The following is a 288,358-nucleotide window of genomic DNA, read 5'->3' on the forward strand; positions in this document are numbered from 1 at the left end:
ATATACATATTTTGAAGGTATTGTGGTTACCTGGAGTGTTCAAGCTGCTGCATGTATTTAAGAGCGCTCACTACAATTTGTTTTTAAAATCTATTTAGGTCAGATCTCTGCATAGCACATTACAATATGGGCATACAATCTATGAACAATCATATTTAGTTTTAACAAAACTATGTAATAGGAGAACCCAAATTAACGTATCTATTCAATCTCTACCCAATCAGACAGGACCTTGCACTACATAGTTGCTGGTAGATGTAAAGAAGATTGTACAGTAGTATCAGGTTGTAATGTGTATAAATGTAAAGAAATCTGATTTTTTTTTTTCAATTTTTGTTTATGTTCTGGGACTGTGTTTCAGAACAAACTATCAGCCTTTTCAGAAGGAGACAAGCAATTGCAGCCTCTGTATTTCTTTAATGAGGTGTAATTTAATTAAAGCACAGTCTAAATAATGTAATAATAAATCTGGTGCATTTTTCAAGATGTCACTGTGTATCCTTTTTATGTCTGCTATAAGAAATATGCTTGAAATAAACCAGTGATTTTTAAATACTTTTAAAGCTTATAGGATGAATCTGCAGATTTTTTTGAAACTTGTAAATAGTCAAAATGTTCATGACTTTCAAAATAAAAGGGAAAAGGAAGTAAAACAAAGCTATTTTCTGAAAAAAAAAAAACTTCACTCCATTTCCTATCATCTTTTGGCATGTTTCCTTTTACACGTGAAAGTATGTGTGCAGATTGGAGCTGGACGTATTGTTTCCCTCAAATCCTGTTTGTCTTACTGCAGTATATCACTTTGTGACTCGCAGGTCATCTGTGTCAGAATCAGTACTTTTCTGTCACTGCTTTCATGATTGTGTAAAACATGTATACATTGACACTATATAGCTATAGCAAAATAAAACACAATCTGCTGCTACTATCTACTATGCTTTAACTTGAGTAGACAAGCTTAGGTAATGTGCAAGGAAAAAAAAAAAACGAATAAAACAGCCTAAATTCCAATCAAATGCCTATGATGTATTCTTTACCTTCAACTTGTATAAATCGTACATCTTGACTGTGCATTCTACCAAATAATTTAATGGTGATATAGCCACTTTTACACTACAGTTAATTTTTTGAGCCATAATTCAGGTACCTAGTTCCAGTAAACCAAGATGCTCAGACAATTTATTTCATTATAATATAGAGTATTTATACTGTGTATGTATATATATATATATATATTTATAGAGAGAGAGAGATGTGCTGTCCTGAGTGGAGGCAAATACAAATATTTATTTAATTATAATATACAATATATATACTGTATATAGAGAGAGAGAGAGGGAGAGAGAGACAGAGAGAGTGGTGCTGTCCTGAGTGGAGGCAAATACAAATATTTATTTCATTATAACATGCAGTATATATACTGTGTAAATATATACTATATATATATATATATCTTAGATTGTACGCCCCTTGAGGGTTAGGGACTGATGTGAATGTACAACATATATGTAAAGCGCTGCGTAAATTGACAGCGCTATATAAGTACCTGATATAAATTATATATATATATACAGTATATATATATATATATATTTATATATATATAGAGAGAGAGGTGCTGTCCTGAGTGGAGGCAAATACAAATATTTATTTCATTATAATATACCTACAAGTTTAGCGCAATATCCTGTTTGGGGAGGGCCGCTTGTCATACCCCCCCCCCCCCAAAAGAAGACTACAATATAAATGTAATATGTTATTTTATTGAATAATGTCATAAAAAACTTCACATTCAAGTAATGTCTCATATACTGTAACTGTTATATAATTTACAACCAACAGACACTTATAAATGTTTTTTTCTCCTCACTGGGACCTCAATGCTCTCTTTGATATCAGAAATAGATTTGCTACAATCCTAGCTCTACCGCAACAGTTAGGTGCTCTGAGAGAGCTGAACTTTCTGAACTTTCACTAGTGCCTAGTATATTTGTTTTTGTAGAACAGGAACTTCTGCCATGGGCAACAATACAGGCCAAACAGGAGGTCAAACCCTGCCTCATACTGGGCTCTATTCACAAAGCGGTGTCTACCATTTTAGGAAATGCGGTAAAATACTGCTTAGCATTTTTCAGAAAATTTTGTTGGCATTCACTAACAAATGTTTCTAAAATACTACATGCAGTATTTTTCTGAAATACGTGGTATTTATCCAATGAAACCATGCTGTATTTTATGTCATGTGATATCCAGTGGGATGGATTATGTAGAGAAGGATTAGAACCTGTCAGTTTTTATTGTTAATAAAGAGGTAAAATGAATTAAACCGTAGAAATATGCCAATTTGCTAAGTCAGTGCGGTCTCTTAGAAGAAGGGCATTCACAGTATATATGTGTGTGATTTTTTTATGCTATTTTTATTCAATATTTGACATTTAGAAAGATATTTTGTATGTACTTATAGTACAGTATAACTAAGGCTGGGTTCACACTGATGCGTTGTGGAGTTTGCAGCGTTTTCTGTGCGAATGCCGCACTGCATCAGAATTGCACCCCGTTCATGCGAACCGCCGCGGGTGTGTATGCTAAGTTAACAACACCCCGAAATCGGTCTGCAAAACGTGCGATGAGCAGAATCAGATTGCTTAGCTGTGAATACCCATGCGATCCGATTCTAATGCGGGCCAAAAAAAGGGTCCTGCACCTTTTTAGTGCGGGTGTGGTGTGATTTGAGCCATACGCAATGTATGGCTCGAATCGCATCGCATACCAAACGCATGTGAGTTGCACAGGAATGCGGAGCGGTTCCTGTGCAAATCACATGTGATATACCGCACCACATATATGTGAACCCAGCCGAAGGGAAAAACTTTTTTTTAGTTTTGGATAGTGTGGAGAGGTATTGGAAAAACAAATTAGGTTTTTACTGCTGTCTGTCCCCCTTAGGGAGATTCATCCTCTCTATTTGTTATGTTTACCATTATCATTGAGCCTGGGTTCACATTGATGCGGAGCGGAATTTGCACCGGTTTCTGTGCGAATTCCACACCGTATCATAATCACACCCTGTTCATGCGAACCACTGTAGCTGCATATGTTAAGTTAACAACACCCTGAAATCAGTTTGCAAAACCGGACACACCAGAATGAGAATCCTGGTAATTGGGACACGGCGATCACATGATCACAATGACAACAAATCAATCTGATACATGAAAGCTTTGCTTCTGTTCCTGGAAAGCTGTGATTGGTCCACAGCTCTCACATGGCACATGGGGCCAATCACAGCACCCTTGTCAAGGTCCTACCTTTCTTCAGAGCTTGTGCATCTCCATGAGCTGGCATCCATCTTGGATTTCTGCAAAGCATGGTGGGAACCTTTATGCCTTCAGGCTTCTGCGGCTCCTCCTCAGAAGGGTGTGGTTGAGCACATTTAAACCTGCTGTCTGCAAGTGTGCTCTGCACTTGTGTCCTGTATGTTGCCCTGTTGCAAGCGCTTGTGTTGTTCCCATTGCTCTCCTGGTAACCGACTCGGCTTGGACAAGACTACTCTCTGCGTTAACCCTTTACCTGACCTCCCGTTGCTGAACCCGGCCCGTGACCTGAGTATCCTTTGCCTACCGTCTAGTACCGTCTGCTCCATTGTTATTGACCCGGCCTGTCTGACTACTCTACTCGTGTTCCCATCTAGCTCCCACCAGCTGTACGCCATTGGCGGCAGTCGTTATCGCAGCTGGGTCACTCGGGGGCCGCGACCTGGCTTCAGGCTGCGTCAAGTCCATCCCCACCATCAGGGCCCTGGTGAAGGGTAGCCTGGGGATTAGACTCCGCGCCCTGAGGGACTCTGGTCTGTCGGGGGGCAGATCTTGGGTGGAGTTTCCTCGTCCCCGGTTTCCCGTAAAGATAAACCGCTTATCACCGTTGTCCTCTCTTGGGCAGGAGGCTCGGTGACGGCCCAGGCGTTGGTAGACTCTGGGGCTGGCGGTTTGTTTATGGACAGTTCATTTGCTGCCCAGTACTCCATTCCTCTGCAGGCTCGAGAGACTCCATTGGTCCTCGAGGCGATAGATGGCAGGCCCTTGCAGCCGTCGCAGGTTACCCATGAGACCCTGCCGGTGGAGGTAGCTATTGGGGCTGTTCACAGGGAATTGGCCTGTTTCCAGGTAATTTCTTCCCCGCACTACTCCGTGGTTTTGGGCTATCCCTGGCTTCAGAGGCACAATCCGACCTTTGATTGGCGATCGGCCGAGATTCTCTCATGGTCACCACGGTGTGGGGCTGGTTGCATCCGTGGTCCGGTTAAGGTGCTGTGCACCTCCTCGGACTCTGTGCTGCCCACTGAATATGGGGAGTACCTGGACGTGTTTGACAAGGTGCGCACCGGTGCTCTGCCTCCTCATCGTCCATACGATTGTGCCATAACCTTACAAATTGGTGCTACTCCTCCGCATGGCAGGGTGTATCCTCTTTCGGTGGCAGAGAATCAGGCCATGAAGGAATACGTTGCGGATGCGCTTTCCCGGGGGCACATTCGCAAGTCTACTTCTCCAGCAGGAGCTGGGTTTTTTTTTGTGAAAAAGAAGGGCGGTGAGCTGAGACCCTGCATTGATTTTAGGGGTCTCAATCGGATCACGATTAAAAATGCTTATCCTATTCCGTTGATCACCGAGTTGTCTGACCGCCTCAAGGGAGCAACGGTCTTTACTAAACTCGACCTTAGGGCTGCCTACAACCTTGTACGGATCAAGGAGGGTGATGAGTGGAAGACCGCATTCAACACCAGAACTGGCCACTATGAATACCTGGTTATGCCCTTTGGGTTGTATAACGCACCCGCGGTCTTTCAGGAGTTTATTAACGATGTCTTACGTGACTTGTTGCAGCAGTGCGTGGTGGTTTACTTGGACGACATCCTGGTTTACTCTGCGTCTATGGAGACTCATATCCAGGATGTTAAGCGGGTGCTGCAATGGTTACGTGAAAACGAGCTTTTCTGTAAGCTCGAGAAGTGTGAATTTCACCGATCCCAGGTTGCCTTTTTGGGCTACATCATTTCCCCGGTGGGTTTTTCTATGGACCCTGAGAAGGTTTCAGCGGTTCTGCAGTGGCCTTGTCCCAGTGGTCTTCGGTCCATTCAGCGCTTTTTGGGATTTGCCAACTATTATCGGAAGTTTATCAGGAACTTTTCAACACTGTCCAAGCCTCTCTCAGATCTGACCAAGAAGGGCAGTAACCCTCACGAGTGGTCACCCGAGGCCATCTCAGCTTTCAAGGCTCTGAAAGCCGCCTTCACTTCGGCCCTGATTCTGTCTCATCCCAATCCTGGGTTGCCTTTTGTTCTCGAGGTTGATGCATCTGAGACAGGAGTAGGCGCCCTCTTGTCCCAGCGTCGGTCACCCAAGGGACCCCTACTTCCTTGTGGGTTCTACTCCAAGAAGCTTTCCTCTGCATAGTGCAACTACCAGATTGGAGACAGGGAGTTGTTGGCCATTATTCTGGCTCTCAAGGAATGGAGGCACCTGCTTGAGGGTTCTGTGGTTCCGGTCCTAGTTCTCACTGACCACAAGAACCTCACATATCTCTCGGAGGCTAAGAGGTTGACACCCCGTCAGGCCAGGTGGGCTCTGTTTTTGTCACGTTTTAACTATGTGGTCTCTTACTTGCCTGGTTCCAAGAATGTCAGGGCTGATGCCTTGTCGCGGCAATACTCTGAGCTGTCCAGGGAGGACACTGAGCCGACCTCGGTCATTCCTCCAAACCAGATCCTGGCTGCCATTCGTACCAACCTGACTTCTCCCCTTGGGGAGCAGATTTTGGCGGCTCAAACTAACGCTCCCCCTGAGAGACCGGCTGGAAGATGTTTTGTACCTGAGGGATTGCGTACCCGCTTGCTACGTACCTACCATAATTCCAAGACTGCCGGTCATCCTGGTAGGAACCAATTGTCCTGGGTCATTTCTCAGTTATTCTGGTGGCCATCTCTCCGTTCTGACATCGCCTCATATGTAGCAGCTTGTTCGGTCTGTGCCCAGAATAAATCTCCTCGGCACCTTCCATTGGGCCTTCTGCAACCCATTCCCAATGGGGAGCGTCCCTGGTCACACCTGGGCATGGATTTTATTGTGGACCTTCCTGCGTCTCAAGGTCATACGGTCATTCTTATGGTGATCGATCGTTTTTCTAAGATGTGCCATTGCGTTCCGTTCAAGAAATTGCCGACTGCACAAGAACTGGCTACGGTTTTCGCCAAGGAGATCTTTCGCTTGCACGGGTTGCCCAAGGTGATTGTCTCGGAACGCGGGAGCCAGTTTGTGTCCAGGTTCTGGCGCGCCTTCTGCTCCCAGTTGGGTATCGAGCTTTCCTTCTCTTCGGCCTACCACCCTCAGTCCAATGGGGCTGCGGAGCGTTCCAACCAGGCCCTGGAACAATTCCTTTGTTGCTATATATCGGATCATCAGGATAACTGGGTCGATCTCCTTCCATGGGCAGAGTTTGCGAGGAACTCGGCTGTCAACTCCTCCTCTGGGATGTCCCCCTTCATGGCCAACTATGGGTTCCAACCCGCTGTATTGCCTGAGTTGTTCTCTCCACAGGACATTCCGGCTGTGGATAACCACCTGGCTGCTCTGCGCTCCTCATGGGGGCAGATTCAGAGGTCCTTGAAGGACTCAGCACAGCACCAGAAGCTCCAGGCTGATCGTAGACGGTTGCCCACTCCCTCATACCAGGTCGGAGATCGGGTGTGGTTGTCCACTCGCAACATCAATCTTCGGGTGCCCGCACCAAAGCAGGCCCCCCGTTTTGTTGGTCCTTTCCGCATTCTTCGCAGGGTGAACCCGGTTGCCTATGCCCTTGCTCTTCCTCCTGGGATGCACATCTCCAATGTCTTCCACGTATCCCTGTTGAAACCTCTGATCTGTAATCGATTTACTGCCCCTCCGCCTCGGCCTCGTTCCTATCAGGGTCGACGGCCATGAGGAGTATGAGGTGAGCCGCATCTTGGATTCTCGGTTGGTCCGCGGTCGGGTACAGTTTCTGGTCCATTGGCGTGGTTATGGTCCCGAGGAACGTTCCTGGGTTCCTTCCGCGGATGTTCATGCTCCTGCCCTCTTCCGCTCTTTTCACGCCCGATTTCCTCAGAAACCTTTTGTTGAGCCGCGGAGGGGGAGGAGGAGGGGCCCTTGAGGAGGAGGTACTGTCAAGGTCCTACCTTTCTTCAGAGCTTGTGCATCTCCATGAGCTGGCATCCATCTTGGATTTCTGCAAAGCATGGTGGGAACCTTTATGCCTTCAGGCTTCTGCGGCTCCTCCTCAGAAGGGTGTGGTTGAGCACATTTAAACCTGCTGTCTGCAAGTGTGCTCTGCACTTGTGTCCTGTATGTTGCCCTGTTGCAAGCGCTTGTGTTGTTCCCATTGCTCTCCTGGTAACCGACTCGGCTTGGACAAGACTACTCTCTGCGTTAACCCTTTACCTGACCTCCCGTTGCTGAACCCGGCCCGTGACCTGAGTATCCTTTGCCTACCGTCTAGTACCGTCTGCTCCATTGTTATTGACCCGGCCTGTCTGACTACTCTACTCGTGTTCCCATCTAGCTCCCACCAGCTGTACGCCATTGGCGGCAGTCGTTATCGCAGCTGGGTCACTCGGGGGCCGCGACCTGGCCTCAGGCTGCGTTAAGTCCATCCCCACCATCAGGGCCCTGGTGAAGGGTAGCCTGGGGATTAGACTCCGCGCCCTGAGGGACTCTGGTCTGTCGGGGGGCAGATCTTGGGTGGAGTTTCCTCGTCCCCGGTTTCCCGTAAAGATAAACCGCTTATCACCGTTGTCCTCTCTTGGGCAGGAGGCTCGGTGACGGCCCAGGCGTTGGTAGACTCTGGGGCTGGCGGTTTGTTTATGGACAGTTCATTTGCTGCCCAGTACTCCATTCCTCTGCAGGCTCGAGAGACTCCATTGGTCCTCGAGGCGATAGATGGCAGGCCCTTGCAGCCGTCGCAGGTTACCCATGAGACCCTGCCGGTGGAGGTAGCTATTGGGGCTGTTCACAGGGAATTGGCCTGTTTCCAGGTAATTTCTTCCCCGCACTACTCCGTGGTTTTGGGCTATCCCTGGCTTCAGAGGCACAATCCGACCTTTGATTGGCGATCGGCCGAGATTCTCTCATGGTCACCACGGTGTGGGGCTGGTTGCATCCGTGGTCCGGTTAAGGTGCTGTGCACCTCCTCGGACTCTGTGCTGCCCACTGAATATGGGGAGTACCTGGACGTGTTTGACAAGGTGCGCACCGGTGCTCTGCCTCCTCATTGTCCATACGATTGTGCCATAACCTTACAAATTGGTGCTACTCCTCCGCATGGCAGGGTGTATCCTCTTTCGGTGGCAGAGAATCAGGCCATGAAGGAATACGTTGCGGATGCGCTTTCCCGGGGGCACATTCGCAAGTCTACTTCTCCAGCAGGAGCTGGGTTTTTTTTTGTGAAAAAGAAGGGCGGTGAGCTGAGACCCTGCATTGATTTTAGGGGTCTCAATCGGATCACGATTAAAAATGCTTATCCTATTCCGTTGATCACCGAGTTGTTTGACCGCCTCAAGGGAGCAACGGTCTTTACTAAACTCGACCTTAGGGCTGCCTACAACCTCGTACGGATCAAGGAGGGTGATGAGTGGAAGACCGCATTCAACACCAGAACTGGCCACTATGAATACCTGGTTATGCCCTTTGGGTTGTATAACGCACCCGCGGTCTTTCAGGAGTTTATTAACGATGTCTTACGTGACTTGTTGCAGCAGTGCGTGGTGGTTTACTTGGACGACATCCTGGTTTACTCTGCGTCTATGGAAACTCATATCCAGGATGTTAAGCGGGTGCTGCAATGGTTACGTGAAAATGAGCTTTTCTGTAAGCTCGAGAAGTGTGAATTTCACCGATCCCAGGTTGCCTTTTTGGGCTACATCATTTCCCCGGTGGGTTTTTCTATGGACCCTGAGAAGGTTTCAGCGGTTCTGCAGTGGCCTTGTCCCAGTGGTCTTCGGTCCATTCAGCGCTTTTTGGGATTTGCCAACTATTATCGGAAGTTTATCAGGAACTTTTCAACACTGTCCAAGCCTCTCTCAGATCTGACCAAGAAGGGCAGTAACCCTCACGAGTGGTCACCCGAGGCCATCTCAGCTTTCAAGGCTCTGAAAGCCGCCTTCACTTCGGCCCTGATTCTGTCTCATCCCAATCCTGGGTTGCCTTTTGTTCTCGAGGTTGATGCATCTGAGACAGGAGTAGGCGCCCTCTTGTCCCAGCGTCGGTCACCCGAGGGACCCCTACTTCCTTGTGGGTTCTACTCCAAGAAGCTTTCCTCTGCATAGTGCAACTACCAGATTGGAGACAGGGAGTTGTTGGCCATTATTCTGGCTCTCAAGGAATGGAGGCACCTGCTTGAGGGTTCTGTGGTTCCAGTCCTAGTTCTCACTGACCACAAGAACCTCACATATCTCTCGGAGGCTAAGAGGTTGACACCCCGTCAGGCCAGGTGGGCTCTGTTTTTGTCACGTTTTAACTATGTGGTCTCTTACTTGCCTGGTTCCAAGAATGTCAGGGCTGATGCCTTGTCGCGGCAATACTCTGAGCTGTCCAGGGAGGACACTGAGCCGACCTCGGTCATTCCTCCAAACCAGATCCTGGCTGCCATTCGTACCAACCTGACTTCTCCCCTTGGGGAGCAGATTTTGGCGGCTCAAACTAACGATCCCCCTGAGAGACCGGCTGGAAGATGTTTTGTACCTGAGGGATTGCGTACCCGCTTGCTACGTACCTACCATAATTCCAAGACTGCCGGTCATCCTGGTAGGAACCAATTGTCCTGGGTCATTTCTCAGTTATTCTGGTGGCCATCTCTCCGTTCTGACATCGCCTCATATGTAGCAGCTTGTTCGGTCTGTGCCCAGAATAAATCTCCTCGGCACCTTCCATTGGGCCTTCTGCAACCCATTCCCAATGGGGAGCGTCCCTGGTCACACCTGGGCATGGATTTTATTGTGGACCTTCCTGCGTCTCAAGGTCATACGGTCATTCTTATGGTGATCGATCGTTTTTCTAAGATGTGCCATTGCGTTCCGTTCAAGAAATTGCCGACTGCACAAGAACTGGCTACGGTTTTCGCCAAGGAGATCTTTCGCTTGCACGGGTTGCCCAAGGTGATTGTCTCGGAAAGCGGGAGCCAGTTTGTGTCCAGGTTCTGGCGCGCCTTCTGCTCCCAGTTGGGTATCGAGCTTTCCTTCTCTTCGGCCTACCACCCTCAGTCCAATGGGGCTGCGGAGCGTTCCAACCAGGCCCTGGAACAATTCCTTTGTTGCTATATATCGGATCATCAGGACAACTGGGTCGATCTCCTTCCATGGGCAGAGTTTGCGAGGAACTCGGCTGTCAACTCCTCCTCTGGGATGTCCCCCTTCATGGCCAACTATGGGTTCCAACCCACTGTATTGCCTGAGTTGTTCTCTCCACAGGACATTCCGGCTGTGGATAACCACCTGGCTGCTCTGCGCTCCTCATGGGGGCAGATTCAGAGGTCCTTGAAGGACTCAGCACAGCACCAGAAGCTCCAGGCTGATCGTAGATGGTTGCCCGCTCCCTCATACCAGGTCGGAGATCGGGTGTGGTTGTCCACTCGCAACCTCAATCTTCGGGTGCCCGCACCAAAGCAGGCCCCCCGTTTTGTTGGTCCTTTCCGCATTCTTCGCAGGGTGAACCCGGTTGCCTATGCCCTTGCTCTTCCTCCTGGGATGCACATCTCCAATGTCTTCCACGTATCCCTGTTGAAACCTCTGATCTGTAATCGCTTTACTGCCCCTCCGCCTCGGCCTCGTCCTATCAGGGTCGACGGCCATGAGGAGTATGAGGTGAGTCACATCTTGGATTCTCGGTTGGTCCGCGGTCGGGTACAGTTTCTGGTCCATTGGCGTGGTTATGGTCCCGAGGAACGTTCCTGGGTTCCTTCCGCGGATGTTCATGCTCCTGCCCTCTTCCGCTCTTTTCACGCCCGATTTCCTCAGAAACCTTTTGTTGAGCCGCGGAGGGGGAGGAGGAGGGGCCCTTGAGGAGGAGGTACTGTCAAGGTCCTACCTTTCTTCAGAGCTTGTGCATCTCCATGAGCAGGCATCCATCTTGGATTTCTGCAAAGCATGGTGGGAACCTTTATGCCTTCAGGCTTCTGCGGCTCCTCCTCAGAAGGGTGTGGTTGAGCACATTTAAACCTGCTGTCTGCAAGTGTGCTCTGCACTTGTGTCCTGTATGTTGCCCTGTTGCAAGCGCTTGTGTTGTTCCCATTGCTCTCCTGGTAACCGACTCGGCTTGGACAAGACTACTCTCTGCGTTAACCCTTTACCTGACCTCCCGTTGCTGAACCCGGCCCGTGACCTGAGTATCCTTCTCCTACCGTCTAGTACCGTCTGCTCCATTGTTATTGACCCGGCCTGTCTGACTACTCTACTTGTGTTCCCATCTAGCTCCCACCAGCTGTACACCATTGGCGGCAGTCGTTATTGCAGCTGGGTCACTCGGGGGCCGCGACCTGGTCTCAAGCTGCGTCAAGTCCATCCCCACCATCAGGGGCTCTGGTGAAGGGTAGCCTGGGGCTTAGACTCCGCGCCCTGAGGGACTCTGGTCTGTGGGTAGTGGCTGTCGTCAGTCGCAGCGTGACCGTACCATAGGCCTGCCTGCCCATTCCAGCGTTCCTGCCCTGACAACCCTGTACTATGTGACTAGCTGGAGCCAATCACAGATCAATATTATATTGAACTGTCATGAACTTAACACATTCATGACAGTTCAAAGCAAGCTTTGCATTGCAGAGCAATAATCTTCATTGCTCCTGCAGTGTAAAAAAAATTGTAAAAAAAAGTATTAAAAAGTTTAAAAAAAATTGAGAAAAATTTAGTTTGAATTGTTTTTTTTAACTACTTGTCACTCACCCACCAACAATATGTGGGTGAGTGGCAGCTCATAATCTTATGTCGCTTTCTATTTCCAGGTGTGCGTGCGCTCCCCACTGCCCCCTATGCTGTCCAAGGAGAGAAGGACAAATATGGCACTGAGTAAAAGCACTACATTTGACACACGTTAGATTATCACATTTAACCTTTTGATTGCCCCGATTAACCCTTTTATCGCCCCGTCACCCAGCCAGCGCCATTAGTACTGTGTCAGTATATAGAGGTTTTCACTGATCACTGTATTACTGCCACTAGCGACATCAGATAGCATCAGTGTCAGCTAGCACCCCTCCCAGCCAGGGTCAGCTAGCATTAGATTGCTCCCACACTATTGCACTCCCGCTATAGGTCACTGATCACCACCATTACTAGTACAGTGTTTGTACAGATCAATATAGTAATCACAAACGGAACTATACTAGTGTTTCCTTTGTATAGTGTCCCCAAAAGCGTAGTGTTAGCAGGATCAGCCCCATTCGCTGCCAGCACTAGCATTTAGTCGCTCTGCTGTTTTTCATGGAAGATTTGTATCGATTGATTGTTGGCCAAAACAGTTTATATGCACAACAATACATCGTCATCCACCCAAATTCAGCTCTTGCTAGACAATTTGCATGGAAACCTATCACAGCTTCCAAATTTAAAACTTTTTTAGGCCTAACCCTGAACATGGGCATGACAAAACAGAATGAATTGCAGTCATATTGGTCCACAGACCTGATTCATCATATGCCTGTGTTCTCTGCTGTTACATATATGCCCAACATGGACCAGCAACATACTAGTACATTGCTGGACTTTTGAGTGGTTATACTGAGATGATGCCTGCAGCTACAGGCATCATCCTGGTATCGTTTTTTTCAGCTGGCTGTCAGCTTTCATGTAAAAACAATCCTAGCCACTAATTAGCTGCCAGATCGCTTATACAAGCAGCGTGAAGGGACTCCCCCACCCCTCCCGCCGCCTTCTATGGTTTTCTTGAGCTCTCCCGTCCCACAAGGGAACCTAAACAATGCAGCCAGCAGTTCCGCTGGCTGACAGTAGAGCTGATCGGAGACTGGAATGCCTCCAATCATCTCTATGGTCTAAGAAAACAGAAGTTACATTTCATCATTTCTGTTTTGCTAGCTTTAAACAGCACCTTTTTAAAATTGGGAAAGCATCTGATTACACCGATCTTGGTGTGATCAGATGCTTTAAGGGCAGAGGACACATCTAGAGTCTAATAGACCCCAGATTTCTCAGAAAAGAGTACCTGTCACGGCCTATTGCTATCACAGGAGATATTTACATTAAAATAATTAAAAAAAGCAAAAACAAAAATAAAAAAAAATTAATCCCCACCCCCATTGCCTTGCTCACGCTCAAAGGCAAATGCAAGCAGTGGTCCCATGGCGGAATGTAAATAGGGATTGCACCATGCATGCGAGGTATCACCACAAACGTTAGATCGAGGGCAGTAATTCTAGCAGTACTGTGTAAATCTAAAATGGGGACCTGTAAAGGCTTTTAAAGTGTTGCCTATGGATATTAAAAATGTACGTAATTTGTCGCCGTTGCATGAGCATGTCTGGTATCCATTTACTCGGTGTAACATAATCTTTTATATGTTATCAAACAATTGGGAAATATATATTGGGTTGTTGTGCATTAAAATTCTAAAAGGTGTATTTTTTCAAAAAAATTTGCATTTGAAAAATCACTGCTCAAATAGTGTGTGGCATAAAAAATTTCAACACCCACCTTTTATTCTCTATGGCCTCTGCTTTAAAAAAATGTATAATGTTTGGGAGTTCAAAGCAATTTTCTAGCAAAAAAAAATGTTTTTTAAAGTAAACAAAAAGTGTCAGAAAAGGCTTGGTCTCCAACTGGTAATTGCACGGTCATGAAATGCTGTACCCAAACTACATTTATGTCCTTTTTTCACACAAATAGAGCTTTCTTTTGGTGGTATTTGATCACCAATGGGTTTTTTTATTTTTTGTGGTATAAACAATTTTGAAAAAAAAACTATATTTTATATATTACTATAGTATAGTATTACTATAGTAAACTAAAAGTTAGTAATAAATTTAGGCCAAAATGTATTCTGCTACATGTCTTTGGTAAAAAAAAATCCTAATACATTTACAGTATATTAATTGGTTTGTGTGAAAGTTATAGCGTCTACAAACTAAGGGAAGTAAAATAACCCCCCAAATTACCCTTTTTTTGGACAGTAGACACCCCAAGGAATTTGCTGAGAGGCATCTTAAGTCTGTGGAACATTTTATTTTTTGCCACACATTTTTGGAAAATGACATTATTTTTTTATTTTACGCAAAGTTGTCAGTTCAATTATATGTTGCTCATGCATGCCATGGGTATATATGGAATAGCACCCCAAAACACATTCTTCTACTTCTCCCAAGTATGGGGATACCACATGTGAAAGACTTTTTGGCAGCCTAGCCACATGCACGCCCCCAAAATCCAATCACCACCTCCAGGCTTTCAAAGGGCATATTTCCTCATATCACTTCCCCACTACCTATCACAGTTTCGGAGGTCCTAAATGCCAGGATAGTACAAACCCCCCCCCCAAATGACCCCTTTTTGGAAAGTAGACACCCCAAGGAATTTGATAAGAGGCATGGAGAGTATTTTGAAGATATCATTTTTGTCACAGGGTTTTGAAAAAGAATAAAAGAAAATATACATTTTTCGTTTTTTTTCTTTCAAAAACTTGTGGCAACAAATGAGATCTGCAAAATACTCACCATGGCTCTTAGCAATTACCTTGGAGTGTCTACTTTCCAAAAAGGGGTCATTTGGGGGGGGGGTGCATTTCAAGGCCAACATTAGAAGCTTAAGCAAGATATCACCCACTTTTCTAACAAACCAATTGATCAACAAAACATGTACCTTCTTTTTAAACAAATTTTGCCAAAGCAGCCCCCCATGGCAAACATGGAAAAATTTGTGATTTCACTACAAAGTCAATTTGAACAAAATCACTGTTTGTCCTTAACTGCAACTTATGACTAGGACTTTGACATTTTTATTCCTATTTAAACCATTGCTTGCTATGGGTGGAGAGTTTGTAAAGTGCTTTGAAGCAATAAGCACTTCATACTTGTTTTCCCACATACTGTAGAAAGATTGCTGTGAGCAGGCATAATCCAGGAATTGAAGCCTCAGAACAGAGCTCCATCCAAGAGAGATCAAAGTACCAATCATACTGTTATCACAGTGAGTTGAGGATCATAGGGGGTTCCTGTGCTCTTTAGACTCTGTCAAGCACAAGTACATAACTCTGAGAAATAGATATTTGCCCATTTGTGGGAAGACATGTTCTTGTCATGCTTAGGTCAGACCCTGCTGCTACTGAAGCATACTGTATATCCTTTATGTTTATTATTTATAGGTGTTTGCCTTTTCCTTTTGAATATTTTTGAAATAATTTGGCTTAATTGCACTTTGTTGCAGGGACTGTGCAAAGCTTGACTTACAAGCTTGACTAATCCACTTCATAGATGCATGGCTAGTTCCGCATTTTTATGGTCACCATATTGAACAACACGCCCTGCTTTTATGGGATACATTTCAAGAACCATTAAGAGCTCTTATATTTTATTTTGACACCAGCAACACCACTATACAGTCATATAGCTTTACACACCTGCTTGTTTTCCCTTTTTGAGATATCCATCCAGGAGAGTATACCACTGTCCATACTGGAACTCTAACAACCAATTCCAAGCCCTGATAAAGGGGGATTTTTTTGTCCCCCAGAACATGTTGGATACTTTCTCAAGAATGAAGAAATTGATTGGCACTTAAATCCTTCTGTTCACACAAAACTCAAGTTGTGTGTGTCCCATTCCTGCCTACATTGTGTTCTCCAAGCAGCTGAGATCTCTTTGGGAAGAACCACTCCCAATCTGCCTGTGAAGACAGCCACGCTTCAAGCCTTGGTTTATTCATCTCTTGGTTTATTTTATTACCTTTTAATAAGGCACTCTTTAATTTACTTTTTACAGTATTCAACATGCTTGACAATAAGAAGAATATCCTAGAATAAATATACAGGACCTGCGGAGGTTGAGTGAGTAAGCATTAAACAAATCTCTTGTGTCTGTATTTTGGGCTAGGAAGGAAACACCAGAGCTATATTGCTTTGCGGTCATTGTTATCAGTGCTCACGTGGCATTGCTTGTTTTGTATGAGTGTTGGCAGCTCTCCCCACCATACTGCAGCAGGGTTCATCTTGGTTAAACAGAAAGGAAGCACAAACTAGATGCAACTGAGATCCTGAATATATCACCTGCATAAATGCTGATTAGTAACACAGCAATATATAAAATACCAGAGTTGTTGCTACAAATATTTATAGGTTAAGGTAAATTGTCCTGTGTCCCATATCTTCCGAAGCATTTATAACTTCCTGCACACACAACAGTTCTTCAAAATGAACTGCAGCCACCCACAACATGCCAAGGGAGAAGGGGCAATTTGTAGTGAGAAAATAGTGGCTGATGCAATTGTTACCTTGTTCTTCTAAAAATATTTGTTTTCTGGCTTTCATGTCTTCATATTGGTACAGAGAGCCTTATTTGCTAAAGGATTTAAGTGTCCACCAGCACACCTTGTGCAGACAAAAAAACCCTATCCTCACAGTACTTACTATACATGTGTAGCCACGTGCACAGGCTAACGCATATGTATGCTGACTTTGCTAACAGGTGTGGTTTATTTTCCTAATGTACTGTATGCTGGTTAAGCAGTGTATGTCTAAAAAAAAAAATAATTTCCTGTAATTGTTGTTTTCTATCTGATTGCTGTTAGGGATTTTACATGCACATCCCATCCAGGAACAAACCTCAATACATACTGGTATAGTTAACCTCCCTAGCAGTCTGATTATGTCAATATTTCTGTGCTCAAAGCAGTACATTTTTTTCCATGGAAATATGTCGTTTTTTTATTGTAGGCCTGTAATTTTTAGGAATAACTCAGTGAAATCTGTCCAAACAAGAGTCTAGTAAAAATCCCGGGTCTGATAAAATTTTAAACACAAAATCAAATTATAATATAATAAATAATCATAAAAAATAATAATATAATAATAAATTTAATTCAATAATATAATCAAACCAAAAACACTGAAATTTGAAATAGAGCTCCAAGTTCGCACATCACTGATCTTAGTCGCAAAATCGTTTTCAGAGTGTGATGACGAATTTCCCCACGAATCATTATCACTCAATTCTGCAAGTGGTTCTAATTTACTATCACTGTTCTCTAGCTGGTCTAAAACCACTTTTGACCTAAAGGGACGTTTTTTGGACGCCGTGGACCTTTCTCAGTTTCCAGGCAGAAAGAACAGTAAAAATGCAGGCAGGGCACAGGACAAAGCACTAGGGATAAAATGTATGTGAAATGCTTTGATACAGTAATGTTTTACTATTTGATTTTAGTGTATTGAGTGAATGTCACTTTTTAATATTTTCAAATTTCCCACCAGTTCCGTCCCCCGTACGTCCCGGCGCTCGCAGGGAACAGAACCCGGAAGGCTGATACCAGCATTGGCCGGAGGAGATGGTCGCGGACGCTGCAGGGGGGACATCGCAGGAGCGAAGGACAAGGTAAGTGCAGGGTAATCCCGAGTGTAGCTCGGGGTTATCGCTTTTGGTACTGAAATTTTACCCCGAGCTATACTCAGGAATACCGCCAGGGAGGTTAAAGGCAACTGTCATAAAAACCATGTAGAAAGCCATAGTACATTCTGCTGCAGTGTCTCAGTACACATACCTAGATATGCCTGATTTGGCCATAGTCAACAACCATACAAAATTCATATGCTGCTACCTCCAAGCAGGTTCCTAATAATAAACAACCGTTCACTGCATTTTTTTTGTTCTATTAAGCCCAGAATGTTTTCTGCATCTCCTGTTTGTTTGCTGCATTGCTTAGTGACCCAGTCACATTTATTGTTTTCTTATATTGGCATGTGCATGTCTTGCTCTTTATAGGAATTGAAGGCACAATTGCAACATTATTTTAATGTTTATCATACCTTAGCTGCTGGTCTGATACACAAATGCATATTGGGAATCTTGGCAGGACTCGACTCTTGTATTCTCAAAGAACTCAGGGCAAAATTTGTTTTTCTCCCATGCAGTGGGGCTGTGCCAGCACTGGATGGGTTAACTGCTGGTTTTTGTCTAGGGGATTTCAGAGTGGAGATACACTTACCTAATCTGCCAGTCCTCCCAGTACAAGACCACTCCTCGTTACTCCTGCCGCTGCATGCTAGTAGTCTTGTGAGTGGACTGTTCCTGATTTCATCATGCCCATAGACTGGCTCTGGATGTGTGGACAGCAGGAACAGTCCACCGCTGGACTTGAGGATTGCAGATTTCCAGGGGATAGAAGGATCGGGTATATATAGCCTTTCAATGCATCCCTAGACAAAACAAGCAGTATTGTCTAGGCACAGCTCCATTCAGGGCTGCTGTTAGAAACCACGTGGCCCCATACAGCCAACCTGACAGGGCCTCCTCAAATAAACACAGTTTACTATACTTCAGTTATGAATGAACACAGTGAGCAATCAGTACCAATCACTTATTGTGTTCATTCAGGAAAGAAAGAGGCTGGTAAATGTCACATATTTACTGGACCCTTCCACCACTCTCCATCCTGAAGGATCCTATTGTGTGCTTACAGCTACTAGTGCTACCAGCAGCACTGTGGGGGTAAGGAAAGTACACAGGGGCCCTGGGCAGTAGAGGGAAATTCATGATGCACAGGGAGGGTGATCGATGAGGCAGGAGGGTTATTAGCGCCTGGTCCCCTGTATGGCTCTCTCTGCAGCAGCCAAAAACCAGCGGGAGAGAGCGGAGAAGAACTGGCTTTCAGCAGCTGCAGAGAAAGCCATAAAGGGAATTGGTTCCAGTAATTGCCCCCCACCCTACATGACAATCACCCAGCTGCCTGGGCCCCCCTGCTGGTCTGGGCCCCGTACAGGAGAAATGGTGGCACCTACTTATCCACAGCCTTGGCTCTTCTGCATGGGAGAACAAACAATTTCATGGAGTTATGCTTTAAGCAATAGGTGGATCACTTTTTTCTTTAATCAGCCAGTCAGCTAATCTGAAAAAGGGAATGGATTTCCCCAGCCACATGTTCAAGATAGATGGAGGAATCCTCCCTGCTGTTCTATTGTATTTTGACAGTGGGACTCCTCTGCTGTCAGAATACACTAATCAGCGCTGCAGCCAATGACTGACGGAAACTTTTCCAACATTCTTGTTCGAGAGAAGCCTATCAACTTCTCTGTATCGGGAACGGCCAGCTGAACAACCAGCGGGAAGGGTCTCTGCTGAAGCAGCTGAATTACGATCCATCTATGGCCAACTTTATCCCAAGTCAGTGACAATTGTTGAAGTATGAGGTAGCATTTTCTGAGGAAGGTAAGTATGTACATCAACTTAATACACATTTTCTTTAAAAATGATGTCAACTTTTTAAATCTAAAATATGTGTATAGTGTCAAATAGAGGTATTCGGCCACTCACAGGATTTCAAAAAAGGAATTACAGTAAAAAAAAAGGTTTTGCTTGATAAAGGTAGGCTGCTCCCTACCGAAACATCAGTTAAAGGTCTTCCTATCACACTCCAGCTCTTGTGTACAGGGACTGCAAGAATCTAACACCAGGTCACAATCAGATACTTCCACTGCTTGCATACAAAATGCATTTAATGATGCTTTAGAAATGACAGAGCTGCGTTAACTTGTGTATTTATATCTGTCTAGAGTTCAGCTTTTAAATTGCCTACTTTGAAAGTATCAACTGTGTGGGTCACTTACATTGCAGGCACAAGACTGGCATTGGGAAGTATGACTGTCACACTGGCATCAACCAGGTGTGCATATATGAGACACCTCTGGCGCCAGCATTATCTCTGGGGAGCAATAAAATATGCATTCCAGAAAATCATTGATACAAGGAGAGGTAGATAAGAAGTTTGTAAGGAATGCCAAGTGGATCAGCTCTGCCAGCTAAAACAATGTTATTTACTGTGATCCCAGCAATTTATGCTCATCCATTCATAGGAACAGAGGGACAGGATATAGACATGCTGCTGAGTGGCTACAAGTGACAAGATTCTCTATTGAGTACGCAGACATCAATAAATACCTGATAAAGTTTCCAGCCCTTTTCAGCCTGGGCAGCACAGTGGCTTAATGGTTAGCACTTCTTCCTGGCAGTACTAGGGTTGCTGGTTTATATCCCAACCATGGCACCACCTGCCTGGAGTTTGCTTGTGTGGGTTTCCTCCCACATTCCAAAGACATGCTGGTAGGTTAATTGGCCCTAGTATGTGTATGTATGAATGTGAGTTAGGGACCTTAGATTGTACACCCTTTGAGGCTTAGGGACTGATGTGAATGTACAATACCCGGGCCCAGACTGGGACAATAAATAGGCCCAGGCATTTTAGACTGAGCAGCCAATTTTTCCGTGGGGGAGGGGGGCGTTCACAGGGCAGTTGGTGATGGAATATTCACGGAGTCGGTCCCTCGCACTGTAATGTAAAGGAGCACTGTGATATAAAGAGGATAGCACTGTATTGATTACAGTGCCCCTTTACAGTGCAGTCCCCTTTATATCATAGTGTCCCTTTACATTACATTGCCCCTAGAGATCTAATCACAGTGCCCCCTATATATTCAAAGAGATGGCCCAATCCAGCAAAGAGACATCCCCATATAGCAAAGAGACATCCCAGTCCAGCAAACAGACATCCCTATATAGCAAAGAGACAGCCCAATCCAGCAAAGAGACATCCCCAACTAGCAAAGAGACATCCCAACTAGCAAAGAGACAGCCCGTCCAGCAAAGAGACAGCTCATCCAGCAAAGAGACAGCCTATACAGCAAAAAGACATCCTGCCCAGCAAAGACACAGCTTGTACAGCAAAGACACAGCTCATCCAGCAGAGACAGGTCAACCAGCAAAGAGACAGCCCATCCAGCAAAGAGATAACCCATGCAGCAAAGAGACAGCTTAACCAGTAAGGAGACAGCCCGTCTAGCAAAGAGACAGCCCGTCCAGAAAAGCAACATCCTGCCCAGCAAAGCGACATCCCATCCAGCAAAGCAACATCCTGCCCAGCAAAGAGACATCCTGCCCAGCAAAGAGACAGCCCATTTAGCAAAGAGACAGCCCGTTTAGCAAAGAGACAGCCCGTTTAGCAAAGAGACAGCCTGTTTAGCAAAGAGATAGCCTGTTCAGCAAAGAGACATCCTGCCCAGTAATGAGACAGCTCATCCAGCAAGGAGACAGCCCACCCAGCAAAGAGACATCCCGTCCATCAAAGAGACATCTCGTTCAAACAAGAGACAGCCCGTCTCGCAAAGAGACAGCCCATCCAGCAATGAGACAGGCCATCCAGCAATGAGACAGGCCATCCAGCAAAGAAACAGCTCACCCAGCAAAGAAACAGCTCACCCAGCAAAGAGACAGCTCACCCAGCAAAGAGAAGCTCACCCAGAAAAAAGACAGCCAAATCCACCGCTGAGCTGTCAAGGTGTGCCAGCAGGTGTAAGAGAGAGGCCACCATTGTCCTTTCAGTGCGGCTGTGTGCAGCAGCCTGCTGAGGAGGTGCCTGTGTGTCCTCAGCGGCATTTCCTGCCTGACGCTGGAGCCATCACTGCTGCTCCTCCTGTCAGCCCTGCATTGGGCATAGCCACATAGTGGGAGGTGAGTGGCGGCCATGGTCTGTGTTAGCTCTGTCCAGACTAAACTATCTCAATCAACATTACCTAGGCAAATATTATGTCATAATGTTAATGCACAGGTCAATAGACAGAGTAGAACAACATATGACCTCCCTTCTCAAGCGAATCCCTCCCCCTCCTCCAGTACAGCCAAATGCTGCAGAAAATGCATGTAGTGCGCTTCTGACATGTTTTTGATGTGCTTTGCCTTTTTAATCTGCCCAGCAACAAGTTGACCCAAAAAGAAGCCTAAAAAATACAAATTGCATAACATTTTTAGAAAAAACTCATGTGCAAAAATGTAAAAAGCACTGTATAAAAGGACAAAATGCAAACTGCATTGGTGTGAACCAGGCCTTACCTAATCCTCCAGCAGGGGGCACTCTTCCACACTCTGGTAGTAGACTGTCACTCTGTGTCATCAACTCCAATGCAGGGCTATGGTTGCTGAAGCGTGGGTTAAGAAGATGCTGGGAGGACCAGTCTAGCAGCAAGGAGGAGCAGAGGATCAGGATCAGTAGAGCAAGGTTCAGTGTCCCCTAGACTTAAATGAGCAAATAACCTTTGCAGTGCACGTGCACCCCCATTGCAAATCAAAATTGTAGAGTTTCTTAGAGTTGGGCTTTAACAAAAGAGGAAGCATTAATAAAGTCAAATGTAGAATGGAAACTTTGAAAATTGGGGAAATACAATTTTTTTGATTATAATTGTTTATCCATTCATCAGCCAGGACATAGTCTGGTTTAGTTTCCATTGAAAGGGATGTTGATATGTCTTTTTAATGTACCTCCATACAAAGTTATCCTTATGATTCATAGGGTAGGGTAAAGTAAGCGGATTTTTTGCTGCCAAGATCCTTGATGACAGCCCTTTGAAAAATAGGAAGAGTAAAGAAGAGATGGTTTAGACATTTAATTTTTGGTAGATGCTGTGGAGTTAAACCTACTGAAAAAGATGTTATAATCCTCTTTTGGTGAGATATCTGTACTTGAGTTCCTGAGCCTGCACACCTGCCACGATGAGGGCTTCCCACTTTCTGTGTTTTAGATTTATTTTTTTTATTTTAAAGGTAGGAAGGAACACCAGATGGAAGGAGAATTAAAATAGGGAGATCTCACATTTGAGAGTGTTCTAGATATTTAAAAAGCAAGGAGCTGACAAACCCTACCAGGCTACATCTATGACTTTTTCGTGAGCTAACCTCTTAGATGATCAAATTTATATAGATGTGCTTATACTATAGGTTGTATACTGTATACATCAGTGATATTTTCTAAGTAAGGAGGTGCTTAACAAAGCTGCAGAAGTCAGTAAAAAGTATTAAATCCTATAACAGATCATTTTGTGCATACAAGTGTAAATACTAAAAAGAATAATTAAATGTTCACCATTTTGGTTATCCTTAATTCACCCTGAAAATATTTTCACCAACTCATATAAATTGATATCATGTTAGCATGGCAGTATACTGTATTCGTTGTGTGTTCTAATATCCTTCTATTTATTGACAGAGTACATGTTTTCCTGTCCTATCCAAGTAATCAACAGGAATCTGATGAGTCTGCAGGAAGTTCCTTTGTTTTCACAGTTCCTACTAAAACTCAATGCTCCTATAGGACTGATTGTTATAAAAACAACCATGAGTACATGCTGACAAATGCACAATTTACTTCTTTAATTCATCTCTTATGCAATAGGTTTGTCCTGACATGTTCTACTAACAATTCTAAGGAAACCCATCATAGGATCAATATTGCTGGAACTACATTTGAACCCCCCCCCCCCCTAAACACACATGCACACATATCATAAAGATAGGATAAAATATTAATTTAATTATCCTGAACAAATACAATGATATTGTGAGAACCGTGAAGATACTTAGGCACAATTAAACTGCTAAATCAAAGCGCATGAAGTATGCAAGGCATCTTCTACACTCAGACAGACTCATCAAGACATAAATAAAACTCATCACAACTTGCAAAAGAGATTTGTCAAAAATGCAAATAGGACATAAATGTACATGTTGCTAGACTGCCACCCTTATCCTGGCAACACAACTTAGTAATTCAAATCACGTGCTGAGAAATCACTGGCTGCATGCTTTTTCTATATCAGTTACTTACTAAGGAGGTGTTGTAAAGACTTAAATAAAACTGAAGGAAAAGTGAAGATGTTTCCCTTAGTAACCTATCAGATCTTTCCAACCAACCATGGAAAATTATTGTTAGAACTGACAGGCTGAAACATTTTCTACCTACACACATTAGCACAGGTGCATTTAAAGTGGAACTTCATTCTCTCAATCAACATGGACTATTATCTAATCCTTATACTGCTAGCATTAGTAAATAGATAGGAAAGTAGTATATCATATTTACTTGTTTTAACCTTTTTTTGCATTCTTTCATTTACTTCCTGGTTTTTATGCCTAGGCAAATGATGTCATACATTTCAGGAGTCTTCAGGAGGGAAGGGAGGGTTCTTAGCTCAGCCAATGCCTGCGCCAAGGACAGATGGATTCCAGGAAGTAACTGCTACATGAATCATGTGATGGCCACTGCCAGAAATGCCAGGGGGTGTCTTTGAAAATGATTTCTCAGCAAAATAAAGCGTGGAGACATGGATGGATGGAGGAGTTTGTTTTGAATTAGAAAAATGAGTTGCATAGCATTTTTGGTTTGGGGCCAATATAAAAGTAACACATTCATACAGCTGTGCATTCATGAATATATCATAAAATTAAATTTTTTGAATGCAAGCAGAAATTTACAGCAGAGCTCAGACTGCGTACGAGGGGCTGCTGATCTATTATCTTGCAGCAGGTTCCTGCTTGTGCACTGCAGCCTTATCAGTCCATCCAGATTGCGGTGAGCTGTATATTGCACCACCACTCTGACACCTGGAGCAGTCCACAGGTCTTTCAGATGTGAGAAATGGAATTAAAGTGTTGTTTTTAACCATACACTAATCTGCCACCCTGCTCTGTTTCCTTTGTATGCTTGTGAGGGATTACCCAGATCCACTGGCTAGGAGCTGCCAGACCTTTCCAGCCATCCAGCCACCTGCTTTGTGAGCTCCATGGCTCATTCATAGTGGACTTGAGCGATGATCGTGCTTCTTTACTCACAGGTTGTCCTGGTAGCAGCACTAAGACAACAGTTGCAAACTTGCCCCATCAGCAAATGAATCAGCTTAAACTTCTCATGCTCTTTCTTCAGGATGTCCCCCAATGGGGATATGTGCAGTATATGTATCAGGGGCTCATCAAATGACCCTGCCATCTTCCTGACCCCCACCTCTTTTTTCAATTCATCTGGGACAAATTGGGGGTGTATATAAACAGATTTCAGATCCTTTGGTAAGGAAACAGGCGGGCTAGCAGAGGGAATTCGAACACCAAGATAAAAACCATCCATCAATTAAATTGCATCCTCCATCATCGCATGCCTACTTTGATATGAAACCATTGTTCTGAAACTGCACATTAACCCCTTAAAACAGCATTGCATATATATGCGGTGGCCCTTGCATATTTGTTGCTGTCTTGTCTTGGGGTATGCTCCATCGACACACCCAAAGTGTGACAAAGCTGTGACTGACAGCTCAGAGTCAACTACCGAGGACAGGGAGCCAATAGGGCAAGCTCCCAATGATGTCAGTACTGTGCAGAAAATTAGTGCCACATGATTCGGAGCACACCAGCCCATTTAAAGTGCAAGTCCCACCAATGTAAAAGGGTTATGCAGGTACTATATGTGTTCCTGGAGGCAATGAGGCCCATTTTTAAAAGGGTTATAAATAATCTACTGTATTTTATATACTGCATGTTTATCATTTAAAATAACTGCTAAGGTACTGTGACACTGAAGAACCTTAGAAACCTGTCAATAGTAATTCCTAGGGTACATACCAACTGCTTAAGAGCCGTGCATTCGATGACCTCCAAAGTATATGGGAAATCTGTGGAAGTAAGGTTCCCAGTTGTACATTTCAAAATGTATGCATTTGTATCATTTTTGCATATTAAAATGCATATACAGTCATGTGAAAACGTAAGTACACCCTATAGAAATTGCTGACTTTTTAAAAATATTCAAACAGGCAAACTTTAGATCTTCATTTAAACAGTGCCTACAGATAAAGGTGATATACTTTAATAAAAACACAACTAAATTTCCTTTTCAATTATTTTAGTCAAGGAAAATGACAGTAGATGTACTGTTTGTACACTATAGCGTACTGTGGACAAAGTAAGTACAGTAAGGCCTCAAAAGGCCTCCTATTAACTGAAATTACTTGTTTTAAGCATTCTGCATAGCTTCCAACAAGTTTCTGAAATCAGTTGGTAAAGTTTTTGACCACACCTCCATGCAAAATCCACTCAGTCATTAAATGTTTGTGTGTTTCCTGCATGAACTGTCTATTTCAACCACCACCTACTGTTCTTTGAACAGTACCAAGCCCTGATGAAGAGAAACCCCACTGAAGCTTTGAAATGGGTTGGATTTTTATTATACAAAATTTTGAATAAAATTAAATCTAAAGTTTATACAGTCTGCTTTTAGATTTTTATTTCTGTCTTTGTCCCTATTGCAAATTTTCTCTTACTTCCTGTCTGAAAGCTTTGTCAGGAAGTGAGGGAAAATCTAACTGAGCCCCTGATAGCAGTACAAACCTGACATGAGTTCTAATCCTTGCCCACTCTATCCAAAACTATAAAAAAAAGGTTTTTGGCTTGACATGCACTTTAATGAATAAGTCATCCATTTGGAGTTTGAATCTACTTTATTCTTAACCTCCCTAGCGGTATTCCCAAGTGTAGCTCGGGGTAAAATGTCAGTACCAAAAGCGGTAACCCCGAGCTACACTCGGGCTCACCATGCGGCGCTGCATAGGGATTCCCTGCAGAGCTTACCTTGTCCTTCGCTCCCACGATGTGTCCCCTGCAGCGTCCCTGGCCATCTCCTCCGGCCGATGCCGGCATCCGGCTTCTGTGTTCCGGTCCCTGTGACGTCGGGACGTACGGGCGCCGCTGGCGGCGGGAAATTTGAAAACTTTAAAAAATGTCATTTTTTTCCAAACAAATTTTCCATAGTAAAACATTGCTGTTTCAACCCATTTCACATACATTTTGTCCCTAGTGCTTGTCCTGTGCCCTGCCTGCATTTTGTCTGTTCTTTCTGCCTAGAAACGGAGAAAAGTCCATGGCGCCCAAAAAGCGTCCCTTTAGGTCAAAAGTGGTTTTAGACCAGCTAGAGAACAGTGATAGTAAATCAGAACCACTTGCAGAATTGAGTGATAATGATTCGTGGGGAAATTCGTCATCAGACACTGAAAACGATTTTGCGACTTTGCTCAGCTATGTGCAAACTTGGCGCTCTAGTTCAAATTTCAGTGTTTTTGGTTTGATTATATTATTGAATTAAATGTATTATTATTATTTTTTATGATTATTTATTAAATTATAATTTATGATTTCGTGTTTCAAATTTTATCATACCCGGGATGTTTAATAGACTCTTGTTCGGACAGATTTCAGTGAGTTATTCCTAAAAATTACAGCCTACAATAAAAAAAACTACATATTTCCATGCAAAATAATGGTACCGCTTTCAGCACCAAAAATCGGAAATAATCATACCGCTAGGGAGGTTAAAAAATGCCTCCTGAAAAGCTGAAGTTCGTATATTCAGATACAATAGTCAAGTATATCAAATGACAAACTAGATTCACTGTCAGCAGCTTCTCTGTCTTAGAACCACATGGCTCATTTAGGATATCCTGCTATTGAGCTTGTATCGAAACATCCCTCTTTAAAGTCAAATAGTGAAAAATTGCATGTTTTCCTGTGATTGGCAGATATCACATGCTCAGTTGTTTAACCCTGTACAGGAAAGAGAGGTGGGCCTGGATCTTGGGAAAATGATTTAAAGCCACAACAAACTCATTGAGGTGCAGTGCAAGGTCGCAGAACAGGAACTGTCTTTTTAATTATTTTTTTCACATTATGCCCAATTTACAATGATTTGGATGATGAAGAAAAGCATGTCTATTCCTCTTATTGTTCTCCTGTCTCTTGTTTGTCATATCCCTATATCGGCAGACTCCATAACAAAAGAGGTAAGAGATTGTTTGTTCCGTATAATGTGCTTTTGCGGATGGTGATCTTCACCATACTTAGTATTTTTCTGTAGTTACTCTGAACTCTGTACTACTGTGATTTATGCCTTAGGCTGTTGTTCAGGTCGTTGATGCTGTTTGTGACTGCTGATCAGCTTGTAATCGATGTTACTATAGGCTCATGTACATAAGCATCAGACTCGGAAGCAAAGTCAAATGTATGTTTCCAAGTGCATCTGAGTTGCTTTGACTTGCTTTACTTTCAATTGCTCAAGAAGTCACTTTGTTTCTGCGTTGTACTGAGCTGCTTAAGTTGCTATTACATTCACATTAACTTATAGCAAAGCAGCTCAGAAGCTAACTTAAGTCATATTGCAATTTATGTTTTCTTGTTATACTGCTAACCTTTGTTATCACATTAACTTATAGCAAAGCAGCTCAGATGCAAACTTAAGTCATATTATTATTATTATTATACAGGATTTATATAACGCCAACAGTTTGCTAAGCGCTTTACAATATAAAGGGAGACATTGCAACATATGTTTTCTTGTTGTACTGCTAACCTTTGTTACCACCTCTTGTGTGTGGATTTGAAATACTATTGTTATTGGAAGTGACTTGTTCGCATAGCTATATCTATTGATGAAATTATTCTCTAGCATGATGCCTTGTTTGATAATAGTATCTTTATAGCCAGTATATTTTTATTGATACATTCTACCCAAAAATGACAGTACATTTATGTTTGATAAGGTATAGTAAAATAAGAAATCAATTAGTACCAATCAACCAGATATCACTCTTTTGTTTCAGCGAGCTTTCTGAAGACATTATCTGATGTTGGCTGTTGATGTAGATGATTGGTTATAGAACTGTGTTATAGGTTCTATATACATATGAAAACTAACATAGATTGCACCTGACACAAGCCAGGTGCTCCCCAACAATTTGAAACTGATTTACTAAAATGTAAAGTGACCCATGTTACTAATGAAGTTTAATTACAAACAAGAGAAGAATATTCTTTTACACATGATTGAATGTTTATGTTATTACTTCACACTTAATTAGTCCTTGTTCAAACCCATGCCATCTGTAGAACTTTGGTTGTGCATGAAAATGCACAAGAGAAATCCCATTTTTGTCTATGGGGCCTATTCATGCCTACGCAACATACTTTCATGAAATGTGGAGAAATATGCATGTTCTTCTTTTGGTGCATTTTCCCCCCTAGACTTCAAAGGGAGTGCAAGAAAAATGCATTGAAAAAAAAAGAAAGAAAATTATTATTTTATTATTTATTTATTTTATTTTAGGTACTTTTATAGCACCGTCAATTTATGCAGCACTTTACATATATATTGTACATTCACATCAGTCCCTAACCCACAAGGGGCGTACAATCTAAGGTCCCTAACTTTCATTCATACATACACATACTAGGGCCAATTTAGACAGGAGCCATGTACCCTACCAATAGCATGAAAAGTGCATCAGTAATTAATTAAAAATGCATGAAATTGCAGATGCAAAAGTATGAACCAAATCAGGCCCCTAGCATCCAAACAAATTGTAGGGAGCTAAGCATCTCAATGAATGTATGTGTTCTATGAAGCATATATTTAAAATGCATACAGCTGGCAGAACCTGTGTACTGGTTCTTTCTATCCACTTCCTGGGAAAAGAAATCATACATATGTGGCCAGGGGCGGACTGACCATTTGGAAACTCGGGCACTGCCTGAGGGCCTGGAGTCTGTAGGGGGCTCCATGAGATGCCCCTGGTACCTTTTTCATAGGCTTTTTTGAGTTTGGACAAGGACACAGGGGCCCCATGATCCCCTATTGCCCGGGGTTCCCATGAGTTGTCAGTCCGCCCCTGTATGTGGCACATCTTCACCTGTTTCCAGTGCCCATCTGAATAAATAGAGAGAAATATGAGCTCCACTCTTCCATTTCTGGTTTTGTAAATTCTAGTTGACTTGCTATTATGTTTAGTTACTGACTTTATTACTTTTAGCCACTGAGCTGGAGAAAAGTTGTAAGTCCTTATTGACATACTTGTTTCAGGTCTGTGGCCAAAAATAATGAAACAAGGGGTCCGGCATGCCAACCAGGCCACTATCATTTTCAGGAGAATGTAGCAATGGCAGCCTTTATGTTACTCTTATTGCATGTTTCCTTTAAAAGAATCTTGTCTTAGGACATGGAGGTAGGATTGTTGAGATTTTCTTCTAAAAATGCTAGCCACGTGGCTGCATTGATAACTCTTTTGCTTGAGTACTTTGAGCCTGGAAAAGCATGCAGATCAGTTCTTGCTTCTTCTAATCTACATACATGTCCCAGGTAAGTACATTCAAAAACCATTAATGCTATAGGTTTGACATGCTAACTGTCTTGCTTCAGTGCTTTACGCCATTGAACCATACAAAGCATGCAGATTAAAATCTGCTTCTTCTAATTTAAATACTTTTTTCAGTGACTCAAAAAGTATTGCAAAATGGTTAGATTAATGGCCAGGCAACTAGCCTATTTTAAAAGTCAGGCCCATATTTTTCTCATGACGGGTTTCCTTTAGACTATTATAATAAATGTTTTACTGTCTATAGAAAAACCCTGTACTATGTTATCACTCTGAAGCTTATGATATATGGCAACCTTTGGCATTTACCAATGTTACTGTGCAAGAAAGTACAGTAACCCATACCTAAACTTTCAGTATTCTGACTTCAGTCTTCTGAAATTTGGTTATTGCATTATGCACATCCCCCCTGCCTTTTGTATGCAAGTAGGCATATATTTTATATTACTTATTTGATCATTTATTCCTCAAAACATTTTAATACAATCTATCAGAATGTAGAGATGGCTGGAATAAAGCAGTAATAGGTCATACACTAGAAAGGTCATCAGAATATGGAAATCGTGATGTTATATTTCCTTTATGTGAAAACATCCTATGCAGGCTTTTCAAACGTTTTTCTATTCAAGCTGCTATAGTACTTTGCATTGACCTTGCTTCTACATTTTAAAATGACAACCCTGAAGCGCCATTGTACTCATATTCTGTTTCTTTTACTCATCATTATAGTGCTGACTTTTTTTTATGCAGTGCTTTAGGCTTCATGCACACCGGCATATTAAAATACTCCTATGTACACTAGATCTTTCTACCAGGATCTGGCAGAAAAGTCAAACGTAAAATATGCTCATTTTGGTGCGTAATTACACATTTGCAGACACATGGCATTTAGAAGCGTATGCAAACTCATTTCACTGGGCAGAATATTAATTTATTTCTAGACACTGTAATTAATTTACATGTTCACACATATATGTGTGTACATTTATGCCAGTAAGCTCCTCTTCAAACGCAGGTTTGGATTTTTTTTTTTGCCCCTTAATGCTGCTCTAAAATACGAATATAATCTGTACAATGTGCATGGACATATTGGTTAAAACAGAGCTGCTTTCAGGGAAAAAAATATGAAAAATGCTTAGACGGAGTTTTTTTCTGCCCATGTACATGAGGCCTTACAGAAAACATTAAAATGTTCACATCAGTCCCTGCCTCCAAAACAGCTCACCATGTTCAATTCTGTTCTTCAGTATCAAAACCAATAATTCTTTGTGAACTGTGCTAAGTGCACAAGAAGTACTAAATGAACAAACAATTCACCACAGCTGCACTCACAATATAAAATATAATATGTCCTTATATAAACACCAAAAATTCTTGCACAATGCAACAATTTTTGCTGTTCTTTAGTATGTTTGTGTCCCTGTATTTAAAAAGAAAATGAATCTATAAATGTTATTAACAGTAAATCATCACACTTGTAGCATTGGCTATGGCATCCAGTAGCCCTTCAATTTCTTATTACTTACACTAGATTCATAGCTAGGGTATTGTGCATTGTTTTACAGATTTTATTACTGAATATATTCTGTATTCCTGGAGTAGTATTGTGTAGTTCATGATTGTAAAATATATTTGATGCCCAAATAATTCAATCACATACTGTACGTTACTATTCTAAGCATGAAATAAAACTGAAGAATTTATTTTAAAACAGATGTAAATATAATATACTTAATATGCTGCGTCATGGAGATTATCACAAAGTTGCACAATTTGTGGCTATGGATCTCAGAGTGGGTTCTACAGTCAGTTTTTGGGGTCCCCAAAACACCAGACCCAACATTAATTCTGTTGAGTCCTTTTGGCAATTGCCCAAGTTTTTATTTCAACCTTGATGCCCTTATTGGTATTGTTTTAGTTGGATTTCAATGTGATGCTGCAGCCAGCTGGACAACCCTATTGAAATGTTAATCATCCACAGCAAACAATACAGTTTAATTAATAGAAACAATATATATATGTTTTATGGAAACAACTTTAAATTAATATCTCCATAACTGTAGAACATACATTTCTTTTATGTGTTATGTATAGTACATTTCTGTACACTGAAGGCTGTGCTATTAGTCCATATGGTACCATCTTCCTATGGTAGTGTTGCATCTTCAGATTTAGCAACAGTGAATATCTGTTAAGAAGAATTCCAGGCATGGCACATTTTTATAGTCACATTGGTTCAGCTTGAGCCAATGACTGTGTATATACCATATGTAGCCAATGCCACTGGAAGCTGGAAATCACTGAAGTAGATAATGCTAGCTAGTGATCTCCACCTGCTTCCGGCCCTGTGCTGAGTGGCTTGCCTGTTGTATTGTGTATACAGGAGGTCAGCCACTCAGCACACTTCATTCAGAGTATGCTTTGAATTATCTGATTGCAATGCATTCTCTGATTAGATCAAATGGATAGCATGGCATCACCACCCCACCTCTCCACCTTGTTCAATCAGAGAATGCTTTGCATTCATTCAGACAATGCTAAGAAGTCTCTAAATGATGCTAAGTGACCTCCTGTGCTCACAATGCATCAAGCTGGCTGCCTAGCATGGAACCCAGAAGCGATTGGAGATCACTTTAGTAGTGGTGCATATCTCAGTGATTTCCAGCTTCCAGGGGCATTGGCCAGATATGTCATATACAGAATAACATTGGGCCAAGATGGACCAATGTAACTATGTACAAATATACCATGCCTGGAATTCTTCTTTAAGCATCTGTAAAGTAAAAATAAAATACAGATTTAATATAAAAAACACAGTATCCTCTTTCAGTATCAATTTTTTGGTAATCAGTTTTAGTCTAATAAATGTCCAATCACAGAGAGGTGGCTCATTTTGGCATGAAAACACATGCTCATATGATTACTTGCATTGCAATAAGGAAACCCATTCATTGAAACAGACTGTCAATGAACCACAATGATCCTAAAAACAGACATGCACCTATTTTTATGATGCAGTGGTGTGCTGCAACACGTGTGTTGGAGATGTTTTGATTTGATAGGTTGAGGTGCTATTGAGAATAAATGGCACCACAAAGCACTAAAGTGTGCCTGGTGCATTAGTAGGTTTTTTCGCCTTCCCCAACCTATTGACTGCAGGTCAATACACAGCATTACAGGGTTGATTAACAATCAACGTACTCAAGTGAAGAGGGGAAATGGGGGAGCAGAAAAGAATACACTTATCCTATAAACTGAATACCGAGGCATAATAAAACATACACATTTTTGCACAAATGGTATTTGAAGTTGAACTGCACTGCATCTGAGCTCCACAAATCAAAAATGCTATTTAATTCATTGTTAATATTCAAAGAAAACTCACCCAACCATCTATGTTTCCATGCTTTATTTTGCTGAGAATTAATTTTGAAAAACACCCCCTGTATTTCTGGTAGTGGCCATCTTGAGTAAGGGCAGATGGGTCATGTAACATTTACTTCCTGGAACCCATCTGCCTTTAGCTCAGACATTGGCTGAGCTGAGAACCCTTTCTCCCCTCCTGAAGGCTCCTGGGATGTATGACATCATTTGCATAGGCATGGAAACCAGGAAGTAACTAAAGAAATGTAAAAAAAAGGTTTAAAACAAGTAGATATGATATACTTTTCTACCTATATACTAATAAAAACAGCATAAGGATTAAAAATAATCAATGTTGATTGAGAGAGTGAAGTTTCACTTTACTAGTATTGGTATTTAATAGTAATGAGTATCATCAAAGTGTCTGAAACAAATGAGCATGTTCAAAATACAAGAAGGAGAGCAGATCTTTGCTCCACATATTGGAATATAAAAAAGAATCAGTCCCCCCTAATTTGATTTTCTGGTTATGGATTGATGTGGTGGGATGAAATAATCATTGGATTCTTCTAACATTTGATTTCCATTGACTGAACATTTCTTCCAAGGATTTCGTAGTACTGTGACCTCAGGTTACATCAGGGGCGACTGACAACTAATGGGGCCTCCTGGGCAATAAGAGATAATGGGGCCCATGTGTCTCCACCTATACTAAAGCCACAGCCACACCCACACAACACCCCACCTACATATTGCAGCTCAGCTGCATAGAAAGGGTACTAAAAATAATAGAAAAAAAATAATAAAACAACATCGTGGGGTCCCTCCTCCATTCATACCAAGCCCTTCGGGTCTGGAATGGGTTTTGAGGGGAACCCTCATGGCAAAATTAAAAAAAAATGGCGTGGAGTCCCCCCCAAGATCTATACCAAACCCTTATCTGAGCATGCAGCCCAGCAGGTCAGGAAAGGGGGGGGATGAGCGAACGCCCCCCCTCCTGAACCATACCAGGCCACTTATCCTCAACATGGGGGGGGTGCTTTGGGGGGGTTCCCTGGCCTCTGGTTGCGAGGATCTGCGGGCAGGGGGCTTATAGGAATCTGGAAGCCCCCTTTAGCAAAGGGGCCCCCAGATCCCGCCCCCCCATGTGAATGAATATGGGGTGCATGGTACCGCTACCCATTCACAAAAAAAAGTGTATTGTGAAAAAAGACAGGAGACAGTCTTTGACAAGTCCTTTATTAAAAGAAGAAAAATAAAAGAATGTTGTCCGTCCCAACGCTGGCCGTCTGAATGCTCCGATGGCTTGACAGTTATCAAATATGTAAGTGGCAGGGCCACCCAGTGACATCACGCATGTGGCCCCACCTCCTTGTGACATTTTCACCCAGCATGCCCTTGTTGATGACACCGCAAGGGGTGGGGTCACACACGTGATGTCCCTGGATGGCCCCGCCCCTTACATATTTAAGAGCTGTCAAGCCAGCGGAACAGTCAGACGGCTGGGAGCGGAGACTTTTTTTTTCTTTTTTCGGGTGGTGGTGCAGTGGCAGGCATCTCTCCTTTGAGAATTGCACACTGAATGATATTGAAAAAGAAGGAGAGTCCACATAAGGTTATAGGGGATACTCACTGTTTGGACACTGTGAAGGACTTTTATTTTGAACTTTCTGGTAAGAAAGTGATATCTTGGCGCCCAAGGATTGGACACGTCTTGGATTGTGTATGTATGGTGGATACCGGTTGTAAAAAATATATTTGTATTTTTTTGGTCACAATTTTTTTTTTCCATTTTTGTTTTACATACCATCATTAATGCAGTACAGCGTAATCATATAACTGGTGTGGCGGTGATCAGGGAAAATGTTAAGAATTTGTTTTAAATTTTTTTTTTTACTTTTTCATTATATTTTTTTTTTTAAGATTTTTTTTTTAACATACTTTGACCAGAGCAATACAGTGTTACTATAGTAACACTGTACTACTCTGAGGAAATGATCAGGATTTTTTTTTTACATACTATGATTGCTGATACCAGTGAATTTCACTGGTATAAGCAACCATTTTTACTGAATGAAATGGATTCATTCAGTATTTACTATTGTTGTTAGCTGTTATAGGCCACAGCTAATCACATGGTATAGATAGGCTATGATTGGCTTTGTCTGTACCATGTCAGTGCTACTACAGTGATCACCACTGTTTTATGGGCCAGTGCCATTCTCAAGACACCTTGCATTTTTCTAAATATATGCACAGCATTCTGTGATTGGACGAGGTGGAGGTTGTAATGTCGCCACCCCACATCCCCACCTCATCCATTTCATTGAGAAAAATGCATGGCATATTCTGAATGGCTCCCGTGCCAAGCAAGCAAGGTAGTGCTGTCACACCTTGTTCAATTGTCCAATCAGAAAATGAGTTGCATTAATTGATAAAAAAATGCAAGGTGTCCTCTAAATGGTGGTCAAGCATGACACAGGACCCAGAAGCCAACAGCAATCACTGTAGTAGTTGCTACTACTACAATGATTCTCTGCTTCCACAGCCATCCCTCAGGTTTGCCATATACTGTAAATACTTATTGGTCAAACCTGAACTAATGTAACTATATAGTAAAATCCATAACTGGAGTTCAACTTTAAAAACAATGGTGTCTTTAAAACAAGAAACATCGATCTCTAAGAAATCTCCTAGTATGACGTAAATATCTCCTGACATGACAATTATCTATAGCTCAACTTTATAAGCTAGAGTAAACATTGTAAGTTCTTTTGATAAAGCAGTGAATGTAGCATTCGCCAAACATTTTCTGGTGGAGAATCAAGAACTGCCATTTAAACACATGAAACTGCAAGATTCACCTGCAGAGAATGTTTGCTGAATGTCTAATTCTCTGACACTTGCTTCTTCTCCCTTTATAAATATGCATAATAAATATGCATGCATACATTAATTATAAATACAAAGTGTGTTCTGTATCTCCTAGATTGTAAGGCCCTGTTTCCTCTTGTACCAAATTGTATTGTAACTGTAATGTCTACCTTCATTTTGTAAAGCGCTGAGCAAAGGCGCTATATAAATCCTGTATTATAATAATAATATTAATCTGTATGCATGCATAATGCTTTTCTTTTTTCTCATTTCAGGTAAAAAACAGGTGTGATGAAAAAAACCTTCTTACAACAAAGACAGAGTGTATGTCATGTGCCTTAAATTCTGCTGTAAACTGTTCTGAAGGCTACTTGAAAGTCAGCCGTGGGAGTGGAGTAAGAGACTGTCGGTAATTAATTTTAACTATTTGGACTATTATCAGCCATTTTTCTGAATACAATGAACTGCTGACTTCTGTGATATGTTTCACTGCATGTTATTCCTATGGCTACTTTGGTATTTAAAGCTGAATTCCAGGCAAACAGCTAAATACAGAGCTGAAATACATATATGTAAACTTTTTACCTGCCACATGATTTGTAGTTTTGTTCAGCTAGTCTTGTGATCTAGACAGTCCTACCAGGCAGCACAGCCAGATCCTGGATCTTTTTTTTTTACAGATTACTCTGCGATTGCAGTTGATTTTCACTCTCTTGCAGAGCTAAAAGTGCTAGTAGAAAACTCCGCATCTCACATTTTTCATTATGTTGGATTGGATTTCCTCGACCCCTCCCTGCAAACTGTGGTTCTGCCTGGAAGCCACTATGTCCCTTGCATTTCCATGCAGTTCTATGCCCCTTTCACATGGGCGCCTTTATTTCTGATCAGCAGGGGATCTTTAAGCTGATTCCCTGCTGATTGGAGCAAAGCAGGCGGATGACAGGTCCAAGTCCACTTTGTTTCTGCAAAGCAGACACAGTCAGACCCTGTACTGCTCTGTGTGTAGCCAGGAGTAAATGGACTTCGCTGTCCGTTTACACCCAGCTGCCTCCTAGCAGGTCCTAATATCTGACCCAAAGGTAGGTGGGTGTAAAATGACACAAATGTATTTACACCCGCTGGTCCATCGGAGTGCAGAAATCAGGTCCACCTGAAAAACTGATAGGAGGACCTGATTGCATCTCCAGTGTATAAAGGTCCCTAAAGAAACACACTAATGAAATTGTTGTACGGATAGAGTTCACCTGTTTTAGCCAAGACGTTTATAGAAATTTTACACCTTTCCAAACCATTCAATCCATTTGTTAATGGAAGTTGTTGAAGAAAGTACACTTCTCAAAAAAAGCTGACTTGTTTTTGCCAAACTTTATTGATGATTTTACCAACCTTTTTTGCACTTCACATTGCAGCTTTCCACTTGAAACTCCTATGAACTGGAAATAGGTTAAATTTAGTAGCAAAAGTGGGGCAAAAATTTAATTATTTTGATGATCTTTTTAAATAGGCCTTTTAGGAAAGGCCTTTTTAGTACATACTTTGTTTCAGATCCAGTGAAGTCATCACTTGGTCTCTGTGCTTCCTCATTCAGTGCAGGCAGATCATGGCTGATGGGAGGGGCCAGCCACCCTGCCTCAGTACTCTAGTTAAAGAGGTTCTTCAGTCTTTAAAAAAATTAAAAGTCAACAGCAACAAATACTGTGGCTGCTGGATTTTAAGAAGCAGATTCTCGCCAGTTCAGGGGTTAAGCCATGTCTTCACCCAGGCCATTTTTCCTCTGGTTGTCAGATCTCCGACACCACCATCTTGGCTGTGGGAGCTGTCTGTGACACCCTTCTTTCTCACAGCTGGCCTCTCACTGCACATGCACGGGCTCATACTGTGCTGTCAGATTGGTCCTGCAGACTCCTGGGACACATAACTTGTCCCAGGAGGTTGCCAGCAGGGGCGGAAAAAGGGTTATGTAAAGCTTATGTAATTCTTGCATAGGAGAGAATTGTGGAAGTGGGTGCAGGTACCTGTCAGAAAAAGTTGCCCACTCCCAAAAAAAATGTTAGCAGAATTTGGCAGATTAGCAGTCCTTTCACTTTTAAGTGAAGGTCTTCTTTAAGAGCCCTCAGCCCCAGTGAAAACAGTGGGTTAGCTCTTGGGAGGAGTTTTGAAAATATCAAAATTACTTGGTGGATGGATGTGAGTTTGAATAAGTGGTTATTCCTAGGCAGACTGCACAGACTGCCCTGGATGTGACTCTGAGCCTCCATGACTTAAAGAACTGAAACCAAATTAATGAAAGTGGGGGGTCAGAAACAATATAGCTGGGGTAAAAGGGCTAGATAAGGGTGGACAACTTTCAGCTAGGAAATGTGCTCTTTAACTGACCCACTGCAACGTTGAATGCATCGTGTGAGCAGCTCATAGTGGAGACAATTCACTAAAGGTTGCCGCATGCATTATGTCGGTTTGGTGACCATATATTGCATGCAATACTGAAAATGTCAGTTCACTATTGCTAGTATGCGGTATTTACTGCAAATAGCAAAAACACTCGGTATATACCACATAAACAGAAAGGTCAATTTGCCAAGAAAATAAATAATTAAATATATGCATTAAATAAGTAGTGGTTGAAGCATGTGGTATGCACTGGTTAAGAAGCGGGTGACCGCTGGTGTCCTTAACCAACCAGTAGCTGTCATGGCTGTTAAGCAGCAGGTGGCCGCCGTGTCCTTAACAACCGATGAGTCATCAGCTATCAGTGGGTTCCCTGCTGAAAGCTGAATGTAGAAAAAAGAATTGCCGGCACTTAAAAATTAAGAAAAAAAATGGCGTGGGGTCCCCCCCATCCATACCAAGCCGTTCTGGTCTGGTATGTATTTTGAGGGGAACCCCCATGCCAAAATTAAGAAAAAATGACGTGGGGTCCCCCCTACAATCCATACCAGACCCTTATCCAAGCATGCATTCCGGCAGGTCAGGAAAGGAGGGGCATGAGCGAGTGAGCAACCCCCCCCCTCCTGGATCATACCAGGCCACATGCCCTCAACAAGGGGGGCTGCATTGGGGTAGAGGGGCATCTTTCCCACAACCCTGGCCGGTGGTTGTGGGGGTTTGCGGGCGGGGGGCTTATCAGAATCTGGATTCCCCCTTTAACAAGATTCATCCCCCCCATGTGAGTGAGTATGGGGTACATGGTATTGCCCCCCCAAAAAAGTGTAGTGTCAAACAACACAGGAGGCAGTTTTTGACAAGTCGCTTATTAAAAAAAAATAAAAATAAAAAAATGTCCCTGGTGTAGATCCGTTTGTTAATCACAATGCCCGCCGCCTTCAAATACAAGCAGGAATAACTAGTACTTGTAGAAATATGAAGGTCTATACCTAACCCTAGGTTCACACCTAAGCGTTTTCCGCAGCGTTTTGCAGAAATACAGTAAAGTCCATTTAACATGATTTCTTATGGGACACGTTAACATCCCAGCTCTTTTGGTTCTATAGACTTCAATGGAAATGCTGCAGAAAAGCATGTAGTATGTTTTTGTTGCGTTCTTTATGTGTTTTGCATTTTAAATCTGCCTAGCAACAAGAAAAATTAGCAAAATGCATCAAAAACACAGCAAAAATGCAGGTGTAATGCAATGCAGAGACTGCTCAAATGCAAATTGCATAGGTGTGAAACTAGCCTTAAGCCCAACTCAACATAGCTTGAAAAATTAACCATCACTATCCTACCCCCCTTCTCCCTCGCAAGGGTTAAATATTTGTTTATTCTAGGGGAATTGGAATAAACATGTCTTATTCCTCCTTACCACAGCAGCCAACATTCCTGGTTTGTGGGTGGGAGGGAGGATGACATCCTCATGTACAATGTACTACCGCTTGTCCTGCATTGTACTAAATGAGCATTTAACCCTTGCAGTATGGTGTGGGGTAACCTACTGCTTTAGTGATTTTACAGCAACCTTGTGCTGGGCTCTACATTTTTATAACAGTGTGGCCTTACTTCTCGTGGATTGCTATGCACCCTGTTATTCAATACATTAACTGCTATATTCTCCCTGTTAGTGTCATGGTATTGTCAGGCTACAATGCTCCCACACTGCTCTTATCACTGCTGATAAGAAAACACTCTCCCCATGCTGCTGAAGGAGGGTTAGGATTTTTCATACTGGTGGGAGGGGGTGGGGGTAAAAACAGGCAGCTGAGCCACCATTGTACACCTGCCGCCCAAAGGAATTTTAACTTTACAGCCTGACTTAGGCTGCAGAAGCAGCACTTGTCAAGCTCACACATTGACATCAATGGGGTTCCAATGCAACTGATTCAGATTATTATAAATGCTAATTTGTGACTGCATTTTTTTTTTTGGTTACTTATTTTAGGTATTTTCTGGAAATACATTCATACAGTCTCTCACTTCCTGGATGTCGACATATGTGTACAAAAGTAGAGCTCCAGCCAATGTGTTGTCCTGGGTACTGGGGGCCTGACTGTATGGGTAAGTGTTCAACAGCTACTCATACTATTGAGTCCTTATGCACAACTGACGTTTTTACAGCTGCTGTTTTTGGCTTTTGATGTTTTTTTCTACAGCTAGTAAACCCCCCACCATGTTATCCTATATGTCCATGCACACAGACTGTAATCAACGTTTTTGGCTGGGATGTTTTTTGGCTGGAAAAAAACCCAGGACTAGTGGGTTTCTAGAGTTTTTTAGCTGTAAAAAATGCTCTAACACTGCAAAATGCGGTAAAATGCGGCAAAATGCGGTAAAACACTGCAAAGCTGCGTTTTTTTACTTTTTTTTACCCCCAAAAATGTTTTTAAGGTAAACAAATGCTGAAAATGCTAACACAGGAAAACGCCATAAAATGCCACCAAATGCAAATGCAAAAATGCTAAAAAAAGCTGGAGAACGCAGGTTTTTAACGTGACTTTACACAGCTAACATTACCAGCATTATCAAAATGTCCAGTCTGCATGAGGGCTTAAATGGAGGTTTATCTTGTGTAATGTATGATTACAGCTGAAGGTGGTGTAGCAATCGTGCACACAAATATGGATGCGGATGTCCATGTTGCTAAAGATCCTCCATCTTGTGTCATTCTCACTCCAAAATCATCCCCCCTCCCTTTCTGTTGAGTGACATGTGGTCTGTGTGTGTGCTGAGTTCGGGAGTGCACAGGGCACAGCTGGATACCCTTGATGGTTGTAAACCCAATTAGCTGATGCCAGGGTGTCTGTCCCACTCTTGCTCTGAATGCTCTGAAGCTGATCGTAAAGCTATAAACCCGTCAGTCACTGGACTTCAAAAGCATTCCGGGATAGCAGTAAAACATATAGCTCATTTGGAGACCACTTTTTTATACACTTTCATAATTTCTCGTAAGAAATACGTACAAGAACACAAAGCATATATTCAGAGAGGTCATTTTAATACAAGTCACCTGATTCCTTACACCCCTAGATTACGTCTACCTGAGAGCAGAAAGCGATATCTCTTTAACCATCACAGCCAGATATGTCATATCTGGTGTCTGGAGGTTCAGAATATCATTCTGCATATTATCCTGCCAGTGGCTAGGCTGTTGCATGCACCTATGGAAGGTTATTGACCATGATATAAACTGGGAGGGATTTGGTCATAGCCTGAGTTCTCCGCCTAAACACCCCTCCCCAAATGAGGCGATTGGTTCTCTGCTTTAAGGAGACACCCTGCTGGGGGACTAGAAAACAGGCTGTCAGGCCTGAGAGAGGTAAGATGAAGAGATTTCTCCCATTTAACATCAGGAACCAACTTTGGGAGAAACAGTACCCTTTTGCTCAGCACCCTTGAATCTGCTTAAATCCAGTACTCTGGCAAGTATTATACCTCTCTAAACTTCTTTCTGTTATCTCACTGCTGTGTTATTGCTCTCTGTATTTATATATATATATTGGCTACATCTTTTTCTGTAAATATTTTTATTGCACCATTTTGACCTTTTTAGTAATAAATCCTATTATCTGAAAAGTGTTGAACTGTTTCTAAAGCTCTTTAATGCAAACTAAGAATCCCTGTCTCTGAAGAGTGCTACTGTGTGTTTTTAAACTTCTGCATACATCTGCCTGCGGTGGCAGTGTGTATGCATACGCTTATTCAAACATCATAGTGTTACTGCTAAGATTGGTGAGTTTCCTCCTTCTCTGTACAAAAGGGTGGTGGTGGCAGTGTGAAGGGTTAATTGCGTAATTAACCTGACACAGTAACAATTGCTCTCAGGCTGCGGCACATAGATTGTGGTCCAGTGAGCTGGAAAATCTTTGTGCAGGGTGCAGCTGAGTGTGGCATTGTTATGCACGTGACAGCGCGGTTTTAGATTGGCTAGTCCTTCGGTCACAAGGCGGTGAGAAGGGCTGGGGGTCTGACGCCGTGCCGTCACAGGCGGACCAATTTGTTTTGTCCACAGTAAACAGTCAGATTATACCTTTTATGTTTTCATGGCCCTATGAAATAGAAAAACTGATTCTATGTTGGTATCACACAGATTTGAGCAGTACAGGTGAAACTCGAAAAATTAGAATATCGTGCAAAAGTTCATTTATTTCAGTAATGCAACTAATATATGAGATAGACTCATTACATGCAAAGCAAGATAGTTCAAGCCGTGATTTGTGATAATTGTGTTGATTATGGTTTATAGCTCATGAACACCCCCAAATCAACAATCTCAGAAAATTAGAATATTGTGAAAAGGTGCAATATTCTAGGCTCAAAGTGTCTTACTATAATCAGCTAATTAAGCCATAATACCTGCAAAGGGTTCCTGAGCCTTTAAATGGTCTCTCAGTCTGGTTCAGTAGGAATCACAATCATGGGAAAGACTGCTGACCTGACAGTTGTGCAGAAAACCATCACTGACACCCTCCATAAGGAGGGAAAGCCTCAAAAGGTAATTGCAAAAGAAGTTGGATGTTTCAAAAAAACCGTATCAAAGTACATTAATAGAAAATTACTGTATGTGGAAGGGAAAAGTGTGGAAGAAAAAGGTGCACAAGCAGCAGGGATGACTGCAGCCTGGGGAGGATTGTCAGGAAAAGGTCATTCAAAAGTGTTGGGGACTTTCACAAGGAGCGGACTGAGGCTGGAGTCAGTGCATCAAGAGCCACGACACACAGACTGATCCTGGACATGGGCTTCAAATGTCGTATTCCTCTTGTCAAGCTGCTCCTGAACAACAAACAACGTCAAAAGCGTCTTACCTGGGCTAAAGAAAAACAGACCTGGTCTGTTGCTCAGTGGTCCAAAGTCCTCTTTTCTGATGAGAGCAACTTGTGCATCTCATTTTGAAACCAAGGATCCAGAGTATGAAGGAAGAATGGAGAGGCACACACTGCAAGATGCTTGAAGTCCAGTTTGAAGTTTCCACAGTCTGTGTTGATTTGGGGAGCCATGTCATCTGCTGGTATTGGTCCACCGTGCTTCATTAAGCCCAGGGTTAACGCAGCCATCTACCAGGAGATTTTGGAGCACTTCATGCTTCCTTCCACAGACGAGCTTTATGGAGATGCTGACTTGATTTTCCAGCAGGACTTGGCACCTGCCCACACTACCAAAAGCACCAAAACCTGGTTCAATGACCGTGGGAAACTCGCCTGACCTGAACCCCATAGAGATTCTATGGGGCATTGCCAAGAGAAAGATGAGAGACATGAGACCGAACAATGCAGAAGAGCTGAAGGCTGCTATTGAAGCATCCTGGTCTTCCATAACACCTCAGCAGTGCCACAGGCTGATAGCTTCCATGCCACGCCGCATTGAGGCAGTAATTGCTGCAAAAGGGGCCCAAACCAAGTACTGAGTACATATGCATGCTTATACTTTTCAGAGGTCCGATATTGTTCTATGTACAATCCTTGTTTTATTGATTGCATGTAATATTCTAATTTTCTGAGATTGTGGATTTGGGGTTTTCATGAGCTGTAAACCATAATCATCACAATTATGACAAATCACAGCTTGAACTATCTTGCTTTGCATGTATTGAGTCTATCTCATATATTAGTTTCACCTTTTACGTTGCATTACTGAAATAAATGAACTTTTGCATGATATTCTAATTTTTTCGAGTTTCACCTGTATAATTATGCAATGATAGTAAGCTCCAAGGAGCAGGGCCCTCCTAACCCTCTTGTTTTGAACTGTGTCTTTGCTGTACTGTCTCCCTTTATATTGTAAAGCACTGAGCAAACTGTTGGCGCTATATAAATCCTGTATAATAATAATAGTAGTAGACTTCCAAAGATCTGAAAGAATGGAGACGTCAAGTCCCTTCATATATAAGTCCCTTGATATATAATTTAAAGCAGAACTTTAACCATAACGATTTGATAACAATTAATGTCCTTTAACAAAAGAACATACATTCCTCTCTAATAATTATGCTACCAAAATTAGTGTGTGCTGTAAATTGCCGCCAGCATTGCTCCTGTTTCTTTTTGCTGGATGCGGCAATTTTGTTGAAGCCCAGAGCAGTCACTTCCTTATTGGAAACTCTCTCTCTCTCCTTGGTCTCAAAAACTATATGCCACGCTCTGTAATTAAAATGTGTGCCTTTCCAGGGATGATTGTATGTCTTGACTCAGCTAGGGAGGCAGGCTGACAGAAGCTTTACGGTGCTGGAGTTCATGGGCTGCTTCTGCCTAGAGGGAAAGGAGAGAATACTAGGGAAATAAAATAAAGCACTATCCTTGTAAGTTTTACTCATTCGGGTCTCCCTGGCAGCAGAGCTTGTCCTTTCACCTCTCCTGCTTTTCTTTTCTTCCTCCGTAATATGTGTTCCCTCGGCATATTCTGTATCTTTCCTGTTACTCCCCATCCCCTCACAAGCAGTAAATCTTTAGGCTGTCAGCAGATCGTCCTCTAGTGACTTTTTATTGGCACAGTGCTGAGAATACGGGATAGTTGTGGCTGCGCCGAGCAGGGTAAGACAATGCCATTCTAGATTTTACACAGTATAGGCACTTATACCTGCAAATGGGGCCAGCATGAAATGATCTATCAGGATTTAATTTACTGACTAAAGTTCCACTCGAAGAAATAATTATTATAAAATTACTATAATATTATAAAATTGTATTTTAAAATGTAAAAATATAAATTTTAAAATTATATTTTATATTTAAGAATATTATATGATTGTAATAGTATAATATTCTAGGAAATCTCTTTAGCAGCTGCAGATACATACCTTAAAATAATAAACGAGACAGCAGGTAAATCCAAAATGCAGTTTTTGGGTTGAGCATTGATGGGGTTATCTGCCCTAACTAGCTGCATGGAGCTTGCATCTTCTCCTTGAGCATCTTTCCAAAGAAATGCTGGCAGGTTATTTAGTTAGTTAATTAGTGTCTGAATTGGTCCTAGTTTGCATGTGAGATTGTTAGCTCCTTGAGGGCAGGGCATCTGAATGTACAATATGTGAAGCACTGCATAAATTGTCAGTGCTATATAAATACCTGTAATAAATAAATACTTTTTTCGGGGTTAATGGCACAGCATATTAAAGCCAGTGATTTAGTATAACAGGAAGGCATCTAACAGTCACAAAATGAGGATTCAGCTATGGCAGACTCCATGTTTTTCTCAGGGAAAGTTTCCCATTAAAAATAATTGGTTATAGTAGAAAATTCTTTAGCCACTTTGAAAGGCCATGGAGGTCTGGCTGGGCCCCCTTCTTCCTTCACTTACACATCCTGCTTATAAAAGTGAAGGACAGTCTGTGAGAATAAAGCCGGTGACATTGTTACTGCCGTCAGCTTGGTGAAGAAAAATAGCCTGTGTGCTTATCATAGAAGGCTGCAGGCTAGCTTTGAAAACACCACTGGCAATCAGTTCCTTCCTGTGCCTGAAAAATTAGCTGATAAGCAAAATGTTCAGGTTGTGGAGGTGATGACAAAGTATATTCATCTGTACCGTATACATTTCCTTAGGAGATAGCACTTTTCAACAGTCAGGGACTTGGTGAAAGGCCCTATCTTTCATAGATCGTCATAAAAATCCACTTTAAATTCCAAACAGTGGAAATTTCTTTGCCGGTAATACGTTTGGATGGTACATGTTAGACCAAGTCATACAGCCATGCTGACGCCACTTCATTACTGCACTGAAAATAACAGCAAAACAAAATGTTTAATATCACTCCTAGATTGTAAGCTGCAAGGAGCAGGGCCCTCCTTTCCCTCTTGTATTGAACTGTATTGTTGGTGGGTAAACAAAACAGTTCTCTCCCCTGTCAGCTCCTGCACACTGCCATACAAAGCAGTGTGCTTACAGTGAAGTACAAACACACCGCCCCCTAGTAAAACACACACAGCACACAGTTAACCCTTTCATGGCCCCAGATATTAACCCCTTCCTGCCCAGTGCCATTAGTACAGTGTCAGTGCTTTTTATTAGCACTGGTCACTGTATTGGTGTCACTGGGGATGTCAGTGACACCAAGTCAGTTCCCCCCAGTGTCAGAATGCCTCCTGCAGTCCCTCTATAAGACGCTGATTGCCGCCATTACTAGTAAAAATAAAATGAAAAAATCCCAGTATATATACCGCCATTTCTAAACGCTATAACTTTCACGTAAACTAATTAATTTACACGTATTGAGATTTTTTTTTAGTATAGACATGTAGCAGAATACGTTTTGGCCTAAATTTATGACGAAATTTGATTTGTTTTATTTTTTTACTGGACATGTTTAACCACTTGCCTACCAGGCACTTATACCCCCTTATTTACCAGGCCAATTTTCAGCTTTCAGCGCTGCCGCACTTTGATTGACAATTGCACGGTCATGCAACATTGTACCCATATGAAATTTTGATCATTTTTTTCTCACAAATAGAGCTTTCTTTTGGTGGTATTTAATCGCCACTGGGCACTTTACTTTTTGCGCTATAAATAAAAAATTGCCAAAAATTAAAAAAAAAAAAAGTTTCTTTGTTTCTATTATAAAATTTTTCAAACAGGTAATTTTTCTCCTTCGCTGATGTGCGTCGATGAGGCAGCACTGATGGGCACTGATAGGCGGCACTGATGGGCACTGATAGGCAGCACTAAAGGGCACTGATAGGCAGTACTAATGAGGTGGCACGGATAGGCGGCACTGATAGACAGCATTAATGAGGTGTCACGGATAGGCGGCACTAATATGCAGCACTAATAGGCGCCACTGATAGGTGACACTGATGATGGGTACTGATAGACGGCACTGACTGGCATCACTGCTGGGCACTGACTGGCGGCACTGACTGGCACAACCGCTGGGCACTGACTGGTGGCACTGACTGGCAGCACTGCTGGGCTGCACTGGTGGGTGGCACTGGTGGGCAGCACTGGTGGGTGGGCACAGGTGGGTGGCACTGGTGGGCACAGGTGGGTGGGCACAGGTGGGTGGGCACAGGTGGGTGGCACTGCTGGGCACAGGTAGGTGGCACTTCTGGGCACAGGTGTGTGACACTGCAGAGTGGCACAGGTGGGTGCACTGCTGGGCACAGGTGGGTGCACTGCTGGGCACAGGTGGGTGATCTGCTGGGCACAGGTGGGCGGAGCTAGTGGGCGCACTGCAGGGCACAGGTGGGCGGAACTTGCGGGTGGCACTGCTGGGCACCGATCATCAGGGCACTGATCATCAGTGCCCTGATGATCGGTGCCGATCCCCACTCTGACTACTGCCGGTTCTCGGCAGTACTTTCCTCACGATCTGACAGCGTGAGGAAAGTGCAGCCGAGAACCGGCACTTGCATTTCCCTCTGATCAGCGTGTCATTGGACACCGCTGATCAGGTGGTAAAAGGCCGCTGTGATTGGCCTTTTACCACATCACGTGATCAGCTGTGTCCGTAGGACACAGCGATCACGGAGATCGCCGGGTGCGCACCCCCTGGGGCACGCAGGAGAGTGCGTTCTGGGGGGATGTCATATAACGTCCACTCAGAACTGGCCGGCCGCAGTGCAGCCAGTTATAATATAATATAATCTGCGGTCGGCAACAGGTTAATAGCAAAAAGTAAAAAAAAAAATGTTCTCTCAAAATTTTCAGTCTTTTTTTTTATAACGCAAAATATAAAAACGCACAGGTGATCAAATATCAAAGCAAGCTCTATGGGAAAAAAGGACGTAAATTTCATTTGGGTGCAGCATTGCATGACCGCACAATTGTCAGTTAAAGTAAAGCAGTGCTGTAAAGCAAAAAATGGTCAGGAAGGGGGTTAATCCTCTGGAGGGCAAATGGTTAAGCTTTGACAATAAAACCTGGAAGCTGATTGGTTTCTATGCAGGACAGTCAGAGCAGAATGAAAACTCATCATGCAAGCTTTATCCAGGCCTTAGCTGGACACTGATAGATGTCACAAGACTGCTATGTACTGCTGATGAGAAAAGTTATTTAGCCGTTTACTTAAATAATTGCCATTCCATGTTCTGTGTACTGTGGGAGACCAGATATAGTGAATACAGGGTCCTGGGTTTAGTAACACTTTAATACCATTTTAATTTTTAACGCTGTTTACTACTCTCTTATATTGAGAGAAATAGCACTGTTATTATTTTACATGAATTTCCTGGCTTTCCATTTTTTTACCAATTGCCTTTCTGCTGGTAAGTACTCCAGGCAGCTTTATGATGAAAAGAAATCTTTGTTTCCTTTGGGACTTAGAACAATGACTGTCATTGCTCTATTAGTCTTATTGGAGACATACCCACTGTGTAAGCATGTTCACCTGTATTGTCAAAACAGCAAATACAACATAACAAAAGGCTCAGCAGTTATGATCCTTGTCAGCACTATTTTCTGTTTTGTTGCTTTAATGAGCCATTTATACAATTCATCAAAAGTAAACAAATTAAACATATCCTTTATACAACCGAGTATAATTGCAGACTATTTTTCTCTAATTCTAAAACTCTGATCATGGTTCTGTATGCAACACACGCTCATTTGCAAAGTGCACTGCAAGTTCTTTGGACATGGCTTACAAATATGTAAATTCCTCGCCTGATCCCAATACACCCATTCATTCTTCTCCCCAATCACCCCTCCCCCCCCACCTTTTTTCCCCTTTCTTTTTTTTCTCTTTTTGTTATCAATAATCACTAATATAATTAAAATATTCATATATTATACACATTTATTTATGGTTGATTACTGTGTAGGATTAATTGCCATAGTTCATTTTTTGTAAGTTTATATATCACATTTCTGTATAACCCCGTTTATGTTTCCTATTCTAATCTTTTCAATAAAAATGTTGTACCATCAAAAATAAGTAAATGCGTATGTAAAATGTCTGTATGTTTTTCACATGGAAAAGAAGTTGTTATGCATGGAAAGGGGAGAGGGAATGGCCCTTGTGTACATTAAAATCTCAAAGTAACACTTACTACATGCCATCCTTTGTAATGTTTGATAATGAACTTCAAGTAAAAGCTGAAGATTAATTTAATTATATTTTGCCTTTCCTGGTTGCTCCCCCCCATCAACATGCTAATTACATTGAAAAAACTTTCCCATGTTTATTATTTACCCTATTTTAGACCCAGTGATGTCATCATTGGATCTATGTGCTTTTCTATGCAATGCAGTCAGATCATGGCTGGTAGGAGAGACCAGCAGTGTGCTGTACATAGCTTCCTGAAAACATCACAACACCCTGCCTCAGCATTCCTCTCAACAGCTTTAAGCTCTGATGCAGGCAGTGGGCTGACTTTTGTGGGGAGTTATGCAAATATTAAAATGCTTTAATGGGTGGATGGTAGTGGGGAGCCTCCATGATTGAAAGAATTTGAAATCCTATGTGGGCCAGGGACAGTCAGACTGGGAAGGAAAGCGCTAGATGACGCTGGATGTCCTCCAGCAAGGAAATGAAGCAGGCTTTCTCTGATTTGCTGCAGCTTCTAATGCAAACTGTGAGAAGCTCACAGTGTGCGGTTAAATCAGAGCAAGCTGTATCAGTACAGGAGCCTGTAGATATGTGTAAGATTGAAGATAAGCCTGGAGCTCAGCTTTAATACAGAACTCCAATATATGGGTAAATCACACTGGTTTGCCTGCCAATACATTTGTATTTCTGCCCTTGCAGCCCTGAGATTTCACATCCCTGCCAAATTACTGACCTGGGTTGATGGCCTCGTTTTTCTCTACTGCAGTTTGTCAATACATCTTGGTCATATCCCTGACCCTTGCCTAAGACTGGACAGTGAAGGAGCAGCAGCAGACTGATGAGCTCATGCCTCTGCTCACTCAGCACATCTGATTGGTCACTATCCTTGCCCCTTTTGTTTTCCAGGCTGTGTTCTACAGCGCATGGCATTACAAGAGTAAAATTCAGGCACTAACACTAGAATCATTGAAATATACAATATATTAAAATTTCAAATCCAGACAAAACTTTGTTTTCCTTTTAAATAAAACAATAAACCTGTTAGAGCTTCTGCCAGTTTGTTATTGCCCTGTGATGGTGAACGTTAGCCCAAGTCTTTACTGTTGACTGGACCTTGCTGCTCTAGCAACAATTAAAACATCTTTTTCCCAACCCCAATTTCTTTTATGGGTGTCACATGGACAGGAAGTAAGGTAAGATCCTCCCAGTGGGATCATAAACAATACATAACAGAAAAGTAGCTCTTCCCAAAACTATACAAAGAGCAGGCAACCAGCATTTTTAGGCATTCAACAATGGCGGCCATGTCTTTCTTTTTATCAGTATGCACGGCAGGGCTTGTGTAAAATTTCCTCCCCACTTATAATTTAGTTGCATATAGGATTTCACAAATAATGCATATTGTATCAACCCATTTTATTACAATTAGTATTGTGCATTTTGCTGCCCAGTAACCATCCATTCCCGTATATGAGAGCTTCAGCAATGTCGAAAATATGTGTAATGTAATAAACTTGTATAACCAAGGTATTACTAATTGTCATTTTGCAGAGTGCCCTGGAGGGGCGCCATCCCCTTGTAACAACAGAGGTATATGCTCCGATGGGATGGGCGGGAATGGGACCTGTACTTGTCAAGTAAGTGTTGTATGATGTCCTCACTGCCACTACTACCATGTCGTTTCCTGCTATATTACTGTAATAACCAAAACACTACTTATTTCATAGTTGTAGAAAATGTTTTTGCCATATATTTTTATAAATAATATAATGCTTATAACACGTGGGCTACAAAGGATCTATTCGTTACTAAAGCGGTTGTAACCTCTGAAATGGAAAAATGAAAAAAACTTATCCTCTTAGATTGTAAGCTCCAAGGATCAGGCCCTCCTAACCCTCTTGTATTGAACTGTATTGTTGCTGTATTGTCTCCCTTTATATTGTAAAGCGCTGAGCAAACTGTTGGCGCTATATAAATCCTGTATAATAATAATAATACCAAATCTTCTATTTCTCCTATCAGTTCATCCCCCACAGTTATTGCCTTTTGTACCTCCAGACCCTCCCTCTTAGATTGTAAGCTCCAAGGAGCAGGGTCCTCCTATCCCTCTTGTATTGAACTGTATCGTTGCTGTACTGTCTCCCTTTATATTGTAAAGCGCTGAGTAAACTGTTGGCGCTATATAAATCCTGAATAATAATAATAATATCCTTCTATAGAGTGTACTTGCCTCTATCCAAAACACTTAGTGTGGTCTCTGTCTGTTCTGTCATCCCCCTGAAAACTAGATGAGTCATTTCTGACAATATGTGCAGACACCAGACAATCCCAGGAGACGGCCTTGCTTACCCCCAGCACACAGAAGGTGATTGACAGCCTCAGCTGTGCATGTTTTCCTATGAGCCTGTGTACACAGTACTTTTCTCCACTCAGGTCTCAGAGTACACTCGGCTCTCTGCTCTATGCTGTGCAGTGTGTGACATCAGATCCCCGCCCCCTGCATACTGGAGCTGATAAATATTGTCTAAATTCTGTACTTTAAACTGCTGTAGTAGAGAAAGGGTGGCAGATTATTATTATTATTATACAGGATTTATATAGCACCAACAGTTTGCGCAGTGCTTTACACAATGAAGGTAGACATTACAGTTACAATACAATTTGGTACAAGAGGAAACAGAGGGCCCTGCTCCTTAGAGCTTACAATCTAGGAGGAAGGGGTGAGTGATACAAAAGGTAATAGCTGTGGGGGATGAGCTGATGGGAGAAATAAATGGCGGTTTACTAGGTAGAAACAGGATAGGCCTCTTTAACCACTCACCTACAGGGCACTTATACCCCCTTCCTGCCCAGGCCAATTTTCAGCTTTCAGCGCTGTCGCACTTTGAATGACAATTGCGCGGTCATGTAACACTGTACCCATATGAAATTTTTATCTTTTTTTGGGACAGATAGAGCTTTCTTTTGGTGGTATTTAATCAACTCTGGGTTTTTTATTTTTTGATAAACAAACCAAAAACCACTGAAAATTTTGAAAAAAAAATTTTTTTTTCCGTTTTTGTTATAAAATTTTGCAAATAAGAGATTTTTCTCCTTCATTGATATGCGCTAATGAGGCTGCAGTGATGGGCACTGTTAGGCTGCACTGATGGACACTGATAGGTGATACTGATGGGCACTGATGAGGAGGCACTGGTAGGTGGCAATGATGGGCATTGACAGGCATCACTGATGGACACTGAAAGGCACCACTCATATATGGCACTGATAGGCAGCACTGATAGGTAGCACTGATAGGCAGCACTGACTGGCACTGATAGGCGGCACTGATAGGCAACACTGATGCGCACTGATAGGTAGCGGTAGCACTGACTGGCATTGATAGGTGGCACTGACTGGCTCTGATAGGTAACACTGAAAGGCAGCTCAGATGGGCACTGATATGTGGCATTGATGGGCACTGGCAGGTGGCATTGATGAGCACTGACAGCTGTCACTGATGGACACTGACAGGTGGCACTGCTGGGGCTACACTGATCATCAGGGCACACTGATCATCAGTGCCCTGATGATCAGTGTACATGTCCCCTCTGAGTAATGCCGATTACCGGCTCTCCTCTGTCAGCGTGACAGCTCGTGAGGAGAGAAATGCCAATAACCCGCATTTCCTTATTTACATGTGTTCAGCTGTGATTGAACACAGCTGATTACATGACCGAGCCGACATCTTCGGCTCTTTCCGTTGATCGGTGATCCGCTGTGTCCAAGGGACACAGTGCACCGCCGATCGCCGCGCTGCGTGCTCCCGGAGCCGTCATATGACGTCCTCCCAGAACGAGAGAACTGCCTTGCGCCCGTCATTAACTTATATGGCGGGCGGGAGGTGGTTAAAGAGAAAGGTTTTCAGGGATCGTCTAAAGGTGGATAGATTTGGAAACAGCCGGACAGATTGGGGTAGGGAGTTCCATAGGATGGGAGAAGCTCAGGAGAAGTCCTGGAGGTGAGCATGGTAGGAGGTGACATGGGAACTAGAGAGCATTAGGCCTTGGGAGGATTGAAGAGAGCAGTTTGGTTTATATTTTGAGACCAGGTTGGCAATGTAGCTGGGGTAGAGTTGAGAATGGCTTTGACAGTTTTTGTTAGTATTTTGAATTTTATTTGTTGGGCGAGTGGAAGCCAGTGGAGGGATTGGCAGATGAACAGGTACAACTTATGTAGGAGGACTTGTTTCATCTTAGTGTATCGCATGAGGCCAGTCACTTCACTGGGTATATGTGAGGGTTTACAACCATTTAAAATTGTAAGGAACAATGTAAATTTCCTACAAATGTACATTTTAGCTGAAGTTTTTGAGTACATAGTTTGCACTATTGCAATGTTTACATTAAAGCCTCCAGGCAGTGAGTAAATAATCATGATCCCCCTTCAGGTGATGAAGATGATATTACTCATTTATCTTGAGGATGATTTACCGCACACTAATACTCACCTTACAACAGTCTGCAGGCTATTTCTCCACTCTCCAATGCGGGAATATGAGCTAGCACACCTACCAGCAGCCACATCCTACCCTGATAACGTAGACCCTGGTCCTGCACTGATTACAGCAGGAGTGATGATATTTGCAAGAGTGGTGGTGGCAACAAGACCAAGGAAGAAGATCAGCTTTGAGGGATTAGTCATCACGTCTGGGACCAGTGGGAAGGAAGACTGCGGGGCCATGGATTAAAGAAAACCTGGTTCTTCTCTAAGGATGACCATACACTATAAAATGTTCTGTCCAATTTCTTTTAGATTTACCTTCAACTGTGTAGTGCAAGAGCCTGCCTAATTGGATACAATTGAAAGTGTAGCTGAGGTTTGACCTCATATTATATGGTTTTTGGTAAATCTAAACCAAAAATCTCAAGAAAATTGGATAATCTATGGCCAGCCTAAGGGCTATTTGGCAGCTGCATCCTGTTATAGAAAACACTGAATACTTACCTCTCCAGTAGGCATTGGGGTTAATTTACTAAAACTGGAGAGTGCAAAATCTGGTGCAGCTCTGCATAGAAACCAATCAGCTACCAGGTTTTATTCTCAAGGCTTAAATGAACAAGCTGAAGTTAGAAGCTGATTGGCTGCCATGCACAACTACACCAGATTTTGCACTCTCTGGTCTTACTAAATCAACCCCATTAAATCCACTTTCTGCCCACGTTGGACACCATTGTTTTTCTCGATGGCCGCTTGTTCCTGTAGAGATGTCGCAGCCTATGGGAAGAACCACAGCACCCAGGAGGGGACACACTATCCGACACACCCTGAAGTGTCTGATAGCAGCAGTTCAGCTCGCTCTGCAAAAGAGTGAAAAATAGACATGCCATCGAAAGGAAAGTATTCATCCTCTTACATTACAAGGTACAGCTGCCTCAAAGTGTAGAGAGAAGCAACAAGGCTGCTTTAAGTTAGGCCTAGTACATACTATTAGAAAATCGGATAAAAATATCTGAATTCAGACTGATCTTCGATTTTCTGTTCAGTAGTACACTGCTTTAGAGATCCAAATTTGACTGTTCAAATGAAAATTCCATAAGGCTAGGTTCACACCTATGCAGGTTGCATTTGAGCTGTTTCTGCATTGCATTTTTGCTGCGTTTTGCAGGATCTTTTTCATTTTTTAAAATTTTTCTTCTTGCTAGGCAGATTTAAAACGCAAAAACGCAGCAAAGACGCAATGCATGCTTTTCTGCAGCGTTTCCATTGAAGTCTACAGAAACAAAAATGCAACTTTTTGCATTCAAAAAAGACCCTGACTCTTTACAAAAAATGCACCGGGTGAAAACGCGGAGATGTGAATGTGTTCCATCATCAGGAAATCATGTTAAATGGACTGTACTGCGTTTCTGCAAAACGCTGTAGAAAACGATGTGAACCTAGGGTAAGGGGCATGTTGAAAATTGTTCTAGTTAGCCTGCTTTCACACTGGTTCACCTCAAAAATGCTTGAAAAGTGACTAGCGTTTTTGGAGCATTTTGTAGGTGTTTTTGGAGCATTTTGTAAAGTGCACTGCATGAGACCTTTTTCAAACATTTTTCAAGCGTTAGCGCTCCCCCCTTCACATCATGTGCCTTTTTAAAGGTCTTCCCACATGTGTGGTGAGTTTTTGGAGCATTTTTGAGGCAGTTATTGATTTCAATGGGAAGAGGTATTTTTGAGGCGTTTTTTTTTAAACTCCCTAAACATGCCTCAAAGATGCTGCAAGCAGGAGTTTTTACACCACACCGCAAGTGCAACGCCTCAGTGTGAAAACATACATAGATATACATTCATAAACACAGGGAAGAAGTTTTCTTCTGCCTTTCTGGTGTTTTTTTTAATGCCAAAATACTTAAAAAACTTCTCAGTGTGAAAGCAACTTTAGGGTAATTTCACACTAATCCACTGTAAAAATGCGTAGGCGTTTTTGCTGCATTATTTCTGCATTTTTTGCTGTGTTTTTGCCGTGTTTTTTAAGGGACACCAAAACCGCTTCTCAAAGCCGTTTTCCAGGTGTTTTTCCATTTATTTTTGGGGCTTTTTTTAACTCTCCAAACATGCCCCAAAGATGCTGCAAGCAGTAATTTTTGCACCACACCGCAAGCGCAACAGCTCAGTGTGAAAACATACATAGATATACATTCATATACATAGGGAAGCAGATTTCTTGAGCTTTTCAGGCGCTTTTTGTAATGCAAAAATGCTTGAAGAACTCCTCAGTGTGAAAGCAGCCTTAGGCACTGATCCGCTGCAAAAATGTCTCAAAAACGCGTAGGCATTTTTGCTGCGTTATTACTGCATCTTTTGCTGTGTTTTTGCAGCGTTTTTTAAAGGATACCAAAACTACTTCTCAGGATCGTTTTTCAGGCGTTTTCCATTTATTTTAATGGGAAGAGGTATTTTTGGAGCTTTTTTTTAAGTCTCCAAACATGCCCAAAGGATGCTGCAAGCAAGAGTTTTTACACCGCACCACAAGCGCAACGCCTCAGTGTGAAAACATACATAGATATACATTTATATACATAGAGAAGCAGTTTTCTTGAGCTTTTCAGGCGCTTTTTGTAATGCAAAAACCCTTGACATACTCAGTGTGAAAGCAGCCTTAGGCTACTTTCACACTGAGGAGTTTTTCAAGTGTTTTTGCATTAAAAAAAGCACCTGAAAGGTTCAAGAAAAACGCCCTAAAATGCCTCTTCCCATTGAAATCAATGGAAAATGTCTGAAAAACGCCTGGAAAATGCTCTGAGAAGCAGTTTGGATGCAGTTTTAAGTCACTTGTCCTTTAAAAAATGCGGTAAAAATGCCTATGCATTTTTGCTGCATTTTTGCGGCAGATCAGTGTGAAAGTAGCCTTAGTTATTTTAACATCCAATATTTATTTAATTAGTACAGTATTCTCCTGTAAAAATCAAATGAGCTAGTCCACACGTGACTGGATATAAAGTACAACCATAGACTAGACATAGACCGGAAATACCTACATGTCCTCTGTCAGTTGAGATGTCTCGTAGCATTTTAGGCATTCTAATTTTCAACATGGGACAAGGACATGGAAAAATGCGAATGATCATTTGCTCAGTTTTCTAATAGTTTGTACTAGGCTTTAGTGAAGTGGCCGTGCTTATGTTTTCTTCTTTCAATGACATACAACTAATTGTCTGAGTAATATTCATTGGTATTTTATTTAGGTACACATACAAGAATGCATGATTTAAACAATAGTAAGCATGTAAATCTTTTTTTCAACTTTGTTTAGGAAAAATTTGGTGGAACAAACTGTGAGAAATGCGCAGATGATGACTCGTATGGTCCGGACTGCCGATCTGGTATGACAGAGGCACAGCTTTGCCTTTAAAAAGCCAGTTTACAATTTTCTCAGTTAAATGTGTACTTTGTCACTCAGGCAGTACTTTAACTTTACAATACACACAATATAAAGGGAAATTATAATGTGTTTTCTGGAGATGCACATTTTTAATAGTTATTACAGAAAGCAGTTTTGACTTTATTATTGGCTTGCTATTAAATATTTTGATTGTTGTTTTTAATATGTAGATTTGAAACATTCTTTCTTTATTGGCTATCATATAATATGACTAACATCCCTGCCTACTGGTTGCAGATAAGAGTCTGGTTTTTTTTACAGAGGGGTGAGACCTGCAGTGAATAGAGAGTTGTTTTTGATAATTAGATTTGTAAATGCTCTCTTTATTGGCTATTTGTATATCAGAAAATATGACTAGCGTCCTTGCCTACTGACTGCAGATCATAATCTGTTTTTTACAGACAGGTGAGATCTTCAGCCCTGGTTCACATATATGCGGTTCGGAAAATGCAGTGAATGCTGTGTGTTTCCCGCACCGCATTAAAATCACAGTTCATTCAAGTGTCAAATTAATGACACCCCAAAACACTTCGCAAAACACAGTGCAATTACAGGAATCAGATTGTATAGGTGTTTTTGCCGTGCCTATGTGATCTGATTCTGGTGTGGCAAAAAATGCAGGTGCCCAGACAAAATGAATGGGCTCAAAACGCACTGCAAAGAATCACATATGATTTGAACAGGAATGCCGTGATATTCCTGTCCAAATTACATGCTATTTCCCGCACACCGCTATAGAGTGAACCCAGGCTCATTGAGTAGAGAGCACAGGTCAGTAGTGTTAAATAGGAATCATAGGCTGCATATTTCATATGTAATGAGCAAAAATGGCTGCCCCCATGCACACTCACAGGTATAGTGTGAAAAACATTAGCCTTAAAGCAGAATTCTGGTTAAATGTTTTTTTTTTTACTATGCAGTGGAGTTGTGCCTCCACTGCATGGATCAGCTGCTAATTTGTTCTAGGGGTGAGGACAAAGCTCTTACTCACCTGACCTGCCGATTCTATGGAAAACCGCGATCCCCCACGGTCCAGCGGTGTACTGTTCCTGTCTGTAGAGCGCACACTGAGCGTGCTGACATCTGGAACAGTCCATTTACAGGACTGCTAGACTGTGGGGAGGGTAAGGAGCCAAAAGGACTAGTCTTGTGAGGGGAGGATCGGTGGGTCAGATGAGTACTGTATACCTTCAGTGTCCTCTCCCATAGAACAAAACAAGCATTTAACCCATGCAGTGCCTGCATAAACCCACTGCACAGGCAAAAAAAATAATTTCCCAGATTTCTGCTTTAAGTGCTTACAATATTTACATTTAGCTTACTGTAGTTTCTTATTACGTATGTGTGTGTTTTGATAACCTGGCTACCTCTGATATGGATAGATGTAATGTCACAATTTTACCACAAGATGGCAATAGATTCTCAGGAATATAGTATTTTGTCACTTGGACTGCTGCATCACCATAGATGACATTAAAATGTGAAATCTACATAGATAAGCAGCCAACAAACTGCTATAATAATATGCTCAGCCCAGTACATAATTACAAATAACGCAAGGTATAACACATGCCAATGCTCCAGCTTTGGAGTGCTTCAGTCAAACATTTAAGATCTATTTAAAAGAGCGTATCTCTCATGTGGCAGAGGCCTGGGGACCTTTGTCCTTGGGGGCCAAACACTGGTGCTTTCATGGTAAAGACAGATTTATATGGGCTAAAGAAAGTCCACTACACAAAGTGTACCATGGCTTGCTAAATAAATACCAATACCAATTAAATACTTAATAAAATACCATTGGTGAGCATGGTGAAAGGCTAAGACTGCATTCACAGTTTGTGTTTCTGTAAACACATAAAATCGTGCCGCGTTTGTGTGCGTTTTTGTGCCACATGCATAGGGGAGTCTATTCATTTAAATGGGCTGCCCTATGCACTCAGCAAAATAGCTCATGTAACTTTTTGAGCATCAAGCTTTCTATGATGTTTAACTGAGCGTTTTGCCACGTTTGACTTTTTTTTTGACAAATGCACATCTTTTTTGCAGCCTTTGGGATGCCATTAACAATGAATGGCAACACAAACGCAGCAGACATTTTTAACGCGTTTGATAAATGCGCACAAAATTGCTTGCTTTTACGCACACTCATGGAATGCTAAATTGTGAATGGGGCCTAAAGGACATGGTTTACTGGGACACACCTTTTTGTATCTCTCAGCATCTTCTCTTCTGCATCTTAGAATGTCATGCTTGGACTGGAACATTTCCCTCAGCCAGATACTTTGATTTCAGAATTTCTGAATGGGGAGCAGGTAGCTTTATAATCTCCAGTTACTGTATGTCACTGACTGCAGGTTCTGCTCTGATTGATGTTTAAATAGTGAAGTATCTTCACTCAGGGCCCCTAGTCCAACCTATTATATCATTATTGGCCCAGTGGTCAAATGTCCTGTAGCCTAGTCTTCCCCTTCTCACTGATCTGAAAAATTCAACACAGCAATTCAAAGCTAGAAGAAATGCATTTTGTACTGCAATGCATTATGCTGTATTGCTGCTTCACTATTCACAGCAAGTGTGCATATTTAGAGAACTTGTTCCTAAATTGTTACTAAACCCGCAACAGTAAAATCAGTCTGTATATGCAGTAAAGCATGCTTGTTATACTCACTGTGGAACCTAAGGGGTTAATCCTTTACATTGTGTAAAAAATGCTGTTTGATCCTCACTTCTCTAATCCTCCCCTTCTTCCAGTGTCCCCCTCTTATCTCCTGATAAGACATATCGCGTGGAGATGCTCTGCACATGCTCAATTTGGTGTGTATTGCTACCCACATGGAAGAAAAATACATTTGAAATATATTTTTCAATATTCTTCCCAAATATATTGACATATATTTGAAATGCTACAATTTTGGTCATATTCAATATATATATATATTATATATATACTGCATGGCCCTCAAATCCCTCTTGTATTGAACTGTATTGTTACTGTATTGCCAACCACTATAATGTAAAGCGCTGAGCAAACTGTTGGCGCTATATTAATCCTGTATAATAATAATGTTAAAATACATTTTTATTACAAAATATATGAAAAATATTTTTAAAAATACATTTCAAATATACTGTATGTCTTTAAAAATACAAATCTACAGTTTTGGAATGCATTTACAAATATATGTAAAAATATATATTAAAAAGACTATTTTATATGTTACAAAAAAATCAGAAGAATATATATAAAATAAATATATTTTTAAAAATATATATATTTTTAAATATATTCTTCTGATTTTTTTTAACATATAAAAAAGTAATTTTAACATATATTTTTACATATATCTGCATCCTCATAGAGAAGAAAACTCCTACAAACTTTAACCAGTGCTCTGCTGAACACTGATAGAAGTCACAAGACTGCTCTAACTGCTGATGAGAAAAGGTATTTAGCAGTTCATAATCACTAAAATAATTGCATGTAGTGTGTACTTTAGGAGACCAGATAGAGTGAAAGCAGGGTCCTGGGTTTAGTAACACTTTAAGAATGCTGTAAACCATGCAAGATTGCTAGAAAACAGACATTCTTCCAGAATCAACTGCTTACTTATTTATTTTATGCCAGCTGGTTGTGTGTAATTGTGATGATCTAATCTACTATGTTCTTTCTTCCCAGTCTGTGATTGCATACATGGTATTTGCAACAGTGGGATTAATGGAGATGGTACATGCCTATGCTTCTCTGCTTATGGTGGACCTAAGTGTGACCAGCGTAAGTAAAGCTACACAACTACTGTATATGTCATTTAAAGAACAACGGGTCTCATACATGTCTAAAATAAGTGTTTGAATTCATATTTGGTTTACCAAATGTAATTTCCAGTGTAGGCTTGAACATAGTTGGCAATAGGTAACCTAGAGCTGTTAATTTAGATAATATTAATAATTTAGACCCAGAAAATAATGCTGTAATGTGTGGGAATGGGATCTTGTATTCAAAATCCGGCAGCCAAACTGGTTTATTTTACTGAGTAACATCTAGGACAGCAAGGAGTGTATTCATTAAGAAAAAAATTTGCTTGGCTGTTCGTCCACCTAAATTTGTTCTGTGCGAATGGGCAAAATTGAATGTTCTCCAGCTATATTCTCTGCAATTTGAATGTGTGAATGCAGAAAATACCACATTGTGGTCACTGGATGGCAATAACTATTACACTAATTAAATATGCTCCTCAGCACCAACTAGAGGTCATAATATAGTATTTTCCACATTCACAAATTAGAATTGCAGGGGAATGTTCAATTTTGCTCCATTTGCTCAAAATGTATTTCCATGCAGCTTCAATGGATGAATTGCTATGCCATTTTTTTTTATAAATACACCCTGAAATGTACAGAAGCTTATAAAGAGGTGAATTCCAAAGACTATTCATCTCTGTTTTTGCATTTCCACAATGCATTTTTTAGTTTGTGCTGGTTTATCAAGACTTTTCCTTATTCTGGGGGAATATTAACAACTGGCCAGGAAAAATCAGAGATTGATTGACTGATTTTTTTATTTAAAATTGGTCTGCTTAGAAATAGCTGCATAGGCCAAGTAGCCACAAGATTTTTGTTAATCTCCCAATACAAGTACTATTACCCAGAGTAAATGACAATAGTCTTATGCACATACAGTAGGTGCCTTAACAGAATACTTTGCATATTTATATATTTATGTATATAGTTATTACCTTTTGTACCACCAGTCCCTCCCTCTTAGATTGTAAGCTCCAAGGAGCAGGGCCCTCCTATCCCTCTTGTATTGAACTGTATTGTTGCTGTACTGTCTCCCATTATATTGTAAAACGCTGAGCAAACTGCTGGCGCTATATAAATCCAGCATTATAATAATAATAATAATATTTGAAGCACTTTCACTGCATTCATTTGTTGTATATTTTCAGCATTACCAGACTGTACTGTACTGAATTGCAGAGGAAACAAACGATGTGCAATGTCGAGCTCAGGTGCTCTGGAGTGTAAATGCTTACCAAATTATGAAGAGAAAGGATCAACGTGTGAACGTAAGGCTGCTTTTATCAGTTGTCTAGTTAACTGCATAAAGAACATTTTAATACAAAGACTAGAGTATTGTACTGGTCAATGTTAAGGTTGAAACATTTATATTCTGTTTGACTATTTGGATAACATGAGACAGGTCTTTGCCTGTCTCGATTGGCCAAGTGCGCATGCACAGCTCAGTATACATTCTACAGAACACTGCAAGCAGGCAGGTAGATTTATTTTATTGCAGAAGAGACATTGTATGTGTCTTCTGCCATTAAGAGCCTGCATGCTCGAAGGTTTTTAATTTTATACTTTAGTTTAAAGGGCTGCAGCCCTTGACACCCTGTTCACCTGGCTCTTGAGGATTGACTACAAGTTCTCAATGGGATTAAGGTCTGGGGAGTTTCCTGACCATGGACCGAATATTTTGATGTTTTGTTCCCCAAGCCACTTAGTTATCACTCCATCATGCTGAGAAAGGCATTGTTCATCACCGCACTGTTCTTGGATGGTTGGGAGAAGTTGCTCTCAGAGGATGTTTTTGTACCATTCTTTATTCATGGATGTGTTCTTAGGCAAAATTGTGAGTGAGCCCAATCCCTTGGCTGAGAAGTAACTCCACACATGATCTCAGGATGCTTTACTGTTGGCATGACATAGAATTGATGATAGCGCTCACCTTTTCTTCTCTGGACAAGGTTTTTTCTGGATGCCCCAAACAATCAGAAAGTGGATTCATCAGAGAAAATTACTTTACACCTATCCTCAGCAGTCCAGTCCCTGTACCTTTTGCACAATATCAGTCTGTCCCTGATGTTTTTCCTGGAGAGAAGTGGCTTCTTTGCTGCTCTTCTTGACACCTGGCCATCTTCCAAATGTCTCACTGTGCAGATGAACTCACACCTGCCTGCTGCCATTCCTGAGCAAGTTCTGCAATGGTGGTGCCCCAATCCTACAGCTGAATCAACTTTAGGAGATGGTCCTGGCACTTGCTGGACTTTCTTGGGTGCCCTGAAGCCCTCTTCACAACAATTGAACCTCTCTCTCTTTAAAGTTCTTGATGATCTGATAAATGATTGATTTAGGTGCAATCTTCTTAGCAGCAATATCCTTGTCTGTGAATCCCTTTTTGTGCAAAGCATTGATGACTGCATGTGTTTCCTTGCAGGTAAATGAATATTTGTGTCATTCTCAAAACTTTTGGCCAGGGCTGTACTATTAAGAATTTCTGAATGCAAGGCTGGTTGCTGTGTAATTTCATCTTAATGTTTATCTTTTAATATGCTGTCATTGTATATGTTACTATGTTCAGAATCCAAATCCATGTAACTCTACTGGGCACAAAAATAAAATTGTACATAAGGCTTTCTACTGAGCAGAGGGGGGCCTAACTTTGAAGTGGAACTCTACCATCCCTAACACCTTTACAACATATGTACTTCTGCCCCCCCTTCTCTAACAGAATATATATTTTTTTGGGAGAGGGGCAAAAATGCTTCCCGAAACCCAGGCCAGAATGACATGAACAGTTGTCAAGATCTTCCAAGCATACCCATGTTATGGGTTCAAGGAGGGCTTGTACACCAGGGTCATCAGGGGGAGTGGCTATCTATTGATGGTTTTTACAGCTGCCCCTCTAATGATGTGATGGAGAGTCTGCCCTTCTGATGAAGAACAGCCAGCCCCCTGGTGACGTCACTGGACTGGATATGCTGTGGCAAAAAGGTGGCTCCCTCTGAATCACTGGGTTTATGAGTAGGCTTTTGGGGAACAACCCAACTTCAGGGATAAGAGGGAAGTGGGAAAAATAGATAGGATCTGAGGTTCTTTTTAGGGAGTAGCCTACTTGCCACAGTGTCTCATCTGTTAGCTAATTAATTGAGCATCTAAATGACATTAGGATGCAGGGACATTTCTGACCCAACTTTGCCAACTTTACTATGTCAGACAATATACAGGTGTACCTCGCTTTACAAATTTAATGCGTTCTCCGGGACGTTTCATATTGCGAAAAATTCATAAGCCAAAACGGGTTCCCATAGGAATGCATTGAAAACCAATTAATCCATTTCGGAGGTCAGAAAAAAAGTTAAAAAAAAGTTGCTGTCACTATAAGTCAATGCCGGTTTTTAAATGTAATTACTGGATTTTTTTTTTTCTTCATTATAGCTCAGAGTATCAGCTGTCACTTTCCCCCCAGCTAAAAGAAAGAAAGTTTCTTTTTAGTTTATTTCCCTGAGTTAAAAGAAACAATGTTCCTTTTGGTTCATTTCCAGAGGTAAAAGAAACAAACTATCCTTTAGCTCCGGGCAAAGTGACAGCTAATTTTGTGAGCTATAGTGAAGAAAAAAAAAGCCGGCAATTGCATTTAAAAATCGGCACCGACATACACTTCATATTGCGAAAAAAATTGTAAACCGAGGCATTATTTTCAATGGATTTTCATTCGTAAACTGAAAATTATGTTAACTGAGGCGTTCGTAAACCGAAGTACACCTGTATTTCACATGTCAGCTCTATAAGACCAAACTAGTCACGAAAGGCCTGTGTCTATAGGTGAATTTTTCTTGTATACTTATTGCCTTTTTTCTTCGCATCAGTAGAAATAAAGATATCTCTTATGAGATTTTTTATACATTGTCACAATATTCCAAGCAAGTTGGGACTAGTAAAATAGGAATATGCTCATTCTTAAAGGTACTAGCAGAATGGTGCTGTCTTAGCACTAAAGTCTGCCTACAGGTTCCTGTGATGGAAATCCAGCTCTGGCTGTTACTCTTCTCTGCACTCCACTGTTACTAACTGTAAAATATATTCCCCATTATCAAAACATCTGACCCCCACCATTTGTTTTATTTTCAGCTATTAATCCATGTTTGAAGAAAGTCTGTGATGCTGCAGCTTATTGCACATATGTGAGTCCTAATAAACACATGTGCACATGCAAGGAGGGCTACCACGGTGATGGTAATGTGTGTTTACCAATTGACCCCTGCCAGAAGAACTTTGGAGATTGCCCCACAGCATCATCAATTTGTAAATATAATGGACCTGGACAGGTAAGATTGGATAAAATATACAATAGAAGACATAGCTTCTCTAAAACATTATACTTAAAGTAGAACTTACGGATATTTCCCTTCACTTCCTGTCCTATAGCCAAATAGGAAGTGAGAGAAAATCCCTGCAAATTAAGGGAATTCCTTGGGGACCCCCGGGTCACCAGAACTAGTGTCCCCATTGAACCATTTCAAATCTATTACTTTTCTGGGGACAACCCAATATTTTGGATTGCCTTTACTTTCATTGATAATGGTAAAGAGGACAAATAGAGAGGGTGAATCTCCTTAACTGGGGCATAGACAGCAATTAATACAGACAAGCATTCTAATCCCTCTGCACTCTATTGAAAACTAAAAAAACTTTTCTCTTTAGTTATACTTTAAGACAGTAAACACATTTTCTACTTATGATATGCAGTGAGACATGCAGTATCTGCCTCTCCTGATATAATGGCATAATCTCCCCAAGAATGACAGACAGGTAGACAGCTTCCCATTTAAAGCCTAACTCTGGGCACAACAAAAAATCTATCTACTCACAGTTTAGGGAGTGCATGCGTAAAGTGTAATGCTTACACTTCCTCACTCTAGAAAGATCCCTTTAGCAGTGCGACCTGTCCTGAGAAGCTTCCTGTCTAACACACTCCTGGCTGCTGCCCAGGGGCGGACTGACAACTCATGGGGCCCCTGGGCAATAGGGGATCATGGGGCCCTTGTGTCCTTGCTCAAACTCAAAAAAGCCTATGAAAAAGGAACCAGGGGCATCTCATGGGGCCCCCTACTGACCCCGGGCCCTCGGGCAGTGCCCGAGTTTCCAAATGGTCAGTCCGCCCCTGCTGCTGCCATACTCCTGCCTCCTTCACATACAACGCAGGGATAATACCCTTGCATTGTACCTGTTGACATAGAAGGACTTCCTACAGTTCAGAGCCATGGAAGGAAGAGGAAAGCACCGGAGCCTACTGGAGCGAGGATAAGGTAAGTACTACCTACCCCTTAGATATAATGAGCATTCAACCCTTGAAGTGAGGGGGAGAGTGTTTGTGATAACTACAACTTCCCACAGAAGCATTCATTATTGCCCTATAGGATTGTTCTGAATGAACTAATCCTTGTCCAGGTGTCACAGTAGGCCATCTACCACCCTACAACTCTCACCATCCAATTATTTATTTGGTATTTGGATCAAACATTATCACACCTCTCAGTAAGCCTCATCATCAGTATTGTCAAATTTTCTTGAATAAGATGTTCTTACATAAGAAAATCTTATTCAAGAAAATTTGATAATACTGATGATGATGGGTGTACAATGTCTTACAGTAACTTGACAGAGATGATAAAAAGAGCAGTGCTTCAAGGAAAGCTATGCTAAGAAAAATGCATATACTGCCATTGCTGACCTGTTGAAAATGCTAGCTGCCAGTCTTTGGCTTTGGTACATACACCCAGGGGTGTATTTACCACAAGGCAAACAAGGCATTTGCCTAGGGCGGCATTTTTCAGGGGAGAAGGGATAGAAGAAGGGACACACATGGCATGGGGACTTGGTGGGTTCCGAGAGAGGCTGCAAGTTTCATGACAGTGTATGCACAGCCCGACTCCTGTTCCCAGGGATGTCTGGAGCTGTTAAGGTGAGTGTCTCTCTCTCTCGCCATGGGGGATGGTGGCTGGTGTATGGGGGGCAGTTGTAGTGGAAGGCTGTCTCGGGTGGGAGGGGAGACAGGGTGTTGTTGGTCAATGTCAGGCTCTCTCTACAGGGGGAGCTGATTTTTGTGTTGCCTAGGGCAGTACAAAACCTAAATACACCACTGCATACACCTAAAACATGTTTATATAAAACCAGAACTAAATGGTTCAACAAATACATTAATACAACAAGGTATCCACTAGTGCCAGGAAAAGGCCATCCAGTGCTCAGGGTGAAGGTGCCAAACTGCAACCCACCCAAACAACAATGTGTTGGCTTCTGCAACTGGGATCCCACTCCCAGCAACTTGTCTCAGCATCACTGTGCAGCTCCACATCTGCCAATCAGGTTTTCATGTAATCTGCACAGTGATGTTATTGGACCTTTGTACTGTGTGTTCTCTGCCTCTTCTGGTCTCCCTGTGCTAAAAATGAACACTAGACTGGTCAGAGACAAAAACAAAAGGCAGAGTATGCATGCCAGTCACAGTGGAGTTTTTAGTTGCAAAGATTAGGCAAAAGTGAAAGGATTGTTTGCCTAGCTTTGAATTAAGAATTTAGTAGCTGATATATTAGATGAAAAGGTGTTTAAAAGAGCAACTTTTGCCATTTCAGTATGTTAATGTTTCTTTACATTTTGAAAGTTGCTATTTGGATTTTGTTTGTCTAAATTAGCACAAATAATAAAATACAACAAAAAAAGTAAAGAAAAAATGGAAAGGGCATAACAGTTTTTTTTGTTTCTGTTTTAAAAATGTCTTTTTATTTACATTTATGAATGGATTTGTGTTTGTAACCAAATCCATTCATAGATCTGAGTACAGTGGTGAGTCACCATTGTCCTAACTTCAGCTTTCTACATTCATATGAATGTTTTTTTTACCGTCAAGCTCATTCATACATAGAGAATTAGTATAAATGAGATTATCAATGGCATTCATACCAGTGATCCCCAGAGGTTGCTGCTTTGCAAGTCAGAGAGGAGTGCTATCAGATCAGCAGAGCACCGACAACATTTCATATAGAGACTCTGCAGAGTTAGCTTAATCAACCCCTACCCGTATCTTTCTCCTGCCATTTTCTTTTATTGAGGAACTTTCTATTCTGTGAATTTCAATCTAAAAAAATATTGGTATAAATAGCTTGTGCACTGAAAATCTTGGCATGCTTTTAGTTACTTATATTTCCAGATCCTTAGTAAGAGATACATTTAAAGTATATTTAGAACCAAAACTTTTTTCATTTTGGATCGAGAGTGCTCTTTAACTTTCTGCCCTGAAGTCTCAACAGGAAGTGGGATGATAGACAATTTGCCCTTATGGCGCTCCGCAGTGTGGTGCTTGTCAAATCCTTGTGAACAAAAAAGTGAACCATGAAACCACTGCACACAGAAAAAATGTGCATGAGAGTACAGTAATGGACCAAGCTTCGAAGAAAATGCCTCAACACCTGAACCCACCAGGGCACAAGGCTCCTGACAAAGACAACTAGCTTAAAGCCAGACAAGACCCCCTTCTTCAGGGATTACTGAAGCCAGTCCTCCAAGTACTTGCTGAGGGCTCTTCCCAAGAGAGACCCCCAATGGGAAGAGGAAAAAGGCCTGAAGGCCACAGATCCTCTCTCTGACATCAGGGCAGGCCCAGAGAAACCTGTACTCTTCTTCTCTGTGAGTAAAAAAAAACAAACACACATGTTCAGTGCAAGTGCTTGTGCAATAAGTAAGTGAAAAATAAATAAAGAGGCACGTGCATTACACAAGGCAGGCCTTCTGACCGATATAAAAATTGCTCTGGACTAGCCAAAAGGCTCAAGAGGTAAGTGCAAAAAACAAGCGGTAAGTGATATGACCAAGTGCCAGTGAAACTCAGTGGGGTCCTATTCCCATAGTGTTTTTTTGGCATCCCTGGGATGCCACTCCCAGGAGGCACATCACCAGGAGCTACTTGCCCCTCCAATCCCCTGACCAGACAAATGCAGCCCCATCCCTACCAGGGATGCATTATCACTTAAGGAGAGCCTGCCTATAGCTGGAGACAAGCCTAGCATACCAGGCCAGATTCAACCTGGGAGGAAAGGATCCCTCCCCCAGTGCCCATGCTATTACGTCAGTAGCTACTAACCAGCACCCCCCTTAGCTAGGGATGACAGCATTCTCTTCCCAAAAACTGAGAAGATCAGACACTACACTTGATCTTAGCGAAAAAGGCTGAGAAGCAATCTTTTGGAACAAGCATCCCCACTGAAAGATTTCTCAGTTCCTGACAGCTGAATTTACCCTAGTGACAATGGTGATAAAGACAGAGAGAGCAAATCTCCCTGATTTAGACACAAAATGCAGTGAAAACCTGACAGTGATTCTAACCCCTCAAGACTCTATCCAAATCCTAGGTACAAGTTTTGACTTAAACTACTAAACCCTCAACTGTAAAATCAGTCTGTATATGCAGTAAAGCATGCTTGTTACACTCACTGTGGAACCTAAGGGGTTATTCCTTCACATTGTGTAAAAAGGATGTTTGATCCTCTCTTCTCCGATCCTTTCCTATTTCTACTGTCCCCAAATCATCTCCTGATAGGACAGAGCTTTGAGGACTAGCAGCACATGCTAAATTTGGTGTGTATTGCTAGAGAGTTTTTTTTTCTTGGGAGAGTGCATGTGAACAGCAAAAGGACCAATCAGCATTGTCTAGACATAGGGTTAGGGGTCCTGCAGCCTCTTAGGACAATCAGGGGAGAATGAAATCTCCTCCTACAAGACAGCTCTAACTGCTGATGAGAAAAGGTTTTTAGCCATTTATATTTACTAAAATAATTGCATTTCCATGTTGTGTGTACTGTGGGAGACCAGATATAGTGAATGCAGGGTCATGGGTTTAGTAACATTTTAGGTGCTTGTGCCTACGGGTGAAATAATAGCACTTTCAGATCCATACGGCTTCTTTTTTCTTTATTTGAAGGCAGTTCTATTAAAGCCAATGTACCTATTCTGTGTTTAAGATGAATATTTTGAATTATTTTATGCCTACATGCTTATAAAAGCATATAAACACAAGCAAATTTGTACACATCTAAATATATTCTAGCAGATAAGGTCAAGTGGATGAAGTAATATACACATTATTATTATTATTAGAGATGAGCGAAGTATTCAAAAATTCTATTCGACTGATTCGGCGAATTCGTGAAAAAATTTCGATTCGAGTCGAATATATTCGCTGCGAATTTAACTAATAAAAGGGTGTTTCTAGGCTTCAGAGAGCCTTTATATTAGTGCAGAACACTGTACCTTTAATTTAAATGCCCTTGGAGTCTGCTGGGGAAGAGAAATAATACTGACAGTCAGTATGACATGCAGATGAGTGCCGTCGATCTTAGAATCACCGCACACTTCACTCATTTGGGCAGTCACGGGGCCAAAACCAGAGTGTGGAGCCACAGTGTGGCGGTGGAGGCAGCAGCAATGGGAGGCCATACAGCACCCTATGACAAAAATGGAAACCACCAGCAGTGTGAGGAGACCTTAAAGTGGCACATGGCAGAGTGTGGCGATGGAGACAGCAGCAATGGGAGGCCGTACAGGGACCCATGACACACTCTGGACCTGGCAGCAGCATGGGGAGGCGGTACGGGGGCCCATGACAGATTACGGGCCTGGCAGCAGCATGAGGAGTCGGTACGGGGGCCCATGACACACTCTGGACCTGGCAGCAGCATGAGGAGGCGGTACAGGGGCGCATGACAGATTAGGGGCCTGGCAGCAGCTATGGGAGGCCCGTAATCTGCCAGCACCCTATGACAAAAAATGGAACACACCAGCAGTGTGAGGAGACCTGAAAGTGGCACATGGCAGAGTGTGGCGATGGAGACAGCAGCAATGGGAGGCCGTACAGGGACCCATGAGAGACTGTGGACCTGGCAGCAGCATGAGGAGGCGGTATAGGGGCCCATGGCAGATTAGGGGCCTGGCAGCAGCTATGGGAGGCCCGTAATCTGCCAGCACCCTATGTCAAAAAATTGAACACACCAGCAGTGTGTGAGGAGACCTGAAAGTGGCACATGGCAGAGTGTGGCGATGGAGACAGCAGCAATGGGAGGCCGTACAGGGACCCATGAGAGACTGTGGACCTGGCAGCAGCATGAGGAGGCGGTATAGGGGCCCATGGCAGATTAGGGGCCTGGCAGCAGCTATAGGAGGCCCGTAATCTGCCAGCACCCTATGACAAAAAATTGAACACACCAGCAGTGTGTGAGGAGACCTGAAAGTGGCACATGGCAGAGTGTGGCGATGGAGACAGCAGCAATGGGAGGCCGTACAGGGACCCATGAGAGACTGTGGACCTGGCAGCAGCATGAGGAGGCGGTATAGGGGCCCATGGCAGATTAGGGGCCTGGCAGCAGCTATAGGAGGCCCGTAATCTGCCAGCACCCTATGACAAAAAATTGAACACACCAGCAGTGTGTGAGGAGACCTGAAAGTGGCACATGGCAGAGTGTGGCGATGGAGACAGCAGCAATGGGAGGCCGTACAGGGACCCATGAGAGACTCTGGACCTGGCAGCAGCATGAGGAGGCGGTATAGGGGCCCATGGCAGATTAGGGGCCTGGCAGCAGCTATGGGAGGCCCGTAATCTGCCAGCACCCTATGACAAAAAATGGAACACACCAGCAGTGTGAGGAGACCTGAAAGTGGCACATGTTTGGGGCATAATTCATGGCGGATTTAGTCAGTTGTGTCAGGAACTGGTGGTTTGAAATCCAGACTAATCGACTCCTGATTCATTTTCACAAACGTGAGTCTCTCCACACTTTGGGTGGACAGTCGTGTCCTCCGCGGAGTTACAATACCTCCTGCCGCACTAAACACGTGCTCCGATGCCACGCTACTGGCCGGGCATGACAGCCTTTCAAGGGCAAATTCAGCTAGTTGGGGCCAAAGGTCAAGTTTCGTTGCCCAGTAGTCAAGGGGATTGTCTACCTCGGTTGGCAGGGTGCTGTCCAAGTAGGCCTAAGCCTGTTGTTTGAGGTCCTGCTCCAGGTCCACCTGATGCTGCTGCTGCTGCGGCTGGTTAGTAGTTTCCTCACTGCGCTGGTGAAGAAAGCTACTCATCATCGACTGCAGACTGAGGCAGCCGCTGCTGGTGGAGCTGCCACTGCTCCTACCACCCCACCCCTCCCCTGCTGCCATGGCAGCGGAACGCGAGCGCACAGGGCCCACAGTGTCTGAGGATGGACGTTGGCGCAGAAAGGCAGAGACCAGCTGACTACATAGGTGGTTTTTATAGTACATTATTTTGGCCTCCCTCTCAGCAGGTGTGAAAAAGGCCACCATTTTTGAACGGTAGCGAGGGTCCAACAAGGTGGACAGCCAAAAGTCATCCCTCTGTCTGATGGTTATTATTCGGCTGTCGCTACGCAAGCAAGCGAGCATGCTATGGGCCATTTGTGCCAAGGAATGCGAGGGACTCCCTGCCTCCATCTCCACAGCATACTGCCACGGTGCGTCTGGGTCCTCTGTCTCCTCCTCCTCCTCCTCTACCAGATGCTCCTGCTCCTCCACTCCTGTCCGCTGAGTGGAAAAACCACCCATTTCACTCAATAATTCCTGAGCACCAATGTCCTCCTCTACCTCCTCCTCTTCTTCCTGTCCTGCCCCCACAGGGGTCATGTGGCGTTGAGATCTGTGCGCCACGTCTACCGCACCCTGACCAGCCATTGTTAACAGCATTTGTTCCAGGACGTGCAACAGAGGAATGACGTCGTTCATCCCATAAACCTGCCGACTCACGAATAGCGTGGCCTCCTCAAAGGGCCTGAGCAAGCGGCAGGTGTCACGCATGAGCTGCCAATGGCTGACATCTAAGTTACACAGGGAGTACCTTTATCCGCTTTTAACATCAGGAAATCTGTGATGGCCTTTCGCTGTTCGTAAAGGCGGTCTAACATATGTAGGGTTGAATTCCACCTTGTTGCAACGTCACAGCATGAGGAGTCGGTACGGGGGCCCATGGCAGATTACGTGCCTGGCAGCAGCAATGGGAGGCCCGTAATCTGCCAGCACCCTATGTCAAAAAATTGAACACACCAGCAGTGTGAGGAGACCTGAAAGTGGCACATGGCAGAGTGTGGCGATGGAGACAGCAGCAATGGGAGGCCGTACAGGGACCCATGACACACTCTGGACTTGGCAGCAGCATGAGGAGGCGGTATAGGGGCCCATGGCAGATTAGGGGCCTGGCAGCAGCTATGGGAGGCCCGTAATCTGCCAGCACCCTATGTCAAAAAATTGAACACACCAGCAGTGTGTGAGGAGACCTGAAAGTGGCACATGGCAGAGTGTGGCGATGGAGACAGCAGCAATGGGAGGCCGTACAGGGACCCATGACACACTCTGGACTTGGCAGCAGCATGAGGAGGCGGTATAGGGGCCCATGGCAGATTAGGGGCCTGGCAGCAGCTATGGGAGGCCCGTAATCTGCCAGCACCCTATGTCAAAAAATTGAACACACCAGCAGTGTGAGGAGACCTGAAAGTGGCACATGGCATGAGAGACTCTGGACCTGGCAGCAGCATGAGGAGGCGGTATAGGGGCCCATGGCAGATTAGGGGCCTGGCAGCAGCTATGGGAGGCCCGTAATCTGCCAGCACCCTATGACAAAAAATTGAACACACCAGCAGTGTGTGAGGAGACCTGAAAGTGGCACATGGCAGAGTGTGGCGATGGAGACAGCAGCAATGGGAGGCCGTACAGGGACCCATGAGAGACTCTGGACCTGGCAGCAGCATGAGGAGGCGGTACAGGGGCCCATGGCAGATTAGGGGCCTGGCAGCAGCTATGGGAGGCCCGTAATCTGCCAGCACAATATGTCAAAAAATTGAACACACCAGCAGTGTGAGGAGACCTGAAAGTGGCACATGGCATGAGAGACTCTGGACCTGGCAGCAGCATGAGGAGGCGGTATAGGGGCCCATGGCAGATTAGGGGCCTGGCAGCAGCTATGGGAGGCCCGTAATCTGCCAGCACCCTATGTCAAAAAATTGAACACACCAGCAGTGTGAGGAGACCTGAAAGTGGCACATGGCAGGGGCATGATTCATGGCGGATTTAGTCAGTTGTGTCAGGAACTGGTGGTTTGAAATCCAGACTAATCCACGCCTGATTCATTTTCACAAACGTGAGTCTCTCCACACTTTGGGTGGACAGTCGTGTCCTCCGCGGAGTTACAATACCTCCTGCCGCACTAAACACGCGCTCCGATGCCACGCTACTGGCCGGGCATGACAGCCTTTCAAGGGCAAATTCAGCTAGTTGGGGCCAAAGGTCAAGTTTCGTTGCCCAGTAGTCAAGGGGATTGTCTACCTCGGTTGGCAGGGTGCTGTCCAAGTAGGCCCAAGCCTGTTGTTTGAGGTCCTGCTCCAGGTCCACCTGATGCTGCTGCTGCTGCGGCTGGTTAGTAGTTTCCTCACTGCGCTGGTGAAGAAAGCTACTCATCATCGACTGCAGACTGAGGCAGCCGCTGCTGGTGGAGCTGCCACTGCTCCTACCACCCCACCCCTCCCCTGCTGCCATGGCAGCGGAACGCGAGTGCACAGGGCCCACAGTGTCTGAGGATGGACGTTGGCGCACAAAGGCAGAGACCAACTGACTACATAGGTGGTTTTTATAGTACGTTATTTTGGCCTCCCTCTCAGCAGGTGTGAAAAAGGCCACCATTTTTGAACGGTAGCGAGGGTCCAACAAGGTGGACAGCCAAAAGTCATCCCTCTGTCTGATGGTTATTATTCGGCTGTCGCTACACAAGCAAGCGAGCATGCTATGGGCCATTTGTGCCAAGGAATGCGAGGGACTCCCTGCCTCCATTTCCACAGCATACTGCCACGGTGCGTCTGGGTCCTCTGTCTCCTCCTCCTCCTCCTCTACCAGATGCTCCTGCTCCTCCACTCCTGTCCGCTGAGTGGAAAAACCACCCATTTAACTCAATAATTCCTGAGCACAAATGTCCTCCTCTACCTCCTCCTCTTCTTCCTGTCCTGCCCCCACAGGGGTCATGTGGCGTTGAGATCTGTGCGCCACGTCTACCGCACCCTGACCAGCCATTGTTAACAGCATTTGTTCCAGGACGTGCAACAGAGGAATGACGTCGTTCATCCCATAGTCCTGCCGACTCACGAATAGCGTGGCCTCCTCAAAGGGCCTGAGCAAGCGGCAGGTGTCACGCATGAGCTGCCAATGGCTGACATCGAAGTTACACAGGGGAGTACCTTTATCCGCTTGTAACATCAGGAAATCGGTGATGGCCTTTCGCTGCTCGTAAAGGCGGTCTAACATGTGTAGGGTTGAATTCCACCTTGTTGCAACGTCGCAGATCAGGCGATGCTGTGGAATTCCGTTCTGCCACTGCAGCTAAAGGAGGGTGTGCTTTGCGGTGTAGGAATGGCTGAAATGCATGCAAAGTTTACGTGACATTTTAAGGATGTCTTGCAGTGGGATGGTGGATTTTAGGAACTGCTTGACAACCAGATTGAACACGTGAGCCATGCATGGCGCATGGCACAACCTTCCTTGACGCAGAGCAGACACCATGTTCTTTCCGTTGTCGGTCAACATGGTTCCGATTTTCAGTTTGCGCGGAGACACCCATCTGTCGATTTCTCTGTTCATTACACTGAGAAGTTCCTCCCCTGTGTGACTACGTTCGCCAAGGCATACCAGGTGCAGCACAGCGTGACACCGTTGCGCCCTGCACATGTGATATGCCGGTCGGGTAATGGGACTTGGCACGGGGGTGGCGGCTGAGGACACGAAGGAAGAAGAGGTGGTAGAGGCGGACATCTTTTGTGGACCAAGGACGTGCAAACGTGGAGGCAAAAGCGGCGTGACCTGTCCAAGTTGCTGGTGCGGCTGTGCCGGCACCACGTTCACCCAGTGGGCCGTAAATGACATGTACTGTCCCTGACCGTAGTTACAGCTCCACACGTCGGCGCTGCCATGCACTTTGGCAGAGACCGACATGCTCAAAGACTGGCCCACCATCTCTTCTACATGTGAATGCAGGGCTGGCACTGCCTTTTTGGCGAAGAAATGACGGCTTGGCACTCTCCACCGCGGCGCGGCACAAGCCATCATTTCTCGGAAAATTGCTGAGTCCACCACTTGGAAAGGGAGGGACTGCAGCACCAGCAACTTGGACAGGAGGACGTTCAGCTTTTGCACCGTCGGGTGCGTGCTCGCAAACTGTTGTCTCTTGGAAACGGATTCCAAGAAAGACTGCTGACGGAATCCGTGAAGAGGAGTAGCAGGAGAAGGAGCATCTGAACGAGCGGAAGATGCCAACGAGCGACAACTCCCCTCAGCAGAGGTGTTGGAGCCTTGACTGGCTGATAGAGGGCGATTGACGTCGGGTGACAGAGCAAGTAACGGAGCGGGTGATGGAGCTGGGGCTGGGGCGGGCAGAACCGCCGTATCTTTATCACGGTTTTCCCAGGCCACCAAATGGCGACGCTGCATATGCTGCCGCAACGCTGTAGTCCCAACATGGGCCCCCTGGCCACGCTTGACTTTCTGGCCACATAGTCGACATACGGCTACGTTTACTTCCTCGGGCGGCTTGACAAAAAATTGCCACACCGCCGAGTAGGAAACTTTGCCCCCGATACTCCTCACTGGCTGACTGCTGCTTCCTCTGTGCACACCGGCACCACTACTGGCCGTGGTGGTAGGCTGCAGTGGAGCTGGTGCTGTACTCCGTGGCCGTTTGCCTCCACTGACACTGCTGCGACCCTGCTGCCTCCTGGGCAACCCACCGACTGTTTTGCTCGCTGCCAAGCCGCCACCCTCTTCTCCTGATGATGCGGAAGCAATAGCCTGATGACGACGAGGCTGCCAAGTGCGATCAGACTCATTATCATCAATTAGGGTCTCACTACTAGCCCCCTCGGCTGCGTGTGGGTCAGGAGACAGACCTGTCTCTAGACCGGCTACCGAGCCACTCTCCTCGCCACTACTTCTTTGCCTGGCTGCTGAAGAGGCGGATGTCTCCCCCCGTTCCTGACCGCCCTCTGTTAGCTCTTCCTTACTGTACAGTGGGGCTGAGCCCACAGCATGCGATACTTCGCTTGGTGAGGGAACACCAAAGGACAGGGGCAGGTAGAGGACACGTGATTTCAGTGGGCTTGCTCCCGGGCCATGCCAACTAACGGTTGTGTCTGACGTACCCACCGACCGTTGGCTGTAGGTGTCAGAGGTGACCTGGGAAGAGGAAGACGACCGAGCCAACCAATCGATGACGGCAGGGTTGTCGGTGGAGACACGACCGCTGGATGACACCGGGAGCACTGGCCTCTGGCTGCGAATAGTGCTGCCTCGACCCCTTCCTCTGCTGCCACGTCTGCTCGCTCCTAAAACATTGCCTCCTCTGCCACTCCTCTGCATGTTGTCTGACATACTCTTTAATTAAACGATTCTGTGTCCCTGAGTAACAATTCTGTGTCTGTCCCTGAGTAACAATTCTGTGTCCCTGAGTAACGTTTCTGTGGCCCTAAGTAACAGTTCTGTGGCCCTCAGTAACAATTCTGTGTCCCTCAGTAACAATTCTGTGTCCCTCAGTAACAATTCTGTGTCCCTCAGTAACAAATCTGTGTTCCTCAGTAACAATTCTGTGTCCCTCAGTAACAATTCTGTGTCCCTCAGTAACAATTCTGTGTCCCTCAGTAACAATTCTGTGTCCCTCAGTAACAATTCTATGTCCCTGAGTAACAATTCTGTGTCTGTCCCTGAGTAACAATTCTGTGTCCCTAAGTAACGTTTCTGTGTCCCTAAGTAACGTTTCTGTGGCCCTAAGTAATGATTATGTGGCCCTAAGTACCGATTCTGTGGCCCTAAGTAACGTTTCTGTAGCCCTAAGTAACGTTTCTGTGGCCCTAAGTAACGTTTCTGTAGCTCTAAGTAACGTTTCTGTGGCCCTAAGTAACGTTTCTGTGGCCCTAAGTAACGGTTCTGTGTCCCTCAGTAACAATTCTGTATCCCTCAGTAACAATTCTGTGTCTGTCCCTGAGTAACAATTCTGTGGCCCTAAGTAACGTTTCTGTGGCCCTCAGTAACAATTCTGTGTCCCTCAGTAACAATTCTGTATCCCTCAGTAACAATTCTGTGTCTGTCCCTGAGTAACATATCTGTGGCCCTAAGTAACAATTCTGTGGCCCTAAGTAACGTTTCTGTGGCCCTAAGTAACGATTCTGTGGCCCTAAGTAACGTTTCTGTGGCCCTAAGTAACGTTTCTGTGGCCCTCAGTAACAAATCTGTGTCCCTCAGTAACAATTCTGTGTCTGTCCCTAAGTAACAATTCTGTGGCCCTAAGTAACGTTTCTGTGGCCCTAAGTAACGGTTCTGTGTCCCTCAGTAACAATTCTGTATCCCTCAGTAACAATTCTGTGTCTGTCCCTGAGTAACAATTCTGTGGCCCTAAGTAACATTTCTGTGGCCCTAATTAACGTTTCTGTGTCCCTCAGTAACAATTCTGTATCCCTCAGTTACAATTCTGTGTCTGTCCCTGAGTAACAATTCTGTGGCCCTAAGTAACGTTTCTGTGGCCCTAAGTAACGGTTCTGTGGCCCTCAGTAACAATTCTGTGTCCCTCAGTAACAATTCTGTGTCTGTCCCTAAGTAACAATTCTGTGGCCCTAAGTAACGGTTCTGTGGCCCTCAGTAACAATTCTGTGTCCCTCAATAACAATTCTGTGTCTGTCCCTAAGTAACAATTCTGTGGCCCTAAGTAACGTTTCTGTGGCCCTAAGTAACGGTTCTGTGGCCCTCAGTAACAATTCTGTGTCCCTCAATAACAATTCTGTGTCTGTCCCTAAGTAACAATTCTGTGGCCCTAAGTAACGTTTCTGTGGCCCTCAGTAACAAATCTGTGTCCCTCAGTAACAATTCTGTGTCTGTCCCTAAGTAACAATTCTGTGGCCCTAAGTAACGTTTCTGTGGCCCTCAGTAACAAATCTGTGTCCCTCAGTAACAATTCTGTGTCCCTCAATAACAATTCTGTGTCTCTCCCTAAGTAACAATTCTGTGGCCCTAAGTAACGTTTCTGTGGCCCTCAGTAACAATTCTGTGTCCCTCAGTAACAATTCTGTGTCTGTCCCTAAGTAACAATTCTGTGGCCCTAAGTAACGTTTCTGTGGCCCTCAGTAACAAATCTGTGTCCCTCAGTAACAATTCTGTGTCTGTCCCTGAGTAACAATTCTGTGGCCCTAAGTAACGTTTCTGTGGCCCTAAGTAACGGTTCTGTGGCCCTCAGTAACAATTCTGTGTCCCTCAATAACAATTCTGTGTCTGTCCCTAAGTAACAATTCTGTGGCCCTAAGTAACGTTTCTGTGGCCCTAAGTAACGATTCTGTGGCCCTCAGTAACAATTCTGTGTCTGTCCCTAAGTAACAATTCTGTGGCCCTCAGTAACAAATCTGTGGCCCTCAGTAACAATTCTGTGTCTGTCCCTAAGTAACGATTCTGTGGCCCTCAGTAACAAATCTGTGTCCCTCAGTAACAATTCTGTGTCTGTCCCTAAGTAACAATTCTGTGGCCCTAAGTAATGTTTCTGTGGCCCTAAGTAACGATTCTGTGGCCCTCAGTAACAATTCTGTATCCCTCAGTAACAATTCTGTCTGTCCCTGAGTAACAATTCTGTGTCCCTAAGTAACGTTTCTGTGGCCCTAACTAACGATTCTGTGGCCCTAAGTAACGTTTCTGTGGCCCTAAGTAACGTTTCTGTGGCCCTAAGTAACGATTCTGTGGCCCTAACTAACGTTTCTGTGTCCCTAAGTAACGTTTCTCTGTCCCTAACTCTCTCCCTGAATACAGCCAGGTCTGCCTCTGTTGAATGACTGGAGGCAAATGGAGAATTCTAAAATGGCCGCCATTTATAGCTCGACCATTACACTGTGCTGGCTGGCTGGCTGCTGATTGGCTAATGCGATCACATGTCATGAATGAATGCATTATGGGTCAGCGCGCCTTGTCTGCGCGCCTTCCCAGACATCCCCGCTCCGTCGCCGCACATGTCGCCGCCATTTTAGGAAAAATTTCGATTCGCGCATCCGAAGTCTGCTTATTTTCGGATTCCACGCGAATCGAAATTTTCCTAATATTCGAAACGAATTCCACTTCGCCTACTTCGATTCGCTCATCTCTAATTATTATACAGGATTTATATAGCTCCAACAGTTTGCTCAGCGCTTTATGATGTAACGGGAGACAATACAGCAACAATACAGTTCAATACAAGAGGGTTAGGAGGGCCCTGCTCCTTGGAGCTTACAATCTAAGAAATATCTATACTGTACAGATGTATATGTTTGAAAATGTGCATAAACATACTGTAAGTAGTTTACATGCCATTACATTAATTTTTTGTACATTGAATGTCTCTGCTATATTTGGACTGCAAGATCCAGCATAGATATGACCATTTTATTAGGCCTGTGTTCATGAGCACTTGTTCATACTTCTAGGCCATTAGATGTGGACAGAAATACATTCTCTTAATGCTTGTTTTCCCTCAGTACCCATTGTGTCACCTTGCCTGACCTGGAATTCTAAAGAAGTTGCAATTACTTTGATGAAATATGACAGTGACATTTAAGCATAATAACAAGTTATTGTAGTGATTATACTCAGGCATTCTGATCATTTATATCAGTGTAGATCACATTTACAGACAGAAATAACATCCAGGTATAGGGAAATGACTTAATCTTTGGCAGGAGAACAAAGAGCCAGCTGTCTGGATTTCTTCTGTTGTTTGATTAGTTCAAGTAATATATGTCATTTCATTCCATAGCAAAAAAACAATCCCATTTATGGCTGTGGCTATGTATCCCAGGCTAAACATGTTATTTAGTCCAATCCCTGGCTATCCCAATCAACCTTCTGTCTGTTTTTGAAAGTGATGCTTCATTTTCCTAAATATATTTTATAAATATCTACAGTTTCTTAAAGTGTGCCACTTGTTTTCTCTTTTTTTCAGATCATGTTTAACAAACTGCTTGTGTAAACATTTTGGCTTGCGTGTTATACACATGTGACCTAGGAATACCGCGCTGTTATAGAAAGTTGTATAGTTCAGATATATGTGATCGAAGGTGAAGCACTGTGATGTATTCAAACTACTGCATGCAGCAGAGTCTGTGCTCAGGGTGCAATGATGAATTTAGCCCTAGGACATATTGTGGTTGATATACTAAAGGCAAATAGGCTGTTTACTTTGTAAGGAACGTTTCACTTTGTAATTGGATTTGCCCCAGAGCTTATTGAGTGAGGTAAAGTTTCACCTTGCAAAGCATAACCAATCACATGCAGGAAAAAAAAATATATATATATTTTTGCTTGCACATGATTCGATGATGAAAGTCATCCGGGCTTCTCCTCATTCACTAAGCTCTTTGGCAACTTCCCTGGCAAAGTGGACAGCCTGTCAACACATGAAAGCCACATTTTGGTGCAGGAAGACTAAAAAAAAATTGTACAGGCATACCTTGGTTTACGAATTTAATGCGTTCTGTGGGATGATTAGTATTGCGAAAGATTCTTAACCGAAACGCGGTTTCCGATAGGAATGCATTGAAAACCAATTAATCTGATCTGGAGGTCAGAAAAAAGTTTAAAAAAAAGTATTTTATCTGTTCAAAACTCTTTATAAAGTGCACTTTAAAGGCATAAATACTGTACAGGGACATGCTTAAAAAAATTTGTAAATGCATTGAAAACCAATTAATCCGTTCTGGAGATCAGAAAATCAGAAAAAAGTAAAAAAAAAGTCTTATCTGTTCAAAACTCTTTATAAAGTGCACTGTAAAGGCACAGTGCTGGCGCTATAAACGCTGCGTATTGCAAAAAAAATTTGTAAACCGAGGCATTATTTTCAATGGATTTTCATTCGTAAACCGAAAATTATGTTAACGGAGGTATGCCTGTTTCCTAAAGAACTATACTGCATATTGTGGTATACTTATTTTCCATCCGGCTTAACAGTAAGTTCTGCTTTAAACACCTTTCATGCTTTAATGCAAATGCAGATGACTTCCAGTAAATATACCTAGACAGGTTTTCTTTTCACTTTAAAAAAAGGGTAAATTTTGAGCATTCAATGTAGAATGGTACATAGTGGAATACTGAGAGCTTACAATATACAAAATATAACTAAATAAAGTAAGAACTTAGTTTTTTTATTGCCTGTAAAAGTCAGTAGGAAAAGTCAGATTGTAGCAGAGAGCTAGGGGTGGGAAGATAGGGTCCAAGAGTGAAGGGAAGCTGGTAAGTAGCTCTAGACTTGACAGGTCCGGGATTGCGCTCAGACTGGTTTTAAGCCAGTTATATCACTTATAAGGAAGATAACTGACTTAAAGGGTCATTCCACCCAAAAATTTATATTTCAGGTTTTGGTAAATGCTGAAAAGATAAACCACTGGACCATTTCTTATATTGTTTGGGAACTCTATTGGTTATATGTCTATGTCTGAGTTCCTGAATCTGAACACCTGTTCCTTTTGGATTTCTGATTTTATATTATGAAGAATGCAGCTAGAGAAATTGGAACTTACAAAGATATGAGAATACACAGGTGGGCAGAAAGTCCAAAATATTGACAAGGAAATGTTACTGCTGGCGTATCCATGACATACACTATAAGAAGCCAGGGGCCAACTCAGCCCACCAGCTCTGTATATATGAATGTACTGAATGATCTTTCAAATCTTTATTATAAGAAATACCGTAATGCATTTTCTTCCACCAGAATAAGAAATCCAGTTTCATATAAGACTTAAAGTGCATCTGAAGCCAAAACTTTTTTCTCGCTATGGATTATAGTAGACATTTACCCTCTTAGAGAGTGCTGGAAAATCTGAAAATGTTACAGCTGGCACAAAATGGTGAAGGGAAACCTTCTAATGAGGACAGTTGCTTGTTTTTTTTTAGAAGAATTCATTTTACTTCTTTTTGCATCTTTGGAGGAAAGTGAAGGAAAATCCTTTCAATAGGACATGGGCAGTTTAAGATATACATAAAGAAAGACATAGACGAATACAAACTGGACACACAACACTCAGAGTTCACAGGGAAGCTTACCATACAATGACCACTGTGCAACTAAGACTAGATAATGATAGCAGTGCAGCCCTCTTCAGATCGGGGAAGTCTGTACCAAAAGGAATGATAGAGGAATCCAGCAGTCAGCCCTTCTAACCTCATGGAATAAAACTGATGAGCGAACATAGCGGTGGAATGCCCCCATCCTCATAGCAATATCCAACTCAGGGGCGGACTGACCATTTGGAAACTCGGGCACTGCCCGAGAGCCCGGGGTCAGTAGGGGGCCCCATGAGATGCCCCTGGTACCTTTTTCATAGGCTTTTTTGAGTTTGGGCAAGGACACAGGGGCCCCATGATCCCCTATTGCCCGGGGGCCCCATGAGTTGTCAGTCCGCCCCTGATCCAACTATATGTTACTCTGAGGAAGGGGGCCAGTCCCCCCGAATTGCATCAGTTATGTTTGGTCATCCGGTTTATTCTATGAGGTTGGAGGACTGACCTCTGGATTCCTCTTTCAATCCTTTTGGTTTCTGAGTATATTTTGTATCTTTCATCTTTTAATAAAGTGCTGGAGTTAATGCATTAGGCATTTGCGCCCTGTTTATTTTTGTTGTTTACACTTTAAGAGAGCACAGACATCAGACAGTCATACTATATGTGCATATGGCTACAGGTTTCCTTCTTGAGCCTGGGTTCACATGTATGCGGTGCTGTATATCACATGTGATTTGCACAGGAACTGCACTGCACTCCTGTACAAATTACATGCGATTTGTGTGCGGTGCAATTGGAGCCATACATTTTTCCGGCTACATTAAGCAGGCCATAGATGGAGTGATTTACTTTCCTGCAACCACAGCATACTAACTACAGTTAGTGTTGATGGGGGAATTGCCATGGAGCCATTGTGTGCTCCCAGTGGGGGTGAGCTGTCCCTGTCAGGAGAACACAGTGATTGCTGCTAACGGCTATAATAGCCACTATAGCCAAATAATCGCAAGTAAAATCCAACAGACTGGTTGTATTCAAGTTAATTGATCAATCAACTTGGGTACATTCAGCCTGCCCATACAAGGTTCAAATCTTGGCCAGTCCCTGCTGAACCAGATGAGATTCAAACCGTCTACGGCCAGTTTACCATGATGTGCAGGGCAAGTGGAAGTTTACAGAAGAAAGCTAGGTAGAAAAAATGTTTCCAGTGCAGGAAGTGACAAGAACGCTGCATTGCTGGGAAGATTACCAGTATTTTCTGTACTTGCTGATTATGTTCTTAGCTTGTAAGAAGAAAACTAATGCAGCCACCACATCTAAGCAGCAGTATGTTGCATTACTCTTCTTGGGTTTAATTACCCTTTGAATAAGGTGTTTAACCAGTCTGATCATTAAATGCCCCATATTCTATTGATAGTGATCTTTTTCACTGCTTATACACATCACAGTATCACTTAATCCTACTGAAATGAATCTAATGAGCATACTCCATATCATGTTTATGTGCAGTTTAGGAATAATTGTTGTTTATTTATTCCAAGCAATCATATTTGTTTTTTAGTCACACTGTGAATGTAAAGAAGGCTACAGTAACTTTCAGCCTGGAATTGGATGTCAGTTGACGGATGTATGTGCCACTAAGAACACATGCAGTAAAAATGCCAACTGCAGCACTGTCTCCCCTGGGAAAATTGAGTAAGTAACAGTGACTGATGATATTCTCAAGCTCATATAGTTGTAACAAGTATAAGTATGTATATTATAAAAATTCATTATTACATTTTTGCAGATGTGCGTGCAAGAAGAGTTATGTTGGTGATGGATTTTATTGCTATGGAAACCTCTTAGAGCGTATGAAAGAAATTAATAAAGAATCAGGGCAATGGCAAGGAAAGCTGTCCGCTGCCATCACATTGTTTGGTAAATATTTGCTTTCGTTCTAACTCAAGCAATGATGTCCAGCATTTTCATTCGAAGGGAATTTGTTCCATTAAATGGATTCCGTACACTGGTGCATTTGCTAAGATGCTTTAACTGCAGTGATTGATCTAAGAGACACACAGGGGGTTATTTACTAAAACTGGAGTGTGCAAAATCTGGTGCAGTTCTACATAAAAACCAATCAGCTTCCAGGTTTCATTGTCAAAGCTTAATTAAACAAGCTGAAGTTAGAATCTGATTGGTTTCCATGCAGAACTGCACTAGATTTTGCATCCTCCATGTTTAGTAAATCTCCCCTACAGAGTGTGCCAATTACGTTTCTTCCAAGCACCCATAGTTTTGTACCAGATTTTGCAGAAGCACCCTGTTGCACTCCTCTAATTTAAAAGAAAAATCTTTATTCTCCGAACATAATCCACAGACAAGCACTACTTAATGGCCCTGTAACCTATTTTCCATTAAATCATTTCTTATTATGTTTTTCTGCCTCCTTGTAACATCCGAACTCTCTTCCAAACCTCTCCTTTTCCACTTCACTTTCGCTTGTTTGGAACAAGCAATGCACGTTAGCTGCATACTCCCATACAGTGGTGTAGTTAGGTCTTGTGCTGCCTAGGCAACACAAAAATCATCTGTCCCCACGGACAACGACCAACACCCCCCCTTTCCTCTCCCACGGAGAGAGCCTGACAATGACCAACAACATCCCTGCCCCCCACCTGGGAGAGCCTACCACTACCCCCCCGCGATAGAGAGAAAGACACTCATCTTCACAGCTCCAGACATCCCTGGGAACGAGAGTCAGGTTCTACATACACCATCAAGCAGCCTGCAGCCTCTCTTGGATCCCATCTGGTTCCCATGGCGTGCGTATCCCTTATTTCATCCCTTCTTCTGGGAGGAGGTGCTGCCCCCCTAAAAAATGCCGCCCTAGGCAAGTGCCTTGTTTGCCTTGTGGTAAATACGCCCCTGCTCCCATAGCCCATAGTCCATCTCAGGAGCAAGAAAGAGAAGGTGGCTACGTTCCTACATGCATTGGGACAATGGAACACAAACGTAGCTGCCCTCTAACAGGAAGTAGGATCACAGCAGCAAAATAAAGGAATTTGGAGATTTGGAATAGGCTGAGAGCAACAAAAGGCACTTTTCTGAGTTAAGAACGCATACTTGAATAGAATTTTTATTTTTTTACTTTTTTATTCATAGTGTCACTATAATACAATGACCCTGATCTACTAAAATAGGAAAGCATGTTCACTTTCAAAGAGGTGAAACAAAGAGAAAATTCACTTTTCTAAGAACATCTATTCATGTGCAAGGAACAGTACTTTTGCTCACAAATGACTGGATTATTGAACTCTAAATTCACTAAGCTAAGTGAAAGTTGAGTTCATTTCAATTGTCCATTCATGTTGAAAGCAAAAATCTTGAGTATTCTTTGCAAAGTGAATTTTTCCTTAGTTTCTTCTTAGTCATTATGATAAGTGAACATGTTCCACTGCTTTAGTAACTCAACCTCTCCATGCTTAAACCCTTAAACATTAGAATGGAAAATAAATCTGTGCTTATTATTTTCTACAAAAGAAAGAAGTTAGGAAATATCTGTGTAGAGTAGTCCTTAGATGAAATATTGAAACTATGTGAGTAATAAATGCTAATCATAGATCCAAAAACAGGTTTGCTATATATGTTCAGTAAAAAAAAAATGCATTTTGAAATGTTATTTAGATGTAATCGGGTACATTTGAAATATAGAATGTGAGTATTTTCATTTTACCATTAAAAGGAGTTCAAACAATTGTTCTGTGCTCTATGACATATGTCTGTGCTATGGAAAAAAAAGACCTGAATATCAGACACCCCCATACGCTGAAGTTTCTTTTTAAATGAATTTATACAAGCTGCAAAAAAACATACAGGTAATGCTGGGCCTTCTTATTACAAAGCCCAGCATGTATGCAAACGAAGTATAACTGCACCCCTTAAAAATGTTTATCTGTAAAATAAAGATAAAACGATTGTAAAAAATATCAGTTTGTATAGCTGCAAAAAATTACCAAAAGGGAACCAGACAGAAACATTTTGTATCTCTTCTGCAGATTTCTAAATGGCTCAGTCCTCTAGGCAGGCATTAAATTGGCTACTTTCTAGGCATCAGATATCATGATAGAGATGACATAACATTTGTTCTAATAAAAAAAGTCATATTTTGGAAAAAAAAAAGAAAAAAAAGTAATAAATGTGTTTGACCTGTTGTTATTTACCTATAGAGGCTTATTCTTGGCAACTATCTTCACTGGGGCCATTTACTGTCTTGGTACCTATAAACAAAGGGATCAAAGCAAAAGACGTGAGTATTTTTTTGTAATCCAATTACAATAATAAAATACATATTATGAATGCTTTACATATTTTTTATATAGTAATCAATTTACAAATCAAGTGAATATGTGATTTTTGATACAGCTAAATATTTACATAGAGATTTGTTGTACCTTCAGGAAATCATACAATTCGGAAGTCACTATTCGCTGGATTCTCCTGATTCAGCCAAAGCTAATCACAATATGTAATATATGACACACAGGGGTTGATTTACTAAAACTGTAGCGTGCAAAATCTGGTGCAGCTGTGTATGGTAGCCAACCAGCTTCTAACTTCAGCTTGTTCAATTAAGCTTTGACAAAAAAATCTGGAAGGAGATTGGTTTCTATGGAGAGCCGCACCAGATTTTGCACTCTCCAGTTTTAGTAAATCAACCCCTTTGTGATAATTTTTGATAACTTTAAGTTTATAGTGATTGCAGCAGGTAATGCAGCTGCTACAGGCTCAGAAGCAAACCATTTATATGCATCTGCATAATATGAGGGCTGAATTTTGATTTAACAAGAATATTTGATAAAAAAAAAAAAATAAAGCAAAGTTTCAGGCAGAATTAGAAAACACTGGTTAACGCCTTAATATTGGTATTTGTGATCCCCTGCACATCAACACTGGGAGAGGCTGGGCCAGCACTAAGAGTCAAGTCAAGCTGTGATACATACACATGCTCAAAGCAGAATGAGTAGAGGGCTGACCTTATTTGTGTACTGCTTCTCCTTCGCACCAGTCTGGGAGTTTGTTCTTCACTGAGTTGTGTTGCCACTGGAGTGGAGGTCAAGGATTTAACTATGCTGACTGACAGAGCTTCCTTGATCACAGGAATCAAACAGGTAGTGATAGAGGGGACACAGATTTTCACAGTTTATTGAAATGTGACAAACAAAGTCATTGCTTGAGCCCAATTGGCCTGTATTCGGCAGCTCACCATAATGACATGGACCCCCTGCCCCAGGAGAGGACATTCACCCAAGTTGAGAAATCCAAGTGTGATAGGTCAAAGAGAGCACCAAATTAAAAATTCTTCATAGTTTAAAGCCTTTATTGTTCAACTGGTAGCACAAAGCAGGGCAAAATACAATCAATACATTTCTGAGGTCACACAATTCCTCTTCAAGAAAAGTTTTAGGCTAGGTTCATACTTACTCACTGTGCGTTCTGGTTGCGGTTTCAGGAATCGCACCTGTTCCCGCAGTCAAATCGAGCTGCTCTTATGACATGGACAGAGCTGCCACTCATCCTGATGGGGGAACTGCAGAAAAACTGCAAGGTCAAAAAGACCATGCAGTTTCCCTGCGCCAGCATTCTTTTGTAAAACATGGGCACAGCAGCCCTTTCAAATGAATTGGCTGCCAAGCCCACGCAACCACAAGCCGCACGGCCGCCACTAGTGTGGACCAGGCCTTAAAGTGTTACTAAGCTCACAACAGTAAAATCAGTCTGTATATGCAGTAAAGCATGCTTGTTATACTCACTGTGGAACCTAAGAGGTTAATCCTCTGCTTTGTGTAAAAATGCTGTTTGATCATGACTTCTCTGATCCTCCCCTTTTTCCAGTGTCCTCCTTTTATCTCCTGATAAGAAATATTGTGTGGAGACACTCTGCACATGCTCAGTTTGATGCACATTGCTAGAGAAGTTTTTTTTTCTTGGGAGAGTGCATGGGCCAATCAGCACTGTCCAGACAGTGGGTCAGGGGTTCTGCATCCTCCTAGAGCAGAAAGAAAACTCCTCCTACAAGCTTTAACCAGTGCTCTGCCACTGATAAGTCACAAGACTGCTCTAACTGCTGATGAGAAAAGGTATTTAGCAGTTTATATTTACTAAAATAATTGCATTTCCATGTGGTGTGTACTGCGTAAGACCAGATATAGTGAATTCCGGGTCCTGGGTTTAGTAACACTTTAAATAACATACATGTATAAAAGAAAAATAAACTAATAAAACCAACATGTTAAGTATACATTCAATACATATCCTCCAAATCAGACTGCCATACAGCATGACTATATAAAAAAAGGAATGTAAGAAAGCCACGTTTCACATTACAAAATTAACGGTTATTCAAAGATGCTGCTGACTTTCATGAATGGCTGAACAGAATTTCAAAATGTCAGATAAATCAGCTACCATACAGTATATTTTTTTTCTCCTGCCTATTTAGCTGCCTCTCTGGAGTTTTTAGCTTTGGGATAAATTAATTTGTTATCCTTGCTGGGTTGTAATGATGACAGTATGACACAGTTATATGGATCTTGAATACATGGATATTCATGTTCATGATGACTTGCAACGTTTGTAAAGTCAGGTTGGTGACCGTACGAGTCATTTTGCCTTTTTCAGAAACTAATATTAATAGAACTACTTATTGTTGAGTTACAAAACATCATTTCATGTTGCTATAAAATCTTTTTTTACTTTTCCATTCCAGATAAAAAACCTTATTGAGAACAAAGAGAGCACGCTGTACTTTATCAAGCTGCACATGATTGCTGGCCAACTGAATGCTGAAGATTTTACCAGCACAGATTTAATTTATACACTAACTGGAAAATCAGGGGAAGTGTCTGCTGGAGACACGGTAAGAGCATGTTGGAATGGGCATAAACTGCCCAATAGTTGTTTAGGATCAAAAAGATCAAAGAACCAAACGTGTACCAATGTCACTGTCAGCTGATTATTGCAATGTGTGCAGCGCTCAGGAAACCTATAATAATAAGCAGATGTTTACCAATCCATTGGCCTTGGGAGCTATAGCTTGTCTGTGGCTACCCCACAGGTAGCCATAGCCTGGAAGATCTAATTGGTGACTGCATGATTTGCTAAACTTGGATTTTTGTTTTTTTCTCCAGGCACACACCTAAATACATAACTTAAATTAAACTATATAACTATATACATTATATTGCCAAACGTATTGGGACAGACTTCCAAATCATTAGTTTCAGGTGTTTCAATCACATCCATGTCCACAGGTGTATAAAATCAAGCTAGAAAATATGGCAGTATGACAAGGGCAACACTGCCTACAAAAAGTGGTTAATTGAAAATCCAAGTGGAGTAATATAACTGCATTCAATAGCTACAAAAATATTTTATTTGATCACATGGATCATAAAGAGGTTGGACATGGACACGGTGAACAGATCTTAGATCTTCTAAGTCTCTTAGATGAGGCCCTCATTATGAAGGAATCTGCTGAAAAGTGTACCTCCAATAAATGGAAAAGACACACTAGACTAAAAACGTCCTCTAGGAGAATGCCCAATATTAGAGAGAACAAATGGCTCAGTACCTTTTTAGACCTGGTGCATACTGTAAACTTCATATGAACCCCTTCCCTAAATTAGTTGAGGCTTTAAATAGGAAGGTTAAATGGGCATTTGAAGTAAATCTTTTAACAAAACAAGAATGTGATATGCTGACTGTTGGAGATACAACAGCATGTACTATATAGTATTGTGTGTTAATATCACTTGACCAGTAGATGGCACTGTACACTAAGGTTTCTAGTTGTGCATATGTGTAAAACTTGTTGATTCTCTCTCTTCCTTCCTCTCTTCAAAACCAAGATGTCTGCTGAAATGTGTTCTGTATGTTTGCAACTTAAGCCACACATGTAAAACAGAGTTCTGCCTCCTCACAAGCTACCAGTGTCTTCTCTAACACATAACCAACAGGTTATGGGCCCAGCTCCAGACACTGGAAAAAGGAAAACTACAAGCAAGTAAGTGCTGCATTTACAATCCTACCAAATCCTGTGTGAGGAAACAAGAGCTGTATCCAATTCACTGAAAGATGGCAAGTGCTTCAGATATCAAGTTTACTATAGCAAAGCTCAACAATACCAACTACCAGCTATGGAAGTTTAAGCTTGAAATGCTGTTATCCAAAGATGACTTGTGGCAGGTACTAGATACACACAGACCCAATGACAACCCGGAAAAATGGGACAGAAAAAACAGGCAAGTAAAAGCAGTCATAAAAAAGAGGGTTGTGAAAAGAGATTCACAAAAAAAGCGGCTACATTATGAACAGAATGTGATACTCAGAAAAATTTCCAAAAATTATGCTTTATTACACATACAAATTTGACATATGGGCAATCGCCCTGGTTTACCATCACCTCAGTATGAGACAATACACATAGACCTAAAACCATATAAAATGACACCAAGACCGGTCTACATGCATGTGCCACCAAGACAATGACTACTAGAGTCTAAAGTCTTAGTAGCACTGGCGCATAGGTGAACACTTCCCAAGGAGGTGTATACAAAATATTATACCATAGGTACTCAATATAACATGTTAGAAATATGTAGACTGTGCTACTACCATATTGGTTATATCCCAAACAAGGAGTTTCAAAAAATTATACTATGGATATAAATATCACATGTATGCAATGCAGCAAGCACAGTGTGTGTCAAAAAGAAAGGCATGCCTATAGGCCTGTATAAGACAAAAGATAAATATCATATATATACTATGCAGTACATTCCTATGCCGGCACAAGTGGTTGGGGCCCATTCATTTGTGATATAAACAGCTGTTTCCTAGGGCTTTTAAAAGAGAATATGCCCCATTTGTTACCAGGATGGAGGGATAGATGCAAAACGCAGCGCACTGCTTGAAATGGTTTCTTCACCACAACATGTGGACTACACACCACTTTCTGTAAGAAACACAAGACACATCCCAATAGATCTTCTGCCTGTTGAAATACACGTGGTATGTCTTGTTTCCTATGTAAAGCACCATGATGTCCCCATCCTGTAGTGAAACAAACAATATGTGGAAAGTCACTGAAAGAGCTTTCACTCTATATAGGATGTATAGGTCATCTAGGTCACATAGAACCATTTATCTATTGTCCTGTAACAGTCCACTCACCACCTGTGCAATGGATAATAGGAAAGGAAAAGATGTCCTTCATAAGTACTGCCATACAAGGCCAGGGAGGCCAGGGAACCACCGCTGACATCGGCCGATATACCGCGGGTTCCGGCCTCTTCTTGGCGCCTGTGCTGCTTAGGCTTGCCTCATGGCATGTGAAGATGGCTTCCTCCTTGTAGGTCAGCGTGCGTTCCACCTAGTGCGCATGACCGGAAGTGACGTATCTGACGTATGACGTCAACGCGTTTCGCCGATGGGCGTATCTCACTCAGCTTCGTCAGGACCAATGAGACACCTGCATTTCAGTTTCCTATTTATAGTGGGTTGAGACCCACCCATTTATGCAAAAATTAAATTGCAGTTATTCCCAATGGAAGAAAAAAAGGGGGGGCTAAATACTTAGCACAGCTGCTGGTCATTATTAAATTCAATTAAAAAGACAGGCGACTAGAAATATCCGAGAGAGGAAAGGCTTGGCAATTTCAACAATGCATATACAGATCAAAAAGATCATAGATTAAATATATACTGATCAGTTGGAAAATTACCACACTCACACCAGAAGATGGCGATATTAATAAAGAATCACCAGGCCTATTCATAAACTCAAAATCAATAGTTCCTAAAAATACAATAGGAATTACCACAGAGCCGCCACAAGATGGCAGTATTGAATAAGGAATCTCACTATGGATTATTTTACCAAAGATACCTAGATTTCAAATACCCATTTCATGGTATACTTATTATTAAGAGAGAAGAGCATAATTAGCTCAACAGTCAATCCTATTACACTTTTGGAACTGTACTCAAATTTATACCATGAGGTCATCAATATTTTTCCCAAAAGCAAAAAAGGTTTACCTTAATTATTTAGCATATAATCCAACCATTAGTGAAAACAGAAAAATGCCATAGGTTAGCCAACATATGGCAATGTAAGGGTACATAACTATGTAGATCTATTTATCCAAAAATACTTGGAGATCACATTCCACATTTAACCCCTTTGGGTACAATGTATCAAGTTTATATATCCAATATTTTTCCTTTTTAAGCAGTTCTCTGTCAAAATCACCTCTCCTTTGTGGAAAGTGCAATGCATAGAAACCTTTCACTTTTGTACCATCCAATTTGCCTCCATGATATTTAGCATAATGTTGAGCAAGATTGCTTTCAGGGTCATTTGATCTAATATCTCTAAGATGTTCACCTATTCGTACTTTAAGTTGTCTTTTAGTCTTACCAATATACATCTTTTTACAGGGACAGGTTAAAATATATAGTACTCTCACTGTAGAGCAATTTATAAGACTTTGAATTTTATAGTGAGTGTTGTTTCCTGAGTCATTGAAGGAATCTGTACGGTCCACATATTTACAGATTTGTCATTTTCCACATTTAAACATCCCCTTAGTACGTGATTTTAACCATGTTGTTTGTTTTAACGGTTGATAATCAGAATGGATAAGGAGATCACCAAGATTTGGTGCTCTTCTTGCTACCATCTGGGGGCGTTCACCTACAATCTTATTCAATTTGGGACATTGAGTTAAAATCTTCCAATGCTTTTCTAATATTAATTTTACATCTTGCCATTGGGCTCCAAACTGGGTTATCATTCTAACAGGTTGATCACTTAATTTAACCTTCTCATCCTTTTTGGGAGATAATAGATCCTTGCGGTCAGTTTGATATGCCCGTCTCCGAGCCTTTCTAATTTGAGAGTGGGAATATCCCCTTTCCCTAAATCTTCTATAGAGGTCCTGAGCCTCCATCCTAAAATCATTAATGTTCGAACAATTTCTCCGACATCTCAAAAACTGTCCCACTGGAATCCCTGAAATCAGTGAACGTGGGTGGTAGCTTCTGGCCTCTAATAGGGTATTGGCAGCAGTTGGTTTCCTATACGTCTTTGTGAGGAGTCTTCCGTTCTCAAGTCTAATTTCCAGGTCCAGAAAGGAGATACATCTTTCATCAGATATATATGTAAGTCCGATATTAAAGGAGTTTTGATTTAACTCCTCCATGAAAAGTTTTAATTCCTCAGATGTTCCTCTCCATACCAGGAACACATCATCTATATATCTTAACCAAATCTGGACATTAACAAGAAATCTTGATGATCTGAAGACAACCTGCTCCTCCCAGAAACCTAAATGAAGACATGCGTAGGCCGGAGCCCACGGTGCTCCCATACTAGTACCTCTAGTCTGTTGATAAAAGGTATTATTAAATTGGAAAAAATTATGTCGTAATGCAAAATCCAACAACTCACTAATAAACTCATTCTGTCCTCCCAAAGTAGGGTATGTTTTATCAAGGAAGTAAGAAGCCGATCTCACACCACATTCATGTGGGATAGAAGTGTAAAGTGATTCCACATCTATTCCCACTAGAATGGAATTCTCATTGATAGTCATATTTCAATTTTAGCCAACACATCTTTAGTATCCCTTACATAAGAGGGAAGATTAGGAACCATATCTTTAAGAGACAAATCTATATATTTCCCTATTTTATCTAGGGGACCATTAATGGCAGAAACAATAGGTCTACCCAGGGGATTTTCTTGATTTTTATGTATTTTAGGGATAATGTAAAAAGTAGGGTGATTAAATTCATCAATTCTCAGATATTCATATTCTTTTTTAGTTAGCAAACCCACTTCTTTTCCCAGTGTTAAGATGGAATTTAATTTTCTTACCACCACATGAAAAGGATTAGTGGCTACTTTCCTATAGGTGGATGAATCACTTAATAGGCGCTTTACCTCTTTGACGTAGTTTTGTTCATTTAAAATCACTACATTACCCCCTTTATCACTTCTCTTAATTACAATATTCTTAGTCTCTTTTAATTCTTTGAGGGCTTTTCTTTCTTTTTTTGTAAGATTATCACCAATTGGCATTTTCCACTCAAGATTTTTAAGATCATCAGCAACAAAATCTAGAAATGTCGAAATCCTCATGTTGGAACGTATTTTCGGCATTTTTGTCGATCTAATATTCAGATCAACTTTTCTAATCACATTGCTGTGATTATCCAAATCTATTTCGCTCTCATCGCCATTCTCACTTTCCTCCATGAGAGATATCAACATATCGAGCATCTTGCGGTCCTCCACGGACGAATCAGAGGCCATGTCCTCCAACATAGTGGGATTACCATGTATCATTCTCAAGAAAACTTTTCTTAAAAATAAGTTGACATCTTTAAATACCTCGAATTCATCCATGGGGGTCACTGGTGAAAAGGACATACCTTTATTAAGTAAAGAAATATGTTCCCTTTTGAGTGGAAAATTAGCCAAATTGATTACTTTTTTATCATGAATACTTTCATCTGCTACCTCCTCTGACTTCTTGTTCTGCCCTTGTCTTCCTGATGTTTGTTTTTTAAGGATTCCTCTACTTTCTTTTTGGATCCTCTTCCCATCTGTAATTGATTGATGCGAGGGGGTTCTCCATTTTGTTGGTCTAAAAAAGAAACAGATTTCCCAAGATTTTCAGAATCACTTTCACTAGACATGGTTTCCCCCATTGATCTAGAGTGTGAACGAAATACTCTTCGTTTAGATCGACTTCTACTTCTTTTGGTAGTGAGATCAAATATCTCACCTGTTTCCCAATCTTTAAGGTCACGTCTAAATTTAGTTTGTTTGGTAGTTCTAAGATTTTTTTGTACTTTTTCAACTTCCTTTTTAAGTTGTTCATTATATTTTTCAAAGTTCTCCTGATTTTTAAAAGGGTCTAATCCAGATACACTCTTACTGATAGCCTGATCCAATTCCTCAAGTTGTAATTTTTCCTCCTCAACTATAAGTTTCATGCCATTAATCCCATGTTCTATGCATAGTACTTTCCATTTCTCTAGAAACCTTTCATTGTGTAAATGTTCAGCTGGGACTACTTTACTTCTCAAGCCACGTGGGATAATACTTTGTCTAATGTAGGCTTCCAAGAAGCATACATCCCATTTCCGGTTAAGACGTTTAATAACAAGTTTTTATGTTCCCGAAACTTAGTTTTAATGTCCTCATCTTCAGTAGATAAACCTGGGCCTTCTGCTGCAAAGGCTTGATGCATTTCCAACTCCACCTCTTCTCCTGGTATAAATGCCATGAATACAAGCCCTTCCAATCAATATATTCCAGCCGCCTTAAAAAATAAAAAACTCATCAACCGAGGTGGTGGCAAACCAAATTACCAAAGTCAGTTAACCTCTATAAGAACAGGTCCATAAGAACCCAAAAGACACATTTGTTAAAGATAGTTATTAAGAGGTTGTAAGATAAGTTACCGTATCACCCAGTATATGGTCTCCATTCAGTAGCCAAAAAAGGCATGCAAAAAGAGGGTTGTGAAAAGAGATTCACAAAAAAAGCGGCTACATTATGAACAGAATGTGATACTCAGAAAAATTTCCAAAAATTATGCTTTATTACACATACAAATTTGACATATGGGCAATCGCCCTGGTTTACCATCACCTCAGTATGAGACAATACACATAGACCTAAAACCATATAAAATGACACCAAGACCGGTCTACATGCATGTGCCACCAAGACAATGACTACTAGAGTCTAAAGTCTTAGTAGCACTGGCGCATAGGTGAACACTTCCCAAGGAGGTGTATACAAAATATTATACCATAGGCACTCAATATAACATGTTAGAAATATGTAAATATAGGTAAAATAATCCATAGTGAGATTCCTTATTCAATACTGCCATCTTGTGGCGGCTCTGTGGTAATTCCTATTGTATTTTTAGGAACTATTGATTTTGAGTTTATGAATAGGCCTGGTGATTCTTTATTAATATCGCCATCTTCTGGTGTGAGTGTGGTAATTTTCCAACTGATCAGTATATATTTAATCTATGATCTTTTTGATCTGTATATGCATTGTTGAAATTGCCAAGCCTTTCCTCTCTCGGATATTTCTAGTCGCCTGTCTTTTTAATTGAATTTAATAATGACCAGCAGCTGTGCTAAGTATTTAGCCCCCCCTTTTTTTCTTCCATTGGGAATAACTGCAATTTAATTTTTGCATAAATGGGTGGGTCTCAACCCACTATAAATAGGAAACTGAAATGCAGGTGTCTCATTGGTCCTGACGAAGCTGAGTGAGATACGCCCATCGGCGAAACGCGTTGACGTCATACGTCAGATACGTCACTTCCGGTCATGCGCACTAGGTGGAACGCACGCTGACCTACAAGGAGGAAGCCATCTTCACATGCCATGAGGCAAGCCTAAGCAGCACAGGCGCCAAGAAGAGGCCGGAACCAGCGGTATATCGGCCGATGTCAGCGGTGGTTCCCTGGCCTCCCTGGCCTTGTATGGCAGTACTTATGAAGGACATCTTTTCCTTTCCTATTATCCATTGCACAGGTGGTGAGTGGACTGTTACAGGACAATAGATAAATGGTCCTATGTGACCTAGATGACCTATACATCCTATATAGAGTGAAAGCTCTTTCAGTGACTTTCCACATATTGTTTGTTTCACTACAGGATGGGGACATCATGGTGCTTTACATAGGAAACAAGACATACCACGTGTATTTCAACAGGCAGAAGATCTATTGGGATGTGTCTTGTGTTTCTTACAGAAAGTGGTGTGTAGTCCACATGTTGTGGTGAAGAAACCATTTCAAGCAGTGCGCTGCGTTTTGCATCTATCCCTCCATCCTGGTAACAAATGGGGCATATTCTCTTTTAAAAGCCCTAGGAAACAGCTGTTTATATCACAAATGAATGGGCCCCAACCACTTGTGCCGGCATAGGAATGTACTGCATAGTATATATATGATATTTATCTTTTGTCTTATACAGGCCTATAGGCATGCCTTTCTTTTTGATGCACACTGTGCTTGCTGCATTGCATACATGTGATATTTATATCCATAGTATAATTTTTTGAAACTCCTTGTTTGGGATATAACCAATATGGTAGTAGCACAGTCTACATATTTCTAACATGTTATAATGAGTACCTACGGTATAATATTTTGTATACACCTCCTTGGGAAGTGTTCACCTATGCGCCAGTGCTACTAAGACTTTAGACTCTAGTAGTCATTGTCTTGGTGGCACATGCATGTAGACCGGTCTTGGTGTCATTTTATATGGTTTTAGGTCTATGTGTATTGTCTCATACTGAGGTGATGGTAAACCAGGGCGATTGCCCATATGTCAAATTTGTATGTGTAATAAAGCATAATTTTTGGAAATTTTTCTGAGTATCACATTCTGTTCATAATGTAGCCGCTTTTTTTGTGAATCTCTTTTCACAACCCTCTTTTTGCATGCCTTTTTTGGCTACTGAATGGAGACCATATACTGGGTGATACGGTAACTTACCTTACAACCTCTTAATAACTATCTTTAATAAAAGCAGTCATAAGCCTGTTAGTGGAGGACGATCAACTCATTCATATAAGGAAAGAAAGCACAGCTAAAGGTATGTGGACTGCATTACAAAAACTGCATGAACGTGCAAACCTAAACAGGAAACTATATCTGCTGCACAAACTGTATAAGATGAGGCTGGAAAAAGGGCAGGAAATGGGTGAACATGTAAATGCTATGCTAGAAATTGTGGATCAGCTGGGTGCAATAGGTGAAGAAATGAAAGACAATCATGTTGTGGCACTACTGCTATGCAGCCTTCCAGAATCATACAGTGCCCTTATAAATGCTCTAGAAACTAGACCAGAAACTGAACTGACGCTAGAATATGTTAAGGGAAAATTAATTGATGAATACAGCAGAAGAAAGGAAAATTTGCATAGTGAAGAGAACGAGAGACCAGAGGCAGCTCTGAAGGTGCATGAAGGCATAAGACAAAGCAAAGAAACCAGGGTATGTTTTCGCTGCAAAAAGGCCGGTCACCTGAAAAAGAACTGTTCAATCTGGAAAGCTGAGCAGCGAAAGCGGGAGCTACCCACAAGAGAAAGAGCTAAAGCGGTCATGAAAGAAAATGAAAGTGTATCATGGAATGGTACTTTTAAAGTGACTCAAAATAGTACCTCACACGGATGGTACATTGATTCAGGGGCAACAAGTCACATGACAAGCGACGAGACATTCTTCACAGAAATTGATTTTAGTGTAAAAGATAAAGTCTTCCTAGCAAATGGGAACAGTATTACAGCGGAAGGTAATGGTCAGGGATTTCTGAACTGCAAAACGCCATCAGGGGGCAAGCAGAGCATCCTTGTAAAGAATGTTCTATATGTTCCAAGCCTAGAAGGAAGCCTCCTATCAGTTAAAACCCTTGAAAGCAATGGACTCACTGTCCAGTTCAGAGGTAATGAATGCACAATTCAAAATGGAAAGCAAATTCTAGCAAGAGGAAGGTTAAATGAACATCTGTACAAAATCGTCACTGAAAGTGAGAAGGCTAATGCGGCAACTCATAACCCACATGACAAGTGCATCCACCTGTGGAATAGAAGATTGGGGCATCAAAACACAGAAGCTATAAAGGACTTTGCAAAGAGAGGTCTATCAGAAGACATGAAAATATTGCCTTGCCACACACTCAGCAAGTGCACGTGTTGCATCAAAGCAAAGGCCACCCGAACCTCTCTTCCACAGACCAGTCAGAGTAAAACCATTAAACCCATAGAACTGATACACAGTGATGTGTGCGGACCAATGAAAACCATCACACCTGGCGGGAACAGATATTTACTGACTTTCATCGACAATTATTCCAGGTACACAATAACGTATCTAATGAAGCACAAAAGTGAGCCATTAGAAAAACTTCAAGAGTTTGTAGCTATGACAAGCAACAAGTTTCAAAGGAAACCTGGAATAATACGCACTGACAATGGAGGGGAATATATGAATAAAGAGATGGAATCATACATAAAGAAACAAGGTATTATACACCAAACAACTGTACCATACACTCCTGAGCAAAACGGTGTAGCAGAAAGAAAGAATCGCACTCTTGTAGAAATGACCAGATGTATGATTTCGGACGCTGCCTTACCTAACAAATACTGGGGAGAAGCAATAATGACTGCAACATACCTACAAAACTGGCTCCCATCAAAAGCTATTGAGAGTGCACCATATGAAATGTGGAATGGATCAAAACCTAACATAGGACACATCAGAGTGTTTGGCTGTAAAGCATATGCCCACATTCCAAGTCAGAAACGCTCCAAGTTGGAGAACAAAGCCATAGAAGGCATTCTGGTGGGCTACAGTGAGCAGAGTAAGGGATATAGAATCCTTTGTCCAAAGACCAACAAGGTCACAGTAAGCCGCAGTGTTTATTTTGATGAAAGTGAAGCACCAGATAATACAATTCTTGAAAAATATGGAGAGGATTTACGCGCTGAATTGGCGAGAGACACTGACCCATGCGAAGCAGGACAAGAGCCAGAACAAGAAGTGGAACTTACAATCAACGAGCCAATAGAACCCACTGAACAACAAGAACTCAGAAGATCCTCTCGAATGACAAAAGGGATCCCCCCCCAGCAGGTTATCATACGCTGCTAAAACACATCAAACACAGGAGCCAACATCCTGGGAAGACACTTTGCCGCGAAGGGAAGCCGATCAGTGGAGAAAAGCAGCTGAAGAAATAAAATCACTTCAAGAAAATAAAACTTGGTCACTAACAGAACTCCTTCCTGGTCGCAAAACCATCGGAAGCAAATGGACTTTTAAAGTGAAATATGATGCAGAAGGAAACATCTATAGATACAAAGCAAGATTAGTTGCCAAGGGATAATCCCAGAAATTTGGAGAAGATTACGATGAGACATTTGCTCCAGTTGTAAAACATTCTACCATAAGAACACTCCTTAGTATTGCTGCCAGAAAGGGAATGCAAGTAAAGCACCTAGATGTCAAAACTGCCTTTTTGTATGGAGACATCAAGGAGGATCTGTACATGGAACAGCCACCAGGATTTGAGAAAGAAAAGAACCTTGTATGCAAACTGCAAAAAAGCATCTATGGGCTCAAGCATGCGGCGAGAGTATGGAATGAAAAAGTGAACGAAATACTCAGAAAGGAAGGGTTCTCAAAAAGTAAAGCAGACCCATGTCTGTATTCAAAGAATCAAGAGAACAAATGGACATACATCCTAATATACGTCAACGACATCTTGACGTGTTTTGAACAAGAAGGGGACTATGACCAAATAGTTCACAAACTGAAACAAAATTTTGAAATTAAAGAGTTGGGGAACATTACTCACTACCTAGGAATTCAAATAGAGCGGGAAGAGGATGGAAGCTATCTTCTTAACCAAAGTCAGAAAATTACAAAAATGTTAGAACAGTTTCACATGCAAGATGCAAAGGAAGCGAAAACACCAATGGAACCAGATTATCCAAAAAACAATGGAACAGAAAACTTGTTACCTAACAATGATTATTACCGCAGGGCAATCGGAAAATTGCTATACATCGCCACCGTGACAAGACCAGACAGCGCCCTAGCAGTGGGAATACTTTTCAGGAAAGTCACAACACCATGTCAACGTGACTGGAATGCAGTAAAGAGGGTAATGCAGTACCTAAAGGGAACAAATTGGATGAAGCTGCGACTTCCAGCATCGTCAAACCCAAAACTGATTGGATATGTGGACGCCGATTGGGCTGGAGACACCACTGACCGCAAATCTACAAGTGGTTACATCTTCCAGTATGGACAAGGAACCATAAGCTGGTCTAGTCGGAAACAAGTGACTGTTGCACTCTCTTCAACTGAAGCGGAATACATAGCAGCAGCACATGCATGTCAAGAAGCCATTTGGATTTGTCAACTTCTACTAGATATGGGACTGAATATGTCACAACCCACACCCATCTTTGAAGACAATCATTGATGCATAAAGCTTACACACTCTGAGATTAACCCAAGAACCAAGCACATTGATGTAAGATATTATCTGCTCAGAGACATGCAAGAACAAGGGGTTATCGACATCCAGTACTGCCCATCAGAGGAGATGACTGCAGATGCTGTAAGGGACCGCCTGGCGGTACCACTAGCACTCCACTGAATAGGCGTCCCCAGCGCACGGAATCTAAGTCCCAGGGTGCTTGTTCACCAGGGCCCCTGATGGTGGGGATGGACTTGGAGCCCCCCGAGACCAGGTCGTGACTACTGGGTGCGTCCGTCAGTGGTAGTGGTATGCGCCAAGGGCTCCCACGGGGAAGAGTCTGATATGAGGAGGTCAGAAGACCCCACTGCAAGGGATGGATGGATGGATGAACAAGGTCAGACGGGCCGGGTCGGTAACAGAGAGGATGGCAAGGTACAAGGCAACGGGCATAGAATGGTCGGGTCACACGCCAGGTCAGCAACAGCAGGTCAAATCCAATAGGGGGCATTCAGGAGAGAGGTCAGGCAAAGCAAGGGTCAGAATAGGAGAAAGCAGCAAGGTCAGGTACAATCCGGGTCAAAAACGTACAGGGTACAGGTTCGCAGGATACAGGATGCAGGGAAGACCAGAAGGCACTGAATGACAGCTCAGGGCCATTTAAATATCCCGCCCTGCACTGCCATTGGTGCCCAGTGGGCGGCCGCGGCTTCTACTGCGCATGCGCGAACTCGAACGCCGCGGCTGGCCCGGACCTAGTGCCTGTGTCCCTGCACAGGGCGGTGCACTGCGCCTGCGCCGGGACCATCGCGGCGGGGATCGAGGAGATCCCTGACATTGCCCCCCCCCTACGGGCAACCTCCGGATGCCCACCCGATCTCTCCACCATGGGTGATCGCGAAAAAACCTCCGGAAAAGTCTGGGTGCATGGACATTATGGGCTGGCTCCCAAGAATTGTCCTCAGGGCCATAGCCCTTCCATTTGATAAGGAATTGGGTCTGGCCTCCCCTCCTTCGACACTTCAGGATTGTTTCTACCTCAAATTCTTCTTCTCCCTCGACCGTTATGGCTTCCGGGGGTCTAGATTCCCGGTCAGGGAAGGCATCTGGGACTACTGGCTTCAGCAGGGACACATGGAAGACTGGGTGGATCTTGAGCGTGTCAGGAAGGACGAGTTCGTAGGCCACTTCGTTAACCATCCGTTTAATGCAGAAGGGGCCTATAAATTTGGGTCCCAATTTCTTCGACGGGCAAAGCATCTTTAAATTGGACGTCGCTAGCCAAACCTTCTCCCCAGGCCGCAACACCAGATCTCCCCTCCGTTTCCTGTTGAATGTCTTCCTGTAGTCTTCCTGGGCCCGACTGATTGCCTCTTGAAGCTTCTTATTGTTCGCGGAGAAAAACGTTACCACATCTTGCGTTGCTGGCACTTGGCATTCCGAGACCAAATCCGGGAGGAAGACTGGGTGAAAACCATAGTTGGCAAAGAACGGGGACTGTCCCGTCGCTGAGTGGCGGGCGTTGTTGTACGCGAATTCCGCTAGGGGTAGAAGTGGCATCCAGTCATCTTGAGTAAACGAAGTGTAGCATCTTAAGTATTGCTCCAGGGTCTGATTGGTCCTTTTGGTTTGACCGTTAGTTTGAGGGTGGAACGCAGAGGAGAGGGACAATTTGATGTCCAGGGCTTTGCACAGTGCTCTCCAAAATCTTGACGTGAACTGGACCCCCCGGTCCGAGACAATGTCTTCAGGGACCCTATGCAGCCTTACTACCTCACGAATGAAGACTCGCGCAGTCTCGGCCGCCGAGGGGGTTTTCTTCAACGGGATGAAGTGGGCCATCTTGGACAAGCGGTCCACGACCACCAGGATTGCCGTGTGGTCTAGTGATGGTGGAAGCTCGACTATAAAGTCTAACGAGATCTTTTGCCAAGGCCGTTCAGGAATCGGTAAGGGTCGCAGCAGACCCCAAACTTTGTTTCTTGATGACTTGTTCTTCTGGCAGGTGATACAGGACCTTACATAGCCCTTACAATCTTTAGCCATGTCCGGCCACCAGAAGGAGCGTCGGAGAAGTTCCAGGGTCTTTTCTGGGCCAAAGTGCCCCGCCATCGGGTGGTCATGGCAATGCCCCAAGACCAGGGTTCGGGCTTCCTCCGGCACCACAATTCAATCTTCCCTCCATAGGAGTCCCCCCTTGTTCTGAAGGGGCCCTCCGCCTGGGGTAGAGATGGTTGTGGATGCCTCCATTATCTTGGAACGAAGGTCCGACTGAAGGGCCAAGAAGTTACCCGGGGACAGGATGGTGTCGGGTACTGGGATCTCCTTGGCATCCTCGTACATACGTGATAACGCATCTGGCTTAGTGTTCTTTGATCCAGGCCGGTACGTAATGTGGAAGTTGAATCTTGAAAAGAATAGTGCCCATCTTGCCTTGGCGGTTCTCAGATATTCCAGGTTTTTGTGGTCAGTAAATATTAAGATGGGGTGCACCACACCTTCCAGCAGGTACCTCCATTCCTCTAACGCCGTTTTGATCGCCAGTAGCTCTCGATCACCGATATCATAATTCTTCTCTGCTGGGGTAAGCTTCCGTGAGAAGAATGCTACAGGATGGAGCAATTCCTTGGTGCCTTTCCGCTGGGAGAGGATGGAACCTACCGCATTCTCCGATGCATCCACCTCCAAGATATAGGGCAGGGCGGCGTCTGGGTGACCCAAAATGGGTGCCGAGGTGAACAGCTTCTTCAAGGCTTCAAAAGCCTCCTGCGCCTCTGGTGTCCATCTGAACCGGGTTCCCAGCTTGGTTAGCTGAGTAATGGGGGAGACCAGACCCGAGAAGTTCTTGATGAACTTCCGGTAAAAATTTGCAAAACCGATAAATCGTTGGACGCCTTTCCTGTCCGTGGGTTCAGGCCAATCCAGTATTGCAGTGACTTTCTGAGGATCCATCGCGACCCCCGCGGTGGAGATAATCAGGCCCAAGAAAGTAATACTGGATTGTTCGAAACAACATTTCTCTGCCTTGGCGTACAACCCATGCTGCCGCAATCGCCCCAATACCCTCGCTACATGTATTCTGTGTTCCCCCAAAGAAGGGGAGAAAATCAAAATGTCGTCTAAATAGACGATAACAAAGACATCCAGAAAGTCCCTAAAAATATCATTCACAAAGTGTTGAAAAGTGGCCGGAGCATTGCACAACCCGAACGGCATGACCAAATATTCAAAATGGCCGAAGCGGGTGCGGAAGGCCGTCTTCCACTCGTCCCCCTCTCTTATGCGAATCAAGTTGTACGCTCCCCTCAAATCCAGCTTTGTAAAAACCACTGCTGTTTTTAAACTTTGGAATAACTCCGGTACTAACGGCAGTGGGTAACGGTTCTTTATTGTGACCCTGTTCAATTCCCGGTAATCGATACACGGCCTTAAGGTTTTGTCCTTCTTTTCAACAAAGAAAATTCCCGCCCCCGCCGGTGAAGTGGAGGGGCGGATGAACCCCTTCTGGAGGCTGTCCTCGATATATTCCTTCAGGGCCCCCAATTCGAGCTCTGAAAGGGGGAAGATTCGCCCAAAAGGAATTTCTGAACCGCGTAACAGGTCAACGGGACAGTCATAAGGGCGGTGGGGGGTAGAGTATCGGCTCCCCGTTTGCTGAACACATCTAGAAACTCATGGTAGGCTGCAGGGATTACTTGTTTTAATTCGGCTTCCCCCTCCGAGCACAGGAGGATTTGGGGGACCCCCGGGCCCGAAGTTCGGCAGTATACCCGACAGTATGGGGAAGGGAACGAGATTACTCCGGTCTCCCAGTCAATCTGGGGGTTATGGGCCCGTAACCATGGGAGCCCCAGAATGACTGGGAAGAGGGGTGAAGCTATAGCATCTAGGCGGAGGAGTTCCTGGTGCTGGCCGGCAATGACAGTGGCGATGGAGGGAATTTCCTGGTTCACTACCCCCGATTTTATTTGGGAACCGTCGGCCAAATAAATATTGAACCCCTTCTGTTTCAATTGGAGAGGAATACCCTGCTGGTGAGCAAAATTAATGTCCAAGAAGCAGCTGCATGCCCCCGAATCAACTATGGCCGATACTTCCACGGTCCTTTCTGGAAGCTGAAAGGAAAGGGGCACCACTAAGTATTGGGATGGACCAACATTGCCAAAGGATAAGGAAGAAGAGGTGCACTTACTCAGTTTCTGCAGGCAGGATCGTACCATATGACCAGCTTCACCACAGTAGAGGCACAGGTTCTGGGATCGTCTGCGCTGATGTTCCTCTGGAGATAGTTTAGGCCGTGCCAGGCCGAGTTGCATGGGTTCAGGGATATCTCCAGGTGATTCTGGATGTTTGGCCTAGGTGCTTGACTGGGACCTTGAAATGACCCCCAGGGATTTCCATGATCCTGGCCGGACCTCTCAAACCTGCGTTCCCGCAGTCTACAGTCAATCTTAATGGTCAGCGCTATTAAGTCCTCTAAAGTCTCAGGCACCTCCACCCGGGCGAGCTCATCTTTCAGGCCTTCTGATAGGCCTATACGGAACTGATGCAGGAGTGTGAACTCGTTCCAGCGTGTGTCCCCCATCCAGCGCCTAAACTCAGATGCGTACTCCTCCGCCGCTCGGCGGCCTTGCCGGAGCGTGTACAAAGTAGCTTCAGCAGAAGCTGCCCGTTGTGGGTCATCATATAGGATGGCCATTACATCAAAAAAATTGTCAACCGAACTAAGGTTGAGAGAGGACGGCAAGGTACAAGGCAGCGGGCATAGAATGGTCGGGTCACACGCCAGGTCAGCAACAGCAGGTCAAATCCAATAGGGGGCATTCAGGAGAGAGGTCAGGCAAAGCAAGGGTCAGAATAGGAGAAAGCAGCAAGGTCAGGTACAATCCGGGTCAAAAACTTACAGGGTACAGGTTCGCAGGATACAGGATGCAGGGAAGACCAGAAGGCACTGAATGACAGCTCAGGGCCATTTAAATATCCTGCCCTGCGCTGCCATTGGTGCCCAGCGGGCGGCCGCGGCTTCTACTGCGCATGCGCAAACTCGAACGCCGCGGCCGGCTCGGACCTAGTGCCTGTGTCCCTGCACAGGGCGGTGCACTGCGCCTGCGCCGGGACTATCGCGGCGGGGATCGAGGAGATCCCTGACAGATGCACTCAGCAAACCTTTGCCAAGGGAACGTCATTGTTTTCTACAAAAGAGACTAAATGTCATATAATTATGCACATGCCGTTGAGAAGGGGTGTTGGAGATACAACAGCATGTACTATATAGTATTGTGTGTTAATATCACTTGACCAGTAGATGGCACTGTACACTAAGGTTACTAGTTGTGCATATGTGTAAAACTTGTTGGTTCTCTCTCTTCCTTCCTCTCTTCCTCTCTTCAAAACAAGATGTCTGCTGAAATGTGTTCTGTATGTTTGCAACTTAAGCCACACAAGTAAAACAGAGTTCTGCCTCATCACAAGCTACCAGTGTCTTCTCTAACACATAACCAACACTGACAGTAGATACTTACAATATCCCTACGTTCTATGTTATCCCAAAAATACACAAGAACCCCACCCTACCACCGGGACGTCCAATAGTATCAGCTATAAAAGGTCCACTTGAGACAGTCTGCAAATTTGTCGATGACCTTATTAAAGATCTGGTCATTGAACTTAGATCTTATGTAAGATGTCCGTGTCCATGTCCAACCTCTTTATGATCCATGTGATCAAATAAAATATTTTTGTAGCTATTGAATGCAGTTATATTACTGAGCTTGGATTTTCAATTAACCACTTTTTGTAGACAGTGTTGCCCTTGTCATACTGCCATATTTTCTATTATGTACTTTGGGTTTATAAATCCACAATTATACTATAAGTGAGACGGAGATATTACTTTGACACGGATATACGTGTCATATTAGGTGGCTCTTTTCTTTTTGTTTGGTGCATATTCTTAAAGGTTATTATTATAACCTGTTCTGCCACCTTTATGAGGTTTTTACTTTTTTGACATTTTCACAGTGAACACTATTTGGTGACTAGAGGGGACAAAAATGGCCATTCAGATTGATGAGGAAATGGACGCAGAAATTAAATCTGCATTTACAAAGAATTTTAATCATCAGACGAATGATGGCAATGTGGACATTAAAACTAAGTTTAAAATACATAAGAAATTAACTACCAAATATTTGAATAGAAAATGGGATATTACATCTCTGGAATCGTATATAGAAAAGGGGATTATCCCCAGAGGGCTAAGGGAGAGAGTAATTCCGGCGGAACATCTCCATACTCCTAGGTTTTTGGAAAGATGGAAAGATGTTTGCATCAAACATGGCATTCAGATTATGCGATTAATAGTGGAGGAGGAGAGGGTTCAACTAAATGAACTATCTAAACAAATTGATGCCAGTATTAAATCCCTGGACCCTCTGAAGGATAACCCCGAATTTGAAAAATGTAATGACTTTCTTAAAAAAGAGATAGAAAAAATACAAAAGAATCTGAAATTTACCAAACAACAAAAATTTAAAAGAGACTTGGAGGACTGGGAAAGAGGAGAGATCTTTGATCTATCTAATAACAGAGGAAGAAGTCGATCTAAGCGTAAGAGACATTTTTCCAGAAATAGTAGGCAGTATTCATCTATGAGTGAGGATGATGATGATAATAATAGGAGATCCGTTTTTTTGGGGAGGAAAAAACTGCAGGGAAAACCAGGGTATTTTAAAACAGGTAAACAAACAAATATATACGACAAAAGACGAAAGGAGTACCATGGTTACCTCCAAACCCCCCAATCAAAATCAAACCCGGAGTCACAAGAGATAAAACTAAAACCCCAGGAGGATGACAAAGACCTGAAGGTAATAAATCTATCTAAATTTGTTCTAAAAGAGAGACATTATGATCTACTGCGCAAGGGACTGACTTTTTCTCCCACTGATAAAATGGATCTGTTTGATGTCTATAAAGACCTAAATTTATTTTTGAGGAAAATTATGCTAAGAATTCCATATATTTATAAAAATGAACAGAACCCCTTTGGTTTGGATTCAGAAAAGGAACAACAGGTAATTAAAGATCTTTTAAGTCTCTTAGATGAGGCCCTCATTATGAAGGAATCTGCTGAAAAGTGTACCTCTAATAAATGGAAAAGACACACTAGACTAAAAACTTCCTCTAGGAGAATGCCCAATATTAGAGAGAACAAATGGCTCAGTACCTTTTTAGACCTGATGCATGATGATCTGAGTAAAATCAATTGGTCTATGAGGAATTCGGATAACCTTACTAGAGATGAAAGAAGAGCACCTATGGAGTTAAAAAATGCGACAGATATTGTGATAAAGAAGAGCGATAAAGTTGGAAATGTAGTATTACTACAGAGTGATGACTATGAGAAGGAAATTTTGAGACAACTGAGGGATTCTAATACATACTGTAAACTTCATATGAACCCCTTCCCTAAATTAGTTGAGGCTTTAAATAGGAAGGTTAAATGGGCATTTGAAGTAAATCTTTTAACAAACAAGAATGTGATATGCTGACAGTAGATACTTACAATATCCCTACGTTCTATGTTATCCCAAAAATACACAAGAACCCCACCCAACCACCGGGACGTCCAATAGTATCAGCTATAAAAGGCCCACTTGAGACAGTCGGCAAATTTTTCAATGACCTTATTAAAGAGCTGGTCATTGAACTTAGATCTTATGTAAGGGATACCGGAGATGTATTGGCAAAAATTGGAAATTTTAAGGTACCAGAGGGAGCACTTTTAGTGGGTATAGATGTTGAATCGCTATATACCTCTATCCCACATGTTTGGGGCTTGAGAGCTATAGCATTTTTTCTGGAGATGCATTTCCCAGAAATGGAGGTTCATAATGAATTCATCTTGGACCTCTTGGAATTTATGCTGACCCATAATTGTTTTCAATTGCTGGGGGCCTTTTATAAACAAATATGTGGTACTTCCATGGGAGCACCCTGGGCTCCGGCCTATGCATGTCTTCATTTGGGCCTATGAGAAGAAGATTTGGTATGTCCATCTATTCCCTTTATTCAACATGTGGTGAAATGGAGTTACATTGATGACATCCTGATGGTATGGGATGGGGATATGGATCAACTGGAAAGCTTTCTTGGATTTCTAAATGATAATGATAGGAATATTAGACTAACATATACTTTAGACAGTGAAGTAATCTCATTCCTGGATCTTTCAATCTCAATACATGAGAATAGATTAATCACTAAAACAGTTAGAAAAGAAACAGCAGTAAATACACATTTACATGCTACCAGCTACCATCCGGAAAGTTTAAAACAGGGTATACCCATTGGCCAATTTCAGAGAATTAAAAGGAATTGTACTGATGATGCCCAATATAGAGCTGAATCTATTCAGCTCTATAAAAGGTTTAGGGAAAGGGGGTATTCACATAGAACTCTGAGAAGAGCCAAACGAAGAGCCTCTTATAAAACAAGAGATGAATTAATTAATAAATCAAAATCAAAACCTGGGGAGGAATCTTCAAATCAACCAGTAAGGTTTATAACTAAATTTGGACAACAATGGAAGGAAGTTAAGAGGGCTCTGGATTCACATTGGCATTTATTAACTCAAAACCCAGGAATAGCACAAATTGTAGGTGAAAGTCCACATATGGTAGCAAAAAGAGTCCAGAATTTGAATGATATTCTAGTACAGTCAGAATTTCAAAGAGTCCCCCAAACAAACTGGTTAACTAGGCAAACTCGTGTAACTGGCATGTTTCCGTGTGGCCATTGCCAAATTTGTCCATATGTACATAAGACCAATCAGTTTTTTAACACAGATGAATCCCAGGTATTTCAAATAAGAAACTTTATTAACTGTTCTAGTAATAAAGTAATCTATATGATAGAATGTCCATGTAAAAAAATATATATAGGGAAAACCAAAAGAACCCTTAGAACTAGGATTGGTGAACATCTGAGAGATGTTAAAAATGAAAACAGGAATAGGAATGAAAGAGAGAAGGAAAACCCGCTAGCCCTACATTTTAAGGAGGTACATGGGGGAAGGATTGATGGTCTGAAAGTTAAGGGAATGTTCCTGTTAAATATTTCAGCTAGACGGGGTGACTTTGATAAAGTTCTCCTCCAAAAAGAAAAATTTTGGATATATACTCTTGGTACGTTAGTCCCACATGGACTAAATACAGAACTTAACTTTAAGGTTTTCTTGAATTAAATAAAAGAATTAAACTTCTTTGGTGAGGCTATGCCCACACTGCCATCTGAGTCTAAAGTATCATATTCCTCTTTTTCAAGGTGATTTCTTCTTTTGAATAAGGCTTTTCTTGTAATGTCACCATTTAGTATATGTTTTTCTATGTGATTTTGGATTTTAATGTAGTGATAGTTCTTCAACACAAGAGGGCGACATAAACAACTTTGTATGCAATTGGGGCACTATATAAGGCAATGGAAGAGAAGTCCCCTCCCAGTTCTGACGAAGTCTGCGGTGATTGGCGGACAAAACGCGTCAATGTGATGACATCATTACGCTCGGCGTCTTCATAGGGTTCGGTGCCCACGAGGAGGGAAGAAACAGTTTGCTTCAGCTCCATATTGGAAAGGCACGAGGCATTAAAGATCACGATGAGGCTATCATCCTAAGCAGCCTGCACATGGCGACTTAGAGCCTCAGCTCACTTCCACCGGTGGCAAGTTATTAGCTTGTTTGGCTTAGATAGCCTCTATTGCTATTTATATACGGGGATCATACTCCACATACTGGGAACCATGTGCCCATTAGCCTTGTTTTTGGGGAATTTTTGAACTCTTATTGGAGGAATATGTTTACATTATGCTACACACGTTCTGTGGTCAGCGATAGTAGTCTCATATATCTATAAGGAACTGCATCATTTCTCAGTAGGAGTAATTTTTGGAAACCCTAAACTGGGTATATACATTCAGGTATATTTTGCCTGTTACAATCAGCTTGGATTTTATATACAAAGACCACCTGGCTCTCCACCCCCATATTCATTATTGGAAACACAAAGACCTGATCTTATTCAAGTGAGGTGAAGTCTCCTTGATCCTACTTATGAATCACTTGCTATTGTGGATTCATTTCCACTTGGGGTGGTCACCCAGGAAGGCCTTGCATTCATCATTTTTTCATGATGGTCAAGCTCATGAGAAGGTAATGGAATTATAGGAAGTCATTCCACTTATTGTGGTGTTTACCAAAAAATATCTTTGAAGAATGTTCTCCCTATCTAGATACAATGTGGAAACATATGGAAATCTATGATCACGTAGCTAGGAAACTTCATTGCCTTATGTGGATTCCTGCTTGACGATAATTATCCAGATTTGAAGACGCTGAATGTTTTTGTAATTTTATCATGATTTGTTCACCGTGTCCATGTCCAACCTCTTTATGATCCATGGGATCAAATAAAATATTTTTGTAGCTATTGAATGCAGTTATATTACTCCGCTTGGATTTTCAATTACCACTTTTTGTAGGCAGTGTTGCCCTTGTCATACTGCCATATGTTCTATTATGTACTTTAGGTTTATAAATCCACATTTATACTATAAGTGAGATGGAGATATTACTTTGACACGGATATACGTGTCATATTAGGTGGCTCTTTTCTTTTTGTTTGGTATAAAATCAAGCACCTAGGCATGCAGATTGCTTCTGCAAACATTTGTGAAAGAATGGGTCGCTCTCAGGAGCTCAGTGAATTCAAGCGTGGTACCGTGATAGGTTGCCACCTGTGCAACAAGTCCATCCGTGAAATTTCCTTGCTACTAAATATTCCACGATCTCTCTTGGTGGTATTATAACAAAATGGAAGCAACTGGGAACAACAACAACTCAGCCACGAAAAATGACAGAGCACATGGTGAAGTGCACAGTGCGCAGAAGTTGCCAACTGTCTGCAGAGTCAATACCTAAAGACCTCCAAACTTCGTGTGGCCTTCAGATTAGCACAACAACAGTGCGTAGAGAGCTTCATGGAATGGATTTCCATGGCCGAGCAGCTGCATCCAAGTCTAACATCATCATGTGCAATGCAAAGAGTCGAATTATGATTCTTTGGCAATCCGATGGACGCGTATGGGTTTGGCGGTTGCCAGGAGAACAGTACTTGGCTGACTGCATTGTGCCAAGTGTAAAGTTTGGTGGGGATTATGGTGTGGGCTTGTTTTTCGTGGGTTGGGCTTGGCCCCTTAGTTCCAGTGAAGGGAACTTTTAAGGCATCAGCATAACAAGACATTTTGGCCAATTTCATGCTCCCAACTTTGTGGAAACCGTTTGGGGATGGCCCTTTCCTGTTCCAACATGACTGCGCACCAGTGAACAAAGCAAGTTCCATGAAGACATGGATGAGCGAGTTTGGGGCGGCGGAACTTGACTGGCCTGCACAGAGTCCTGACATCAACCCCATAGAACACCTTTGGGATAAATAAGAGTGGAGACTGTGAGCCAGGCCTTCTCGGTCGACATTAGTGCCTGACCTCACAAATGCGCTTCTGGAAGAATGGTCAAACATTCCCATAGACATGCTCCTAAACCTTGTGGACAGCCTTCCCAGAAGAGTTGAAGCTGTTATAGTTACAAAGGGTGGGCCAACTCAATATTGAACCCTACGGACTAAGATTGGGATGCCATTAAAGTTCTTGTGCATGTAAAGGCAGGCCGACCAATACTATGGGCAATATAGTGTGTTTGCTGTCATTGCTGACCACTCGTTCTTAAAATATCAGTTGTCTAGCTGTCACGCTGATCCAATGGCTTCAATATCTGGAGAGTGCTGACCTGAAACAAGCATGTATATCAAGAGTTCTGACTGCACTCTGGCTTTATAATTGGTTTTCTGTTTCCAGGTTAGAGACAGCCAGACACAGGTAGGCAGCTAGAATTTTTAGAAGATGGCTATCAGTGGTAGCCCATACTCACAGGGCGGGTTTCCTTTTTTTAATATTGTACATTTTTATTAAAGACCAAAGCCCTTTTTTTTCAGAACAGAGTTACAACACTTTAGGTGTAAACATTGCAATAAAAGAAAACCACAATCAATATAAAAGAAAACAAAAACAGAAGAAATATGAACATAATTAGACAGCATAATAAACTGCACAATACAAAGGCACAAAACGACATATGCCTGCACATCCTTGGGTTACATTATTTGTCAGAGGTTTGGTACATAAAGAGGTGCCTGGACTATATGGGGGGGGGGGGGAGGAAGGAAGTCTACCAAAGTCTGACCTGAGTATTCACCCACTAGAGCTGTAAGATATTCCATTTCCCTGATTTCAGAGATTGCTCTTAAGAGATGACTTAGCGTGGGAACCTCAACTGGTTTACAGAGTTGTGGTATCACCCATCTAGCAGCCGTCACAATATGTATTCTCAACCTCTTAGATCGCTTAGCGATACCCCCAAAGGGTAGCCCCAAAATATAGTGTAGCGGGTCTAGGGGTAGGGTAACATTGGGGCAGGTTTCCTTTTATACTCTGTTTTTTTCCTTTCCCTGTTTCAGCTTGTTGCTTTCCACTATCAAAGTTACTATTTTTGATTTTTGTGCCTTTTAGGATAGTGATTTAAAAATAAGGATTCGTGGAAGCAAAAAAAGAGGCACATTTCTGGCAAAAAATTTATTGGCATCTAATGGAATCATACATATTATTGATAAAGCTATGGATTTTGTGGAGCCAACTCTAGAAAGCAACACTAAAGTAAGTTAAAAGTTTTCTGTAAGATTATGGTCAAGGCTTCAATATTACCAAATGCATAATGGAAGAAAATAGGCCTTACATTTCTCAGTCTTGTCAAAGTCTTGATAAACCAATTTTCATTTATTATAATTATCTTTACTATTTACAACTTTTTCTATCATTTGTAAAATTAAAAAAACTGCTTTCAATTAATTAAAGGTTGGTTCATTTTGTAATCATATTTTTACATGCCTGGTGTACTAAAAAAAATCTAGTCTTTTTAAAGTATTTCATCCAAACAGGTTCATCAGTTTGATCTGTTTAATTTGAATAATTTTAGTTATCTATGCTTTAATTTGAACTGGAACTTGAAAAAGTAAAGATTAGCTATTTTGTAAGGAACATCTGGAAATGTTAATTAAGTAATACTAAATGGTAAACTGAAAATGTAGCTTTTGTCTTAAATTCCACATGAAAAATACAAATGCAATTCCTGGTACATGAGGGTACCTAGGGCACTGCTGCCTGGGACTACTAGTCTCACTACTCACTCTACTGTCACTACTTGGTTGCTTGCTGGAGAGGAATCTGTACTGCATTTATATAATTTCTTCTGCTTCATTTTTGTCATTCATGTTGTGATTCAATTCTTTCTGCACGTCGTCTTCTGTTTCTTAAAATTTTCCAGTCATTGGAGATTCAGCAGCCTTCTTCTACCCAGGTGCTTTATATATTTTTAAAGAGAAAAACACATTCAAACAGCAGCAGTTTTTTAGAAATACCACAGTTGTTAATGGAAAACAGTCACATGGTATGTCAGTTTATCTTCTTGCTGGACTTCACCTGTAGGTTGGCAAAACATAAGTAGATCTCCCACTGAGTCCTTTTTTGCCCACAACTGCTCATCAACAGCAAAAGTCAAAAATACTGTATAGTTTCCTACCTTTAATTCTGCTACCTTTTTTTTTTCCAGGAGACAATCATGGAAATCCTGCTAGAAAATGGTAGATACAATCGTTTTAGGTCTCTGTTGGAGGTGAGTTTTTCCCTCTCTACTTTCTCCTTCAGACAGTAATTAGAGTATTGATACATTGCCTGTCATATGCATTTTTTTCATAGAAATCTAACCTGGGTCCTGACTTAGAGAAGAATGGGCCTTATACTGTGTTTGTTCCCAACAACGATGCACTTTCTGGAATGGAGAATGGGACTCTGGAATACCTGCTGTCAAAAGAGGTATAATTCATTAAACCATCCTTTCTAGATGTTACTGATTATAGCTATTCTGGCCATAAAAACTGTAATAAATATAGATGAGTGAATAATAGCATACCCGCTCTGCTACTGATTGGGGGAGTTGACGCCACTGTCTGTTCTACCAAACTAATTACATTCTCAGCTACTGATTTCTTTCCGACTCTGCCTCGTGGCATCATGCCCCCCGAATAAAAAGCCAACCCTTATGGGGAGCACAGGCTCCCTGCCCCCCGATGGATGACATTTAGACTCCTAGTGTGATCCACTGGAATTCCTGTTTTTAAAGGAAACTATCAAAGATAAATAAAAGGGCCAGCCATTGCTGACCTCTTACCAATAATACCAGGTGCCTGGATGTCTTGGCTGGCCTGGAATAATAATTGAGTCAAAACTCCAGATCTCTATACTTGTTGCAGGTCAGTGACACAGACAGTACTAAGGATGCTGGATTAGCATAACAGCCAGGACTGGTTCAGATGCGATTCAGAACAGGAGCTGAAATCCTGTTCACAGCTGATGACAAGTGCAATTTTGAAGCATTCCTATTGAAGTCAGTAAGCCTGAATTCGCACCTATGAAGGACCACACTATCAGAAAATGGACAGGACTCTTTTTCAATTCACACTGAATGCGCATTCCAGTTGCACCACATATACAGTATGTGAACAGGCACAATAGAAACCAATGTTATTTCACATATAATGCGAATTGGATGCTGTTCAAAACTCATCCAATTTGCATTTTTGTGAACTGGCTCGAAGAGTGTTCCTATACAGCAAAGATAATACCAGCTCTGTTCAAACGTTTATGATAGCAGGTATTCATTGGTTATGGACACTTGTTTGCTGGTAAGGTAGACTAATCATCCACAATATTTATCACTACCCGTGTGAGATGTTGATTTGTGCTGTTCTTTTGTCCCATCATTATGTTATGGTGGGAAGGATTTCAATATTAATGGCTACTTTTACATTATTAAAGATTTACATAAAAATCAGATGATGGTCATGGGTGCAGGAAGTCTGAACTTCATAGGACTTTTTTTTATAAATGTGTATGCTCAGATTGTGTGAGTGTGAACACATCTGTGTTTATCTGTGTGCACATCTGTGTTTATTTTTGTGGATGTGGGAGGGGGAGAGCATGATTTTGTCTCAAAGAAAAGCAAAAGTGATCAGGGAAAATCTGTTCCTATTCATGAGTTCTTCCTCCGACAGCAGTCAGCTATTGAATGCTATTGGGCAATGCCTAAAAACACACAATCATTTCACAATATGACTATAATGCTGATGGCAAATCCAATACTTCACAAATTCAAACATTAGCACTCTTCAGTCCATACAGTATTATTTACATAAATTCTTTTTTTCCACTTTTCTTTGTACTTAAACAGGGGTCTTGGAAACTTTTAGAACTTATGAGATACCACATTGTCTCATCTGCTGAGGTAAGTTTAATTGTTAGTTACTTAGTAGCAAATCAGAGAAGTATACAGCACAGCTTCCTTGTCAGTTGCTAGGTGTAGGTGGTATACATTGATGGGAAATCTGAAGTCTAGTGAGATCTTAACGCAGAGCGTAACATTCCTCTGCTTTGGGATTTTATGTGATAGACCAACACAAAGTGGCACATAATTTTGAAGTAGAAGGAAAATGATTATTAGTTTTCAAAATTTTTTACAAATAAATATCTGAAAAGTGTGGCATGCATAGGTATTCAGCCCCACTGAGTCAATGCTTAGTAGAACCACCTTTTGCTGCAATTACAACTGCAAGTTTTTTGGGGGATGTCTCTACCAGCTTTGCACATCTAGAGATTTAAATGTTTGCCCATTCTTCTTTGCATATTAGCTCACGTTCTGTCAGATTGGATGGAGAGTGTCTGTGAACAGCAATTTTCAAGACTTGCCACAGATTCTCAATTTGATTTCGGTCTAGACTTTAACTGGGTCATTATGCTTTGATCTAAACCATTCCATTGTAGCTCTGGCTGTATGTTTAGGGTCGCTGTCCTGATGGAAGATGAATCTCGGCCCCAGTCTCAAGTCTATTGCAGACTCTAACAGGTTTTCTTCTAAGATTACCATGTATTTGGCTCCATCCATCTTCCCATCAACTCTGACCAGCTTCCCTGTCCCTGCTGAAGAAAAGCATTGCCACAAAATAATGCTGCCACCACCATGTTTCACAGTGGGGATGGTGTGTTCAAGGTGATGTGCAGTGTTAGTTTTCCACCACACATAGCGTTTTTCTTTTAGGCCAAAAAGTTAGATTTTGGTCTCATCTGTCCAGAGCACCTTCTTCCACATGTTTGCTGTGTCCCCCATATGGCTTCTCACAAACTGCAAACTTTCTTATGGCTTTCATTCAACAATAGCTTTCTTCTCATCACTCTTCCATAAAGGCCAGATTTGTGGAGTGTACAACTAATAGTTGTCCTGTGGACAGATTCTCCCACCTGAGCTGTGCATCTCTGCAGCTCCTCCAGAGTTACAATGGCGTCTTGGCTGCTTCTCTGATTAATGCTCTCCTTGCCTGGCCTGTCAGTTTAGGTGGACGGCCATGTCTTGGTGGATTTGCAGCTGTGCCATATTCTTTCCATTTTTGGATGATGGATTAAACAGTGCTCCGTGAGATGTTCAAAGCTTGGGATATTTTTTTTATAACCTAACCCTGCTTTACACTTTTCCACAACTTTATCCCTGACCTGTCTGTTGTGTTCCTTGGCCTTCATGATGCTGTTTGTTCACTAATGTTCTCTAACAAACCTCTGAGGGCTTCACACAACATCTTTATTTATACTGAGATTAAATTACGCACAGGTGGACTCTGTATACTAATTAGGTGATGTAAGGGATTTCCGGCAAGAAGAATCGCGATCGGGAACGCGCATGCGCGAAAGAGGTCCCGCAGAAGAATTGCCGGTTGTGCGCAGGAATGCACGATCGCGCACATGCACGCACACGTGCACATGCACGGCGAAGGTTGGCGCCAGATGGGCTATTTAAGATGCGCCTCTGCCTAGATTCAGTGCTGACTGGTCTTCAGCTCCCCCCTGTGTCCTGCTTGTTCCTGTGCGATTCCTTTGGTGCTGACCTGGCTTGTTCCTGACCCGACTCTGAGTACTCTCCTGCCCCCCGGTTCCTGACTTCGGCTCTGATCCTGACTTTGGCTTTTTCCTTCTGATCCTGTACCGCGCTGCCCGACTGTTATGACCTTGGCTATTCTACAACTCCGCTCCAGTCCTGTGTCCTGGCTACATAACTGGCGCTGCTGTGCATCTGCCAATCCACTGTACCTGCCTGGTCCATTTCTACAGTATCCAAATCAGAGGATTTCCTGCCTACCAAGGTCATCATCTGCAAGAGCCGCAAGCAAACCTCTGGCGCTCTTGTCCCCCTGGTCCCTAGACTCCCTCTGTTCCAACCTCAGCGGGGTCAGGGCTAGTGACGCAAGTGAGGCCGACCTCGTCAATTCAGTCTCCTATCAGGTACGTGACAGGTGACTTCTGAAGGCATTTGGTTCCACTAAATTTTAGTTAGGGGTATCAGAGTAAAGGGGCTGAATACAAATGCATGACACACTTTTCAGATATTTATTTGTAAAAAAATTTTAAAACCGTTTATCATTTTCTTTCCACTTCACAATAATGTGCCACTTTGTGTTGGTCTGTCACATAAAATCCCAATAAAATACATTTACATTTTTGGTTGTAACATGACAAAATGTGGAAACGTTCAAGGGGTATGAATACTTTTTCAAGGCACTGTATAGCCATCTTAGCTTCTATTTGATCTGAAGTTGCCAAAGTGCTACACATTTGATCAGCTATGATATCACTCATTTGATGGCTTGACAGTTTGGTTGACAGCACAGGCAATTATGACAGTTATCATTCACATCATGCCTGGAATGTAACTGTTTTAGGAACCTATTAAATCAATGGGTTTAGTTCCACTTTAACCATAGAGAACTTATCTGCATGTCTTGGAAGACTTCTGCCTGCTATCTTTTAAATGTGGGACAACAGGTGATGACATGTAAATACTATTTCTTCAAAAGATTTTGAGTGGCTGTCTTTTTGATTCCTTTTGGCTTACCCTCTCAGAAAATTATTGGTGGTTCAGTGTGCATTGATAAGCAATAACAAAAGGTCAGTGCTAAGAGAAGTGTGTAACACTACAATTCAATCAAGTGTGTAAATATTTTTTTACACAAAGCCAAAAGTTATTATTTAGTTTTGTATAGAACATGGGAGGTTTAGAACCTCTGTCTGTTTTTTTTTTTATTGCTGCCTATGTCCCCACTGGGGAGATTCGCCCTCATTATTGGTCCTGGTGACCACTGGCTCAGGTACAGAAAGTGATGGGAAACCCAAAACCGTACACCTGCTGTGGTGAGAACTGTCTAACAGGGCTAATCCATTGATTTTGACGAGATCTACTCTTACTTCTTGCTGTGTCTCTAGAAAAGGAAGTAAATATAAATCATCCTGATGGGACACAGACAATAAAAAAAACTGACAGGGACCTTAACCATTCTATACTCTATTCAAAGCTTTAACATTTTTGCATTAAAGCTGAATTCCAAGTATGGTTTGTATTTTCTAGGTTACATTGCTCCAGCTTATGTAATCCATACCTGTGGGACTGCTGTGGAAGCAGAGAATAGCTGTGGCAGTAACCACTACTACAGTGATGGCTGCAATCTTCTGGATCCCATGCTAGTCACAGTTCAGAGAACACCTTGGAGTTGATTTAATAAAACTGGAGAGTGCAAAAACTGGTGCAGCTCTGCATAGAAAGCAGTTTCCATTGTTTTTTCAAAGCTTTATTGAACAGGCTGAAATTAGAAGCTGACTGGCAACCATGCACAGCTGCACCAAATTTTGTGCTCCCCGGTGTTAGTAAATTAACACCCTTGTATTTTGAATCCAGAGTGTTCTCTGATTAGATTATTGGTCAAGCTGTGATGTCACTGCCCCACCTCTCCACAAGAATATTGGAATTCATTGATAAAAATGCAAAGCGTTCTTTGAATGGTGATCATATAGTCCCCTGTGGTTAATATGCAGTATGTGGCAAGTGACCCCCTATGGTTAATATGCAGCAGGGCAGCTGATTGAAAATGTACCTGGAAGATAGCAGCAATCACTGTTACAGTGGCAGCTACTACCACGATTTCCAACTCCACAGTGATCCCACAGGTATAGAATATGCATATTTACATTGGTCCAAGCCTGACCAATGTAACTATGCAATACAAACCATACCTGGAATTCAGCTTTAACATACATCTTATACATAATATACATAATGAACATAATGAGGCTGATTTGCTAAAATGGGTGACAATCTTTACACAATAATTTGTGTGAATATTCACTTTAAATATCTAATCATGTGTAAAGCAAATTTCGCTTTACGTATTTTATCTGCATATGATGGGATATTTTAAGTGACTCTTCATACAGCTTAGTGTGAAGATTTTTGTTTAGTAACTCAGCCTTAGTTAGATTTCTGATATCTTTTATATAAAACATTAACATCAGAGGTATTCTTTGATATGTGTTGAATCTTGGCAAGGTGTATGGGATGGTGAAGGGGTATTGAACAAGGGGGGGGTGGGAAAGGGGGTAGGGAGGGGGAGGGGTAAGTGTAACGAGGTGGAAGAAAGAGTACTAGTCTAGAGTTGGTGGGCAACTCAAGTTGTATTTAGGTTATCAGCAATGTACTGAGCAGTTAGGGTTATGTAACCAGCGAGTCCATTGGGGTTTGAATTTGTGTTGGGTGGAGTTCTTAAAGGCGGATCTTTTTTCCATTTGACATTGGAAATTAAGATCCGTGATCAATGACTTGAGGGAAGGAGCAGTGGTAGTGTTCCATAATCTGGCTATATTAATTTTGGTTGCGAAAAGGGTATGAACAATGATAGTATGGATGGGAGTTATGGGGGAATTTTTCAATCCCAATGTGTATGTGCAAGTGAAAGGTTTGGTGTTATCGATGTTTTGGATAGTTCGGAGGTTAATTGGAAGACACTGTTCCAAAAGGATCTAATTGACCATAGTATATGTAATGTTGACCCTACATCTTCACATTGTCACCAGCAAGAAGCAGAGTTTTTTGGGTAGTAAATGGCTAGTTTGCCAGGGTTAGGTACCATTGGTGAAGGATTTTTAAGTATGATTCCCAGTGTTAACTATATCGGGAATATTTGTGAGTGGTGTTAAATGCTTTTTCCCATGCCTGTGTCGTAATTGGTTCTGAAAGGGTTTTTTCCCAGTTAGTTAGGGATGTAGGTTTTAGAGTGAATTGTAAGTTAGTTATATACGTGTAGAAAGTGGAAATACCCTTACCTGGGTATTGTGGTTTGGTAAAGAAATCATAGGCGGTATTTGGGATCTTTGTGGTATGGGATATATTTTTTGTTTGTATGCAATGAGCGATTCTTAAGTAGTATTCAGTGGTAGGGAGATTAAATTTGGTTTGGAGATTTTGAAATTAATTTAGAGTGTGGCCTATATAGAGGTCTCGTTTTTTCCATTGGGATAGTTCCAGAGAGGGTGAAATGAGATGTAGTATGTTAATTGGGGTAAGGATTTGTTTGGTGTCAGTGTATTCTGTGGTTAGAAGATCATACCAGGCTTGTAAAGCGGCTTGGATACATGGGTGTTTCAACTGGTAGTCTGTTCGGGGTGTTGATGGTATTAGGAATAAATTTTGGGATTTAAGTGGAAGAAATGGGAGGGTTTCCATTGTTTGTGGACCAGATTTTTTTCTCTTGGGTTCCATCAAAAATATATTTGATCAAGAAGAGTAGCATTATAGTAGGATTTTAGGGGGGGGAGACCTGCGCCTGTTGAGCATATCAGGAGATTATTAGTACACCTAGGCTTTTTAGAATTCCATAAAAATTTGGCGAGAATTGATTGTAGTTTGGAGAAAAGGTATTGGGGATTAGTATGGGAAGTGTGTGAAATATATATAAGATTTTGGGCAGGATGTACATTTTCAAGGTCGTTACTCGGCCCCGTTTGAAGCTGATATCTTTTATAAATGTTTGATCATCATCTTGACTCTTTACAGCTGGATGTTGCGAATATCATATCATCCACTCAGATTATGAGTATGGCAAACCAAATGATCCAGTTTAACACAACCAGTAATGTAAGTAGTAGAATGTTTCTGTTCATTTGTAGCTCTTTAGGATGTAGTCAATGTTCATTACTTTCTGTTGTCTCCTAAAAGAGTATGAATTAAGTATATATTTGCATAAAATGTGGATCTGGCACATTAATTTGGTCTCCTAAAAGTATATGAATAAAATACATTTCATTTATATTTTCATAATAAAAATGCTAGTGAGCTTTTGAGACACCTTGACTTATTGGAAAGTCACATTATCCTTATTTGGAAAAGAAGTGAATGAACCCTTTTCCACACATACATAGAAGCGCAAGTAAGGGAGGATATCAGGATTAATAAAAGAAAAGACAAAGTGACATTATTTTTTGAGTTTTAAAAGCCATGTAACGTGACCACGGGCACCAACTGTCTTTCTCCGTTAGCGATCTGATTTTCTATTTCAGTAATGTTTACTGATTTTTCACAAAATACAGAATAAAAAAGATACCAGAGCATGCACTCAATAATAAATTCTTATACAGCATACAATCAATAAGAGAACAGCAATCAGTAGACAATAGCTTTTTCTAAACGATAATCCATACAATATATCCTGAATTACATTCCAAGAATAGAGATAAAAACGTCAACTGTAGTATTACAGTACAAGAAAACCACTCTGAACAACTACGAGAATATCCACCTTTTATAGAAAAGGTATTAACATAAAGATCTATGAGAACAAAAATTGCATATATAACCTCTCAATAGCATATGAGTTTGAGCACAGGATTTAAAATATAGAATATAGTAATGTTAACAAGAAGAAGGAGAAGAATGTATAGAAAGGAGGATAGGGAATAAGCTAGGGAAGATGGTGAAAGAGAGTGGCTGTTCAAAGGACCATTTCTGCCAACCCAACAAGTTTGTTGTTACCAGACCGTAGTTGTAAGTATGAAATCCAGGGGTTCCAGACCTTATAAAATGGCCATTGTTTGTCTCACATATCACTAACCATTTTTTGTTAAGCATTATCCAGTTTAGTTTGCACTTCATCAATGATAGATCAGCCACCCTGCCCTTCCACAATGTGGCTATCATTATCCTAGCCAATAGAAACATAGAATAAATCAAAGTTTGAGTATGTTTAGAAAGTTTGCCAACTGAATCATTTAGGAGGGCTATCCTGGTGGTATTAACCATAGTTATAGCAAGTCCACCACACAAGCAATACTGTTCCCACCTGGCCACATCAATGAAAGCAAAAGAAAGAGAATCCAGGGTAAATTTTGGATCTGAGTTTCTAATGTCCCTCTTACCACTTGGCGGTTTACAGAGTGGTTTAAAAAGAAGTGAAACTATATACAGTACATAGAAATGATCATGTGTTGTTAGAAATATGGTTTCTAGTTCACTACTCTTTGAGTTTCCTCAGTCATCCAGAAAAAGTAATTTTACCTGGGAACTCACCATGCTTTCCCTTCTCAATTTTTTTAGTAAATTCCTTTCATTACATTTTTTTTTGCATAGTCTAATATACACCATGCTACTCAATATGTGATGTGCAGAGAGAACAATCAACCACAAAAGGCCTTGTACTAAGCCCAGCCTACCACACAGGTACCACTTGCAGTTAAAAACTACATCGGAATATGATGCAATATTCATAGCCAGTTCTTCTATATATCTAGTATAAGCTCCTATAAACATCAAGAATCAAAGTACACACCCTTCTGATAGTTCTTTAATGGATTTAATTTGAGTGGACATGTATATATTCTCACCCCTACCCATTTGTCAAAATTTCACCTACCATAAGGCAGGGTTATGATCTGGAAGCTACCTAAATGCACAAGAGTGTAAGAGAAATGGATGTATGGGACACTAGATGCACTCTTGTGGGCATTACACCTAATCAGTCCATATATTATTTGGTATGTAGGGAGTTGAGCTAGCAGTCTTTTTTTCAGTGATTTACATTAAGGTAAGTTTGAAGGATTTTGCATAATTTCTATTTGAATATGATTGTTTCTGATGTATATAAGTGAAGAAGGCTCAACAAAGTACTACCTGCTGAAGTAGTAATAATGCTTTCAAGTCCATAAAATGTGTATAAAATAATCTTGTCACCCCTACGCAGTGCAAACAAGTTGATTAGTTATCTGAAAGGAATCTAGCTGTCCTAACTGGAAAAAGGTATTCTCTATGGACAAATCTGAAATGAATCAAGCGATCTTTGGACAATATAAAGGTTGTAAAACACAAATATGCTCCTATTCATCCTGGTCCAACATTAAAGCATTCATCAATCATTAATTTATGCACATTGAGAGCAACTGGTTTGTATCAGGAAATAACAACTGATAGACATTGGATAGAGGTCTGGAAAGGCTTTCACCTCCAAGGATCCAAATTGTGCAAGACAAAGATGCCAGAGTTAAAGATATCCAAAGGCAATTTTGTTTGGGAGCAGAAATTTTCTTTTGATGTAGTCAGATGAGCCAAAATTGTTATCATGAAGATATTCCCATAGTTTTAAAAGAGAAGTATTGTTTTGTTTCCCCCTATTATACTTACATAGGTGGATACAGCATTGGTCCGATGCTGAAGCTGTCCCCTGCTGGGTCAGCTGAGAGGCTGAGCCAGGTGCTGCTGCAGACTCTGTGGTGGCTCCTGACTTTGAAGCCAGGATCTTTCTCCCGCCTGGTTTGGCTAAGTGACATCAGCGGACAGCAGACTTCAGCCTACTGTCAGCTGAAAACCAGTCACAGGAGTGCAGAACGAACTGTGCTCTTGTGATTCACAGGAGAAGTAGAGCCAAAAGAGCTTTGGTTTTACTTCTCCATTAATCCTCCTTGATGTCTACAGTGCTGGAACAGGGATAGTTTTAGTAACCTATGATGCCCATACTACTTTTAGCACTACCCTCTTGAAAATTGGTCTTGGGTCCCCCTATTTTCCTGCACAGCCAAGCAACATGCATTTTCTACTCTTGCATCTAAAGTCAATGATCAGTCCATGAGCTTTGTTTTGTTTGTTTTATTAAAGGTTAAACAGTTTGGATAGAGCCTAGGGGTATGTGGGATGCCCATTGGAACTGAAACAACTTGGAGGACAAAACTTCCTATGAACAAAAAGCGAACATTAGATCATGGAATTTCTACTAACTCTAGAGTGGCTTTTGTCTCTTAACGGATCAGCACACAGTCCTTACTAAGAACAATCAGTCACCTTAGGTGAATCTCTTCAGACCCCAGATAAAAAATTCTCATCCATCTGGCTGTCATGAAAAGTATCCCAGGGCAAGGGATTCCAAGACACATAAGTATACTGTCCCAGTGAGAACTAGTTGGATATGACAGCTGACTGACCTGTCCCTTGTAGGCCCCGGGAGTGTGAAGGTACCCACGCTGTCTTGTTCCTGTAGCTTTAAAGTTGAAACTGTTTTCAGGCCTTATGCTGGGCTGGCTATTTCCCCTGCTGACAGGCTGTCCTTCCCTGGTGAACTGTAGAACAGTGGAGGTCCCTCTTTCAAGCTCCCAGCCTGTAGGTAAACCCTCTTTCACCAGGGCCCCCTCCCAGGATCCACACCAGCACTTTCCTCAATCCATCTTCCTCCCAGCTCTCGACTCTAACCTCTTCTAGCATGGCTCCTTCATACTTATGGGCTGGTCTACCACACTACCAGGACCTCTTAGCCTGGGATTGTTCAAACTCCCATGAATATGCATATTGAGATCTCCACCCTTCTGCTCACTGGCTTCTGGAAGCTTCCTTTGGCCTCCAAAGCAGGTGGAGGCAAAAGAGTTCCAACCTTCTCAGTCACCCAGCCTGATCTCACATTGAACCCACAGTAAATTCAGACTCACTTACTACCATGAGCCAAAAATACATTTACCTTACACCAGCCCCACCTAGTGGATACTACATACTGGATCAGGGACAGTTTGGAAATGAGAGAAAGAAGGATTTCTTCATAGGGTAGTGTAGGGAAATTTTCTCCAGTATCAAAAGGGTAAAGTGCCTGTAAGTTTTGGTGGCTTTCATATACATTGTGAGATCAAAAGGAGCTAGAAACTTCTTCTATAAAACTTTCTGTAATGAATCAAAGGAACACAGTTGTGCTGCCTCCATAATTGCTGCAGTATCATTATCATTAGCCTCCTTAATTAACCATCAGTAAGCAAGCATAATTTGACCTACTAGGCAGTATTTCCTGAAATACAACAGGGCCAGCCCCCTTTGGTATCTCTAGGATTTTTTTTCTTAACTCTTTGGTAGAGTAACACCATAAACTGATGGAACCAGTGTGTCAGTACACTTACATAAACGTTTTGAAAGCCACATAGAGGCATTGCCAAGAAAATAAACAAATACAGATAAGATCTTCATAATGAGGTTATTACCTTACCTAATTAAGCTAATCATTCTCACAAGGGTGAGTTCTTCCATCCCTGTCAATTTATTTTTAAGGAATACTAGAAAGGGGTTCAGATATGAGGACTAATTATCAGTTGAGATTTAGGGATTAGACCGAAGTATGTAAGTTGTGAAGGTATACATAATATCTTATGGACCTGGGACTGCTAGACAAAGTACAAGGTCATCAGCATGCAGTGATTTTCTGTTCTCCAAGCTTCCCACTCTCAAACTATGACTGTTCAATGAGGTGAAGATGGTCAACACAATCAGATTCCTAATCTTTCATGTAAATCCAGAACAGGAGTTCTGGGAAATAAAAGCAGGGGAGCTTAACTTTAATGCTTCTGCTGTAAAATTAGAGCATGAATTGCTCCACAGTGTCTGCAGCTAAAGGTCAGTGAGGGCTTGTTAAGAGTATGTAAATGTTAGAAATGTGTATTGCCTGGCCACAGGTTTAGTTTAATTTCTGTCTTCACCTGACTTGAACTAAGGTTCAACACATCAATTCCATTCAATGACCTTCAAACAAGTAATGTTAGTGGATCAGCTGGAAAGGGTGCCCATACATTTTATGTCCTATTTCCCCCAGCCTATTAAATTCTGTAAATTAATAGTAACTGTCATGTTTAAGCATATCATGTGTCTGTATCTATTTGTCCTTTTAAAAATGTAATATATGTTTTTCCATTAGATATAAAAAAAATGCCATATTTGCAATTAAATTTAATTTAATTTTCATTTGACCCAAGTGTTTCACCAATCTGTCTTAAAGGGACAAATTTTAGTGAATGGAGAAGAGGTGGAAGAAGCTGATGTTGCTGCAAAAAATGGTCGCATTTACACACTGGATGGTGTTCTCATTCCACCCTCTATATTGCCTATTCTGCCTCACAGATGTGATGAGAATACATATAAGATAACAATTGTAAGTATACTTCTGGGATAAAATAATCACTTATGTTTTTTTCAGTAGTGTGCTTGGCCACTCTACCACTTTTCTTGGCAAATAAATTGTCACTGATAGTGAATTGTCAGCGATAGTTTCTCAAAACCATACATAGGCTAAAATAAATACTAATGTATAACTAACACCAACATTTTTTTATTTAGGATAGTGTAGGTAAGAGTGAAAAACCCTGTCAATTTATTTTTTATATCTATTTTCCCTAGGAGAATTTCCTTTCACTTTCACTCTCTGTCCTGTAGATTCAATAGATAGGGGAATTTTCTCCAAAGAGAAATCCCTTCCTAGACAATTTTCACTGAAACAAGTGTCCTCATTGGAAGGTTTCCCATCTATTTGTGTTCTTGTGGCAATTCAAAATTGTGGTTTCACTCCCACTTTCACCACTTGATGATGGTGGGAACCATGGAAAATAGGGGGTTTGAAGCACCGTAACATGAAGACAGCAGTAAAAACTTAACCAGGGTACTAACCACTAAATGCTATATCCAAAACCAAAATAGATAAAGAGATTGTTTACATGTAGACAATAAGGCTATCCAACCTGTGCCTGGTAGCTGGCAGCTCATTCTTAAAAAGGTCTGGCCATATACAGTAGGTCTATGACTATTACCCTTTACCTCCACGAAATCTGGCATATCTGTGTTTTGCCAGTATTAGCATACTTCTAACTTGTGCAGCAGTGATATTATAAATAATTACACAATGGTCACATACATACCTTAAAATCACCAACTCTTTGATTTCTGAATAAAAAGAAAAATCAGATACGGAATTCAATACTCACCATAGACAAATAAGACTTCATTTTGCACATTTACAGCCTTTTGAAAAAATGGCAATATGTTGTTTTCTGCTAGGGAACATGTGTCTCCTGTGCTATGGTCCTCTTCAGTAAATGCCCAGAGGGAACAACAATGACAGTAAGAACCTTTATATTTACATCTTGATTGTTTTACACATGATGTACTTGCAGAGAGGGAACTAATATAGTGAATTTCGCCTTTCTTTGCAGTCACTTTTTACACACAAATGTTTCTACAGAAAGACTATTATGGGGAGTGACTTTTCCAGCATTGGCTGTTCTAGATACTGCAATACCACAGTTCCAGTAAGTATGTGTTCAATGAATAACAAAGAGAGATCCTACATCAAAGGGACCTTGTCAGAATAGAAATGTAGGTACAAGAGAGTTACATTTTAGTGAGTTGATAATCTCAATTCACAAAGCTTTATTACAGGGGGTAGGCAACCTTGGAGAGGTGGAGATTGACCTGAACACCATGGAAGAGTAAGTAATGTGAGTGAAAGCTTTAGGAGTAAGTAACGCATTCAAATGTCGAGTATGTAATGCAGAGTACAGGGGTCAGGATTAAGTAACACAGACTTAAGAGGTTGGAAGTAAGTAATGCAGATTTCAGTAGTCATCAGTAGTGTGAAACACAGAGGGCAGGGGTCAGAAGTAAATACCACATAGGTTTAGAGGTTATTAGTATTTACCACAGAGTGCAGGGATCAGGAGTAAGTTTTTCAGAGTTCAGGGGTCAGTAGTATGAATGCATAGTGCAGGAGTCAGGAGTAAGTAATGCAGAATTCAGAGGTCAATATTATATAACACAGAGTGTAGGGATCAGGAGTAGATAACAGAGCATTCAGAGGTCATTAGTATGTAATTCTGAGTACAGGGGTCAGTAGTTAGTAATACAGAGTGTAGAGGTCAGTAGTAATAAGGAGTTCAGGGGTCAGGAGTAAGTGATGTCAAATCATAGGTCAGTAGTATCTTTTGCAGAGTGCAGGGGTTAGGAGTGTTTGTTACAACAATTATGTTCTTTTTCCTCCCCACTGGCTGTGAACAATTAGGAATGTAGTGTACCAGACATCCTATAAAAACAGCTGTCACTCACCATCCCACTGTTTGAAAATAATCCTCTAACAGTGGGTTCACTTTCCATTCCAGTAGCACTGGGAGAGTTTTGTGTGCAGACACCAAGTCGTCTAGTGGGACTAAGCAGCCTGAGGGTAAGCGATAGATATTGCGGTTGTCTGAGGTCTGAGAAGTGGCTGGCATGGCAATCTACCTGTCAGATGGCCATGATTGATGGATAGATTGTGACAGGCTGATTGCTAATCCCCATTATAGCACAAGGATAAGGATCTTTATTTTCATTCATGTCATTGTAAATATTAAATACCACTAGATTCTAAAAATATTTTTGCTTTTGACTCCAAAAATATTTTTTACTGTAAACATATTTTTCAAAATAAGAATCCATCTCCTGGTGTTAGGTTTGTGACTTGAGTCTCTTGTCTTGGATTAATATATTAAATATATTAGGTGTCCTGACATTACTTGTCCCAGGCCAGTTACTCACCAGATAGTAAAGTATTGGTAAGGATTACTGCACTGGAGCTTATCATTTTAAAACAGGTCAGCATTAGCAACTTCCATGTCTGACTTTTTAAGGGCTACTATTATTAGACTGTTCACAAAACATTTTTTTACTGCACATTTAAAATTATGTATAAAACATAAATTACATTGGCCACTGGCCATTTTTATGTCATGTTCACTTTTATATTGTAACTTGATCACAGGTTCACAAGTGTTGCAAAGGATTCTATGGCCCAGAATGCAAACCCTGCCCTGGTGGTTTCACTAACCCATGCTCTGGAAATGGAGAGGTAAATATATGAAGAAGAACACCTTAACAATCATAAATTAAGGTGGGACTTCAAAACATTTTTCTTTATTTTGGATAGGGAGGAAAAAGGCTATCTCCTAGTAGGGACAGCAGTTAAAACCTGAATGAAGCACCCTCTTACCTCCAAAACACGTTTTTGCAGTTTATATTCCCTTCGCTGCCTGCCCCAACTCAAGAGGGAATTGGACATCTTCCTAACAGAAACACCCGGCAGTAATAAAAATCTTACAAACTTTCTAATCCTTCTACCAAGTTTCTTTTTGGAGTTCCACTTAAAAGCAACCCTGTTGATATTGTATACTTTCACAGTTAAGTTTACTATAGCAAAAAAACCCCACTATAGTAAATTCTATAGCTATCATGCACATTTTTACTTTAAGGCTCCATTCAGACTTGCGTGACACCAAAGTCGTGCAATTTCTATTGCAACTTTACTATGCAACTTTGGATGGGTGCAACTTTGGCCGTTGACTTTGGCTTTGACTGTTACACAACTGTCACATTGATAACATTGAGATGCAATTTTCATGCAACTTTTAAGAGTTTACATTGTAGTCTATGGCACTCAAGTCACATGAAAGTCACATCAAAGTAATGCAGGAACCTTTTTAAAGTCACATAGATTTGAACGGCTTCCATTACATCAGCTGTGACTTTTCATGCAAATTTTTTGTCCAAGGTTGCATGGCAAGTTGTACAAGTGTGAATGGAGACTTACTGTCATTTACTTCTCCTATGCATTTTTTTATAAAAAAGCAATTACGTATTGTTGTGTCCTCAATCCTCAGCTGCAAAAGCATTTTTTTCCTAGAGTAAAAAGATTATCATTACTGTTAATTCTTTATCATTACACATTGCCTTGCAGTTGCGTATAAATATTGTGTTTCATAGGCTTTTTTTTCTTCCTTACATTGATTACCACATTTTAGTGTATGGATGGTATAACAGGCAATGGCACATGTGTTTGTGATGAAGCGTTCACTGGACCTGACTGTCGCCGTTGTATGGACAGCAACATGTATGGACCTCGATGTGATAAAAGTAAGATCCGTATTGTAGCTAGGAAGCAGTTAGCAGTAGTCTTGGTTTCTGTTTGGCCACAGCACAGATGTACCCGTGGTTTTGAGCGATTAACTCGCAGTTTCCCATAGACTTTCTGTTAGATTGCGCATTTTTGATGCGCTTTCTGAAAGCACACCAAAAATGCAGCATGCAGGGCTTTTGGTGCGCTTTTAGAAAATGCACCTAAAACAAGCAATCTAACAGAAAGTCTAAGTCCTCATTCACACCATACTTGCAGAAAAACTGATGGAAAAAAAGTACAGATTTCACTTGCAGAGACACAAGTTTACATCAGTTTATATGCGCATTTCAGGGAGTTTTATACAGATTTCTGCACAGAAAAAAAAATGCATGCGACACCAGTGTTGTGGTGTTAACAGGGCACATAGAAAACAATTGTTTCCTTTGTGGCCTTGCAGAATGCGTGCAGAAAAACTCACGTCTCTTCATATGGTGCAAATGAGGCCTAAGGGAAACCATAGGTTAACTGCAGAAAAACCGCAGGTACACCTGTGTTACAGCCAAATGGCAGTGCAGCAGTGTGAAACCAGAATTAGGAAAGCAAAAAACATATTGCCAATAGTGATTTGTTATTGGAAACAGCCTATATATCTTCCAACATTATGTAATTACAGGAATACACAAGGTTTACAAAAGTTATTATTTTGCTAAGATTGTACTGGAAATATATGTGCTATTTACTATAAAGTTAGTTTGAGGTTAACGGAAGGCTTGCTATAGTAAGTTGTTATTAATTCAAACACCCAACAAAGTTAAAGTCCAATTTTTGGCTTTTTTTTATTTTATGAGCATAGCTGGATGCTTGGCCAACATACTGTAGATGTTTTCTGGGCTAGTGTAGAAGATATAATTTATTGTTCACTTTACAGTTACATGAACTATTCAGGGCATTTAATGAATTAGCGTTGTTACATGCTTGTTCTATTTTGCAAGAATTTCTCATAGCAAGGCTCAGCCCACCCAAGTTATATTTCCATAATTTGTGCACTGAGTCATCCATTAGCTTCTTATCCTGGCCATGCCTTTATGGTGGATGAGATCTTGTAGTCCACTTTCAGATCTTACCACTTTTTCTTTTGCTTTCTTTGCATTATAAATAAATGAAAATCCAACAGGGATTTATGATGCCTCATTATGGCCAATGTTTAGGAACAGGATCAAACACCAAGCTAATGGAGTCCTAACCTAAAGAAACCTTAACACCTTAACCTTAAGCTTTAACATTGGAGCTTATCCCAAATGAGAAATATCAATTTTTGAGATACTAAACCTTGAAATGCACCTATCACAAACCTGGACAAGTCAAAATGAGAATATGATGAACAAATGCCCATAAAAGAGATTATCATTAGAACAAGCTGAACCACAAAATGGTCAGTAAATCCAGAGCCACTATAGTGCTTTTGCAATCTCAATTTATTATTTCTGACTATACAATCTTCATCAAAACTAAACTTTGCTTATCTGTTTAGTTTGACTTTCTGATGTAAGTATCTTGTTTACTGTAATAATGAGGAAATGTAACATGGATTTGATTTACATTTGGCATTGGGCCCAGAGAATTGTTGCTGTAAACCTGATGAAGGTGACTTTCTAGTAAAAGTCAGTTGGCCTGAGCAGGTTAACAAAGTACTGTACAAAACTGTATGTTACTGATTACTAATGTAATACAATGTCATCTGGTTTTAGAATGTAACTGTCTCCATGGAAGATGCAATAACCATATAGACAGTGATGGTAGCTGTCTGACGGCATCCTGTGAGAGTGGATATACAGGGAGATTCTGTGATATGAAAACTACTCCCTGCGGACCTCTTGTAACCTACTGCCATGCTCATGCTGAATGTGAATATAGCAAAAAGACACCCAAGTATGTTGCTTCACTATCAATCAGTGCAAAATATTATTCACATACTATATACAGTATGTCCTTTAAAATCACATGTGTCTTTTTATTCTGTATTTTAATTTTTGGAAGCGAGTCAACTTTTTTATAGTTTTCATTTTTGTTTTATGTGTCTTTCAGCTGTGTTTGTAAACCAGGATATGAAGGTGATGGATTTCACTGTAAAGAAACAAATCCATGTCTTAATTCTGATAAGAGGCTTTGTAGTGTTAATGTGAGTTCTTGATCACACGGCTACTTTCAACTTTTGTATTTAGGCAAGATTCACATCTACGCGGCTCTGTGGGCTGCGGTTTGTGCGGACAAGAGAGCTCATACATTTGAATGGGCTACCGTGACACGCAGGAAAGAAGTCCATGCACTACTTTGGAAACTGCAGCCCGCACGAGAACTAAGGTTCCCAATGAGGGTGCAAGATTTTCCTGGTGTTTTTAGAAAGTACATTTACCTGTCTATTCACAGTCCTCTGCAGAATGTATACTAAGCTGTGCATGCGCAGGTCAGCTTACATTCCAGCAAATTGACAGTGTGCCAGGATGACTGCATTCCCGGGCATGAGAGGGAGTGATGTCATCCTGCACCAGCCACTAAAAACAGCCGAAGACTGGCACCTGGAATAACACATGGAGAAGATGCCGGTGGTGTCTAGGGACCTTGCAGGTGTCGAACTGCTGGAACTAAGGTAAGTATGTTTATCTTTAGTTCTGCTTTGAATTCCTTTTTTGTTTTGCTGCTGCTATGATCTGACTTCCTGTTAGAGTGTGGCTACATTCAGTCTTAATTGTCCTACTGTAAGTAGGACTGTAGTCATCCTCTCTTGCTCTCTCCTGAGATGGACTAGGAGCTCTGGCATGTGTAGCGTACATAGAGCAGTGCACTTGACTGCATCTAACATGCACTGCTCTTTCCAAACAAACCTAAGTGAGGGGGTAATATGATGTTGAGGAGCTCATGGAGGATGTTACAAGAAGGCAGAAAATCAAAATAAGAAATTATTTCATAAAGAAGTGTTTACAGAGTTATTGAGTAGGGGATGTGTACAATAAACAAGGTATCAGAGGACAGGAAGTGATTGAAAATCTCTTTAACATGGACAAAATAAGTAAAATTAACATTTCTATAAGGTTTCTATTAAAGTCTGTGTCTTCATGTCCTGGTGACCCCTCTTCCCCTTATTTCTTGTCAAGGTGTCACCAGAACAATGTGAAGGGAAATCTCCCCAGTGAAGTCATGGACAAGAATAAAAATGAATAAGAATGTCTACCCATTCTATCAGAAACTAAAGAAAAGGTTTTGACTAGAGTTGGGCTTAATCTGGTTCTTAGCTTTCCATTGACAATACTATAACAATAATTTAAAGGCTACATATAGGCAAATATGACCGTCTCATAGCTTGCAGAGGATGTGAACACTCTCCTAACTTTAATACTGTCTGTAATGAGTGCAGTGACAATGGTGTATCCTTGCAGGCTGAATGCATTCCACTGGGGTCAGGAGCTCACAAATGTGTATGTCGGCCAGGATGGACAGGCGATGGACTGGACTGCTCAGATATCAATAATTGCCTACTTGAGAACAAAGGAGGATGTCATGCTAATGCCACCTGTGTGTATATTGGACCTGGACAGGTAACTATATAAGTGTGTCATAAAAATTATTCATTTATATATATATTTTTTTTTATTTTTATACATATCTTTTATTTTATTTTTATTTTTTTTCTATAATTGTGACTTGAGTATAAATGTATATACCGGATATGGAACAAATGTTAATATCACTGTGCCTAGTTGGATGTTACACATAGGGCAATGTCAGAAAAGCGGCACTTTGCCAGTGTTAGAATCCCTTAAAATTCAACTACCTTTATCACTACTGAAAGTCAATCTATGCTTGCCCAAAATACTGTTGTAGCTGGCAGTAGTGATTAAATAGTGAGTAAGTAAGTAGTGATTAAATAATATAATGCAGAATTTTTAATGCATGTTTTATATGTATGTGTATATAAATTTTAGGTGAAAACACAAACAGGGACTTTTTTTTTTGGAGGGGACTCCCATGGACTAAGCAAATGCTTGTGACTTGCATTTGGGGTGTCATTAACTTTGCAATGACTTTGCACTGATTGTAAGGGCAGTGTGATTTGAATGTGGTACTGGAAACTAGCAGGGAACATGGGTTTCCCACACCACGATCTAGTTTAAATGGGCCCTAACTGTCACATCTTACCATGTTGCATTAAAGTTTATGTAAACACTATCATTAAAACACCATGTAACGCATTAATGCAATTTCAAAAGTAGTTTACAATCTTTTTAAATCTGCAAATTTTAATCAAATAGTACCTGGTGATACTGCCATGAAGGTCCTTATTCAGGCACTTCATGTTATGGGCCTCTTAGTTGTCACCCTGTCACATGGACACCTGGTGATGACTACATGAGGCTGCCTGACACACTTGCAAGCTTGATTCATTGTTGCCACTATCAGAAAGCTGGTCCAGAGTAGTGGCTGAAAGAGGTTGAAGGAGATCAGTAGTCCTGAGCTAAAGGAGAAAACTGTATTTTATGAAAAAATATGGCCGTTGTTTATGATAGCCAGTGTTTTTCCTAACTACATGTCATTAAGCTAAGGGTAACATGTACTTTAAACCTACATAGGTTTCGATATATTGATTGGTTTTTACACTATTTGGTACATTATTTATTTTACCAAATGCTATTGAAAAAATGCATGCCTGAAATGCTAGTTCTTTCCTACTGAACACTGATGATGGGTTGACTACTCACTGCAGCTAATATAAGCACCAATTGCTTTGATCACAGAAGATCCGTATAAATCTTTTCCTCATAGATATTTGATAATCATTAAAATGTATGTGTTTTTGTCTTTCTACAGAGTGATTGTGAGTGCAATAAGGGATTCCGGGGTGATGGGATTCAATGTGAACCTGTGAATACTTGTTTAGAGGAGAAGGACAAGTGCCATGCCATGGTAAATTTCCAGAACAGAACCCTGTAGTGCCATTGTTGACTTGTAGGCAGGTGAAGTCTGCTTTCTCCATTGTAGGTGGTGATTAACCCGAGTGGTACCATGGACTGGAGACGAAGTCAAGGGGAAACACAGTTTCTCTTAGTTTTCATGGGTCAATGGACAAGCGTTCCAGTTGACTATGCAGTAGCCATGTGACCCTTGGTGGCCATCTTGGGTCTCTTGGGAGAGAGACTGATCTTGCTATGGAAAGTGATTAGTGATAGGGAAAGGTTCCAGATGAGTAGGGACAGGTTTGAGACTCGCTACCTGAGAAGAAGCTTCTCTGTCTCTTCACCTCTCCGCAGCTACATCTCTTACTGCACTGAACTGTGAGCTGTTTCCGTCAGCAGCGCTTTCCAACTAGGGTGTTTGTAACGTTGGCATTCTGCTCAATACAAATTTCAAGTTTCATTGCAACTGTGTTCACTGCCGTCGCGCCATGCTGCACCTCTCCACAGATCTCTTTCTGAAAATAGTAGCAGCTTGTCTGTCTCTGGCTTCAATACTTTCTGAGTTACTCCTAGTACAAGCATGTAAAATAGAATGGAAAGTCAAAACTCCTTTATATTGGTTTCATTGACTGCAGAAGTCTGAAACCATTTGATCAGTATGACAGCCAGACAATTAGAATTTTCAGAAGTAGTTTAGCAGTGGCAGACTATAGTCTTTAATTCTGGGATTCTTCAAAGATTTATAGAAAAATATATTTGTATCTTTGTGGTGGTTATAATGAGTATTATGGTTTTTCTTTTTTGGTGTGCCCCTTTTAAATATTATTATTGTAAAGCAGTGTTTCTTATTTAGGAGTTCCAGCTATAATTTTGTAATGTCATTGTAATTCAGTTAGTGTTGGATGTATCAATCTTGTTCTGTGCTGCATAATAAAATACATTATAGGTTCAGTTCACATTACCATGATGCAGTTTTGATACAATTTTCAGTGTGATTATGTAATGTGACTTGGCTGCAATTTACATATTCTGTGGGGCCAAAATCACACTGCGGCCGCACAAAAGTAGTGCAGGAACTTTTTTCCAAAATCGCAGCATGCTGAGTTGCATTGATATGAGTGGGCACAATTGCATATAATTTGATTTCCCTTGTCATGCTATTTTGTGCGACTCAAGTCGCATCTAGTCACATCAGTGTGAACCAGCCCTTAAACAGCAATGCCCATGTACTAGGGAATGCAGAGAACAAAATACTAAGTCCTTTTGCATGTGGACGTAATAATTGACTAAGGTTTCTGGCAGAAATATCCTGAGTAAAACAGAAGTTATGCTCTGTAAAGACCTCATGTATACATACGTTTAACACCAGCGTACATACGTTTTACACAAGCGTATAAACGTGTGCACAAGCATATACATGAAAATTATTTTTCTTCTGTCTGCCAGTGTTTCAATATTCGCCTGTATGCTCACATGTGCTTCTCTTTACACTGCATATGTGTAACTTACTGCATTAAAACGTAACATTTTCTATTTTTCTTCTTTTTTTATGAAGCTGTGTACAATAGTCCCATGGACAATTATGTGTTCAAATCCTTTAAAAAAAAAAAAACACTACACAGCTACAAATTTATTTTTTTCCCCATATGCAAGAGGCCTTAGCATGCAGTAGAGGGAACTAACTCTAAAGCAGGGTTTTTCAACCAGGGTTCCTCATGAGGTTGCTAGGGGTTCCTTGAGAAATTAGCAATATCTGCTTCTCAGAAAAGTTCCCACTGACACCGCTGATCTTTTTAGGTAAGGGGGTAATTCTTTCCAATGACCACAAGTGTAAGCAGCATTCTTCCCACTGACCATCACACTAATGTATCATGAATTGTAGACATAGTCATTGGGGTTCCCTGAGACCAGAAAGTTATTTCAAGGATTCCTCTGTGTTGAAAAGGTTGAGAAAGGCTGCCCTAGAGTTTTGGGCTCCAGAAAGCAGACATCCACCCATGTCTACAGGATTATTGGCAGCAATTATATATTGCTATGACTATTATTACAGCCGAAGGTGAAGTCAAATAATAAATTATACTAGAATTCACTATTTTAATAATCTAAGAAAAGCTCTGTTGGAAGACATTTCACTGGGTTTCTGAGTATTTTATTGCTGAAACAGCTTCAAGTCCTTCTACAACTCTTGAGCTGTCTTCAAGTCCATTAGAAACTGCTGCCCATTGGGAGTCCATAGCAGACAGCTATTCAGCACATTTGTCAAAAAGGAAATTCCCATGAAAGTTTAAAAATCTTTTTAACCGCCAAATACCAGCCTATTTCTTCATTTATAAAAACTGCCATGAAATTACATCACCATTGGTTGTCGACTTTCCAAAAAAGGGGTCATTTTGGGTTGTTCACGCTGTCTTGGCATTTTTATTTCATGTTTTATACTATAAAGTAAGGGAAACTATTTTTTATCAAAATGTTTAGTCCTTTATGTAGAGACTAAATATTGCCAAAACAAAGGTCTCTTTGTCTCAAAAAAGATATAACATTTGTTTAGGTACAGAATTGCATAATTGTCAGCCAAATTATCATGACGCTGAACACTGAAAAATGGTCAGGTAATGAAGAGGATATAAACTATGAGAGTTCAGTTTGCTAATTTATTTTTCATGATGTATACATCAGTCATGAGACCTAAAAATTGCCTGGATTGCTCTCTGGCATGTTTTTAATATATTTTTTTGTTTTAGGCCACATGTCAAAAAGTAGCCTCAGGATTCTGGGAGTGTGTGTGCAATGAAGGATATCAAGGAGATGGGAAAATATGTTATGGCAATGTTGCAGATGTAAGTTATACTACAATCAGATCACACAGCCACAGAAACGCATCTACTGTGGTCACTGTGTAGGTTTTGTTGATTCTTCACTTGAATGTTGTTACAGAAACCAGCCCCATACAGTGATTGCTTTATTTATTTGAATTATTTATCCAATTATATTTCTAGGTGATTGCATCACTCCCAGAAGCCTCAGAGTTTCATAAATGGATTGAAGTAAGTATTACTGTAGGTGTTTTAATTCTAGAAATTGTCAGCGTTGTATAAGCAAGGGAAGTCACAAATATTGTGAAAGCCAAATACATAAACCAATAAACATTTCTTATAATAAACTATGTGAGCCATATTTTAACTTTTAGCACACATATTTAGGGCTAGTTACTTGTAAAATTTACAACTTAGAGATGAACTCCAGGCATACAGCTAAATATACAGATGTAATACATACATTGTAAGCTCCAAGGAGCAGGGCCCTCCTATCCCTCTTGTATTGAACTATATCGTTGCTCTATTGTCTCCCTTTATATTGTAAAGCGCTGAGCAAACTGTTGGCGCTATATAAATCCTGTATAAAAATAATAATAATAATAATAATACTCTATATGGAAGTTGCATTAGTTACCCTTAAAAAATGTTATTTCTGTCCATCCAGTTGTGAGATGTATGAAGCCCTTCCACACAGCCCTGACTAGCAGGAGAGAGGACCTGGTCTTTCTCTGCTGCAGTTTCATCTTCACTAACAGGTCTCCTCTGCACCCTACCCTATGAACAAACAGTGAAAAGTGAGGCAGCACACTGATGACCCAATGTCTCTGTCACTCTGCTCTCTCCTCCTATCAGCATGTTTCTTGCACTGCAGCACACCCGATAGGTTTCTTGTGCTGCGTCTCCCTCCCCCTTTCTGAGCTTTGCTGTACAGGGACTGCAAGAGGCTGATAAAGTTCAGGTTTTTGCAATGCCTGCTTTAAAAATTAATTTAAAAATGGAATAATGACTGCAAGGATTCATTATTTGTGCCCTTTGTTTCTTCCTACATTCCAGGTTTAAGTTGCTGAAGAACACAACTTTATTTTAGTCGATAGATAATCTTGAATTATCACCCAAAACAGAATAAAGACTGTAGGCATAATGTATTAATGTATGTACTAAGAAACAGAGGTATTCCTCCACAGCCACCAATCATATTTAAACATTCAGGGCAAGTCTGATGCTACTTTATGTCTTAGTAGAAGTAACTCTAGTTCCAAATAATTACACATTAATACCAATAGACATTTATATATAGACACGGATCCATATACAGAGCATCCTAAAAGGTTGTAATGAGCATTGTGCAAGACCTTATTACACATGTTTGCATGCCTCCCAGTGTCACTATATTTTCTTTTACAGGATCCATCTATAAAATCCTTGATCTCACCATCTTCCAATGTGACTGTGCTTGTCCCTTCACAAAAAGCATTTGAAAGTATGAGTGAGCAAGATAAATCATTTTGGATGCGGAAGGATAAAATGCCAATCTTACTAAAGTAAATCCACAATTCTTATATAATATCTATCATGTTTTTTTGTCCTTGATATAAAAATCTCCTGCACTCACTGATAATGTAGTCAGATTTCTTTGTAATCTCTGTTACCTTTCAAGGAGAAGCACATAATGTGTGCTATAAGAGAAGGAGCTCCCTGGAGAAACTTTGGGTGCCAACCTTGTACAAGTTATTGCATTATCTTTAAGCTATATCATGTTGGTGCTTTTGAATCAAAATGTTGTTTAAATTCATAGTAATACAAAAACTACCACACTAAACTTTTTGGCCAATGAACTGCCTACCTGGGTTGTACGAAATCCTTCCATATTCCAGGTTTGTTCTTATAATGGAGGTAAAAAGGGGACCATGTTTTACTGCCATGAACAATGTTAATTCATGTGGATCTCCTCTGCATCAATACCACAAATGGAAGTCAAAACATGTTTTAAAGCCACAGTGGAAAGCAAGGCATCAGCCCATCATACAGCCAAAGGAGGAATTCAGTGGAGTAAAGTCACGGTGCAAGATGCTCTGGTTGCAAAGACCAATGTAATATCAATCTGTAGTTGCTGCCATAAGCTTTAGGCCACATACACACTTGAACTAAAAAATATTGCTTTCACAGTTGTTTGAGCTTTTTTTTTTCTCTGCCTGAGGCGTTTAGAGGTAGGAAAAAAACATCAGTTGTGCATTCAAGTGAGGAGTGTTTTGGCAGAAAAATGTCTAAACATGCGTAATGCTTTCGTGTTTTCATTTCAATGACCAGGAAAAATTATTATTCTTGCCAGTGAAATAAATAAATGCCCAAAGTGGCTGAGAAGGTTTTTTTGCAACTGCTTTTCTCCTACCAGAAGAAAAGAGTTTAGAAGAGCACCACTGTGCATTAAGCCTAATACTTTAAAGTCTAAACTTATATTTTCATCCTTCTAGATATCATATATTATCAGGTGTCTTCCGATCTGATGACATTAAGAATCTATCTTCATCTGACATGTTGGCCACCTCTCTTAAAAATAACTTTCTCAAACTTTCTGAGAATAATGGGGTAAGTTACAAAAGACTGGAAGGTCACGTGAAAGCCAGAAGTGTATAATCATAAAACATTTTTGATGGAAATTTTTTGGCACATTAAATAAAATTAATTATTCCTTATGGGCCAGTGTTAAAAATACAGATTATTTATGTAAGACAAAATTCCAGGTGCATTTGTCAGATGCTATGTTTACTAAAACTGTCATATTTATTGGATTAGTCATTGTATCGCACAATGAAATTCCACTTCTGAAAAGTCCAGGATGTTACAGGTCTTCAAGCAGTGCCATCAGCTGCAGGCCAAGAGCTTTTACAGAGTTTATGGAAACTTTGAGACAACATACAGTTATATATCTGTTGTACAGTAGGGATGAAGTGTTTCTTGTAATACAAAGTTTTTGTTGAAGGTCATGAAATGTAATATGTAAACTGATTTTTATATGATGTCAGCAACTCTCAGACTGATTCCTCATATGCTTTGCAAAGCTTACAAATTGGTCATCACCCATTTTATACATCATCTTTTAGAGCACAAACCAAGGTCTAGATTTATATGTTATTATTACACACCCTGCATTTTAGCAGAATAAATCACAAAACATCTGTTTGAATTTTAAAACATGAAGAAGGAATTTACTGATGTTAAAGCCCTATTTAAGCCTAATTGTTGTTATTGTAGGTTGATTACAACTCAGTAGTTTGGGTTCCTCTGATCTATATTATATATACTCTATAAAAGCCATTGAAAATCACTGCATACTGTCCACGGAGTACCTGCTTGCGTGCACAGCAGCAAAGTAACATTGGTAGATAAATAGAAAATAGTAGAGTCATTCATGGGTCTTGAGTAGGAGTATGTGAACAAACAAGTAGAGTTTATTCTATCCAAGATTTTGAAGGATCGCAGTCTATCTTTGTCATTAAAAAAAACGCAGACTTGTTTATCTGTGCAATTGATAGCCCCTGCGTGGGCGTGTTTTATTGCCTCTGTTTTATACTGTTTAAAAAATTAATAAAAACCATTGAAATAGAAAAAAAATGCAGACTGCGATCCTTCGAAATGTTGGACAGAATAAACTCCTCTTGTTTGCACATATACTTCCACTCAACACACATGAATCATTCTACTACTTTCTACTTATCTACTCATATACAGTATAAGCTCTGTCAGTTATAGACATAAAATTGTTCCAGAACATTGTATTGATAGACTGTGCAAATTTGGTTGAATATGTTTCTGAGTATAGCATAATGAATAAATCATCATTTAAACATAATGTAACAATAAATCATTTGTTATTGCTTATCTTTGACAGTATGGGGTGGATTTACTAAAACTGGAGTTCCAAATCTGGTGCAGCACTGCATAGAAACCAATCAGCTTCCAGGTGTTTGTTGTAAAAGTTTAATTGAATAAGATGAGGTTAGAAGCTGATTGGCTACCATGCACAGCTGCACCAGATTTTGCACTCTCCAGTTTCAGTAAATCAATCCTTATATATTCTAATCTGCTGGTTCATATGTTAACTTTCATTGCATCCTTCCATGGGGACAGCTCTTACCCCTTTGCCTATTGTGTTCAGTGGCAGTTCACAATGGCACACATGCAGTTAATTGGTAAGCTTAGTGATGATGGGACAGATGGCATTTATGAAATGCCAGGCAATGTTTCATTGCTGCTTGAGAGTCAATCTCTATCGTGGCAGCTTGTGATGGTAGAAGTATGCAATGGTGTTACCAGAATGTCCTGTGAATGAATGAATTGAAAAACCTATGTAGTGCATTTAATTGCTACTGTTAAGGTGTATGTTAAACCTAAATTCATGTTTTAGTATGTTTGACATCATAATTCACTTTCTATGTTTTTTTAGAAAATATTTTAGTGAATCTATTGCAAAGTCTCATACCTGGATATGCTGCCTGTAACAGCACAATCAGTAGCAGATATCTCCACCTGCCTTTGCAAGCTCCTTCAGTTGGTCAATGGGCCACTGGTCTGATATACACTATATGATTAAAAGTTTTTGGACACCTGATAATCTCACATACTACAGTATATGGCAAAAATTGTGACACCCCCTCTTAATTATTGATTTTAGGGGTTTCCAATGAAGGTTCTTGTTAATGGTAAAGCATACAAAGAAATATTAAACAACTGTGTGCTTCCAACCTTGTGATGACCGGTTTAGGATGTGACTGTGGATGAAAGTCAGGTCCAAAATTATATGATTTGATGAGCTTGGTGTGGAGGAACCTGGCTTGCCTTCACAGAGCCTTGACCTCAACCCTATTGAAAATCTTTGAGATATACTCAAATGCCCATTGTGTGCCAGACCTTCTCATTCAATCTCAGTACTAGACCTCACAAATGTTCTTTTTACTAAATGGGACAAATTCCCTTCGACACACTTTCCAGTGGAACCTGTTATAGCCCCAAAGTGTTCTTCAGTTTTGCTTGTTTGCTCCCAAACAGCCCTGCCTCTGCTCCCTCCACGCTGGCTGTGATTGACAGCAGAGGGAGCCATTGGAGGGAGAAGGAGGAGGAGGAGAATCAGGAGAGATGCTGCTCTCATGCACATTGCTGGATCAAGATTGGGCTCAGGTAAGCATTAGGGGGCGGCTGGGGGAACTGCAGGCAGAAGATTTTTTAACTTCATGCATAGAATGCATGAAACTAAAAAAACCTTCAGCCTTTACAACCACTATAACACTAAATTATTGAGCAGTAAAGCCACCTGCTGATAATTTGGGGTATAGTAATTCTTTGTCTTTTCCTGAACGCATGCAGTTTTGAAGGCTAACATTATTTTTTACAAAAAAATTGGGTATTAAATTATGTGTTTGCAAAAAGTCATTTTAGATGATCTTTTCCTGAAAATATCAATTGTGATAAACAGCTGTACAACTACCATTTTTTATTCTACAGTACCTCTGCTTTCAGAAAATGTTTAATCTCTAGGGGCTTTGAAAAATTTCCTAGCCAAAATGCTAATTTTTGTCATGTGTTGGAAAAATCTAAAAATTGCTCTAGAGGGAAAGTAGTTATGAAAACTATGTACAGTGAGACATAATGGCAAACATACTAAAAAATAGATTTTGGGGTTATATACACTATAGCAATATATAGCAAAGAGTTTGTGTTACTTCTGAGAGTACTTGGTAAAGGGACTGAAGAATATGTACTTTTTTCTCTTATTCCAGATTGTCACAGTTGGTGGTGCTAACATTGTTGCTGGTGATATAGCAGCTGTGAATGGAGTTGTACACCTTGTTGATAAGGTAAGCCTCTGTTTGTATTAGGCAATAACAGAGTACAGAGTAAGGGTACCTGAAGGGGTACAATTATAAACTGCCTAAAGACAGTTTAGAACTGTTAATGATAACTAGCAGGTCACAGAGTAATTGACTACTTTTCTATTTAATGGTAACACTACTGTGTACCATTTACAAATAGGAAATTGAAGTGATCACTGTGGCTTAAAGTGTTACTAAACCCAGGACCCTGAATTCACTATATCTGTTCTTCCACAGTACACGCAACATGGAAATGCAATTATTTTAGTAAACATAAGCTGCTAAATACCTTTTCTCATCAGCACTATCAGCAGCATCAGCAGTCTCTTTGTGACTTCTATCAGTGTCCAGCTGAGCACTGGTTAAACCTTGTAGGAGGAGCTTTTATTCTGCTCTGACTGTCCAATGAGACTGCATAACCCCTGACCCTCTGTCCAGACAGTGCTGATCACACGCACCCTCCCAAAGAAAGAAAAACCTCTCTAGCTGTACACACTAAACTGAGCTTGTGCAGAGTGACTCCTAGAGCTCTGTACTATCAGCAGATGGATTGGGGACAGTAGAAGAAGGGGAGGATCAGAGAGGACAGGATACAGCAGCCTTTTTTACACAATGTGGAGGATTAACCCCTTAGGTTCCACAATGAGTATAACAAGAATGCTTTACTGCATATACAGACTGATTTTACTGCTGTGTGTTTAGTAACACTTTAAGAACTGATCTGTATCAGTCTGGTTTGCTGACATACATATACAGTATATACTCATTAGCATAAGGCTGTTGTTTCAGTAGAAGAGACCCAAAATACATCTGGAACACATTACAAAACATCCAATCCAATTGGATCTCTCCTCCCTTTGGGCAGATTTCTTCTCACTTTCTGTTGTTTCTCTAGAACAGTAAGTGAGGAAAAACTTCCAGAGGTGGAAAAAAGACAGCAGTAGAAATCTTCCTCATTCTAGCCAAGGCTTTAACATGTTTTGACTGGAGTTCTGCTCAAAAGAACTAAACATCTAAGGTATACAGTATATATACTGTACAGGTACTGTATGTGAACATTATATTTGGTCAGGATGTTAGAAATGTGAACAGGTATATTTACATTTTGCAGGTGTTGCTCCCAGAGCCACTTCTTTCTGGTGTGTTGCCGGACCTTATGACAAGACTTGATCAGATGCCAGATTATTCAATCTTCCGTGGATACATCATTGTAAGATATAAGTGGTAAACTCATTGTGCCCCATGTATAAATGTAGACTTGCATAGATATTATCATTTCTCCCTAATAGGGAATTAGTCATGAAAGTGACCTGACCTTCATGACTAAGCCCCTATTGGGGAGAAACACAATGCAGTAGGAGTGGGTCTGGAGGTAAGCGATGTGCCACAGTCCGACTTGTTGAGTTTGCATTACTTGCTCTAAAACTGGTTGGATATCAAGAAAAAATAGTGGGAAATTGGAGATTAAATGAGGGTTTAACACAAAACCTGCATTATGTGCATACTGTGGAAGGAGAAATTTGAGACTATTTTGCAACAAATGCACTTCCGGAGACTTCCTCATGGGTAGTGTGAAGGCACGTTAATGTGTAGTCCGAGGCACACTCATCAAATTAGGATCCAGGGAAAAGGAGAGCCAGGAGATCACAACACTTCTGTGACAAATTTGGCTCTTGGCGAGATCTCACAAATGCTTCTTGGCAGTCAAAACAGTGGTTGATCTAAAGATTCTATGGAATTCACTGAACTCTATTTTACTCTCTAAAGTGAAAGTGAAGTTTATGTAATCCCGGAGGTTCTTTTATACCTGGAAGACCGTTAGCTAGGGCACTGCAAGGGTTTAGATACGGGACTTACATTCTGACTGTGATGTCCACACAAGGCCATAAGCTATATAAATCTCAAGAAATAGTTAATTGTTTTAAAGAATACTCTGAAAAATTTTACAGTCTACCTCCTAGAGGTGACCATTGCTCTGAAGTGAAGAAAGAACAGTTCCACATAACTTAGTATTGCTGACACAATTTCCCGTTTTCCCAGGAATACAGTTCCCAAATGTCAACTCTTGTGACCCAGATCTAATTTCAGCTGCCATTTTTATGCTTAATTAACAGTTTTGTCTTTGTTTTCATGGGACTGCCCTTCTCTCCTGGCCCAGATCCACTCCCACAACCTCCTCCTTTTTTCTTTTTCTTCTTGTTCTTTTATTATGCCATTTTCTGCCTTTTTTCTTTGTATCTTCCTCTGCTGTTTGCTTAGTTTATGGTTTGAATACTTCTTGAAAACAGGCCCTTAGAATAGCTATGCACTGCAGGATCCAAGTTAACTTTCTGAACGGTATATGAAGAAGAGATCCCTTTGCCTGCTATACATGAATACTGTGTGTAACTGGCCCATTGTGGACCCCTGCTCCAATATTTCTGTTCACTAAGGACTCTTTTTTCATTGCTGTTATAAGATATCCAGTAACAGGTTGTGACTGACTAGTGTTATTTATGCTCTGCTGGATGAAATAAAAAGTTATAATTACAAAAAAAAAAAAAGAAGAAGTGCAGCCTGTGCCAGACAAAATAGAAAGAAACATGGAGGTGTTGCCCACAGGAACAAGTTGGATTTGAACTGCCATTTCTTTGGTGCAAGTGTATAGCTGGACTCCTGAGGCCAACATCTGTGTGTTTTTTACTTCTTCCACATCTGGCTCATCATTATCAGTTGGACTGGTGGTGGATGACAAAAGTTGTAATACATTTTCTCTCATTTCAGTGATATAATGAAATGATCACTAATACTGCAGAAATTATTCTTTTTTATTTCAGGAATATAAATTAGCTAAAGTGATTGAAGCATCAGAGACCTACACAGTATTTGCTCCTCATAATGATGCAATCATTACTTACATTCGCAGCAAAAGCCAAGCCACTCTGGTTTGTATTGTATGAATTAATTTAATAACAAATGTTTGCATGATATGGAAGCAATGCTACAATATAATTGAATGCTTTAGCTGTCAAGGCATAATACAGTTGCGATGATCCAGTCTCATTCACTGCATCCACTAAAATGTTGCAATGTTCAATTCAATAGTATACTCTGACTAATTTAATACTGTAGTGGTTATTTAATTCTATAATCTCTGACAGAGGAAAACTGCAGCGATACATCTAACCAAGTGTAGTTATCGATTACATATATTTGCACCTATTAAGCAATTATCAAAGATAGATATAATTTGCTGCATGTGTATAGAAAATAGAAAAATCACTTTCACTTGCTGTCATCTGCTCTAGATCAAGTAGCATTCTGTTCTGCAGTCTAGTAACTGGCAAATGTGTTCTTCCCTGCACAGTAAAGGGAAAAAAGCAGCAAATACATGGTGGGTATCTTGAATTGGAGTTGGTGGTAGGCTGCTGTCATACTGACAGCCATGTAGTGTAGTTAGAAAAAACCTGACAGTAGCAGATTCATTCTAGTGCCAAGTGTGTGAAAGCAGAGAACGTTCCAACACCATGCAGCAACTCTGCAAAATTAACTGTTGAGTAGGGAGAAGAACTGTGTGACCATCACTCACTCACTGCTACTCTATGAATTGCTGAAGCAACAAGTGAGTGATAGTCACACAGCACCACCCCATAAAAAAACACTGTGCCCTGGGCAGCTGGCCCTCCTGCTCTGCCCCCCGCTTTGTCCCACCCCTGCAATAGGAGTAATAGGAGGTAAATAGCTATGAATGTCTCTAAACATTGCTCTATCTTTTGTTTCTTGATGATATTTAGGATGAAGACACCATGCGATATCATATCATACTGGGTCAGCAGCTAATGAAGAATGATATGCATGAAGGCATGCATCGGGAAACCTTGTTGGGGTTCTCATATCAAGTTGGCTTTTTTAAGCGTAATGGAGAGGTATTAACATAGAAACGTACTGTCTCTGTAAATTCTGGGCTCCTAAATGTTATCTAAATCCAAAGTAGGTTTAGTTCCAGGTAGAATATAGATTTTTTTAACTTTTGCCCTCTGTTTTATTGCATGTCTGTGCTCCACCTGGAAATATTTGCTCATACTGATTGTGTTGATGACCACAAGTGCTAATAATGGAGGAAGATGCAAAATTTAAAGTTATTCTTTGTGTGACAACTGGTTTCCCCATACTTTGGAGAGATTTATTAATTTTGTGTAAGACACAGATCTCCCCAATGGGACCCAAATAGCAAAATATTTGAGAGATTCACACTTTTGTTTGTCTGGTGGTCTCTGTCATGAAGGCAGAAAATGATGGGGAATCCAAAAGACACGTAGAGCTGTCACCAAAGCAAGAGGCAAAAGTAAATCATTCAATTTAGACAAATGAGTGGCGGCAACTGTCTAAATTAGGTATTCTCCTAGCTTTTGGGAGATATCTTTTCATTTTCTGGTGCATCTCCAGAACAGGGAGTGAAGTTAAATCTACCCAGTGGGATAAAGACAAAGAAAAAAGACTGATAGATGTTTTCACTTTTCTCTACTTTATCCAAAACAAAACAAAAAGTTGTGCCCCTACATACACTTTTAGGCTTATATAGGGGGTTAGGGTTAATAAATGTAAATGTTAGTGCTTCTAAATAGATTCACAGACAGCTCCTGGTAATTGCTTACAATCAGGAGCCCTTGATCATGTGACCACTGTGACAACCAATCACAGTGGTCACATGATCAGAAAGTCCACCCCTGCCTCCAGGCATTAAGACTCTAGCTGTCAGGACCTGTCTTAAGAACTTTGAGGACTTTGACTTACGGACTCTGAAGGATAAACAATATAACAAAGGTGAATTTGCAATTAGCTTTAGATAGACACTATAAATCTTTGTTTAATATTTTCGCCAGAAGAAAATAACAACATTGTGTCTGTGATCTGTTTTAAGGAATTAACAGTGAGTTTTCTTTCTTTCCTCTAGGTTGTTGTGAATGATGCACCACTGAACTACACCAATGCAGCAACCGACAAGGGGGTCATGCACGGGATAGGGAAAGTTCTGGAAATCCAGAAGAACAGATGCGATATCAACGATACAGTTGTTTCTCTGGTAACAATTATTAATGTACAGTTGATGACAGCAATACCACCCTTACACTTCTGACATATTTGCATAACTATAGTCATAATAAGCCCATGACACTGTTCGGGAGCCCAGCTACCCACTAGCTTCCTTAATTTACCCAATCATATACTAAGTGTCAATTATAAAATAATTAGGATTCAGTTAGATTAGAATTGTTACTATATGTATAAAAAAGGATATAAGACTTCTCCAGTTTGATATAGAAGAATTTTGAATGGTTCAGATTGTTTTACAACCCATGAGTGGCACAGGTCACAACTCATAAAGGAAAAATATAGAAACATTGCATGCTCTGACATTTGGTCAACCCATAAAAAGGTTGCTTAAGGTGTATGGAAAGCAACATCTTTGTTGTTTTGAATAGTGTAGGTAATGATTAGTGTTTCTGTCAAGTTTTTATTGCTGTCTTGTTTTCCCACAGTAAATTTTAAAGTTTGCATCGAAGCAAGAGCTGATGATAAATTTTGCAATGGGAATATATGTTCTGGAGACAATTGTGTTAGATGGGACTTTCCCTACACATACAGGAGATTTCTTGTTAATTCCCATTACATTTGCAGGACAGGAAGTGAACAGAAATGTCCCCAAAGTGACACAAACATAAAAAAAAAACCTGATAGCGGTTTTAACCTTTCTCTACTCCAAAAGGAAAGCAAAAAAGTTATGCCTTCAAATGCATTTTATTTTTGTTTGACTATGCTTAAATTATGGCCTTCTACTGTGTTAATGAATCTATACAAAATTTAGATCTGTTGTGGATAGCTAGAATATATATCAATATTTCTAGTCAAAGCATTCCTAACAAATATTCACATACCAGCTTTTCTTGAGATAGTCCAGACACAGGTTTCTGTCTATTGGTTATAATTAGTTTTTTAAACAAATGAGAACATTGTCACTTGCTTTTGTTTATATAACTACAAGAGTGCATGCATGCCTTTAATCCTAGTGGACTTTAATCTCTTTCTCTTGTAATGTCTGCTCTTGATATTAATGTGAATGAATATACACAATGCTTGCAGTGGCTGGAATCTCTTACATCACACAATTTATTACTGATGAGAAGTGGCTTCTGACTGTGATCTAAATATATAAACCAATTTCCTTGTCTAGAATTGTTAACCATTTAAATCTGATATATGACTTATAATACTTTGAACATACACTTTTTTTAGAGCAAATGTGGTGACTGTTCATCCTTATCAACAGTATGTGGTGCAAATACATACCCAATGGTGAGTGTACAGAAAGTTGCAATGTTGTGTTTTCGTTTAACTGAAAATTTGTGTGATTCAGAGATGACATGGGCATCTGACTATCCTTATGAAGGTACTATCGGTATCAGTCCATTTCGGAGTGGCTGGTAGATGACCACAAATGGAATTCCTTATGAACCAAGGAATTTAAATAAATCATAACTTTAGAACACATAGCACTAGGAATGTACCTGGGTTTGGTTTGAGTAGAGTGTGGTGAACTTTACTGAAGTTCAAGAGTCGAATCCAAACCACATTTGAATTCTTGGAGTCAATGGGAGTAAATGTTAAAAACCAGTAATGGCCATTTTCATTAATAATGCTTTAAGTGAAACATTACATGTCCTGAACCTGCCTGTAAAGTGGTACATCTGTTGATGTATACAACCAACTACAGCAAAACTGACATTTACAAAGCAAATAAATGCCATTTAAATTACTTGTAAATGACAGCTTTGGCCTCCAGCTATTTTACTATTTGTAAACAAAGTGGTTGGAGATTCCCTTCATCTATACTGGACTTCTATTCTAAAGGAGGGTCTGGTATAGACGGTAAAGGCCAGTTCACACCAGAACGTGGTGTGGGAAACCCATGTTCTGTGCACGCTTAGTGCACTGCATTCAAAACGCGCTTCATTTCCATTCTGCATCAGGTGTCAATAATAAGTTAATGGCACCCCAAATGTAGGTCACAAATGCAGTGCGTTAGCCCACACCGGATCACATGATACAAAAGTACCAAACAATCTGATTGCAGTGTGTTTCCAAAAATAGTGTATGCAAATTCAGCTATGAATTTTAAGGGGGAACTCCCAATCCTGAAATCCATATCAAACTTTTTTCAGAATATGCAGCCTGGCTGGCCAGAAAGGGGGGGGGGGGGGTGCGCACACCCCTCCTAAACCATAACAGGCCATAGTTCCCCAACATGGGATGAGGGTACCTTACCAGTGGGGACCTTGCCGTGGAAAAGAACCTTGTTCCCATGTTGAAGAGGACAAGAGCTTCTTCCCTACAATCCTGACTCGGTTGTCTGGAGGTGGGAGCACCAAATGGCATCTCCCGTTCCCCACTGCTGAAAGTAAAGAAAAAAGCGGGGATCCCTGGGTGATGCCATTGACCAAGTATGGTCATGCCCATATTTGTTTAATGTCATTGTGCAGATATGTAGACTCATTATTTCTTAGAACCGTGCTATAGGCAAAAATTAGAGCTATAACTGTAAACAAGCAGCACAACATGTGATAAATCCTTGATGATGTTGCAGTTTACTGATTGGGACATCTTTAGTTACACAGCACTGTTATACTCTACTAAATGTGAATGTTTTAAACTGTTGAAATAAAAATACTTTTTATTGGTTCACACTATGGGAGTCTTCTGCTTGTGTTTTATCCCATGTATGAATTGAACTTATAAGGCTTGGATAGAAGGTGGTGGATTCTCTGAGGATATCTGGGCTTCATATATTACATTTTGACCTATCAAAAAATTGGCGATATTGCATCCCTGGTAACATGTTGCACTGTAGTGGACTGCATTCACCGATCATACATTTTCACTGTACTGTGATTATTGGATGTATTATCACATGGATTTGATATGGAGGGATTTCCACAATAACCTTATATGGGAATTTTCTGTGATGTCAGCATTGTTACCACCCCTTTTCTTACATGAGCAGATATTCCCAACCAGTAAATGAATGGGGCTAGGTCACTGGTTGCTAAGGATATGGCGGGTACCAGCAACCCGTTGACTGCCAGTTACTGGAAAGCAAATCTGCCTGATTAGTTGTCAGCAGGGCTTATTAAAGCAAAAGTTCACCTTTGAGAACATGTTACATGTTCCATTCGTTTTTAGGGTGGGACATGTAACATGTTCCCATAGCCGCAGCTGCCGCCCTCTGCCCAGCCTCCCCGACAGATAGCATGGGGAGAAGTCTCCCTGTACTATCTGTCAAATTTGAAAACAGCACAGCCGTGCGGGGCTCCACCCACACGTCCGTATCATTCATTCACAGACCTCTGTGAATGAATGAACTGCAAGTCCCGACAGCCTAAGCGGCTGTGGGATTGTAGTTTTCAATGAACTACCACGGTGCTGTGGAACGGCGTGGTAGTTCATCAAAGCTTCCTGTCAGAATATCTGCTTGCTTGTACATCCTGTACAGCAAGCAGATATTCTGACAGGTCCGCAGGAGACCTGCATGACATCAGCGATCTACTGATCTCTGGTGCAATGCTTAACAGGCTCCTGTAGACAAAAATAAAAAATGCAAATTTTTTTACCTGCAAAAAAATTTCCATTTATTATTTTTGTCTACAAGGTGAACTTATCCTTTAAGTTACAAAAAATGGACACTGTCCCAGTCTATAACTAGCCTTCACAGCAAGGAACACATGGATGGGCGATGCATGTCAAACAACAAAAGAGAAAATTTCCCAGCTCAACTTGCCAGCCAGCTTGCAAACAAACCGAATTAACATGTCTAACAGTATACATTAAAAACATAGGGTTAGTTAGCACACATTTGCAAATACATACATAAGCTACAGAGCCACGTCACCCCAATATTCTGTAGTCCTAACTATTCAAATTTTGAGAGCCCCTATAGTAGAGGCACATGTATTTAATGGACAGACCAAGGGCAGGTGAAGCTGAGGGAGCCCACCCCTCTTTAAAGGTACAGGAGTGAACCGGACACCCAGAATGTAGCACAATGGTAGCTAGGGTGTCCACTGTGTCCCCTCACCAACAATTCAACAGTATAAAAAATGGCTGCTGCCCCAGTCTATAACTGGCCTTCACAGCAAAGAATACAGGGATGGGCAACGCATGTCAAACAACAAAAGAGAAAAGTTCCCAGCTCAACTTGTCAGCCAGCTTGCAAACAAACCGAATTAACCTGCCTAACAGTATGTGTTAAAAACAGGGGTTTAGTTAGCACACATTTGAAAATACATATGTAAGCTACAGAGCCATGTCACGGCACCCCGATATTCTGTAGTCCTAATTCAACAAATTTTGAGAGCCCCCCCCATAGTAGAGGCACATTTATTTAATGTACAGACCAAGGGCAGGTGAACCTCAGGGAGCCCATCCCTCCTTAAAGGTACAGGAGCACACCGGACACCCAGCATGTAGCACAATGGCAGTTAAGGTGTCCAGTCCGCCCCCTCGACCAGCAATTCAACAATTATCCTTTAAGTTCTTAACTCTTTTCTAATAATTTGCAGACTGGTGTAAGAAAACCTTGTGTTTACTCGAAGTACAGCCTGCGAAAGAAATTCTTATTTATTGGATGTCAGACCTTCTGTGTTAGAACTCTAATTGTGAGTATACCTTTTCATGTCAGTAAGTTTTGCATGACACTGATGCAGATGCCTTTCTTTAATGAACAAGTACTAGAATCATATATTTTTGGTTACATTGAATGTGTTACTCTTAGGAGACATAACCCCCCTCCAAAGAGTTTAGGAGAAGGATAGGAGGTAAGGCAGGTTTTTTTCTTAACATGTTAAGCTGAAATACATGCAGATATGAAAGATGCAAAATGTAAGCAGTATAAAAACCTAACGTTGACTTATTGGCCTCTTGCAGTCCTTGCACAGCAGAGCTCAGATTGAGAAATGGAGAGGTAGTACAAGGAGCCAGTCAGTTGTGCTGCAGTACTCCTGTGCTAAAAGAGTGGAGGACTCCCACTCACCCTGTTGGGTTTCAGATTTTATTTATGTAACAAGAGGCCCTGAAACACACAAAGGTAGGAAGATACAGCTAAACCTTTCAAGAGCACAGGAACAGAACTGAAAATTATAACGAGGAGATCTCAGTTTTCTCAGGAGATGAAGTATTCAAGACATGTAAGAAGTCCATCACTCTCCACGTGTAAATGAAATCACTTTGAAGCATACTAGTACATTATGACAGACTTAACTGTACACAGAGTCCTCTAGTACCACGCTGTTATGGCTCCCCGGTGCTGCAATCTTCACCTGGTCTCCGGCAGTATGAATGGCTGGAGCCACAATGATGTCACTCCCGCAGCGGCACAGAGCACTGAATGTTTGGCACACTGTGCCCTTCCTTTAGAGCGCATGCGCTGGTGACATCACCAGCTGTATGCTGTGTGATTATCTCCTAAATGGTGCAAGTTTTAATATGCTGTTGTATGTAGTGTACAGCTATTAAATGGGACAAAGCTACATACTGCAAAGTAGATAGGGGATAGATAGGTATTATAATCACCTTTTCCAGACTTGTGTAGTACAGGGGGTGATGTCTTCTTCCTGCTCACATGATCTGTGGGAAAGCTGAGTAGCCCAAACCTCCCAAGAAGGATTGTCTTCTTGCAAGATTTGGCCTACTCAGTATTCTTTGAGATCTGGTCAGAATGAGGATGACGTAACCCTAGGTAGATGCTGCAGGAGGAAGCCAGGGAAAGGTACTGTAAATATATTTTTGCACTTTTATCTAGCATTTTAGGGAGGAGGGGGCACCTTGAATAAGCAGATCTTATCACTGAGGTACAAGTTTCACTTTAATAAGCTTTTTATAATAGTAGCTTTATGTGACCAGTCCTGCAGGGAGTTTTTTCCGTTTAATTAAAGCAACCTGTTAGGCCAAATCTGGCTCTGACAGGAGATTTTAGATTCTTGTAATCCTTAATAATTGTTTTTTTTCATTAAATACAGACCAAGGAGTGCTGTTCTGGATACTATGGCAATCAATGCTTGTCTTGCCCAGGAAAAGCTGGAAACCCATGCTTTGGAAACGGAATATGCCTTGATGGTGTTAATGGCACTGGAGTATGTCAGTGTGAACAGGGTTTTACTGGAACTGCTTGTGAAAGCTGTGTAGTAGGAAAATATGGACCACGATGTGACCAAGGTATTTCTGACATACTGTCATGTGTAATTTGACATTGATAGTGCAAAATATTTTACACATATGCCAGCACAGAAAAGATGCAAGCATGAGCTATTAACATCTAATGCAAAATAGATTAAAGAATATGTTACCCCAAAATTTCATTCTTCTGATATGTATTTGTTGTACCATGTCTTGTGTTAAAAAGTATTCTGTTCTCTTTGTATTGCTTCCTTTGTGTAAAATACCTGGTGATCCCGCTAGTCCCCTTCTTTCCTGTTTCAAACTGACTACATTAGGCATGAGAGCACATCCATCCCAGCATGGTCAGTTTTGTGGCTATGCTTGGAGCACAGCCTGCCTGTCCTCCAATGGCCAAGACTTGTGCAAACATGCCCCCCTGACCAGCCATTTACTGGGAAGATCAGTGTAATGCTGTTTCTCCACCCCCTGTTCTTTAAGCCCCTTATGCAGCTGAGAACATGAGTCATGAGGTCATGTGATTACTTATAAGAAAAAGTGTGTGTGTGTGTGTATATATATATATATATATATATATATATATATATATATACTCAATAAGTGATATCCAGTTGTTGCACTATTGATAAAAATAGTCAAGTTCCTGCACTGGAAACTCGCTCATCCCTGTCTTTATGGAACTTGCTTTGTGCACTGGTGCGCAGTCATGTTGGAACAGGAAGGGGCTATCCCCAAACTGTTCCCACAATGTTGGGAGCATTAAATTGTCCAAAATGTTGGATGCTAATGCCTTAAAAGTTCCCTTCACTGGAACTAGGGAGCCAAGCCCAACCCCTGAAAAACAGCCCCACACCATAATCCCCCCTCCACCAAACTTTACACTTGGCACAATACAGTCAGGCAACCGCCAAAACCCAGACACGTCCATCAGATTGCCAGACAGAGAAGTGCGCTTCATCACTCCAGCAAACACATCTCCACTGTCCTAGAGTCCAGTGGTGACGTGCTTTACACCACTGCATCCGGCGCTCTGCATTGCACCTGATGATGTAAGGCTTTGATGTAACTGCTCAGCCATGGAAACCCATTCTATGAAGCTCTCTATGCACTGTTGTTGTGCTAATCTGAAGACCACACAAAGTCTGGAGGTCTTTAGCTATCGACTCTGCAGACAGTTGGTGACTTCTGCGCACTGTGCACTTCAGTATGTGCTGACCCCACTCTGTTATTTTACGTGGCCTACCACTTTGTGGCTGAGTTGCTGTTGTTCCCAGTTGCTTCCTCCTTGTTATAATACCACTAACAGTTGACCATGGAATATTTAGTAGCAAGGAAATTTCACAAATGGACTTATTGCACAGGTGGCAACCTATCACGGTACCACGCTTGAATTCACTGAGCTCCTGAAAGTGACTCATTCTTTCTCAAATATTTGTAGAAGCAGCCTGCATGCCTAGGTGCTTGATTTTATACACCTGTGGCCGTGGAGGTGATTGGAACACCTGAATCCAATGATTTGGAGGGGTGTCCCAATACTTTTGGCAATATAGTGGGTATATATACTGTGTGTGTGTGTGTGTATATATATATATATATATATATATATATATATACACACACACACACACACATTTTGCCTTTCATTTCTATTTTAAACTGAATGGGTTGTTTTATTGTTTTACAAGGTGAGGGTTCACTTATACTTTAAATTCTGGACTGTTCTCCGCCGCACTGTCCCTCGCCAACCCACCTTTTAACCAATTGCTGGCATCAGAAATAAAGTTCCCCTTTTACTCAAATCCATAGTCATGTGATAATCAAGTCTTGAGTTTTTTTCCAATCCTACTTGCACAGGAGGCAGGGTCCATCTTTGAGTGTCCATGTCACTGCCTCTGAGACATGAACACTTTCTATTGGCTTTCCTCTCAGGATCCAGAAGAGAACCTGCAAACTGAGGGGTCACAATCTGGCCATGGCCGGCACATATACTTTAATGCAGCACCTAAACATAAAAAAAGATCTTAAACCAATCAGTAAAATCTCATATACGTTTTGATATCTATAATGTTATTTCAAAAGTTGTTTTCAGTCATTTTATATCTGAAGATTTCAGTAAAAGATACCTGGTAATACTGTCAAAAGGGTACTCGTTTAGGCACTTGCTGTTATGCATGACCATTCTTACATGCACCCCTGGTGGAGACAAGTGAAGGCACAAATTGCATGGGTTCACTGTTGGCATGAAGTCTATCCAGAGCAGTGATGTGCAACTGACATTGGATAAGTATAGGTACAGAGGAAGTGGTTGAAAGAGGATAGAGGAGATCAGAAATGGTATTTAATTGGAAAAACATGTCAACTGTTTAGAAAATTAAATTATCTAATTCGGGTTCAGATTTACTTTAACACTGAACATTTTCTTTCAACGTACGCAAGAAAACTCCACGTGGAATCCTAAAATGGTTTTAGGATAGGTATGGGACTTAACGCAGTGGCATATGTTTATGTATGTTACCATTATGAATGTAAAATATTTATTAAGGCTTATTAATATTCATTTTGTTTTGTAATGAATTTGTTGTTGTGTTCAGCATGTACTTGTGTCAATGGAAAATGCAGTGAAGGGATAACCGGTGATGGCAGCTGTGTGTGCAATGTTGGCTGGAGAGGAGTTAAATGTGACACAGGTAAGTTAGCTGCATACTCTGCAGGACCATTGGGGTTGTTTGAATGTGTTGCACTGCAATCTAAATGTGGAATTATATGTCCATGAGTTGTATTCAAAATCGAGGCTGTTTACTTATCAGTGATAAAAATCCTTTGGATGTGATTGCATGCCAATTCTAACTAGCATGTAACATATTCACAACCTCTAAAGAATTATAAAAATGATTATATGAAATGTTTATGAAAAAAACTAATATTTAGGTATTAAATATAATATCACAGTGATTAAATATTCTGTTTTTTTTTAAGAAAAGATTAGCACATCTCATTTAGCACCTTAAGGAGGATATACCCTGAATTTGAATACCACAAACCAAAAACTCTAGTTCATTTTAAATAGTCAAAGCAAAGTCACCCATCCATCTATGTCTCCATCAGGGGCGGACCGACAACTCATGGGGCCCCTGGGCAATAGGGGATCATGGGGCCCCTGTGTCCTTGCCAAAACTCAAAAAAGCCTATGAAAAAGGTACCAGGGGCATCTCATGGGCCCCCTACTGACCCCGGGCCCTTGGGCAGTGCCCGAGATTTCAAATGGTCAGTCCGCCCATGGTCTCCATGCTTTATTTCACTGAGAAATCACTTTGAAAAACACCCCTAGCTGATCCATGTATTATTTACTTCCTGGAATCCATCTGGCCTTAGCTGATGCATGGCAGGAAGGCATGTTTAGGTAAAAAAAAAACCCTCCTTAAGAATCCAGGGATGTAAACATCATTTGCCTAGCCCTGGAAACCAGGAAGTAACTGAAGAAATAAAAAAAAAAAGTTTAAAAGTAAATATATGTAGTGCACTCCCCAATAAGAGCTGCTGGTTTTGATCCTGCTTCCCTACTTTGTGAACATGCAGCAAGGCCCACAGCATTTTCTTCCCTCTCACTGGCTCAAAAAATAGTCTAGGGTATCTTTGTTTATTTCTGAGTAAAATGGATAGGTGTAGGTGAGGCATGGGATACCCCAAAGGAACTGAAGTGACTGAGGACTCTTCTTGCAAGACTGAGGACGGAGGACTTCCGCAAAGTCACTACTTGCTAGAAAAAATGCTTTAGATCTGTCTGTGTTTAGCATTGGTAGCTGCTTACAGTCTCTAGGGCACAGGACTTAGGTCAATACTCACAGGCAGGATCATCAGCTACCATCTGCTGATATCCACTGGCACTTCTTAGTGAGGGAGATGCAGACTCGCGATACCGCCAACCACTGGACCCTCTTCCGTCCAGCCTCCACTGGGTATCCTCCAGAGTACTTCTCCAGACCATTTGCAAGAACCCCAGATTTTAGAGAATAGGCCCCCAGCCTAAGCTATTGCTGGGACCTCGATGGCCACAATGTCTCAGCAGACTGCCCAGGGGGGCAGAGCCCCTGAGACATGGGACTCCTCATGCAGGGCTAACCCAATATCCAACAAGCACTGCTTTCATGCTTCAGACTATTTATAGTCTCTCCAACTACCTTCTGGACCTACCTCTCTACGGACTGGTTAGGTTTCCATAAATATTCAAGCTGCTCTCTCATTCTTTCTCCCTCTGTAATGCACGAATCTTCCAGAATGCAGGGGGAAGAAATCAGAACAGCAGCCTGTGTAACTCTATGCAGGCTAGAACAATCAACCCTTACAGAGCAGCTGAACTAAATTTATTTAGCAATCTGTGCTAACTAAGAGGGTGCTACATATAATATACCTTCCTATCTATTTACTAATGGTAGAAGCATAAGGATAAAAAATGGTCAATATTGATTGAGAGAGTGAGTAAGCATTGTTTGTTTATAGGAAAGGATCTATGAATTGAACACAATGGACACCATACAGCTAATCTGTACTACAGTCAGAATAGACATTGAAGATGAGTGACTTTGTTTCAAAGGCAGCCTGCAACATAGATAGGAAATCTGAAAATAGATCTATACCAGCCTATCTCAAACTTTTTAAAACAGAGAAACCCTTGGTATAGTGCTCTGGAGTCAGGGAACCCCTTTGAAACATTACTGCATCTACAGCTCACTGTACATTAGTGTAATAGTCAAGGGGAGGAATGCTCCATACATTTGTGGTCAATGAGAATAATCTCCATTTTATAGATAGCTAAAAAGGTCATTGGTTTTAGTGGTAACTCATCCAGTGTCAGACATTGTTCATTGTTCAAGGAACCACTTGCAACCTCTGGAGTAACCCTGGTTGAGAAAGGCTGATGTATACTATGGCACTTTGAACTTGTTTTTTCTACAGGTCATAGCTGTGGTGTCATATTCATACCTACCAATATTTCTGTCATCTATTCACATCAATAAAGAAAAATTGCATTGATGGCGTATATACATAACCATACAGTATATATCTAATCCATGTATTATTTGTGATAGGTTTTATACTGCTAACTTCGTCCCTAAATACACAGGGTCCTAAACGTTGATACCACTCAATACAGTGTTCAGCCCTATCTAGCTGCAACCTGCCATAGACTTTGACAGGCTGCCTACAGCGGGACTAGGTGCTGTACCTGTCCCTCCTGGGCACAGTAAAGTGCCAGGAAGGATGCACTGTAGCTGGATGGCCTCATGTGCATGGGGCCTTATTGTTCATATATGTGATATATTTTATGAAAATATTTAAAGCTTTTTTTTTTTTTCTTTTTAGCAATCACAGATGATAAATGCAATAAAGCCTGTCACACCAGTGCAAAGTATGTTGTTTTTTTCTTATGTAAAACCTAATTATCAGTAAAATATATATATCTACATACAGTATATTTCGAAAATGATTGTTAACAAAGTACTGTATAGCAACATCTGCAAAGCACTAGCAGACGTTTTTCTAGATGTCCTTCTAATCTATTGCTACAGCCACTGAGCTATGATTAAAAGTATGCATTCATTCTGAAAATCAATATTTTTTATATAATTAATATCAGCTACTTTGGTTTAAATGGTGCTCATTGTAAACCAGCCATTAAATGTGCATGCATGCCTTAACCATGAAGCATTACTTTTCAGGCTGCAGTACTATAATCTGGTTTAAGACAGCGTACAGCATGCTGTATTAGTACCTTTATATGCAATATACAGTATGTTGTGTGTATACGGGTGAAACACGAAAAATTTGAATGTTGTGCAAAAGTTAATTTATTTCAGTAATGCAACTTAAAAGGTGAAACTAATATATGAGATGGACTCATTACATGCAAAGCAAGATAGTTCAAGCCGTGATTTGTCATAATTGTGATGATTATGGCTTACAGCTCATGAAAAACCCAAATCCACAATCTCCGAAAATTAGAATATTACATGCAATCAATAAAGCAAGGATTGTACATAGAACAATATTGGACCTCTGAAAAGTCTAAGCATGCATATGTACTCAGTACTTGGTTTGGGCCCCTTTTGCAGCAATTACTGCCTCAATGCGGTGTGGCATGGAAGCTATCAGCCTGTGGCACTGCTGAGGTGTTATGGAAGACCAAGATGCTTCAATAGCGGCCTTCAGCTCTTCTGCATTGTTCGGTCTCATGTCTCTCATCTTTCTCTTGGCAATGCCCCATAGATTCTCTATGGTTTTCAGGTCAGGCAAGTTTGCTGGCCAATCAAGCACAGTAATTCCACGGTCGTTGAACCAGGTTTTGGTGCTTTTGGCAGTGTGGGCAGGTGCCAAGTCCTGCTGGAAAATGAAGTCAGCATCCCCATAAACTTCGTCTGTGGAAGGAAGCATGAAGTGCTCCAAAATCTCCTGGTAGATGGCTGCGTTGAACCTGGACTTAATGGAGCACAGTGAACCAACACCAGCAGATGACATGGCTCCCCAAATCAACACAGACTGTGGAAAGTTCACACTGGACTTCAAGCATCTTGCAGTGTGTGCCTCTCCATTCTTCCTCCATACTCTGGGTCCTTGGTTTCCAAATGAGATGCAAAAGTTGCTCTCATCAGAAAAGAGGACTTTGGACCACTGAGCAACAGACCAGGTCTGTTTTTCTTTAGCCCAGGTAAGACGCTTCTGACGTTGTTTGTTGTTCAGGAGCGGCTTGACAAGAGGAATACCACATTTGAAGCCCATGTCCAGGATCCATCTGTGTGTGGTGGCTTTTGATGCACTGACTCCAGCCTCAGTCCACTCCTTGTAAAAGTCCCCAACACTTTTGAATGGCCTTTTCCTGACAATCCTCTCCAGGCTGCAGTCATCCCTGCTGCTTGTGCACCTTTTTCTTTCACCCTTTTCCCTTCCACATAACTTTCTATTAATGTGATTTGATACAGCACTTTGGGAACATCCAATTTCTTTTGCATTAACCTTTTGAGGCTTTCCCTCCTTATGGATGGTGTCAATGATGGTTTTCTGCACAACTGTCAGGTCAGCAGTCTTTCCCATGATTGTGATTCCTACTGAACCAGACTGAGAGACCATTTAAAGGCTCAGGAACCCTTTGCAGGTGTTAAAGTAGCTGATTAGAGTGGGACACTGTGAGCCTAGAATATTGTACCTTTTCACAATATTCTAATTTTCTGAGATTGTGGATTTGGGGTTTTCATGAGCTGTAAACCATAATCATCACAATTATGACAAATCACAGCTTGAACTATCTTGCTTTGCATGTAATGAGTCTATCTCATATATTAGTTTCACCTTTTAAGCTGATTTACTGAAATAAATGAACTTTTGCACTATATTCTAATTTTTCCAGTTTCACCTGTATATATAGTACTCTGCAAAGGTTATAGGTAGAGATGAGCGAATCGAACCAGGCGAAGTGGAATTCGTTTCGAATTTCAGGAAAAATTCGATTCGCGGCGAATCCGAATATTAGCATACTTCGGGTGCGCGAATCGGATTTTTCCCGATCAGCCGGCAAAAGTGTCCCTGCAGAGAGCTCCGCTATTTCTGACAGTTCTCTGACAGTTCCTTCACATGTACAGCGGTTGAAACATTGTATCTATTTGTTTCCATTTAGGATACAGATGTTTTTATTCGGAAACAGATACAATGTTTCAACCGCTGTAAATGTGAAGGAACTGTCAGAGAACTGTCAGAAATAGCGGAGCTCTCTGCAGATACACTTTTTGCTGTACTGGAATACTTCTTCTTTTCATTCTTCTTTTCATTCTTCTCATTCTTCTTTTCATTCTTCTTTTCATTCTTTTTCTCATTCTTCTTTTCATTCTTCTTCTTCTTTTCATTCTTCTTTTCATTCTTCTCATTCTTCTTTTCTTCTTCATGAAAAGAAGAATGAGAAGAAGAATGAAAAGAAGAATGAAAAGAAGAATGAAAAGAAGAATGAGAAGAATGAAAAGAAGAATGAGAAGAATGAAAAGAAGAATGAAAAGAAGAATGAGAAGAAGAATGAGAAGAATGAAAAGAAGAATGAGAAGAATGAAAAGAAGAAGAAGAAGAATGAAAAGAAGAAGAATGAAAAGAAGAATGAGAAGAAGAATGAAAAGAAGAATGAAAAGAAGAATGAGAAGAATGAAAAGAAGAATGAAAAGAATGAAAAGAAGAATGAAAAGAAGAAGAAGAATGAAAAGAAGAATGAGAAGAAGAATGAGAAGAATGAAAAGAAGAATGAGAAGAATGAAAAGAAGAAGAAGAAGAATGAAAAGAAGAATGAAAAGAAGAAGAAGAATCTTTTCATTCTTCTCATTCTTCTTTTCATTATTCTTTTCATTCTTCTTCTTCTTCTTTTCATTCTTCTTCTTCTTTTCATTCTTCTTTTCATTATTCTTCTTCTTCTTTTCATTCTTCTTCTTCTTTTCATTCTTCTTTTCATTCTTCTTCTTCTTCTTTTCATTCTTCTCATTCTTCTTTTCATTCTTCTTCTTCTTCTTTTCATTCTTCTTCTTCTTTTCATTCTTCTTTTCATTCTTCTTCTTCTTTTCATTCTTCTTTTCATTCTTCTTTTTCTTCTTTTCATTCTTCTTCTTCTTTTCATTCTTCTTCTTCTTTTCATTCTTTTCATTCTTCTTTTCATTCTTCTTTTCATTCTTCTTCTCATTCTTCTTTTCATTCTTCTTTTCATTCTTCTCATTCTTCTTTTCTTCTTCATGAAAAGAAGAATGAAAAGAAGAAGAAGAATGAAAAGAAGAATGAGAAGAAGAATGAGAAGAATGAAAAGAAGAATGAGAAGAATGAAAAGAAGAAGAAGAAGAATGAAAAGAAGAATGAAAAGAAGAAGAATGAAAAGAAGAATGAAAAGAAGAATGAAAAGAAGAATGAGAAGAATGAAAAGAAGAATGAAAAGAAGAAGAAGAATGAGAAGAAGAATGAAAAGAAGAATGAGAAGAAGAATGAGAAGAATGAAAAGAAGAATGAGAAGAATGAAAAGAAGAATGAGAAGAATGAAAAGAAGAATGAAAAGAAGAAGAATGAAAAGAAGAAGAATGAAAAGAAGAAGAAGAAGAATCTTTTCATTCTTCTCATTCTTCTTTTCATTCTTCTTCTTTTCATTCTTCTTTTCATTCTTCTTCTTCTTCTTTTCATTCTTCTTCTTCTTCTGAGGATGAGGATGAGGATGAAGAAGAAGAAGAAGAAGAAGTAGGATGAAAATAAGCAGAATTCCAAGCCGGCAAAACGTGTATCTGCAGAGCTCCGCTAAGTGTATCTGCAGAGCTCCGCTATTTCTGACAGTTCTCTGACATTCACATTTACAGCGGTTGAAACATTGTATCTATTTGTTTCCATAAATGGAAACAAATAGATACAATGTTTCAACCGCTGAGCTCTGCAGATATACTTAGCGGAGCTCTGCAGATACACGTTTTGCCGGCTTGGAATTCTTCTTATTTTCTTCTTCTTCTTCTTCTGAGGATGAGGATGAGGATGAAGAAGAAGAAGTAGGATGAAAATAAGAAGAATTCCAAGCCGGCAAAAAGTGTATCTGCAGAGCTCCGCTAAGTGTATCTGCAGAGCTCAGCGGTTGAAACATTGTATCTATTTGTTTCCATTTATGGAAACAAATAGATACAATGTTTCAACCGCTGTAAATGTGAATGTCACAGAACTGTCAGAAATAGAGGAGCTCTGCAGATACACTTAGCGGAGCTCTGCAGATACACTTTTTGCCGGCTTGGAATTCTTCTTATTTTCATCCTACTTCTTCTTCTTCTTCTTCATCCTCATCCTCATCCTCTTCTTCTTCTGAGGATGAGGATGAGGATGAAGAAGAAGAAGAAAAAGAAGAAGAAGTAGGATGAAAATAAGAAGAATTCCAAGCCGGCAAAAAGTGTATCTGCAGAGCTCCTCTATTTCTGACAGTTCTGTGACATTCACATTTACAGCGGTTGAAACATTGTATCTATTTGTTTCCATAAATGGAAACAAATAGATACACTGTTTCAACCGCTGAGCTCTGCAGATACACTTAGCGGAGCTCTGCAGATACACTTTTTGCCGGCTTGGAATTCTTCTTATTTTCATCCTACTTCTTCTTCTTCTTCTTCTTCATCCTCAGAAGAAGAGGATGAGGATGAAGAAGAAGAAGAAGAAGAAGTAGGATGAAAATAAGAAGAATTCCAAGCCGGCAAAAAGTGTATCTGCAGAGCTCCTCTATTTCTGACAGTTCTATGTCAGAGAACTGTCAGAAATAGAGGAGCTCTGCAGATACACTTTTTGCCGGCTTGGAATTCTTCTTATTTTCATCCTACTTCTTCTTCTTCATCCTCATCCTCTTCTTCTTCTTCTTCTCATCCTTCTTCTTCTTCTCATCCTTCTTCTTCTCATCCTTCTCCTTCTTCTCATCCTTCTTCTTCTTCTCATCCTTCTTCTTCTTCTCATCCTTCTCCTTCTTCTCATCCTTCTTCTCATCCTTCTCCTTCTTCTCATCCTTCTCCTTCTTCTCATCCTTCTCCTTCTCCTTCTTCTCATCCTTCTCCTTCTTCTCATCCTTCTCCTTCTTCTCATCCTTCTCCTTCTTCTCATCCTTCTTCTCATCCTTCTTCTCATCCTTCTCCTTCTTCTCATCCTTCTTCTTCTTCTCATCCTTCTTCTTCTTCTCATCCTTCTCCTTCTTCTCATCCTTCTTCTTCTTCTCATCCTTCTTCTTCTTCTCATCCTTCTCCTTCTTCTCATCCTTCTTCTTCTTCTCGTCCTTCTTCTTCTCATCCTTCTCCTTCTTCTCATCCTTCTTCTCATCCTTCTCCTTCTTCTCATCCTTCTTCTCATCCTTCTCCTTCTTCTCATCCTTCTCCTTCTTCTCATCCTTCTCCTTCTCCTTCTTCTCATCCTTCTCCTTCTTCTCATCCTTCTCCTTCTTCTCATCCTTCTCCTTCTCCTTCTTCTCATCCTTCTCCTTCTTCTCATCCTTCTCCTTCTTCTCATCCTTCTCCTTCTCCTTCTCCTTCCTCATCTCCAAGGGCATTTAAATTAAAGGTACAGTGTTCTGCACTAATATAAAGGCTCTCTGAAGCCTAGAAACCCTTTTTATAAGTTAAATTCGCAGCGAATAAATTCGCATCGAATCGAATTTCTTCCTCAAATTCGGCAAATCAGCCGAATCGAATTTTTGAATAATTCGCTCATCTCTAGTTATAGGCAAGTGTGAATAATGCTGTAAAGTAAGAATGCTTTCCAAAATATAGATTTTAATTGTTTATTTTTATCAATTTTCAAAATGCAAAGTGATTGAACAGAAGAAAATCTAAATCAAATCAATATTTTGTGTGAATACCTTTTGGCTTCAAACCAGCATCAATTGAATGAACTGTCCGGAGAAGTCTGGTCAGAAATGGTCTTCAGGGAAGAATTGTAGCCAAAAAGCCATACCTCCCTTGTGGAAACAAGGCTATGCAACTCAACTATGGACAAAAACATAGGAACCGAGGAGCAGAAAATAGCAGCAGATTCTCTGGACTGATGAGGCAAAATTGGAAATATTTGGCTGTACCAGGAGGCAGTTTGTTTGTGAAGGGCTGGAGAGCAGTACATTGATATCTGCAGTCAAGAGTGAAGCATGGTAGATGTTCCTTGCAAGTTTGGGGCTGCATTTCTGCAAATGGAGTTGGAGATTTGGTCAGCTCAGTGGTGTCCTCAATGCTGAGAAATGTAGGCAGATACTTATCCATCATGCCATACCATCAGGGAAGCATGTGGTTGGCCCCAGATATTATTCTGCAGCAGGACAGTGACCCCAAACATACAGCCAATGTCATTAAGAATGATCTTGAGTGTAAAGAAGAACAAGGAGTCCTGGAAGTGATGGTTTGGCCCTCACAGAGCCCTGATCCCAACATCAAGTCTGAGGCAGCTTTGTTCTCCAAGGTGTTTTTAAACAACCTACCTGCCAAGTTCCTTCAAAAACTGTGTGCAAGTGTAGAAGAATGAAAGAATTGATGCTGTTTTGAAGATAAAGGGTAGTCACACCAAATATGGATTCAACACTTAACACTTCTATTTCTGGAAGCATTCTTCATTTAGAGCAATGTTTCACAACTGTCTAAAACTTTTGCACAGTACTCTGTATATATATACACAGTATATTTATACTGTGAATTATATGAAACATTTAATTTCCCTTTATTTTACATGGAAGTGTTTGTATTATTTAACTTTGACGAGTTAGCCTTTTATAATGTTAGAAGGTTATGATGACAACCAGCATGGTCTGTTAAGTGAATCAGATGTTCTTTTCTTCCGTAAGCTGTCTTGACAAAGCAGATGGTACTCCTTACTGCCAGTGTGCCTTTGGATTTCAAGGAAATGGCACCATGTGTACAGGTCAGTTTAAGTCCTCCATTAAAAAAAAGGTTATTATTCATCTTGGAAACTGCTGCTAAAAATTTAATATTTAAAGTCGAACACCAGAAAAACATTTTTTTTACATTTTGAATAGTTTGCGGAAGGTTACAAACCCTAGATTGTAATTACTATTTAAGTCCTAAATGGAAGGTATGATGAGCCAGGTTAAGTACTGCTCCATAGAAGCCATTGTGGAGGAGTTCGATGAAGCTGCTGCACCACTTTTCTGGTGTTTTTTGCTCTTGTTAATGTGTTGCGCCTAATTAAAAAATAATCTGTGATAGTTTTGGTTGTGACAGCAACTCATGCACCAAATTCAGGTAGTTCTCCACCTCTACATTGTGGTGCAACACCAAAGCCAAATAAAAAAAACAAATACCAACAGTATGTATGTGGTGGAGCTCATAAGGATCAGCTTTCTTTCATACAGAGAGATTTTGCAAGTGTCTTGCATGTGTTCTAAATGTGGCACCCATGCTCCAATTCACATACACGTTCTAGAGGGGTACATAGAAATGACGCACGCTGTGCCACTTTTAGAATGTATGCAAGACACTTTTGTATCTATCTGCACCAGTCTTTCTATATTTCAGGGATTGTTTCTGCTCACTGCACTCTTGATGACGTACAAGCCTGAAACAGCTGTATGCAGTTTGGAATACATGACTCTTGTCATATTAGGCTATATGTGTGCTGCACTCATTATGTACCTGTGATAGATAACATACAGCAACAAACTTATCACAAACCTAATTAACTGAAATACGTAACCCTATTTTTGATATTGCTTTTCAACACAAAAAATAATCTTTTGCCTTTTCTCATATGATTACTTCAGCATTCAGCAACAACAAAAAAATTTTTTTTTTTTGTTAGTTATTGACGCTTGTGCAACTAGTAATGGTGGATGTTCAGCATATGCAGAATGCAGAAAGACAACCCCAGGCAACAGGAACTGCATCTGTAAACAGGGCTATACCGGGGATGGTGTAGTGTGCCTTGGTATGTATGTACAGCTATGTAAGCATTTATGTTATACTATTGTGAATATATAACGAGAAAATTTATAATTCTCATTTAAATAACAACAAGTGTCTCTTTTCAGTCTTATTTGCTATTCTCCAATAGCAATTGGAGGAGTTGCAAAAATATATTGTGTAATCCATATTTGGACATCAGTCTGCCCTAGGTGTGCCTGATTCATGATGATCTTATTTACAAGATCTTCCCCTGGTGTCCTCTTATTATTTTAGTACAAACAATTTTTCTAGCATGAGAGAAAGCATGCTGTCTGCTTTATATTCCCATTTACAAACACAATAGAAAAAAAAAGTTTCATGTGTCTTGGAAATCTAGTGAGTCTACAGACTGCTTTCAACATTTCCTGCACACAATGACAATGCAGATTTGGCCACAAACATTCAGTAATGCCTTGATAGAAGAACAATAAGAAAAAATTATCTCAGTTTGAAAGAGACTGCAGGTTAGCCGTGCTTTCCCATTGACTTCTATTTTCTCATGTGGTTTTGGTGTGGTTGTGGTGTCATGTGGTCCTGCATGCAGGAGTTTTGGTGTGCTTTCAGAAAGCACAACAAAACTGCAGAACATAATAGAATTCTATAGGAACCCAAACCCACGGGTACATTGTGCTGCACCCGCAGTGCAGACAAACTGCACCACATCAGTTTGAGAGGGACCTAAAGGAAAACTATTGCAACCACCACATTTAAGGATTGGGAAGTTGCAATATAATATATTTTTGTTTTGTTTCTAATACTGATTTAATGCAATAGAACAAAGCCTTTCTAAGATATTAAATAAATGACTCCCACACATGAAATGCTTTATGGCGCAGCCATTTTGTTAAAACTTCCATCATAAGGCCCCATTCACACTTGTGCATTCTGAGAACGCAAGCAGAAACTTGCTTTTGTCTGTGCATTCCAAAAACTTGCAAAAAATGCACTACAAATGCATGTCTGGCATGAGCTGGCATTGCCTCTTGATGGCACCCCAAACACGCCTAGCAGATGTGCATTTTGTTGTGTGACAAACAAACCAAAACATGAAGTAAAGAAATGCACAAATCTCTCCGCCCAGAAAGGTGTGGGAGCCTCTTTGATGTGTTTGTCTCGCATAGGGCAGCCCATTCAACTGACACATGCACATTGCACATTGCAAGAAAAAAGCCCCCAAAAAAACACAGGCAGGAATGTATGCTATCACTAGGCCTAGTGTGAATAGGGCCTTAAAGTGTTATGAACCCACAACAGTAAAATCTGTATATGCAGAAAAGCATGCTTGATATATTCACTGTGGAACCTAAGGGGTTAATCCTCTGCATTGTGTAAAAAGGCTGTTTTATCCTTTCTTCTCGGTTCCTCCTTTTTCAAGCGTCCACCACTTATCTTATCTCCAGACTGAACCGTGGGCATGCACATGCTCAGTTTGGTGTATATTGCTAGAGAGGTTTTTTTTTCCTTGGGAGAGTGCATGATCAGCACAGGGCCAATCAGCACTGTCCAGACAGTGGTCAGGGGTTTTCCATCTTCCTAGAGCAGAAAGAAAACTCCTCCTGCAAGCTTTAGCTAGTGCTGGGCTGGACACTGATAGAAGTCACAAGACTGCTCTAACTGCTGATGTGAAAAGGTATTTAGCAGTTTATATTTACTAAAATAATTGCAATTCCATGTTGTGTGTACTGTGGGAGACCAGATATAGTGAATGCAGGGTCCTGGGTTTAGTAAGGCTTTAAGATTATTCTTCGAACTGACACTACAAGGCAATTTAGAACATCGATATGCTAAAGAGTTTAAGAGTCTTTAACTTTTAGGCCTTTTGCACAAGGTACTGATGTTTGAACATCTGCTTTTTTTAAAATGTAATTTCAGGCTCTTGTTTTGCGTGTATTTATGTGTATTTATACGCATATTTGTGCAAGTTCACGCATTTGCATGTACAATATATTGATAGAGAAAATGCATTAATATTTATGCTCAAACAGTGTAGATTACTTAACAGAAATGCAGATTTTCCTATTTTTTGCTTACTGAGGAATACGTGGCACCCTTTTACGTGCCTGCATACAAAGGCACATTATAAATAATTACCTGCATTTACCTTAGTAAAAAAGTAAATGCTGTACTGAGCTTCTTCGAGCTGCAGTGTGCAAGAGGCCTTATACACGTACCTCCATACTTCCTTAGTTAAAAGAAAAGTATAGTATATTTTCAGTCAGCTTATATTTTGAGTTATTATTGCAGTGTTTACCTTAAGTTGTTTTTTTTTTTTTTTAATGACTTCCACATTTTTACAAGTTTGCTTTGCTATATTGTTGTTATTGTATTAAATATAAAGCTTGCATTGTTTTCAGTAAGTTGAAGAACACAGACATTCATTGTAAGAGGGTAGCAGTTATAAATGATATTACTGGAAGGATAGAGCTGTATTGAATTTGTGGGTTGTGATTTACAGCCTGGCTTTACCTTCCATATGCTGTGTGACAGGTAAGATGATGGTGCCCAAAAGGACAATAATTGAGTGTTTGGGACCAGACTGGAGTTTTTGTTTTATACACCAGCTTATATATTATAAGCTAATATTTAATGGCAGCAGGGTTTTCTTTTACGTATAATTCTATTTAGCATAACCTTACGTATATAATTGATTATAATACAGTAATGTATTGTTTTCTGAATGATGGGGTAATAATCCTACAATGCATTGTGTAATTGTGCATAAAATTACAGTGCTACCCATATACCCCAAGCAATACCTGTAAAAAATATAATAAAGAAATAACATAAATAAATACATAGATAAGAAGACAAGTTGTAAGTCCCTCCAACATGTCAGGGTTGATTAAAATAATCCACATGTGCTGCAAGTAAACAAACTTTCAAGTAAAGTGTAATAAAGTGCTGATGATTCCAGAATACAGTGCTGATAAATCCACAACTTCCCCTAGCTGCAAAACGCATATGCCATTTTTTTTACCTTAAGTAAGGACAATCATCTCTAATATAATATTATAATTCTCATCAACCAGAGATGTTCGGTTCTTTAATTGCTCTGGAATAAACCATGCTCCTTCCAGCACCTCCAGTATCATGGGTCTCCGTTCCATTGCAAAATGATAATAGTTATATTTATTGCAGGTATTTAGATTGTTTGTGGTATCTAAGTAGTGTTGTAATGGTATATACAATACTTTGTATACACAATACACAATCTTTAATGATATTGATACAACAGCTAATATAGTGGGTATAGTTAGGGTGAGTGCAGAACTAACTTGTTATTTGTATAATAGTGCACTATAAGTAAAAATAAACCCTCTTCTCAGTAAAACCTGAAGAAAGAAGGTAAAACCTGAAGAAAGAAAGAAGGGTAAAGATGTTAAAGTGAAGACATATAGGGGTTTATTTACTAAAGCTGGAGAGTCCAAAATCAGACTCCCTTCTGCATAGAAACCAATCAGCTTCCAGGTTTCATTGCCAAAGTTTCATTGAACAAGCTGAGGTTAGAAGCTGATTGGTTTCTATGCAGAAGGGAGTCTGATTTTGGACTCTCCAGCTTTAGTAAATAAACCCCCCAGTGTTTTTTACCACTACCCGCAGACCATTTTATTCTTAAAGAGCCCAAGTCAAGGAAGTCAAAAGATTGCAAAGTTTAAAGGATCAGTTCACCTTTATAAAAAAAGAAAAAAAAAAGCACTTTTTTTTTGCAGGTGAAAACATGTGCATTTATTATTTTTTGTAGTAGAAGCCTGTAAAGCATTGCACCAGTGATCAGCAGGCCGCTGATGCCATGCAGGTCTCCTGCAGATCTGTAAGTGTATCTGCTTGCTCATACATCCCGTACGGGCAAGCCAATGCTTCTGACAGAGAGATTCAATGAACAACCACAGTGCTCACAGTGCCAGGGTAGTTCATTCAGGGCTACAAGTCGACAGCCGCTAAGGCTGTTGAGACTTGTAGTCTATTCATTCACAGAACACAGTAAATGAACAACACAGCCATGTGGCTGAATCGGGGGTTAGGCAGCGGCTGCAGGATCAGGAACATGTTACATGTTCCACCCTACAAATGCGTAGAACATGTAACATGTTCCCAAAAGTGAACTTATCCTTTAAATTTAGTTTTATGCCTATTTGTTTACCCACCTCCCGTCCGGCCGTTTATATACGTGGCAGTGCAGACTAGGGTGGCCCTGCTTGTGCGTGCTCCCTGGGAGTGCGCAGCACTGCGATCTGGTGCCTGCTGTGTCCTCTGGACACAGTGGAACACCGATCATCAGACGGGACCTCTGTACGAGGTCCCGATTATGTGATCACTGATTGGCCAATCAGTGATCACATGCAAGGTAGTAAGCAAGATGTCACTTGTGACATCATTGCTTACTACGTGTGAAATCTGTGAATGATCACAGAGGTCACATGGTACAAGGCTATTCACAACAGCCTTGTACCATGTGACAAGCTGTGACCAATCACAGCTCACTCAGTAGTTCTCAATGGCTGCAAGAATGCAGCTAGAGAGAAGGAGAAATGATTGCTTTTACATCCTTTATGGGTGTAAAAGCAATCAGTGTAAAAAAAAAAAATCTTCATCACCCCCCATAAGTAGTACAGTGTCACCATGGTGACACTGTACTGCTAGGGTGACAGTATGTAAAAAAAAATAATAAATAAAAAAAATTAAAAAAATATTTAAAAATTATACTTTTTGATTATAAACTAATTTGGGTTATTTTTTTTTTTTACTAAAAATATAACGGAATAAATTTTGGCCAAGATTTATGATGAAATACTATTTATTTGCAAAATTTTATAAGAAAAACACTTTTTTTCAAAATTCCAGTGGTGAATAAATACCACCAAAATAAAGCTTTATCTGTCTCAAAAAAATGCAAAAAAATTCATATGGATACAGTGTTGCATGACCGCACAATTGTCATTCAAAGTGTAATAGCACTGAAAGCTGAAAATTGGCCTGGACAGGAAGGGGGTAAAAGTGTCCGGACTGGAAGTGGTTAAGGAATCTGAGGAGCAAATCAAGATAAATGTTCAAAAAATATAATCAAGAATGTTAACATTTTTAAGTATTAATTATATCATTCATTTTGGTGTTGTAAGGTTTAAAAGGGTTTTAAGTTTTAGCAGATTTCTCACATACAGTAATTAAGTAAGTAGTAGAAAATAAGCAATCAAGATAATTCTAGGAGTCAGATGTTAACCAGGTCAGAAATAAGGTCTGTTTCATCAACATACCCATAATAGCCAGTGTTATTTTTTATGTAGTCTTTCTGCATAATTACTTTTATCGTACTTCTTCCTAGAGATTGATCCATGTGTGGTAAATAATGGTGGATGTGATCAAAATGCTGAATGTACCAAAACTGGTCCAAATCAGGTAAACCAACACAAAAACGTTTACTTGTATTAAGCGCACCACTATCAGTTAACAAATGCTAAAACGAAACAAGAATGCTACTTTTATATTAGGAAGAAACAAGATACATATCAAATCTCTTACATCTGTATGCACTGTTTTTCTGATACACTTTTGTTAATTTTATATTAAATGCTCCCCATACTGGTCATACTATGTATGTGTTCTTAATGTAAACCCCGGCTCCACCCAAATGTTTTCTTTGTTAGTTATTGATAGAGAGGGGAAGGGCTTCTTAAGGATTTCATTGCTGTCTGTGGTAATTCCCTATGGTGACACCATGTGTTTTAGGGTGTCACTGTGGCAGGAATTAAATCTTAAAGCTTAAGTGTATCTAAAAGAAAAGAATAAGTATGAGGGATGTTACTGACCCTCAGTAGGATGTGACCCTTTTACTGCTGTGTCCCTGTGTAGATTAAATCTTCCTCCTATGGCCTGCACCACCCTAATCTTCTGGTGGAGCAGGGTTTCATCAACCGACTTCTTATGCCCAGCTGTTCCATTCATAGAAACTACTACTACTGCAGCTTCTATGAATGAAAACGAATCTAAGAACTGAAGATGGGCAGATGATTGATAACCCTGCCCCCTCCATCCAGATATCTTGATTTTTTAGTTACACTTAGGCTTTAATAACCCCAAAAGGCACCCAGACAGAAATAAACCCAAGCATTGGTTCTAACCCTTCCCTATTCTATCCAAAGCTAAAAGAAAATGGAGTTAGGGTTAAAGATGCTTGTACATAGTCAAAGTTAAAATATAAATGTTGTAACACAAAAATAAAAAACATATGGTTGTTAATCTGCATTTGAATTCGGTAGTAAAAATAATATTTTCTCTTTTAGTCTGTCTGTAATTGCTTACAAGGATATAGTGGAGATGGTCAAAAATGCAAGCCTATAAATCCATGTTTAACTGTGAGTATATTTTCTAAGTTTATTATTACTGGTATTTTATGTAGCACCAGCAAGTTACACATTGTACATTTGTCCAACCCTCAAGGCTTACAATCTAAGGTCTGTACTTCACATGTATACATACCCTGCTAGGACCAATTAAGACAGGAGTCAATTAATCTACCACCATGTTGGAAGAAGCTGGAATACCTGGAGGCCACACAAACACATGCTCCAGCTATCCTGGCTGGGGTTTGAATTGAAGACCCTAGTGCTCCAAAGAAGAAGTGCTAACCACTAATCCGTTATGCTGTCCCAAAGTATTGTTCTAATTTTTATATTTTTTGCAGTTTACATTTGAATGACTTCTTTATTGTGATGAGGCTACGACACTTATTTTTAAATATAATGGAGAAAAACAGTAATGTAGTCCATAGAAATAGAGATTTAGTTTTGGTTTTTGCTCTCCAGAAACCCAAGAACATTCTGAATAGCATCAACAACTATAATAATGTTACATGACCAGTTCATTTTCATAATTTCAGTACATACAGGTAAATGCTTTACATTTTCGATACATTTCATACTAAATCTTTTTATTTTTATGTTTTTAAAGAAAAATGGTGGCTGTAGTGAGTATGCCACATGTAATCATACTGGCCCAGCAGAAAGAACTTGCACATGCAAGTCTAGTTACATTGGAGATGGAATAATATGCAAGGGAAACATCTATGAGGTATGTAGCCTTCACAATAATAGCGTATCAATTTCATAAAAATCTTTTGAACACTGACACATGGATACAGGGGTGTAACTACAGATCCTGGGGCCCCGATGGACATCTCTATGTGGCATCTGGCAGTGTCAAATGGGGTTATACTGTCCTTGATGTGAACAAAAAGTGTGCCTCAGTCAAGGACAGAAAGTAGAAGAACTGCCAGCATAGTCAGTACTCATTTAGGAAACAGTGCTGTGAACATAAGCTGTGAAGAATTAGGGGGACAGCAGTGCAGGGAAAAAACTTTTGACCTTGTTATTCCAATGAACTACTTTGTCCTCAATAGCTCACTAGTTGTTTTCAGCGTCTGCTGATCATTTTAGGCATAAAGGAAGTCCTGGATTTGTGCAAATTATAAGTTCTCCCTTCCATCACCACAGAAAGTAAAAGTCATTAAAAAAAGTATGCAGTAGGAATAATAATTATAACCATAATGGTATTTTTTGTAATGACATAATTGTTAGTGCTCATGTTATGACTGCATAAAATGTAAATGCATTAATTTACCTCTATTTTTCTTTTAGGAACTGCGGAAAAACACAAACACATCAAATTTTTTCTATTTACTGCAGGTATTGATGTCACCTTGGCTAAGTAATAATTAAAGTGTGACTAGCCAAATTTAATTGTTTTCATTTTGGTGCGGTGAGGGGTTTGAACCCGTGAGGTTTTTCTTAGCTGGCTGTGTTCCTGCTGAGATTTACCTTCTCTGTTTGTCCTAGTGACTGTTGTTACTGGGACTAAAATTTTGCATTGTGATCACAATTGCAAGAGAGGGAAAATCTTCCAATGAGGACTCTTGTTCTAGTGAGTACTGAGAGGGGATGGCATTTATTTTGAAGAAATTCTTTCTAAATTCCTGTTGTCTTCACAGAATGTGAAATGGGAAAAACCTGATAGGAGTTTTGACCACTCCCTACTCTGTCCAAAAAAAAAAAAAAATAAAAAGATTTGGATTTAGATTTACTTTAAAGTGTGATATTAAGATCCTCCTCTGCAAGGGTTATTCATGTGATCAAGAAGTTAGATTTTACATTAAGCCTTGGATAACACAATGCAAGCTGGTAGCAGGTGCAGGAATTGCATCTGTTCCCACACCCGTAATCACCTGCAGCTGAATCATGCTGCTCTTACAAGACGCACAGGGGTGCCATTCAGAATGAATGGTCAAAAGGACCATGTGGATTCCCTGTGGCCCCGTTTTTAAAAAAAAAAATTAATGGGCTGCTGTGCCCGAGCAAACGCTGGCTGCACGACCCTCAATAGTGTGGACTGAGCATTAGTCACAGGCATAAAGAGTAGAAGATTTTTTTATGTGCCTAGAGCAATATTCAGCATTTTATATAACTGTATTGTCTACAGTTAAAAGATGTTTGATCTAGTAGTTTTATGTCAAGGTTACTTACCTTGGTGATTTCTAAGTATGATCTATGGCAGATTTTTTCAACCAGGGTGTCAAGGCATCCTGGAGTGCCTTCAGGTTTCTTCAGGGGTGCCTTGGAAAAATACCTAAAGTGCACATAAATTGTATACCAGTCAGTGGGTGGATCGAGCCTGCCTTTTGGACAAAGCCAAAGGTTTTCAGTGTGTACCACTTCAACCTTCTAGCCACCGACATCCTATCTAAAGATGTCAGCAGCTGAAAAGAAGGGGGTGCCTGCACAGCACCTCTAATGCTGGGTGTCCTACATGTGTGGATGTTGCTGCGTTATGTAAAACTACCGTATTAGTTTAGTTTTTTATATTTTAGAATGGAGCATCCTGAGATTATCCATTATTTTAAAGGGTACCTCAAGATTATGCATAATTTTGGAGGGTGCCTTAACTGAAAAAAAGTTGAGAAAAACTGATAAATGTGCCTTTTAATCTTTTTCTTATGCAATGATTATGGTAATTTAATGCTTCTATGTTAAACTATCTCCCATCATTTATGTTATTAGTTACACTGTATTTCCTTACTAGTTGTTTTTGACTTGTCCCTCAGAATAGACCAACTTTCGCCAACATAGATGCATGTATAGGCTGTTCACTTTGCAAGGGAATTTTCCCTTAGCTTAATGAATGAGGTGAAGCTCTGAAGACAACATTCACCCAATCATGTGTAAGCAAAAACACAGGTTTTTTTAAAATTTTCTTTGCACATGAATGGGTATTTTTTGCAAATTAAGTTTCCACCACATTCAATAAGCTAAATACACCAAAATTCCATGCAAGGTGAAATTCCCTTGCAGAGTGAACAATCTATACTATATAGACTACCTATAGTAAATCTGCCCCAGTAGTCTTGTAAAGCAAGCTTTGGGGTCTGTCTTGCCATGTATGAGAGTAGAAAGAAAATTTAGCCGGACAGTGCACAACTCCTTCTATTTGAGAGATGTATGCATCTGTATGACTGATTGTTTTCTATCTGTACATTGAAGCATGTTGTCATTTATCTTCTGTAGGCAAATGTTCTTAATGAACTTTCAACACCTGGCCCATTCACTGTGTTTGTTCCCACCAATGATGCTTTGAAGAATGATCCACGGGTAAAATTAAACAACATTTTAAGCACATACTGTACATCTGCATATTTATTTGTGTCTATGATGGTATTTCTATGAACTTCTTATTTTTTTTTACTGTACAGACAAATGAGTGGACTAGTAAAGGGATGATGGAGCAGGTTCTTTTGTATCACATTGTGGCTTGTGCCCAGTTCACCAAGGATGACTTTTCAACAATTACATCATTTACTTCCCTGCAGGGTGAAAAGGTGACAGTAGCATCTTCTCAGGTAATGAGTGTTCTGGTCTCTGTGCCATGGCTTCGAATTGAACTGTGCACCTGCATATCAGCTTGTAGTTCTGATTTGGAGCATGCTTCACGAGCGGCAACAAGCATTGTTCCCAGGACTGTATTTACCATAATGGTAATTATGGGGCCAGCGATGCCTCAAAATCTACAAATTGTGAAAACTGTTTTCAAATTTTGTTTTTATCAGCTTAGACCATCTGTGGCTAAATTCACAAGAGCACTGTGGGGCTAAGGAGGGTACAGAAGGCTCACCATAGTTTAAAAAATTAATTAGTGGTCTGTAAAGCTGAATAGTTGCACTGCATAGGAAGCAGACAGTGTCACCTTCCAAAAGCTTAATCTAATTTTTTTTTTTTTTAAATAATTACATGACTCGAGGCAAAGTGTGAACAAAAGGGCATTATCACTCAATCGTGCCTAGGGCAGCATGATATCTAGATATGACCCTTGTTGTCAGGACGTCCTGGAGAAGGTTATTTCTGGATCACCATGTAAAATAATAAACAATAAGGAACACAATTAAGAAAAAAAGCACATAGATTCTAGGGCAAAAAGCATGTATATATCAGATTTTTGAATTTGGGTTTTCATATACTTTAAGCCAACTTGCTGTGTAATTGCAAGGCACTGTGTCCTTTTAAATGAGAAGCTTCTTCTTTTCCAGCAATATTAAAGGTAGATTTTAACATTTTACATGATTGGTCCTCTTTAAGTACTTTTGAATGCTTATTTTTTTCTATTTGTTTAAAGCGGAACTACACAACACTACATCTGAGCACCACAAATCAAAAATGTTATTTAATTCAATTCTAATACTCAAAGCAATCTCATCCATCCATCCATGTCTGCAGGCTTTATTTTGGCGAAAAATCACTACAAAAACCACCATCTGGCATTTCTGGCCATCTTGAACAAGGGCAGATGATTCATGTAGCATTTATTGATTGGGATCCATCTGCCCTTAGCTCAGGCATGCAGGCAGGCAAGTGTGCTTAGGTAAGAAAAGAGAAAATTACCCCCCACCCTTCTGAAACTTCTAGGATGTATGGCATAATTTGCCTAGGCATGGATATCAGGAAGTAACCAAAGAAATAAAAACAATAAAATAAAACAAGTAAATATGATATACGTTCTTATCTTTTTACTAATACTAGCAGCATAAGGATTAAAAATAGTCAGTGTTGATTGACAGAGTGAAGTTCCGCTGTAATAATTGATGTTGGTGTTCATGTGATAGTTATGGTTTTGCTCAGAAGATCATTCTTCTTTTCTCTTTCAGAATACTTTTGTCCTGAATGGAGATGCCAAGTTAGTATCAGGGGAAGAGATGATTGTCCTAACTAATGGCGTGGTACACTTAATTGATAAAGTTCTTGCTCCTAAGAAAATGCAGCAGAGATCTACCACATCTTATGTAAGCACTAAATTGTTGCTGTATGCATATTTGCAGTGAATGAACTGATGCACCAAGTATGAGAATTTAGATAAGGTGGATTCATAGGCAGAAGATATTTACTATTTATTTCAACCCTATCACTCAGTCGGCACCCAAACCACTTTTTTTACTTAAATATACTGTGAATGAACACCACAAAAAGTGTGGACTTCACCCTCAAAATACTAGCTCTATTCCTATCTAAGGCAGATGTTTTTAAAGTGGTTGTAAGGGCCTAGGTTTTTTCACCTTAATGCACTCTCTGCATTAACGTAAAAAAAAACCTTCTGTGTCCAGGATCCCCCAAGTCCCTCACCCTAATACTTACCTGAGCTCGATCTCAATCCAGCTCTGTGCACAAGAGCAGCGGCTTGTTCTGCTTTCTCCCTCCTCACAGGTCAGATTGATAGAAGTGGACGGGAGCCATTGGCTCCTGCTGCTGTCAATCAAATCCTTTGATGAGGAAGCGGAGACTTGGGAATGAGCCTGCATGAGTACCCCCCTTAGCAAGCGGCTTGCTGATGGGGTACTCGGAAGGGGGGAGGAGCCAGGAGTGCTGGCTGGGGGCCCCAGAAGAGGAGGACCAGGGCTGCTGTGTGCAAAATTATTGCATAATGCAATATGACATGTTTTTTATTAAAAATACAAAGGTTTAATAGCACTGTTTTATGTTTTATGAACCTTATTTTATATCTAGAAGCCTAAAACCTACCATACTATGGAATGCACAATTTACATATGTAGCACTACCTTCTCAAGGGTTTCTGGATTTGTTTGGGTCCCCTTAAGCTTTGCACGACCAGGCATCACGCATTTTCCACTTGCTCTTGTCCACTTATAGTCAGTAAATGGTCCTTGAGCTGTTTTTTTTTAGTTGTTTTTATTAGGCGGTTAACAACTTAGATGGGGTCTAGGGGTATATGGGATACCAAAGGAACTGTAAGCCTGAGGACAAACTTCTTAGCAACAATACTGTACAAAAACGCTGATTAGCAAAAAAATGGAACGCAGCCTTTTTAAGGAGCACTGAAGTCCCCTTGATGTACCTTCTCAGACCCGGGATGAATCTTCTTCACCCAGCTGCACTGAGGGTATCCCTGGGCAAGTGGTCCCAAGACCTAACAATGAAGTAGTCCTGGATGATTTCCATCTGACTGGTTTGTCATTTATTAATAAGATGCATTATAACCAGTGGTGTATTTTGGTTTTGTGCTGCCCTAGGCAAGACTAAAATTGTCCCCCCCCCCCCCCCCCCCATCTATATTTTCCCCACCCCTGGATTTGTAAACCCTGACCCTTCCTCTTTAGGCTCCACCTCTCCCTATTAGAGCTCCATCTCAGGAGAAGGTCAGAAACCTGGGACAGGATACAGGAGATGGTCAGGAACTGTGGACATAATACAGGAGAAAGACAGAAACTGTGGACAGATTACAAGAGATGGTCAGAGACTGCAGACATGATACAGGAGATAAGTCAGAGACTGCGGACAGTGTACAGGAGAAAGTCAGAGACTGTGAAAATGATAAAGGAGATGATCAGAGACTGCGGACAGGATGCAGGAGATGGTCAGAGACTGCAGACATGATACAGCAGACAGTCAGAGGCTGCAGACATGATACAGGAGACTGTCAGAGACTGCGGACATGATACAGGAGATGGTCAGAGACTGTGTACATGATACAGGAGATGATCATAGACTGCGAACATGATATAGGAGATAGTCAGAGACTGCGAAAAGGATACAGGAGATGGTCAGAGACTGCGGACAGGATACAGGAGATGGTCAGTAAACTGCAGACAGGATACAAGAGAAGGTCAGAGACTGCAGACATGATACAGGAGATGGTCAGAGGCTGTAGACATGACACAGGAGACTGTCAGAGACTGCGGACATGAAACAGGAGACGATCAGAGACTGCGGACATAATGCAGGAGACGGTCATAAACTTTGGACATGATACAGGAGATGATCAGAGACTGCAGACATGATACAGGAGACGGTCAGAGACTGTGGACATGATACAGGAGATGATCATAGACTGCGAACATGATATAGGAGATAGTCAGAGACTGCGAACAGGATACAGGAGACAGAGACTGCGGGCAGGATACAGGAGATGGTCAGTATACTGCAGACAGGATACAGGAGAAGGTCAGAGACTGCAGACATGATACAGGAGTTGGTCAGAGGCTGCAGACATGATACAGGAGACTGCCATAGACTGTGGACATGATAGAGGAGACTGTCAGAGACTATGGACATGATACAGGAGACGGTCAGAGACTGCGGACATGATACAGGAGACGGTCAGAGACTGCGGACATGATACAGGAGACAGTCAGAGACTGTGGACATGATACAGGAGATGGTCAGAGACTGTGGACATGATACAGGAGATGATCATAGACTGCGAACATGATATAAGAGGTGGTCAGTATACTGCGGACAGGATACAGGAGAAGGTCGGAGACTGCAGACATGATACAGGAGATGGTCCAAGACTGCAGACATGATACAGGAGACTGTCAGAGACTGTGGACATGATACAGGAGATGGTCAGAGACTGTGGACATGATACAGGAGACGGTCAGAGACTGTGGACATGATACAGGAGATGGTCAGAGACTGTGGACATGATACAGGAGATGGTCAGTATACTGCAGACAGGGTACAGGAGACAGTCAGAGACTGTGGACAGGATACTGGAGATGGTCAGAGACTGTGGACAGGATACAGGAGATGGTTAGTATATTGTGGAAGTAATGAAGGAGCTAAAAAAAATACCTCTTTCAGTTTGGTTTGTGAGCCAGGTTTGTGAAATATATGGGAAAACCTCTGATTTCACTGCGGACCTCCAGCTGAGCCAAACTCACCCCCTTGGGCAAACACAATCGAAACCGCCCCCATGGCCGAGCACAGCCGACATTGCCCGAGCACAGCTGAGCCGGCCCCCCAACCTGGGCAGAAAGTCAGAGACTGCAGACATGATACAGGAGACGATCATTGACTGCAAACATGATATAGGAGATAGTCAGAGACTGCGGACATGATACAGGAGATGGTCAGTATACTGCAGACAGGGTACAGGAGACAGTCAGAGACTGCGACAGGATACAGTAGATAGTCAGAGACTGCAAACAGGATACAGGAGACGGTCAGAGACTGCGAACAGGATACAGGAGACGGTCAGAGACTGCGAACAGGATACAGGAGACGGTCAGAGACTGCGAACAGGATACAGGAGATGGTCAGTATACTGCGGACAGGATACAGGAGAAGGTCAGAGACTGCAGACATGATACAGGAGATGGTCAGAGGCTGCAGACATGTTACAGGAGACTTTCAGAGACTGTGGACATGATACAGGAGATGGTCAGAGACCGCAGAAATGATACAGGAGACGGTCAGAGACTGCGGACATGATACAGGAGACAATCAGAAACTGCGGACATGATACAGGAGACGGTCAGAGACTGCAGACATGATACAGGAGATGGTCAGTATACTGAAGACAGGGTACAGGAGACAGTCAGAGACTGCGGACAGGATACAGGAGATGGTCAGAGACTGTGGACAGGATACAGGAGACGGTCAGAGACTGCGGACAGGATACAGGAGATGGTCAGAGACTGTGGACAGGATACAGGAGATGGTCAGTATATTGTGGAAGTAATGAAGGTGCTAAAAAAAATACCTCTGTCAGTTTGGTTTGTGAGCAAAGTTTATGAAATATATGGGAAAACCTCTGATTTCACTGCGGACCTCCAGCTGAGCTGAACCCACCCCCTTGGTCGAGCACAGCCGAGACCGCCCCCTTGTCCGAGCACAGCTGAGAACTCCCCCTTGGCTGAGCGCAGCTGAAACCGCCCCCTTGGCCGGGCGCAGCAGACATTGCCCGAGCACAGCTGAGCTGGCCCCCCACCCATGCACAGCCGAATCCGCTCTCTGCCTGAGCACAGTTGAGCCCGCTCCGTGCCATAGCAAAGCCTAGATGGCTCCCCCACCCGATATCACTCCCCCTCCGCCCGAGCTCAGCAGAGCTCGCCCCCCACCTGAGAATAGGCGAGCTGAAACCACCCTTCCCGCCCGAGCCGAGCCTGCCCACGCCCAATACAATCCACCATTGGCAGGGGTCAATTGATCCCCCATAGTGACACCACTGGTCCCTTCTGCATGGGAGGCAGCGCTGCCCCCCCTGAAGAATGCTGCCCAAGGCAAATGCCTTGTTTGCCTTGTAGCAGATATGTCTCTGATTATAACAAGACCTTCGAGACCCTTAAATAATTTTTTTTTCATTTATCTAGATAAGGAAATGGTAAAGGACAAATCCTGTCAGTTGTTATCTATGTCCTATTTGGACAATTTCCTGTTTTATAGAGTCAACAGGAAGCAGGAAATCTCCTATTAGACAGCTGGCACTGATACAAGTATCCATATTGTAAGATATCCCCACTTTTCCTGTTCTGACAGCAGCTCAAAATTTTGGATATTCCCTTACTTTCAGTCCTGTGACAGTCCTGTGACAGGGTGTAGCTCTCCAACAGGTTCAAAGACCAAAAAACGTAAGGGAATATCCTGAAAGGGGTTCGCACCCCCATCATTCTATCAAAACCTTCATGTTTTGGATTTGGATATACTGTATTTTAACATGTAGACTAGGGCATGTTTAGCATTATATGATGCATATTAAACTCCCTTCCATAATCTCTTGCACTTACTTTTGGCACAGGGGAGCCACATATTTTTTGGAACTGCTGAAGTCCCTGTATGATGTTGCAGAGTATCAACACAGCAGTGGAACCAAGGGCTTATGGTCCTCTTACAAAGCAAATAACAGCTGTATTCCCAGTGAACCATGCTTAGCTTGTGGACTTCAGTTTTAGAGCATTGTGCTCTTTTCACTGATGACGTCTGGTGGACTATTTATAGCCATCACAAATAATCCCTGTAATGTGTCTAATTAGTGTATTTCATATTATTGTCTGCTCCATCTAGTGGCCATAATGTGCTATTCTCCTGATTGCAGTATTTTGAGAAATCACCACATTATGGCTACTTGATGAAGCTGACAATCATAGGGCATGTACATAATAGGCATATTGTGGGGATTATTCATGATGGATGTGCGAATGCTGAGGCAACATTTGTCTGTATTGAAAACAACGGTCCACTTTTTTCAACTTCACATGGTTAAATAAGGTATGATTCTGACATCTAGGAAGAACAGTGAATAGTCCTACTGCCTACAGCATAGTGTGGGGGTGTGATGACTCAACTACACACAGAACTTTCAAATATGACTAACAATGAGTGTATTATTTTTCTGAAGGTACAGTCTTCGTTTACATTAAGTACAACTCTTTTTTCACAAGTTAAATAGCCCTTATTAGCTTGTGAAATAGGTGAATGGTCAGATATTGCCTTGGGGATTGTGAATACCAGGTCTCCTCCAATGCTGGATGACTGTTATATAGATCTTCAATATTACAATTGTATATATGATTATTTTAATCTTCTTTTCAGGATATCCTCAAAAAAGTTGCAGAATCAAATGGCTACAATACAATGTTGAAATTACTACAGGTACATTAGTTACTATTTTTGTTATACAAGTTCAGATCATATTTAAAAGCATATCAATGGAAATGTAGAGGTTTGTATTGGATATGATGAACAGTTCATTCAAATAGGTAGCCTGGTCAACATCCATAGTGATTTTACCCTCTGTCATAGAATTGTGTTTTTAGTTTTGGATTGAATATTAATATTAGAACCTGTGTCAGGTTGTCATTGCTGACTGAGATTTTTCTATACTTTTTGTTCTGGTGACAACGTTGTCATCAGACAAAAACTGAGGCAGAATCTGCAACAGTACACAGATTAAAGTAAAAGCCTGACAGTGTGTTCTAGCCCTCCCTTTTTCTAAGGCAGGCCATACATTATACAACTTTCCACCATGGGTGGAAGGAAAGAAAATCACAGATTCACACTGACTGTGTTGATGGGGGAATCCTTCTTGCAGCGCTAATGCCAGCAGAACACAATGATAATTGCTAGGGGTTATAGCCACCAGCAGTGATCACATGTAAAAAATCCAACAGGCTGGTTGTACTGACGTCAATCGATGGATCAACTTCAGTACAACTAGCCATTCCAGAGAAGTATCAAATTTTGTCCGGTACTTGCTGAACTGGTTGAGATTCGATCCATCTATGGCCAGCTCAACTCTTATGTTTTGTTTTTTATGTCCCTATTGAAGATTATCTTAATTTCCTGTTCTAGTGACAACATTGCCACCAGGACCAGGGATTGAGTCACAATCTCTCCAAAGGTGTCTGGAACAACGGTCAAAGCTGGGTAGAGGTTCTGCCTATTCACCATTCTTTCCAAAACTGCCTAACTATACACTCTAACCTGTCCTCCCTGTGAGACTATGTTCACTAATGTTTTATAAATAGGTAATAATACTTTCAAGTAATATATCTATGTGGGCAGACTGTCACTTGACTTCAGAATTACAGACATTGTCATATGTTTTAGATATAAATGCCACACCATAGTAATTTGGCTGTTGACATGCTTCTTAAAGAAAATATATACTGTGAGAAATACAGTGACTGTCTCTTCTGGCCTGCTTCTGAAATTGTTAGTTGCTTAGCTGTCCCTGGCTTCAATAATTTGTGCTATTGACCAATAACAAGTATGCAGTGCTGGAAAGTCAGTTTAAAGACAGAACTTCTAATCTGCATATTGATTTCAAGTCAGAGACTTGGAAACTGTTGAAGCCATTTGACCAGTGTGTCAGCCATGGAATTTTTAGATGGGGAGGTAATCAATTGTGAACCCTATATTCCTCAGCATGGGTTCTCTTGAAACCTTGAAAATTGAAATTGCCCAATAAGTAAAATTGAGGTTTTGGAGTGAGCAGGGCCAAGCCCAGCTTCAGTAGCTATTGGGATGCTCCTGTGGAAATCAAAGAGACCAAGGAAATGACTGGGAACCTGTGACATGGGGAGTGGCAAAAAAAACAGATTTCTGAGGGCTAGAGAAAGTTTACGATGCAAAGTGTGCCATGGTGAGTGGTGAGCAGGGGCAGACTGACCATTTGGAAACTCGGGCACTGCCAAGGGCCCGAGGTCAGTAGGGGGCCCCATGAGATGCCCATGGTACCTTTTTCATAGGCTTTGTTGAGTTTGGGCAAGGACACAGGGGCCCCATGATCCCCTTTTGCCCAGGGGCCCCATGAGTTGTTAGTCCGCCCCTGGAGGTGGGCATTGTGAAAGGCAATTGTGACACATCTATTCACATCTTCCAGCATCAGCATCCTTTGCAGCTCTTGGAATTTGATAACATCACATTTTAGAACCTCAAGGAAGTTGGTACTGGAAGACTTCCATCTGTCAGATGTCAGGATTACAGGTGAAACTGGGAGAAGGCAGCCATAAAATGTTACTGACTGCAGGTCCCAGCTCTGATTAATGTCTGAATGGTGTATCTCCACTTAAGTCAGCCAGCCCAACATATCCTAGTAGCACTGGTTCATGGCCATGTATACTTTAGACTACATGGTAATTGGACTTATTGCTATTATAAGCAATGCATGAACTGATTACGGCTTGATCACCATATATTTATAGATATTTTAAGTTCTGTAAAGTGTAGCCTGTTTATCCTGTAAGGTGAAATGTGGCATTGCTGTCCTGACCAGCAACAAAGGGTTGAAATTAAGCAGGGTACACTTGTAAGTTGTTTGAAGGGCTAGTTCACACTTAATGTAATGCAGTGCGTTTTTTCCCTGCATCAAAAATGCATGCACAGTGTTTTCCATGTATTCCAATGACCCTAGTTCACACCAGTGCAGTCAGTTCCAGTCAGTTTCTGGTGCAAAAAACAAAGTAGAACATGCTGCATTTTTTCTGCACAGAACTATACTGAAACATAGCAAACTGCATCACAACTTCACTGGAACTGTGTGTGGTGTGAACTGTAAGCAAAAACATATTTGTAATGCATCCAGAGTGTGTTTTTGTAGTGTGAACTGGCCCTAAAAGGGGGTGGCAGATGTAGCACCTCTAGGAAATGGCAAAAAAAATTAACACTGTAACAGTTTCTTTCTACGTTTTCTTATTTTTACTACCACACCTTAGCTGCTGTTGCATTCAGAATTTGCTGGATTATTACCTTAAAGGAGAAAACTAATAACATTTACAGTTTTCATATTGCTATTTTTTTAACAGTACAAATCCAAAGAGTGTAGGTTTTTGAAAGCCGCACAGAAATTACATTACTGGTACTGTTTATTGTACTTTGTGTTGTATTGCTACACTGGATTAGAGAAGGCTGGTTTTAACCAGTGGCTCCTTCAGTAAACCAGCTTAATAACCTAAGGGGTTGAAAGAGCTGTAAAATATGTTGGTTAGCTAAAACAATTTCTGGTTGTAGCTAGAAAACCACTGGAATTGGCTGATTTCCCTTTAATGATAAACAGTAGAAAATATTATGAATTCATGTAATAGTTTTCTTAGTCCCTGGGTGTTACATATGTACTTCATGATGAGATATATGCTTATATGTTGAATATTTGCAGTCTACAGTGTAAAGAACAAAGCATGATCGGAAAAGTACAGTAATCCACAGATACATAGCAGCTAATAAGGATTCACTTAACTGAAATCAGACAAGGACACAATTCTTGCTGGTTGCCATGTTACAGAACTTTTATATTAGTACTTTGTTGCTTGCATTTTATTATTGAATAAGGCTGAAAAACAAATAGAAAAAATCAGATAGGAGATAATTATGTAACTATGAATTGATTGCAAAAGATTTATTTAGTTCAAATAAAACTGGAGCATACATATATGTAAAATTTTACTATATTTATATTTAAACTAATGTAATGATATATGTTTTTGTTGTTTTGTCTCATGTATTTTGCAGGATGCTGAGCTAATGAAATTTATTGATGATCCCGTACATCGACCAGTAACATTGTTCCTGCCAACAGATGAGGCAATAAGAGACCTACCCCAGGAGCAGCGTGATTTTCTTTACAATAATCAAAACAAAGATAAGCTGACACAATACTTGAAGTATCACATTGTCAGAGATGCAGGGGTGAGGGACAAATTATTTTGGTTGAATCTTGCTATCTATAGAGAATGTCAAAGTCCAGTTTATGACTTGTTCATGCCTGCAGGCCATTTCACATGGCCCTCAGAACTCCCCTGCAGCTGTGACACCCCCGTCGTCTCCACCTTGTCTCAGTAGTTGGCAGAAGGGAGGACAGAACTCCTCCACCAAATCCTGCACTTCTCCATGCACCCGCGAGAGGCTCATCTCTGCAACCTACTACCCCTGGTCTCAGTAGTTGGCAGCAAAGAGAAGGACAGAACTCCTCCTACAGATCCTGTGCTTCTCTGTGCAGCCGCAGCACCCCCTCATCTCTAACTCTCCTGGCCTAGGTCGAGGCAGACTCCAACCCACTGGTCCTCCTCCAGACCCTACATCTTTGGCTTTCCAGCTCCTCCTCCAACCTTTACAGTTTTGAGACTTAGTTTTATATTAGACCCCATAGCTTGACAGAGTGCATACTTCTTTTTGTAGGATACCAGGTAACCACCTTGATGTGTCTACATGGATATATATTATATATATATATATTTATAGATATATAGATATATATTACTGTATATACACACACATAAACAGTAAAAATGGGGTTTATTTACTAAAGCTGGAGAGTGCAAAATCAGGTGCACTTCTTCATAGAAACCAATCAGCTTCCAAATTTTATTGCCAAAGCTTAATTGAGCAAGTTGAGGTTAGACGCTGATTGGCTACCATGCATAGCTGCACCAGATTCTGAGTGGACCAGCTTTAGTAAATCTCCCCCTATACTATATGTCAGAAGGAGCTACCTACAAAACCTGAGGATGAAAAAGAACCTTTCAAAATATTTTGGTTGCACGTGTTGAAACCTGTAGTTATGTTTAACATTTGTCCATTAATTGTTCCAGGTTTCAGCTAATGACCTCCTTATTAGGGGATCAATAAAGACACTTCAAGGCTCTGATCTTAGTTTGAAATGTGGAGACAAGGATTCTACAACTGTAAGTAGCTTACGTGTAAAAATGGTTCTTAAGTAATATTGGAATCCTAGGGTCTTTTCTGTCAAATATGGGCCAGTTTATCTAGTTTTACCGTTATAGGATAGCTGATGCCTGTGCTTATTGGTTTTTACCTGTCAATGCAGCCTCTGTATGTATTGCTGTACTCAAAATTGCCTTGTACCTACTTGGAAGGTATATTTGACAATTGTATGAAGTCAATGTTTTATTGTTATCTGTTGCAAAGGTTTAAATAAAAAATAGATATATATAGATATATGGTTAAATAGATATATGGTTAAAAAATAGATATATGGTTCTTAAATCCGCTAATTATTGCCAAGCCTTGCCATGCCTGCATTTTCCAATTTAGCTCCAAAGTTAGAGACTGTTTTATACAGTAGCTATGCATTTGTTAAAGGAAAACTGTAATTTGGGGTCAGATTAATTTTTAAGGTTCTATGATCCACTTCAGACTCATTGGGTTTCATGTACGATAGCAATGTTCACTTCTGTTCCTTTAGTAAATCAACCCCTTTGTGTCTCATTGAACCCTCTTATGGATTTAATATGGAAACAAGAGACGGGAATAAGTTGCTTCTCTGACTCATTCCTTCATGGGTTCAGATTTTACCTCAAAGCTGAAGTTCAGCTAAAAACAATTTTTATCTACAGCTTTAGTTACATTGCTTACCTGTAATGAAGTATGGCCCATGATTTGCAGGCTGCTGAATTCTGTAGAAATCTTCATTACAGAGCTTGTAAAATGTGGTGCTGCACTAGTAAACTGTATGTGAACCCCAATACTTAATATACAATAAATAGGTGAACAATATCCCCTTAAAATCAATAATAGATAACTAAGTCAAAGCATAAACCCCAGAACCTCTCCACCCCCTCTCCTAAGTAAGATAATCCACAAATATACACAATATTAATATACATATATTAAATGCCGTGAAACTGAGAACTCCTGAAAGACAACACCAGTGAAAAAATATAGTGACATAAACGCATGTAAACTTTACATGCCCTGGATAAACTGGTGTGAAAGAAATAATAGTGATCTCACTGGGGGATAAAGACAAAGTGAATCAGTGAAACCACTCCTTGTGGTATACCTACGAAAAAAGAAAGAGGAATCAAATGAATAAACGCATGTATAAGCTCAAAATAACTTAAAGTGAATCCGTGAAACCACAAATGTGGTAATTAATAAATAAAGAAAAAATCAGGTTCAACGCCTGTAAATCACTAACAATCACTATATACACAATAGTGACCCCCTACTAGGGATGGGTGAACACCACAATAAAATAAAAAAAAAAATAGGCTAAATGCCTATAGATGTGATACATAACCCCAAAAAGGGGGGTTCTAAATAATTATTCATTGCAGAGCTGCCCTGTCCTCTTCCTGCTCCTGAACTTCCAGTGCTGTGGGGGTTATTAGCTTTGGGTCTTCAGGCAGAACAGCAGTACAGATGGTCTGACCGAGACACGCCCCCTCCTGCCCTCCCTCCACTTAGAAAAGTTCTTTCACTGATTACACTGCCTGTAACATGCTCTATGAGTGGAGGAGAGTCTGATCAGTCACAGGCAGGGCTGCTGTTTGAAAACACCGGACCCCATATAGCCAACCTGACATATTTACTGGACCCTTCCTATTGTGTACTTGCTGCTGCTAGTGGGAAGGAGAGGAGGCAAGTCGGCAGCACTGTGGGTGGGGGCACACAGGAGGGCCTGGGCAGCAGAGGGAACCATATGATGCACAGGGAGGGAGATGAGTGCAACGGAGAGGACAGTTACTGGAACCATTCCCTTGTATGGTTCTCTCTGCAGCAGCTGAAAGCCATGCAGAGGCATGGACAGGAGAAGAAGCCAGCTTTCAGCTGCTGCAGAGAGAGTCATACAGGGGATCAGTTGGAGGAATTTCAAATCACTGTGCCAATCACCCTCCCTGCCCACACCTGATTCACCTAGCTGCCTGGGCCCCCCTGTTGTCCTGGGCCCCATAGAGAAGGACTGGTGGTACCCCCTTATCCACAGCCCTGGTCACAGGATTATCTTGAGTGTAGCTGAGCTGTGCAGTGAAGTATCTCTGCTGGAGTCAACCCTACACTGCATGGTAAAATGCTGCATTTTATTGTGTAGACTAGTGTGAATGTACACAACATGTCACTGTATTATGTGCTCACATGGTTAAACAAGATAAAATCAATGATCTGCATACAAATATATGATTGTGGATCTGGTTGTGGTGACCGATAATTATAAATTTTACAAATTTTGAGAGTGGTATATAGGCTGTCATTGTTGGTTTCTCCTTCTGAAAATGATAGTTGCCTGCCAACATAATGGTAAAAGAACTTCAATATTTTTTTATTTACTACCTGGGAATTAGGAGTTCTGATCTCATTAGCTACACCAAGCTAGTGCCTCCTTAAGGTGTAGGTTTACGATGCAGGCAGGAGGTAGGTCAGCAATGACAGCCATTTTTTAAGCTCAGGTTTCTCCTGAAGGCGTTGCCTTACATATTGTACATCACATTTGAGGGACTGCATTTCCAGTATGTGGTTTATCTGTAGCGCAAGGCTTAGATCTTACATGTGATCAATGTCTAAGGGCTGATGCAGACCATAATGCAGTGTGCTGTTATGCATGCATTTTTTTATCTGCTGCATTAGGGAACCCAGTACCGCATGTGCAAAAATAGACCCCCTTTTTTTTCAGTGAAGAACAACATAGTGCACAGACTATATGCATCTGGGTGTTGCAGTAAACTATAAAGTACATACATTGTAGTGCACTGTAGGTGTGCAGTGCGTTACACTAAACTTTGCAAAACAATGCGCCACAACACACATAATACTGCGGCAACATGTGTTTTATGGTGAGAACAGGCTCTTACTTATCTTTTAATCACAAGTCATTCATTAATTATGTATAGTCCAAGCTTCCCCTGATCTTCTTTTAAATCTAAGTAGTGTTTCCCAGTCAACTGCTATTATGTTTCTAGACATCAGAGTTTTTGGTAGATACTAATCAAAATCCCTTTGGTGCTTATAAATGCATTTATCTATTTTTACAAGTTTATCTTTTTTTTACAAGTTTACATCTTCAAAATAGCTATATCAAAAGTATTTTGAAATACAATTGAACCTCATCATTCAGTAATTTTTTGTATTAGAATGATTCATGTATTTTAAGATTAGATGTTATTTCACAAACTTTGATAAGCATAGCAGTAGGACAGCGACTGTGGAATCTGTGCAGATTGGAGGGTGATCATTATCATCATAATAAATTATGTCTATACGTATCTGATAACATATTTTCATTTACTCAGGGGGATATTTTTCTGGACAATAGACAGTGCAAAATTGTCCAGCGACAGCTTCTTTTTGATGGAGGAATAGCTTATGGCATTGACTGCTTCCTTACACCTCTCAGTTTGGGTGGACGATGTGACAGCTTAATTACTTTGGATACGTCCGTAAGTTTCAATTTACTGTTGTAATAATCCTCCAGATTTCATGTTAATAGGTAAAATATTATTTTGAGTGGAAAGATTAGATATATTATTTTTTATTGCTGACTGTCTTCATTGAGTCACATAAGAGATCATTAAAAATATCTCTCCAATAGGATTACAGACAGGATTACAGACAGAAAAAAAGCACTTTTCCTTTTAGCGCGTGAAAGGGTTTAGCACCTCAGGTTTTTTTCTGTCTCCATCGGTTGAGGGGATTTTGTTACTTCCTGTTACTGGTGTGTCACTGGGACAGGACGTGGTGGAAATTTCCCTAAGGGCTCGTTCACACTAGGCTGTTTTGCCAACGCTTGCCAAACGCCCCTATAGCGTTTGACAAGCGTTGGTCCGGCGTTTGTGGAGCGTTATTAACGCTCGGCAAATGCTCCGCAAACGCCGCATGTGCGGTTTAGCTGAGGTTGCTAGGCGTTTGCCGAGCGTTAATAACGCCCCACAAACGCCTATAAAGCAGTTTGAGTGGTGTTACCGTTCCGCAAACGCCCCGCAACCGCGTCGCAACCGCACCGCAAACACCGGCCGGGCATTTGCGGAGCGGCACCATAGACGAGAATAGGAGGCTTCAAAGCCTCCTGACTCATCCAGAGGCGTCCGTTTTGCCGCGACGCAAACGCTCCCGTTAGAACAGCACCATGTGCTGTAATGTGCAGAATTGGCAGAGGCGTTTGGGAAGCGGTAAAAACGCTTACCAAACGCCTCTCTGCCGCCTGCACACAAGGCTAGTGTGAACGTAGCCTAACAAGCACAATGACAGCATCAAAACATAAATGTGACTCTACTTATTGAGAAAGTTTTAACTGAAGTTCTACCTTTAGTATTTTACATTGTATTCTTCTTTTTGTCTCCTCCTTCCTTTTACTTCCTTATTTTTTGCTATTAGAATGTATCCACCTTGTAACACTTCTGTCTGTATATTTAATAGGGTGATTGTGGTATGTGCTTTAACGTTCCAAAGTGCCCATCAGGAAGCAAACCTAAGGTAACGTCACTAAATGTTATGTGTGTAAAGTATCAGAATTACATCTATGCAAGATCTGCTGCAGTTGTGTAACTAGTGTATTTGACATCTCCCCCACTCCTTTATACTGCTAAATTATTTTCACCAATAATCATAAAATTAAATGAATGCAAAGAATGGCCAGATAGAAAAAATACTGATATGTGAAATGTTTCCATATTTGTATGTTTTAGATACAGTATAAAAATGCCACATAGTGGTGAAACATGGTGATAAGAGTGGTGCGCTTTGATAGTAACAGGCCTGCTGAGGAATAAATTGTAGTACCATGTTCCTCTAAACAGGGGTCATTTGACAATACGTGGACAAGAAAAATACATGGGCAACCAATAGGCAAAGCTAAAACAAATGGGCAGCAAACAGCCAATTATGACAATGTAAGGGCAGCAAAGCAGCAATCCTTACTGTTTATAGGAACTTTCTGAGCACCAATTTTGCACACACCCCCAAAAAAAAAATTCCTCCCTCACATCTCTCTAATAAAAATATCCCTCCCTATGCCCGCCAGAAAAAATGTATTCTCGCTCCCCCAGCAAAAATCTTCCCAGAGCTGCTATACAAAAGGTCTTACCAGACCTCAGAAGAAGCGCAGCTTCTCGCTGGCTTCCCCCAAAGCTCGGATCTGTATAGGACAGGTCAACACACTGTATTACTGCTATGTAGATGCACCTGTAGAACCATGGACAACACTGCCGCCTAGCTGTGCCTACACCTGTAGAACACTCCACAGATGGCTGTATCCAGGGAAGGACCACCTCCCCCACCCTAGGTATACCGCTGACCTGTAAAGATAGTAATGTTCTAAATGTGGCCCTGGTCAGAAAATAAACTGTAACACATCCTATGATCAGTCTTTTAGGTGTATTTGCAATACGTTACTGAATAAACTGAGAATACAGCTTGAATTTAACATCCATACAGGACCAGAAAACCAAATGTCAGTATGAGATAAGCTCCAGACGGAGTATACAAGGCTGCCGCCAGGAATGTTCTATGGTTCTCTGGATGACCAAATGCTGTAAAGGTTACTATGGAAGAGATTGCCAAGGTATGTGTTATGACTTTACCTCTAGCTTTTTACTTTTTAGGCAGCACAGTGGCTTAGTGGTTAGCACTTCCGCCTGGCAATACTAGGGTCGTTGGTTTGAATCCCAACCACAGCACCACCTGCCTGGAGTTTGCATGTTCTCCCTGTGCCTGTGTGGTTTTCCTCCCACACTCCAAAGACATGCTGGTAGGTTAATTGGATCCTGTATAAATTGGCCCTAGTATGTGTATCTATGAATGTGAGTTAGGGACCTTAGATTGTACACCACTTGAGGGTTAGGGACTGATGTGAATGTACAATATATATATGTAAAGCGCTGCGTAAATTGACGACGCTATATAAGTACCTGAAATAAATAAATACATTTCTTTCTGGTTCATATGTGAATGATGGGTCATATTTAATGCTGTCCCAAGTACTGCTGATTATAAATACGCTCCCCTCACATCTCTGACTATACAGTAATTGCACAGTTTCACAAGGGTTTCAATAAAAGTTCAGCACAAAACCTGATACCAACCCATTTACGCATTGGCTTCTTTGACTCAAGTCTATTTTATTGAACTTTTGCATAGGGTAGTTACAAGTCCAGGTATATTACAGTCCACATTTTCAACAATGCTATATCACAAAGGTTAGCGGGACAAAATAAAATATTGTGGTAGAATAAAGAGAGCATACAGGAAGCAACTGAGTAGTTATGGGAACAATGGTCTTGGATTGGCCAGATTATAGTTGATGAAGCTAACAAATCTGCAAAGTTACAAGGGTGTTGATTTACTAAAATTGGAGAATGCAAAATCCTGTGCAGCTCTGCATAGATACCAATAAGCGTGCAGTTTTTTTTTTGCCAAAGCTTAACTGAACAAGCTGAAGTTAGAAGATGATTGGTTACCATGCACAGCTGCACCAGATTCTGTTTGCTCCAGTTTAGCAAATCTACCGCATAGTTACAGTTTGTCTGACATTGGTTTGTTTGTTGTAACCTACCTATTTGAGCTTTTTCTCACTACATACTGGGCTTGTTTTTTGGTACCATACCCTGACCACTCTATATACAGGCTCTGCTTCCTACTAGTGTTACACAACAGTTGTGCTTTATAGCTTCATCTCACATTGAAAATCAACTGACACAATGAAAACCGTGCCCTGTGTCACTGATATCCTATTTCAACAATCTAATCTCAGCAGGGAGGTCTGAGTGACTGTAGTGGTACTGGTACACTGTATATTAAACTTTACAATGGCCACTGCCCCAATCTATAACTGACCTTTAAAGCAAGGAGCACATGGAAGGGCAACGCATGTCAAACAACTAAAAAGAAACATTCCCAGCTCAACTTACCAACCAGCCTGAAACCAAATTGTCCCGTTTAACAGTTTGCGTTAAATACAGGGGTTTAGTTTGCACTCATTTGCAAATGCATGTGTAAGCTGCACAGCCTCTTCATGGCACCCCAGTATTTTCTGCAGTCCTAACTCTATACACATGTATAATAATGGATAGACTGAGGGCTGGTTAGCCTGGAGGGAGTACACCCCTCCATAAAGGCACAGGGGCGCACTGGACACCCAGCATATGGCACAATGGCAGCTAAGGTGTCCAGTGCACCACTCACCAGCATATCAACTGTACAAACTTACAGTAAATATTTTGTTTAAAGCAAGCCTTTGCTTTTCCTATTCATGGCAACTCAAAAAGTTGGCTTTAAACTTACTCCGTTGGCCAGTCAGCACTATCACAATGGATGTCAATAGCCCTGTCTAAGCTAAAACTCAGCTTGGTTTGACACTTGTGCAGGGTTGTGGCCCACATTTGCATGGGAACAGCAGCCTATTCATTTGAATGGGTCACTGTGCCTGCATTTCCCACAAAAAAGGGTGCTTGCAAGATTAGAAAAAAAATCAGCCTTAGGGAAATTGCATGTGGTTTTGCACAGTACAATTTCCATGCGGTTCCCACATCCACAAACACGCTGTGGGTTGAGATGTGTGGGGGTGCCATTAAGAATGAATGGCAGCCCTGCGCGTCTCTACTGATCAGTGCGCTTTAGCTGCAGGTGGTTGCGGGTGCAGGAACAGCTGCGATTCCCGCACCCACAACCACCCCACACAGTGTAATCCTATCCTTAATCAGGGCTATGTTTTAAATTCCAGTTGCTAAATAGAGTAGCAAAGGCGCATAAGGAAGGTAGTTATATGTTGTTGAGCGAAAGGTAAGTCATAGCTAACCTGTTGATTTGTGTGCACAAAGAACAGGTTCATTTTAAGGTAGATTTTGTAAGAACTGTACTGAAAATGCACTATATAATTAATTTTATTTTTAATAGGATTAAACACATTTGTATCTCTTTTATCTCTCAGTAAATTCTAAGGTCATTTCATGTGTTTGTTCTGCCAGCTTGTCCTGGGAGCCCTGAGACTCCATGTAATAAACATGGAACATGTGATGAAGGATATGCTGGCACCGGTGAATGCAGATGCAGCCCTGAATTCAATGGAACGGCTTGTGAGCTATGCATGCCAGGGAGATATGGACTGGACTGTAAACGTAGGTTTATCCTTTTATTTGCACAAGATATTGGATCACTGAAGAGAGCAAATATGAATATAATTTGCACTGCTTTAGTCCTCAAAGATTTCTGTATAGCGATTGTGACCAAAATAATGCTAATATCACTGACTGACTGGGGTTTAATTTCTACTTTATATGTAGAATCATTCAGTGCCATCTGAAAGAGCTTGGAGATGAACCTCTCCATGACTGGAGTTTTTTTGTGTTTTGGGATTTTTTTTGCCTGTAGGAGACTTTGTCCACATATTATTTATTATTATTATTCGAAAAAAAAATTCCCATAAGATGATATATTAGGTTAGCTTTTTCCATAATTTTTTTTTTATTATTAATAGTTTTTTTATTTCCCTCTTCAGCAAAGCACATGATACATTCCAACAGTAAATAGTCTGCTGAACAATGACAGTCTTAAAATACACAACAAAAAGAACAAAAAAAATGTAGTGCACAGCAGGAACCGTGTTATCTTATACATGTTACCTTATATCGCTATAAACCCATAGAGATCCAGTCACATAAAAAATATCAATGCAAAACCAGTCCCCTGGATCACATTATTCATAACTGTAAAGTACTAGTGCATAAGTATGGTCTGACCCATGCAGACTTAAGCCAAGAGAGCATTTTTAAACCTGATTAACAACGTATATGGGAATCATGGAGAAGTAAGCAAAAAAAGGGAGAGGGAAGAAAGAGAAACAGAAGAAAAAAGAGGTGTAGGAGGTAAGGGAGATAGGGACTGGTGCCCGATAAAGAAGCCAAAAACACAAAGCAGCTGGTCGTTACTGGGTTAGGACCTATACGACCAGAGAAGATAGATATGAAGCATAGTCCCGTGATGTTCCATAAATTTAATCCCCCTGTAATTATAGATGATGTTATATTATTAAACAGGGCTGCTGGGCGCCACACCTTGGCTATGACATGCAAGATAGCAGGAGACTCAAGGCTTACTCAAATGACACTCTGTAGTATTCCCCTGCTATCAGTTGTTTCAGGCTCAGTGAACAGCCTCTCATTTATCTGATGACAAGGAAGAGTGACTGATAGCAGGAACTCACACACAGCAGAGCACCAAATATTGATAGAAGTGAAACCTTTTCCACCCTGCATATAACACAATCAGCTTCTGCTTTCCTTACAGCATTGTGCACTCCATATTGCACCAGTTGGCACTTCATTTTAATTACTTTATGTGTGCACAGATAATACATGGATGGTCTTGACTTAGTCCTTTGTTTGCTTAGAAGTAGCTGTGTAGGCTCCTGCTGCCTACATGGCAGCTGGACCAAGGGCAGGAGCAGACAGGTAGATACTTTCAGAAAATGGTCAGCTTCCTTATAAAGTAAAGCTGCCCATACACTGCGCAAATTTCACTTCATTGGTGGCCCTGTTAGCTGTGTAAATACTCTGACAGCCATTGCCAGTGCCTTGTAACAATAAAAATAAAAAAACTATACAAAATATAGGGCTTAATCTCTCATAATTAGCATAGATAAAAGAAAATTCTAAATCTATGCCAATTATGAGAGATTAAGCGCTACATGTCATATAGTTTTTTTATTTTTATTGTTACCAGCAATTTTATGTCAGCTACTTTATTCTCTCTGATTATTAGACATTTAGCGTGGAATTATTTGTGTTATAATTGCTGTGACTGTCAGAATACAAAAGCCTAGCAGGGGGATTCCTCCATTCACACTGTATAGCATGGATGGAAGAATCTGTTCTCATGCAACCATTTACCTAATCAGTTACATCTAATTAGGTGTTATGACTTGCCCTGGGCACATACAGGTACTACATTCCTGGCCACATACAAACTGGCTGCAGCTTATTGCTTTCTATTAGCATAAAGTGTTCTTGCTTCTGATTCCCCTGTCTGAATAAAGCCTTAATGTCTGTGTTAGCAGGCTTTGGATTTGTGTTGATGGACAAATGCAGCTTGCTTTTAGGTGCATTCTGCATGCATTGATGTAAGATGTTTGAGATCTTTCAGACTTCATTGACAGGTATATTTGCACCTGAACCTTTTTCACCTGCATTGAGCTCCTACTCTACATCAGGCTTTCTGGGAAAGAAGCAGTTCTAATGTGAATAAAAGCCCATCTTCAAAGTCATTTACTGTGTTCATGATCCTTAGTGCCAGCCTGTTCACAGCAAAGTGATGTTCATTTGCACACACATGTCCACACATCTGCCATGACCATTCAGATGCACATGCACTCTTGGACAAGGAATTTGAAAATGCTAAATACAGGGGATTTGGATCTACACCCGATGTTACAAAGCATTGCAAATTAAGGTGAAACTCTGAATCTACTGTGTTATTAAAGGATCAACTTAGATGCTTTAGAGAGTTAAGCCACATAACAGTTATTTATAACTCATAGAACAGAGATCTGCACTTGAGTTCTTGGTTCTGCACACCTTCTGAGACCATTATAAGGCATTCCACTTCTCCTTGTTGGAGTTTTTATTTATTTTACATTATGAAGAATACAGCAAAAGGAGCTTGGGAACTCAAGGACAGATAAGATACACAAAATGTTAGGTGGACAGTAATAGAGTCAAGAATTATGGTAGAGTTATCTCACTGTTTATGTGTATTGTGGTTTACTGAAGACATATAAGTTAACCTACCAGGCTCTTCCTATAACTAAAACATTGTGTTATGGTGGACTGATGCTTTAAGGCATTGAAGCCATTGGGTAAGCATGGCAGCCAGGAAACTAGCATATTCACAAGTAGGTCAGAAATAGCAGCTCACATATTTCTTTCATTGCATTTTGTCACTAAGCCTGACATATATGCTTCTCATTTCCTTCCTGCAAATTAAAAATGTGAAAAGTGCAAGGTGTATTATACATTGATAAATTGTGATTAATGCTGAACTAAGCTCACCATTTATGTCTTGTAGTCTGTGATTGCATGGAGAATGGGCAGTGTGACGAGGGCATCACTGGAACTGGAGAGTGCACCTGTAACAGGGGATGGACTGGAAAACGCTGTGAAACTAAATTAGGTTACTTTGAATTATTTTTCTGTTCTCGTGCACTGATTTCAGTATTGAACATGATAATGTCAAAATAACCTTTTCCTTAATCACTTAGATTTGCCTCCAGTTTGTAATCCTCCATGCTCAAGAGATGCTGTGTGCAGGAAAGATAAGACCTGTGAATGTAAGAAGTTTTACGAAGGTGATGGAAGAATATGTAAAGGTAACATCTTCCATATACTGTATGATCAATTGTTGTATTGCACTGCTTGTGGTCTCACATTATATATATCTTTGGTAGAGGATGTGATCTAAAAGGGGTTGCATGTTCCAAAATCTAGGTCTGCCCCCAGTGTGTGTGTAGATATACAGTATACATATAAAGTAGGTGAGATTCCAGACACTCAAAAGGATGTCAGCAAAGTAGCTGATAAATTATTTAATTCAAATATGCATGTGCATAGCCTACCTTTCTCTTGGAAGCTACTTTTCATCTTTTCTAAAGTCTTTTGAGAGTGGGATACTGTACCTATAGATGTGTATATACAGAAAGGAGAATGATATGGGAAGTGGTGTCAGTAGAGTTCAGATATGGCGTTTTCACCCAGTTTAAAGAAGATAATTGTGGTATTGTAATCAATAATATTATTTTTTCTTTTTCTTCAGTGATAAATCTGTGTCAGACAAATAACGGTGGATGTGACAAGAATGCTAAGTGCTCACAAAGTGGTGTGAAAGTGACTTGTAGCTGTCTGAAAGGGTACAATGGAGATGGAACTGTCTGCACACCCATTAACCCATGTGCTGATGGACTAAACGGAGGGTGCCATGAACATGCCATTTGCACCATGACTGGACCGGTATTGTCTGTTAATTCCATTTATTGACTGGAGCCAAATAATTTTATGTTTTATAAAAGTTTAGTGTTTTAATTATATAATTCAAATATTCCTCAGTCATGATAAGGCAGTTTCCCTCTTAAAGAATCTAACATAAATGGCTATCTCATCTCATTTTTACAGTGTATATTTATCATTTATTTAAACAATATAGATTGCATATTTTTTATTTGACCTGGCATTTACACCTTTACTTATATTTTCCTTAGTTTATATGATTAGGCAGATAACACAGATTATATTGTTAGTAATAAAACAAGGGGTTTGCCATATTCAAATGTGCTACATAGACTAATATGTATACCTTGGCATTATCATGATTTTTACTTACATCCTCCTCCTATAAAGCCTTTCCTTCTTCCAGCACTATGCTTTTCAGGAACAAATATTAGTCCATTATTCAGACCTACATTGAAAAGTAACAGAGCACAGTAATGTCTTGCAACAAATCACAATTTAGATATGGAAATTCAGAACTTAACTTAATCAAAAGAAGCTTCTTACATAGTTACATAGTTGGTAAGGTTGAATAAAGATACTAGTCCATCCAGTTCAACCTATGCAGTTGTATTTGTGTTCATGTCAAAAATCATTCCCCATATCCCTGTATATGGTGTTCACTAAGATGCCCATCTAAGAGTTTGGGTTTTTTTTTAACTATAAATACTTCCCACTGACACCACCGACTGTGGAAGCGAGTTCTACATCCCTACCACTCTGATAGTGAAAAAAAACCCTCTCACTTCTGATAGGTTATTACATATCATTGTGCCTTTATTTAGTTTGTTAAATTAATTGTGTGATTGGATTTTATTGTGTTAAATATATCTCTATAAACAGGATCTCTATAGTTTTGATAACAGTTTGTAATACAGATTAAACCATTGTACAATTTATATATAAATTAACACTTGCAACAAGTTCCAATTCTACCAGCTATGTAGCTTCGCTTTTTTAAGTTGATGCTTTAAAAATGTACTGGTCTTTAACCTCCAATAAAAATTGCAGCTGCCCAAATCAATTTACAGTAGTTTTGGCAAAAGAAAATGTGCACTTGGGTAGGTGAATTCACTAAACCATGCACACATTCCCCAGCATTTTCTATAGCTTGTCTGTACAAAAGGGTAAAACAAACTTATGGTTTTTATTACTGTATATACATTTGCAAATACAAACTGCCAGATCCAGGCACCTCTACAGTGTGGTCCCTAAATCTAAAGTATCTGGGATCAAGGCAGCTTGAGATTGATCTGAGTGGCTGCCAATCATTGATTTGTTGGATTTGGTTCAGGCACACACACTGGGGGTAGTCTGCTCTACCGGGAGAATTTTCCTTCTTATTTACTGTGTTTTGTGTTTAGTATTCTCTACAAACATTTTGGTTGCTGTTTTCTTAGGACAAACGTAAATGTGAATGTAAGGACCAATACATTGGAGATGGTATAGAATGTGAATTGAAGAAAGCACCCATTGACAGATGTATGCAGGATAATGGACAATGTCACACAGATGCATTATGTGCTGATTTACACTATCTAGGTCAGTAAAGAATAGATAAACGTGTTATCAAAGATACATCACAACAGCAATGTATTATGGTCACTCCATACAAATTATAGCTTCATGCTTAGCCTTTATCTTTTACAGTTCCATGTCATCTTGACAAAGCAGTTGCTTCTTACATATGTATGTACAGTTGTGTTCAAAATAATAAAGCCACGTTTTCCTGCCCCTCTTCTCTCTGGCTCTTCCTAGTTCATGCCAATCTCTCCCTTGATAACATGGACCACCTACTCCCAGAGCTGAACCCTTCCTTCTCTGAGAGGAAGGGCATTTGTACAGTAGGAGCACAGGAGGCAGTTGGAATGGTCCAATAATGCAAGGGAAAATAACTCTCTGATTTTGAGAAAGTTGTGAAAAAATGTGGTAGGGAGAGAACGGGAGCAGAAGAGAGAGTATAATATCAGTATACTGGCCCAGCTGGACAAACCTTTATAAAATTTTCTTTTTCAATTTCCTTTAGATCTACCTTTAAAAGAGAAGTATGGGTTTTCTCAAATAATACTTATCTAGATGGATGTAGCATCAGTCCCCCCCACCAGCTCTAAGTGTGACATGACTGCTGATCGCTCACAGACTCTCTGAGCAGAGAGCGGTGACTGTCTGCTCTGCCTCCCCAGCACTCATTGGGGCGCTGGGCTGTTGAGGGGGAGAGAGCTGCTGGCTAGGTGCCGCTCCAGATTCTGGGGTGGATCCTGACTTTAAAGTTGGGATCTTTCCTCAGCCTGGACTGGCTGAGTGATGTCAGTACTTCTCCTTTAACTATGCAGTGCAAGGTCAACAAAGAAAATTGCATAATGCTTGGCCAGTCTAAGTTCTTCGATCTGCTGGGCCACACAAAATCCCACAGAGGCTTCCATTGGTGAACAAGTCATACACTATATTTGCCAAAAGTATTGGGATGCCTGCCTTTACATGCATGTAAACTTTAATGGCGTCTTAGTCCATAGGGTTCAATGAGTTGGCCCACCCTTTGCAGTTATACCAGCTTCAACTCTTCTGGGAAGGCTGTCCACAAGGTTTAGAAGTATGTCTATGGGAATGTTTGACCATTCTTCCAGAAGAGGATGTGTGAGGTCAGGCACTGATGCTGGACGAGAAGGCCTGGCTCGCAGTCTCCACTCTAATTCACCCCAAAGGTGTTCCATCGGGTTGAGATCAGGACATGGAGGTGATTGGAACACCTGAATCCAATGATTTGGAGGGGTGTCTCAATTCTTTTGGCAATATAGTGTACAGTATATGCAGTGCAACCTTACTTTCCAGTGTAGTATGTCAGTGATTGTGTCCTCACCATTAATCTGTGATTGTATTCCACACTCATATTGCTACTCACAAACAGGTTCCTATTCTCTCTGCACAACAACAACAGAGGGCTACGGTCTCCAAAAGCTTAATTGTGGTATTGTATGTCTTTGACTGGTCTGTCAAAGCCACCGCGCCCTGCGTAATCTCTTAGTAATACAAATGCACCTCTCCATTGTGTATTATGCTTGTTCCTGCATCATCCATTTTTGATGGTTGCATTGAAGATCTCAAAACCAGCCCTTGCCAGTCTCACCACTCTGTTGCTTAATCCCTACACTGGAATGGAGCCTGCATGTTACTACTGCCATAACATAAAAATAAACAGGTGGAGTTTTAAACAAAGATGTGAGATCTCCCTCTGCTATTCTATAGTGGTGATATTTCACATAAAAAAAAAAAGATTGAGTTTTTACTGTTTCTCCAACGCAAGCTGAGAACATTGAAATGTAAAATGTTAGTAGGAGTTGACTACACAGTACCTTGTGACAAGTAGTACATTACAGACAAGATTTAAGATTATGTATAAAGCATCCGTTATTTATGATTATACTTTTTCCCCCACAGATACAAAGGTTGGAGTATTTCACTTACGTTCTCCCAAAGGACAGTACAAATACAATTACAGTGAAGCTACACAAGCTTGCAAAGATGAAGATGCAACCGTAGCTACATATAACCAACTATCCTATGCACAGAAGGTGACTGTTTATTAAAATGTATTGCAAGATGTAAAATTATACCTATATTATTTATGCATACATGTGTTACATAAGACATGCATGTAAAGAGCTAAAAACCTGAGCATGCCTTTAATTGATTTGACAACCACTAAATATTTAAAAAATATTTTTTCTATTTCACACAGGTGAACTACCATTTTTGTGCAGCTGGGTGGCTGGCTGGAGCAAGAGTGGCATATCCTACAGCATACCCCAATCCCAACTGTGGATCTGGACATGTTGGCATTGTTGACTATGGGGCTCGTGTTAATATGTCTGAGACCTGGGATGTTTTCTGTTACAGATTTAAAGGTAATTACTTTATACCTGTATGTCTGTATTTTTTGCCATAATTTACTATGAGCATGTTACATAGATAGTATGGTTGAACAAAGACACCAGTACATCCTATTCAACCTATGTGGGTGTGTGTGTTCATGTTAAAAGTCCTATCCCATATACCCGTATATTGTGCTCGCTAAGATGACCATCTAAGAGTTTTTTTGTACCTATCAATACTTCCCACTAATACTATTGATTGTGGAAGTGAGTTCCACATCCTTACCGCCCTGACAGTGAAAAACCCCTATGCAGTTTAAGGTTAAACCATTTCTCTTCCAGTTTCATTGAGTGGCCCCACATCTTCTTATAGTCCCTGAGATTGACTGTGGTCTAGGCAGTCAATTTTCTCTTTTGACCTGGATGTGTGTTGAGAATCTAAGACGCACACTTCTTTTAGATCACTGTCTGAACATTAGGTACACAATACAGGCTACATTATACTGTAAGTCATACCAGCCATTTTCAACCAGGCTGCCTGGGCACAATGGATGAAAATGGGTGCCTTTAGGTTTCTTCAGGGGTGCCTTGACAAAATGCTTAAAAATTGCCCAAAAATAGTTTACAAGCCAGCAGGTGGATCAAGCCAGATTTTTAGTTACACAAAACCACAGGTTTTCATTGTGCACCGTTACAACTTTTAGCCGCTGGTGACATCTAATGATGACATCAGTTGATAAGAAGGACATCGTGCACTTACACATCATCTTTGCTTTCCTCTTCCCTGCCCCTCTCCATAAGCACTGGGGTCATAATAGCTGAGTGAGAGAGAGAAACTGAGGGAGAAGAAAACAAATGGAATACTATTCTGTACCAGTGTGCCAAGATGTATTGCCTGTGGAAGAATAAATCACTTCTAACGCTGGATGTCCTACATGTGCAGATGTTGCTGCGTTCTGTAACACTTTTTGTTTCTTTTTTTTTACATATTGTAATGGGTTCCTCAAAATTGTGCAGAATTGTAAAGGGTTCCTCAAGATTGTGCAGAATTTTAAAGGGTGTCTTGACTGAAAAAAGGTTGAGAAACACTGAGTTATACTATTATATTAACAAAAAAATTGCAGCACTATCAATAAAAAAAAATCTTAATTATATCACAAAAAGAATTTTAGTTTACTACACTATGAGCTGGCATTTTTTTCTTTATATGGTGTTGTGTCACTCAATGGAAGTTTTGCTGCTCAGAATACCTGTGATCTGCAGAAGTGCATGTTATAACACCTGGAGGAGCCGGCGCTTAGGATTTCATGCTATACCAGTTGGATTAATTTACTGTTTGATTTGGCCGGTCCTTTGGACTGTCAAACTTTCTGGTAAGAGGCTATCTTATTGGGTGGAAGGTGACGGTCTTCTCTTTGGAACAGGCTAATTCTTTCAAGCACTAGCTGCTGCCTGTATAAGTGGATCCCATATGGACTCTGTTGCCACCTGTGTGTGTTTATAAGTAATGCTTTTTGTGATATAATTAAGATTTATGCATTGATAGCGCTGCACTTTTTTTGTTATTATTTATGTTTTGCCTATTGAATGTGCAAGCTGCTTTATTATTCTGATTATTTGGAGTCTAAGCGCAAGTTTTGTTTACATTTTATACTATTATATTGGAAAACTAGGCCTCCCAGTGGATTTCATCTGGATTTATTATTCTCTGCATTTGCATACTGCCCACATATTCTATTGAAATTGAAACACTACAAAGAAAAATCTACATTAATCCATGTTACACAAAAGCTTACAATCTAATGTCTTTACAATGGTCATATTATTATCATACAGAATGTATAGCGCACCAACAATTTGCACAGCACTTTACAATGTAAAGGGAGACAGTATAGTTACAATTTATAATAAGAGGGATAGAAGTCATATAAACATATGTGCTCTTGAATCACTTAGAATAAACTTGTGCTTTGCCCTCGCAGGATTCACATCAATGCCAGTCCCACCAGCTGCTAATACTTGCTTTCTGTTCGCTTACCCACCACTCCGCTCAGCTGTCAGGGGTAAAGAGAGTGGCCTTTCTATAAGGGCTGAACCTCCTATAAGTTCCGAGTTACAACCTAAAGCTCACACAAGAATAAATTCTCCTACCCATGTGCCAGCACTGGATGCCAGAGCGGCCACACATCAAGTACATCAAGTTGATACATGAAAAAGAGCGATGAGTCTCATTCTAAAGCAAATCTGAAAGTACGAAGCTTTTTTTGGAAGAAAATTCAATTGAGTGTGTCCTGCTTTTGGGGCCACTACTCTAAGTAAACCTGTTGCAATGTCCTGCATGGAAGGCATTCTGCAAACACCTGAGATAGATAAACATGCGAGTAGGATTCTGGATTGGCAGCAAACTAATGACTCTGATGCTGCAGATTTGTTTAAGAAGAATTCCAAGTATGTATATTTTTATATAGTTACATTGGTCCAATTTACCAGCATATACTATACCTGGTCAACCCCCCTGGCACTCACTGAAGTAGGCATCAATTCTCCTGTGATCTCCACTAGCTTCTGTGCCGAGTGGCTGCACTGCCATATTGTGAAACACGGGAGGTCTTTCACTTTGCATGGGCACCATTCAGAGAACAATTCACATTTTATCAATGAATGCAAAGCATTCTCTGATGGGATGAGGCGGAAAGGTGAGGCACTGCCATCATGATCTCCACCTTGTCCAATCAGAGAATAGTTTGAAGTTATTGAAAAAATGTAAAGCGTTCTCTGAATGGCGCCTATGCTGAGCAAGAAACCTCCTGTGTTCAGTAAGCAGCAGGGCAGCAGCTCCGCATGGGACCTGAACGCACGTGGAGATCACTGGGGTAGCAGTGCCTACTACAGCGATTTCCAGCTTTCAGAGGAATCCCACAGGTATGGCACCTACTGTACATACTTGCATAGGTCCAAGCTGGACTAATGCAACTATGAAAAAATATTCATAACTGGAATTCATCTTTATCTTCTTCCCGTTTGGTCCATGTTGATAAACGGCTGGACGAGAGCACTACCGATGCAGGTGGACATTTCTTAACATCCCCCTGAATCCATTACCTGTGCGCACTACCTGGGAGCGCTCAGCACAGCGATCGGTGCCCGCTGTGTCCAGAGGACACAGCGGAACACCAATCGCTGTACGGGACCTCTGTGTGAGGTCCCGATTCATGTGATCACTGATTGGCCAGTCAGTGATCACATGAATAGTAGTAAACAAGATTTCACTTCCTGACATCATTGCTTACTACTTGTGAAATCTGTGAATGATCACATGGTACACATGGTACAAGGCTATTCACAACAGCCTTGTACCATGTGACAAGCTGTGACCAATCACAGCTCGCACAGTATTTCTCAGTGGCTTCAGAAATGCACCCAGAGAGAAGGAGAAATTATTGCTTTTACAGCCTTTATGGGTGTAAAAGCAATCAGTGTAAAAAAAAGAAAAAAAAAAAGTCATCACCCCCCACAAGCAGTACAGTGCCACTATGGTGACACTGTACTGCTAGGGTGACCGTATGTTAAAAAAAACATAAATAATATTAAAAAAAATAGAATAAAAATGTAAAAAAACATTTTTTTTTAATTATAATTTTGGTTATAAACTAATTTGGGTTATTATTGTTTTTACTAAAAAGACAGATGAATACATTTAGGCCAATATTTATAAAGAAAGATTATTTAATTGCAAAATTTTATTAGAAAAACACTTTTTTAAAAACATTTTTGGACTTTTTCATTTATATAGCAAAAAAATAAAAATCCCAGTGGTAAATAAATACCACCAAAATAAAGTTTTATCTTTCTCAAAAAAATGCTAAAAAATGAATATGGGTACAGTGTTGCATGACTACGCAATTGTCATTCAAAGTGTGATAGCACACAACTGAAACCATATTCAGTGTGTGAAGGCAGGCTGTTAAACAATGTATCCATATGTGTATCTTCTATTGTGCCACTGTGTATATAATTTTGTCATTCTGTAGATGTGCAGTGTACCTGCAAGCCTGGCTATGTGGGAGATGGCTACCAGTGCAATGGAAACCTGCTTCAAATGCTCATGTCCTTCCCTGAGTTCTCCAACTTCCTTCTGGTAGGTTATGAAACAAATGAGTGAACAGCATAGGTAATGTGAGATATAATTTACTGTGGTGATTTAAAACTATAGTTACCAACTGGTTAACTTTTTTTTTAATTTTAACTCTCATAGAGCTTATAAAAAAAATAGTTTGTTGTTTGCACACCTAATGCCTAATTGCAGCAGTACCATGGTAAATAAGACAAGTTGGTGATAAAATTGCTACTACTTTTGTTTTGCAGGAAATCTTCAAATACTCCAATTCATCAGAGAAAGGCAAAGAGTTTGTAAGCTACCTCAGTGACCTGTCCATACAAGCAACCCTTTTTGCCCCCAGCAATGATGGCCTTAATGAGAACGTGGTAATTGTGCATCTTCTGACTGCTCAATAGGGAGCCAGCTTTAGCATTTTCTTAAACGGGAATTGCAGACAAAACTTTTTATTTTTCAACAGCTTCCCTGCCGACCTATAGCAGAATTACTGGTACAGGACGGCAGGGCAGTACAAAAATCATGTATATATATATATGTGATTTCGCATTTCCGGGTAGGGGATGCACGCAATCCGCCCTACCCGCACCACCATTGGCGGATACAGCTGTCGATCACCAGGTACTGGCTGGAGATTCCCCCGCCAACTCAATACAAAGCAGCATGTCTCCCTAGTAAAACACACACAGCACATAATGTAAAGCACAACACAGAACACAGTTAACCCTTTGATCACCCCAGATGTTAACCCCTCCCTGCCCAGTGTCATTAGTACAGTGTCAGCACTTTTTATTAGTGTCATTGGGATGTCAGTGACAGTTAGTTCCCCCCAGTGCCAGAATGCCCGCCACAGCCCCGCTATAAGTCTCTGATCGCCGCCATTACTACAGTATAAAAAAAAGAATCCAGTATATATACCACCATTTGTAGATGCTATAACTTTCACATAAACCAATTAATTTCCATGTATCAGGATTTTTTTTTTAGCAAAGACACGTAGCAGAATACATTTTGGCCTAAATTTATGATGAAATCTGATTTTTAAAATTTTTTTGCTACATATGTTTTATAGCAAAAAGTAAAAAATATTGTTTTTTTTAAAATTGCCTGTCTTTTTTTGTTTATAGCGCACAAAATAAAAACCGCAGAGGCGATCAAATATCACCAAAAGAAAGCTCTATTTGTGGGAAAAAAAGGACATAAATTTAAATTGGGTGCAGCGTTGCATGACTACACAATTGTCAGTTAAAGTAACGGAGCACTGTAACATAAAGAATGGCCTGGTTAGGAAGGGGGGTAAATTCTCTGGAGGACAAGTGAATAGTGAACAAAGTTCTGTTTGGTTTTCATTATTGTCTGTAACTTCATTGGGAAACATTTTCCTCACTTTCTGTCCTAGTGATGGTGGTCACTAAGAGAGAAAATGTCTTCAACTGAGATACTGTACATACAACAATAAAAAACAACTAATTTAATAAAATAGTGTTAGAGGCTCTGTGCATGTTTTTATTACTGTCTGTGTCCCTGTTGAAGCCATTTTTGCACTTTCTGTCCCTATGACCACTGGAACTTACACTGACTTTACTTTAATACAAGGTAGCTCATTTTGCAGACATTAGTGCATTGCGGAGCCATACATTTCGTATGCCACCCTAAAGCACTAAAGCAATGAAAAACTAACATGTGTTAGGGCACTTCACAGATGCGTATGGGACCATAAAGTGAAGGGAATCTCTTCAGCAGGAGCATAAACAGGTATAATGGTTCTAACCATTCCCCATCCTATTCAACCCCAAAAGAAAGTTTATTTTGGGTAGAGTCACACTGTAATGTCTGACTAAAATTAAAGGTTTACTATGGGGATTCCAGGACACAATCTGTCCTCTGTAAGTTCATAACACAGCTACATCTGCTGCTAATGCCCTCTGTTTCTCCCTTTGAAGAAAATCCATGCATTGATTACTTCATTTTGCATTAATCAGAATGTGATAAACAGTAATTAGGAGAACATAAAGTGGGTAGATCTGTGAGCTGCAGCAATTACATGATCACATGAATTAAAGAGAATTTACAAAATAATGTGTATGGTTTGAGTGAAAAACAACCCAGGGTACAGACTGTTGGGACAAATGTAATATTAGATTAGTTTTGAAGCTTGTCTTGCAAATTCCTTCTCTAGTGGTCATTTGAGCTGATTTAACCGTTTTCCCGCTGTCCTGTAGCAGATATACTGCTACAGGGTGGCAGGGGTGCACAAAATCACACACACATATATACACACAGGTGAAACTCAAAAAAATTAGAATATTGTGCAAAAGTTCATTAATTTCAGTAATGCAACTTAAAAGGTGAAACTAATATATAAGATAGACTCATTACATGGAAAAGCAAGATAGTTCAAGCTGTGATTTGTCATAATTGTGATGATTATGGCTTACAGCTCATGAAAAACCCAAATCCACAATCTCAGAAAATTAGAATATTACATGCAATCAATAAAACAAGGATTGTACATAGAACAATATCGGACCTCTGAAAAGTATAAGCATGCATATGTACTCAGTACTTGGTTTGGGCCCCTTTTGCAGCAATTACTGCCTCAATGCGGCGTGGCATGGAAGCTATCAGCCTGTGGCACTGCTGAGGTGTTATGGAAGACCAGGATGCTTCAATAGCGGCCTTCAGCTCTTCTGCATTGTTCGGTCTCATGTCTCTCATCTTTCTCTTGGCAATGCCCCATAGATTGTCTATGGGGTTCAGATCAGGCGAGTTTGCTGGCCAATCAAGCACAGTAATCCCATGGTCATTGAACCAGGTTTTGGTGCTTTTGGCAGTGTGGGCAGGTGCCAAGTCCTGCTGGAAAATGAAGTCAGTATCCTCATAAAGCTCATCTGCGGAAGGAAGCATGAAGTGCTCCAAAATCTCCTGGTAGACGGATGCGTTGACCCTGGACTTAATGAAGCACAGTGGACCAACACCAGCAGATGACATGGCTCCCCAAATCAACACAGACTGTGGAAACTTCATGCTGGACTTCAAGCATCTTTCAGTGTGTGCCTCTCCATTCTTCCTCCATATTCTGGGTCCTTGGTTTCCAAATGAGATGCAAAAGTTGCTCTCATCAGAAAAGAGGACTTTGGACCACTGAGCAACAGACCAGGTCTGTTTTTCTTTAGCCCAGGTAAGCTGCTTCTGACGTTGTTTGTTCAGGAGTGGCTTGACAAGAGGAATACGACATTTGAAGCCCATGTCCAGGATCCGTCTGTGTGTGGTGGCTCTTGATGCACTGACTCCAGCCTCAGTCCACTCCTTGTGAAAGTCCCCAACACTTTTGAATGGCCCTTTCCGGACAATCCTCTCCAGGCTGAGGTCATCCCTGCTGCTTGTGCACCTTTTTTCTTCCACACTTTTCCCTTCCACATAACTTTCTATTAATGAGCTTTGATACAGCACTTTGGGAATATCCAACTTCTTTTGCAATTACCTTTTGATGCTTTCCCTCCTTATGGATGGTGTCAATGATGGTTTTCTGCACAACTGTCAGGTCAGCAGTCTTTCCCATGATTGTGATTCCTACTGAACTAGACTGAGAGACCATTTAAAGGCTCAGGAACCCTTTGCAGGTGTTATGGCTTAATTAGCTGATTAGAGTGGGACACTTTGAGCCTAGAATATTGTACCTTTTCACAATATTCTAATTTTCTGAGATTGTGGATTTGGGTTTTTCATGAGCTGTAAGCCATAATCATCACAATTATGACAAATCACAGCTTGAACTATCTTGCTTTGCATGTAATGAGTCTATCTCCTATTTTAGTTTCACCTTTTAAGTTGCATTACTAAAATAAATGAACTTTTGCACGATATTCTAATTTTTCGAGTTCCACCTGTGTATGTATATATATATTTTGCATTTCTGAGTAGGGGGCGCTCGCAAATCGCGCGAGCGCCCTACCCGTGCAGCTGTTCACGAACTGGGTCCTGGCCAGTGATTACTCTCCGCCACTCAGTGATCGCCGAGCATTACCAACGGGGGGGAGAGAACTGTATGTAAAAAATACAGTTCTCTCCGCTGTCAGCTCCTGCACACTGCTTTGTATGGCTCTGCAGAGCCATACAAAGCAGTGTGCATACAGTTGAAAGCACACACACAGCTTAAAGCAAAACAGCACACAGTTAACCCTTTCATCGCCCCACATGTTAACCCCTACCTGCCCAGTGCTATTAGTACAGTGTCAGTGCTTTTTATTAGCACTGATCACTGTATTGGTGTCACCAGGGATGTCAGTGGCACCAAGTCAGTTCCCCCAGTGTCAGAATGCCCACCGCAGTCCCACAGTTGCTGATCGCCACCATTACTAGTAAAAAAAAAAAAAAGTATTAAAAAAAAAATCCCACTATATATACCGCCATTTGTAGATGCTATAACTTTCACGAATACCAATTCATTTACACGTAATTGTGATTGTATGATGCAATTTGATTTTTTTGTTTTTTTACTGGACATGTTTAATAGCAAAAAGTAAAAAAACATTTTTTCTCAAAACTGTCGGTCTTTTTTTTTTTTTTATAGCACAAACAATTAAAAACGCACAGGCAATCAAATACCACCAAAAGAAAGCTCTATTCATGGGGAAAAAAAGGAAGTAATTCCCTTTACTTCCTGCATTTTTCCTTGCACATGATTGGATGATGGAATATTCCCTTGCAGAGTGCAACTTCACTTGCAAAGTGAACAGTCTATTTGCCTTTAGTACATCACCCCCCATGTTTCCAAAAAGATGGTGGAAAGTTTAGTTGCAGATTGGCAGTGGACATAGCTAGTGATGCCGCCATTATTATTATTATTATTATTAATAATAATAATAATAAGAAAAAAATGGCACAGTTAAAATTTGGATGCTAGATGTATTAGACCCACAGTTTTCCTGCCTTTGCAATTGACCCCTCTTTGAAACTTTTTATTGATGGGTGATGTTAGAATATCTTCAACATATGTAATCAAAAAGCTCTAGAAATAGAGGGATGCATTTGTATATGACAGAATACAATGATTATTCTTCATCTGCAGAGTAGTTTTGACTTAATGATTTCTTAATTTGATTTAATAGACTCTTTCTGGACGTGATATAGAATATCACATTGCAAATGTCAGCACATATTTTGGAGACCTCAGCAACGGAACATCAATTCAGACACGGCTGGGTGACAAACTCCTTATTTTGTTTGGTGAAGCCTTCTCAGATACCCAAACCAAGGTGAGGGAAACATGTTTCTATTATACCCCGACAATATCTTTACAGAAAGTTAATCTGTTTATACCTTATATTTTAAATATATCCTATATAAAAGAATAGCTAGCAGTGAACGCTATGATTTTCTCCCTTTGTTTTACAGCTGATATTTGTGAGACTAAAGCATCCATTTCAGTGTTTACTCTTGATACATTTAAACAAAAAAAAAAATACCAGTTTCTGGATGAACGATGTATATTTTACATTATCAGCCATGTGCTAGTTGATTTGATTTGTACAGATACAACTACCTATGATTCCTGCTTCTTTAATGCTATGAAGGCTTTTTTCTGAGCTCCACAACTATTATCTGTAATGATTCAGTGACCAAAACCCCCCCCCCCCCAAAAAAAAAACAGTTGCTAGGAACAGAATCTCCAGGCTGTCAGACACTGCCATGACTAGCAACAAAATATTATGCAATACCATGTTTATTTTAAATGTCCTGACATTTAGCAATATTAGCACTTGCTAATAAAAATATAACCAAAATATAAAGGCTTCATATGAAAAGCCCAAATGATGTCATAAACCGGTACATTTTAATGACATACTTTAGCAAGTACGCTGTCAGTGGGTTTTCTGCGCCAAGGTGACTAATCAATATATTGCACAGTGTGATAGGGGAAAAAAACCTGTCCATCAAGTTCATCTTTAGAAAAAAAAAAAAGAGTCAGAGAACCTAGCTGACCCAGAGGTTAGTCAATTAATTTCCAAAGAAGGTCTTAATACTTATGTTTTCTCATCCCTTATTTGTTTAGATCCAAACAATGTATGTAGGTGGAAAGCGTATAATACAATGGGACTACATTGCTTCAAATGGAATAATACACATGATATCTGAACCACTGAAAGCCCCTCCTGCGCCATTAGTAAGTATAACATGAATCTCTACTAATTATTAAATAATAAAGTAAAAGGGTGTCTGTGTGTAAGCTCAGCTGAACTACAGGTTGGGTTTATACTGTTGTGGTGATGTGCGCCATACAGTGGCCAAATGGTTAGCACTTCCACCTGGCAGTACTAGGGTCACTGGTTCAAATCCCAACTCCAGCACCACCTCCCAGGAGTTTTCATGTTCTCTCTGCATCTGCATGGGTTTCCTCCCAAGACATGTTGGTAGGGGAATTGGCTGCTGTCTAAATTGGCCCTAGTAGGTGTATGTACCTTAGATTGTACACCCCTTGAGGGTTGGGGACTGATGTGAATGTACAATATATATGTAAAGCACTGCATAAATTGACAGTGCTATATAAGTACCTGATATAATAAAAATGCACACTGGGTGGGTTCAGTTCACTATGCAAATATCTGCATTCCATCTATAGGTTGCAGTATGCAGCTCTAGGATATCCTGGACACTAGAAATATGCAGTGTGGGCCCTTAATCTAATTTGTGGTTGTTGGAACAATGATTCCAATTCCTGTCCTTAAAAGGAAATGCGCTGATATAGAAGATTTTATGGAAAAATGTGTTAAAATTAAATGTTTTCCTTGCCTGTAGCAACCAGTAGTCTCCAACTGTATTTTCTGCAGTTGAACATTAAAAGGTTCCTCAGGGGATGGTAACAACCCAATCTTGTTTCTTATTGATATACATTTCATGTTTCTTATAGGCATACATTTCCTACTTGATGTAAATCATTCCCCTCTTTTATGAGCTGTACTTGATGCAATAATGTTTAATACTAATTATACACTTACTCAGCAATGTCTGTGTGTGACTAGGCCCTGCATGCTGGTCATGGAGCAGGCATATTTTTTGGCATTGTCTTCATCGTTGCTTTACTGGCATTAGCAGTGTTCGCCTATAAGAAGTTCAGCAGAAAGGATTTCCAGTTCCAGCAGTTTCACGAGGTAACAATTACAAAAATATACCCAGAATGCTATTTTGTTTTGCACATACCATTACTAACTCACAAGCTTCAGACATTTCATTGAAACAGCACACCATGATGTCTCCTGTAAATGTCAGAATGTGGTAAATAAAGATAGTGTGGTTCTATAAAATGCCACTTCCAGCAGAGGAATGTATAAATCAGGTGTCTGTGTTGTTTACTGGCTGGGATGAAGCCAGACCCTTGTGACCCGAATCACACAGCTCAACGAGCCTGTGACTTCAGTAATGTAAATACCACCACAAGGTATCATGCTAAATTAGGATTCATCAAACCTGCTCTGAAAATCATTAGCAGCCTATCACACTAAAAGTTTCAGGTGCTGATTGATGCCATCAAATGCAGTTTAAATATAGAAACTATAAAATATGTTTTTATTACTGTTTATTTCTGCAGTGATACCAGAGTATATTGAACTGTTCACCTTAAAGTGGAACTTTAGTCAGAAAATTAAGTCCTGCTAGATTACTTCAGGCTGGCCGCTTTTGCAGGCATAGCTACATAAAACATTAAAAATAAGTACTTCTGCTGTTCAAAATCCAGTAATACTATGTTTCACTCTGCTCTGCACATGCTCAGTTGCTCTCTATTTTTATGCACTGTGACAAATTTGTAGAGGCCGACCTGCTGACAGCCTAACAATTTACTGCTGTTCAGGGTCTTTGGTCTTCAGCAAAATGGCAGCCTCCAGCAAGAAGAAACAGAAACAATGCAATTTGCAGCACACAATAATTTTGGTAGCATAATTATTAATGTGGAATGTATGTTCCTTGCTAAATAACATTTTTTATCAAGTTGTTATTGGTAAAGTTTTACTTTAAGCCTCCTCAACGGAGCTTACAGTCTAGTGATCATAAAGACATGCACTAGGGCTATTTTAGCAAACGAAAATTACAGATATTGTGACAATGCTTATGTTTCATTAGACAAAGAGAAAGGAGGTTATTCATTAGGCACAAAGAAGAAAATCATGTATCTCTATTCTGACTGGATGCCAGGAAGATCCTAACTATTGTTCAGTTTTAAAGCATTTCCGGAGAGGTTTCGGATTTACCTTTGGGCCCATTCAGACCTCTGCCCAGGAGTGTATTGCTGTCACACACATTATGAATGTTAGTGGTGCCCTTCATTTTTAATGGAATCCCAATGCATTAACCAGTGCACTTCCAACATCACACAGCAGTGCAGAAAATGTACTACCATGTTTTGCAGTTGCTGCGTGTTTATTATTTTTGTGTCCCATCTGAGCAGTTGGCAGACCATATTTTGAAGGGGCTGCCTTAATGCGACCAGTGTTAATGTGCGACAGTTAATATAATGCTTCAGTACAGCAAAGTGTAAATTGCTCCTTAATGGTATTGTTCAACAACGAGCTGCGAAAGCTTTCATTTAATCTATTGCCTGCCTAAAATGCAGCTCAACCTAACAATACAGTACAATTAAAAAGAATGCTGGCGATGGCAAACTACATGTGGAATGCTGCGTTGGAGAAGTAAACAGAAGTAATCCAGCTGCTGCACTTCATAAACTGCTTAAAGCTATTGGAACAAGCAGTAAAACACAATAAAATAAGCTAGCATATGGCTCTGTAGCTGACATTGTGGAAGAATTTACTTTCAAATTTCATAACAGGCAGTACAGTCTTATCTTTCTTATCATTATCTATTGCAGAAGAATATTGGTAGCCAGACAATTATCTAATGTAAACACACAGCAGATATCACCATTGTGATATTTGAGAATTAATAACCTCACAGTACGTGCAGCTTAGAGAGGTCATAGATGGCTTGTTTTAAAGTGATACTAATGGCTGAATTAAAAAAAAAAATGCATCATACTTACCTGTTGTGTGCAGTGGTTTTGCAAAGAACAGCCCGAACCTCCTCTTCTCAGATCCACCCAGGCACTCCTGACCCCTCTCACCTGTCAGGTGCACCTTCAGCAAGCAGCTTGCTACGGGGGCACCCATTGCTCCATATGTCCATTCACACATGGAGCCGCGTCTTGGCCCTGACCCCTCTCTAGTCTCATTGGCTCACTAGCTGTGATTGACAGCAGCAGTAGCCAATAGCTCCCACTGCTGTCTCAACCAATAAGAAGAGGGAGTCCCGGGATAGCCGAGACCTCAGTGCTGGGGGGATGCTGCACATAGAAGGTTTTTTACTTCATGCATAAAATGCATGAAGGTAAAAAAAAAAAAACCTTGAATCTTTACAACCACTTTAAATCCTCTATAATGTCTAAAGTCTGGAAAAAGAGGCACTTCAGGGAAACATGTACTGAGAAAAATGCAGCATATAGGCTACCATTGGAATATTCTAGTTGCCTAGAAAATCTCCGGTTCCCAGGATTACAGGTTCCTCCTCTCTCCTCCAACTTGACAGTGGCTGCCTCCCCATTTGAGTCCTCTCTCCTTCCCCCTCAATCCGTTAGTCTATCCACCCCCATCACCTTCATCCCTATACAGTTAAATAGAGATTAGTGAAGTTGCCTAGATTTATGCTTTGTACTGTATTTGCTGTCTGCATGACTTTGTACAATGGATCTCCCTCTCGTTCAAAAATATAGTTTTCAAATGCTAGTTGCCTGACTGAACAAATGGCTTCAATACTTTTCAAGTCACTGGCCTGGTTTAGGTTTACAGATCAATAAATCTGACTATACACTGATTGAACTTTTTCCTGTTACACAGGGACCAAATGAATATCAAAAACTTTTACTGATCAGGTGTTCAGAATATTCAGAGAATAGCAGGTCCCGCTGTCAGAATACAATGTCCTGGCAGGGTTGAGGATCCTTCCATCCACCTTGTATGTGTGCATGGAGGAATCTATTAGGAGCCCAAAACTAGCAATGAATAGCCAGTTTCACTAAGTACTCAAGCCACAGAGCCAGGCAATAATTTTTAAAAGATGGCAGTCTTCATATTTCGATACACATTTCCTTTAACTGTATAATTAGAGTAATTGAGTATATATGATAATAAACAGAGTTCTCTTTTTAACAAATACAGTATGAAGATAAACCCTCTGTGTCTGTGGCTGAGTTTGACACAGAACCATCATCAAATATTTCCAACCCTATGTATGAAAGTTCCACAACAGCCACCACTCCAGCTGAGCCCACACCAGATTCAGTATATCATCCATTTTCTGTAAGTATTCAATGCGATTTTGTGCTTATCTTGAATTTGGTTTTAGATGTTTTGGCTTTTATATGCAAAATCTAGCAAAATCTGTTATTTAATGTCCATGCTACAAAATCAATGATCTATGCAATAAAATTTGTAGTGAATTGAAAAAATGTAAATCATATGTTAATCATATCTTGTCCCTAAAGACAGTGCAGAGCAAGGTGCATAAAATCATTTGATGAAAAACTATTTTATTACAAAAAAAAAATACAGAATACCAATTTTTAACCTTTGATAAACCTGTAGTATAGCCCTATAGTGTAAATGAATGTATTATCACATGACATGTTGTACTTGACAGACAGTGCTCTGTGCAGAAAACCATGACAGACTGATGGCAAGAAAAAGATCATCTATTTAAAGATCCTCCTATTAAATTTCTGAGTGCTCACAGGACCTCATGCTGCGGAACACTTGCCAGTTTGTCACAAAGTCTGAAAGCCCCTTCCTAATATACTAAGATTGAATATGTAATAACATTTACATTAAGCAAGATTTTCTTTAAAGCTGAACTCTAGACAGATAAAAGACACAACTTAGTGCAGCTCTGTAATTGTTTATACAGTACATCAAGAAATGCATTTTTAAAAAGCAAGCAGTGTATGTACCTGAATTTTGCCCTGGTAATGCCCTTCCTTTCACTGTGTGTTCATGTTTATAAACAGTAAAGTTGGATTCACACTTTGCACACCTAGATGTGAATGGATCCACGAACCTTACAGTATATGCAACATACGGCGCTATCCATAATTAAATATATGAAAAATGAATAATTCATACCATAACAATATATAGAAACATGGTTATGGTATGAATAATTATTTTTCATATATTTAATTTTGTGTAGCATTGTATGTTGCATATAACTTGTATAAAAAATGTAGATATTTATACAGCAGTTTGAGTTGAGGAGATGCATATACTTGCCTGTTTTCAGACCACTCTGGTCCAGACACCTGATTGGCTCCCATCTGCCAGTTATCAGTGGCAGCAGGGGAGAAAAGGGAGCGACAGTAACGAATGACCCATAGTAAGCCTATTGGTGACATCACATCTCTGGTATACCAGCCGTTGTCAGTGATCTCTCCTCTTCCCCGTATCTGGCGTTTGCTGACACAAGGGAGATGACATAATCAAAGTGGCCTGAGGTGGAAGTAGTTTTAAGATTAGACATATCAGTCCCAGAATTCTGCTTTAAATAAATGATATGTAACTTTTTTCCCATGGGGATACATTAAGTGAGCTTTAACAAAATGAAAAAGAACAAGATTAGAGTAAGTAAATGTTATATAATACAGAAGTACACCATACTATACTATACATAACTTATATCTATATAGGCCAATGCATGGCCATACAATACATTTTGTTTCAAAACCATGTGCTATACATGTGGCAGCTTTATTTTTACACGAACAGAATTAATTGACTTTGTTTTGTCTTTTCCCTTAATCCTACTAATCCTGGTTTGCTTTCGGGCTCATTTACATGGGTGCTCAGCCCCATATAGCAGCTAAAACCATTTGTTTTGGGGGGTTTTCACCGCTGAGCTGCATGCAGGCAGCCCATATAAAGTGAATAGGTACACATTGGATGTGCAGACTCACCCTCACAGCCAAGTTTGGTTTGTAGGAACAAGTGAATTGACTGACCCAGATGCAGAGCCTGCACAGTCAAAGTCAGCCATGCAGGTTAGTCTGTACAGTCAGTGTGTACCCGTTCACTTTCCATGGGATGCCTGCACGCAGCTCGGTGGTACTAGGAATAGTAGTCCAATGACTCTGGCCACTGTATAGGGGATAAACAACCTTGTGAATGAGCCCTTATTTTGTATGTTAACTACGTTTTACAATTCACAAACTACAGACATTTCATATGCTTGTCATGCGAAACTGTATATTTTAACTGTAATGCATTTCTTTTTGCTATTCTGTCTCTCAGTGTTACAATACACCTACTGTTCGATTTTTAGACTGATCATTTCTTTGTGAGTGGGCAAACATTCAAAATCAGCAGGGGATCAAATAATTATTTCCTTCACTGTAAGTATTATTGCAAACAGGGGTTTTAATTACCCTTTTGATTTCTTTTAGGATTCGGATGAGCAGCAGCTTGTAACCTTTGGCGGGCGAACCAAATGAAAAAGGAATGGATAATGTAGTATTATATAGAAAACAATGACAGCAGTTTTTTCCTTGTAAAATATAAGACTTTTGTAGTAATCATCTGATGCCAACCGCCTATCAACTGACAGGAAAAAAAAGACTATTTGCCACATTTGTAATCTAATATCTCCTGGCTAATTCATGTGTGAATGTACAGTTTCCTGCCTCCAGAAAACCTGAGCCTTGCTCCGGGGCAGTTCATTAAATTACTGCCTCTTTTTTCTGTGAAATTGTAAATAAAAAGTTTTAATGTCTCTGCCTGGGAACAGTTAATAATGACATCCATATTTACCATAGGTGCTAATTTTACCGGTGTTGCTCACAGCCACCAATCTGTTTCAACCTGCTCCATTAAATGACAACTGAGAAGTGGATTAAAACCTGAATGTTAGCTGTGGGGCAACATAGAATTGTATCTAAAACAAAGAACACAAATTTATTGTACTGCAGCTTACAAAAGATCCAAATGTGTATAATATACTGGCAAGTTTTCTTTTGTGTTTTTTTCTGTTATCACTTATTTTTATCATTTGTTGCATCTCAGCATTGCTAATTTTCTTCCAGCTTCTTTCAGCCATGCCTATGCAAAGTGTGTCCTGACTACGTATAATCTCCACCTGAAACACATATGACAGGGTGACAACATAGAACACAGAGATAGACCATTGTTACTCCATAACAAAAAATATAGAAAACCGCTTTTTGAGTTAAGTCCAAGGAGGTGCCTGTCACCTCCTAGGCTTATCTCTGTTAATTATATCTGGCAGATTTATTACACTGCAGCAGCATAGCCTCTGGAGCTCCAATCCTGGACTCAGCTTGTCTCAGCCCCTTCAAGTATAGAGTCATTGCAGCTACTATTTTTTGGTTGTCACAAGCGCCCAAAGTCATTAGTATGCAGCTGAAAATCCAAACACCCCCCAGGCATAACAGTTTTATATGCCCTGCAGCTACTATGCCCAACCCTCCCTTCCTCCTGCCCAATCACAGATGCCTTTGTATTGTGTGAACTCATTCACAAAATACAAACGCTTCTGTGAATGGCCAGCAGAAGGGAAAGGCAGGCAAATCTGCTCTCTGTGCTTCTCTCCTCTCTCACAGACTTGAGTGTGAAGTGTATCCTGTGGTAGAGCCAAAAAACTGTCAGATATAAATAAAAGAGATAAGCTTACAATGTGGCAGACTTAATTCACGGTGTGCCTGCACTTTTTACAAAGTTGCTGAATTTGTGGAATTTTTTCACAGGAGCCTGAAGAATATTGCACCCACAATCAGTGGATCATGGGTGCAATGTCAAGCTCATACGTACTCTTCCTACAGCTCTTTATGGCCTGTCAGTTTCAGAGCTGTAGGAAGTGTGAATGGACTATGAGTACATTGATCAGCATGCTCACAGCCCATGACAGATGGGACTTGTAGTGTATTCATTCCCAAATCATTGTGAATGACACAACTGTGTGGGCACAGCCGTGTCTATTTTAAATGTGGCAGCAGCTGCAGGAGAGAGGAATCCCCACTCGCTGTCACAGGGGGAGAGGGTGGTCAGCCTAAATACGAGTGCAACATGTAACATGTTCAAAAGGTGAACCTTTCTGTTATAGATTTACCAAGGTTTTAGTAATTGAATGTACACCTACTTGAAGATTCTCAAGTGCCTAGTTCACATGCACATTGATGTACTTTCAATCCAGTGCAGAATGTAAGCAGTCATGCAGATGCTTATTAGGTTTTTTGTTTCAAAATATATTAAAAAGATGAAAGCAAAATGTACTGTATACAATAAAGGTAATTATTTATGCTACAGTGTTTTAGCCAATTAAATACCAGTTAGGGCTTAGATCTACTTTAAATAAGGCAATTAGAGGAAAGATCAAATTTTAAAATAAAGTGTACAGTAAACTGTTTATACACATTGTAGAAGAGTCTACAGTCGGTGGAGTTTTGCCGTTCTTTTGCAAAAAGAGCAATTTAACTCCAGATAGATATTAAAGTTGAAGTATGGGCTTGTAAAAAAAAAACTGACTATTTTCTTAATAGACCTAGTGGGATAATACATTAGGTTGGTGCACCTTTTGTGTTTGTTTTTCGTAGTGGCTACAGGACACCCAGTCCTAGAGGGCAGCAAAGTTTCAAGTTTATTCCCGTGAAGTGAACTCCTCACCAATACCTGTATGGAGCTATCGCATTCATGAGCAAGAGGCATTTCTACATTATTATTTGATTACTGCAGATTCAACATAGTGTATCTCTTCCCTCGGACTGCTGTAATTTTGCAGTCTTTACTGAAGGTAAAGGAAAGAGGCAATCAGTGTTTGTTCATCTCTGGTTAAAAAGACCATGTTCTCCCCTCCTGTTGATGAATCTTCCATATGCTCAGGACCTCCTGAAGCAGGTAAATCAGTCTCATCCGAATGGGGGTTGCCTGATGTTAACTGCATGGAAATTAAGGAAAACATGCTCCTGCCTTTGGATCTCTCCTAATAAAGATTTGACATTAGTGATGAATAGATAGGCGCTGTACTCAAATTGAATATGTAGAATAAAGTGTATATATGCACCTTATACTCCCCATATAATAACTAAATAATGAGTTTTGTGAATAAATACCAATAAATGAATATCATACAATTCATAAACTAAAACACAAGTCTTCCTGAAGACACCGCCAGGAAGAAAACGTGATACCGTCATATCCGGGCTCCGGTGACATCACATCCGGCTGGGACAGAGGCTTGGAATGCATGTCGGCCATCTTAATCTGAATATACAGGCAATACATACTAGTGCTGGCTTCTCAGGCACTTTATCATGTAAGTGTATTCCGTTTGTTAGTATTCCTACTCTTGGCATATTAAACGGTAATTTTTGAAAAAAATTTTTCACTGATTCATGTCCCTCAGGGCTCTCTCCACTTTTCCAGATTCAGTCCCTAATTCAGATGAGTCGAGTTGGGCCAGTTTGGATTCAACATCCCTGTTGTTGATGTACCTGCTAAGTACAGAGAAGTTTCACCAAACAGAAGCTCTTTTAGTCTTATAAAAAGGTCAGAAGAAAGGTGCATGTGTAACCTCTGAGTGGTGGTCAACTTGAGATTTATAGAGGAATTTAAAGGTGAAGTATGGGTTTCCCTTTTTTTTTTTTTTTTGCTTAATCTTAATCCTTGTGAGCTGCTAGTACCAAAAACTCTTCCCTGCACTCTGAGAATTGCACCCTGTTAACTGCTTCCCTGCCACCCTATAGCAGAACTACTGCTACAGGGTGGCGCAAAATCATGTATATATACACACGTGATTTTGCATTTCCGGCTAGGTGCGCACTGTCCTACCCACGCTGCCATTGGCAGCTACAGATATAGATCATTGGGTCCCAGCCGGAGATTTCCTGCCGGCACCCAGCGATCGCCAAGGAACAGTGTCAGGGGAGAGATCTGTGTAAAAACAACACAGGTCTCTCTCCTGCCAGCAGTAACATGCTGCTGTGTACTTCTCTGCACAGCAGACAAATACATAGTAGCATGTTTACATAGTAAAACACGCACAGCACATACAGTAAAACATAGCACAGCACACAGTTAATCCTTTGATTGCCCCAGATGTTATCCCCTTCTTGCCCAGTGTCATTAGTCACTGGGGATGTCAGTGGCAGTTAGTTCCCCCTCAGTGTCAGAATGCCCGCTGCAGTCCCGTTATAAGTCGCTGTTCACCGCCATTACTAGTATAATTTTTTTTTCTTTTTTTAAACTCCAGTATATATACTGCCATTTGTAGACACTATAACTTTCATGAAAACAATGAATTTACATGTATTGGGATATTTTTTTTAGCAAAGACATGTAGCAAAATACATTTTGGCCTAAATTTATGACAAAATTTGATTTCTTACATTTTTTTTTACTGGATAGGTTTTATAGCAAAAAGTAAAAAATATTGTTGTTTTTTTTTTCAAAATTGTCGGTCTTTTTTTGTTTATAGCACAAAATATAAAAACCGCAGAAGCGATCAAATACCACTGAAAGCAAGCTCTATTTGTGGGGAAAAAAAGGACAAGTTTCATTTGGGTGCAGCGTTGCATGACAGCGCAATTATCAGTTAAAGTAACGCAGCGCCGTATCACAAAAAATGACCTGGTCAGGAGGGGGGGGGGGGGGGTAAATCCTGTGGAGGGCAAGTGGTTAAAAAGAAAAAAATTACCTTTGGGAGGGGCTTCAGTCTTCACTGAAGTGTCATGCCAACATTCAGATCAGGATCCGCCCCCCTTTCCTCTCCTCTGTCTGATTGACATCCACCCTCTTCTCCCCCTCCCTTCTCCCATCCAGGCAGATGATCTCCGACACACAAGTGTTAAGTAATAGAATCAGCTCTTCAGAGAAGTCACTGAAATGCGGTTTACACACATTTATTCTGTGTACCTGTTAAAAACATAATGCTCAGTATACTTTTGTAAAGTAAAAGGCAGTATTGGCTTTTATCAGCATTGCCAGCATTTACAGTTAAACAAAATATAATAAATACACGATTAGAGTATGGATAATGAGTAAAAGCAGTGCTAATAAAATTAAATTAATCAAATAAATAATCACATTTTTTATGGGCAATCCTAGTGCTATAGAAATAAATCGCAAAGCAACCCATTAATATTCAGTCATTCATAAAATATAGGTAGTTCATGAAAAATCATTAAAAACTAAATGTACAAAAATTATTTTAAATATCAATAAAGTGCTCAAAAACATAATGCACATGACTTATAAAGTGCAAACGAACAAGTGTCTATACAGAACATGTGCTCCACCCAAAATGGATATTTTCGATAATTGCTCCATCCAAAATGATGAAGAAATGGTAGTGCAAATATCTCTGCTCAAAATTACAAAAAAATTTAATGCAAGTTAATGCAAGAAAGGAGGACTGGCAGCGGGTCGGGGGGAGGGGGAGGGAGGCCTTGGGTTTGGGGGGAGGGGGGAGGGAGAATTAAGTAAAATATATGCTTTTCTTCTTCTCTCTCTTTTCTCCTCACCCCCCCTCGTATCCCCCCTGTAGAAGCGGAGGTCCCTCCGGAAGCTCCGGTTAAGGGGGGGAAGTAAAGGTATTGCAGAGCCCAGTTGATAGAGAAAGGGGAGCTGGGGAGGTCGGAGGAGAGGTGAGCCGTCCATGGGCGGAGCTTACGCCCAATATTTTAAATCAACCGTGGAAACAGTTCCACAAATGATTTGTAGGCAGTTTATAAGCCTAAAAATGGGTAGGGGGAAAATAAGAGAGGGGGGGTGGGGGAGGGGGATAGGGGTTGGGTGGGAGGGAGGGGGGGGAGGGTTTACGGGGCTAATACTCTGCAAGACAGCTGGGCCTAATAGGAAGAGACGATTTAGAAGAAAGATAGACAGACTTATGAAGGATGGAAGAAATACAGTTTATAACATATAATGTAAATGGTTGAATTGTCCTGGGAAAAGATTTAAGTTGTTTAAAGAGTTACATCACAGGGCAACGTCAGTGGTATTTTTACAGGAGACACACTTTGAGATAGAGTCAAACGTGAAACTAAAATCTAAATATTACCCAACATGGTATTACGCTGACTCTCCAATTAAAAGAGCAAAGGGGGTGGCAATAGGCTTGGCAAAGAATATGAGATTTGAGCTGGAAGAGAGAAAGACTGATCCGGAGGGGAGATTACTATTTTTGAAAGGTAAACTACAGGGAATTGAGTGTACACTAGCCAATATATATTGCCCCAACAAAAAACCGGAGATCTTTTTGAAGGGTCTGCTGAAAAAATTGATTGATTTTAAAAAAGGGCGTTTAATTATAGCAGGAGATTTAAATCTTTGTATGGACCCACAAAAGGATGCAACCTCCCTTGTGCAGAGAGAGGGGGGTAGGTCTCTGAGAGTTTTGAAGAAGGTGATCCACGAGTACCAACTGGTGGACTCCTGGAGAATAATGCATATGAAAGACAGAGACTATACCTTCTTCTCTAATGCACATGAGATATACTCGAGACTGGATTACTTTTTGATAGATCATCAACTCATTGAACTGTTGGTTAAAATAGAAATAGAGACAAGAACTTTCGCGGATCATGCCCCTGTCATAATGAAAATAGGATGGGGAAGAAGGTGGACGGGAGGCTTAGGATGGAGGTTAAATGAGGCTCTTCTCTTGGATGAGGATATTGCGCAGAAGATCAGGGAAGAGATTAAAGTATATTTCAAGGAGAATGAGACAGAGGAAGTATCGACAGCTACAGTATGGGAAAGCCATAAGGTATATATAAGAGGAATCCTGATTGCGATGGGAGCAAGGAAGAAAAAAGAAAGAAGAGAGAGGGTTAGTGGACTCCTAAAGGAAATCCTGGACTTGGAGCAGATCCATAAGAAGAAAATAACAATAGAAACAAGACAGAAGTTAAAGGATAAAAAAGACGAGCTAGAGAGACTGATGGAAGAGGAGAGGAGAAGAGTATATAACAAAGTATTAAGTGAAAGATATAGATGGGGAGATAGACCAGGAAAATACTTAATGAGAGCCCTGAATAAAGAGAAAAACAGGAATTATATAGAAAAGATAAAAAGTCCTAAGGGGGAGTTGGTCCACTCAACTAAAGAAATTATTAAAGTATTCACGGAGTATTATAGAAAGTTATATAACATTAGTCATCAAGGTGCACCAAAAGAAATTAGAGAAGGTATTAACGAAAAAAGGATGATATATTTAAAAAATGCGGGATTACCTAAGCTCAGTGAAACACAATTGAATTCCTTGGACGCGGAAATTTCTCAGGAAGAAATAGAAGCAGCATTAAGAAGTACAGGGGGTGGGAAAAGCCCTGGCCCGGATGGTTATACAGTTAAGTACTATAAAAAATTTAGTGAATTACTGTTACCGAAGCTGAAGAAGTATATGAATGACTTGGGAGGTGGGATGGAGGGGAGGAGGGAATCCCTTCAGGCCCATGTAGTTCTCATTCATAAGGAGGGAAAAGATCCTTCTCAGTGCTCTAGCTATAGACCAATTTCATTATTGAACACTGATACCAAGTTGTACGCAAAGGTTCTAGCAAACAGGCTGAAAGAACTAATGCCTGAATGGATCCATGGAGATCAGGTGGGCTTTGTCCCAGGGAGAGAGGGTAGAGACAACGGGTTGAGAACTTTAATGCTTATTCAGAAAAGTAGAAAAGGAAAAGCCCCGGTGGTGCTCTTGTCAATTGATGCCGAAAAGGCGTTTGATAGAGTGGACTGGGGCTTTATGATGGACAACTTGGAAGTGCTGGGGATCGGAGAGAGAATGCGGGAGTGGATAGGTAAATTATATAGGGAGCCCACCGCAATCATTACGGTAAATGGAGAGAGGTCGGAATCCATTGGGATGTCCAATGGAACAAGACAGGGCTGCCCATTGTCCCCCCTGTTGTACGTTTTGACACTGGAACCCTTGTTGTCAATAATAAGGAATAGTGGAGCGGTAAAGGGAATCCAGATAGAAAATATAGAACATAAGGTAGCGGCCTTTGCGGACGACCTATTGTTTTATGTAGGCAACCCCCGAATAACATTACCAAGTATAATGAAGACCCTGAAGGAGTATGGTGAACTATCAAATCTAAAAATTAACCCAACAAAAACAGAGATTCTGAACATCAATATACCAAAGAGCGAAAAAGAAAAGTTACAAAAAGAATTCCCCTTTATATGGAGAGAAAAAGATATAAAATACCTAGGAATAAAACTGGCTACTTCATATAAACAACTGTATAGATTAAACTATATTTCTTTGATAAACGAGACTAAGGATGAATTAAAAAGATTAGAAGGAGGAAATCCATCATGGTTAGGACGTATAAACCTAGTTAAAATGGTAATTATACCTAAAATACTCTATAGATTTCAAATGGTCCCAATTAAACTCCCAGAGGCGTTTTTTAAGATAATGAGAAGAATGTTAACAAGATATATATGGAGGAATAAAAAACCAAGAATATCATACGAAACATTAAGTAGGACTAAAGAGAAAGGGGGAATGGGACTACCTGATGTCAAGAGATATTATAAAGCAGTAATTTTAGTGAGAATATATGACTGGACATTTAACCATAAGGGAAAGAGTTGGGTAAAAATAGAAAACGAACTGAGTGGAATTAGTTTGAGTAAGATGATATGGGTCCCAGCACAATATAGAAGAATTAAAGAAAACACAAGCACTTTCACTTTAAATGTTTTAAGGACATGGGATAATTTACATAAACACATGAAATGGGAATTCAACTCTATATTAATGCCACTTGCAAACACAGAGTTTTTTCCTCCAGGAAAGGATGAGATATCAGGGAGATGGTTTAAAAAAGAAGATATCCAATTGAGAGATGTATTGGTAGAGGGGGAATTGAGAACATTTAAAGAATTAAAAGAGAGGGGGGGGGATATGTTTAATAGAATAGATGAGTGGAAATATCACCAATTAAAATGTTTCATTGGAAATCTCCCAAAACCCTTGAGATTAAAAAAGGAGTGGAATTTGTTTGAAAGGCTATTAGAAACACGTAGGGATGGGAAACACGGTGTTACAAAAATTTATAGGATCCTCACAGAATTAGACACGGACACAAAGTTAATTTTTATAACAAACTGGGAAAGAGATATGGAGGTGGTGATAGATGAGGATCAACAGAATAAGATATTTAGATTGGTACACGAGAGTGTTAGTATGAGAGACGTTGAGATTAACTATAAATGTCTGACACGATGGCATATTACACCGAGCACTGAGCACAAGATGAGTGGGGAGAATTCAAAAATGTGTTGGAGAGGATGTGGGGAGGAGAGCACGGTGTTCCACATATGGTGGCAATGTCCAAAAATTCAGGTTTTCTGGAAGACAATAGTTAAATTAATAGAAATAATAACTGGAAATGACATAGGGTTAGACCCAACCATGTGTCTCCTACATAATGTTGAGACAACAGTAAATAAATATAAAGAATCAGGCGTATGGTACTACTTAAGTGCTGCAAAAGGGTTGATACCTAAGTTTTGGCGGAAGACAGAGGTGCCGATGGAGGATTGGATTAATAGGGTAAACCAGATTAGCAGAATGGAAAAATCATACTATATGCAGGAAGACAGGTTGGAAATATACTATTCGCGATGGGAAAAATGGGAAAAATCAGGAATGAAAGAGAAATATAAAAAATTTTAAACTAGGAAACTATTAAAAGTTATTGGGTCTTGAGAGATTGGAGATCTTGCAGAGGGGAGGGAGGGGGTGGGGGGGTAGAGGTGGGTTGGGAGGGGAGGGAAAGAAAAGAGGTAATTAGAAGGGGGCAAAGTAGAAATGTATTGATTATTTATATGTTTTGTGTCTCTTCTTATGGAATTTTTGTAATATGAAAAACTAATAAATATTTAAATTAAAAAAAAAAAAAAAAAAAAAATTACAAAAAAAACGAGATGTGCTCCACCCAAAATATATATTTCAATTGTGCTCCCAAATTGCCAAAAATTCTGCAATACTATAGACTACCAAGCAGCTTCCTACATACTATAAGTATTTGACACATGCATAACATTAAAATAAAATGTCCAATATTAAAATTGCAGTGAAATCCACAGACTACAGTGTTCTTGTGATCACCCCTTTGGACAGATGTCACTTACCAGAAAAGATGGATCTTATTATTATTATAAAGGGCTGCAGTGAATTTATAAAAGTGCACAATAAAGGCAAGGTTCATCTCCACTTCTCCTCCCCAGCACTGTATACAATATCTCACGGAAGTGAGTACACCCCTCACATTTTTGTAAATATTTTATTCTACCTTTTCATGTGACAACACTGAAGAAATGATACTTTGCTACAATGTAAAGTAGTGAGTGTACAGCTTGCATAACATGTAAATTTGCTGTCCCCTCAAAATAACTCAATATACAGCCATTAATGTCTAAACTGCTGGCAAAAAAAGTGAGTACACCCCTCAGTGAAAATGTCCAAATTGGGCCTAAAGTGCCAATATTTTGTGTGGCCACCATTATTTTCCAGCACTGCCTTAACCCTCTTGGGCATGAAGTTCACCAGAGCTTCACAGGTTGCCACTGGAGTCCTCTTCCACTCCTCCATGAGGACATCACAGATCTGGTGGATGTTAGAGACCTTGCGCTCCTCCACCTTCCATTTGAGGATGCCCCACAGATGCTTAATAGGGTTTAGGTCTGGAGACATGCTTGGCCAGTCCATCAGCTTTACCCTTAGCTTCTTTAGCAAGGCAGTGGTCGCCTTGGAGATGTGTTTGGGGTCGTAATGTTGGAATACTGCCCTGCGGCCCAGTCTCCAAAGGGAGGGGATCATGCTCTGCTTCAGTATGTCACAGTACATGTTGGCATTCATGGTTCCCTCAATGAACTACAGCTCCCCAGTGTCGGCAGCACTCATGCAGCCGTAGACCATGACACTCCCACCACCATGCTTGACTGTAGGCAAGATACACTTGTCTTTGTACTCCTCACCTGGTTGCCACCACACACGCTTGACACCATCTGAACCAAATAAGTTCATCTGGGTCTCATCAGACCACAGGACATGGTTCCAGTAATCTATGTCCTTAGTCTGCTTGTCTTCAGCAAACTGTTTTCTTGTGCATCATCTTTAGAAGAGGCTTCCTTCTGGGACGACAGGCATAAAGACCGATTTGATGCAGTGTACGGCGTATGGTCTGAGCACTGACAGGCTGACCCCCCACCACTTCAACCTCTGCAGCAATGCTGGCAGCACTCATACGTCTATTTCCCAAAGACAACCTCTGGTTACGACGCTGAGCACGAGCACTCAACTTCTTTGGTCGACGCTGGCCAAGCCTGTTCTGAGTGGAACCTGTCCTGTTAAACTGCTATATGGTCTTGGCCACCATGCTGCAGCTCAGTTTCAGGGTCTTGGCAATCTTCTTATAGCCTAGGCCATCTTTATGTAGAGCAACAATTATTTTTTTCAGATCCTCACAGAGTTCTTTGCTATGAGGTGCCTTGTTGAACTTACAGTGACCAGTATGAGAGAGCGAGAGCGATAACACCAAACACCCATTCGCACCTGAGACCTTGTAACACTAACGCGTCACATAACACTGGGGAGGGAAAATGGCTAATTGGGCCCAATTTGGACATTTTCACATAGGGGTGTACTCATTTTTGTTGCCAGCAGTTTAGACATTAATGGCTGTATATTGATTTATTTTGAGGGGACAGCAAATTTGCACTGTTATACAAGCTGTACACTCACTACTTTACATTGTAGCAAAGTGTCATTTCTTCAGCGTTGTCACATGAAAAGATAGAATAAAATATTTACAAAAATGTGAGGGGTGGACTCACTTCTGTGAGATACTGTGAATGAGCTGCAGACATTTATAATATTAAGTGATATCTGTCCAGGGGGGCGATCACAAGAGCACTGTAGTCTGTTGATGGAGCACAATTGAAATATCAATTGTGTGTGGAGCACATCCGTTTTTTGTAGTTTTGAGCAGTTAGCTGCATCCATACTCAGTACCGTACTGACACATCATTAAAAAGTATAATCCATTCACACAAAACTGTTTCTGCAAAAAACAATATTCTTTATATGCTCAAAATTTTGCAATACTATAGACTACCAGCAGCTTCCTACATACTATAAGCATTTGACCCATAAATAAAATTAGAATAAAATGTTCAATATTAAAATTACATAACAGCATCGGTATAAAAGTAATTGAACATAACACTCAAAAAATATATAGTATCAATTCTAATCCCGTGTAGGCTAAATGTTCACTGCACCTAAAAACAATGCATGTCATAATAAATCATGTATAAACTATATTAAAAAGTTGAAAATTTAGATCTAGATCCTTGTTAAAATGTAACTCAAAAAATCCACTGTATCTTGTTCTGAGAGATTTCCTATTGACACATCATCTCCCATTCTCATCTATTTTATCAATCCTATTAAAAAAAAACAGATCATATGATAAAGTCCAAAGTGGTTAGACACAGTGAGGTTGATATACTAAAACTGGAGGGCAAAATAAGGTGCAGCTCTGCATAGAAACCAATCAGCTTCCAGGTGTTGTCAAAGCTTAATTGAACAAACTGAAATTAGAAGCTGATTGGCTACCATGCACAGCTGCACCTGATTTTGCACTCTGCAGTTTTAGTAAATCAGCCCCACTATGTTTTTTTTTTATACCCATGTTATTTATAGGTTCTCTGACTCTTACTGATAAGGTTTCAGATTGCTGCAGGGGTCTTTGTTCTCCCTATATTGTCCTTAATTCCCCAGGTTGTATCTATATGAATTGTTGCACTGTGGATTTCTAAAATTCCTATCTTCCACAGGCCATTATGGGGATACTCCCCAGAAATTCCATTAAAGGACCATTTCAGGTGTATTCCCACTGTGGATTTCTTAAATGTCCATTCTAATTTCCTCTAGATCCTCCTTCCGAGCTATATCGCGGTAAGTGTTCAAATCTATTATAGGTGGGGATTATACATTCTCTCTCCCTTTGTGGGCCTCTTTTGTTAGATTTCAGTGTGTTGTGGTGGAGGGATATCCATCTCTTTCCTCTCTCCCCCCAACATTCTGCCAACCATTATTCTCTTGCCCATTTGATACTGTTTGATTGAAAGTCATCTGGCCCGCTACATTTCTGTGCATTTCTTGCATCCTTTCATATTCATGTCATATACTGTATAAACTTTAATTCCCCACCATAATCCATGAAACCTCCTAGGTTTTTTTTAATTTTTTCCCTTCTAGTATGCGTGTCCAATTTGGTCAGAAACTCTTGTACCTCCGCTGCTTTCTTTTTGTATTCTACTGAATCTTTAAATTGTTTCAATTTTTCTTTCAAACAATTAAATCCAGTTTTTTCTTCCACCTTTTTATAATCAACTCTATTAATCTCCTTTCCATTTTGATGAATATAAAACTGGAACCATTCTTCATCTACATCTTTAGAGATGTAATCCTCCAGTCGTATTGGTGGGTATAATGGTAAAAGTTAACCCTTCCATATTGGTGGTTAAAGTAGTAGTGAAAGCTAACTCTCCATCTTCTCCCACATTGTTGATCACACATTCTCACGCGGTCTCTCCCCAGACCAGGATTTTTATTGTACTATAGGCATAGATAGCTCTGTTTCACAGTACAGTCTTTCAGTGCTGGGTGCTAGAACAAAGAGCATCCCATTGCCACTCTGCTACTTGCATGGTGCCCAGTATGCCACATGCTGGGCACCACAGCTACAGAGCAATTTACTTGTGGATAGTCAAATTGATATAGATCACCTATGCTCTTGAAGATATCTCCTCTCCTGGTAAGATAAAGGAACACTAAACCAGGACCTTAGAAACTTCCTGAGCAGTATGGTCAAACGAATCAGCAAATGTGGTTTGTAGAGCAGTAAGCTGGAGCACTCCCAATATGTTTAAAGGCTACTAGAAGCTAGATGTGGCTTTGGGACCTATACAAATTATGGGTGCCTCAGTCCTCCCAACATTAAACCTAATTCTGCAGCATTTTCTTTGTGCTTGGGCTCTTTTCTTTTTCTTCTTCTAGTTAGGCCCTGGTTAGTTGGTTACCATTATGTGTTAACATGACACTGAACCAGGAAAAATAGAAAATTGTTTTTCAGATACTTACTGTAATTTTCCTTTCTTAGCTCTTCCTCAAGTCAGCAAGAGCCTCTCATTGTCCAACCCGAGTCTAGTCATGGTACACTAGCTACAGAATGATCCTTTAATTTGTTAGTCAAGATAGGTGGTCAGGAGGCAGAGATAACTCAGTGTGTGCCAACATGAGGTAGAGGTTAAAAAAAAAAAAAAAAAATCACAAAAAGTATCTGAAAATTTAAAATTTGTTTGTTTGACTGTGTCCAATCCTCCTGCAAATCGAGTATAACCCAAAGATTTCAGACTGTGTCCCTCAATAGAGAAATATAAATTTACCCAAGTTTGGTAGAAAAGACAGCTAATTCATCCACCATATATAGATGACATTTTTTGTAAAACCTGGCATTCAAGACCGAATTGAAAAATTGTCTGCCTGAATTTCCTCTTTAAAGTAAGGTGGAAAAAGTACATTTGAAAGCTTAAGTTAATAAAACTGTACAACTATCTGTATACCCATGTATAAGAATATAAAAAGCAAAGATGACTGCTCTTCATGATACAGCTAAGGTAATTTGATTTAAAAATGGCCAAGGGGGAGATTATGGGTCAGGGCAGAGTCTAATCATGGCGGTGTAGGAGTGCACGCTTTTGGTGCTCTCCACCACTTTCCCCTCACCCAGGAGGAAGGAAAAGCCTGAGGGAAGAGTACCGGGGACCTACCTTGGGGCAGCGGGTCTCGGTGAGGAGACAGCAGCCTGAGGAGCTGAGAGGAGGAGGCGGTGGATCGAGGACGCGGCATCTCCGGGAGTCGGAGGGTGGAGAGTCAGTCCAACGTGAGAGGTGTGGAGGATCTGATTGCCCTCTGCTGACCCCCGGGGACCAGAGTCGTAAGTTGAAGGAGGAAGCAGGGAGGCACGCAGATGTGGTGTGATCAAGAGACTGGCGCAAGGGAGCTCTGGGTAGGAGAGAAGCCGGCCAGCGTTTAGCTGCTGGAGGAGAATGCCAGCTTCTCCCCCCCTCCCTCACTCATTCTTCTCTCTAAGCCTCTGAGCCCCTGAGCTGACAGCTTGCTCCCTGAGGCTGGAAGGGACCTGAAAGGTAGATGAGAGGAATCCCCCAAAAGACTGTGGGTCAATAGAGGTGAGAACTGATAAAAATAACTGACTGACTGACTGTGATTGGAAAGAATTTAACATTAGAATATAGTGGAATAATGGCTTGCAGAAGTGACTTGATTGAACTCATGATAGTATAAGAATAAGGAAAAGAAGGTCTGCATGTAAAGAGGGGGATTCCCTGGGAAGACTAAAGAGAGGAAGAATTTTTGTTTTTTCTAGGTCCCAGGCGCAAGTGATCTGTTCCTATATTAGAAAAAAGAAAAGAATAAACATAGAAGAGATGAAGAATAAAAATGTTAAAAGTAATGGACCAAAGGGGTCTCAATCTGGTTCGATAAAAGAAATATACATCACAAGGCAATGTGACTCCAGAAAGATCCCAGGGGGCTAGTGAAAAAAGTGAATTGGAAGAAAGTGTGGATGGCAGCCCCAGACTGTCTCTAGGAGGAGTGAAATGTAGCAATCAACAAATAATAAGCAATATGGAGATAAGAAAACAACAAAGTGAAGTACCAAATAAAAAAAAAAATGTACAAAAGTTTGGAGAAAACAATAAAACAAGAAATGGCAATTTTGCGGAATGATATGGGGCAGATGTTATGCAGATTGGAGAAAATGGAGGATAAGGTTAGAAATCAGGCCCAGAATATTGCCGATTTAGATCAAAGGACACTCACCATAAAGAGGGATCAAAGAGAATTGCTATATAGGCTAGATCAGGGGTGGGCAAACTTTTTGACTTGAGGGCCGCAATGGGTTCATATATTGGACCCGGGGGCCGGACCAAGAGTAGATGAATGATGTGTATGTGTCATCCATAGTAAGTATAGTAATATTCCCCCATAGTAAGCATAGTAATTAATCCCCCATATAGTAATTCATTCCCCATATTAATTCATCCCCCATATAGTAATTCATCCCCCCTATAGTAATTCATCCCTCATATAGTATTTCATCCCCCACAGTACTATTCCCCCCCAAGTAGTAAGCCAAGTCCCCCCTGTGTCAATTCACTTACCTTTGCTCCGCATGTTCCTCTCGCCGTGTTCCCGCGCCGTTCCGGTCTTCAGGGCGGACTGTGAGAGGAGCCTAGCTCCCCTCCCCTCACGTTCGTCACGCTGCCCCGCCTACACACATCCTGACAGCCACATCCGCGGGCCGGATTAAAAGGTCCGCCGGGCCGTAGTTTGCCCATTGCTGGGCTAAAGATACAAGAAAATAGAGAGAGAAGGTGTAACAGGTATTCCGGAACTTCCAAGAGGGGATGAAGTACGAGGTCTAATCTACAAAATTGTAAACTCCATAATGGATAGAAATTAAACAGAAATAGTCAACATAGGAGAAATATTTAGAATTGGAAGGCCCCAGCAAGGAGGTGGAAAAGAAAAACCAAGGGATGTAATAGTTCAATTTCAGAAGTATGGAGATAAGGAAGATCTATGGAGAAAGATCAAGGGAAGATCAAGTATGGAGAAATAGACATACAGATTTATGCGGATATCTCGACAGAAACCCTAAAGAGAAGGAAACTTTTAAAACCCCTGTTAGAGCAGATGTAAAAACAGAATGTGCACTATAGATGGGGTATTCCGGCATGCTTAATCGGATGGAAGAATGGAGTTACAGCTCACTTGAGATTCCCTGAGGACTTAAAGGACTTTTATGATAGACTTGAACTACAATTTACAGAGACTCTTGGATGGGGTAGGGAGAGGGGGGGATTTGGGAATTGGGGGAGGGAGGGAGTGGCGGTTGGTTAGAGGGGGGAGATGGGGAGGAGGAAATATCTTTTTTTTTTATCTCTCTCTCTCTTGCCTCCCCCCTCTCCTTACCTCCCTGTCACTTGCTCTCTCTTGTTCCTGTGTCCCACTCTTTCCTCCCGGGAGACAAAAGTATATAAGAAGGAGGGGTGTTAGGGTTAAGGGGGAGCCACACAGAGGTCTAGGAGATGGAAGAGAGAAACTTGAGATGGTGGGAAAGGGGAGGTGCCGTGCAGGGTTAGAGCTCAACCCCAAGCTTTAAATCTAAGGTGGGTTAGAACCCTCAAATGATTGGACGACAGTTGATAGGCCAAAATGGGGAAGGAATGGGAGGTGGGGGGGAAGGGAGGGGGTTTTAAGGTTAATATCTTATGTGAAGAGAAGAATGATAAAAGTAGGGAAAGGTAAGGAAGGAAACAAAAAAGAAAAAAACGGAAAACAAGGAAAGTAGAGAGAAATGTGAAAAAAAATTAAAAGAAGAATAGAGGAGTTACAGTTTAAAAAATATAATGTAAATGTGTTGAATTGTCCGGGGAAAAGGTTTAGATTATTTAGGGAACTTCAACATGGAGCAATTTCAGTAGTATTTTTACAGGAAACGCATTTTGAGTTAAAATCAAATGTTAAGTTGAACTCTAGATATTATCCAACATGGTTTTATGCAGATTCCCCTATTAAGAGGGTAAAAGGTGTTGCTATAGGATTTGCAATGAATATAAGATTTGAATTGGAGGATAGGAAAACTGATCCTGAGGGGAGGTTCTTGTTTTTGAAAGGTAAGCTGCAGGATAAGGAGTGTACAATTGCTAATATTTATTGTCCAAATAAGAAGCCAGAGGTATTTTTGAAAGGAATTTTAAAAAGCTTTCTGGATTTTAAGAAAGGATTTTTGATAGTGGCCGGGGATTTTAACCTATGTATGGACCCACAGATGGATACGACTTCTCAAGTTTAGAGAGAGGGAAGTAGGTTTTTGAGATTAGTAAAAAAAGAATTGAAAGAATTTCAATTAGTGGATAGTTGGAGAATCATGCATATGAAGGATAGAGACTTCACTTTTTTTTCAAGTGTACATGAGGTTTATTCCAGATTAGATTATATCTTGATCGATCACCAATTTATTGAAACCTTAAAGGAACAATAGAAGCAATGTCTCTGTCGGACCATGCCCGTCATAATGAAATTGGGATCGAGGGGATTGGTAAGAGACAAGTCACGGAGGTTAAATGAATCAATACTTATGGATCAAGACACTGATAGGAAGATTGGAGAAGAGACTAGGAGATTTTTTGAGGAAAATGAGACGGGAGATGTTTCAATAGCTACAGTGTGGGAAGCCCATAAGGCGTATATCAGAGGAATCCTTATCGCAATCGGGGCAAAAAATAAAAGAGAAAGGAGAGAGAAAATTAGTAGGCTCTTGGAGGAATTAACTGAATTAGAACAACTGCATAAAAATAATATAACTAAAGAGATTAAACAGAAAGTTATAAAAAAGAAGGAAGAATTGGAGAATATGATGGAGGAAGAAAAGAGGAGTGTCTTTAATAAGGTGATAGACGAGAGATATAGATGGGGAGATAGACCAGGAAAGTTTTTGATGAGAGCCGTGAGAAAAAAGAAAAATAGAAATTATATAGACAAAATAAAAAACCCCAAGGGAGAATTGGTGTATTCAACTAAAGAAATTGCGAAGGTATTTAAGGATTATTATAGTAAATTATATAACATCGCTTCACATGACCCTATAAGTAAGGATGATAGTGTAAATAATGAAAAAAGAAGGGAATATCTAAAAAATGCAGACCTACCGAATTTAAATGAAGAACTTTTAAATTCGCTAGACTCTGAAATTACACAAGATGAAATAAAAATGGCATTAAAAAGTTTTAAGATGGGAAAGAGTCCTGGGCCGGATGGCTATACGGTGAGGTATTATAGAAAATACATTGAATTGCTGATGCCTAAATTGAAGAGTTATATGAATGCCCTGGGGGGAGAGATGGAAATGAGGAGGGAATCCTTGCAGGCTCAGGTGGTCCTTATTCACAAGGAAGGAAAGGACGTTTCCCAATGTTCAAGTTATAGACCTATATCGCTTCTGAATACAGATACGAAGCTATATGCAAAGGTTTTGGCAAATAGGTTGAGAGACCTAATGCCTGAATGGGTACATAGAGATCAGGTTGGGTTCTTTCAGGGTAGAGAAGGTAGAGATAATAGGATAAGATCGCTATTGTTAATTCAGAAATGTAAAAAGGAAAAGTTTCCGGTGCTCTTGCTTTCGGTCGATGCAGAAAAGGCATTTGATAGAGTCAACTGGAGTTTTATGATGGACACTTTGGTAGCATTGGGAATAGGAAGTAGAATGAGAGAGTGGATAGGAAAACTATATAAAAGGCCTTCTGCAGTGGTTTTGGTAAATGGGGAAAAGTCAGAGACATTTGAGATGTCAAATGGAACTAGACAGGGTTGCCCATTGTCCCCTCTGTTGTATGTCTTATCTTTGGAGTCCTTGCTGTCAACAATAAGGAGAAATGCGGATATTAGGGGAATGGGTATAGGAAGTACTGAACATAAGGTAGCTGCTTTTGCAGATGATTTATTGTTCTATGTTGGAAACCCTAGAATAACACTCCCTAATTTAATGAGAGTGTTGAAAGAATATGGGGAGGTGTCCAACTTAAAAATCAACCCTAATAAAAACGGAGATATTAAATATAAACATCCCAAATAGTGAGAAAGAAAAGATACAAAGGGAATTTCCCTTTGTATGGAAAGAGAAGGAATTAAAATATTTGGGGGTGAAACTTACTTCTACATACAAATATTTGTATAGATCAAACTATATTCCCCTGTTAAATTAAATTAAGGAAGAAATAAAGAAATTAAGAGGAGGGAATACGTCTTGGATGGGAAGAATAAACCTGGTAAAAATGATAAATTGTTCCTAAAATCTTATATAAATTCCAAATGGTCCCTATTAAACTTCCAGAGATATATTTTAAAGTAATGAAAAGATTGATAACAAGATACATATGGGGAAATAAAAAGCCTAGAGTAGCATATGAAGTGTTGAGTAGGAATGAAGAGAAAGGGGGTTTGGGAGTGCCAGATATTAGGAGATACTATAGAGTGGTAATCTTGGCAAGAATATTTGATTGGACGCATAACCCAAATGGGAAAAGTTGGGTTACAATTGAAAATACACTTAGTGGAAATAATTTAAGGAAAAGCATATGGGTGCCTTCACAATATAGAAATTTAGAAGAGAGCACGAGTTTGTACACGTTAAATGTTTTTAGAGTATGGGATAAAATGCACAAGCAGATGAAATGGGATTTTAATTCAGTTTTAATGCCTTTGAGAAATTCTGAGTATTTTCCCCCAGGTAGAGAGGAGTTTTCGGGAAGGCGGTTTAAGAAGGAAGAGGCACTATTGGGTGATATAATGGAAGGAGTAGAATTGAAATCATATGAGGTTTTGATGAAGGAAGAGGGAGGGATATTTAATAAACTAGATGTGTGGAAATATAACCAGTTGAAACATTTAGTTGGGACCCTTCCAAAACCTTTGAGAGTGAGGGACAATTGGAATGCGTTCGAAAGGTTGTTGGAATCACGAGGAGATGGGAAGCATGGCACAGCTAAAGTATATAAAATTCTCACGGAATTAGATATGGATACTAAATTAATGTATATAAAAAAATGGGAAGGAGGCTGATAACGGAAGTAGAGCTGAGATTAGACTCAGAAATATGACTTTTTCATAGAACAGACTTGTCAGTTAAGAAATATAAAGAAACAGGAATATGGAACTACTTGAATGCTGCAAAGGGATTGATACCCAAGTTCTGGCGAAAGGTTGAGGCACTGAGGGAGGAGGACTGGATGGATAGAGTAAAATGGAAAAATTGTATTACACTCAGGATAGATTAGGAGCATATTATATGAAATGGAATAAATGGGAATAATATAGATTGAAGATTAAATGAAGTAATGATTATTCCTGAGATATTTTTCTTGGTTTAAGAACTGAAGTGTTTAAAACATAAGGTGGAAAATGTAGGATATAAGGGGGGGAGGGCGAGGAGGGGGGGGGGGGAGAAGGATAGGGATTGTGATGGGAAGGGAGAGGGGATGTTATTAAATGAATGGAAATGGAAGTGGAATATGAATTTTTGTATTGTTGTGGAAAACAAATAAATATTAAAATTAAAAAAAAAAAAAAAAAAAAAAACAACTAAAAATGGCCAAGGAATAAAAGCTGTTGCACATTTCACACTTCTCTTGGTGCTTTATCAAAGAGCAGTACCCATTCCTCTCGGATGACAAATCCAAAATGCCTCAGGGATAACCACTAAAAGCACAATAAAACCCCGATCTAACGGCAAGCCTTTTAAAAAATGCAGCGAATACACAGTGCTCAGCATAAATGAGTACACCCTAACAGATTCGTCAGAAAACCTTTTCTTTCCTTTCAGAATCAACTTTTGCTATGGGACACTATACAATAAAACCTTGGATTGCAAGTAACTTGGTCTGTGAATGTTTTGCAAGACTAGCAAAATGTTTTTAATAAACAAGCGAGGTCTTGAAATACGAGTAGTACAGGGCGGAGCCTGACCATGGCGGCGGCGGAGAGCTCGAGGTAGGAGCTCCCGCACGAGGCTCCTCCGACCTACCCCCCCCTTGGACTTTAAAATTCCCCCCATAGAGATGGAGCCTTAGAAGCCAGAGACCTACCTTGACCGGGGGGTTTACTGGCTCCTGTCGCTGAGCGGCTGCCCGTGGTAAGAGAGGAGGGGACGCTGAGCCTGGACGCCAAGCCGGGTTGCCGGGAAACAAGGAGGCGCGGCCGGGACATGTGACCGGCCGCGGTGCATCACTGGGAGGCAAGGAAGCCGGCCGCCCGGCCGGAGGCTGACAGAGAGCAGGAGAGATCCCCGCTTTGTCGGAGATCCCTGTTCTGTCGGATGACCTGCTATCTCTGGAGCCCTGGCAGGGGATCGATGCTGAGCCTCCCCAACTAACAAACCAACAAGGCAGAAGAGCGTGGAGGAAGTCCTGGAGGGTCCCCCTGAGAGGAAGAGAGCTGACCTATCGAGGAAGCTGGAGAGTGGAGCCTGGAGCTGTCTCACGAGAAGCGCAGGAAGGGTGAGTGAGACTGGCGGAGGCCCCAAATATAGAAATTAAAAAAAAAAAAAAAAAACATATAGAGCTGGGAGAGAGAGAAAAGGGGGGGACCTCCAGAGAATAACAATAAAAATAAGGAGAAGAGCGCAAGGAGCAGCCAAAGGAGCATAGAAAGGTGGGAAGAGAGAGCTGCGAATTCTACCTCTACACCTTATTAATTCCCTTGTTTTGTAAAGTATAAGTCTATGAGAAGAAAATAAAAGTTATAGAAGAAATGAAAAATAAAAGTACAAAAGGAACCGGGCCTAAAGGGATCCAAACGGGGACAATTAAAAAGTATACATCCCAGGGAAATGTGACCCCAGAAAGGCCCCAGAGCAGAAAACAATAGAGAATCTGATCTAAGTATGCAAAGCAGTCCTAAACAATCACTAGAATTGGACATCAGCAATCAACAAATATCGGAGATAGAAAAAGATCTACAAATTCCAAATAAAAAAGATGACAGAAATGTTTAAAGATCTGGAGAGAACAATAAAGCAAGAAATGGTAAATATTCGGAATGACCTGGGGCAGTTGTTGTTAAGAGTGGAAGAAACGGAGCAGAAAGTTAAAGATCAGACCCAGATTATTTCCGAATTAGAGAAGAAGATAATTAACATGGAAAAAAAGTTCAGGAAAAATTGCAGTATAAAAAGGTGGAAATTCAAGAGAATAGAGAAAGAAGGAGAAACATAAGGATAAGAGGGGTACCGGAAAGTTTAAAGGGAGAAATACTGGAAGAGATGGTCTGCAAAATACTGAACTATATAATGGAAAACTCTGAAATGGAAAGGACTAATATAGAAAGAATCTCTAGAAATGGGAAACTCCAGGGGAATTATGAGAAGGACAGGCCGAGAGACATACTTGTAAAATTTTATGATCTACAGCAAAGGGATAGACTCTGGAGGAAGACTAAGGGAAAATCAGTTATAAAGTATGGAGAAATGGATATTCAAATATATGCGGACTTGTCACTAGAGACTCTCCAGAGGAGGAGAACTCTGAGGCCCTTGCTGGAGCAGATGAAAAAACAGAAGGTGCAATATAGATGGGGAGTTCCGGAGACTTTAATAGGATGGAAAAATGGAATAACAGCCCATTTGAGGTTCCCAGAGGACTTGAGAAATTTTTGTGATAGACTTGAAATGCAGAAAATTGAAATAAATGGGTGGGAAGAAGAATCTGGGGGAAATGGATCAGGGAGAGGGGAGGGTGAGTGAAGAAGAGAGAATTGTTTTTTTTTTTTTTCTCTCTTTCCTTGCTCCCATTCCATCGCTTCTTTTTCTCCCTAGTTCCTCCAGCCTGACCCCTTTTTTTTTTTCTTCTTTAGAAAGTACAGGTAGAGAGGAGTTCAAGGGGGGGATCCGGAAGGAGGGGAGGCTGTCCATGGGAGGAGTGAAGCCCTAAGGATTAAGTCAAAGGTGGATGCTATCTCCACAAATGACGGTTAGGCAAAGTGAAGGCCTAAAAAGAGGGGGGAGGGAGGAGGAGGGAGGGGAGGGAGAGGAAAGGGATTGAGGGGTGTATTGAGAGAGGGGGGGAGGGAAAAGGGTAGAGGGATAAAAACGCTCCATAGGAATAAGAAAGAGGAAGGAAAGGAGGAAGAAGGAGATGGTAGGAAAAAGGGTAAGATGGAAGAAATCCAATATATAACCTACAATGTAAAAGGGTTAAGCTGTCCAGGAAAGAGATTCAGGTTATTTAAAGAACTCCAACATAGAAAATCCTCAGTGGTATTTTTGCAGGAAACACATTTAGAGATAGAGTCGAAGGTTAGACTGAGGACTAGATATTTTCCAACATGGTTCTATGCGGATTCACCAACTAAAAGAGCAAAAGGAGTTGCTATAGGATTCGCAAAGAATATAAGATTCGAACTGGAGGAGAGATTAACGGATCTGGAGGGAAGGTTTTTATTTTTGAGAGGTAAATTACAGGGAATTGAGTGTACAACAGCAAACATATACAGCCCAAATAAGAGCCCGGAGAGGTTTATGAGAGAAGTGTTGAACAGATTGATGGACTTTAAAAGCGGGTGTATGATAGTAGCGGGAGACCTAAACATCTGTATGGACCCGCGGATGGACACCACTTCCTCTGTGAGGGAGGAAACCAAATCCTTGAGAATGTTAAAGAAATTGATGCATGAGTGTCAGCTGGTAGACATCTGGAGAATCAGGAATATGAAGGAGAGAGATTATACTTTCTTTTCGCACGTTCATGAGACTTATTCTAGACTAGATTATATAATTAGTAGAACATCTAATGACTGAGTTGGTGGTAGAAGTAAAAATTTAAGGAAGTACCCTGTCAGATCATTCCCCAGCAGTTGCATTGAAGTTAAGATGGGGTAGAGAAGGGAGAGAAGGTTATGTATGGCGGTTGAATGAGGCACTTCTAATGGAGGAAGAGATTGGTCAAAGAATTGAGAGGGAAATTGAATGGTTTTTTGAAGAGAATGAAACGGAGGATGTCTCGGTTGCAACAGTGTGGGAAGCACATAAAGTTTATATCAGAGGTCTACTCATTGCAATGGGAGCAAAAAAGAAAAAAGAAAGGACAGAAAAGATAAATAGATTATTAATTGAAATATATGATCTTTAACAGGTGCATAAAAGGGAAAGATCCGAGGAGATAATACAGAGGTTAATAAAGAAGAAAGAAGAATTAGAGAATGTAATGGAGGAGGAAAAAAGAAGAATCTTTAATAAAATAACAAGTGAAAGATATAGATGGGGAGACAGGCCGGGAAAGTATTTAATGAGAACTTTAAGAAAGAAGAAAAATAGAAATTATATTGAGAAAATAAGAGAAATACAACTGAACTCTTTAGAGGCAGAAATAACTTCAGAGGAAATAAAAATAGCATTGGAAGGCATGGCGGGAGGGAAAAGCCCGGGTCCGGATGGATATACGGCCAAATACTATAAAAAATATAAAGAGCTTTTAATACCTAAAATGAAGACCTATATGAATGCCTTGGGGAACGGGATGGAGATGAGGGGAGAGTCTTTACAGGCGAATATAGTATTGATACAGAAGGAGGATAAAGACCCCTCGCAATGTGCAAGTTATCGTCCAATAGCGCTGCTGAATGTAGACACTAAAATATATGCAAAGGTTCTGGCAAATAGACTGAAAGAGCTGATACATGGAGACCAGGTAGGGTTTGTCACGGGAAGAGAGGGTAGAGATAATGCTTTGAGATCATTGTTGCTTATACAGGCGGGTAAAAAAGGGAAAACCCCAATGATACTGATGTCAATAGATGCTGAGAAGGCATTTGACAGAGTGAGCTGGGGTTTTATGATGGACACTTTGGAAACGTTAGGAATGGGAGATAGAATGAGAGGCTGGATTGGAGAGTTATACAGAGGGCCTACCGCTACCATAATGGTAAATGGAGGAAGATCAGAGTATTTTAAGATGTCAAATGGTACAAGACAGGGATGTCCATTGTCTCCATTGCTATATGTGCCATCTCTGGAGCCCTTACTGTCTAGGATTAGGAAGAACATCGACATAAAGGGAATAAAGATAGGAGATAGAGAACATAAGGTAGTGGCTTATGCGGACGATCTGATGTTTTATGTTGGTAACCCTAGAACATCATTACCAAATTTAATGAAAGCATTGAGGGAGCATGGAGACCTGTCGAACCTGAAAATTAACCCGACAAAGACCGAAATCTTAAACATAAATCTCAAAAATAGTGAAAAAGAAAAACTACAAGAGGAATTCCCTTTTCTTTGGAAAGATAAAGAATTAAAATATCTAGGAATCAGTCTCAAATAAGAACCTTTATAAAGCCAATTATATCTCGTTATTAAATGAAATGGAGGAGTTAAGAAGAGTGAGAAATGGAAACCCATCGTGGATAGGTCGTATAAACTTAATAAAGATGGTAATTGTCCCCAAAGTATTATATAAATTTCAAATGATCCCAATCAAACTCCCAGAGGCATATTTTAAAGAACTGAGGAAAATGATAATAAAATGTATATGGAGGAATAAAAAGCCTAGAATAGGTTATGAAACGTTGACTAGAAGTAAAGAAAGAGAAGGATTGGGGGTACCAGATTTTAAAAGATATTACAAAGCGGGGATTATTGCAAGAATCTTTGACTGGATTCATAATCCGGAGAAAAGTTGGGTTAAAGTTGAGAAAGCACTGAGTGGAATAAATTTGGGTAATAGTATATGGGTACCTGCACAATACAGAGAATTAGAGGAGAGCACAAGTACGTACACCATAAATGTCTTAAAAGAATGGGATTTATTACAAAGACAAAAGGGGTGGGTCTTTAATTCACAATTAATACCACTTAGGAACACAAAATATTTCATCCCGGGTAAAGATAGTATAGCAGGGAAATGGATTATAAAACAGGAGGCGCAATTGAGAGATAATGGTAGGAGAGGAAATTGGGTCATATAAGAATATGGAGGAAAGAAAGGGTGAAGTCTTTAATAAGATGGATAGATTAAGATATTACCAACTGAAGAATTTTTTTGATAGCCTTCCTAAGCCTATAAGAACTAGAAAAAACTGAAATCCATTTGAGAGAATTTTAGAGTCACGGGGAAATGGTAGACACGGAATGGCAAAAATACACAAGATATTAATGGAACTTGACACAGACACAAAATTAATACACATAGTGAAATGGGAAAGAGATTTGGGAAGAAAAATAGAGGAGGAGGAGGAGAAGAAGAAGATGTTCACATTAATTCACTAAAATATTAGTATGAGAGAAGTGGAAATAAACTATAAGTGTTTGATTAGATGGCACATCACCCCCTATTTGGAGCACAAGGTGAATATAGAAATTTCACAGATGTGTTGGAGAGGCTGTGGAGAGGTGGGCACGTGGTATCATATCTGGTGGGAGTGTTCAGAAATACAGGTGTTTTGGCGAAGGATAGTTTACTTGATAAGGAAGATCACTAGAATCAATATAGGATTAGATCCAGAATTATGTCTCCTCCATATCTCAGAACTCCCAGTGAAAGTTTATAAGAGTTCAGGGATATGGTACTACTTAACCACAGCAAAAAGCCTGATACCCAGGTACTGGAAGAAAAGAGAAGTGCCAACTGAGGAAGATTGGAAGGGTAGAGTAAATCAGATATCCGGGACAGAAAGATTGTATTATATGCACGAGGACAAGTTGGAGATTTATAATAAAAAATGGAAAGGATGGGGAGAATATAAAGAAAGGGTGAAATAGATGAAGTGACTATGCCCCTGGTAGTTGGTTTAGAATTGGATTCAGGAACAACAGAATTATATGGAGTAAATGAGAGAAGAGAGAATGTGGAGCGTGGGAGGGTGGGAGGGAGGGGGGGGGGAGCATGGGAGGGGGGGATGGTAAGAAAAGAAGGTCATATATAGGAATAAATTATATAAGGAGAAAATATGTTTTTGATAAATATTTTAATAGAAATGTTGAAATGACTTGTATATGAAGTGAAAAATTAATAAATATTTATAAAAAAAAAAAAAAAAAAAAAAAAAAAAAAGAACACGAGTAGTACGTACGTCTGCGAGCTTCACGTCACAACTGAGCCAATGGTTATTCTCTCTCTTTCTTGCTGCAGGATTGTGGGTAATTGTCTCCCAACCTCAGTCGGCGTGCCTCACTCACCTCTGTACTGCAACAATGGCCCCAATCAAGAAAAAAAAAAAAAAAAAAAAAGGATTACAGTGGAAGTTAAAAAGGAAGTTGAGAAGGATCAACGAGGTATGCGAGTGGCCGACATCTCAGGATTGTAGAACAAGTCTACATCGACAATTTGCACAATATTAAAGAAGAAATAAGGGGGCTAGATGCAGCAAAATGAGTCACAAGAGTATCAAAGCAATGGCCACGTGTTCTGGAAGATGAAAAGTTGCTTCTCCTCTGGATAAATGAGAAGCAACTAACAGGCGATACTGTGTCCAAGAACATTGTCAGTGAGAAGGCAAAGTCTTTGTACGTGGCAGTTTACTTACATCGATATAAAATGAAGAAGGCTTCAAGGCAAGCAGGGGATGGTTTGAGAACTTTAAGAGGAGAAGTGGCATCCATAGTGTTGTGAGGCACGGAGAGACTGCTAGTTCGGATGCTAAAGCAGCTGAGGCGTTTGCTGCCAATTTACAGCAGCTCATGGTTTCCGAATATTATCTGCCACAGCAAATTTTTAACTGTGATGGGACTGGGCTTTTTTGAAAAAAAAAAAAAAAAAAAAAAAAAAAAAAAAAAAAAAAAAAAAAAAAGAAGAGGACCTACATTACAGCAAAAGAGAATGCAATGAACAGTCACAAGCCCATGAAAGACCGTGTCGCCCTCTTGTTTTGTGCGAATGCAAACGGGGATTAAAAATCAAGCCCCCGTTCATGCATCATTTCGAGAATCTTCGAGCCTTCAAGAAATGCAAAGTGCAAAAGAGCCAGTAAACGTTATATGGGAGGTCCAACAGCAAGGCTTGGGTCTCTTGTATCTTGTTCATTGAGTGAATCAACAAGGTCTTTGGTCCTACAGTGAATAAATACCTTTTAGAAAAGAATCTGCCACTCAAAGTCTTGCTGGTAATGGATAATGGAGGAATTTGAGTTCATTTTGGTCAAGTTCCGTCCTCCTAACACCACTCCACTACTCCAGCCCATGGATCAGCAGGTCATTTCCAACATTAAAAAGCTTTACACCAAAGCACCATTTCAGTTATGCTTCAAGGCGACTGAAGGAACAACCTTACCCTCTGAGAGTTTTGGAAAAATCATTTCCACATTGGGAACTGCCTCAAGATAATCGATAAAGCCTAGGATGCGGTAACCAAGACATTCAAGAGCTGGTGGAGGAACATGGCCAGGAGCTGCCCCCCAACAAACTGATGGATCTGCATTGCGAGCAACAGCAAGAGTTTATGGAGGAGATCTCATCTGAAGAGGATAAAAAGGCAGAAAAATCCCTCACTTCAAATGAGATTAGGGAGATGTGAAAAATGTGGGAAACCATGCAATATTTTGTAGAAAAGCACCACTCGAAAAAGGCTGTAGCAGTGCAAACGATAAATGCAATGTCACATTTCTGCCTCAAAAAGGAGGCAAAAGCAAGTGTCATTGGGTAAGTCCCTTGTTAAAGTTGCACAAAAAGAAAAAGATTCCAGTGAGCCAACGGATAGCAGCAATCCCGTTAGTGATAGACGTCCTACACAATAACCCTCCGCTCCTCTTCCTATTGTTTCCCCTCACAGCAGCCACATATCTTTTCAAGGGTAATGTGTTAGTTTTATTTTTACACATTAAAAAAATGATTACAGTAATACAATACTGTACAGTATTATTGGTTGCAGAACGAAACACCTGAATTTTCATGATTTCTTAGGGAGGAATTTGCTTTGATATACGAGTGCTTTGGATTACAAGCATATTTCCAGAATGAATTATGCTCACACTCCAAGGTTTTACTGTACCACAAAATACTCCCACAAATTCGGGCCCCTTTGATTGCAAACAAGATTTGTTAATTTGCACACACAAAAAAGTATATTTTTTCTAACAAATTCATTCAAGACCATGCTCCAAAAAAATGAATACACCCCAATGAAAGTCTTAGGATTCTGTTGTCTAAAATTTAGCTTTGCTCCTAAGTAACAAGATTTCAACTACAAGTGAGTCTAATTATTCATTAAACAGGTCTGTCAGCAATGGCACCACATAGAAGAGAAATGTCACAAAGCCAGAGAAAGAAAATTTCTTTACACAAGAAATGTGAAGGCTAGAAGAAGATTAGCAAAATTTACTTATCAGTCAGAATACTGTAGCAAGAGCAATACAAAAATTTAACAAAAGGTGGAACCTGCAACCATCTTACAGAGATGTCCAGGTCGTCCATGGAAAATAACACCTCGACAGGAGCATCTTTTGATGAGAAGGGTTGAAGAAAAATCGCCATGCAAGTTCACTGCAAGTAGCTAAAGAAGTAGAAAGCCAAATTGGGGTGATTGTGTCCCGTGACACAATACGCCATACACTGCAGAGGAATAACAAACATGGGTGTCGTCCACTAAGGAAGCCTCTCCTAAAGCCCATGCACAAAAAAGCCCGCCTAGAATTTGCCAGGGCCCATGCTGAAAAAGAAGACGACTCTGTACTCTGGAGTGACAAGACCAACATAAATGTTTTATGGAACTGATGGCTTCAAAACTGCATGGCGTCGCAAAGGTGAGGAATACAAAGAAAAATGCATGAGGTCTACAGTAATGCATGGTATTGGCAGTGTCCTTCTGTTGGGCTGCATGAGTGCTGCTGGTGTCAGGGAGCTGCATTTCATTGATGATATCATGAATTCACAGATGTACTCCTCTACATTGAAAGAAAAGATGCTACCATCACTCCGTGCCCTTGATTATCTTGCACTTTTCCAACATGACAATGATCCAAAACACACATCTAAGGCCACTTTTGCATTTCTGAAGAACAGGTGAAAGTGGTTCAGTTGCCAAGCATGTTTCTGGATCTGAACCCAAATCGAACACCTATGGAGAATTCTAAAGAGAAAATCTTCCATTCAGCATCCAGGCTCTAAAAGAGGTTATCCAAGAATGGAAAAGATGGATGTTGCAATGTCGCCAACTTGTTCATTCCATGCCTAGAAGACTTGGTGCTGTTCTTACAAATCATGGAGGTCATACAAAATACTAGATGGAGTAGTTTTTGTTGTGGGGTGTATTCATTTTTGCATCAACTAATTTGAGAAAGGGGTGTACCCATTTATGCTGAGCACTGTATATACCAATAACTTGCCTTAGAAGTACAGGTGTCTAAAGAATATGTTACCAATAACTTGCCTTTCATTGCATGTGCCATTAGTATAATAAAATGTAAATAACTGGTACAGAATTGTAAGCTTCATGCCATCCACCAACACCTCCATCATAAACTGGTTCTAAAATAGCCAACACAGTTGATGTCTAAATGTAAGCAAGTATACCTTCCATCATGGAGAACAAATATAAATGAAGCCCTGGATTCAAATGACGACAACATCAATTAGCTTGTGATCAGGCACAATAACTGGTGAGGCTGCTCTCAACAAAAAGAAGGCGTCTCTAAAACAGAGGGCCCAGATTTGAAGATTCATGTGAATAAAGCCTAAGAAAACATGAGTGAGAGTCCAAAAAAAAAAAATATTTGTATTGGTTCACAAATAAAAATACAGAACTTCCAGCACATTTCAGGGGTTCAACGACCTCCCTCCCTTCAGGGATAACGTATTGGCTGTTCTGTGGTGTGGTTTGTGAACCAATACTAATATTTAAAAGTTTTAGAACTCAGACTGCTTGGTGGTCTCATTAGAGACTTTATACATGTGTACCTTTTCAGTGAGATTGCTATTGCTGACTTCATACTGAAAATGCCAATTGACTGGTTATTATGCCAATCCATTGGCTTTAATACTTTAAATCAGATGAGGAAAGTGGAAGGGCTGTCAGAAGACCCAATCTGCATATGTGTTTCGGATTAGTGACTCATTGTTACTAACCCAGAATGTGTCCTAGCTTCGGCCAAATGGGTCAGCTTGTCTACCAGGCAGATGGCATTTGCAGTTATCAGCAATTTCAGCCTATATTATTCTCTCGAGAAAATTCTCATTTACAAGTTTATAAAACATAAGTGGAAGACTGCCAAGCTGGGCATATCCTTCCAGACACAAGCTCAGCATGGTGTAAAGCTTGATAAACGTTTTAATTTGGGCAACATATTCTTAATGGGTTTGTTATGGTCTCATCAAATGAGTGAGGAAAAAACAAAAAAACAAAAAACAAAGCACACAATTGAAATCTAAGCAGAAATTTATTATGGTTTTAAATAATTCTGTACAACTTTCACTAAAACTTCAGCACTAATTGTAAATACATTCATCATTTAAAACACTGACTGAAATACATTCATTATTTTATAGCAGTGTTTCTAATAGGCAAATATAAATCAGGTGTGAATTTTGATTAACTGGAAGCACAACTTCATGGATTATTTGAAGATAGCCACTAAAGGTACCACACTTCTTACAACTAAATATAAAATGTACAATAAGGCAAATCACTAAAAATGCAGAATTACAGCTATAGTGATTATAGTGCACTTGTTTTATACACTAAAAGGACATTGTGCAAATGGTATATCATATGCATTTCAAAGCTACGAGTGTTCAACACCATTATCTTAATTATACTCCATGTAAACATTCTACAGATATCAGATGTTCTGTACTTATTTACTCTTCACAACATCATACAACAAATGATCTGTCAAGTAAATAAAAAGGGGTTTTCACTTATGAAGAACATGGACCTGTCTGTGCAGTATAGTGGAGGGACCCTTTCATTCTCCCTTCCCAATAATTACTATGGGTCACTTATTCCAAATATCTTAAGCTGTGCACCAAGACCCCTATTATTGCTATATTCAACCTTCTGTAATTCCAGGTGAGATCTGAATATATGGCTCTTTGTCCTCTCCTGTGCAGATTAGGGCAATGGAGGGAGGAAAGGACTCCTTCACCTTGGTTCCATCTGGAGTCCAAGGGTCTGTTTTAAAATGCAAAACCCATTTGAATACATTGTTAAAATAGTGCACATTAAAAAAATATTGGTAGATAACAAAGGTCACTATGTAGAAAAGTACTGCAAAAATCTCTAAAAGGAGGGATGCAGCGTCTCCTTAAGAAACATTGCCTCAAAATGTCATTTCTGTGGCACACTAAATTTATTGATAAAACGGTCAACTATAAAACATCAAGAATGTGAAGACAAAATACATGAACTATCCGATTATCTTCTATAAGTGCCTGTACAACCCAGTACCCAAGAACGTGACATGAGTACTTGGTCTTCAAAAAGTGAAACTTACTTTGGTTTCATTTGCCTGACGGATATGGCTGTTAAAGGTATCAGTAGGGAAATAGGATAGTGTTTTTAATGGACACACATGCTGACGTATACAGTAGTTTTGTATTAATTAATGCAGGTGTACAGTGGATATAGAAAGTCTACACACCAGTTACAATGTTTGGTTTCAGTGATGTAAAAAAATTAGACAAAGCAAAATCATTTCAGAACTTTTTCCACCTTTAATGTGACCTATTAACTATACAGCTCAATTGAAAAACAACTGAAATCTTGGGGGGGGGGGGGGGGGAGTAAAACGTAAAAAACTAAAATGTGGTTGCATAAGTGTGCACACCCTCTTACAACCTGGGATGTAGCCGTGTTCAGAAATAAGCAATCACATTCAAATTCATGTTAAATAGGAGTCAGTACACACCTGCCATCATTTAAAGTGCCTCTGATGAACCCCCAATAAAATGGTCAGCTGTTCTAGTAAGTCTTTCCTGACATTTTCTTAGTCGCATCCTACAGCAAATGGTCCGCAGAGAGCTTCCAAAGCATCAGAGGGATCTCATTGTCAAAAGGTATCAGTCAGGAGAATTTCCAAAACATTAGATATACCATGGAACAAAGTGAAGACAGTCATCAAGTGGAGAAAATAAGGCACAACAGTGACATTACCAAGAACTGGACGTCCCTCCAAAATTGATGAAAAAAAAAAAAACTAGAAAACCGGTCTGGGAGGCTGCCAAGAGGCTACAGGAACATTAAAGGAGCTGCAGGAATATCTGGCAAGTGCTGGTTGTGTGGTACATGTGACAACAATCTATTTTTCATATGTCTGGGCTATGGGGTAGAGTGGCAAGATGGAAGCCTTTTCTTACGAAGAAAAACAAAAGCCCTGCTAAATTTTGCAAAAAACACATCTGAAATCTCCCAAAAGCATGTGAGAAAATGTGTTATGGTCTGACAAAACAAAGGTTGAACTTTTTGGCCATTATTCCAAAAGATATGTTTGGCGTAAAAACAACACTGCGCATCACCAAAAGAACACCATACCCACAGTGAAGCATGGTGGTGGCAGCATCATGCTTTGGGGCTGTTTTTCTTCAGCTGGAACTCGGGCCTTCAAGGTAGAGGGAATTATGAACAGTTCCAAATACCAGTCAATATTGGCACACAACCTTCAGGCTTCTGCTAGAAAGCTGAACATGAAGAGGAGCTTCATTTTTCAGCATGACAACGACCCAAAGCATACATCCAAATCAACAAAAGGAATGGCTTCACCAGAAGATTAAAATTTTGGAATGGCCCAGCCAGAGCCCAGACCTGAATCTGATCAAAAATCTGTGAGGTAATCTGAAGAGGGCTGTGCACAGGAGATGCCCTCACAATCTGACAGATTTGGAGTGTTTTCGCAAGGAAGAGTGGGCAATATTGCCAAGTCAAGATGTGCCATGCTAAGACTCATACCCAAAAAGACTGAGTGCTGGAATCAAATCAAAAGGTGCTTCAACAAAGTATTAGTTTAAGGGTGTGCACACTTATGCAATCATTTTTTTTATTTTTACTTCCCTCCACCTACAGCATTTCAGTTTGTTGTCCAACTAAGTTGTACAGTTTATAGGTCACATTAAAGGCAGAAAAATTTCTGAAATGATTCATCTTTGTCTAATTTTTTTACATCACATAAACCTGACATTTTAACAGGGGTGTGCAGACTTTTTATATCCATTGTAGGCAACCTTAAAGAAGTGGAGGTCTACCTGAACAACATGGGAAAAGTCAAAGATCATAGGGAAAAGTGTTGGCCAGTGTCACCTCCGCACACCTGATTTAAACCTCCAATTGCCATACTACCTTGTCGCAATCACACGCATTGCATGGGAATTATAGCTTTAAATCAGGTGGTGAGGAGGCAACATATCACCTCTTCACCACCTGTTAAACACACTTGGATCGCTTTTCAGAAAAAGCAGTAGTGCCTGCTGCACTTGTGAATGAACCCTTCGTTGCATTCGGTAGCAGCACACTTAGGGCTTGTTTACATGTAAAGTTGGGGGGTGGAAAAACCCTGCAGTCAGAGAGTGTTTTTCCATTCAGCAGCCAAAAGGTATACACATACCAAAGCAGGAATTAAAGCCCATGTTGCTTTTGGTGGGTGCTACCACCTGCCAATCAAGACCCATTCAAGTAAATGGCACCACTCTAAAACCCCTCCTCAACAGCATGTTTCTGAAGGGTCCACGACGTTAAAGCAAGTGATGAGAAAGCAACACAACGGTGCCTGCTCTAACCCCTTGTTTGCCGTACTGCACAAAGTTGCATGGCGCTTGCAGAGCGGCCTCATTCACTTGAATGGGTTATGCTTGGCAGGTGCTACACCCACCGACCATGACAGGGCATATAACTCCTGCTGCGCCTGCAACAAGTGTACATCCCTGGCAACTTCAGCTAAAGGGTGTGTGCTTGGGGCGGGGTGGTAAAAACACATCTCAACTATGGGGTTTTACCACCCCCAAACTGCAAATGTAAATTAACCATTACTGTGCAGCGCGGGTGTAGCGCAGTGAATCTGCGACTTTCCTGTGTTAGCTGGGCTTTGCCATAGACCTCTATTTCACAAGTTTTGGTGCACTTTCAGAAAGTGCCCCAAACCCACAGGATATTGCTATGCACAGCAAAACCATAGGAAACCCTGCACTGTACTCGAGGTGTGGGTAAACCGCAGCATATCAGTGTGAAAGTATTCCTAGACTACTATGGCCAGTCTACTGCTTCACACCACTCTGGAGACCACTAAAAGGGATAAAAAGGTCAAGTGCAGTTGGTATCACTCCGCATGGGACAGGAGCCAGAACTACAGATTAGGCATCGGCTTATGTGGCTCTTACTCATTCGTACAGCTCCAACTTTACCAGTAGTCCCTCTGCATTGCACTCTGATGATCTGGGATGGCGTGTCAGCTAGCCCAGACTGCGATCTACCAGTCACCTAGCCATGATCTAATGGCAGATCGCGATCTATGGGTTGCTGACCCCCGATATAATGTATACAGTGCAGCAGGGAGCCCATGTTCATATGTAGTGCACTGTGTTAAACAAAATAGTTTTGTGTCCCCCTGTAAAGACATATTAAATTGGTTTCTCACAGCCTAAAACAGTAGTGCTCAAATTGCTAGACATACAGGACCTCAGTTGTGGCCCCTGATATTACCAAAGTGTTGAATATTATAACAAGCTATAATCCTACAAAAGGGTGTAAGATTGTGGACAAGTTACATGAGACTGCTAAAAGTTACCGCCATCATTGCTCCTTTACGAATCAATGCTATATTTAAAGCCCCCCACAGATTCTGGGTGCACACACATCTGAAGTTCTCCACAACTCCATACAAGTTACATATAGTTTGGTGATGTCAGATATGCTGCTGTCAGGGTTTACGTACCGCTTTTACTAGTTCCTGCATCATGAGGGAGAGCGCTGCATATAGACTATACAATCAAAAGTTTGTGGACACCTGACCATCACACCTACATTATACGAGTTTGTTAAATAAGCCATTTCAAAACCATGAGCATTGATACACAACTGAACAACACTTTGGGGCTATAACAGGTTCCACTGGAAAGTGTCTGTGGGAATTTGGCCCACTTCCTAAAATGAGCATTTGTGAGGTCTAGTACTGACACTGAATGAGAAGGTCTGGCACGCAATAGCAATTTGAGTATATCCCAAAGATTTTCAATAGGGTTGAGGTCAAGGCTCTGTAGGCAACTCAGGTTCTTCCACACCAATCTCATCAAGCTATATCATTTTGGACCTTACTTCTGGGTACAGTCACATCGTAAAACTGTAACATTAATAAGAACCTTCATTGGAAACCCCTGCAATCAATAATTAAGAGGGGGTGTCACAAGTTTTGCCATATACTGTATTATGTGGGATTATCAGGTGTTCATAAACTTTTGCTCATATAGTGTATATTTTAGAGAACATTTAGTGTGGGTGGTCACTCCATGATAATGGTCCACCTCCAGCACTGCTGCTATTGGGCTGTCAGAATATTCTTCGTAGTGCTTTGCAGCCACCATCATACTGTTTACAATGCATCATGACTGCACTACTGGGAATATCCAGAAGGCGGCCAGAACTGGATTGGTCTTTTGGGAAATGGCCAACAGCTAGTATATATATTTTTATGTGTTTTTACATTCTAGTCTAATGTAGTGCACTAATGTGACCAGTGGGGCATCCTGGAAAATGCCTCTAATGCCAGTGAGTGGTCTTAGAGACTGGACAGGACAGCCTGTGCTTCCAACGAATAATCAGGAATATTTATATCTGCCTAAAAAACTCTGTGTTATAATGGTGTAGTTTGCATGCTATGTTTGTTCTGATACAGCTCTATGTGATAGTGGATAGAGAAGAGATGTCTTCTTTAAACACAAGAGCAGGTCAACAAAATTAAACAAGTCATCATACAAATTCATGTGTAATTCAGTCCTTACATTCATGATTTAAGGATGCAGATTAAGCAAGTACACATAATTTTCTAAACTGTACTATAAAAAGTGAAATAAAGCAAAAGTGTAGATTACAGTAAATAACATTTGCAATACCCATCAATCACACTTACAAAAGTCCACATGTTGTAATTGTAATAAAATGTTAAAATTGAATATTTAAAACAAAAGCTTTTCATTAAAAACCATCCACATTTTACTGCACCATAAAATAACACAATATGTAAACAAATATAATTTAAGATAATGCAAGCGAACATAAAAAAATATTTATGTACATATTAACATCACCAGACCCAAAAACACACACACTTCAGTTACATGAAAGAAGACTATTAAACAGGGAAGGGAAGTCAGAACATGTAAGAAGGTGGAGGATCAGTCTCAGCAGAGTTCTTGTTTTCACAGGTAATCTGCACACAGGAAATCAGTATGCACTTTATATTGCACATGCCTAAGCCGTGAAATTGAGCTGTGCTGAACTCAAGCATGGTGTGAAGCTCTGTGTCCACACCGCAGGCTTTGATGGACCCCTAAAGAATAAAACAGGACACAACTTTGTTTGAAATTTGTGGAAGGTTTCAATATGAGTAGTTACATTTGTTAAATATGCCTTCTGAAAATATACAGGCTACCTGGCTATCATGCTGGTCCAAGTGCTTCAGTAATTTGAATCACTGCCCAGTGATATATATGCGGATAAGAGCGCTGACTTATTTATGATTTTCCTGATCAGAAATCTTCAGTGACTCAAGTCATTGATCTGAAATAAATTCAGAAGTATTGAAACCAAAAGACAGCCAAGTACCTTGCATATTAGAAATAAGCAAAGCCATCCCTGCTGGCCTTTCTGATATATATGTAAAACGCCGCGTAAATTGACGGCACTATATAAGTACCTGAAATAAATCAATCATTACAGGTTTCCTCTAAAAGGGAATGTACAGTCTTTTTTTAATCAGCTTGTTGTAAATCTTATATAGATTATGGTTATACTTGTACATCGGAACAGCTATATTTGTTCATTACATAAGCAATCACTATGCTTTCTGGCTTTCTAGTACAACTCTACATTCCATCTAGACTCACTGAAAACAATGCATTCTCTATGTGACAGATATATCAAAAGTTTAAGTACCGTATTTGCCGGCATATAAGGCGACTGGGTATGTAAGAAGACCCACTAATTTTCTAGTTAAAACAGGTTTTGGGCTATACTCGCCATATAAGACTACCCCCCTTCCGAGGCAACACCATTTAAAAACATCAGATTTGAATAAACATTAGATTTGATTAAATATACACCCACTAATCTGTCAGCCCATTGGATCTGCGGTAATACTGTATGTACGGTAGCTTTGGCTACATACAGTATACCGCGCTGAGCCAATCACGGCGAGTGATGTATTCTATTAATGAGTCAGAGGCGGGCTGATGATGTCACAACCTCAGCCAATCTGAGCAGGCTTTGTATTCATTAATCGAATACATCGCTTGCCATGATTGGCTTAGCACAGTATACTGTATGTAGCCAAAGTATTACCGCACATCCAGTGGGTTGACAGATTAGGGACATTCGTTTTGAGAGAGCTTGGCCCAAACAAACTAAAGGTTTACATTGTATACCCCACGTACAAGACGACCCCCCGCTTTTTGGGGTATGTTTTTAAGTATAAAAAGTTGTCCTCTACGCCGGAAAATACAGTACAACCCTCACCTTGTAAAGCAACCCATTCAGTTTCAAATAGAAGTGAAATGCAAAACATTTGTTTATATAGATATAAAAGAAGAAAGTATATATATATTTTTTTTTAAGTGATCACATAATCTCGGTTCTCAGGTGCATAAGGGACTTGGAAGACAGCTAGATTAATCTTCCAGCACAGCCATAAAACTAACCACACTAGGAAGAATGTGCTTCCCTGCCTAGTGTGGTCAGTGTGAAATAGGAAAGCAGGAGGACTGACAGGATCACCAAGTATTTCACACAAAGGAGGAAATACAGAAAGAGCAGGATACTTATCAAGTACATGGTACAACAGACATAACAGAAATATGAAATGCTGGGGTAATATATTCTTTAGGTACACCTGCAATGACACTCTTCTAAAAATGATAGTTGATGTTTGGCCAATCCATTGGCTTCAGTACTTTCAGTAAATTACCTGGAACAAGATTAGAAATGCCAGATTAAAGTCTGTGACTGCTACTCAGTGTACTGAAGAAACAGGTATGACAGCCATGCAAAAATAGCATTTTCAAATGGAGAGGTGAGCAACTGCAATCTTAACCAACCCATTCTCAGCCATTGTAGTAAAACGACTGTTAGGGGGAGTGGTTATTCTGACAGGCCATTCAAAAACTGCCTTTTTTATGTTGGCGCATGCACCATACTGCAACTGCCACTGTCAGACAGCAGACAACATAAGCAAAATGGCACTGAGACAATCAGAGGGACTCTGTGCCTTTTGATTGATGTGATAGGCACCCACAGCAATCACAAATGTAAGGAGTAGTGCTGTTTACACAAGAGAACCTGCTCCATCCTCTCACAAGGGAGGAAGGCAAAAGGAGGATTTGTTGACTAACTACGGCAAAAAAATAAGATCCACCCCTTGAGGGTGTGCATTTTCCAAGAAGAGGTCATGTCAGGGGTGTTTATAATGCCCTGGTATTTTTATTTTACATGTTTTTTAACATAAAGTAAGGGAAATATGTTTGTTTACTAGGGTTTACATTTAAATGAAAGCCTACATTTTGTGCACCTGTCTTTTTTAGGTGGGGACAGAATTTGTTCTAGCGCTAAAAAGGATAAAACCATTTCACCAGTTACATTTTAAAAAAGGAAACGGTTAGACTCATAAAATAAGGTGTATTTTAGAAACCAATATATGGGCATCCATACTTCATTGTACTGGATCAACTATATTCATAAAAGTAGCTGCTTCATGAAAATAAACACAAACATTCTTAATAGTGTCTAAAATCGACTTTTTAAAGGCTCAAACATCTTTAAAAATAAAGCTGTGTCCCCCAGCAATCATCTTCAGTTCTGAAGATATGTAGTATTTTGCAAAACACATTTGCAAACAATGATCCACATGAAACTACTATAAGCAATAGTCTATGAAAAGTTCATCATCCACATTAGCCATACCAATGCAGAACGTGAGAGTGACAAAGGAGAATCATTTAAGTTGGGCAATTTCCTGCAAGAATGGGATACCAAATGTTCCAGAATACTGCTGCTCGGACCACATCGGAACTTCATGTTGAAGAGGAGTCCTCTTTGGATAGAAAGTGTGATGCAGATCATAGTTCAGTAAACAGCTAAGAGATTCCATGTAGATATCAGCGAAACGTGCCAGCCGTCTCAGAAAATAGGTTGGATTATGATCCGTCCTGAATATACTTCCAAAGCGAGGGTTAAAAATTTTCCTCGCCATGTCCCTATAGTACAGAAACACAAAAGTCAGACATAGCAGAGGTGATGTTTTTCAACCACCTTTCCTTAAAGGGTAACTCCACTTTTGCTGATCTATGTACAGTGCAGGGATTTTAACAAAAACACTTTCAGTTGCAGATTCCTACCTTTTGGTATTCTGAAGGAATATGTCTATGTGCAAAGTGAATCTGTATAGAAGTAGTTTTAGAATGACCAGTCAGCTGCTACACCTGCAGGGTTCTAATCAGGAAATTGGCAGGGTCTGAATCTCTTTAGACATGATTTCCCTTTTGGAGTTTGCAGCGGATGCCCAAAATCTGCTTTCTTTCTATCTTAGTGCAGACTACTGGGAAAATCAGTGAGCCAATCACACAAGCAGGAAATGATATTTGGGGGGCATTCTGTACACCATCTGGGTACAGAAAGCCTCCAGGTAGCCATATTGCATTATAGAGAAAATTGCGTCGCAATTGTATATGCCATTATATCTTTTTTTTATTTGCCAATTTTTCCTCCCACAAAAGTGGAGTTACCCTTTAATGTAGAAGTGCAGAAGTTACAGGTCAGTACCAAAATAAACATGTAAACAATTATTAGGGAGCCACAATTACCAGCATACATTCTTCTAAAAATAATCATCTTTGGAGTCCAAATAGATCTACAAATCATTAACCAAAGTCACTGAAAAATGTCTATGAACCCCTAAGGTTACAGATAAATGATTAAGTTAAATACAGACCTCATTTCTTGTCTCTCTTTTATCCAGTCTTGCAATATCATCTGTGACTCAGCATCTCTGTATACCTGTAAAAAAAAAAAAAAAAGAAACACTTTTGAACACCATAATCCACAATGTACTAAATGAACATAAGAGAGGATGGAATACATGATATAAAGAGGAGAGTAGAATGTGGAGCTATGTTTGTACTGTACAGCATATTGTATAAAGAATATCCATGTGATACTCCCAGCACTCCACTTTTAAACTCAGCTGGCTGGACCATTTGTGCAAATTTTCCATTGCTTTTTTATTTTTCCCTTACAGCTTTCAGAGCTTGTAAAAGACCCCCCAAACCATATATTTTCTGAAAGCACATGACCAGTAAAATAAAAAGGTGTTACTGGTTAAGGCCCCATATTAGCGCAATCAAAGCAATATTTTAGTTGAAAATGCACTAAAATCATTATTAGCAGATAAAAACACAGCACATTTTACAAAATCCCTGCTAAATATAAAACGCTTAAGGTGTTACTAAACCCACAACAGTAAAATCAGCCTGTATATGCAGTAAAGCATGCTTGTTATACTCATTGTGGAACCTAAGGGGTTAATCCTCTGCATAGTGTAAAAAGGCTGTTTGATCCTTTTTTCTCTGATCCTCCCCTTTTTCAAGTGACTACCTCTTCTCTCCAGACTGAACCATAGGCATGCACATGCTCAGTTTGGTGAGTATTGTTAGAGAGATTTTTTTTTCCTGGGAGAGTGCATGTGATTAGCACAGGGCCAATCATCACTGTCCACACAGAATACAGGGGATTTTCATCCTCCAAGAGCAGAAAGAAAGCTCCTCCTACAAGCTTTAGCTAGTGCTGGGCTGGACACAGAGCAGTCTTTTGACTTCTAACTTTTGATGAGAAAAAGGTATTTAGCAGTTTATATTTACTAAAATAATTGCACTTCCATATTGTGTGTACTGTGGATGACCAGATATTGTGAATGCAGGGTCCTGGGTTTAGTAACACTTTAACCTATATTGAGATAATAAATAACAAATATTTGTTAATTTTAAAAATTGCACCTTTTTGTGAAACGGTGACAAATTAAACAAACATACGCCAGAACGTAAATATCCAAATTTCTTTGAAAGCTGTAAGTGAAATCCTCCAGATTTTTTTAGAGTTTAGAAAAGGCCCCCCAAACCATATATTTTCTGAAAGCACATGACTAGTAGAATAGAAAAAAAAAAGAAGAAGAAACTGCTACTGATTTTTAAGACCCCACGATATTTGCACGAATGTTTATCAAACAATATAGCTTTGCTAAAGTACAATAAAATCATTAACAGAAAAATAAAAACAGCAAATTGTACAAAACGCCTGCTAAATTCCTACTAAATATAAAAGCTTAACCTATGTTGAGTTAATAACAAATATTTGTAAATTTTAAATTGCGTCTTTGTGCAAAATGGTGAAAATCAAACATATGCAAACTTCTCTAAAAATCTGGGAGGTGTTCATTTTTTTCCTTACAGCTTTCAGAGTTTTGTAAAAGACCCCCAAACCATATATTTTCTGAAAGCATATGACCAGTGGAATAAAAAGAAGGTTCTTCTGATTTTTCATGCAATATTTGCACCAATGTTTTCAAATCACTATTTTTACAAAAAAAAAAAAAAAAAAAAACCCACACTAAACTCCCTAATCACACTCACAAACACAGCATAACTTACAAAACTCTTGCTACATTCCTAAGGCTTCGTTCACATGGGGTACACTAAAGCGTACGCCTATGACGGGTCGTGTTTACCTACACAGGTGTTGTGTATCCCTGTCCAGGCAGTTCTATTTGTGTCTGTGTTTGGGGTCAAACACCTACACATGCATAAACAGTGGGGGAGATTTACTAAAGCTGGTTCACTCAGAATCTCATGCACCTGTGCATGGTAGCCAATCAGCTTCTAACATTAGGCTCTCTTAGTGAACCTTCTTTAGTAAATAAAGCTCCGTAAGCAGCCATAAGCAGTAGAGGGGGGTGTTTAACCTCCAGTCCACCATCTCTGGCACTTTGTTCACAGCCAACAATCAGTTTTTTTTGCTAGAAAATTACTTCGAACCCCCAAACATTATGTATTTTTTTTAAAGCAAAAGGCCCTAGAGATTAAATTGCTGGGTTTTGAAATTTTTTATGTCACTCGGTATTTGCGCAGCAGTTTTTCAAACACAATTTTATGGAGAAAAAAAAAAAAAAAAAAGGATATTAATTTTTATTGAAAAAAAATACAAAACCCATTTTTCTTTTGTAAAATATAAGATGTTACACCGTGTAAATAGATACCAAACGTGTCACGCTTTAAAATTGCACATGCCCGTGTAATGGCACCAAATGTAAATTTTACAATCCATAGGCGACACGTTAAAAGCATTTACAGGTTACCACTTAAGATTTACAGAGGAGGTCTGGTGCTACAATTACTGTCCATAATCTGATGTTAGTCATTCGCTGTTTGCGTGCTTGTGGGACCGATGCGCACATTCGCCTTTGAGCATGAGCACAGGAGGATGGGGGACCCTTTAAATTTTTTTTTTAATCACGGTTATTGCTGCCACAAGCAACGTAACATCCTTGTGACAGCTACTATTTAGGGAGAGATCTGGGATCTATAAGACCCCAAATCCCTTCTCTACCTGGATGGGAAGCCACTTTGATTACTATTACAAGAGAGCCAACCGCCGGCTCTAAAAAAAAAAAAAACTGTACCAGTGTGATGCCTGCAGAGGTATAAACATCGAAAGTCCAAAGACGTACCAGTATATCGCTGGACAGGAAGTGGTTAAATGCCTCGCTTTACGTCCGCAGCAGTTGACCTGACTTGTAGTGATGCTGCCTTCCAAACACTACACATTCAAGTATGAGAAAGTGCCACAAAGGCCCTGCAACTGCGTGCAATGCATTTATCAGAAAAAAAATGGGGTTAAAACAGGTAGTGAGGAAGCATTGAATCGTTTTGTCACCACCTGTTAATAGCCTCTGGAGCTTGAATTTAACGTGGATCAGGCTTCAGCAGTAAGAGATTTAGTCGCACGTAATAATTTTAAAATTTAATTTTTTTGTTTTTGTTTTTTTTTGGGGGGGGGGGGGTGGAGAGATCTTATGGAGTCTAACCAGTGCCTAATGTCTCTTTTTAGATACAGAGCAAGGGACTGAAGACTTTCTCTGAAACCTGTGCTGCACTGTAATGAGTGGGATAGGAGTCTGCATAAAGACTCCATCCTATTCATTCACAAACTGACAGTTTACCATGTGCTAGGGATGAGTGAACAGAGTGATAACTACTGATCACTTTGTTCATTCAGGAAATAAATGGGGTTGGTAAACACTAGGGGGGGGCAGCCAGAGGAATGCAGGAGGGGAAGAGGCAGCAGGTGACATCGGCGGTGGGTGGGTCATTTTAGGTAACTAGCTCTGATCAGTGACTTGTTAGCTGCTAATCAGAGCTATTGATTTGTTTAGCAGGGTCTGCTGAACATTTCTGCTATAAGTTCATGGTCATTGAAGGGACCATGAGCTTATATAGCAGAGGAGGAATGTAGGTTCGTATGCCGTATGGACCTAGACTGATGGAAGCAGTGCTGTAGATCTAGCAGTGAAAGGGTTAATGTGGCACACTGCAAGCAAAACAATCTAAAACTGAATGCAACAGTCAACCCAAAACACACACTCTGATAACATGGAACATTTACACGGATTCTAAATTCACACAGACTAAAATCCATTTCTCAAGTATAAATTTAGGAAAGCACAGTTGATAAATTAAATTGGAATTACCCAGGTGGCCTTACAAATATATGTCTTTAACCTCCGTCTCCATTTGTTCTGTGCTGTCATTCCTAACATATTTATGTGCAAGGTCTATTGTGTATCCTGTATCACCAATGTTACAGCCTTCCAAGCCACCAGATCTATAGCTAAATAATGAAAGACAAAAATAGACTTGCTAAGCCTCTTCTCAAATAATCCTACAAATATGCAGCTAACCAAAGCTGGCACAGTCATCAAGCGCAATAATATGCACAGTCCAAGCATGCGTCTATCAGCACTCTCCATAATGGGAGCAAAACTTGGCTACAAATCAAAAAAAAAAAAAAAAAAAAAGGCACAACTTCCCGACCACAGGTGCAACATATTTCACCACGATTGTTGCTAAGACTGACAGCAGAAAACTGAACAACTTCTCCTGCCTACATTACTGATAGTATTGCTAAGTTATAGCATGGTAAACTAAAAGAAGACCTGTATTGTATTATGGGATTACTCAAGTCACTAGTTGTGCAGGGACAACCCCCATTTTGCATGTTTGTTTCTGGTCAGTGACCCAAGGCTCGTTCACATGGGAAGCCAGGAAATAGTAAAAAGCGTCTGAGTTTTACTGTCCCAACCCCCCCCCCCCCAGCCAACCTAAACAAACACATATGACCGCAGGAAAAATTAAACCCACTGTCGCATTCAGCAGTGGTACTGCCACCCTGCAGCTGTGTGCAATGCAAAGTTAAAACAGATGGTGAGGAGGCAACATATCTGTCAAATGCCCTCTGAAGAAGTGATCCACCATGGATAGCTTTTCAGAGGGGTGGGAAGGCCTGCCGAACATCTGAACAAGCCCTTAGAAAGTACTGAATCTTCTGGACCAGCATAACAATTAGGCAGCTGACAAATTCTATAGCGATGGCCAGCAATGGCAGCCTACATAGTTTCTTGGTAGAGATTTCCATTAATGCTCTACAGTTATTCAACCATGGGTAATAACAAGATCTGCATCCTGGGGCAGCAGTGTTCAATTCAGAAATATTACATCATTGCAGGAATATGGAAGGTTAGCTTCTGACCCATAAGTATGATTAACACCCAGCTAAACAAAACAAAGATATTTGTATTGTTTTTCATAATCAGAATTATATACAGTCAGGTCCATAAATATTGGGACATCGACACAATTCTAACATTTTTGGCTCTATACACCACCACAATTGATTTGAAATGAAACAAACAAGATGTGCTTTAACTGCAGACTGTCAGCTTTAATTTGAAGGTATTTACATCCAAAATCAGGTGAATGGTGTAGGAATTACAACAGTTTGCATATGTGCCTCCCACTTGTTAAGGGACAATTGGCTTCTCAGCTGTTCCATGGCCAGGTGTGTGTTATTCCCTCATTATCCCAATTACAATGAGCAGATAAAAGGTCCAGAGTTCATTTCAAGTGTGCTATTTGCATTTGGAATCTGTTGCTGTCAACTCTCAAGATGAGATCCAAAGCGCTGTCACTATCAGTGAAGAAAGCCATCATTAGGCTGAAAAAACAAAACAAACCCATCAGAGAGATAGCAAAAACATTAGGCGTGGCCAAAACAACTGTTTGGAACATTCTTAAAAAGAAGGAACGCATCGGTGAGCTCAGCAACACCAAAACACCCGGAAGACCACGAAAAACAATTCTTTCCCTGGTGATGAAAACACCCTTCACAACAGTTGGCCAGATCAAGAACACTCTCCAGGAGGTAGGTGTATGTGTGTCAAAGTCAACAATCAAGAGAAGACTTCACCAGAGTGAATACAGAGGGTTCACCACAAGATGTAAACCATTGGTGAGCCTCAAACACAGGAAGGCCAGATTAGAGTTTGCCAAATGACATCTAAAAAAGCCTTCACAGTTCTGGAACAACATCCTATGGACAGATGAGACCAAGATCAACTTGTACCAGAGTGATGGGAAGAGAAGAGTATGGAGAAGGAAAGGAACTGCTCATGATCCTAAGCATACCACCTCATCAGTGAAGCATGGTGGTGTTAGTGTCATGGCGTGGGCATGTATGGCTGCCAATGGAACTGGTTCTCTTGCATTTATTGATGTGACTGCTGACAAAAGCAGCAGGATGAATTCTGAAGTGTTTCGGGCAATATTATCTGCTCATATTCAGCCAAATGCTTCAGAACTCATTGGACGCTGCTTCACAGTGCAGATGGACAATGACCCAAAGCATACTGCAAAAGCAACCAAAGAGTTTAAAGGGAAAGAAGTGGAATGTTATGCAATGGCCAAGTCAGTCACCTGACCTGAATCCGATTGAGCATGCATTCCACTTGCCGAAAACAAAACTGAAGGGAAAATGCCCCAAGAACAAGCAGGAACTGAAGATAGTTGCAGTAGAGGCCTGGCAGAGCATCACCAGGGATGAAACCCAGTGTCTGGTGATGTCTATGCGTTCCAGACTTCAGGCTGTAATTGACTGCAACCAAGCATTAAAAAGTGAAAGTTTGATTTATGATTATTCTGTCCCATTACTTTTGGTCCCTTAACAAGTGGGAGGCACATATGCAAACTGTTGTAGTTCCTACCCAGTTCACCTGATTTGGATGTAAATACCCTCAAATTAAAGCTGACAGTCTGCAGTTAAAGTACATCTTGATCGTTTCATTTCAAATCCATTGTGGTGGTGTATAGAGCCAAAAATGTTAGAATTGTGTCAAAGTCCCAATATTTATGGACCTGACTGTTTAAATTCTTTTTACGTAAATCCTTTCAAAAAGTGTCAGCTTCTGAAATAAAACTTAAATTTTCCTTTTCCATAACAAATATTGCAAAGGACAGCTGTTTAAAAAAAAAATAAAAAAAATAGATTTTAGCATGTTACACCTGTGATTGTTAATAAAAGCACTTTTAATTCAATACTACTCATCCAACATACCTGCATACGTTCAAGTAACCCAGTTAAACCCTGAAGCCAGGCCATCGTCTGAATATACTCTGTTGTATTCATAATTGTGAGCTCTGATTTCAGTTCTGGAATAATAGCACCTGTCCTCCACCCATGCTTCAATGTCAAATCCTGTTAAGCAAGACAAGAGAATAAGAACACTGTTCATATTTGAGATAGCCTGATGACTTTATTGCACATTGTGTCCTTTCTCAAGACAGAATTTGAAATAAGGAATATTTTGTATCCATAACTTAAGCTATACACAAAAGTTAAAACGTGATAGTCTACAAGAGTATATTAATGTGTAATTAAAGGCAAAATGTTTTTTTCAGTTTTGAATAGAGTGGAGAGGGATTAGAACAAAGTGAAGGAAAATCTTTCCTACAAGACAAAATAAACAAGGTAAAAAAAAAAAAAAAAAAAAAACACAACACACACACACACACACAGTATAAATGAGTACACCTCTTTTGAACAATTTCCAAAATTTGTACAAAACAGTGTTAGAACACTTGTTTAGTTCATTACAGGAAAGGTTAATATAACTTGGATTACAAAATCTTCATTTATGCATCAACTGATCTGAGTAAAACTGAATATACCCCACAACAAAAAACTACTAAATCTAGTATTTTGTATGACCTCCATGATTTGTAAAGACAGCACAGAGTCTTCTAGGTATGGAATGAACAAGTTGGCGCCATATTGCAACATGTATCTTTTTCCATTCTTCAAGAACGACCTCTTTTAGAGCCTGGGTGCTGGATGGAGAATTCCCCATAGGTGTTCAGTTGGGTTCAGATCAGGAGACATACTTGGCCACTGAATCACGTTCACCCGGTTCTTCTTCAGAAATGCAACAGTGGCCTTAGATGTGTGTTTTGGATCATTGTCATGTTGAAACATGCACTACGACCAAGGGCGCGGAGTGATGGTAGCATCTTCTCTTTCAATATAGAGCAGTACATCTTTGAATCCATAATACCATCAATGAAATGCAGCTCCCCAACACCAGCAGCACTCATGTAGACCCACAGAAGAACACTGCCACCACCATGTTTCATTGTAGGCATCATGTATTTTTATTTGTACTCTTCACCTTTGCGACACCATACAGATTTGAAGCCATCGGTTCCAAAAACTTTTAAGTTGGTCTCATCACTCCAGAGTACAGAGTTCCAGTAGTCTTCTTTTCCAGCAAAGCAAATTCTAGGTGGCCCTAGCAATTTCTAGGTGGGCTTTAGGACAGGCTTCCTTCGTTGAGGACACCCATGCATGCCATTCCTCTGCAGTGTACGCCATATTGTGTCACGGGAAACAATCACCCCAGTTTGGCTTTCTACTTCTAACTTCACTGAACTTGCAAAGCAAGTTTCTTCAACCCATCTCATCAAAAGATGCTCCTGTCAAGGTGTTAACTATCGTGGATGGCCCGGATGTATCTGTGAGATGGTTGCAGTTCCATCTTTGTTAAATTTTTGCATCACTTTTGCTACAGTATTCTGAATGTTCAGTAAAGCTTTACTGATCTTCTTGCAGCCTTCACCTTTCTCGTGTAAAGAAATTTTCTCAGACCTTTCTCTTCCATGTGGTGCCATTGCTGACAGCATGAAACGGGAAGGGGTCTTCTTTGTTAAGTAATGCCCTTTTATAATCAAACAAAAAACAGGTATCCAGCAGACAGTTAATAATTAGACCTTACCTGTAGTTGAATTCTTGGTAATTAGGAGCAAAGCTAAATTTTAGACAACGTGAACGAACGCCTTCTCGGCGTCAAATGAGAGAAGGCAAGCCTTTAAACCATGCTGTTTGATGTAAGAGATAAGATGAATCGTTTTGGATTATCCCGTGCTTTGCGACCCTAAACAAAGCCGACCTGGTCGTGATGGATCAGGGTTGGGAGAAGAGGGGACAGACGATTCGCTAAAAGTTTGGCAAAAAGCTTAACGTCCAGGTTAAGTAGAGAAATTGGACTGTAGCTACTGCAATGAGAGGGGTCTTTACCCGGCTTAGGGATAACCAAAATGGTAGCGGAAAGAAAGGCTAACAAAGGGACATTCGAATCATCGATATTAAAATGCTCGAGCCAGAAGCGGAGCCAATTGAGCAGCGAATGTTTTATAAAAGCGAGGGGTGAATCCGTCTGGACCAGGGCACTTACCATTTTTCAGGGCCCTGATTGCTCAAAGAACTTCTATAACCGAGAAGGGCTTCTCTAGATCCAAAGCGTCTTGGGCATCAAGGACAGGTAACGCCGTCTCTGCAATATATTGGGACATAGCCGGCAAGGGGGAAATAGGGGGGCTATCAGGACTTGCCGAGGAGAGATTATACAGTTGAGAATAATAGCGCTAAAAAGCAGAACAGATTTCCTTATTGTGGTAGCGTTTAGAATTATCAGGAACCGTGATGTACTGAATCGGACGACAGCATGGACGGGGATGTAGTACACGCGCCAAGTGTTGGCCACATTTGTTAGCTAGAGAGTAATGGGCATTGCGTGCTTTGGCTCGCGCAATAAGGAAGGAGGAATCTAAAAGTTGGAGTAAATCTCTGCGAGCATTGGAAAGTTCTACCGCAAGCACAGGGTCTAACATACGTTTGTGGAAGTGACGTGAGCCAGAATGACGGCAGACCGAAAGTGCGTCAATGAGTTTCACCCCACCCACAGGGCGTTCTCAAAGTCCTAGATAGTCCCAAAGTCCTTCTCCATCTCCGCGATACAGAGAGTCCTTGAGTAGGGTGTCATTCAGGCGCCACGAAAAACGACGTACAGGCGAAGGCCTGTCTTGAATCGCAAGATGGATTGGAGCGTGGTCCGATAACAAAAAGTGACCAAGAGAGGATGAAGTCGGGCAATCTAGCAAAGACTGAGACAAATAGTCTATACGACTGTATGATGCATGAGCCGCAGAGTAATAGCTATAGTTTCGCTCCGAAGGATGTTGAATACACCAAATATCCACCAGGTGTAAATCATGCAAGCGCAACTTAAGTTGAGATAAGGTCGAGAAGGAAAGAGAAGATTTACCCGCTCAAGTGTCCAAATCTGAAGAGAGCCACATTGAAGTCCCCTCCGCCAAAATGAGACAGGAACCCCCAAAAGCAAATAACTGGGAAAGGACCTCCGTAAGAAACAGAGCCTGATCAAGGTTGGGAGCGTAGATGTTGGCAACTGTAAAAACGAAATCTTGGTATTTCAATTTAAGGAAAAGGTAACGTCCATTTGAGTCAATTAAAGAGTCCAAGACCTCCAGGCCGAAGGTATGATGAAAGGCTACCGACACCCCCTAGACCTAGTCTGCGGATTAGTACTATGATACCACTGATTATAGTAACTATTGCGGAGGACTTGGATACCACCGGACGAAAATGAGTCTCCTGAAGTAGTATGATCTGTGCGCCACATTTATGGAAATGGTAGAGCATCTGGCTCCGCTTCTCCAGATTGTTAAATCCCCTACAATTAATAGAAGTAAATGTTATCAGAGTCATATCTATTTGTGGGATAACAAAGTAGTAAAAGGTGAAACACCAAAAGAGGGGGGGGGGGGGGGGAGAAGAGAGAGAGGGGAGACATTGAAAAAAGAAGAACATATAAAAAGGAGGAAAAAAGGAGAAAGAGAAACTACTAGGCAGGCAAGCTGTCAAAATTACATACAGTGTAATACTATGCAGTACACTGACGGCCTAGGTGGTGAACATCAAAAGGCGCATGTATCTGATCCCAACCCAGGCCTCCCACAGGCAAATGGTAACATGAGTGACACGAGGAAGGTCACCCACAAATAAGGGCGACCGCCTCTTACAAAACGTATTCAATAATCCCTCAAACAGGCATGAGAAAATAAACCCCCGCCCCCAACAAATAAAAATGAACAAAATATGGCAAAAAACGGGGTGTGAATAAAACAAACAAGAAAGGGCCCAAAGCCCCTAAGGCTAGGGCCAAAGGCATCCCTGCCCGTCACGGCAAAACTGCGGTGGTGATACCTGGGGATTAGCCACAAGTCACGGCCTCAGAACCTTAATAAAAAAAAAACCAATAGGCACAAATACAAGGTACTGAACCAGCAGCGGGACGAAGAAGAAGAGGAAGAAGGAAGAAGGAGGAGGAAGAAGGAAGAAGAAGGAGGAAGAAGGAGGAGGAAGAAGGGAGGAAGAGGAAGGAGGAAGAAGGGAGGAAGAGGAAGGAGGAAGAAGGGAGGAAGAGGAAGAGTAAGGAGGAGGAAGAAGAGTAAGGAGGAGGAAGAAGAGTAAGGAGGAGGAAGAAGAGTAAGGAGGAGGAAGAAGAGTAAGGAGGAGGAAGAAGAGTAAGGAGGAGGAAGAAGAGTAAGGAGGAGGAAGAAGAGTAAGGAGGAGGAAGAAGAGTAAGGAGGAGGAGGAAGAGGAAGGAGGAAGAAGAGGAAGGAGGAAGAGGAAGAAGAGGAGAGAGGAAGAGGAAGAGGAAGAAGGAGGAGGAAGAAGAGGAAGGAGGAGGAAGAAGGAAGGGGAAGAGGAGGAAGAGGAGGACCGACCCGAGGGCTTACCTGCCCTTCATCTGTCAGATGCCCTGTAGCCACAGGGGACAAGGAGGGAAGCGGTGCCGGCGCCATCTTGATAGCTGGGGCGCCCGAGGCCTCAGCCCTGGATCGGGTGACAAACCAGCTTATGCTGCCGCCGGGCCGGCTCTCCGGGGGGTCCGGAAATGATTCTTCCCCATGTGGGGTGAGTAGAGCAGCCCGTGAGGGAGGAAAAGTCACAGATAGCAAGGACCGGGCCGGGAGCTCAGCAGTAACGCTGCTGTGGCTCCATGCACCAGGCCACGTGCCCCCGATGGGACAGTGTTAGATCATGATAGGTAAGTGTTTAGGGGTGGGGGGTACAAGTAGTTGGAGTATACTTTAATGCAGGGAATGCATGAAGGAAAAAAGCATTACCGTTTACAAACACTAATTCTGGCAGATAATTCAAATATACATTGACTTTGTTGACATCAATGTGGCAACTTTGTCCACTGTTTTTTGTACGTTTTTTTGAACTGTGGTTAAAACCTTATATAAATGACAAACAGGAATACACCATCATATTGCATTTCTTTTTATCACAGAATTGCCTAGAATGTCAGGTTAGAAATGTATTGTACATTCATAAAGATATACATTTGTGTTGCATGGTAAACGAGGCATAAAAAAAATATTATACAAAACTGCTTTGACAACCAAAACAAAAAAAGGTCAACATGCCTTAGATGTGAAGCATAGGACTGAGATTTGCATAAATATTTTAATAAAGACAATGTGGTTGCCAACAGGGTATCAATAAGTAACAGGATTATAACAGAACTCAGTTTAACTGTAAGTGATCTGACCTGTACTGGTGTCTGTCTATATAATTAAATGTGTACACACAAGAACTAATGAGCATCCAGCTTTGCTGTGGTTTTTTTCCCCTCTTTTAACCACCTGCTGACTGCTCACAGTAAATACAGGCACAGTCACATACATATATGCCCCCTGTTGACCCATGCCAATATTGGACACTGCACAAGTCCAAATGTGTCCAATGTCACACACTCCTGTGTTTACAAAAAAAAAAAAAAAACAAAAAAAAAAAAACACACAAACCTGTGTATGCAGTGAACCGCAATATGGCTGTTTCTTCTCCCTGAAAATCAGGGAGCAAAAACAGCCAGATTAGTAAGTAAAAGCAGCACACAATACACTGGTTAGGGACAGAGTTAACCCCTTGATTGGACCTAGAGGTTAACCCCTTCCCAGCTAGTGTCAGTGTACAGGGTTATCACTGTAAAAAATGTCACTAGTGATACTCTCAGCCAGTGTCTGTTACCACCAGATTGCCTGCCACACTGCTATTACACCATTACAGTATAGAGTCCATAGCTGCGTAAATCCCAGTATATAGAGCATAGTTTGTAAACGCTATAACTTTCAAGCTAGCCTACATTTTTGAATAATATTTTTATTGGATAGGTTTTATAACAGAAAGTAGAAAATTACAAGTTGTTTTCAAAATTCTTTTTTCGTTTATATAATAAAAAAACCTAGTGGTGATAAAATATCACAAAAAGAAAGCTCTATTTGTGTAAAAACAAAAATTGTATACATTTAATTTGTGTAAAGTGTTGCACGACTGCGCAATTGCCAGTTAAAAGTAGCACAATGCTGAATAGCAAACAAAATGGCCTGGTCATAAAGGGGTAAATTCTTACAGAGGTCAAGTGGTTAAAGCAGAGCTCCACCCAAAAGGGGAAGTTCCGCTTTAAAGACTGGTCCTACGCTTCCCAACTTTTGGGGAGCGGGTATCCAAAATTGACAGGTACCCACTCCCGCTGCGATCGCCTAGGAGAAGTTGTCCTCCCACCCTCCCTCCCCGTAGTCTTCTGAGATACGCAACAGGCCCAAGAAGACTACGGGACCATTCAGGAAGCAGGAAACCGGCTGTGAAGCTGCAAATTGTCACAGCCGGGTGCCCACACTGAAGATACCGACGCCTGGAACACCAAGCGGCTGGTGAAACGAGCTGCGGGGAGGAACACACCGTGGGATCTTGGGACAGGCGAGTGGCTTTTTTTTTTTTTTAAAGTCAGCAGCTACAGTTTTTGTAGCTGCTGACTTATTTAGTCACAGTGCGACTGGAACTCCGCTTTAAAACACAATGTAAACACTACTAGGAATGTTGATCTATAATGAACTCTAAAGTGAAAACAGGCAGCAGTAGCAATCATTACAATTTCAAGCTTGTATGTGACTGTAACGAGGATTTTAGGTGTAAGTGGAATTTTAAACGGCAATCCTCTTAAACTACACCAAAGATGCTGAAAATCTGGACGTGTGCACAATGCAGTTAAAAACCTACTAACATTACATTTTAATGTCCAAAACAAATATATATTATATACAACTTTCATAAGAAAATTATTTTATGTAAATATGTTACAAAGCTTCTTACTTAAAATATCCTGCCATTAACAGCACTTCCTCTTGCAGGCTAGCAATGCAAAGCAGCTAAATAGTATGGGATCCTCCTGCGCTCATGGGAATAACTGACGTCGTAACTGACCCTGATGAAGTCACGACGCACGTGACGCAATGCGTCGGTTTGTCTACTTCCTGGTGACGTATGTCCGGACACAGTGGCCATATTGGATTCCCCCAGGTGCATGCATATCTACCCACAGGCTGGGAAAAACGCTTGTTTATGGAAAGGAGCATGTGAGTGGTTTACTTTGTCACTTTTTACTTTGCCTATTAAAACTTACTACACTATGGAAGGCTTTCTTGTCTTTTTACGAGTTGCATAAGAGAGGAGGAGGATTAAGGAGTCTGCCAGAGGAATACACCACTGAGGTGGTAACTGCTTTGAGGCCCTGTGTGGGTCGAGGAAGGGAGGTGAGCAGGCATTGCTGCCATTTGAAGGAGAGTACTTGCACTTAGAAGTGGAGATCACGTGTGTGTTCCAGCTTAAAGCACAGTCACATGCATGGAATATTTTTTCACCTTTGATATTGTCTTTTTCACTTATGGCATATATTAGTTATGTTTGATTTAGACACCATTGTATGTGGCCAATTATTCTGTTTTCATGTATATATACTTTGTTTAGTATATCTGATTTATGCACTACATATTTAGGTTCTTAATGTGTGATATGTAGCCATTATAGTCATTTCGGTTGACATTATTTTTTCTATCCACTAGAGGGAGTTCACATATTTTTAATATATATCGTGGTCACTTTGATTTACTATTATACTTTATGGAGACACATGATTGTATTCATGAGATAGAAGCGCTTCACTAATTTTATGTTTATTTAATGCAAAGCAGCTGCCTTGCAATTGGTGTCAGCCTGGTGTGTGCTTCTTCTGTTGGCCACTGAGCTGCCTATAAAGTTTAAGGGGGGAAAAAAAAAAAAAAAAAACAACTTTTGCAGCAGGTCCATAGAAAATGTCCTTCTAATCCAATATTGGGTTTACAAGCACTTTTAAAGCCTTTGAAGGATCAGTAGGGTGGAAGCTCTTTGGCCCTACTTTTCCTATGGGTCACACGAGTGCAGTTAGTTGTGCACTCCTGTGACCCAGAATCAGCCGATAGGCTAAAGTTCACTGTCGGCTGACAACAATCCAGAGTCTAGAGGGATCTCTACTTTAATGTCAGGAACTCCGAATCCACCCAGATTCCTGAGCTGCACCTGGTTTGGCCTTTTAGCACAAAGGCTGAGAGCCTAAGCCAGCCACTCCCGCCCCCACCACAGCCTGGCGCTCCAGTGAGTGCCAGAGGTGCAGAGCATTGAGCTGGTCAGTGACTTTCTGCTCACTGAAGACCGAGAACTGAGCGATCATGAGCTGAGCGGACTTTGATCTCTCAATTCTTGGTCTCAAAGGAGGCAGGGGACAGATGCAGCATTGGAATGATGCTGCATCTGCCTAGGAGAGTATGTATGTATGTATGTATGTTCATTTTGAAATCCTGCACTTCTCTCCTAATCTGTTATCCCAAGTTCAGCCAAGGGCTTCTGCTGCCTCAGGAAAACAGACTGCTCGATCTAAGAGCAAGTTTCACAAAAAAATAAATAAAAAATGATACATGTACATAAAATCGGATTTTTTCAGATGAAATAACCAAGGAGGCGTGTATGCATTTGACTAATCGAAACAGCATTGTGTTCTTTCATGTATTGTTACGGCTATTTATCCAGAGGTACAGGAGTTGGTCAAAATTATGGAACACCAGGTAAAAGAACGAAATTGTTACCCAATATGTTGTTGAACTGCCTTTGGCATTCAAGATAGCCTAAATTCTCCTGGGAATAGACAAATATAAGTTTTGGATGGTGGAGAATGGATTCGGATACCAATTTGCATGCAAAAATCGTTGCAGTTCTCGCAGAAATTCTGGAGCCGGCAAATGAGCCTGAACCTTGTTCTTGTTGACCATAGTGGCTCTAGGATATTGAGGTCCAATTATAGCACCCAGGGACATTGCAAGATTTAGTCTGCATGCTTGTCAAACTACATTTTGACAGAACTAGCACATTGTTTTGGTAAATGGCACGGTTTTTGGGAAATGTCTGCACCGTGGGGTGCACATGGTCGGCCAAAATTTGTACATAGTTGCTGGCAGTGACTCTACCTTTCAAGGTGATGATGGGGCCTGCAAAATACCAAGATATGGCTGCCCAAACCATGATTGCACTGCCACCATGTCTTACCATTGGCACAAGACAGTCCTGGTCGTAAGATTGGAATGGTGTTTGCCACATAAACACATTTGGTGGCTGGGAACAGCGTGAAACTCGATTCATCAAACTATTTTACAGTCTTCCACTGACCGATAGCCCACGATTTATGGGTGTTGCACCACTCTCTCCTCTTCGGAGAATTAATATTGGTCACTAGTGGTGTAGCAATTGCAACTCACCTGTGAATGTTTTGCTTATAGAGTTCCCTCCGCACAGATTTTGTAAACACAGGCTTTGGAAGACGAGATGGTGCTCTGCAGTCACTTTTGCAGCAGTTGTTTTCTTATTCCGAGTAACAATCCTGTGCAATGCCCTTTTGTCTCTTTCGTTCAGTTGACCATGTCGTCCGCACTTATCCTTAGCAGACGGTTTCCCGGAAACTGTATATGCCGTCATAACCTTTGATACTGTACCTCGCGAAATGGCAAATAAATTGGCAACTTCAGTCACAGAGGCACCAGCTAGGAGGACACCAACAATTTGCTCTCTTTGGTGCTCAGTAAGATCTGACACAACTTTGTATTACTAGCAGCGTGTGCAGTGAATGACGAAAGAGAGGCTTCCCACCAGTTCACTAGGTGTGTAATCACACAGCAGACGCAAGAGATGTTACATCACTTCAGCTTATGACGTGAAACATGTCGTCACTTTCACACCTGCAAATCATGTACTGTTTCCATATTTTTATCCAAGCCCTGTGGGCAAATCCACCATGCATCAGTTATATAAACTGTAAAATAGATTTTTAAAAAAGGGCCTTACCGCTAAGTCACTGTATATATGATCACCAAAGTATAACACTTTTGATCCTCTCCAGCCAGTAAGCTTGAGAAATTCAAACAAATTTCCCTAAAAACAAAAAGGCATGGATGTAAGATAGGCATTGTAGTATAATTTGCAGATATTTAAAGTAATAAAGGTCACATACCATTTTATCTACAAATCATTTTTTATAGTAAGGAAGGGTTTAAATCACTGTTTGCCTTGCTACCTGTGCTCCAGCTAGAGAGATACACCATTTTTCCTGGTGACCACTGACATTGAGAATAGAAGTAAAGGGTAGTTAAACATTTGGAGTTGTTACAAGAAGAGGAATAGAGGAGAAAGGAGGACACTAGTTCCTAAGACAGTAGTCCAAGAAGAAAGACTGCCGTCATCTCCTCTTCTGTCCACATGACATTAAGTTAATAAAAATCTCTCCAATGGGACATGGATGACAAAAACCCTAAACAGGGATTTTAACCCTTCCCTACTGTATTAAAAATGTAGAAAAAAACATTTAGGTTTTACACATTCTTTAAATTTAGCATCTATATTGTTTTTTCATCTTGAATGTGCGGTTTAGTTTCGGGAACTATTTCAAGATGTTGCATAACTAGACTAACAAAAGAAAAGTAAAAAAAGATAAACCTCAGCTATGAGAAAAAAAGATTAACAAATGAAATTATTCTTCTTTAAGAAGATGCACTTAAGGGATATAAATTCAGGTGAAAGCTCAGTCAACACTATTCTTAAATCTATCCCCACCTCCATTGCAAGCATAATCTATCTACCCTGTAAAAGGAAAGATCTGTATACTTCTCTATTTCTGAGGGCACTCCAGTCACATGATTAGATCCTAGCACCGGCTTCAGTTTATAGGAGGGACAGCTGACAAAGGATGCCATATAGTAAGCCTATGGAAGACATCACCCAGGGTCTGCAGCCATTGTTGGCGATTGCTTATCTTCACTGAAGCAGCGCTGGGACCCGATCATGTGACCAGATCGAAGCATCCTCATAAAAGGTAAGTATACAAATCTTTCCTTTACAGGGTAGATAGGATAGGATTAGAATGGGAGTGGGAGTAGATATAAGAATAGTTAGTGTTTACATACTTATTCAATTTAAAGTGGAAATTCAGTTAAACGATCCACATAGGAAACGTGGCACAAAGTTACTGACATTAAGGTCATTGCAGATCACAAGTGGTCATGCTTTACCCATGGATAAAAGAGGTTTAACCTCGACATAAGGAAATGCTTATTTACAGTAAGAAGTGGAACAGATTTCAACAGGACCAAATCTAAAATTTTGGGGTTTTTTCCTCAATGCACAGCAATATAACTAGCTATTAATATTTATAAGAAATAACATCAGACACTGTCGATCCAGGGGTAGAGATATGATTATTTTTCTCTCTTGTGGCAAATTGGAGCATGCTTTATTATTAGGGATTTCTGCCTTTCACTGGTTCAACTATAGGTTTTGAAAAATGTTTTCACTCTTTCTATAGATTGACCTTAATGCGTTATCCTTTTAATCCAATTTACACTCACTGGCCACTTTACTTAGGTACAACTTGCTAGTGACAAGAAAATATCCACCAAACTATTACACCACCACCAGCCTGAACAGTTGATAAAAGGCAGGATGGATCCATGCTTTCATGTTGTAAACACCAAATTCTGGCCCTACCATCTGAATGTTGCAGCACTCTGCCCATTCTCATCTGACATCAACAAGGCATTTTTGTCCATGCAACTGCCGCTCACTGGATATTTCTCCTATTCTGATCATCCTCTGTAACCCTAGGAGATGGTTGTGTGTTAAAATCTCAGTAGATCAGCAGTTTGGCATCAACAACCATGCCATGTTCAAAGTCACTTCAAACCGAGCATCGGAATGGTGGAGAAAAGGGATTTAACTTCAGCAAGTCGTCTTCACGCCTTAATACACTGAGTTGCTGCCATGTGATTGGCTGATTAGCAATATGTGTTACCAAGCAATTGAACAGGTGTACCTAATAAAGTGGCTGGTGAGTAAATAGATAATATATATTAATTTCACTCAAAGTAAACTATATCTTAACTATAACAGCATATTAAAATATACAATTCATTTTATAGAACAAAAAAAAACGAATTTCTCCCTTTTCAGAGAAAGTCTACTTTATGAAGGACAACATTTGTATACACCACATTTGTGCTAATAAAAGAATACTGTTTTTGTAAATAGCATGCTCCTAGCTTTATACTGGAAGGCTGAAAAATGAATATGAAAGGGTTACTTTTCATTGGTTGGTAATCAATAACCATTTTAACTGAGAGTTCTATAAATATGAACATGTCATCACACTTAAAGAGTATGTAAGCCCAATATTTCATATTACCAATATGTGCCTGTATGAAAAAAGTATCCTGTTCTCTTGTATTGCTTCCTTTGTGTGAAATCCTTGGTGTTCCTGACAGTTTCTCTGCTTAAAGTGGAACTTAGGGCTCACATGTGTGGCTATATACTGCTGCACCTCTGAAAAGCAATCTGTCGATAACTTTTCAGAGGGCATTTGCAGTTGGTGAGGAGGCAAATAGAATTTACAGGTCTCCTTGCAAAAAAAAATGTAGTCTTGTTCCCATTGGATTTCTTCTAGCGTACAGCACATGTGCAGGGTAATGTACCCTCCTGGCCCATTACCAACTTCTAGAATATTCTAAGAATGGAGTCAGTTGTTGGGACCATGAAGCCCCAGCACACAAGCCTGAAAAGGAGTAACGCCAAACCTGGTAGAAGGGAAAGAAGATGGTGAGTGACAGATGCAGGGAGGGAAAGTTCTGAACTGTCAGAGCTGGAGGAGGTGCAACAAAAGAGGTGAGTGTACTATAATGTGTAAGTATGCAATGCAGTATAGATTGGCCTCTATAAAAAGCAATTTGTTAACAGCTATAGTATACAATATAGGGAAAAGTAAAAACAGTTATATACCACAACAAACCTGCTTATAGATTTTGCCTTTTTCAAGCTGACTAATTTTATCCCATAGTAGAACCCCTCGGTCAGTAACTTTACGGAATGGTCTGGAAAAGGGAAAGAAATTGTTAAAAATATTAATTTATTGTATTAGAACCTTCTGATTTTATATTAATGGCAGGGAGGATAATGGCTTCTAATAGCAAAGGCTAAAAGATGGCTTTCTCCTTTCTGATGACATTGATACCAGATGTTCTATCAGTGACGAGAACCTTTTATATTATGTTTTTGCAGTATTGCTGCAAACTAAACACTATAGTTGAGTGGAAGGAGGAGAAATGGGGCTGAGCTTGTTTGACCATGCCTGTCTAGATTGTACCAACTGTGCATTTCATTTGGTACAATCTAGAGTGGTTTCAAATTCAGTCATCAGTTCCACCAAATCTACAAAACAAGTATAACAGTATATGTACAACATTGCAAATAGTATTTTTATAAAACTCATTAAACAAATAATTGCCAGTGTGTCAGCTTCTGGCACAAAGCAATTAGAGCTGAAAAAAAAAATACATTGTGTAAAAATGCCTTAACCTAATCTATCTGCTCACCTTAACACTTATAGTTTCCTTTACATGAACCCTAAAACGTAACCTAGCTGAGAAAAATTAATCCATAACACTCCATGTAAACCTGAAACTGAACTCTTAACCTCAACACCCAAATACTAACCTGATTCCAACTCTTAATCCAAACCTGAACTTTCAAAGCAGAACAGCACAGCATCTGATCAACAAACAAAAAAATCTATTTAATTCTCTTTTAATATTCCAAGAAAATCCCCCCATCCATCAATGTCTCCATGCTTTATTGGTCTTAGCTGAGAAAACCCCTCCTCCCAAACCTGGATGTATGACATCATTTGCCTAGGCCTGGAAACCAGGAAGTAACTGAAGAATGTAAAAAAGTTAAAACAAGTAAATAGGATATACTTTCCAATTTACTAATGCTAGCAGCATAAGGATTAAAAATAGTCAAATGTTGCTTGAGAGAATGAAGTTCCACTTTAAATCTGACCCAATGCCTTATTTCACACTAACCAAACTTAGGGCTCATAAAAATCAGTTTTTCTGCACGAATGGTGTGAATGAGCCATTAGGCTTAAAGTTTACCTTTTAGACAAAAATAATAAATGCACATTTTTTTTGTAAGTAAAAAAAATATGTGCATTTATTATTTTTGTCTACAGGAGGTTGGAAAGCATTGCACCAGTGATCAGTAGACCTGTCAGAATATCTGCTTGCCATACAGGATGTACGAGCAAGCAGATATTCTGACAGGAAGCTTCAGTGAACTACCACGATGCTCCACAGTGCCGTGGTAGTTCATGGAAAACTACAAGTACACAGCCGCTAAGGCTGTCGGGACTTGCAGTTCATTCATTCATGAAAGTTCATGAATGGATGGATGAATGAATGTGGCTGTGTGGGCGGAGCCCCGCACAGCCACGCTGTTTTCAAATGTGACAGATAGATAATATGGGGAGAAGTCTCCCCGTAATGTCAGAGGGAGAGAGGGGCGGCAGCGACTATGGGAGCATGCAACATGCCCCCCCCCAAGAAAGGGAGGAACATGTAACATGTTCCCAAAGGTGAACTTATCCTTTAAGGTCTTGTTCACATTATACATGCAGAAAAACTGATGGAAACAGATGCGCAGATTTCACTTGCAGAAACATCAGTTTACATCAGTTTATGTGCGTTTCAATTAGTTTTATACACATTGCAGATTCCTGCGCAGGAAGAACTTGCACATGATACCAGTGTTGTGGTGTGAACAGCGCACATAGAGAACAATAGATTTAATTGAGCCCTTGCAGAACACATGCAGAAAAACTGACGGATCTGCACCATGGTGTGAACAAGCCCTAAAACTTAAAGCGGAACTAAACCCATCGATTTAACAGTTTCAAGAACCAGTAACATTCCTGGCATGTGTCGGGAACATAACTGTCACATTTGCTTGT

General features: G+C 40.7%; 2 protein-coding genes across 3 annotated transcripts in view; one reads left to right on the forward strand and one right to left on the reverse strand.

Moving 5' to 3' along the window:
• The first annotated feature begins 27,708 nt into the window (after window positions 1–27,708).
• Window positions 27,709–225,604, forward strand: STAB2 (stabilin 2). The gene is made up of 69 exons (XM_089651824.1): window positions 27,709–27,875; window positions 36,752–36,885; window positions 40,852–40,967; window positions 51,436–51,521; window positions 57,662–57,731; window positions 61,467–61,562; window positions 62,737–62,856; window positions 65,702–65,898; window positions 85,224–85,357; window positions 85,452–85,582; window positions 87,874–87,953; window positions 90,414–90,563; window positions 115,371–115,514; window positions 116,467–116,529; window positions 116,613–116,729; window positions 118,144–118,197; window positions 123,838–123,918; window positions 129,071–129,223; window positions 130,123–130,185; window positions 130,278–130,373; window positions 131,858–131,944; window positions 132,894–133,005; window positions 134,737–134,917; window positions 135,074–135,167; window positions 136,423–136,581; window positions 137,852–137,947; window positions 140,679–140,774; window positions 140,934–140,981; window positions 142,158–142,294; window positions 143,225–143,339; window positions 146,528–146,605; window positions 147,732–147,830; window positions 149,437–149,544; window positions 150,394–150,525; window positions 151,554–151,682; window positions 152,894–152,953; window positions 156,214–156,309; window positions 157,669–157,864; window positions 160,417–160,512; window positions 163,187–163,232; window positions 170,169–170,245; window positions 171,143–171,268; window positions 176,606–176,679; window positions 177,564–177,635; window positions 178,231–178,350; window positions 178,917–178,964; window positions 180,837–180,920; window positions 181,022–181,168; window positions 182,468–182,602; window positions 188,148–188,207; window positions 191,565–191,741; window positions 192,644–192,736; window positions 196,082–196,228; window positions 197,205–197,261; window positions 198,222–198,348; window positions 200,750–200,899; window positions 203,844–203,948; window positions 204,037–204,144; window positions 204,588–204,781; window positions 206,218–206,359; window positions 208,253–208,386; window positions 208,554–208,719; window positions 212,718–212,824; window positions 213,052–213,171; window positions 217,912–218,058; window positions 218,856–218,966; window positions 219,823–219,951; window positions 223,006–223,146; window positions 225,279–225,604. Exons 1-69 carry the CDS (start codon window positions 27,777–27,779, stop codon window positions 225,324–225,326), a joined length of 7,695 nt encoding a protein of 2,564 aa, XP_089507950.1. The 5' UTR covers window positions 27,709–27,776; the 3' UTR covers window positions 225,327–225,604.
• Window positions 225,605–256,866: 31,262 nt separating this feature from the next.
• NT5DC3 (5'-nucleotidase domain containing 3) overlaps window positions 256,867–288,358 on the reverse strand; it is an 83,271-nt gene continuing 51,779 nt past the window's right edge. The window contains exons 10-15 of one of the 2 annotated variants that reach the window (XM_089651826.1): window positions 286,361–286,442; window positions 283,372–283,458; window positions 273,355–273,495; window positions 266,630–266,694; window positions 265,603–265,895; window positions 256,867–262,978 (exon numbers count right to left, since the gene is read on the reverse strand). In XM_089651826.1, the coding sequence (XP_089507952.1) occupies window positions 265,634–265,895; window positions 266,630–266,694; window positions 273,355–273,495; window positions 283,372–283,458; window positions 286,361–286,442 (637 nt within the window). In that variant the 3' untranslated portion in view covers window positions 256,867–262,978; window positions 265,603–265,633. Of the gene's footprint in view, window positions 265,896–266,629; window positions 266,695–273,354; window positions 273,496–283,371; window positions 283,459–286,360; window positions 286,443–288,358 lie in introns of both variants that reach the window. The other variant, XM_089651825.1, reaches the window with a different exon arrangement.

Source organism: Staurois parvus, unplaced genomic scaffold, assembly GCF_062004578.1.
Source record: "Staurois parvus isolate SC_StPar_1 unplaced genomic scaffold, SC_StPar_1.0 ptg000025l, whole genome shotgun sequence".
NCBI lineage: Eukaryota > Metazoa > Chordata > Amphibia > Anura > Ranidae > Staurois > Staurois parvus.

Bases quoted from the DNA above. Each gene is read 5' to 3' on its own strand.
- STAB2 (XM_089651824.1), top strand. From the start codon at position 27,777: ATGATTTGGATGATGAAGAAAAGCATGTCTATTCCTCTTATTGTTCTC. The intron at 62,857-65,701 runs GTAAGGCTGCTT...TTTTATTTTCAG, and splicing joins GAAAGGATCAACGTGTGAAC to CTATTAATCCATGTTTGAAG. The intron at 116,530-116,612 runs GTGAGTTTTTCC...TTTTTTTCATAG, and splicing joins GTTTTAGGTCTCTGTTGGAG to AAATCTAACCTGGGTCCTGA.